Here is a 250,314-nt window from a genome sequence, read left to right as displayed (position 1 = left end):
AAATGCTATTAAATTACTGGATATTTCGATTATTTAATTTTTTACGGCAATTTAAATTTCGCACCTTGTGACATTTTTGCAATAGCATATATTAATGTAGTCGACAATTTGAATATGTTAGTCAAATCTACATATGGTATTTACCAGCGGAATTCGGTAGCTAAAGAAAGAAAAAAAGTTTAGTAGGCCGGTGCGGTAACATTCACGTTTGGCTAGTGCGCGCTGCCTGAAATTGCGGCGAACCGCTAGAAACACAATCTATGTGTCAGCAAAACAGATGTTTCATTAGTCCGAATCAAAATTTGAAGTAAAAATCTGCTGAACTATGCATGTCCACTGAAAGTCACATTATAACATCGAAGTTGTGTACACTGTGTGATATCTTCACGACCACGCAAAGGTAAGGTCATGAGGATATCCACTAAAAGATGATCTTTTAATAATGGACGCATGGACATCTCATGGGTGTACAAAAATTACGTTTGATATTGAGACCTTTTGTGAAGATCCTATGGATATTGCTGGTTGTGTGGGTAGATAACATTGTGATATATACGGCAACTTACGCCATCTCAGGGAAGTACTGGAAAGACAAAAGTCTGAGGGAATCATTCTGAACCCGAATAAGACTCGGATAGCGGTGACCCGAATAACCTTGTTAGGGTTCACGCTAGACAATGGACGCCTTCTGCCGTGCGAGGAAAAGCTCCGGGCTATTCGGAAGTTCCCCTCCCCGGCAGATGTAGGCGGACTGAGATCACGGTCTGGGAATGGTGAACTTTTGTCGGCTGTTTATCCAAGATTGCGCAGCTCTGTAAGCCCCCTTAACGACGTTGTTAAGGGAAGGTGTTAAGTGGCATTGGGGTCCCGAGCAAGAGGCTGCACTGCGAGGCCTAACTTTAGCGCTCGTGGAAACCACAGAGCTGCAGCTGTTAACAGGGAATTTGTGATCCACACGGATGCATGTGATCTCGGATTCGGAGTAGTTCTGCTTCTAGAGCACGTAGGTAGCCTGAGACCGGTGGTGGTAGTGGAAAGCATTTATTGCAAAAGGAGAGATTGCTTGGAGAGCCACCCCTAGTGGGCCGCTTTCCTTACAATATTAGGTGCAATCCCTTATTCTGGGACTCAATTGGTCTGGGCCGCCACACGAGCTCGGTGGACCAGAGCTTGTTGTGCCGCTAGATCCAGGCAGCCAAGCAGGGTCACCTCCCAGTCCTCTCGGGTAGAGAAAGGGGTTATGGGTAAAAGAGAAGGATTTAGCTGGCATGCCCAGACCATGTGAAAGGTGTCAGCCACCTCTCCACAGAAAGGGCAGAGGACAGAAAAGGAAGGGTCGAAATGTTTGAGTACTGCCGTGCACAGTAGAGTGTTAGCAAAAAGTCGAAGTATTCTTTCGCCCGCTTTCCCTAGACCCTTGAGAGGAGCTGGGTACTGACGTTGCGAGTCCCGGTAATAGGCACAGATGTCTTGAAAAGTTAAGAGAGGATAAGTGTCCTGGTCCAGATTGGTATGGTCTATGCCGGGGGCCTGGTTAGTGAGTGCGCGGGCGGCCGAGCTGGCGGCCTCATTGCCTGGTAGGCCCTGGCGGCCTGGAGTCCAAATGAGAAATCCGGTCTGGGGATCCTGATCCCAAGCTGCTCTCCGAAGTATTGTTTGTGCTGTAGGCGTTATCCAGCCCAGCTCATAATTCCGACAGGCCCCTCGCGAGTCGGATAGGATGAATTAAATTGAGGGTGGGAGGCAGCCAGGGCGATTGCTACCTCCTCCGCGTGGATTGCGCTAGGGGCCTTAAAAGTGAGGCCATTCACCTGTCTTTCCTCATGAACGACTGCAGCCGTGTACCATCCTCCTCTGGAGTGGTGCGGGCCCGCAACAACCACATAGAAAACATTATGTTTAGAGCCATAATGGCGGTGCAGGACATTTGCCCGCGCCTGACGCCGTCTATTGTGGTCTTCTCTGTCCATTTATGTAGGAATGGCTCGAACACGGAGGGCGCCTCTCCATAGCTGTGGCACGCGTACCCTTTCCTCAATGTGATGGTTGTGTTGTATATGTAGCCGGTCCAAAAGGCGACGACCGGACGCGGTCTGGGCAAGACGAGTGCATTGGTTAGTGAGGTGCGCTTCGCGTAGCTACCGATAGGTGTTCACCCCCCCCCCCCCTGCAAGGAGCCTCGCATTGTAGGTAGAGATCGGGAGGTCGAACGCCTTCTTGATCACCTTGTAGAGAATGACCTCCAGGATGTCTTCATCATGCTTGCGCAAGTGCAGGTATGGAGTTGAATAAAGAATTCGACTCGTCACAAAAGCAGGGGCGAGTCGCATCGCATCCCTGCTTCTGAGGCCCCCACGCTCGTTGGAGACGCGGCGGGCCATGCGGCCCACTTGGTCGCCAACCTTGCGAAGCTTGGCTAGTGGTGTGTCAGCGCGACAGTTTTGATGAATAAAGAGTCCGAAGACTAATCTCTGTGGCTTAGCGTATGGGTCCGCTAGCCAGAGAGAGAAGTATTGGTGTCTTGCATCTCGATGAGGGGCGTAGATGCATGAATTCTGATTTTTGAGGAGAGCACTGGAGACCACAGTACGTAGCATGAGCGATCCACTATGCCCGCCGCTGTTTGCAGGCAGTCCTCCAGTTCACCAGTGTTGCCCTCTGTAGCCCAAATGGCGATGTCGTCGGCATACAGCGCATGCTGTATACCTTGAACATCATCTAGTTGGTCAGGGAGATTAAGCATTGCCAAATTAAAGAGTAGTGCACGGGGATAGCACTGCGCCTTGTGGCGTGCCCCGCGTACCCATAGTATAAGGGCCGCGCTCCTTGTCCTGAATGCGGATAAAGGATTCACGGTCTGTTAAGAACTATTTTACGTAATTAAACGTGTTGTGTCCGCATTGTGTCTCGCTGAGGTGAGCGAGGATGACACTGTGCTTCACGTTGTCGAAAGCGCCCTTCAAATCTAAGGCGAGAAGCACCTTGCCGTTGTGAGGGTGCTCGACAGGCATGTGTACCTCGTGGCTGAGTTGAAGCAGAATCTCCTGTGCTGACTTCTGAGGTCGGAATCCGAAAATCGTGTCTGCGAAAATATTGCAAGCTTCCAGATATTCAGAGAGGCGATCTCGAACCATGGCCTCCATGAGCTTGGCTGCGTAAGACGTTAGGGAGATAGGTCGCAGGTGATCGATATTGATCGGCTTACCCGGCTTAGGGATGGTGATAAGCGGTTTTCCATTCTAGGGGGAGGGGTGTTTCTTCTTTCCAGATTGCGTTCATATATTTTAGCAGGGACTGATACGCCGGATCAAGAAGGTTGGCCAAAAGTTTCACCGTAACCTTGTCCCTGCCGGGAGCGGTACCTCGTTTCATTTTAGCAAGAGCTGCCCGCAGATCATGGAGCTGGAACGGGCGATCCTCTCTGCCTGCATAGAGTTATTCCTGTCAAAGGGTGCCTTGGACTTGACACAGATACTGATCCCGTAGAGTCTGTGCAAGTTGTCAGTATTGCCCTTGAAATTATGAATTGCTCGTTGCAGATGTTTCTGTGTTTCTGTGCGGGTCTGAGTGGAATCTATGTGGCTGCGGAATAGCCTCCAAGTATTGCGACTAGACATTTGTCTAGCAGCAGAGTTACAGCGATCCACCCAGTTAGAGTCGGTGAGCTGGGCAGCATACTCAGCCGCCTTTTGGGTGAGATCGCGAATCCTCAAGCGGAGTTTCTTGTTGTTTCTGACGGCGCCATCTCTTAGTGAGGCTGCGCCGCGCTTCCCAAAGGTGGAGATGGTTGTCCACATCCGTTACCTTACCTGTGAGTTGTATTTGCTTCTCGTGTTTGTGTAGTGTTTGGGTGAGGCTTTGGGCCCAGGCAGAATAGTCGTCTCCGGGCATACTGGAGGCTGTCAGTGATTTACGGAAAGCCGTCCAGTCTGGCAGGATGGCCTGTGTTATGGTGCGGTGTAGGGGACGAGTGTAAATGATTCCGTGGATGATGCAGTGGTCGCTGCCAAGGGTGTCTTCGGTGTTGATCCAGTCAGTGTGTCTTATGTTGCGGGTGAGGGTAAGATCGGAACAGGTGTCCCTAGTTACTGAGTTACCAACACGTGTTGTATGGACGGGGTCAGTATGAAGAGTAATGCCCAGCGTGGAGATTAGTTCTGCTTTCTGCTACGCGACTATTCCTTGCGGTAGCCCCATAATTGACTGGGGGCGTTGAAATCCCCCACAACCAGAAGGGGATTGCGATCTGCTACCTTTCGCGCCTTGCTAAAGATGTCCGAGAACGTAATGTTCTTAAGTTTAGGGGGGCAGTATATATTTAAGATGTGTACGGGTGAATCAGTACGACGCAAGGGGAGGACTGTCACCATCACATACGAATAAGATTAAGTTCGAGATCGACCTCCTGCGCGGTAAAGCCTTTGTGGACAAGAAGACAGGTCGACGGATCCCGTTGAAACATGTTGTAGCCCGACAGCTTCGCCGCAGCCCTAGGTTCTTGGGTCCAACTACGTACTGATGGGTGCTTAAAAGTCTCGAGATATAATCTTAAGTTAGCTCTCTTTTTACGGTTTTTAAAATCATGGCAGTTCCATTGCATGAGGGAAAAGCTTGGGGGGCTGCGGGATGGCTTAGTTCTCACCGCCATGTTGAATTTGGAGTTGAGCTGGGTTAGACTGCGCAGCTACGTCTCCCAGTCCCTGAGCAGCTGGGAGGGGCTCCGCAGGATCTTCGACGATTTCATCCAGGTCAATTTTGCGCATAAATTTTGACGGGCGCTTAACTTCCTTCGGTGATTTAAGCCTGCGGCCGAGGCGCGAACCATTCTCGTTCAACCATGTTTTGACGCTACTGGTGACTGCAATGGTCATCTTCTGAGTGATGTCTTCCAGGACCTTACCGAAGCTGGAAAGCTGGCCTACCAACTCAGCTAGTGTTTTCTACAGCCGTTATGCGACTGTCCATTGCCTTTTCCCGAGGGCCCTCGCACATAGGCTCGGGTTCCGCAGGGCGCACCACTGGGTCCGCCGGCGATGACGGCGGGGAAGGTGGGGTTGCGTGTGCAGAGCGTAAAATTTTGTTTTCAGCAGCTAGCTGAGCTACCTGCGCACGAAGGGCTGCCATTTAGCGGCGCATCTTTAGGATTTCGGGGGAGAGAGAGGAAGGGGCGCGAGAGGTGGGAGAGAAGGCGACCCCAGCCCAGCTGCCTACCTTGTTCGATGACTTCTTGAAAGCTGCAGACGTTGATAACCCACTGCCTCCGAGCTCCGGAAAGTCCTCAGCCTAGATAACCGGACTGCCCTGGCCCTGTGAAATCTTTTTCGGTGACGTCCTCGATGACGGCTTCTTGGAGGATGGAGGTAGTTTCTGATTGGTCGGCGCGCTCTCAGCCTTGCCGCCGGGATCACCTCCAAACACCTTGCCCTGCGACTGGAGATGTCGTGTTGCTGGGGGCCCTTTGGGGCTCCGGGCTTGCTGAAGCCTTCGAAATTTTCCTTTGCAGGCCCGCGAGCCCGTGAGATGGGCTTCCCCGCAGACCATGCAGGCCGGCTTGCACTCGTGGGGTGCCATGCCATCGGCAACGTTTTGACCGCAATGGCCGCAGCGTTCTTCTACTGGGCGAGGGCAGATGGCCACCCGGTATCCGATGGTTCCACACCGGTAACAAGCTGGGATTGTGCGCTTGTACTCCTGCACCGGCGTGACCGTTGAGCTGTAGAGGACAAAGCGTGGCACTTTCCGGCCCACCAAGGTGACCAGCGCAACAGACGAGTTTCCGAGCTTGCGGACGAAAGCGATTTCTCCGTCGCGCCAGATTAGTTTGTTGCTAAGAGTAACCGAGGTCTCCCGCTCGTGGATGGTGATGACACCCCGACACACCTCCCCGTTGAGTTTTGCGTGGCCAACGAGAGGAAGTGGGCCCTCACTTGAGTTCAGTATGAATTCCCGGGCTAGCTTGTTGGCTGTGGTGACGTCTTGGGTGGCGCAGAGAAAAATGTTCTGGTCCCAGAGGGGCCAGATGGTGAGGGCCTTGACCGCCTCGGCGCCAACATGGGAGGTAAAGGCTAGGCCTAGGTCACCGGGCTTGAAAACTTGACAGAGCTTGAAAACTGACCTTCGCCCCGGTTCTAGACCCTGCAGGCGCGTCCTTTCCTGGCTTCGCGCCAACTCCTCCCCTCTATTTGCCCTTTGCCCCCTCTTCCCTTTCCCTCCACCCCTCTCTACCCATCTCTTCTTCCCTTGCACAGCCCTATTGCAGTGGTCCCTAACTGCTAGTAGTAGACAGTTATAGGGCTGTGCCCCCCAATTTTCCACACTTCCTGATCCCCCCCCCCATCTACACACACACACACAAGAACCTCAAGTGTCGCAACTCGCTGGGGGTCTTTCGACGGTTGAGCACGAAGCTGCGCCAGGTGAGCAGACTCTTCTCACCGCCTTGCGCGTGCTTTCCAATTAGGTGGTTTTGTTTCACCCCCGTACGCGAGTGGGACGTTCGCTAGCTACAGTGGTTGCATTGGAGTGTTGTGCCTTTCCGTGTGCTCGAGCACAAAAATTACAGGGATTTTAGCGACTATAGTAGCGAAAGGCGAAAGCCTGAGAAGTCTCATCTTGTCTAGCATTCCTGTCATCTGCAATCCCACACTAGAACGCGCACCAAGGATCGCCATGCGACAGCCGCCGCAAACGCGGGACACACTTTGTTCACGACGATATGAACCATTAAAGGATTTCGCCTTAATTATAATCGGTTTACAGGAAAAGAAAGGCGCTGTATCTAACACGCTTTTGCGGCAAGTGTGTTTGGATGGTACACCATCGCTTCTGTCGCGTGGCGTTCCTTGGCGTGCATTCAAATGTGGCATTGCACATGGCAGGGACACATCCTGCCTCGGCCAATCAGAACGCCCTAAATCGGGACACACTACGTCCACGACAGCATAGGCCTTTAAAGGCTTTGGTCTTAATAAACTGTTCAAGTAACTCGGCGCTGTCCCCTCTGGCCCGAACGCGCCGTAGAAGCGACTTCTCGTACCGCGGGTTGGGGGTAACAGCTCTGTCTGTGTGGGCTGCACGTCGGAGCTAAAAGACGACTGTAGCATCCAACCCTCCCGTGGCACATTCTTGCGAGAATAACACTCCATGAAATCTACCCTATGTTGTTCAGTGTCTCTCATTTGAAGGATATTTGTCAACCCAGTGTTTCAAAGCTGCTTGAATTCTACAGAGGCCTGCTGTCTATACAGTATTCTTGCAAGAAACTATAATTTGGCAAGCGTTAGGCTCTACCTAGCCTCACAAGTAATATAAAATGCACAGTGATTGATTGATTTGATTTATTGGAAGGGAAAAAGCACGGTAACGGTCTCACTTTTTGTGGACACCTCAACTGCGCCGTAAGGGAAGGAAGGAAGGTGGGAGATAAAGTGGAAAGAGAGAAAGAGGAGCCGTAATGGAGGGGTACGGAGTAATTTCGACCACCTGGGGATCTTTAATGTGCGCTTACATCGCGCAGCACACCAACGCCTATTCGTTTCGCCTCCATCGAAACGCAGCCGCCGAGGTCGGGTTCGAACCCGGGTACTGCGGCGTCGGGCGTCTTACCACTGCATTTGGTGCAGTAGTTTCCGGGTTCGATGTCGACCGCGGCGGCTGCGTTTCATGGAGGCGAAACGAAAAGGCGTCCGTGTGCTGTGGCATTAAAGATCTCCAGGTGGTCGAAATTACTCTGCAGCACTCCACTGCGGCTACTCTGTCTCTCTTTCCACTCTCACTTCCAACGCCTTCCTTCCCTTACGGCGCGGGCAGGTGTCCACAGAAACAAGTGTGACAGATGTTGCGCCTTTCCATTCCTGTGAACTAGATATTTATTTTATGTTTTTCCCCAGAAAGTATTCTCAACATCAGCACTTTACAAATTTCCTGGCACAATGTGGCACATACCAGTACAAACAAGGTTTACTTGAGTTACCAAGTTGCCTGTGGCAGGCAGCATTATATAAAACTTGGACTGTAATGCATTCTGAAAAAGCTTAATACCGAGCACAGATTATTTTATTGGTTGCAGATTATGTTACTAGTAAATGGTGCTGGGTTTCTGTGACTGAATTCTAGTGGAATACCCAAAACTTTGACTGAATCCGGCAAATAGGATACAGCAAAATATAGTGCATTGAAATGAATAGCTTGAACCCAGTAAATGACTCAAAATGATTTCATCTTCATTGAAAAATCAAGGAAAAATACACAAAAACCAAACATGTACCAAAGAACAAAGTAAACAGAAGTGGTTGGCTTAACTGGGCAGCAGCCATTTTGGGCGCATTTGTAGTTCGTGCAAGTTTTCGTTGCGAACCAGCACAATAGGATTAATCTTGGCAAAGGTTTGGAACTGCTGGTAAGCAAGACGAACATTTCCATTCTGGAAGCATATATACAAGTTACTGTAGTCCAGGGGTTCTATTGGCTTTACATAATACGAGAATCCTTCCTGATCAGGGCTGGAGGTGTGGCCCTCATCCTCAGATTTACAGTCCAATACTCTAATACGCCGCCAACCACGTTTAAGTGCAGTGCCAACATCACTGCAGGAACCAACAGAGGCATCACTAAAAGAACTAGTATGGGCTTCACTGCAGTCGATTTCTTCATTGCTTCCATTTGCTTCATCTTCCTTAGCAGAAACAAAGCTTCCAGACTTTGTAACATGCAAATACTTGGAATTCTTTGCCATCACATCATTCGTGACACCATCTAACTTGGACATGTCCAGCCCCTTCACCGCCACTGGCAGTTCAGGGTGAATAGTCTCTTGGTGCTTCTTAAGGGCCTGTAGTAGTCTGTAAGCCTTAAAACAATGACCACAGTAGTAGACTGGCTTGCTGTCTTTCACTGGCTGTTGAGCTTTATCTTCCGTCAGAGGCCTGACATGACAACTAGTTCGTCCACTTTGAAGAGATAATGTTTTCCCATCCACCATTTCACCATTTGATTTGTTGCCATAAGCACGCTGCACGTTGACAGCCCTTTGACGATTTGCCTGGTCTTGCTGCTTGGTACAAGGATTGAGTGCCTTCTTGGTTTTTTTCAAGCTGCCTGGCAAATTTTTATGTTTCTTTTGCTTATCAGTGACAGGCTTTTTTCGCAGAGGAACGGGCTCCAAATTGCCAAACTTTTTAAGCGAGCTTCTATCCTTGCAGTGAATGTCCCAGTCATCACCCTTTGCAGATGGCACTAGCAAAGAATTTTTCTTTGAGCGAGTGTAATGCAGCACTGTGCTCATTGAAGAAATACGGCCACTGAACTCAAATCTTGCAACAGGCTTACTTGCGGAGCCGTGATCAGAACTCTCTGCAGCATCTATGGCTTTAATGGCGCTTGTCGTAGCAATGTCCACACTACTTATTCCATCTTTATTGTGCATCTCCTTTTCCAGGTCCAGCTGTATTTGTTGAGTTATGTCTTTGACCTCGTTGTTTTCAAAGCTCTTCACTAGAAGTTGCAGGCTTGCATGGCAACGCCCATGATGAAGTATCATCCGCTTTTTCTGCTTGTACCGCTTCTCACAGTGGCCACAAAAGTAGTTTATACCATGACCCAAGGACATGTGTCGAAAATAGTCTAACGGTTGCATGTAAGCACGGTTACACTGACTGCATATGTGCATAGCATTGGCACCACGCTGTAGCATGTCTTCTTCAAAAGGAGGCTCACCAGTGGTGGCGGTGTTAGTCACATCTTGCAAAGTGTCATCAAGGCACTGTTTGTCGAGTTCAGCTGCTACAGCACCAACTGCAGAACAAGCACCTTTGTGATCAACAGCCGAGGCATTCTCCTCATAGCGTAGATGCACATGCATAATGTGGCGGTCGATACTTGCTTGGCTTGTACCAAAAAAAAGGAAGCTCTTGTGCATGCAACGAAAAGAAACAGTGTGGCAGTCTACAATGTGCAAAAACAAGTCACTCATAGAGCCATTTGTGAACTGCACACATCTAGGACAATCAAAACCAGAATCCTGAGAATGTTCTCCAGCAATGTGTTGCCAAAATATCTCAACATCACCAAACACAGCACCACATTTGCACCTAAACTTTGATAATTCAGAACCTGAAGTAAGTGAGCTTTCTTTATCGTCTTGCATTGACACACAATCCTTTGCAGGCATTTCGATTTCAAGTTTCGCCTGTGAATTACCGTGTACAGAATGTTCTCCTAATTCATTTTTAGGCTCATGGCCTGCTGAAAGACGTGGTGCGACACTGGTAGAAAGATTTGGTTTTTCTAGTTCTTTCAGTTTGATGAAATATTTGGGAAGTTCTTCACCACGGCAAAAAATCAGAAAGGGCTTATCTGAATGACTGTTGCTCACATGGACGATAACATCCCAATCTCTGTTGCTTCCAAAAGGACAATAAATGCAATGAAATGCATAGAAACCATGCATTTCTGTGTAATGCTTGATGACATCATCTGGACAATTCATTTCTTTTGAACAAATGTAACACGAAAACTGGCAGAGTCCTTGATGAGCTGTTGAGAGGTGTTGAAAAAAGAGCTCAGTGCACAAAGCCTTGAAGTTGCACTCTCCAATGCACGCATAATTCTGAATGTGATCTTTCTTGTAGCACACTAATTTTGTATCAGGTGCCACTTTTTCTCTACACATGTACCAAAGTCCAGTTCTTGAGCTGTGTTTCAGCAGTGCATGCACTCTAATGTGAGTCAGGGTCCGTGATCTGTAAAAGCACATTGCACACTGAAATTTGCATGACGCATGAACAGCAACCATGTGACTGACTAGCTCTTCTAGAGTAGAAGCAACCGTGTCACAGTAGCAACAGTGATAATCTTCTGCGCTTATGTGGTCCAGCAGATGGTTCCTAAAGCTGTCTTCATCCTCGGTGCAGAAGTCACAAGAAGTTTCCATGCACTTAAAAAACATCACAACATTTTGGGGGTCCAATTGGTTTGAAAATGCATCAATGCTCTTGCTCAGCTGAGATGCTGTCAGTAAGTCAAGCATGAGTTGCTTCTTCTTTAGTGACTTTACATTTTCGAGTGAACTCATGTTGACCAACAGATGCCAGATGACCACACTTTGCTTCCTGCAAAAATGGGGAAGAGCAGAGGAATGAGGCAAGATGACGTTCAGATTACAAACATACCAACTTCAGGCTACTAATTTTTCAGGCTTCAAAACGCATGTAGGTAAGAACATGGGAAACTTACACAAAGTGAAACATTAAATACATCACTGGTGGCCCAAGCTCACAGCAAGTGTCAGACAACAGTTAGAATCTAAAAAGCCATACTTTTTTAGCCACAGCTATCAAAACATCTGCGCCAGAACAGCGCCAAATGACGTCTTTCATAGAAGCCGAAGCCCTCGGCCAGTTAAAGAGGCACAGTCCAGCCAAAAGCAAACCTCGGCTACATTGTACCAATGAACCGTGGAAAAAAGGTAATATAGTATTTTTGAACTGTCTCTAGCAAAATATGACTTGTTGGCCATGGTTTCCGTTAGCAGGCATCCTTCAGTAGTTATACCACCATAAAAGAGCTAATTCCTAAATGGCAGTGGACACACTTCGTAATCTTTCGTAATGTGACATGGCTAAGCTACAAAATATACTATATCTGTACTTCACTAAGCCAGAAGAAAGACTGCATATTTGTAATGCTAGAGAAATCACAGATAACAGCAAAATCAGCTAGAAAAAAATTCATGATTATGTCCTGAACCTGTTCTTTCAATCTACCATGAACTCAGCTAATCACCCCAATGTCAGATGTCAGAAATGTAGGCGGCCGGCTCAGGTGTCTAACTGGAACTCCTTCCGGACGCACAGCAAACAGTACAAATCTCCAACTATTACTGACATCAAGGCAGGGAAAACCTAAATTGTCAGACAAGTGGTTTGGTTTGTGGGGTTTAACGTCCCAAAGCGACTCAGGGTATGAGAGACGCCATAGTGGAGGGCTCCGGAAATTTCGACGACTTGGAGTTCTTTAACGTGCACTGCCGACGCCACACTAACCGTTGAGTTAGAGAACACGTCCCACACTGCGACCTCTACTACGCCCATCTGTGGGAGCGCAAGAAGTCGCTCGAAGCTTTACTCGTCATGATGAATTAACAGCGCTACAGACTAGGATGGAGATCAAGAACAAACAGGACGGGGAGGTCAACAACAAGCATTTACTCGTCACTCGGAAATGGGACCGCAATATTCGACGTAGCCTGGCACACGCACACACCAATATCGAGAACTATGCCATCAAACTAACTCGACAGTACTGGCACAATATATGGCACACATCCGGATCTTGGACTTACCACAAGCTCCAACGCATCGACCAGTTAGTGGTACAGATCGAACGCCTCCTTAAGCGAGTCTCCAACAAGCATCATAGCATGCGAGAGTCTAACCTCCTGCGCATCATTCAAGCCTGTCGGGGACAAAAACGAAGGCCAGGGTGGTGCAGTGGTAAGACGCAGGACTACTGTGCCGGAGCTCCCGGGTTTGAACCCGACCACGGCGGCTGCGTTTCTATGGAGGCGACACAAAGTGGCATCCGTGTGCTGTGGGATGTGTGCGAAGATCCAAAAGTGGTCGAAATTACTCCGCAGCCCTACACTACGGCGAAACGAAGAGGCGTCCGTGTGCTGGGCGATGTCAGCGCACGTTAAAGATCCCCAGGTGGTCGAAATTACTCCGTAGAAACGAAGAGGCGTCCGTGTACTGTGCGATGTCAGCGCACGTTAAAGATCCCCAGGTGGTCGAAATTACTCCGTAGCCCTCCACTACGGCTCCTCTTTCTCTCTTTCCACTTTAACTCCCCCTTCCTCCCTTCCCTTACGGCGCGGTTCAGGTGTCCACAGACACATGGATGGATGGGAAAACAATTATTTAATCGGCTTTAAGAGGTTCAGTTTGATTGCTGGCTGCGCCAGATGGCCGCCAGTTGCGTCCTGTCGGCGATCTCTTCGGCCCACTCAGTGACCCGAGCCTGGATGGCCGGGTCCGAGCAGCGCAGCACGGCCTCCCACTCCTCCAGAGATGGAGCTGGCAGCAAATCGGCGGGTGGCGGATAGGCTGCGCACCCCCATGTAATGTGGTCTAAAGTAGCGTCGACGCCACACTCTTTGAATTCAGGGTCAACCTGCTCTTTGAATATATATGAATAAACTTTGGGGCAGGGGAAGGAGCGGGTTTGTAGCTGGCGCCAGAGTATCTCCTGGGCCTTGCTTAATGAATTGTGTGGTGGAGGGAAGATGCGCCTTCCCAGGCTGAAATGGCGAGTTATATCATGGAACGAGAGCAAGCCCTCCCTCGCGCCCGCGGGGAACGAGGTGCTCACCACCCGGCCGACGAAACCTCGGGCATCTTCATGAGCCTTCTCGTTCCCGGGATTGCCCGAGTGAGCCGGAACCCATACCAGTTCTATCGTCCTACCAGGGACTGGACGGTAGCTTTTAAGGATATTCCTGGCGGCAGTCGACAGACGGCCCCTCCCGGAATTCCGTACGGCTGTTTTGGAATCACTGACTATACATCTGCTTCGGCAGAAGCGATAGCCAGCGCGATGGCTGCTTCCTCTGCAGCCTCGAAGGTTCTGGTGCGTACAGTAGCTGAAGCTAAGGTAGGCGTGGACTCACGGGCCCCAGTCACCGCACAAATTGCGAAACCGCGGTCCGTCTCTTCATATTCGGCCGCATCTACGTAAGCAACCGAATGGTTTCCTTTGTATTTGGTTTGTAGTGCACGTGCGCGTGCTAGTCGCCTGCCTTCGTGGTGAATGTGGTGCATATTCTTAGGGAGGGGCTTGATAACAAGCTCCTTCCTGATTGCTGTGGGTATTTGCCTGGGATCGTCCGCCATGGGTTCGGCATTGATGCCTAGCCTCAGCAAGACAAGCCTCCCGGCTTTGGTGCGCACCAGTCTGGAGTACTGCGATATTAAATGCGCTTCCTTGAGTTCATCAAGTGTGTTGTGCATTCCAAGAGCTAAGAGCCTATCGGTTGAGGTGTTTCTCGATAGTCCCAGTGCTGTCTTGTAAGTGTGACAGATACTGCGCCTTTCACTTCCTGTTAAGCAATTATTATTATTATTACACTACGGCTCACCTTCCTTTCCCTACGGCGCGGTTCAGGTGTACACAGAGCGTGATAGATACTGCGCCTTTCCTTTCGGGTGAACCACCCCAACCAACCGAGCGGCCACTCGTGTGTGTGTGTGTGCACGCCGCGGTGCTCTTCAGCGGCTGGTGTAGCGTTTCTGGCATGACTGCTGCTTACTACTGCCGGCCGGTGGACCTGTCGCTTGCAAGACGCCGAGCGAAACGGTCGTCGGTGTAAATTCCTGTAGTTTTCTTCCGTGTAGCCATGAAATCAGTTAAATTTCGCCGGAGTTTTTATTCTGTGACCAAAATACTCCAGCGCAGACACGCGACAGCAACTACAACGACAAAGCCTTCTCCTTCTCCCACATCACCTACTCTGCACCTTGCCTACGTCACACTCATGCTGAAAGAATGACTAGAGGCGTCACTTTGAAAAGCGTACAAGACGGCCCTGGGTCCTCTCATGTCCACACCTACTATAAGCTCATGGTTTTCGGAATCTCCAATACCGTGAGCTAACTGATCGAAGCAACCCTCACCGGGCTTTGACAGACATCAAATATATTGCAGGAAAAAAAAGTAAAAGCCGCTAACTCCTACGAGCATGGCCTTCATAGGGCCCGGGGGCGAGCAGTGAAAACATGCGTGCTGCTTCGCAACGCGTTGTAGCTCATGCATACTGAATCCGACTGTTCAGAAGCAAATGCACGTGCGTTTCCAAACAAGTTGGGAGCCCTAATTGAAAACATGCTTGAAAAGCCATGCCCTTTGTCGGCCACAAGCATCCCTCCGTAGGACTACCACACCAACGCACTCCCTCGGCAGCGCCGCGCTTCCGACGATGTACTACGCACCCTCGGGCGATGGGGAAGCCATTGATGCACGGGCTGCAGCACAGATTTCCGCACAGTCCCACCGCGCCTCCGGTGCCCCCAGCTTACTGCATGCAACACGCTGTTCCCCCACAAGTTCGCCGCCGTCTGCAGAAGCGCTCAGGGCGAGCCACGGAGAGTGCGCCGCCGCCGCTTGACTTTCGAGTCCAGTCGCGGGCGAGCTCATCGGTCGAATCGCGCCTCAACTCTGCATTCGGTAGGCTCCGAAAAGTTGTCCACTTATCCGGTGACGGCATGAATGTGCCCGCGCCACACAAACGCAATGCGATGATGTGACGATCAACACAGCACAAACGTCGGTGGCTGATCACTGTTACGTGTGAGCGGCAGGGACGGCCGGAGGCTAGCCACGGCCACATTCGTAAAACGATAGCGTGCCAGAAGTTCCGGGTCGCTGTAACTCTGCTGATGCTTTAGAAAGGTTCGGTGCATCCTCGTCGTATTCGCTTTCGTGAAAAGTTTGGTATACCAGTAGAACGAAGTCCACATAGCGAGCGTGAGATGCGATGTCCGCCATGTTTACAAGTGGAGTGGCGCACGAGGAGCGGCCAAGGTATCGTCATTGTCGATTTGAGATTTTCGAGAAAACGAGAACTCATGTTTTCTCCGCCTCTGGAGGAGCGATTCGAGTGTAGTTTGTTTTCTGAAACGAAAAACAGTCCTCGAGAGCCACTTGGAGTAGAAGTTCGAGTGAAGGCATGTTTGTGAAATTGGACGTAAGCCAGCGCAACCGGTCCTTTGACAGGTCCCCTGTTTTTGGGCGTAATAAAAGAGTTCACCACCACCATCCCAGAAAGCATTCAGTCAGCCCCTGAAACCGCGACACATTTAACAAGATGTCTGTGCCGGAGTAAAAGTAGACCTTGCCGTCGAATCAGATCGTCAGGTCGTACAGAAAGCGTGGGGAAAAATGAAAGATGTCTTAGCTCTGCTATGCCTGGATATAGGTAGCGAAAAACAGCGACTACTTCGGGATCAGAAGTTTTCTCCAGTCTTCGGCGCCGTTCCCCAGCAGCAAAACCCGCCTTGGCGTTGATGTCGAGTGCGTCTAAGTTCACCGGCGTTCTATAATTCGTTTACAGGAAAGTGAAGGCGCAGCATCTGTCACTCGCGGAAGGCAAGAAGTGCTGCCCGGCGGTGTTGTAGCGACTCCTTCCCGCTTGGCCCTCGTAGCTGACGGCAGATGGGTGACGTCACATCCTCTACGCCATCCTGAGTGACCTATTTTTTAGTCTATTTCTATATATGATCTATGGTGAGGCGTTCGAGGAAGCGCCAAATGAAAGGCGCTGCCACCAGTCATGACGTCATGGCCAGATGTGACGTCATTATCACTTCCGGTTATTATATGACCGATAGCTGATAGTTTATTTGGTTTCTTTTCTATACAGGAAAAAGCGAAGGGAAGTCTAAAGGCTGCTAGCCTGACGAGGCCTTCCCTCCGCATACAGTTTCGGCAGCATTACAGTGAGACACTTTTAAAATACAGTCAAAAACACTTCTCTGTTATGCAGACTTTCGTCATGGGTATAATACAAATACATGCAAGACTTATTGCCGCACAGGTATAAAAAAACAACAAAAGGATGAACACACAGACGCAAAGCTGCCATCTGGACAGACATGATTGCAGATAAAAAAGTAAAAAAGGTAACATCAAAATCCAGGGGAAAAAAAGTCACGGTTTTACGCAAGCTAAGCAAGAATTGCAAGTCACTGGTGACGTCATGATGACGACACATCGGCCATGACGTCACCATATGACGGCTATGGACTTCTCGAAACGTCTATTACTGTTGGTTAGTGATAGTTAACCACTACTTGCACTTTCTGAGCACTAGTTAATGTCTATAATTAGTGTTAAATACCTTTTAACCAGTATGTGATGGATGACCTCATCTGAAACGCCGGCAGAGCTTGGCGAAGGTTTTAGTTCACTGTAGCGAGGGGCTTGCGCAGCTGACCTTGGCTGTGACGTCACTCGGTCGCGGCATACCGCATACAGCACACGGCCTATAGCATACGCGAAGCTCGGCTCTGAACCTCGTAAGGTAGCTCTTCGCTTCAAAATGTTTCCTGCACTGCCTGCACAGCTCTCTGTACTGAGCGCGTTCGATACTTGTCTAGCGTTTCTTGCCCATACGCTGTTTTCACAACAGAAAGAATGCCGCAGATGTTAAGGCTTTGTATGTAAAGAATAAAATCACACAAAGATAATTCAATTAAGCTTACCTACAGGAGCATCCAGCTTTCCGAGACTGCAGGACGGAGCGTCGCACACGTCCCGAGACGCAACCATGCGCAGATTGCAGAAGATGAACAATAGGCACTGAGAGGCGTACGCGCCGTTCAACGCAGCATGTTAATGTTCAAAGCCTGGCGTATGTACGGCAGAACAGTGGGAGATGGCGCATCGCCTTGATAGAAGCAAACAAGGTGCCTGGGAACCGGAGACAATGGTTGAACCACCGTAGGTTGTATGTTGAACGTGGGTTGAACTACAGTGAACTAGAATAGTTGAACGTTTACCAGGGTTGCCACTGAGTTTTGGGTCAATGTTGCCAGATGACAGACAAAATGTCGCCAAAAGTAGCTATTTTTCATTGCAATTTCGCCAAGAGAGCTGTTGCTAACTATGAGCAATTGTATGCGGCATTCCGGCGTGTGTATTACTAGGCACCATGTTTATAGATGCTTTTCATTTCCGTATCTCCTAAGCGCGCCAGTAGGAAGCAGGCGGCCCCCCGCTTCTCCCGCCACAGCGGCGCTGCGGTCGACCTTTGCGCCAGGGAAGAACGTCGTCTGCTACAGAAGTGCGACGTTCCACTGCATGTGACTGTGTTACGATGATTATTATTATTATTTCCCCGAGGTTCCCCGACTCCCCCACCCAGGTACGCAGACCCGAATAGGGGGCTGGGGCTCCCCGACTATAAGCGCGCAAGGATACATTGATTCTTCGCGGCCTCAGCCACCAGGCGGATGACTTCTTTTTGGGTCTCAAGGGTTTCGCTTTAGAGAAGGGATTCCCAAGCTTTCGTGTCATGAATGTTGGCCACTGCCCCAGGCGAAAAGAGGCATTGCCAGATTATGTGATCTAGTGTACCTCTCTGTCCGCAGTGTTTACAGTTTTCGCGTTGTCTGTCATCTACTTTTAAATGGTGCAGCCATACCGGGTTGGGGTAATTTCCGGCCTTAGTCTGCGAAGACTTTGGGCCTCTTCGTTGATTAGCTCTTTATGTGGAGTGAAGAATGTTTTTCTGTTTAGTTTGTAGTATTCACAGATCTCGTAGTAGGTGTTTAACCTCCCCTCCGGTTCTGGGTTGTCGACCTGCTCGACGTTCGTCCGGTGGTAGATATCTCGGGTGAGCGCAGGAGCGGCTTCGTTTCCAGACACCGATCGTAGCCTGGGGTCCATATTATTTTGATCCTCCGTGAGATCTCCCTGGATTCGAGAATTTTCTTAGCCGCGGATGACATTCTTCCTTTTGTCAAGTTCCAAATCACTGTTTTGCTGTCGCTCACTTTAGCTTTTGTGCCGACGCAGGCTAGTGCAATTGCTCCCTCTTCAGCGATGACTGCATTTCTTGTTTTTATAGACGCCGTGATTAGATGGGCTCCGGCTCAGTCCACCACTGCTGCGACTGCAGCTCCCGATTTCCCGCTGACTGCGTCAGTGTACGCCACGGAGTTCGGGTCAAGCTTGCTCATCTCCTTTTCGATGGCTTTGGCTCTGTCTTCTCTTCTCTCTTTGTTGTGAATGGGGCTCATATTTCTTGGCATGGGTGGGATGTACAGGTTGGTTCTGCAGTTATGGCTGAGGTTGATCTTGGGGTCCATCCATCTGTTGAGCTGGAGCCCGACCCATTCTAGAATTTGCCTTCTCGTCTCGGATTGACTGAGTTTATCCATTTGCCCTATTCTAGAGGCTTCCATTATTTCCTCCCATGTGTTGTGTACCCCAATTGGCAGCAGTCTCGTCGTGGAGGTGCAGCTGGGAAAGCTGAGTGCGCTTTTGATGCTTTTCCTTATTACGACGCCTATTTGCTCCTTTTTCCTTACTGCCAGGTTTAAATAGGGTGTTGCATATCTTACCCTACTGATTATATAAGCCTGTACTGGTCTTAGCAGGCTCTTTTCTTTGAGTCCCCTGTTTTTGAGAGAGACCCTTCTGATGAGACCCGTTACTTGTGCAGCGCAATTCTGTAGTTTGGCTATCAAGGACTCGTTTCTGCGGTCTGCCTGGATGATGAGTCCGAGGATACTAATCTGATTAACCTCGGGCACGTTTATTGCGAAGCAACACCACTTTTGCTACCACCTCAGCCCGTGCCATGCCGCGGCCGCATAGCCACGCTTGACCTTTCGCGTGACCTCGCTGCGTGACGGCATACCATCTGTGTAAAAACGGGGCCCATCTCACGCCGTCGCCTTGCGCGGCATATAGCCACGGCCGCGGCCTGACTTCCGCTCCTCTCACCAGGGGCGCTGAGCGCTATGCGACGTCATATCATCTGTGCAAAAACGGGGCCCCATCTCACGCCGTCGCCTTGCGCGGCGCAAAGCCACGGCCGCGGCCTGACTCCCGCTCTTCTCGTCAAACCCATGAGATGCCGCCTCCAGCCTATATGCTTCGGCAGGTTGCAAAGAGAAAGCATCAGCGAGCTACGGAGACAGAAGAAGAACGAGTAGAACGGCTTTCCAAGCGACGAGCTCAAGATGCAGCCAGGTGCAGAAAAAGAAAACGCTCAGCGTCTTCGGCAGCAGAATCAACGGCAGAAGCAAGTGAGGAAACTATGTTTGGCCGACAGTGTGGAATGTGCATCTCGTTCCAGCCCGACTAGTTCTTTGAGCGGTTAGAGAAACAGGCTAAACACTGCATTCAACCAATCTGAGCAGTTGATGGCGAACAGTACAATTACAGTGGCCACATTGAACGTTAGATCACTCGCTGCTCATAAACAGAACATAGTCACGGACTCAGTGTTGATGTCTGCGCATGTCTTAGTCTTCACTGAAACTGGATACTACCCAGATGAGTATCCTTTAGATATGCGTGGATTTAACTTTGTAGGTGCAGCCAGACGTGCTGACCAGCCAAGAAATGCAGGGGTAGCTATGTTGGTAAGACAACCTCTACAAGCTACCATCGTGACGCCCCCAGTGCCGATGAAGCAAGGGAAAGCACTCTGTGTGGCAATTGCTGCCTTGGACTTGGTTGTAGCGGGAGTATATATTTCGCCTCACGCAGGAAAGGACGATGCCGTCAACATCTTGGCTAATGGTTTACCTGAACACACCGACAGTGAATGCTCATATGCACAGGAGACTTCAATAGATCCTAGAAGAGACCCATCGTTCATCGAAGCCCTCGACTCCAGATATTCCCTTGAATATGCCAACTGCAGCCAGTGTCAACAACTCAGTGAGGAAGCAGATTAGACTTAATCATGTACAGACCTTCTGACAAATATGTGATAAGGGATGTGCAGACCAAGAGTCATTTCTTCACAGATCACCGAAGCGTATCTATAGGTTTGAATAAAAGATGAACACGAGTAACATGTGTGTGTCGTCATGTCTGTGCGTGTTTACCCATGCCAAACATAGCAGAAACATAGCACAGCTAAGAGTATCGCCATAGCCATACTAGAATAAGCACAACCAGAGCATCACCACAAGCGGTACAATAGCAGAACCCACGTATTGCTTCGCAATTATCAGGCTTAACCAAGCTAAGCCACAGCCAATTTTTTTTGACCATCCACTGTGTTGGCTTCGAAGGTTTTCGAAGGAATTTCGAAGGTTGGCTTCTCCTTTTTGTTCGTGTAGATTAGTAGCTCTGATTTTTGCGGTGAACACTTGAGGCCTATATTTTCCGCGTACTCTGTGACCATTCCAGCCGCGCGCTGGAGTTTCTCCTGTATTTCTGCGTCTGAGCCTTATTACGTTTCTCCACCGACAAGTGTGACAGCTGACGCGGCCACCGCATAGCAACAGGCAGAACCGCGAGTGGATCGGCCATTTCAGCGCCGTTCATCGGCCGTCCAACGCCTCCTCCCGCGGGCAAGTCTCGACATGATCCTGCCACGCGCCAAATGTGTGTGCGTGCGTGTGTGTGCTAAAGCTGGCCAAGCCTGGAGCTCGAGGGAGAGTGCGTCGCCCTCGCCCGTCTGCAGGAGGTGGAGGAGATGCGCTCGGACCACCTGCGATTGAGTCATCCCGTCGTGCCCAGACTTGTCGGGCTGTCCATTTCCTGTGAGGGCTTTCCCTTTCCCTGTGGACTGGCAAGCCTATAAAAAGCATCGGCCGACTCCACCGAATTTTTATTTGTTGTAGGCCGTCATTGCACCCGCCACCGTTTCGGTGGTGGACGACGGCTGTTGTTGCGGTGCGCGTTTTTCTCTCCCTCTTCTTTTTCCTTTCTCCTCTTTTCGCTTCTGTCCGCACGAGGCAGCGGAGGTGGCCGAGCTACAGAGCCAGTAGCAGGCCCGTGCATTTTCCTTTCCTTCTTCCTACAGCCACAACAACAACGCTGAGACAGAGACTACTTTGACACGCCGTTGAGGCGACGCTAGACACCAGCTGTGTGAACGTGTCTGTATTCTCTTCGGGTCAGCTGCTCTGCCCGTTCCTTCACGATGTTGTAGTAAAGGTTGTTTCGTTAGATGACGCCTCGTCTTTGATGGGACCGTTGATGCCGTCCGCCATCCACAGAGCCGCCAGGCCAACGCTACCGAGGGGCCGCGCGCCGCATGTAATAACTGCTGGCAGCGGTACCATACCCCGGCGCACGCGACCCAAACCTAACAGCCTGTGTTTAACCAGATGTTGATAACATCTGCGTAGAGGTTAAACTTGATTTCTGGTATTGTTCTGAAGGGTGCTTTATAAATTTACGGACTTGCGTCCCGTCACAGCAAGAATGATTACTGATTAGAAATAAATAAGCGTCTGTGATAATTACCGCTCTGGGCATAACAGTCACTTTTGTGCGCCATTTGATTTTAAAAAAACAGATTGATTTATAGGAAGGGAAAGGCGCGATAACTGTCTGACTTGCTTTCTGTGGACACCTCAACCGCGCCGTAAGGGAAGTGAGGAAGGTGGGAGTGAAAGTGGAAAGAGAGCAAGAGGAGCCGTAGTGGAGGGCTACGGAGTAATTTCTACCACCTGGGAATCTTTAACGTGCGCTGACATCGCACAGCACACGGATACCTCTTCATGTCGCCTCCATCGAAGCGCAGCCGCCGAGGTCGGGTTCGCACCCGGGTACTCCGGCACAGTAGTCGGGCGTCTTACCACTGCACCATCCCGGCGGGGCGCCATTTGGTTTTAATGCCTGCGTAGATATACATGTAGTACGTACGTATGCGTGCAAACAATGACAAGAAGTGAAATGCTTCGTGCTCTAAAATTAGCGGGGTATTTAGTCTTGCCAGTTGCTTAAGGTGTTAAACGATAGGTTGTCAACATCCTTCTTTCGAAAAGTCGCCGGCTAAGTAGTTGCATGAGCACCGCGCTTCGGAAATAATCGGGGCCTGCGTAAAAGAAATCGTACCGTGATAATCCGTGGTTTTAGTGATCGATGACCGATTGTTTTGTGACGGACAGCGATGAGTTAACGAAATTACTGCGACTAATTGAACGGGAAGTTAAGGAAATCGAACAAAAAATAGCAAGAAGGGGGTTAGAAGATATCAGGATGCCCACAATGAAAGCCAATGCTTAATAATGCTAATTAAGTAAAATATTGAAAAGTAAAATACTGAAAGTGAATAATTGAAATTGTTCAAAAAATGAAAACTGCGTTAAGAGGTGTACTGCTCAGCATGGAAAGTCAATGTTTGCTGATGCTTATGGATTGGTTGGTTGGTTGGTTCATAGGAAGGGAAAGGCGCAGTATCTGTCACACTTGCTCTGTGGACACCTGAACCGCGCCGTAAGGGAAGGGATGAAGGTGGGAGTGAAAGTGGATAGAGAGAAAGGGGGGCCGTAGTGGAGGGCTACGGAGTAATTACGACCACCTGGGGATCTTTAACGTGCGCTGACATCGCACAGCACACGGACGCCACTTCGTTTCGCCTCCATCGAAACGTGCTAGGTGCTATCAGCTCCACAGCTGACAGCGACCTGAGTAGCCCATTCAATGGCCCAGATTTGAACTCCTAAGAGCTGACCAACATGACCTCGATTATAAGTATATCTGTGTGCAATAATTGTAAAAATTAAAAAGTAACAAGCATCGTCCGTATGTGTGAAATGCTATAGCGTCTTAGGTGTCCTCCTAATTTTTAGATCTTCGGACGTGATCTAGGTGTGTTGCCGGAAGCGAGTACGTGCCCACTATGCTCATTCATATTTCATCGCGTCCCCATGCAAATGAACGTTTTCTTCATCATTATTTTTTATCAATAGTAATAAGATACATGCCTCTCCGAAAAAATATTGTAGGCCATTTGTGTGAAGCCTCTGACCGTTGATGTCATCTGAACCCGAGGCTTGAGACGATTAACGGATTGTGGGCGTTATAAAGGATCGACACACCCATTTGTTTTAAATATATTTTAACCTGACATGTCTCGCATGCTTTCATAACAGCTTTCGTCATCTTATTCACCTATTTCCCGAGTTAGCTAATTTGCTTCCGTTTTTGCTGCCGGCTAAAGCCGCACGAATCAACCAGCCTCTTAGTAAAATGAGGGGCCGCAAGGTGGACTTTTTTCAAGTGGTTATGAAGTGCACTTTTTCTTTCAGAACCTTCGTAATTTTAAACACTTTACACCTCTTTTGTCCCTAATTCAAAAACTCGCCCTGTTTGTGGTAGACAGTCCCTCCACGTTTAGAGGTCCAACAGGCATGGCATAGTTTTCAAAGTGTGCACAACCGCCTCTACATCTCTTAGCGAAGTAATTGTCAGATCCAGACAAAGCAAAGCTCAAGAAAAACGACATAGGATGTGGTGAGGACAGGAAAAACTCTCTTGTCCTTACCTCGTCCTGTGTCCTTTTTTTGCGCTTTGCTTCGCGTGACGATGAACCAACACAGCCAAACATTTTCCGCTCTGATGCCAGATCCATATGGGCAACGTTGATCCCAGTTGTCCGCGTGCAGATAATCTGCAACTCATGACTTCTCGGACCCCGGCACTAGCTCTTAGTAATATTCCTGCTTGTACAAAAATCAACCTATGGTAAATGCTCATTTTATTAGGAGAACAGAAGACCTTGCAGCGGATAAAAATCTCCTTTTATTGGCCAAACATGGGCCGGGAGGTCAAGGAGTATTGTCAGTCGTGCCACAAGTGCGAAATTAGGGTGACACGAGTCACCAGTTCATTGGGTAAGGGAAGCCGGTGCAGACGTTCCAGGTAGTTACAGTCCGGGTAGTCACAAAGGCCTCAGTAAGCCCAGCGGAAGGCTAGGCCACCGGACGGGGCCCAGTGGAGGCACGAGGCCTCGGGTTGCTGTTCCACGGCCGATGAGTCAGGCCTCCCCGACGTGTCTGGGCCCAGCACGCCGCCGAACTCTTGTGCTAGTGAAGAGCTGCCGTTAAAGCAGCGGCGATGAGCTGAAGCTGTAGTACTTCCTGGTCTGATCACCTGGGACAGCAAAGGGACCAGGACAGGATGAGGCAGGCAGGCTCTTCTTCTTCTTCTTCTTCTCCCTAACCTGCATATCCTAAGCAAAATTTACCCGTCACAATATCGGGACACCTGCCCATGGTGTGGTAGCACACCTTCGTTATACCACATCACGTGGCAATGCAGAAATAATGACAGCTTTCGTAAAGACCCGAGTGCGGAACAGTGGGAGAGCCGGCTCTCCAGCGGCGATTTGGATTGCCAACTAGGTTTAATCCAGTACGCCCAGCGAGCAGCGAAGCTTAGCGGAGCCCTGGAATAGGGGCACCGACCCTGTGAGAAGGCGGAAGATGGAACTCTTCTGCTACTAGTACAAGACCCTCCTAGAGAAACTAACGTATTTCCTATCCTATCCTATCCTATCCTATCCTATCCTATCCTATCCTATCCTATCCTATCCTATCCTATCCTGTCCTATCCTATCCTATCCTATCCTATCCTATCCTATCCTATCCTATCCTATCCTATCCTATCCCTCGTTGTAATGGCACATACCCACAGTGGGGGATTGGCCAGAATTCGTTGTAGGTGACATATTTTTGATAATGTCGATTTGACTGTATGATATAGATAACCTAATCATTAGGAGCTAGTGTTGCTGAAATAATTTGAAATTTTGAGGCGATGTAATAGAAAGCAATAAAAAAAAGGAATAAAATTGTAAATTACTAAAAATAATAATAATAAGAAAAAATACAATTCAGACAAATCAACGCTAACACACATATCTTCCAGTAGCAATATTATAATTATGAAGTAAGCCACACATCGTTTTTAGGGCATACCCTTTGACGGTTGCACCAAAGGAGAGGAGGACAGGAACTTTAAATGGAAATCCTAGGCGAGTAAGAGGTATTTCTAGATAATGTCTTCTCTGAGTAGCATACCTGTGGCAGGAGAGGATGTAATGTTCGATTGTTTCCACGTCATTACATGACGCACAAAGATTCGACGGCGTGAATCCAGAGCGACATAAATAAAGATTGAGGGAAGGAATTCTACAACGCATGAGCGTCATGGAAACCTCACATTGCCTCGAGGTACAACATCGGACATTCCAATGGAAATTTAAATGATTAAAATCCGTAGTCGCAAGGAGTGGCTCATGGCTCAAGTAGCTTAACGTTTGAAATCGTTCAAAACGGGATATATGTAGCAAGGTAATATTGGGTACAACATCGGCAACAGGCCCACTGAGAGCTGAATTTGCTAAATAATCTGCCATTGTATTAGAAGTGATGCCGCAGTGTCCCGGAACCCACTGAAAACGTACTTCCTGTAAATGTATTGGAAGGAAAAACATCACGGTTTGTTTCAAAAGACGCATTTTCGGACTTTCTAATGCTGCCAAGACTGACAGGCAGTCAGAGAGTATAATTACGTGAGTAACATTACCGGGAACTTTCTGAAGGGCCATACCAATTACAAGCAATTCAGCAGTAATTATTCCACCTTCCACGTTTGCCTCTTCTTTCTTCTTTTCTCCAAACGTGGTTTTCTTCTTCGTCTTTCCTCAGTTTCTCTCACACAGGTTCTTCACGGATGGGTGAAGTAGGGACGGCAGGGACGTTAACCAGAAGAGCCTGCGGTAGGTTACCTTACTCTGGGGAAAAGGGATAAGGGATTAAAGAGAGGAACAGAAAGAAGAGAAAAGGGACGTGGAGCACAGTCACAGTTTGTCACTCAAGCCGGTGGCTGTTAGGTATCTAAACAGTGCTCTGTATGCCTTGAAGGCAGTCGACTCTCGTGGCCATGGTACAAGGCTGAGCCTATCCCCTCGGACGATGTGCTAGTTCGCTCCCTTCCTATACCGTCTTGGTTTGATTTTCAATTACTCTCAAACAGCAGGCTTCGAGCGCAATTATTGAAAAAGGTTGACGAGCGCTGAAAGGCCCACTTCAAAAGGATGGCTTCGAAAGTACGGCAAGGTGCATCCAGAGAAATGCCACTTGGTAATTAGCGCCAATATTCTATGCAGGACTGGCGTCATTCAACGTACAAAACTTTGGCTAGCTCCCAGGTTTGAGGGGGTTCTGGAGTGCCCATGAGTGACCATGCATCTATGGAGCCTTCGCTACTAGTGTATTACATTAACCTTTGGAATGCTTCATGATGACTTCATCCAGCCATGGAAAAGTTTCTGGGCGTCACCATTTATTTTGGAGAGAAAGACTGCACACTTCGGCTCAGCGTGGATTATCGGCGCTTGAACAGCATAACGAAGAGGGATGTCTACCCCTCACTCTGGATCGACGACACGCAGAACCGGCTCTGCAAGTATTTCTCCAAGACCGCATTCATCACGCTGGACGGCCTTTACGAGTTCGAAGTAATGACATTTGGTCTTTACTCGGCACCAGCGATACTTCCACAAGCAATTGACATAGTGTTAATGGGCCTAAAGTGTCAAAGCAGCTTAGTATATTTAGATGACGACATTGTCTTCGTGACGACTTTCGAAGAGCACATGCATAGGCTGAGGGCAGTACTAGACGAAGTATCCCCAAGACTGAAAATTATCGCTTTGCCTACCAAGAACTGTTGTTTCTTGGCCACGTCGATACTAAAGACGATGAACGCCCCGACACGCAGAAGACGGCCGATATCGCCCAGTTCCCGCCATTCGCAGATGCCTGAGACTGTGTGCCTATTACCGGCGGTTTGTGAAAGAAAATTGTACGCATCGACGAGCCACTCATCAGGCTAACAAAGGCAGACGTGCCGTTTAACTGGGAAATATACCGCAAGCGGAAGCTTTCAAGGAACTTCAGCGTTGCTTGCACCCCCCCCCCCCCCCGTTCCCCGCCTCTACTCTAGGGTGCTTGGACGAAAACACTGGCACGGAAATTCACACGGTCGCAAGTGGCATCGCTCAAGGCGCCGTCCTCGTTCAGAGGAACAACGGAGTCGAACAAGTGATCTCCTACGCTATTAGGTCCCTATCAAAACCGAAGCCAATGACTCGATTACAGATAACTGGCTCGATATCATCTGGACTGCATAGAAATTTCAGTCATACTTTTACTGAAAATCATTCAAGGCTGTGAACGGTCACTACGCTCTATGGTGGCTCATCAGCTTGAGAGTTGAACCTAGTCATCTTGCACGTTGGAGTCTGCACCTTCAAGAACTCGACATCACTGTGGTCAACAGGTCTCTTCGCAATCATCCAAACGCATATTGCTTATCACGAGGCTCCTACGACGCATCGGTAAACACGACGAGGACGACGACGACATTTTCTTAGGACCGGTAAACGTAAGCGCTTTCGCGCACCTGCAGCGTTCGTATCCTGAGTTGCAAAATCTCAGATTATAAGGCAAGACTCACCTCCGGCAGTGTTCAAGCGCCAATTTTTGTCCATTACACAGCGATTGCGCAGTCCATTACACACACATTCTTGTACACAGAAACCTCCGAGTGGCAATGACGCATGCTTCTATGCTGATCTGGTAGGAGGGAACTTTGGATTTGCCCACACGTTCCGTCGAATCAAATAGAAGTAGTATTGGCCGCGGTTAGCTGCTGACGCAGCACGTTATGTAAAAACATGCTGAGAGCTTCAGTGACATGAGACCAGCCGGGGTACTAAACCCCATACTGCAGCCGACGAAGCACTTTCAGCAAATTTTGTACGGATCACATCGACTCATACTCACTTTCATCAACGGGCAACAAGGGGACGATCGCGGCCACTTACTGCTTCATCCGCTACGCTAAAGGAAAAGCTTTGCAAATGGCTACTGGTGCGTAAGCCCCAAAATTCTTCGCTAAACATATTATGCCACGGCGTACCAGACATTTCCTTCATGGCCGGATGTAGAACGTTTACATCCAAGCTTATCCAGGCGATCCTAGATAAAGCCAGACAAACCGTCGGAAAACCACCACCTACCATCTACAAACGAATGGACTTACAGAGTGTCCGAATAAAAGAATCATGGACATGCTTGCCATGTACAGGGTAGTCCACTTATAGGTATACCATGTTCACAGCTCTCAAAGCAACATTGAGCCCAACGCAAGCGCATATCGAAACAAAGTGATACACGTAAAGAGGGAACCTGAGGTGGGGCTTCACATGGCCTGCCACGTAGCTTTAGTGCGAGGCCGGGTCAGACGCAATCACGCTTTGAAAGGAGTGACCACGTTATAGCTAGAAGTGGACGACCCTGTACTTCGACTGACGTAAGTGGATGTGGGACGCAATACATGTGACACCATTCTACCCGGCGTCCTCTTTCCTAGTCCAGGAGACAACCAGCTCGACCCCGTTCAAACGTGTTTACGGCAGGGAGTCCACGACAACACTGGGCGCAATAAGCTACCGCACGTAACAGACGAATGGAACCTCGACACCGCTACATATATTATCAGCGCTCAGAAGCCCTACAGCAAGTACTTCTACAGCGCGCAGCGGAAGCCTTACGACACTCTCGGCTGTGCATCAAAGATCAGCACCGCACTGGCGATAAAACTTGACGGCACGATTCAGAGTACCAGCCAGGAGACAAACTCTGTGCTTGGACGCCGATTTGCCGCCGCGGATTGAGTAAAGAGCCCTTGCGGCAATATTTCAGCCTTTACAAAGTCCGCCGCATAAAACAACTGCGCTATAATGTCATCGCAGCGGCGCCATGAGCCCCCGATGTGCACTTTGTGCACCTGAGTTTACTGTGCTCTGTTTGTTTCGGGAAGTGTCGAAGCGATGCTTTTAAGGTTGAAGTAATGCCACGAACCATTCTCTTTATTTATTGCTTTGAACGTCCGGCAGCACGCGGCCTTAATACTTTGATCGCTTTTCTTTTACCGCCATGAATAATCTTGTTCTCTTTGTTTGTTCTTACTCAGTGTTCAGAAAGTGGGCTTTATCAATTTCTTTTTCGAGGAAGATGGCTGATATGTATTTAGAATGATTACTACTACGTGAGTCTGTTTTCAATTGGTCGAGGATGTTCTCGTTACCTTTGGCCGGGGTATCTAAGATGTCTGTTCGGCGAGTAAATTGAGAGCTGCCGAGGTTGGCGGGCATTCGCAGTTTGACGACTGCTCAGAACGATTGCTGCTATCGCTGCCACTGAGTTTCTTAGTTTTTTGCGGGCGCAAATCAGCTCCAATAAAGAGTTCGTTTAAGAGCAACCTGTGTCGCGGGCTGTTGCTTTCGTGATTGCCATTACAGCGTGATACTACTACAGTAGTACGTGCATTAACGAAGAGAGGAGACATTCATCGCATGCTCATGTGCCATTCATTCCCATCGATGAAAACGATGTCTTTATATTACAGATTAACCGATAGAGTACCGAAGCACTCAGCTGCATCCTTACGAATAATTTGTGGCTTGATTATTCCTTGCAGTTATCGATCTTTGCTCCTTACCTCAACAGTGTACTCGCCGAGCAATGGCCTGCACGTTTCACTAAAGCAATGATTGCAGTGCTCCGACAGGTTACCGTTTCTTGGTTGTGCCATATTACGCTTGCGTTCTGTCAGCCTTTCATATAAATCTGTGTGAACATTGCCACGACTATTTTAGTAAAACCTGTAAATCATTGTTCGGAACATCCACTGCTGAGACAAGTAGCAAAGATCGATGATGCATAAAATAGTCGATGGGCAAACGATTCTCAAGAATGCAGATGAGTTCTTCAATAGTCGATCGTTTAGTTTTAGTTTGCCAGATAAAGAAATCGCGTTCCGCGATAGTAATGGCTAATGAGCATGCAGTGATCGCATGTGTCCGCTTTCCCTTTTTTTGGATACACTCACTTCAGTATTATATATATATATATATATATATATATATATATATATATATATATATATATTGTAAAGAAGAAGTTCTAATTAAGCGAACAGATCGCCGAGAAAGAGAAAGTGCTTTTGCGGACTAGCTGTCTACAAGCTGTGCCACCTCCGCTCCGGTCTTGCTCGCTACCAGTGCCTGGATCCCCTTTTACCACTTGGTGGAGGTTCGGGGTATATAGATGCATATATATATATATATATATATATATATATATATATATATATATAAACAGGATATCACACACCTTTCCCGATTATAAAATAGATAATCGGAAAAATTGTGTGACATCCTGTTAGAATTTAACTCTGGCCCATTAGTAACAAGCAGGCCATGTCTATATATATATATATATATATATATATATATATATATATATATATATATATATATATATATATATATATATATATATTGTTACGCCTCGTAGTAGCGCACTGAGAAGCAGCAGAAGCGAAGGAAGCGAGGCGCGAGCAGGCTGTTCGGGTTTTTCTGAGCCGTGTACGTCCGTTCATCTGTAATAAAACCATTTTATCCGTTACATTTGGTGCTAGGCGCTGGGTAAAGACGTTCTGGATCCGCCAGTACCTCGTCGCAGCCGTCGTGTAGCAGGTTTGCCACCTTTATGTCCTCAACAGTACATTTCAATGGCTACCACCCGCACGACGCAGACTCATGAACAGCGACCTGAAGAGACGACGGCCTTTCCCCACCAGCGAGAGCCGCGTACGGTCCACGGTGAGCCCGAAGATGACGTTGAGGAATAGCTCCGACATTACGAAAGATGCAGCAAGTACAACCGCTGGAATTCGATCGCACGTCTGTACAATGTTGTCTTCTTCCTCGCTGGCATGGCCCTGTCGTGGTTTGATAACCACAAAGACATCCTGACGACCTGGGATTGATTTGTTGAAGAAATTACGAAGTCCTTTGGGGATACCCTTGTGAAGAAGGAACGCGCTGAGCATCAGCTTTCCCAGAGAGCCCAGCTACCCGGTGAGACCTGTGCACAGGTGATATCGAAGAAATGTTGAAACTTTGTCGCATTGTAAACTGGCAGATGTCAGAAGAAGACAAGGTAGGGCACCTTCTCAAGGGGATTGCTGAGGATGTGTACAACTTTCTTATTTCGCGGGGCACCCTTGCCACAGTTGCATATGTCATCAAGCAGTGCTGGGAATTTCAGGCGTTAAAGGCACGTCGCATAGCGCCCAAATTTGGCCGTCTTTCAAATGTGACGACTGTTGCCGGTATTGACATTCCGGAGGCTGAAGACATCGCTTCTATGGTCAGGAGGATTATACACGAGGAGCTGGATATTCAGCGGCAACGTACAAATTTCGATGTACCCTAACACCCAACATCGAGGTCCGTATGGGAACAACGCACGCCATGGACTGCACAAAATAACGGCCAACCATCTTACAACAATGGCGTGGAGAGGACCCTACAACCAACATCGCACCCTTATTTCCAGCAGCGTCCAGTCCATCCGGATGAAGTGCCTCGTGGTGCTCCTCGTCGCACTTCTGTCGCCCCATCTCGGCCTCCAAGGGGTCCTGAAGTGAACTACCAGAGCCGCCAGCCACCCGTATGTTACGGCTGTGGGGGCAGCGGACATATCTTCTGCTTTTGCCCGCGTCGACAATTTACCCGACCCTCTGTCCAACGAGCACCGCGCTTCACAAATGGTGCCAAGTGAGAGAAGCAGCCACCCGCTACATTCTATCGGCCCTCTTCCCCTCAACGCCACGCACGGAATGACTCCCCTGTGTCCGATCGCAGCATCACTCCCCCACCACAGCGACAACCCCGTTCGCAATCCCCGCGCCGCCGCTTTGTTTCTCCACCGCTGGGAAACTAGGTGGTGCGACCGATGGTGGTAAGGACGCCGGACGGTCAATTTCACGCATACCTTTACCTATCGTCATGCTAAAGAACAAAGTGTCAGTGTGTGTAGACAATGTTAAAACGGATGCTTTGGTTGACACTGGTGCCGCTGTGTCAGTTATGAGCCTTTCATTTAAGAACCGCCTTCGACAGAAAGTTATGTTTGTGTAGGACAAAACCACTACGTTTTGTGGAGTTGGGGTTGAAACTTTAGTTCCGATTGGCCTGTGCTCAGTTTCAGTTGTAATTGGTGACGAGTGCTATAGGACAGAATTCGTTGTATTGAGGCGTGTCATGCATGAGGTTATCTTGGGTGTTGACTTTTTGCGCGAGTGTGGTGCGACTTTAGACTTTAGTGCCGGTGAAATTTGTTTGCAACCGAACATTATCTCCGCATTAGTAGATAACATGTCTAAGAGTCATCAAGGAGTACTTGCCTTGAAGGAAGATGTGCTGCTGCCTGCGATGACGGCGACGTTTCTCCCCGTGAAGTTATCTGAATTCTTCATGGGTAAACATTCAATAGTCGTCGAGCCAGATGTCTCGAATGGTGCGAAAAAAAATATTTTGGTGTCACGCTCCGTCGTGGAGGCGGAGGATGGTCGCGCGTACCTCTGGGCTGTGAACGTGTCAGAAGAGCCTGTTCGTGTTCCTTCTGGTTTGACACTCGCGAGATTTGAGAATTATATGACTCATACCGTTGGAACTATTTCCGATTGCAGAGGAGCCGCGAAAGACAAGTCTGAATATTGTGCTGAGTTTGATGGCATGGTCAACAAATCGCTCCCATCTAGTGAACGTCGTATTCTGCAAGACATTTTGACAACTCATGCCTAAGTGTTCGACTTTGCCTCAAATGGATAGGGTAGCCATTTCCCAGCTTCTCGGCTACAGCACAAAATTAACACAGGAAGCGCACTCCCTATTCGCCAAAAACCTTACAGTCTCCCCGGCAGAGCGCAAGATAATTCAAGAACAAGTGGACGAAATGCTGCACAAAGGAATCATCCGAGAATCGTCCATTCCGTGGGCCGCACCTGTGATCCTGATGGGAAAAAAACACAATTCTTGGCGATTTGGGTAGACTACCGTTGTTTGAATGCGGTAACAAAGAAAGACCTATACCCGTTACCTCGCATTGATGACGCTGTCGACTGTCTGCATTCGGCGTCATATTTCTCCTCTGTTGATTTGCGATCTGGCTATTGGCAAATTCCTCTACATCCATCCGACTGTGAGAAGACTGCTTTTGTAACACCAGATGGTTTATACGAATGTAATGTAATGCCCTTTGGATTATTCAATGCTCCCGCGACGTTCGAGCGATTTATGGACACTATCCTTCGTGGGCTCAAATGGGAAATATGCATGCGTTACCTTGATGATGTTATCATTTTTGGAAAGTCCTTCCAAGAGCCCAATGAGAGGCTCCATAAAGTTCTTGAATGCATTGGCAAAGCGGGCCTCATTTTGAATTCGAAGTGCCATTTTAGAGAGCGACAAACTTTAGTTCTTGGGTTCCTCGTCAACGAGGATGGTATTAGGCCGGATCCGCAGAAGATTGCTGCAGTACGCGACTTCGAAACTCCACGCACCCTGAAAAGTCCTCGGAGCTTTCTTGGCCTCTGTTCTTATTTTCGTCGCTTCATTGCTGGTTTTGCGCAACTTGCCCACCCCCTTACTTCTCTACTGCACAAGGATTCGCAATTTGCGTGGACACCAGAGTGCGAATCCTCCTTCAATCGGCTCAATTCTTTAACTTCAGCACCACTGCTGCGCCACTTCGACCCTTCTGCTGTGACTGAGGTCCACACTGACGCCAGTGGCGTCGGTCTTGGGGTGGTGCTTGTGCGGCTGCATAGTGGGGCTGAACCCGTTGTTGCATATGCCAGCCGCCCGTTGACAAAATGTGAACGGAACTACACAGTTACCGAATTGGAGTGCCTCGCAGTTGTGTTTGCTGTGCACAAGTTCCGACCATACCTATATGGACGCTACTTCACCATAGTTACTGACCACCATTCGCTATGCTGGCTCATCGGACTTCGCGATCCATCTGGTCGTCTGGCGCGCTGGGCATTACGCCTGCGAGAATATAACTTTGGTGTCGCGTACAAGAGTGGACGACATCACAGTGAGGCTGACTGCTTGTCACGGCACTCATTGCCGACTTCCGTTAACGATGAAGACGACTTTGACAGGTGTTTAGCCTCAATCGCGTCGACGTTTCCTAGTATGGCGACCTTTAGGCGAGAACAACGCAACGACCGGTCACTACAGCCTCTTATACAAGAGGCAGAAGGAAGAGCAGAGTCAACGGAGTTTATTATCGAAATGGTGTTTTGTTCAAGAAGAACTACTCAGTTGATGGTGCTGCCCTCCTTTTTGTCGTCCCAAAAAGTCTCCGTGCACAAGTTTTGCAAGCCATGCACAATGATATTACCTCTGGACATCTAGGCTTCTGTCGTACCCTGCACAGAATTCGCCAGCGTTTTTATTGGCCGCAAATTTATAATACCACCAAGCAATACGTTGCGACATGAGAAAAATCCCAACGACTTAAGGCACGCACCACCACGCTGGCCGGAACTTTACAACCCGTCAAGCCACCTGCCTCACCTTTTGAAAAGATTGGAATTGACCTGCTCGGTCCTTTCCCAAAGACTGTGGAGGGCTGCCGCTGGGTCATCATCTGCGTTGACTATCGTACCAGATACGCAGAGACCGCTGCTCTCGCTTCCGCAAAAGCAGCTGATGTTTCGTCGTTTCTTGTGCATTCCGTTATTCGCCACGGCGCACCCTGTGTTATTATAAGTGATCGTGGTCGGCAATTCACTGCTGATGTCGTGGAAGAAATGCTCCTACTTTGTGGTTGACACTACCCACACTCGATACCGTACCATCCGCAGACCAACGGTCTCACCGAGCGCACCAACCGCACCTTGACAACCATGCTGTCCATGTACGTCTCGTCTGATCATCGCAACTGGGATTCAGTGCTACCGTATGTGACGTACACTTATAACACTGCAAATCATGAAGTTACCGGCTATTCTCCTTTCTATTTACTGTATGTAGACCTCCCCATGTTTTCTTAGACACCATCTTCCCATTTTCCCCCAACGACGATGTGTCTGTTTTCCAGATACTATACCGTGCCGAAGAAGCCCGTCGTATAGCCTGCTTACGCACACTGGCTTCTCAAAACCGCTCGAAAGAACACTACGATCTGCATCGTCGTGCAGTTGCTTACTACACTGGAGACACCGTCTGGCCTTGGACGCCTATTCGCAAGCGAGGACTATATAAGAAGTTTCTCTGCACGTACGATGGCCCCTTCGTCGTGTTGGACCAACTGAATGACGTGAATTACGTTATCGCCAAAGTCACAACAGATAAACGCCGATCCCGCAAGACACAAGTTCTTCACGTGGCTCGCATGAAGCGTTGCCATCTTCGATCTAACTAATTTTCTCGAGGACGAGAATCGTTTGCTCGGGGGAAATTGTTGAGAAGCAGCAGAAGCATTAGAAGCAGCACTGAGAAGCAGCAGAAGAAAAAACGGAGGAAGCGAGGCGTGAGCAGACTGTTCCGGGTTTTTCTGAGCCGTGTGCGTCGTTGACCTGTATTAAAACCATTTCATCCGTTACAATATATATATATATATATATATATATATATATATATATATATATATATATATATATATATATATATATATATATCATCCCGCGCCGCCGCCTCCGGCACCATAATAAACGCAGGGCACGACGTACCTTTCCTTGCCGTCACGACTTTGCCATCTGGACTTGGCTTTCTTTCACAAGTGGTGGAGGTATTGGGTAAGGTGCAGAAGTGTCGCGTGCAATAGGGTGGGAGATTGTTGCCAACTCTTCTTTAATGATGCTTCGGAGTCTGGCGTCATTACAAGGTGGAGAATGATCGCCCCCATGCCGGCAAAAAGGGCTGAGGGTCTGGAGCGGATGATCGTTCGAATCAGTGCCCGCAGATCGAGAAGAGGAGAGGTCGGGCCAGTAGCGAACTCATGCGGCACTCGGGAGGACTGCAGCTGATCCAGGCAGGTAGCAATAATTGAGTCAACATTTGAAGGATTCTTGACAACTAGGGTGTTAAAAGCCACAGAATTCATTCCTTTCAGGACGTGGTGTACATGTTCATTTTCCAGCATGGTGGGACTAAAACGCCGAAAAATTGAGAGTACGTCCTCGTGTAAGACGCATATGACTCATCGGTAATTTGAATGAGGGACTAGAGCTTCTTCGCGACTTCAGTCAGCACAGCCGGATCGGCAAAGTACTGTCGGAACTGCTGTTTGAAGGTAGGCCAGTTATAGGTGTGGTGTTCGCGGTTGAACCAGGTTCTGGATACCTGAATGGGGTAGAAAGAAACGTTTAGAAACTTTAAAGCATCGTCCCCCCGGTTGCAGGCATTGTAGCGCTCATTGGTGTCGAGCCAGTCACCCACGTCTCCGTTGAGACGAACAGCGAACAGCGGCGAGTTGTGTAGTGTGGACACAGTCGGAGGGGGCGGAGCAGCTGATGTAGAGAGTTCGGCCGGTTCAGGGCTGCTCACGGTTGACATGACAAATGTGGCAGTTTCAAACGGCGACCGGAACGTAGCTCCAGCGAAAGGCAGGGCGCAAGGCAGCAAGGGGATCGAGTATCACCTCCACTAATTGTGAAAGAAGGTGCGACGTCATTCAGAAATTGGGTCGTCCACACCAAGACGCCGACTCACTTTATCGGTGCCCGTTTTCGGAATCAGCCTCCTGTTTGTCTACGCCATTTATTTTCTCCTTTTAGCAGAGCTGACCACCTCTCCGTCCGACGCAAATCACAACAGTTTCTTTTGATGACTCTGAAAACAAACACACTTTCCTCTCGCATCAGCTAGTCGATGCCTACTGCCGTCCCATCATCGACCGCCTCATCGACGCTTCGAACCCACTATATGCTAGGCTCCGCCGACAGCTACACATTGGTATCCTAAGTCGCTACGCGTATTTTCCTGATGAAACCCACTGGATCCCTGTCGTGCCAAGTGTGCTTCGTCCACGTATACTAGCGGTTCTGCACAATGACGCTACTGCAGGTCACTTAGGTTTGGAAAAAGCCTACGACCTCGTCAAGATACGATTCTTTTGGCCTGGCCTATCCTCCAGCGTAGCTAAATATGCCGTTGCATCCGCGTTCGTGAAAACTTTGCCACAATCGATAAAATGAAGTCCACACAGCGAGCGAGTGCGAACATCGCAAACGGCCGACTTCTCCACCCGCTGGCCTCCTACAACCCCTACCCTCTCCTGCCATGCCATTAGACGTAGTTGGCATCGATTTATATGGTCCCCTGCCTCTTTCCGGTCGGGGCAACCATTGCATCATTACAGCTGTCGACCACCTTACGCACTATGCCGAGACAGCACCCGTGTCCACTGGTTCGGCACAATAGGTTGCCAATTTTCTTTTGTGATTTATTGTATTGCGTCATGGTGCTCCTCCCGTGCTCTTACGTCACCGCAGGATGACTTTCTTATCGAAAGCCGTTGCTGAAGTTCTTCACACAACATCCACCCTCCATAAGACAACCTCAAGCTACCATCTCCAGACCAACGGTCGGACTGAGCGATTTCATCGCACCCGATCAGATAGGATCTCTATGCACATCACATCGGATCATCGAAGTTGGGCCACTATTCTACCGATCGTCACCTTCGCCTATGCGCGATGCGCAAAACGCCGACAACGCCGCCTGTCGCCAAAGCCGCAAAGCGTAGGCAGGCTCGGTCGGGCGCTGTTCGTGTCAGCGGCTATGTGCGCGCGTTGTGTTTTCGTTTTTGGTCGCGGTTTAACAGATATAACGCCGCTATCAACCTTTAGCTATGTCCGGGAAGAATTGCTGCGTAGTTGGTTTTTCGAACACACATAAAACCTTGTTTGTATAAGTTTCAGTGATGCTTCACGAAAACGACGGGGGCCGTGAATCGCGGCTGTTCGACGCAGAAAGCAAGAAATTGCACCGAATGATATTTTTTCAGGTTAATGTCATTTTTTCGATGCGCTGCTACACGACCAAAGCTAATGCCATATCCAAGTTATGGTAACTGTGATTGACATATGCAAATATTGGAGTGCCTTCAATATGTTGCGAAGATGAAGGCGCTGTAAACGAAAGCAGCCTTTAAATTGACATTCATTTCTTGCATACCCAGTAACTAACCTTTTGATTAGGACTATCAATTACGAAGTTAGCGGCTGTTTAGGCGGAATTTGTTTGCGAAATGGTACGGAAGGTGCGCACGTCTGCGCTCGACTGCGAAAGGCGTACGAGTTTCTACAAGGTACACTTTCCGCACTAAAGCAAGTGTCAAGAGCAACACGTAAAATAGGCAGCATATAGTGTACTGTCCGACGGCGATTTTATACAACCTTCGAGTATCACCCTACGGCGCAACATACTACAGCCTCATTGATTCCCGTGCATTTTCGCCAAATCCTTCGCTCGGCGTATTAAGGCCCGTCGAAAAATGGTCGAGCTTAGCCTCATCAAGGAAATAATACCGCAAATTCGTTACGCTTGCTACATCGGATGCCGTGAGCTTACCGCAACGACGCTTCCCGCGAAGGCGGCCGACGACGGCGCTCTGGCCATGTGTTAGGCCCTAGTTGTCGCTAGGCCTAAACGGTTTCGCATAAAAGCCATAGCTGGAAGTGCTTTGGAAATCGCAAATTTTCTATTAATAAAACTGCCTTACTATCAGTTCAATTGTCTCACAAATTGTCTTACAATACACGGAAGGTGTAGATTTGGCGACGCCTTCGCAGCGGAGTTAGAGAACGAAATCGGATGCGCTGCGTCACAGCGGCTGGCAGCTGCTAATAGCAGAAAATTGCTTGTATTGCAGTTGTCATTTCTTCCGAAATCTCGTTACAAAGCAGCGCTCCTCAGTAAAAAATATATATTTTTTAGATTCCTTCCTCAAATTAAGCGGGTATTATTTAAGATGAACAGAGCATACTTTTCTGAAGGCGCGAAAGAAATCCGCTGCGTCGGCGACTCGGCGCCAATGAACCGCGGCAGCAGAAGCGACCTGTTCCGCCCGCGCTGAGTGCGGGCTACGGGTTGGCTGGCAGCGATGGGTGCCAGTTTTTTTTACGGTGCTATTTAGCATATTTCACATAGATGACTAGCTGAAAAGTTATAGACGCACAGTAGTATTTAATGCAGGTGGCACTTTTGTAGTTTATTTTGGGTGTATTTTCTTTCCTAGTGTCCGGTGTCGACATAACACGTTTCCTCATTGATTGCATTCGGATGAGTACCTCAAACTCATTCGATACTCAATGTCGTTTTCATCGAATGTCATTATATTTTCTCATGTAGCAGCAAACAAATATAATTTTGAACGAGCGTCATTCGATGGAAAAGGCATAAATTTGTCGCAATGCAGGGCTGAGTGATAACTATTTTTCAATGTTTTCTGCTTGTCATTGCACCTTCCGTGAACACTTAGTGTTTAAACTTGGTCGCGTCCGCTCGCCGGGAAGATACAATACGTATTAGATTTGTGAAACGCTTAGGCAGACGATATTTAGCGTGCATTGGCATCGCACAGCACACGGTTGCATTCTGCGTTTCGCCTCCACCTAAACGCGGGCGGCGCGGTCGACTTCGGTCCCGATAACTCGATCCTCCTCAGTAGCCTGAGCCACTGCGGCGGATTATTGAACAGATATTTGCCAATATGCGTTTTGAAACTGGCCATGCAATTACTTTGAAGACCAGAGCCAGTGTTCCGGTTTGGCAAGATTACGAAAACATAACATGTCGCTGCACTTGTTATAAAGCGCCCTGTAATTCTGCAGTTGGGTGAGAGGGTAATACAAATGAAATGAAGATGATGTAACAATAATAAAAAAGGATATACAATTTAAATCTAATATGCTCTTCGCTAATATGTGTTGCAGCTTTTCAGATATTGCCACTGCTGATATCTCACTTCCCCATGAAATTACCTACCCGCTCTGCCTTTCTGACGACAGAATACGTGAAATTCATGCTGTATAGGCAGTGGTAAAGCGCAAGCATGAAAAATCTGAACACTTTCTACAGGAGCCCAATATGCGTTATTCTTCTGATGCTCAGAATGCTGGTTTGCAAGCTCGCTGGCTTTTCCTGCGGTCTTACCGGTACGAAACCGTTCGCAGTTTCGACGACGCTGCCTCGTTTACTGTAGTAATATATTGCATGTAAACGAAGCAAGCGTGTACGATTAAGCAAAGAAAGAACATTGGTTCATAGGTCAAGGAATGAATGAATTAGCGTGGCGTTGTAATGAAAGCGGGACACTCAAAATGAGCTCCACTTCATACGCAATGACGCTCGTCTGCAGTAGACACTTAATGCATATGGAGGTGATGTAGTTCCAGACGGCCATGATAACGAACACATGTCCACTATTATAAAGTACGATCCCCTTGCGCACGCTGTCATCGTGGAAGTTCCCGCGAGACGCGCACAAACGGCAGATCACACGCGCGCACCACGGCCACGCTTGCCGCATGAGGCCCGCCTCGGGTTCCGCCGCCCGCCGCTACGCGGCTTTCAGTGGCACCCCTATAGGCGCTGCACATGGCGTACAGTATAACAGCACAGCGGAATACAGGTTACTCGTCATTTTACCTCGTTTATGGCCGTTCTCCCACCACAATTCTCGACAGTCTTGCGTTCTCTACGCCCGACTATTCCTCCACATCAGTAGCTGCTGCAGTTCTCCCGCGAGGTCAGATACCGTTACCTTGCTTGCCTCAACACAGAAGCCTGCCAGGAAGACCGCAAGAGTCGCTACTATTCTACTCATCGTGTAGTCTCTTTCCGTCCTGGTGACGAAGTACTACTTCACCACTCCGCACCCCTGGCCTTAGTGACAAATTATACCACCGCTACCTTGGCCTGTACAAAGTCATCAACCAACTTTCTCAGTGAACTACTAAGTCACACCTTTTGATTCCCCAGCCGACCGACATCACCGTGGTAGTAAAATTTTTAATGTGTCTCTTTTGAAGCCATTTGTGCGCCATGGTGCATCGGTTGCTTACGAAGGGCCAGGCTGGCCGCTTCCGACCTCCTGGGAAAATTGTGTGAGCCTTCCATGGATCTTATTTTTTCACTTGTGCATATCATCGTCATCATCCCGCGGTGCTGCCTGTGGTACGCGCCTCGGTTCGCCATCAGGACAAACGCCAGACACGGCGTACCTTGCCTTGCCGTCACGACCTTGGCATCTGTACCTGGCCTTTCACGCACGCGCGCACACACACACACACACGCACACACACACAAACACACATACACAGATATATATATATATATATATATATATATATATATATATCATAAGGGGTTGTAGATTGCTTAGGGGCCGTGATACCTGGAAATTAATTTACATAGAAGATAGTTCGGGAGTACCTGATGGGATCCAGAGCCACACAAGACTGCCAGAAGGGAATGGCGTCGTCGTCTGATGGTTGTGGCGGAATTTCTGGTGGGGCTGGGTTTCAGTCATGAGAGACTGGGCAATTCGGCGACACTACGTGTTGGGCAGCTTCACAAGCGGGGGTATACTCAGATGCGTCTGGTTGGTACGAAAGAATGGTATCTAGTGGAGCAGATGAGTGACGGCCGTAAAGAAGATAAAATGGAGAAAACCTGGTAGTTGACTGAGTAGCAGTATTGTATTTTTACGTTACATATGGAAGGAGGAGATCCCAGTCAGAGTGATCGGAGGAGGCGTACTCAGAAAACATGCCGCCAAAGATACGGTTAGCGCGTTCGGTGAGTCCGTTAGTCTGTGAATGATAGGCGGTAGAGGTTCGATGAATTATGTGGCACTTGTTCAAAAGAGCTTTAGCAATATCAGATAAAAAGACAGGTCCTCTTTTACTTCAGTAGTTCGCGAGGTGCGCCGTGGCGAAGGACGAATCGCTGCAAAACAAATCCAGCTACGTCAGACGCTGTGAAAGATGGAAGGGCAGCGGTTTCTGCATATCTCGTCAGGTGGTCAAACGCGACGATAGCCCAGCTGTTTCCTGTAGCAGTGTACGGAAGCGGGCAGTATAAATCAATACCGATGCAATCAAAGGCCATGATGGGCAATGTAACGGCTGCAACTCGCCAGCAGAACAATGAGGAGGGGACTGGTGACATTGACAGGAGAATCATGAGCGAACGTATTTCAGTAGCATCGCAAGTGTAGCCGATGGTATGTCTTGAACACTCCCGCATGGCCGCATTGTCGGTCAGCGTGGAAAAAGTCGCAGGCATGCAAGCGTAGGCAGCAGAAGGACTAGCAACCATTTGCGACCACCAGTACTGTAGTTGCGGCAATAAAGGAGGTTGTCGCGAATGGCGAAGTGCTGTGCTTGGCGGCGAAGTGCACGCGATGGAGAAGCAGCCGATAGATCGGAGAGGAGATCGATAAGCGAAGCAACCCAGTGATCTCTCCAGGAATCTCTGCGCTGCACAGAAGGCATGAAACTGATGTAAAGCGACGTTGTTGAGGCGTCCGAGGTGGAAAGGTTGCTGACATCAGCTGGAAGGAGCAGTGAAAAAAGGCATCAGCGTCTAGATGCTTGTGGCCAGAGCGGTAGACTACGTTGACATCAAAATTCTGTAGACGAAGAGCCCGCCTGGCGTGACGACCGGATGGGTCTTTCAAGGAGGAAAGCCAGCATAGCGCATGGTGGTCTGTCACAACGTCAAAAGGGCGGCCATAGAGGTAAGGATGGAATTTGGTCACAACCCAAACTATTACCAAACACTTTTTTCAGTGACCGAGTAATTTTACTCCGCCTTCGTGAGAGTTCGGCTTGCATAGGCGACGACGTATTCAGCAAATCTAAATTTCCGCTGAGTGAGTACAGCGTCGAGACCGACACCACTGGCGTCGGTGTGTACTTCAGTAGGGGCCCTCGGGTCGAAGTGACGCAGGACGGGCGGTGTCGTGAGGAGGCGGTGCAACGCATTAAAGGCATTGTCGCATGACGGTGACAGGAGCGAAAAGTCGGAACTGCCTGACAAAAGCTGTGTCAAAGGGGCAGCGATGGGAGCGAAGTTCTGAATGAACCGACGAAAGTAGGAGCCTAGAAAGCTGCACAGGTCGTTGATGGTTCTCGGCAACGGAAAGGCAGCGACCGCACGAAGTTTAACCGGGTCCAGAGAAACCCCTTCCTTGGAGACAACGTGCCCAAAAATTCTAAGTTGACAGGCGGCAAAACGACATTTTTTTAAGTTGAGCTGCAGGCCGGCATCAAAAGGCAGGTAAAGACGTGCTCCAGGCGGTAGAGATGAATGTCAAAGACAGGAGAAAAGACGATGTTGCTGTCCAAATAGCAGATGCTGGTCTTCCATTTCAGTCCGCGTAAAATGGTGTCAAACATTCTCTCAAATGTCGCAGGAACATTGCAAAGGCCGAACGGCATAACAGGCCTTTGGGAGTAACAAAGGGGGTTTAAGCGGTCGGCCGCTTCCATCGGGAATTGCCAGTACCCGGAACGTAAATCTAGGGAGGAAAAGAATTCAGCCCCTTGCAAACAGTCCAGTGCGTCGCCTATGGGCGGAAAAGAATAGACGTGCCTGGATATGTGAAGACTGAAGAGAAGGAAGGTAACAGTTTGCTGCCAGATGACCAATGAAGCCTTGTCCAGGAAGCTTTCAGTGCACAGGTCATCAGTATTTGAAGGCTGATGTACCAGACACGCATAAGACGGCACGGGCAGGGGAGGTGTCCTCACGTGTTTCGTTATATCGGTATATCGGATAGGTGGGGTCGTCTGATCGGCGTCTGGGGTCGGATGGATCTTTTGGTCGGGTTCGCTTTGTCTTGAGATATGCCCTTACGTGTTGGTGGCGTCTCGGGTCAGTGGGGTCTTAACGTCGGACTACTTGTCGGCAATCGTGTCTTGTGGTCAGGGCGGGGGACTGGGCGGACGAAGAGCGGCTAGGTTAGGTCGAGTCTCGCAGGTTGGGGAACAGTAAGAAGATGCGTCCCATGAACCCTTTGCCGATAACGGAAGCAGTGGATGCCGAAGCTCCGGCCCAGAATGAAGTGGGATGAACGTATCTTGCACCTCCACCAAAATGTTAGAAGCGGAAGCCGATGAAGAAAGGAAACAATGTGACTGATTGTGATAATATATGACATTAATGAATGTTGCCAAACCTAGCGCGAGCACTCCTGCCTGCTTCACTGCCCACATCTTCCTCGTCCGTAACAATATTTCTCATTTTCATATATCGTATTCATCGGGCATTTTATTTGTCCATGACGCGGGGGGGGGGGGGAGGCAACAACTTGGCGGGTGGTTACTGTTTTAGAGTACTTTACGACGAAGATCGGATGAGAAAAGCATGGAGCGAACAAAGAAGTGCATCATCAAGCGCTCAATGCAATTTCGATTCCCTTTAGTGATCACAATGCTCTCAACTTGCCTTGCGTTGTGTGAAGAAATGAGCGTTCGTGAGAAATGCGCATGGTTCAATTTCTAAATGAATTTTATAACAATTTTCTTTGAATTATGTGCTAAGCTGGCCACCTCAGCTCTAAAACTTGCTGGAGAACTTACATGTAGCCTTGATATCTGCTTTCGACACAAACAGGCCATTTTACTAGTGCATTGTACCGCCCAACCATTGTCATGAGTCCCATGAAACTTTCTGCATCGCGTAGGATCGTGATACTTCTGAAGTATAATGTGCACGAACACTGCAATCTGAAGGCGTACATCCCTACTTCTTTTGCCAAGCTCTGCGTTCGATGTAGTGTGCAGCTACCACAGTGAGGCAGCGTTTTAAGAAGCAACGCAGTTCTATATTGTCCCGAAAGACTACTGACCTTAGCAGTAGCCGCTAAGAAGGCTTCGATGAAGTGATTGTGATAACTAACGCGCCAGACATCGTACTTTCGTGCCGCAGTCTGGCGTGAAAGCTGTAGCTGCTACGGTGTGCTGACCTCATTGTTCTTTGAACCCACTCTCGCCTTTGTCCATTGTGAGCAGCGGGCTGTTGGCGACAATATTGAGACACCAAAAGATCATGTGATCATGGGAAGCAAACCTTGTATTGGAAACTACACAGACTCACCTTCCCACTGCTGGCTAAAGCAAGGGGACAAAAGTAATGAAGTATCCTATTGTGAAAGGGCCGCATTAGGCTGCGTTTCGGCCTGCGTAAAGTAAGTACTCCCGGTGAGCTTTTGCCACTAAAGCAACTCTCGAGCGACGGATGATGCCGAGCAATGCTGCATCATCTACCGTTTCTACAAGCGCTTTTCAGCGAATTCACCGTCTCAACTTTTTCAGTAATGTCATCTCTGCCAGTGTCGGCCCTCGTTTGCATCGTGTCTTGCTTTGCCATCTTCACCAGTGGCTTCCGCCACCCTCCAGAGTGGGCGGAAAGACTGTGGACAACGCCGCATAATACTGCAGCGACAACGCGAAATCCGTAAGTTACTAGTGAGCTCCGTAAACTCAGAAGTATTCTTTTATGATCAATGTTTCACGTGTGCAAATCGACGTTAAGAGGATGTGTCACTAATGATAAGTGCCTGTTATTTTCTCGGAGAGTTACGAAGAACGGATGCACTCCTGTTGCTTACGTAGGTTCATTTGAAGCTGGACCAAGGTGATACGTCTGGCGAAACGTAAGGCGTTCCCGTGCGGCGCCTTGTCAGCACACATTACAAAACCTCGGGTGGTTAAATTACCCCTAACCCCCCTCTAAAGCTTTCCTCACATGCTGAGTCGTGTCGGGACGTTAAAGCCCACAAAGCAAAGTAAATAAAAAAGCGATTGAAGTATCTGCATCAAGAGAACTGAGAGGTTTATTGTGTAAGTCCTTTAAATGTGTTCAATTTTACATAACATTTGCCATCAATTTTTTGCCAACTCTCTCATTCCCACAGGAAGGCAGGTAATTTCAGGGTAGTGATGATAAACATTATTCACCATGAAATTTAAAATTTTTACGTCAGTTTCAAAAGTAGCTTACAGAGATCATTATTCAATGGCATTAGAATAAAAATATTTTCTGTTTACGGAAACAAAAAGAGTATTTGCTCGGGAAAATATCAGGCTCATAAAAATTCAAGAAATATAAATAAACTCACAAGATAACGGAATAAGAAGTCTAGCCTCACCCTCAATCTCGAAAGCGCCGAAAGTCCTTAAAATGGACATTGCTACGCTACGTTAAACAAGAAAGGAGCACCTCTAACACCGTACACGTTTTCTGATATCTCCGTGTACTGCAAGCCTCCCCCGCGGTCTAGCCAGTGCAGAGGAGATGGCGCTTTGGAGTATTAGAGTTGGGGTGGCCCTAACACCGGCAGTGATTAGAAAGTGGCCTCAATTTCGACATTGGTGTCCACACCTTGGGTGGTCCGTATGCAAATCCATAAATACAGAAGCTGGCATGCATCCCCGCTGAGGGAATGTCGAGCTCTGAAGTCAACACGGATCCGGCACCTGGTGGCAGCTGGTCTCGGCCACCATAATCCGCAGCCTTATGCCACGTGGACGCAGGGACGACATCATCATTCATTCCTCGACTTCATTGCATCAGCCAACCTTTTTTCATTTATTTGACCACAACCTTTATCCTTCTTAGCATTTTTATGCCTTGAGACAATAAACATCGCAAAAAAAAAGAAACCTAGAGCATATGGTTTCAGCGTTACAGTGCTAGAAGCAAGCATCCAGAAGAGACATAACACTTCAGGCTAAGCTTTCCGGTCACACACACAAATAAAGTCAATTGCTTACGTGAAGTCTTTGAGCTACCGCTCAGTGCAGTGCCAAGGGCACGTGTTCTGAAGAAAACATCTACGCTGCTGCTGACACATAGTCATTCAGAAAATGCCTGCTACCTTCAGGTAAGCTTGGAGAGCTCCGCATATTTACGGAAACGAAATTCTTAGACAATCACGGTACATATTATAATCACGTGAATGGGCGTCATGCTTTGACGCCAACGTTTGGGGATGACGCCATGGTCGCTATTCTCGCCTTGATTGCTCCTAGCGGACGTTTTACGGGAATTTAAACAATGCACTCTCATACGACTGCTGAAAAAGAAATCAGGATCCGAGATGAAAGTGAAATTTATTTCCAGAATACTGCCTAGATGGTGTTATTTGGTCCCAAACATGAGCCCATTGCACAGAATGGGTCATTTCGCACTGTAATTTGATTTGAACAAGCGAAAGATTCGAGCAAGCGTGGCAAGGACGTCGCGAAACAAAAATCTGCATATTCTTTTTTTTTCCTGACGGTGCTCAGTTCAAGAATATGCCGTATAAATCAGTGCATAAATCGTTTGCTTGCTTGTCTATCTTTCTTGTCTTCCTCATGCATTATATTTTTAGTTTTGTGCAGCCCACGTCCACTTCATAATGCACTTAGCAATAAAACTCCCCTTATGCTTCGGTCTCAAATGTTTGGCAGTGTGTTCTAATAAATAATGAACTGAATAAGTCTGCCCTACACAGACGCATATTTACGGACCTCTACTATGGAGGTCACCGACTGGCAGAGGCGTTTGTGGACAAACACAGCGGAGGGTTGCTGCACTGCAACATGCTCGGAGACAGGTAAGTCGCAAATGAACTGAATGCCAAGGTCACATTGACTTCGTATCGTCGGCAAGCGATATGTAAAATTGAAAAACACAACTAAAGGCAGCACGCGATCTGTATTCTGACGTCCGTGTAAGGTTTTGGAAACTAAAACTTTTTGAAAGTTGTAAATTTCGCGGCTACATATCTGAAGCACTCGGTTACAATTGCGGCCGGCCGCAGTGTCCACTTATTAATGGCGGCAAAATACAAGAAAGCGACCGCGAACTGTGCGATTTCAGCACACGTTAAAGTACCTTAAGAATCCTAAACAAATCCGCAGACCAACCGAAATCCCACTTTCTAAGATATGTTTATTTTGAGGCCCCTTTAGGGTATTGTGAGACACTCAGGCGAATATATATTTCTCCTTTGCGCACAACGCACTAGCTGCGTGATGCACAAATTAGATTTTGCTTGGGTGGCCATTTTTCTTCAGTTGCCAACGGGACGTGGTACTGATTATTTAGGTTAGCTGGTACGCAGACTGGAGCCCGTCTAAACAAGAGCTTTGAGGGCCTTTTCTTTGCAGCAGCCACGTTGCTTGCGACTGAAACGCCAGCTTTAGAATTCTAAGCGTCAATTTAGGCAGGTTTTGTAGCGTTTTCATCAATCAGCCACTATACGCGGGTAATATTCTTTTTGTGGTGAAGCTCGAATGTTGAAAATATTATCGCCAATTTCCTCGACGCTAGTTCCTTATTAACTGAACGTCTCTAAACAAAGCGCAATTCAAACAGTAGCATATAAGTTGGCGTTCGCCGGATATGGCCTAAGGCGGCGGCCAGGGTCCGGTGAGGGCGCCTTCGGGCCGTTAGCTTTATATATATGTAAAAAGTTTTTTGTGTGTAGTGTTTAACGCGTTAAAATAACAGCATATGAAGAATGTGGGTCATTCCCCAAAAAGTTGGTCTGACACCTGTGTCTTTGATCCCATCAGTGCAAAATGAGTCAATTGGTTTTATGATATGACGAATGCCACACGGGTACCTCATCCCAAGGTTATGGCACATTCGACGCCTCCCGGCTGCAGCTGATGGCACCGCTGGAAGAGCAACCGTGAAAACCATATTGCCAGCGCTGTCAGTTGTTACACTCTAAACCTGTAGTATAGAGCGGGGTTGCGCCAGCTGATAATCCTTGCTTGGCACAGAATATGCAGAAAGCACACGGACGGGTAAAGGTAACAGTAAGCGTCCAGAGCTTGTCTGCATCCTGAGAGAATGGTGTAAAATTAGCACTTCATATTTTCCGCGCTGTGCCCCCTCCCTATATGTTTATGGACAGCGTGGCAAGCGGATTCTGCCACATAAAAGGAATATAATGCAACTTTTTCTCCTTGCATTGGATAATGGAGGCTGGCTCAGTGCACGGAATGGCCGACAATGAAAAAAAAGTGTGCACTGAGAGAAAAGGACCGGACAAAAAAAAAAAGCAACACGATGCCAAAAACGTGACTCGCAGTACCGTGCACTTTTGCATCTGGGAGAAAGGAATTGAACAAAAGATACGGCCGCGCCAATTGTATGTTCTGCGAAGCGAAGCATTACTTCACAGTTCTCCGGAAAACACATTTTATATTTGTCATAAACCTGCATTGTTAATGACGTTTGTTTTATGAATCACTTTACATTAGGTCTTTCTTAAGCAGTTCCAGCGCACAAATTTGCATTTACGTATCGTTTTTTGCTTCGTAGTGCATTAGTACCAAACTCCACATTGAGTCCTATTGCTGGACTAGTAAATGAATAACTCCGCAGCCGTCTCAATGAATATCAGTTGAAAACGTATTCATTAAGGTAGGCAACATTTTGAAACTAAAGCTGAAAAATGTAAGCCGGCAATGTGCGGCCTAATTTCATTTCCAAAATTCCTAGATTCTGCTTTCATAAAGTAGAAAAACATTAAATCGTAGTTGTGCTGTTTTATTTTCATGTCCTCTTCCGTCGTTGTGTTGTAGTTCATTTTTAATACACTGTTTTGCCATAAGGTTATTTGTAACTGTACGCGCGGTTTAGTCATTCTGCTGTTTTAAATCTGTTGTTTTTGCACGTTAGGTTTTGTCTTGCGCTGTTCTGTCATGGCACCGCTCTAACCATGCAGCGAGCCACCGCCGCCGAGCAGATGAGCAAATTGTGTTCAAACTGTTAAAACATGTAAATGAAATTTATGAAAGCGTAATGAGCCTGTTAAACAGCTAACAGTAGAAAAATATAAGCGAATACAACAATGCTGAGAAGGGAAAAAAAGTATAATGGATAAGCGAAGTGTTACACCTAATACCAAACCTTACGCAAAACAACTCTGACGAGAATTAATGAGTCAAATACACACCTGAATATAAAGCGTATTTGTCGTGGCGCACCAGAAAAAATAATTTGTGTCTTCAAACCGCACACACAGAGCAATAAATGACACCGTCGCTTGCGAAAACAGCAAATGAGAGTGCCGAAAGTAGTAATCACATAAATGACTTCAAGCAAAAGTTCTGTACGTTTTCGTGAAACAAAACGTTGCTGCTGCGAGCCTAGAAGAGATCAGATTAATTCTACATTAGGTCATTTAGGAAAGGAAAACCTTTTGGTAGGATTTTAAACAATCAACGCATACTGCTGATAGATCTGATGTCGACATGTAATCAATGAGAAACGTGAAGAATGGAACGATTTCAGTTGAATACAATCGTAAATAAGGTACTGCATGTGCTAATTTTGTACTAAGTACAAGTAACTTAATGCGCTGATCGGAAAGTGCCGCTCCGATGTCAGCATATGTCAGCATCGCACTTCCTTAACTCCCTGGATTCTGTAGGAATTTTTTTTACATTCATAACGAGGCAGTATAATATTTCTTATAAGATATAAGGCTAAGGCTTAAAAATGATGAAAAACAAAAACTGAGAACTATTCTAGTTTCTAGCATTTCCTGAAAAAAGAAATCTGACTTCTTTCTCCAGAAATCTCATCGGCCATTTTCTGAACTCGGCCCGAGTGCAAGTGATTCATGCAACCCCACATGAAATGAGCCACCTGCTGCACCTGTGTCTAAACCTCCCACTGAAAAGGCAGGGATCCGCCTTGCCGCGCCTGTCGAACGACTCGCTCCGCAATCTGGCGATATTTCCAGGTAAACGTTACCCGCCTGACAGTTGCGGGCACAGATTCTTCACTAAAGAAAAAAAAATTCTTGCTTTTGCTATTCTTTGTTTGGCTTACGGTTACGGGTAAGCTTGATTTGTTGATCTGGGAGAGCATAGTATCATGCTGCATTTCGCACTTCATTATTTTTGCCACGTTCATAAAAAGGGGCCGCAACATGCGATTGGGATGCACTTACGACGTGACACGGCAGCCTCTGCTGTTAAAGGTTGTGCTGAGAAACGGAAGGACAACGAAACAAATTGGTTGCGGAAAAAAGAGCTACAAAACAAGGCAACCAATGCTCCTTTCAAGCAGGGCGCACTGTGGTTGGTTATGCTGCTTCTGGATCGGAAATGCATCTATGGAAGTGTAACGCCTAAAGAAAAAAAAAACAGCACTTGATAACACTGGGAAGTGGTACGCAGAGTGTGTATTATTCCGCTGAACAGTAGGGAGAACCAGTTTTTCATATTTGGCTACACCAAACAGGCTAAAGGAATCGAAATGCTTGCACGTTTTACTTGCTCTGGCGTTTAGCTATTTAAAGAATCGGCAACACGACCACGATCATAGTAGCCTTCAGAGGACCCAAGGTACCGAACTTTGTCCGATATGGTGTCACGCTCATACCGTGCAACCTGTACAGGAAGCAAATTGACGTCTGCCAACAGTGTGGTCGGGTCGGGCATCGCAAGGACGTGTGCCCGACGCCAACCAACCGGATCTGCAGGGGCTGCGGCCAAGCGAACCCAAAAGATGACCACAAATGTACACCCAAATGCAAACTTTACGGCGGCGCTCAACCGACCGCCGACAGAGAATGTAAAGCCAGATACAAGGTTCCCTACGTCGTTCGCAAGCGTCAGTGGGAGCACCGAAAGGTCAGCCATCAGCTGCCGTCGGAGAGCGATTTCCCACCACTTGACAAGCCAGCTGCCCATAAGTCAAGAACGCCATCGAGAGACCTCGCTCAATAGAGAAATAGCAGCTGCAGGAGTCAGAGCCGAGACGCGCGAAAAACGAAAACCCAAGGATCACTGTCGCGTGAGAGAGTCGGTTGGGGCAACGCCGCACAAGGTATCATGAAGACAAATCCGAGCTGCAACGCCAAGACAGAAGACAACGCTTCAACCAAGGAACGAGAGATCAACGAGGCCCTAAAAAAGGAGATCGCGACCCTGTGAGCCACCATCAACAACCTCACCAAGGAAATCGCGGAGATCCGCAACGCTCTCCGCAACGTTGAACAGCAAAGATCCAGCCCGAGCGGCAACAACAAGACTGAAGCAACCACGGCCGACGCAGACAAGGAGCCGGCAACGAAGAAGAGGGCCGTCGAATCGCGCAAGACCAAGAACAACATGAGCAACTGCAGCACCGACGACAGCAACAACAACGTCGAGGCCAAACTCAACAGCCTCGAGGATATGATCAAATCGATGAAGCAAGCCATCGAAGCCTTCCAAACGGAGAACGTCAATAGACTCAACAATCTGGAAAGAAGCGTGCAACAAATACTAAGCAACCCAACGTTCGCGCCAGTACAGCATCAAGTTAACCAAGCGCAGCAACACGGAGAATTCCGAATACGACAATCATGGCCTCCAACTTCACAGGCATAACAGTGTGGCAGTGGAACTGCCGCGGCTTCGTCAAGAAGAAGGCAGTCGTCCAGCAGTACATCGAGCACGCGGCTCGCAAGCCCGACGTACTCCTCCTCCAGGAAACACTAACGGACAAGCCGTCCCTCCCCAGCTACAGGGTGCACGCGGGCCCGCCCGACGGCAGAGGCCTGTGCACCCTGGTCAGGAAGGGACTCACCTTCGTCGAACACCGACTAAGCAATGTCAGGATTGAACACCCGCTTACCGAACTCATACCGACCAAGCAAAGAAAAAACAGCATCTTCATTTTGAACATCTACAGTAACCCATCGCGGAGACTCCAGAGGTTCAAAGCCATTCTTAACAAGGCAAGCACGACGGCCGGCCAGAGCACGCTGATCACATGCGGCGACTTTAATGCGGTGGATCCGGCGTGGGGCTACGTCAAAAGCAATGCGAAAGGCAGAAACCTATCCCAAGACGCGGCAGAACTCGACTATACCCTCATAACCGACCGGGCTTACCCAACGAGAATGGGCAACTCCGTGCCCCGAGATACCAGCCCCGACCTCACGTTCGTCAAGAACAACGAACCGATCACGATCACGTGGAGGAACACGGGGGTGGACCTCGGTAGCGACCACATGATATTGGAAATCGTCATACCGGAGCAGAGCAGTACCAAAGTCAGGAAACATACGTGGATCGATTGGTCTGCTTTCAGAGATAACAGAAATCAGGAAGCGGAAGAGACCGAAATCGACGACATCGACGCGTGGACCAACAAGATCCTCCAAGATGTTCGAAACTCAACCAAAGACATAGTAACAGACTTCGAAACGAACAGAATGGATAGCCGACTGGCCCACCTTATCGAGGCCAAGCAGTCCATTCTCAACAGATGGAAACAACAACGCCTTAATCGTAGGCTAGGAAAGAAAGTCGCAGAACTCAACAGAGCAATCGGGGACCACTGTCGAACGCTATGTGCGCAACAGTGGAACGAGATATGCAACGCTGCCGACGGCCAGATGCACAACGGGAAAACATGGAACCAAGACTAAGTCACACCAAAGGAACCGACTGGCGAAACTCATCCATCGAGAAGTCACTAAACACGGCGCCGATAAGGTGACGAAACGCATCAGCGACAGATACCTGCCGACTACGCCCACGGAGTGCCATGGGCCGTACGGGGGGCTGCCAACGCCCGTCTCGACAGAGATATAGACGTAGAAGAAGTTCGAATGGCACTGCAGGACCTCAACAGCAGGTCGGCGGCCGGGCTGGACCGCATCACCAACAAGGCGCTTAAGAACCTCGACGACAAATCCATAGAAAGCCTCACGAGTTATTACAACAAATGCTGGAAAACGGGAACGCTGCCGACGCAGTGGAAGAAGGCCAATATCATCCTAATCCCCAAGCCGGGCAAGCCATCCGACACGGATAACCTCCGACCCATATCGCTCGCATCTTGCGTGGGCAAGGTGTTGGAGCGCGTCCTGCTCAACATGTGGCAAGAATACCTCGAGAAAGAAGATCTCTACCCGGAAACGATCATTGGCTTCAGGCAGCATCTAAGTACTCAAGACGCCATGATACAGCTCAAGCACCAGATCATCGACGGCAAAACTGGCGACAACAAAGCAGTACTGGGACTCGACCTACAGAGCGCCTTCGACAAGGTGAAGCACTCAGCGATCCTATCCAAAGTCTCGAAACTCAACATGGGAGAGAGATAATACAATTGCATCAAAGACTTCCTTCTGTGACAGAACGGCCGATCTCAGAGCGGGGGACCTCCAAGCACAGGAGAAGAAGCTGGGAAGCACAAGCACACCTCAGGGATCGGTCATCTCGCCGGTGCTTTTCAATCTCGTGATGATAGGAGTGGCCGAAAGGCTCAGAAACATCAAGGAAGTCAGACATGCGATATACGCGGACGACATAACGCTGTGGGTGGAAGGGGGCAGCGATGCCCACATCGAATCCACCTTCAGGCGGCCGTTGATGCGATCGAAGACCAACTCGACGGAACGGGGCTCAGATGATCGCCGAGCAAGTCGGAGCTCCTCGTCTACCGCCCGTCAAGCACCGCACACCTAAGAGCAGCCGGAGAGAGTACGAGGCAATCAAAGTCAAGACCAGAGAGAAAAACGCGATCCCAAGAGTCAACAAGATCAGAGTGTTGGGGATGACGATCGAGACGCACGGCAGAAACGGCGAGACCGTCACCCGGCTCATTGCGAAAGCGGCGAACGCCACGAGACTACTCAAACGAGTCACGAACAAGAAAAGTGGAATGAAGGAAGAGAGCCTGATCAGACTGATCCACTCGTTCGTCATATGTCACGTAGCATACGTGGCGGCCTACCACAAGTGGAACAAGAGCGAGAGAAACAAGATAGATATACTCATCCGCAGAGCCTACAAGACGGCACTGGGACTGTTCGAAACAACGAGCACCAAACGCCTCCTGCAGCTAGGGGTGCACAACACGCTGGAGGAGATAGCGGAGGCCCAACGTGCCACACAGCTCGAAAGACTGTCTACGACCAAGGCCGGTCGGAAAATCCTGGACATTGGATATCCTGAACATTGGACATTGATATCCTGGGAATTGGATATCAAGGCAGGGAGCAGACGCAGCTCTCCGTCCCCGATGATATCAGGCGCAACATCAGAGTGGACTCGGTACCGAAGAAGATGCACCCGGAGTATAACAAAGGGAGGAGAGCAGCGAGAGCCAAGGCGCTGATAGACCAGCACGCGGCCGACCACACGCACGCTACGTTGACGCGGCTGAGTATGCCAAGATACGCGGGTTCACGACGGTCGTCGTCGACGCGACCGGCACCGTTCGCACGACCGCCAGCACGCGATGCACCAAGGCAGAGCAAGCGGAGGAGGTGGCTATCGCCCTGGCCATCGCCGACCGCGACTGCCACACAGTGCTATGCGACTCGAGGCAGGTGGTGAGAAATTACGCCAAAGGCAGGGTAGCAAAAGAAGCTTTGCGCATACTGCAGGCAACCAAAAACGACGATGGCAGCAGACAAGTGAGAATCAAGTGGTTCCCGGCGCACGCGGGCGAGGCGTCAGATCGCAACGCCAACCACAACGAGACGGCACACGCCGAGGCGCGCGCGCTAACGGACCGCGCCTCGGTCGACTGGACGCTGTGGTTCAGCACCAAAGACCGAATGACGGACTACAACGAAATAATCAAGGTGTTCCGCCTAGCTCGCAGAACTCTTCCACCCCTTGCTCGGGGCTCAGTCGAGAGCAAGCCGTTTTATTCAGACAGCTACAGACGGGCTCACTCCCCAGTCAGTTGCTGATGCATAGAATGTATCCCGAGACGCACCCGACAGACAAATGCAGAGCCTGCCGAACGGAGACTGCCGGCTTCGCACACATGCTGTGGAATTGTACCCAGTACCAGGAAGAAGCTAAGTCTGGGAGGATCCCGCCGCGACTGGAAGCAGCCGCAGGGAGCGACAATCAAGAGGAGCAACTCTGGGCCGTCCAGCAGGTCATCAAGGCGCTGGCCCGGCAGGGAACCAGCGAGCGGGCCACGGCGAGCGGGGACCCAGGCCGCGCGGCCGGTGCCCAGAGGACGACGTAGGCCCCGTCCGGAGCGCGCGCGCGCGAGCGCGCGTTCTACTGCAGGCCACGAATAAACGTTTTACCAATCCAATCCAATGTAGCAGTTAAGCAAATGCAGAGCCGAGTATAAATGAAAATGTAAATCAATAGCTTTTCTCTGGTGTATATATGCTCAGATTAAGCCGCGGGATAAAAGCTGATACAATACCGCAGAATTTAAAAATACCATGTTATACACACCAGGTCAATGTATACGATATCAGGGCATCAAGTGTTTGACGGAGATTAATTATTTGGTATGTGGCGAGACAAACGAATAATAATTTGCGCACTTCGACCGATTTTTTAAATAAATATATATCTTCATAACAAGCGGCATACTCGTTTACATTACCTTGAACGGACCTTGTAAGAGCAGCCATTGAGCAGCTTAAAATATTCCTCGCAGTGTAAACTCTGCCATGGCTTATAATTGAGAAAATGTATGCATTAATTGGTCAAAATGTCATGGACACTGAAATCGACGCTGTGAAATTAATGCTGATGACATAAGACAGAACTGGACACAAACAACGACGAGAAAGACAAGCGCTGACTTGCGACTGATTTGAACTGAAAAAAAAAAACAAAAAAAAAACATGCACCTTTTTTCAATAAAGATCAGCCGTGAGTCGGCTTCTATTGTGTCTCTTCTCGTCCTTGTCTCGCTATGCGCAGTACCGTTTTATACTATCGTGACTGAACGACTCGCCCAGCAACGCACACTTTTGAAGAATAATGTTTTCATTCTCCACCCCTGATAGACTCTGAAATAAAAAAAAAAAAAAAAAAAACAGAACAAAATTTACAACATTTGTTTGGTTGGCAGCTCCTGGCGACCGTCATTTTGTTGCGAAAGTAGGTCACAGGCGCCGGTAAGCGTTATGGAACAGCCGGAATTGTGAGTTGCAGTGATACTTCACTTTCCGCGGAGGCACGCTACTGTTATAAACTTCTTGTATTCAATGGTCCGCCCCGTTGATGGCACTGTCACATTCAGCAACGTGTCCCACGATTTGGTCACGGCTTGTTGGAGCTGATGGTCGCCAGGAAGCTCGGAAGTAAGATATGATGAAGGAGCCAACAGCGCAGAGTCTGAGTCTGCTCAATCGTGGCCTTGATAAAAGGCGCGGCAGCCGAAATTTGTGGTCAGAAGTATGAAGATACATCTGTTGTAGCAACAGTCCGCTATCAGCTTGCTTCGTTACCAAAACTATGCTGACAGCTGTCCACGAGGTACTGTGTTTGATACACTGCGCTATCAAGTGAAGGAAGGCTAGTTGGTGACTGGTATTGGAAGGCATCATGAAACCGCGCAAAAAGATAAGGGACAGGGAAGAAGGCAACAGCCTTCTTCTCTGTCCCTTGTCTCTTTGAGCGGTTTCATGATGCAAAAATTACCGTCGCCAGACAGTTCAGCTGCGGCAGAAGCTAGACTGCTCATTCGTGAGCTACAAAGCGTTCCTTCTGTAGTCGGCAGAGTGTGGAGTAGCGCGCTTTGCGATAAGCTCGGGCAGGCAACCTCATGATAGCGCCGCTAGTCTAAAGCAGACGCTTCCTCCATCCTCTAGGCTCTGTTACAGCGTTGTTATCCGCATGAAAAGCTGCAGCACGCAGCCTTCCTGTAGTCTACATATTGTGATCGAAATCCACAATGTACCACTTCCTAAAGGCCAGCAGCTTTGGACATTATTTCATAGATGTGCTGGCTCTAACTGTTCAGGATCGTATCAGGTTCGGCCAGGTTAGGACCCTGGACCAAGGTGATTTTTTATTTATTAGGTCTTAAAACGTCGTATGCTGCATGTATGCCTCACATGCATGCAAATGGTGAGATTGCACTCAGAACGGCTGTAAAAGCTGAATGATGTCACTTCACGTCATTTTGCTGCTGATGTAATAGTAAAAATGGTTAAAACCTGGCACCTCAAACTTTTTAAGAACAGTTTAAATGTGGTATGTACCTGTTGTGCCTCAGTGTTTTCGACGGATAAGAAAACTTGCAATAATATAAAAAAATGCTTTCGGAAGTATTATGAAAACGACTGAAAGCTAACCAATTTTTCAAATTTATTTTCCCGTCAAAATGTTTCTGCAGGAACTGTACACACGCACTAGAAGAAAGGTTAAAGGAAACCAAGCAGGCCTTAACGATATTAAAAAAAGAATACTATGAACGGGTTGTTTCATAGATCGGTAGTATTTGACGTGCAAAAAGACGGGGCATAGGTGTACTATGTGTGTTTTGCGGTACTTGAAGCTAGTGGGAGAAACGAGCACGGTGGTCTTGTAAAAAGATAATTTGAAATTTCCGAGAAAGTGGTATTGTTTTCCTTTGTAGCCGCATGCTGGAATTCTTGAAGGTGAATGCAAACGAGTAATTACTTCTTTCTCGGAAATTTATGTCTTATTATGTGACTGAGTATATCTGGGGCTTTATATGTTTAGCCAGGGCCATCACCGACAAGAATATCAAGTTTTGTCTCGGCGTAGCGCAGCCCGCTTGCTGTAAATGTTCTTCTCGCAATGCTACGTTTAGAGATTTTCTTGCCATATTTAACGACTGCTGCCAACAGAACACAAATAAATCGCATTTATTTACAAAGGGGAAGGAAGAAGGTTCCGCGTCTCATCGTCATCAATGCTCGAAATTAAGTTTGAAGTATTGTAGTGACGGAAAGAAGGCAGTTTGAGTAATATGTTCTTTCCAGGAACTAAATGGTGTGGAGCCGGTGACGTTGCGGAAAACGAATTTGACCTGGGAGAAGCACGAGATAGCGACATCTGCTCCCGGGACCATGATCTTTCTAAAAACACCATAGCACCATTCGAAGAAAAATATGGAATAAGGAACCATCGTTTCTACACAATGTAAGTTGCATTGCATGGTTCGGTATCTTTCAACATGCTTATCCTGCATATCGTTTCTGCGCTGCATTGTTGCCAAAGAATGCACAATAGGACGCAAAGATTCATTTTATATCCAGTGATGCGAACAATACACCCTTTATGCTTTAGTTTCCGGAAGGAACGTTCTATAGCGATGTCCACTCTTTTTGGGGTGCCACTGTGGCAGCTGCAGTGGGGGCGTTTTCATTGTATTTGAAATAAAATCAACCTAAACGAACCGCTCATTATGTCAGCCGCATCCGAAGCAATCTATATACTTTTCGGGGATTCGCGCAAGCCTCCAAATAGCACGATATCTAAGGTTTCCTGCTTATATATCGGAAGATAAATTTCGGGGCGTTAAAGAAGGTTTTCTTTCGCTGCGTGATACCTGTGCACGTTGCGAAATCCCAGGCGGCTGAAAATAATCAGTAGTCCTTCATTACGGCACATATCGCTCCTTCATTTCACCCTTCTTTCAACTCTTCCCCTAAAGCGTATCAAATATGTCCGCTGAAAGGCATATAATGCTCCTTTCTGTGCCTCATGACCAGCTTCCTGAGCTTGCAGGCGTAGGAGCCTCTTTTAAGATCACACCAATGTAAAGCATTGGAACTATCCCTAATAATACCGAAGGCACTTTCGAAGCAGAGCTACTACAGAAGGCATTCTTAATCGCTCGTCATATCTAAACGGTCAGGAGGCGAAGAGAATTTCACTGCATCACGTATATAATATTGATAAAATCGATTGAACACACGCACATTTTTTGCCTATTTGCACACACGTATGTAACCACGTTGGTGAATACATTCAGATTACAGCTCATATTGAAATTGTTTTTGTTCGCCGGAATTATTTTCAACAGTAATCTAGAACAGGTTAACGCATATTCAGGACTTCACCAAATTTAGCTAAGTCTCTTCGTTTCACAATATGAGCGAAGCCTATGCCTCAGACGGACCGGTACATGACAAAGAAGGCGATCACGTATCTTCTCGAATACTAAAACAGGTTGTTTGGCATAAACCACTGCAATATCATTTTTGTTTTCAGTATTGGGCCTCGAGTTTGCTGTAGAAAATGTCGCCCTATAAAATTTGAAAACGACCTTCTGCTTCAGAGGTGCACGCTCGTAAAGGCAGATATAAATACATTACAAGGTACACTGTTAGAAGGCATGAGGAAACGAAATCCTAAATTTCAGACCTAATATTTATTAGTTGTTTGACGCTGGAGCAAAACTGAATAATCATGCGACGGTATTGCCATTTTTTTTCTATCGAGGTTCGTTGCTCCAGGCTCAGAAGTATTTGGACATCTTGAAATAGAAACCAGATACAGGCTAAACGCACATGAACATCACGAAAAGCACAAAACCGTAAGCTGCAGAAAGAAAAAGAATTTTATATTTGTGCACCAGATGGTAACTAAAGCACTCTGCAGTGTCACGGCTAGAACAAAACAAATGACCGATTTAAGTTGTGTGTTGTGTTTTCAGAGGTTCACAGTACTGTGGCCCACGCAGCGCACATGACAAGTGCACGGCCATCACGCTATATCACAAGTATAATACAGTGCGTAAGGGCTGAGATTCAGAGGCTGTGCATTGAATCTGAACTCAACTCTTCGTTTTCAGACCAGAACTTTTAAAATGAGTGTGTACCGATTAGCTGATGTGCTGTAAATGTAATCAAAACTTTCGGAATAGCTTGTTTATCCCGGCAATGGTTTTAAAGATGAGGCATTTCAAAGCATCGAATCGAACATATGGGGCATAAGGTTGCGTCTTGACTGTTGGAGGTACACGGGGCAAAAAGGCATGGACATCGGTATCTCCTGGCGTTGCGCTAAACGTAATGTTGCAGGGGGGCTGTGACTGTGGGCAGTTGACAAAAGGCTGCCGTCTAAGTATTCTTCACAATACTTCGTAGAATACGCTGCTAGAATGAAAGGGGCTACCCTCGCCTGAAAAGAAAAGCCCGCCGCTATTGCTGTGGGTGGCGTCAGAGACCGTAATAAAGGAAAAAAAAATGGCTGCGGCTTAGATCGACTAAGCTCGAAATGTTTGTTATGCTTGGTTATGTTGCATTGCCAAGCCAAGTTAGGCTCATATAGATAGCCCAATTAACAGAGCGGAAGCTCAATTAAGCACTTTAAGGCGTGGTTTTTAACTCCTCCATAGATGTCTGCGAACTGACGAAATGCAGACGAAGCACTGTACCCAGCTAGCGAGACCTCCATGGTTGTCGGTTAACCTCGACGCGACGGCTAAGGACTGTCCTAAAATCTGGAACGAAAGACGTATACTAAAAAAGATGGTGAGAGATAACTCGACTCATCAAGAAGCGGCTGCGTCTATTCGTCGTCGCAAGCACCATTCCCGACACCGACACAAGGAATCGGAAGGAAAGCCTAGCCTGGATAAGTCAACTTCAGAGTTAACGTCAGCTCAGGTGCCACTACAGATTGCGTCTAATCCCGTTAAGAATACTCTTGCTGTAATGTCGCAGACAGTGTCGCAGGCCAAGGATCAGACAGAAGGTCTTGTATTACCTGCCGCCTCTGATGTTGAGTGGCCTGCTCTACCATCAAAGGCCAACGCCAGGCCACATCCCAGTTTGGTTGCCACACGTAATGAAAATTCCGACAACCCCGACAGCCAGCAGGCGAAAGAAATGATGAAACAGCTGTTTCGTTCAATGCGGGTGCTGCTTTCCAGCATCAACACGCAAACAGCAAAGTTTGCTGTTCAGGTTTTGGACGTATTTGAGCCGCTCTTGGCGGAATTGCAATAATTCACAATGGCGCAACAAACTAACGCCACCTCTGTGACGATGCACTTACGCCGCAGTGTAGTGATGCAGTGGAATGCCCGAGGCCTGCGTGGTCAGCTGAGTGACTTCCGACAGCGGGTACAGAAGTACCGCTTTCCTGTCATTGTGATCTGTGAGCCCAAAATGCTGATTGCTTTCCGCCTTTCTGGATGTGTTCTGCTATGGTCTCGAGAAGCAGACGAAACAAGCAAAGTGCTGGTGTGTGTACGCCAAGACATTGCGCACGTCCGCCGTGCTCTGCAGCCCCACAACATGAACCACTATATTTGTTTAACGTTAACCCTGAAAGGACGAGTATGTTCTGTAATTGGCGCTTATATTCCACCGAGCGATGGCTTGGACAAATCATATCTATTTTCAACAATCCAGTGTTGTGCAGCTCCTCGTATTATTGTGCGGGACTTTAATGCTCGCCACCCTCAGTGGGGTAGTGCCAAGCAATAGAGGAAGAGACCTAGCAGACTTTATGCATACGCAAGATCTCGTCAATATAAACGACGGCTCACCGACGTTTCTACGCGGAACAACCTACAGCAGCTGCTTGGATGTGACGTTTGTTTCCAGAAGCCTCCATCCCTCCGTTTCTTGGTGTAGTGATGTGGAAACACATGAGAGTGATCACATCAAGTGGTTTGCACCTGCCACTTCGCCTCGTGTGCAATACACAAAGTGGCCCGCCTTTAGGGCATCGGTGGAGACTTACAGCGTGGACGTGCATCCAGTCACCATCTCAAATAGAGGGCCTCATTACTTCCTCTCTCAGTGAGAACACTCGCTATGTTTGTATGCCGGTGTCAATGTCCAGCATCGACGTGGAATTCGAGCGGTTTCGCGCGATCCGTCGGCGGGCTGAAAGGAAGTACAGAAGAACAAAATCCGCGCAAGATCTCGCACTTTCTCGCCGAGCTAAACGACACGTTTTGCGCCACCTGGAGAGGTTAGGACGACAACGTTGGAGACAGTGCTGCTCATCACTGGATCCCCATAAGCCGCTGTCGCGTATCTGGCATGTTGCGAGAAGCTTGCGCACACCTCCGCGAGAAAGGCGGCCTTTTCGCGCCCTGGCCCTTTATCAACGCCGGAATGAAGTTGACGAAGCTGAAGATTTCTGTAAAATGGTTGTGGGCACAAACCAGGCACAGTTACCAATTTCAGAGGTTTTCGCGCCACCTTCGCTGAATGATCAATATGACGTGCCCTTTACAATAGCTGAATTAGACGCCGCTCTTGCTTCTTGTCGGCATCCATCTGCACCTGGTCCTGACGGGATACTTATTCAACCTTGTCAAACCTAGGCAAGGATGGTAGAACTGCCACAGCAGCTCGATGGAAGCGTACTGGACGTCTTGTGCTGTTCTTGAACACTGGACGATTAGTCGCCTGGTTGCTCTTTTGAAGCCTGGAAAGCTTCCCCTCGAACTTACCTCATACCGGCCAGTTGCCCTAGCAAGCTGTGTTGGAAAAGGTATGGAGCGCATGGTGCTGGCAAGACCTGAGTGGTATCTAGTAATGACCTTTATCCGAATATTATGACGATTTCGCCGCGGACGCTCTTCCATTGAGAGCGTCATCGACCTTGTGGCGACAGTAGAACACGAAAAACGTCACCGCCGACTAGTAGCTGCTGCCGTTTTTATAGAAAAGGAGCTTACGACAACGTCCTCCATGATGCTATTCTTGATGGACTTGACGAAGTGGGAGTTGGTTGCCGGCTGTAGTATTGTAAGCTATTTCAGCGGCCGCTATGTTTACATGACTCCGCCTGAAGGAGATACTACCCGCTTTCAGGTCGCTCGTGGAGCTCCACAGGGAGGAGTCCTCAGCCCAACTTTATTTAACGTTGCGCTAATTGGCCTGGTGAGTGAACTGCCAACTAACATCCACATAAGTGCATATGCTGACGACACCTGCATCTGGGCCTCTGGTTCGACGCGCCCACAACTACGTGCGAGATTGCAGCGAGCTGTGTCATCGACATCGATGTACTTACGGCGTCAAGGTTTATTTTTAGCGGCAGAAAAGTGTGCAGTGATCGCGTTTACGGGAAAATGTGTCAGCCGCTACTCGATTACCCTACATGGAGTCGTAATACCATACGTCTCCAGGCACAGATTCTTGGGAGTAATTATTGACCACCGACTATCTTGGTCGAAACGTATTGCTATGGTGAAGAAAAGGCTGGTTAATTTTTGCCATGTACTTCGTTACATAGCTGGCATCAAATGGGGTCCAACTGAGCGCTCCTTAATACGGCTTTACGAGACTCTGTTTGTTGGCTACATCCGGTACAGTCTCCCAGTACTCTCTAGTATGAACATTTCATGCTTGCGGACTTTAGAGAGCGTGCAATCGCAGGCACTGAAAATATGCCTTGGACTGTCCAGATGCACCTCTAACAAAGGCATAATTGAAGAGGCACATGCTCGCCCAATATCCATATACGTGTCACACGAACCACTTCGTGTATATTTACGAGCACTTGCAAGACACCGTTTTCACCCACTCAGCAAGATTCTGGATGAGAGGCCGGACTGCAGTTTTACAAGTGCACTCCGCTGCCATCAGTCGCAAGTACCGACAGGATATGCCCTCCCATATTGTCCCGCCCAACCACCATGGACGATGGATAAACCTTTGGTGCACCTTCGTGTTCCTGGAATACTAAAGAAATCAATGGTACTAATTAGTGGATTCAAACAACTTATTCTGGCACACATCTGGTCAGAATATACTTGTTATATTCACGTATACACCGATGGATCTGTGTCAGCACAGGCATCCGCTGCAGCTGTGGTCATACCAGCTCAGAAAACGACTCTGTATTTCCTTTTGGTACATAACTCTACATCAACCGCTGCTGAACTTGTAGCCATTCTGGAATCTATTTGCTACATATATGGGGAACCACCTCAAAAATGGTGTATATTCACGAACTCAAAGACTGCATTACCAATTTTGGAAAACTTCTTACGCCACACTGCCTATCAGTCCCTGGCAGTAAACATTATGGAGCTTATCACATCTGCCCAGCTGCAAGGCCACATGATAATGTTTCAATGAATCCCTGCCCACTGCGGCCTCCATGGGAATGAGCAGGCCGATGTTGAAGCGAAAAGCGCACTCATCAATGGCTTCCAAACAGCTGTGCCTTTTTCAAGAGGGGATACGACGTGCCTTCTTACGAGTTGTATGAATATTGCTACAACAGCCTACTGGGCCCAGCCAGACGCCCGACACAATCGTCTAAGAAGGCTCGATCGAACATTGAAATTTTATGTTCCGCGTGATATTCCGCGTCATCAGGCATGCTTGATACATAGACTTTGTTTAAACGTGGTTTTCACGCGCAAGTAGTTACATTTAATTGGACAGATGGACTCACCGGAATGCTCAACTTGTGGCATCCCAGAGACTGTGGACCATGTATTATTGGTGTGCCCAGCGTACGCGTGCGAAAGAAGTGTACTCGCCGCTTCCTTGAAGCGTTTGGACAAGAGGCCTCTGTCGGAGGAACTGCTGCTGGGCGCTTGGCAGGACAAGGGGAAGCGTGCTCTTTGCCGTTTTTTTGAGCGCCAGCGGACTTGATTCGCGCTTGTAAAGCAAGCTGCTGTGTCTGTATATGTATTTCATATGCCTTCTCTCACATCGTCACCCATCATGACCTTTTTTTCTTCTCTCCTTCCCCTTCCCCAGTGCAGAGTAGCAGGCCAGACATGAATAATTCGGGCCAACCTCTCTGCCTCTTCCTTTCAACAAATCCATCTATCTATCAAGGGCACCACAGCCGGGGACGGTATACGAAGGATCGAGGGCATTTTTAACGGGGAGGTCCCATGAGGCGTGCCAGACATGCAGCGGTGGTGGTGGGAAATGGTAAGCACAGGACTGGAAGGCTGTGCGTCATTGTGTAAGGCAATGTAGTATACTTGCAGAGATAAGCATAATGTTTACAAAATGTGTGAAGAAGAAGAAGCAGGTGTGCGAAGTAGAAGAAACGAAGCAGTAGATGAAGGAGCTAGCTCCGTCGGCTCCGCGTGCCGCGCGTGAGAAAAAGCGTGGCGCCGGCTCCTCGCGCCTCACCTGGGATCAAATTGCGACACCGATGACATTGGCTCTACGAGGCCATTAAAGCTCCCGCTTTACAAATTCATCTGAGAAAGGGTCATGGGCTGCAACGCTGCATTTTCCGCCTGCGAAGCGCAATTTACCCAGCAAATCACGTCGGCTTTAGGGACTTTTGTCCATCGTCCATGGACAATTCGATCACAGGCACCTATAGCCAAAAACGCTTATTCTACCACGATAACTGTCCAGAGACTGAATCCAAATAAATTACTTGTATGTTTCAGCAATTTTATTTCAAATTGACTAGCTAAGAACTATGCGTGATTTTTAAATTGAAATGTTTTTTGCTCTAAAGCGATTTCCAAAGCTGTACTTCATCCTTACATCAATAGGCGAGGGCGTTGCACCAAAATGTTGGTCTTTCGTGACAATGAAAAATTTAAAAGTGAGCTCAGAACTTTCCAGGTCAGTTCGTGAACGAACTACTTAAACTGCCTGTGTATCCACATGTCGTTATGTACGACATCTAAAAGGTGACCACGCTTGCTATAAGGCTGACTTTAGAAAAGGCTTCATTATAAAGGCGTGTTTCTTCCATCTGTACCAAACAAGCTGACGAAATATTCAAGAGCTGAGTGCAGTGAGTTTAGAGAGCCGATATCAATTAATTTGAAATTGATGCTAATGTTTGGCACTCTCGCTTTCCAGTCATATGGAGAAATAGAAGATGTAATGACTGCAGTTTTCAGTCTAACACCCGAAACTACCTGATAAATAATGGACTGTTTTGATACAGCCTTTGTTTACGTCGATGGTAACACTGCGAGAAATGAGTGCCAGTTATTCCCCGGCGGTGCGGAACCTCCATTGAGCCATTTTCATATAGGACATAATAGCAGCAATCATGCCAAATCCTGCTCTCGAAGACTCGGAAGCATGCTGGGCCACAAACTTGTGGAATGCATTCGACGCCTTGGGCGCAGAAAATAATAAAGACAGTCCAGGGTCGAGTTGATGCGCCCCTTAAGAGTAGCCAGAGAGTGCTGTTGGCCATGTAGCAGGGTTCTCCAATTCTTTGCGGAACACTCGGAACGACAGAGGAAATTTCTTGCATGCTTTTGGACGCACGATTCGGTTTCGCAGTGTTGCACGCTGCACCTGTTGCACAGCTATCCCGAAATTCGGTATGGAAATTACAAAACAACGAACAAGTTCGGGGTGCTCATAAAGAAGTAATAATGGCAGAAAAGAGAGCGACCAGCAAAAATGTGTCTCGGGATCGCTGTGTTCTTCAGTGAAATCATCGGTGGTATTCCTCCGTGGCGTGAATTTTCAAGGCATGGCCTGACACTACATGACCACGCTGTGATCTGGTGCTGCACAAGACATCAAGTGTGAAGATCGGGGACCTGGCTGTCTATGGAAGCGATTCCATAAGGCACATCTTGGTTCTCCATTAGCTAGCAATGTTGCCGTCAGCAAGAGGCGTCGCTGTGGCGTCAATACTGGCACGCAGCCACGAATACGCAGGCGACTGTGGTCCTGTATTTTCTTCGTTTGTAAAGCAAGGGCGCGCTGATTTGCAGCTTCAGCGGAGCGGACGAAAGTGTGTAACCTAGTGCGTAACAGGTTAGCCGCGCCGTAAGAGAAAAACGCTTCATTCTTTTTCAAAACGGCTGCGGCAAAACGGAAGAAACGGGGCCTGCCTTCTCCGATGTATCATCCCAAATTCTCCATAACCAGCGGAAGTGCTACGAGAATTCGAAAATGTTCACCCTCGTCCCGTGAAGGCCTTGCAGAGAGGTTCTGTGTTACTAATGGAATCCTGCTGCAAGGGTCTCCATCGTTATGACATTTCTTATTTCGCCATCTAGGCTCCGTATTCCAGTGTGGCTTCTTGCTGTAAGTGGTTCTTCAAGACTCCAATGGTGTTTAGCTGATAAAGACATTCTTATTTCACCATCAAGGGTACAGAGTAGTGCGTGCTGTATAAAAATAGCCCAATAGCACATGGTGTGTCCGCACCGCCCATCCCCTCCCCCCCCCCCCCCCCCCCCCATCGAGAACATACCTTCACTATGCATTTTTGCCATGCATTTTAAAAGCTAGATATAGAATAAATTGCACAGTTGTCTTCGCTACCCAGCAGATCTCGCTACGGCAGCAACACCTCTGTTAATCTGAGGCTTGAACTAATCAGGCACTCATAGGACACATATCCTTAGAAATGAGTAAACGTATTCTGAAGGCGAAGAAACAGTTCAATAAAATGTGGCATGGTTTGGAAATGGCGTTTCTGAGTTCAATCTTGGGACCATTTTTTACTTCAGAACTTTTCCTAGAGGCACTTTCTCAAGGCAATTTCCGGGGCCGCATCTACCATGGACTTTTTACTGCACTCGGTTTGAAATAATTTTACAAAAATTGGCAGCTAGAAAGCAGACCGCCTGATTTTTACGTATGCAACGCTTCGGAGATGGTCTTCATTTTACCGTTTGGCATTTTTTTGGTAATCAACATGTCTGTCGACTTGTGTAATAGTACTTTAAAGAATCTATGAATGAAATAAGTCCTAAACTAGTCAGTGTGTTCGCTAAGATCGACTTCTATTATGATAACTTGAGAGAGTTCTAAAGAAAGGGCGTGCAGCAGGATGCTGCTGGGATTCATGTCGATAGAGTAGATTTAGTGATTTTTTTGATATGGTGAATTCGGCAATTGCAGGAAAGCTGATTTTTTGCTAATGTCTACATGCATGTTTTTCTAGGACACGTAAATGTGTGCCACGATAAACTCAGACCGATTTGCTGCTAGTCAGTCAACTGCAGAAAGCATATGTACTAATTGCGCGCCTTTGTAGGGAGCTTTAGAGTATTGCGACGCAGTCGGTTAGGGGGACAGGGGTGTAGCAGAGCGCAAGTGCGCATGCGTAGACCCCTATCGTCTCTTGGGTCCGTGGGTGAGCGGTAGTGATGGAAAACTATCGATAAATTCACAAATTGACTCGATAGTAATGACAATTTTTTTAAAAACTAGCAATAGTGTAAAAGCTACCTACAGTACTACTATATATCGACAAACTATCGATGGTACCATCGAAAAATTTTTGATGGTGCAATTAATATGGTTATTATCGCCAGTATAATCGGTACTATTATTCCCGATAGTGCTGTGAATAATTATGCAGTGTGTGCTGAGTGATATTGCCAAAACATCTGCCATAACCTACTATCAGCAATAGTAAGTTCGGGGAACTCATGATGAACATTTTGGCGAATGAAATAAATTACGTAAATTTGGAACTAAACTCTCTATTGCGTATGTGTGGTAGGTGATCGCGTTGTGACTTTTAACCTGCATATGCTTCTCTTGACGTTTTTCACATATAGACAGAGTAGAATGAGAAAGAAGAGTTTTTCGCGCCCCAATTATGTGTCAATGGATATCAAGTCTGGAGCGCACTGAGGCTTCCCGAAGAAATGAGAAAAATACCACGCATCCCTATTGCACCGTATAAAAATTTTCCTATCAGTACATATATGTTCTTTTATTTTCTTGCTTCACGTGAGTTGAAGTAACATGCGTTAGCTTGAAGCCAGAAGCACCCAACAAAAAACAAAAAATTCCTCGAGACTGAATTTTTAATACTGGTTACTTCTTTTTCAGGGGTCTCGTAAGGTTGAAATGCCCTGGAACAATGCAAGCTAAAATGTCAGCTAAGAAACTAGAACTGCATGGTTTTGAAAAATCGTATACCCTTACGAGTTCTGAAGAGGTGATTGTTATGACTGCCGTAATCTACATCGTCCGCATTCGGAAGCTGAACGATGCGTACATTCTTACCTGGCACAACCGGTCGTTGCTACTTTTCTGAAAGCAGCAGGTACGCAACAGAGAGCACGGATCTTGTTAAGAATATACTCTGAAGCATTCCAGTCAACTTCTGCTCGGAAGCAGGCGGGCCAAATAGTGCGTCTGGGGTCGCTGGTAAAAGCAGAAATTGGGCATTTGGGACACTAACCACTTTATTCAGCATCTATACATAGATTAACACAGCGACACCAGTCAAGTTCAGTTCAGGCGTTCAGTCGTGTCCGACTCTTCGTGACCCTATGGACCATGTCACGCCACGCTTCCCGGTCTCTCACTATCTTCTTAACATCACATAGCTTCATCTGCAATGCCTCGAGAATGCCATCTAACCATCGCGTTTGCTGCCTACCCCTTCTCCGGCGACCCTCAACCTTTCCCAACATCAAATCTTTCTCCAGCGACTCCTCTCTTCTCATCAGATGACCAAAGTAGCTGAGCTTTAACTTTAGAATTTGACCCTCCAATGAGCAGTCACGGTTTATGGTCGACAATATCGACTGATTTGATCTTCTGGCAGTCCAAGGAACTCTTAAGAGTCTTCGCCAGCACCACAATTCAAACGCGTCAATTCTTCGGCGGTCAGCCTTTTTCACAGTCCAACTCTCGCATCCATACATCACAACTGGAAAGACCATAGCACGAGTTATACGGATCTTGGTTGGCAGACTAATGTCTCTGCTCTTTACTAGGCGGTCAAGGCTAACAATTGCTCTCTTCCCCAGAAGCAGGCGTCTCCTAATTTCATGGCTGCAGTCTCCTTCCGAGGTAATCTTGGCGCCCAAGAACAGAAAATCTGTCACAGCTTCCACTTCTTGTCCATTGATGCTCCAGGGCTTGATAGGACAAGACGCCATGATCTTCGTCTTTTTAATGTTCAGTTTAAGCCCAAACTTCTCACCGCGACACCACCAGAGCGAAATTGCACCGCGCTGCTGGCGCTGCGCCATGGTTTGCGAACAGGATTGGAACTTTTGTGGTTTTGTTATCTGCTTGTTCGTAAACACTGCGCCGAGCGTTGTTGCCAGCCGCTCCAAAACCACGTCAGTAGGGCTAGTCGTTTTTCAAAGCAGCTGTAAATTTGCAGGACTCGGCGACGCGTAGACCGCGGCAATGGAGAGTGGTGTCATATAATTACCACCACCAACATACTACGCACTCAGGGAATCAAGTTTATGCTGCAATGAGTTCGCGCGGTTGATTTTATACATTCGATAGCGCTTTCAAATTACTACCGGCAGTTTATCAACAGCACTATCGACAGACGATCACTCTAAATTACTAACGAAGTATTATGGATTGTACTATCAGTTGTTTTTTTACATTTGATGGTGCATAGAGATAACACTATCGATAGTATCGATAGTTTTGCGTTACTAGTGACCAGGGGACGATAACCCAAAACTCGTGAAAATAGCGTGTCCCCTAAACGCCGTTTAGGGTCAGGCAAAATGGCGGCGTCCGGCGAAGCGACCGCTCGCCTCACCACCAATTCCTCGCTGCCACTTCACTGCGCTTCGCCTTCGCTGCAAAGGAATGGGGCGCGAAGCCTATATGTTTAAAGATGCCCACACCACACAATTCTAGAGACAAACTGCCTCAAATTTTGATCTGGCTCCTAGGTTCTGACAGCTGTTCGACTTAGCGAGTAAGAGCTGTTTGGGCGCTATTGAGACAGAAAGTCAGAAAGAGCGGGATATTCAAATAGATTTGGGGTGGGACAAAAAAAAAAAGGTAATAATTGTTGGACTTCGTATGGTACGCTGTTTTTATAATTTAATATGAGATATCAAATTAAATTTCCAAGATTTACAACCTGACGTTTGAAGTTTAGTCGAAATGGCACTGCGTGCGGCGAACGCAAACTAGACGCGGTCGCGGTACCCCTACACCCGTATTCTGAAGCTCTAACGTATACTCATCGAACGCGCCACCTTGCGCCCTTCGTATAGGGTTCCCTACACTCGTTTCCCCAATGAAAGCAATTCCTAATATAATGGTCATTCTGATAGTATGCGGTTTCCCCTTGCCGAGTATCGAATTTATGGGCAATATATGCATGCCGTACACATTTAAGCACAAGGCAGCAAATACAAGTCAACTTAGGAGTTTTCGCCATTTGCACAGCTCAAGGAGCTTGAAGAAGCTTTGATTTTTCTAAAAACGCAGTGCACGGAGGTGCACTGATCACATTTGCTCGCTCACATGTTCGACTTATCCCATGACTACGGTTCAGAAGGTGGAATGTGCCAGTAAGTGTGTACTCGATCATCGCCGCATGCTGAACGCCGGCGTCTTGAGCATTGTCTGCGCCGACAATGCTTTGCTTCTTGAACTTTGGGATGCGTCCGGACCCAGGATGGAATTTTTCATGTTACAATTCTCTGGTAGTTCTATTCTTCCAGCACAACAACATGGCTGTCGATTGGGGTGCGAAGAGTGGCCTTCTCTTTTTGATATGATTACTGGGGTGAGCACTATCAGTTGGGCAATCTGAAAAATGTGGTATCGTGCTCTTTGTTGAAAGACAGGTGTCGTCGGTGAAGTACTGATTGGCACGAATATGCACTAACTGCTGGAACGTTTCAGCAGGCTCGTGCCGACGGACTCACACGGTTGTAATTAGGAGTTTACCAATACCTCTGAAAAGGAATGTGATTGAAGCTGTATCTTAGCGTTAATCACCTAGTACCGAAACTTGGATACCAACGAAAAGGAATAAACTTGAGAATAGAACTAAAATTAAAATAAAAATAATCAAAATTACCCCGCCGGGGTGGTGCAGTGGTTACGGCGCTCGACTACTGTTCGAAAGGATGCGGGATCGAATCCCGGCCTCGGCGGCCGCTTTTCCATGGAGGCGAAAAGCAAGGCGCCAGTGTGCTGTGCGATGTCAGCGCACGTTTAAGAACCCCAGGTAGTCGAAGTTTCCGGAGTCCTCCACTGCGGCGTCTCTCATAGCCTGAGTCGCTTTGGTACGTTAAACCCCACAAACCAAACCAAACCAAATCAAAATTATTAAAATTAATGTAAAAAATCAAACAGGCGAAGAAATAAACGCGAGGTACTAATATTTTATTCGAAATCAAGAAGAAATTGATATTAACAGCACATGTAATTCTGCTTGCCGGATGACGGTGGCGGATACGACAAGGCAAGTCATGGTGCTACGAAGGACCTCTCGGCAGCGTCCACGTCTTCTTCAAGACCGATGGTCAGGGTGCGAATTTCATTCCTGCAGCTTTCGACACGAGTTTGGCATCTATGATACGATTACTTTATTTATTTAGTTCCTTTCTATCCTGTGCTCATTTTTGGTCGAGCTTAGTTTCCTTGTTCTCGCGGTCGTGCCGACTCTCTGGTCTCCACGCGGCGCGTTTCAGCGCAATAATCATCTTCTTATGTTGGAGTGGTTACCTATGTGCGATAGAATGCCTCTGATCGGCAATTCTCGGTAAACCGTCAGAGACAAAAAACTGATCGGAGTAAATTCGCCAGACGTTTACTTCGTGTATCATGCACTTGCTTTTCTTTCTCTTTCTTGAAAGACGAGAGTGTCATAGCGAGGTCGTCGCTGAGAGTTATATGGTAAAAAACAAAGAGGTATAGGGCTTGTGTGAAATGCTATGCACAGCAATCCAACTCTATATATTTAAGTCATGCATGTAGCGTCCTTAACCCATAGGTAGCCAAATGCAAATTTCCTGTTGGCAGCTATGAACAGCAGTAAAACATGGCGGCCTAACAGATAAGTCGTATCATTGGTTTCTCGCAAAATTAACCAGTCAATCCAACCTCATCCGAACCCACCGCAACACAAGAGTGCACACCGTTAGAAGTTGCTCATTAGACATATGAAGAAATTCAATTTTTATGCATTGCATAAAAATTGTTGCATTGTTGAATTGCACTGGATTGCAGTTTCATTGTTTACATTCCTTTGCGGTGAATTATTAGCGTTTACGTATCGTGCGTGTTCGTTTATAGTTACATGCCTCGGACTGATATTGATTTAGCTTACCCTTAGCGACAGCCTTTCAGCTTTGGGTTCATGTGCATGGGTGCCTATTCAAACCAATTCATTAAATAAAAACGTATCACTGCTACGCTGCACGGAGCGGTGTCTATGGCACGCATAACCTGCGCTTAACGGCTGGTTTGCCAGTGTGCTGCGAATCTGCAGCATGAAGTGGCACTGGTCTGATCATGGTACAACCTTTTGCTTTCCTGCCTCAGGAAAAGTTGACATATTTTTACGATGACATTCCAGGAGTAACTGCGCTGAAGACAGGAAGCTCTTCAACTGCTTTCTAAACGTCGGCAGCTTCACGTCAGTGTCTCTGGGGATAACGTTTTTCGACATCCTGAAGACACGATGCTTTGAATACGGATATCCCACCAAGTGTGTCCGCTACGAAATGTAAGGTTGTTCCCACAAATGTTTAGCGATAAGCTTTTTATATTACAGCTAAATACCCACTAATGGAAAAACATTGTGCCAAACGCATTTGGTGCTGATAAAGGGGGGAGCATATTGGCTAATATATTGATCTGAGGGAATGAGAGCCACACGCGGGCTATAGAGGCTGGGATAACGGAGATTCTAGTTTGGAGAAAACATGGACATATTTAGCGAAATACAATAGTTAACAGCCAAAGGCGAGTTTCGTTGTCCGCAACTAAGCAGACTTCGACGTATTTATAAAGTCAGAAGATAAAATTGGGACAAGTGTTAAAAAGAAAAACCTTCAACACCTCAGTTCAGAGATTTTATCGGTGTGTTCTGACATGGGGTGCAAACGTGTAAATATGTGCAGGAAGTATGTAGGCTAGCTTGAAAGAAATCGCCATTCAAGCCACATTTCTGGTTAGGCATTGTTTCTATCCGATGATAATCTGTATTGCAAACTGTGCGCGATTCACTGGTACTGCTACAAAACATTTATAGTTTATACATTAGATAGCGTAGTGGCACCTTTACACTCTAATTATTACATATGCTTGCTCAGTGGATTTTCGTATCAGTAAAAGTGATCTTTTTTGAATCCCTTGTGGCAAAGTGTAAAAATTTATCTGGCACTTTGGACCACTAAAGTGCGGTAAGACGAAAGCCTTTGTTTGAAATTTCGCTGGTTCATGGTTTTACTGCGACTGCTTCTGTAGGCTGTGTGGTGCGGCGTTCCAGGAAGCGCCAAAGTAAAGGCACCGCATGGACTTCTGGATCGGTATGACACGGTAGCGTAAGGTACCAGCCAACATGTAAAGCCCCGCTTTAACCGACCCGTATGAACATGCCTGCGTAGCATAAGGATATCGTGAGTGCAAGGGTCTTGGCAGGCTGATTCTAATATCACCATCCCAAATGAAATCAGAGACCCGAGTTGGCAGCGCCTGCCAAAAGTAATGTCAGGAAGCCCTACGTCCGATTAGTGCTTGTCCATGTCAGCTGCCAGTTATCGAATCCCATGTAATGAAAGCGTATTAGTCCCCCTTTGGGGAGCTTGGGCGCTAGGTGGCCCACCTTCACCTATGGTGGCTGTCATCTTGGTTGACATCTCTTGACCTAGGGTGGCCGCAAAGTGTGAAACCTTCTGAGAACAACTGTATTATTTGAAGACGAGTGTTTTGTAATCGTTAAATAGTTTTTTCTGAACTGTGTTTCAGGGAATTAGCAATGTTTATGTTACTTTTGTTCCAAACGCATGCAGCATTATATGAGCCGCTACATTCGGGTTGCCCTTTGGCATTCAACGCCTCTAACTTGGGAATAGGAAAACAACAAAGCCAAACTGCTGTTAAAACACTGGCACCATGAAGAATCGTAGCTAAAAAATAGGCTGTGGTTTAGCTCTGGTTGAACCGGGTTGAATTGCGTTAGCGATACCTTCATGGCTGCGTCTATGGTTCAGCATGTAGTGTACCTCATTGTGTAGCTTGAGATGTCTAGCTATGAGTAACGAAAGACATGACACGCAAATGAACGACTAGTCTTCATTGAACGACATCGTGTCCATATTCATGTCCATGTGCGTGGTCCCCTGGTAAAAGCTGCCAACTTGGGTCTCTCGTTTCACATGAGACGGTTATGTCAGAATCAGCCTGCCAGAACCCTAACATTCACGTTACCCCTGTAGGACACTAAGACACGTTCATATGGCTTGGTTAAAGCCGTATTCGGCTCATCTGTGGCTCGAGGTCAAACGTAGCTCTTCCCGGGACTACGCGATGGGCTAAAATTTGGCGCAGTATTGGTAACGAAAAAAAAAATTAGAAGGGTTCAACGCTGCTGAATTGAACATGGAGCGAAAGCATTAGCTGCGGGTGACCGAGCCTTTTTCTTCTTTTTGGCGTGGTTAAAGCCCCGCTTTAACCAAGCCGTATGAACGTGCCATAGTGAGTAACGTGAATATCAAGGTCCTGGCAGGCTGATTCTGACATAACCGTCCCATGTGAAACGAGAGACCCCCGCTCCTGTCAGGGGCCCACGTACACGGACACGGACACGGCGCACAGTGACCAGCGGTTAGACATGGCGTAGCATTGCTTTCGCAATAAAATTGGCAGAGCCAAGCTTAGCGGCTTAGCGCATTCATCTGCGCGTCCCGATTGGCATTTGCTGCTCAAGCGTGTGGAATGATAGAAGGCTCCGGATCTAGACTTGCAGCGCTGACGGCTAGGCTTTTCTATCTCTGCTTCATTCTACGGCAACGACTTAGAGCTGTCCGAAAATACTTTAGCGCCTGCGGCGCGGCACGGTTGCCCAAGTGGATGCGCCTTTGCAATTTTGGCTATCATGTGCAAGTGCCTGCATGATGGAAGTTGATGAAGATGGCGGCGCGCAGGGGCTGCTTAGCACGCGATGCCAGGCTGCGGCGATGATTTATTTGCGAAGTGTAACGGCCAAGGAAGCTAACCTGTGTGTTGCGGCGCGTATGTGAATCATATGTCCTCGGTCATCGGCCGTATGCATTTTTTGTTTTATTTATTATGCGCCCATCATGTGGTGCGTGACCAGTGCTTTAAATCTTCATGTCAGACCTTCGCTGCTGTGCAATCCTTCGTTCTGCGCATGCGCGAAAATACGGGATTATAAGTTGGAATGAATTAAAGCACAATTAAACTCAACGTGTCAATTGCTCCACTGTAAGTTTCATTCAGTGGTTGTTCCTATCCACAATTGAAGACATGCCTGGAGGGGTGAACGGCAGTTGATATACTAATTCAGTGGCGCATGCGCAGAACACAAGAGCACGCGTTGATGTTGCATGGGACTTTATTGACTCAGGACCTCACTGGTTTCCCAAGGTCACTTCATTGAACTGTTTCACGCTATAAACATGATCGCCATCGCTGATGCATGTAGTCCGCCCTATTTCCTTTGCCAGTGAGTGAGTGAAAAACATTATTGACCATCTACTCTAGAACCCTTGGTGATCGAAATTTCCAGAGTACTCCACTACGGCATCATCATAGCCTGAGTCGCTTTAGGACGCTAAATCCTATAGATCAGATTTTTTTTTTACCCTCACACGCAGACTGCTAGAGCGCGCCTACTCTCGACACCAGGCACCACCAGGGACTGCGGGTCGCGCGGGTGCCCGCGTTAAATGCCTGTTTGTGAGTGAGCATTCTGCAATTCTGTCGTTAACGCGCTCTACCACCTATGCATGTAATTGTGGCTGTGCATCGCCACTCACAGTTGTCCCTGGTCCAGAGAGTACTACAGCGATTTGAAGCGAGCTGTTTCTTCGGCGACGTAATATACGAGGTTAGTATACAATTCAGGTGACGAACTGTAAAGAGCCGTTTATGCGCAGCAGTGGCGTGATTGTTTTTTTTTTTTTTGGGGGGGGGGGGAGGTGCTGCTCTTTACATTGGAGAAATCCATATGCTAACCGCTCGTCGCTGTGTGCCGTGCTCGTGTCAATGGTCCCCGAGCCGGCGCTGCGCCGAACAGAGGAAGAAGAACGCTCGGTCCAGTGTGCCTCGATGCACGCGCCCTCGCTCCCGGAGCATAAATGGCGCATCGAGGAACCCTAGCTCGATCACCCGCTGCTAATGCTTTCGCTTCATATTTGCTTCAGCAGCGTTGAACATAGGTCGGCGGACTCACTCATGAGTCGACATGCTCGGGCTCACTCAGGCTCATTCAGATCATGATCTGAGTCGTGAGTGAGTCTGGACTTACACTGAGATCATGATCTGAGTCGTGAGTCCGGACTCACACTGAGATCATGATTTGAGTTGTGAGTTCGGACTCACACTCAGATCGTGATCTGAGCTGTGAGTTCGGACTCACACTCAGATTATGATATGAGTCGTGACTGAGTCTAGACTAACACTCAGATCGTGATCTGAGTCGTGGGTCCGGACTCACACTTAGATTATGATCTGAGTCTCTCTCTCTCTCTCACACACACACACACACACACACACACACACACACACACACACACACACACACACACACACACACACACACACACACACACACACACACACACACACACACACACACACACACACACACACACACACACACACACACACACACACACACACACACACACACACACACACACACACACACACACACACACACACACACACACACACACACACACACACACACACACACACACACACACACACACACACACACACACACACACAAACAAACACACACACACACACACACAAACACACACACAAACACACACACACACACACACACACACACACACACACACACACGCACGCACGCACACACACACACACACACACACACACACACACACACACACACACACACACACACACACACACACACACACACACACACACACACACACACACACACACACACACACACACACACACACACACACACACACACAAAGATAGGCAATATTCTACGAAGTGGTGATCTCTAGTGCATTCGAAGCGAAACAGACCTTGAAGGTACAATACGTATACGTATAACCACACGTATCAATGGTGATCTATGATATTTATTATAAGATGTCTCCAAAATGTTAGTATTTCTAAGAGAGGTGTCGTAACAGTCTCTTCTCAATTGCTCCTTTAGTCGCAGAACTTGGACCGCTGGATGAAAACACAATTCAGCTCTCCGTTGCGTGTAAAAGCGTCAACCAACGTTAGTCAGCCGGGAATTTAAATGGGCAAATTAATCCGATTGAGAAGAAATGAATGAGAAAGTGCAGGTGAATCTAAATGATGGTTCGTATGAGTTGTGAGTGGAAATGACTGAGTCAAGATGCGTGATGAATCGGAGTGAGCTGAGATCAGCCGAGAGTGGAAAAGAGTGAGTCCATGAGTGAGTCCCAATGTGTCGAAATGAGTGAGCTCAAATGGGTCGTAGTTGAAATGAGTGAGTCCAGATGAGTCTGAGTTTAGTGAGTGAGTGAAGTGAGTGAGTGCAGATGAGTCGCGAGCCAAAAATGAGTGTGTCGAGATGAGTGAGTTCAAATGAGTCGCGAGTTGAAATGAGTAAGTGAGCCCAGATTAGTTACAAGTCTGAGTGAGCTTGAGTGAGTCGTCATCATGCGTGAGTTTGAGTTCATGAGTGTGAGTGAGTCAGAGCCTTGTGAGTATGAGTGAGAGTGAGCCCGCAGATGGACCAAATTTTTTTGAGTGACCCTGAGTGAGCAGACGTGATTTTGCCAACCTATGGCGTTGAACCCTACTAACTTTATTATTACTTTTTGATTTTGCACACGAGGATGTAAATTTTTGGACCTGACTTCATGGTGTCAGATTTAACCGGATCGACGAGCCTCGTGCTGAAGGTTTCTTAGGCGAAATATGCTTTTTCGGCGAAAAGTGATTCGTCTTTGACTTTCGTTTTATTGCGAAAGCAATACTACGCTAGGTCTAACCGCTCTTCGCTATGTGCCGTGTCCGTGGAAAAAGAAGGTTCGGTGACCCGCAGTTAATGCTAATATTGGTGTATGAGTTACTTCACAATTATAATATTGCTTCCGGATGATTTGTGTGTTGGCGCTGGTCTGTCTGAATTGTACTCTTCCTTTTTATTATTTTTAAATTTCAATCCTTTTTTTTCATTGATTTCGATTCCTATCGCCTCAAAATTCCAAATTATTACAGCAGCATAACTCCTAGTTCATAGGTTATCTATCTTGCAGTCAGATCGGCCTTATGAATTCTATTCTGTCACCTATAAACAATTCTAATCAATCCCCCACTGTGGGTATGTGCCATATACACCGAAGGTGAAGAAGAAGATTGGGTTCAGCAGCGTTGAACCTATCCATTTTTTTTTCGATTAAAGCAATTCAGAACACCCAATTGTTATTTCCTTACTTCAGAGAGAACTCGGCGTGCAAAACGGTTTAGCGCAGTAGCTTTTTGCTGTTAGTATTAACCTCAGACGCAACACGATTTTATTACCTGGTCCAGACGGCTACGCAGCAGTTTAACACACACCGATAGCTTCTAAAGTAAATGCCCTCGTCTTGTCGCTGCAAACCTCGGGAGAGTTGGCTGCTGTATAAATATTGGTTCATTAGTTAATACAAATAACGAAGCGAGGTTGTGCCCTCCAGCGGTGGCTCTCTAGTATAGGGCTCTTGACTGCTGAGCCCGAAGACATAGGTTCGATCACAGAAGCGACGGCCGCGCTTTGATGAAGACTAAGCTGAAGTACCTGTGTAGTGTGCAATATCAGCGCACGTTATAGAACCCCAGGCAGTCGATAAATTTCCGGAGCACTCCACTACTGTGTATCTCATAGCCGATGCCACTTTTGGATGCTAAAAAACTGAGTCGTATTGCTCCAGCTAGCATTTCTTTGCTGCTGGTTTTTTGGAATATACGAGAATATACGGGCATGTACTAGAATGTACGGGCATAAGTAAACGGAGCATGCTTTTCCGTTCAAATTAAAATCACGCCTTTTGCACTACAGATAAGAAAACAGTATTGTCCCAGTGAGAGGGCGCTAGCGTCTACTACCGGATCGCAAATACCAAGACTGTCAGTTTAAATTATGCAACGCGAGAAAAATGGTAGAATAAAAAACTCTGCTCCTTTTACCTTTGCCCGTACAGGTACGTGCAGGATACAAAAAATGCATTATGCTTGATATGCAGGCGCAACAGTTTGATATGCGATATAAAGTTCCAGGGATAAAAAGAAATGATGCTAATGCGGCGGCGTTCATAAATAAAGCGCAACAATTTGCCTGCCGTTAGCTTGTTAAGCAAGATGAACACAAATTGATAATATGTTGATATGTCTGGCACACACCACGCGAACGACAACACAGCCTAATTGCTGAAGTTCGAAATGGCTGACAGGAAGGAAGAAGAGCGCATTGGAAGTGGAATTACATGCGAGTCATACGCAAGAGTAATGTTTTAAATTCTTCAAAAACTTTTTAGCGTCAGTAAGGGACCGAAACGGCATTATTAGCGCAGCAGTGCGATGAGCCCCAGCCCAGGTAACGTGAACTTAAAACTAAATTCCATAACAAGTCGATGTCAACTACATCAATGAAAACCGCGGCCTCGCGGTTTCCAAGGAAGCGCTATAAACCAAACCAAAACTAATTATGGTTTCTAGGCGGCATTTTCTTCTTGGAGAGTCACTCTGAAAGACTACCTACTCTTTTAAAGACGGTATACAACGTTATTATGATATTTTGCACTGAACACTGCAAAATGCAACCAAAATAAGAAAAGAGGAGACCACGGTGTTATAGCTTCGCTTCATTCCTACGTACAACACATGCTACGAATTGCGACTACATATCAAGCTTTCCCTTGACTATTGGATGGGTTTATTTGTAGATCGGCACATATTTATAGCCTCTAATCCACTTAAAAGTGGTAAAAAAACCATGCACTCATAATGTAATCCATGCACGGTGCGCGGCAATGCGGCATCGTCTTGGAATTGTCACATTTTTCGATAAATAGGGCTGCCTGTACGCAGTTATGCTAACCTGGAAATTATATATTTCCTTAGCGCAAAAGTAAGAAATTCGCAAAACGAAAACGGTCATTCAGCTTTATTGGGTTCCTTTTGTGCTATCAAGATTTCCTCAAGACCAGTTTTGAGTGCATAGAGGTTATGTACTACCAGTCGACAGCTCGACTGCTCTGCTCGAAGCTTTCCGTGACAGTGGCTTATGTAGAGGGGAAGTCCAGAAACCTTTTGCATAAAGAGAACTGCAGGTATGATTTGATGTACTGGGGCGCTAGGCTCAGCCCGCTGTCTTAGTTACATACACTACACATGTGAGGTGGCAGGGGACGTTCAAAAATGGTTGCGCGTACTGCTAAAGCTGCCCTCTCTTGCCATAAAAGGCGTGTATTACTATTCTTGGTAAACGGGCGCGAAAAGACAAAGATGGCAGAAAAAAAAAATAAAACAGGACACTAGATGCTATATCATATTGTCATTTTCTTCTCGATCGTCATTGTTTTATTCGCGCTTTACCAATTCCTACCAACTATCCCAAATTTTCACGATGACATATCTTACTACGCTGCCTTTGACATTTACTGGAACTCCGTTAAGTTCATGACAAAAACACACTTTGCCTCCAAAGTTTCAAGTCTAATATAGCTCTTGTGAGATGCGGAATGGACAGCAAGTTTTTTTTTGTGTGTGTGCATGTCGCATGCTTGTTTTTGGACACGTGGGAAAGCAACTATCAATAGCTGTATTTTTATTCACCCACAGCGAGAGCATGGTCGGCATTAAACATCTTTTGTGCACGATATATGCGACGTGTTGCATGTAATATCTTGTATGTCGTCTATGTCGACGAATTACGTTCCCCACATTTTGGATGCGAACATATAGACTTGTTCTCATCATTCAGTTCGTTTACAAATAGCGATTGTCCCACAAAAAAACTTCTTGTACGTCAAAAAAGGCGCGTAATTTTTATTGGTGTAACCATGTAATGTGTGCGTAGTTCTGGGCACTATAGACCTAGCATTATTGGTTTAAGATTAGAGCCTTAATAATCCTTTTTTCTCTGTTTCTGTACCAGCACCAAAAAGCAAAAGAAGCGCTGTGAGGTATTTAAAGTCGACACCTCTAAGCGCAGGAAATGGAGAGTGTACCGACCACCTAACTTTTTCAAGGCATTGAGTCCAGCAAAGTGGGAGAAAAATAACACCACGAAGTTGTGGCTATCTGATGACATGAAGGAATAAATTATTTGCAAAGAAAAGTTCCAACAAAGGGCATCATTTGTTATACAGATTTGCTGTAAACTGTTGTGACTCCTGGTATCAAATATTTTTTTAAATGTAAGAGATCTCCGGCCGCATTTTGTTTTACTGCCATAAGATATATAGCCTTTCGATGGCACAAACTTTCACAATAAGTTTTTCATCAACAAAACGCTGCCTCGTAAATTAAGAGAAACTTTTCCGCAGTAGTATCCTCACCATGCTGATCCTGATAACCTTCGACACCATGGATTTCTGAGTGCATAGTGTTTCAACCTTCTTCCGTCCTCCCTCGCCTAGTAGTCCGCGGTGTTTGTCTGTGTCCCAGTAAAGGGGGTCATGGTGGTGTATTGCCGCCATGTTGGGACTTTTATGGACTTTCGGTGGAGAAGATACACAATTTTGGCCTCCGTCTCTCGTAGAGCAAACCCGCACTGACGCGGCCGGTGGTAACAAACGCCGCTGTCTTCTTCTCAATCTTTCACTCTTAAAGTTTTTCTCACAATGACACCGTCTTCACCTCTATCTTGCGGTCTCCTTTATTCTTTGTGGCGGCGGTTAGCCTTGCACAGCAACTATCCTTAGTCACCTGTACGGCGCTTTGTGTATTTTAATCTCCTGCTTCCTGCTTAGGCTTCATGGTGGGTGGCCGGCACCGTGAACAAACAGAAATTTTGTGTGCACCCGTTTTCTCTTTGATCTATGGTGCTCAAACGAGTGCTGATCGACGTAACCATTCAAATCCTTCTGGAAACCGAAGAAACTTAATCAACATTTGTTAGAGATGCATGCACTCTGAATGGGTGGAGTCTTTGCATGCCGGGCCGCTTTGGCGGACTGGAAAGAAAGGCACGAGCGGGCCCACTGCAAACGTCGGTGTTAACGTTCGGCGAGACGTACCGCTGGGTAACGAGGCTATGTGTGACTCCTATGGTAGGAGGGCAGATGTCGTAAAGGGAATGAAAAATGGCAGGACAAAAGACATCCGGGATGAATGAACGCGTTTTAGATCCGATGACATGTCGCGCCAGAGCAATCCGGTCACAAGCGAATGAGGCACAAGCTGCAGATGGAGGGCACAGAGGTGGTTCCGCAGGGCTTGAAGCTCAGGGCCTTCTAGCTACGCCCGGGCCAGAAATTCCCAGTCAACAGCAAATGTAGCCAAGCCGATGAAGGTAGCATCAGCTTCCTCATTATCGGTGCCTTTGATGCGCCGGATATCTGTTGTTAACTTCGATATGTAAGCCAGCCGACGAAGTTCGCGAGTGACGTACTTGGAAGAATTCGTACATAACGCATATATCAGTGGCTTATGATCTGTAAGAACGTAAAATGGCTGGCCGTCCAAGAAGTGGCGGTAATGCAGAATGTTGGAGTAGATGGCGAAAAGCTCACGGCCAAATATGCTGTAGCGAGTCTCAGCAGGTTGGAGCTTTCGAAAGAAGAACCTCAGTGGCTGTAACCCGGAGTCAATCTTCTGCTTGAGAACAGTACCAATGCTCATGCTGGAAACATCCACCACAATACGAGTGGAGGCGGAAGACCTAGAGTGGATGAGAAGGATCGAATCGGCGAGGGCTTGTTTTGAAGATATGAAATCAGCCTGAGCTTTGGGAAACCAGGAAGTCGCGCATGAGAAGGATTTGGTTGTCCGAAGAAGATCGGTCAGGGGGTGAAGAAACTCGGTGCAGTGCGGAATATAGCGTCGAGAAAAACTCACTAGGGCCAGGGACTCGCGGATCGTGCGTAGAGTAGTGGATTCTGTGAATTCTGTAACAACTTGGACGTGGGAAGGCAATGGACGAATCCCCTGCGCCAAGATGTGTTGGCTCAGGACCTCTAGCTCAGAAGAGCCGAAAATACTTTTTTGAGCGTTGACGACCGAGCCAAATTTTTGGAAGCGTTGAAAGAGTTCCCGGAGGTGACGCTCGTGACCTTGTGGAATACGACTCGCGACGAGGCAAACGCAGCCAACAGTCCGCGCCTCACTTCAGCAATAAATATCTGTAAAGTTTGAGCTGTATTGCGTAACCCAAAGTGCATGCGCACGTACTCAAACAAGCCGAAAAGTGTAGTGATGGCCATCTTGGGGATATCAGCCGGTTCAATAGCGATTTGGTGGTGCGCTTTTACAAGGTCCGCATTACTAAAAATCTTGCAACCGTCCAGATGTCCAGTGAAGTCTTGGGTGTGCGGAAGGGGATCGCTATCTTGGACCGTGTGAGTGTTGAGAGCCCTGTAGTCGCCACACTGACACCGGTCACCCTGTTCTTCCCTGGGCACCAGATGAAGCGGTGAGGAAGAAGTGCTAGATATAGGGCGAATAATAAGTTGGAGCACATGGTAGAATCCTAATTTAGCAATTGCCAGACGCTCACCAAAAACATTATAGAGGGCACTTTGGACCCCCAAAGTGCGATAAAGTGAAAGCCATTATAGCGCAGTGGATCGTATGCCTCGACTACGGCACTTCTATCTCCTCTGTCCTTTCACTCCCACCTTTCTCCCTTCCTTTACTGCATGGTACATGTGTCAGCGGAGTATTGACATAGTACACCTTTTCTATCCTGTAAATCAATTTCAAACGCCGCTGATGCCTGCTGTACTAACACCTCCTAGACATCTGGGTCAGCTTCTGTTTGTTGCGTGGTTGTTGTGACTGTAGGAAGAAGGAAAAGAAAATGCACGGGCCTGCTACTGGCTCTGTAGCTGAGCCACCTCCGCTGCCTCGTGCAGACAGAAGAGAAAATAAAGAAAGAAAAGGAAGAGGGAGAGAAAGACGCGCGCCGCAACAACAGCCGTCGTCCACCACCGGAACGGTTGCGGGTGCAATGACGGCCTACAACAGATAAAAATTTTGTGGCAGGCTAGCCCCCGCTGCAAGCGGTTGTGACCTACCTGTCCCAGCCCCATTCGCGTTCGGAGGTGGTGGTAAGAACATTTATTTACACAAGGATGTTTGGATCGGCCCATAAGGGACCGATCCTTACAAGCACTAGGTGGAGGTCCCTAGTTGGGGACCCCAGTGGCGGTTGCCGCCGCTCGGGCGCGTCCGACTAAGGCTTGTTGGACCTGTAAGTCGTGGCAGCCGAGCAGGACCGCCTCCCAGTTCTCCCGGGTTGGGTTGGGGATGGGGGGAATAGCCGGGTTGGAGGGGCAGGCCCACACCATGTGATAGATGTCAGAAGACACCGCTCCACAGTGTGGGCAGCTGTCACTAAAGGAGGGGTCAAAATGTTTTAGGGCTGCGGGCACAGCGATGTATTGGTGAAAAGGCGGACAAGGAGCCGCTCATCCGCCTTTTTGAGACCTTTACATGGGCTGGGGTAGAGGCGATGACAATTTTGATAGTACGTCGTGATATCTTTGAAGGTGTAGGCCGGATTAAAATCGGGTTCTTGATCGGGTAGGGAGGAGAAAACAGCCCGGTGAGAGAGCGCGTGGGCGGCTGCGTCTGCTGCCTCGTTTCCTGCCAAACCCTGATGAGCAGGGGCCCATATAAGGTAGCGGTGTGCGGGGTCCGTATCCCGTATGCAATTTAAGTAAATTTTATAGGCTAGTAAGGGAGTCTAGCCTTGTCTGACGTTCCGACAGGCTCCTCGCGAGTCGGTAATTATGTATTTTGAGTCGGAATGAGAGGCCGCGAGAGCAATCGCCACCTCTTCTGCGTGTGTTGTACTGTGGGCTCTGAAGGTGAGACCGTTAACCGTTTTGCTGTTGTGAACTACAGCGGCCGTGTACGATCCCCCGTGGTGAGGGCCGGAGGCGTCCACGTAGTATACACCTGTTTTGTTGCCATAATGTCGGGCTAGGGCTTCCGCTCGTGCCAGGCGCCGACCATTATGAACTTCGTGTGACATATTCGCTGGCAGAGGTCGCACGCAGAGGGCGCGTCTCCACAATTCTGGGATGCGAAACCTGTCTTCCATGAGTGTGGTGTTTTGGATACGCAGTCGAGCAAGAAGGCGGCGACCCGACTCCGTTTGCGACAAACGCGTGTGCTGATTTGTAAGGTGGGCCTCCTGGAGCTCCCGGAAAGTATTCACCACCCCAATGGCCATAAGACGCCTGTTTGAAGTAGTGATGGGGAGGTCCAGGGCACGCTTGACAATTTTGCGAAGGATAACCTCAAGGGCATCCTCCTCTTGTTTCCGTAGGTGGAGATAAGGTGTCGAATATAGAATCCGACTGGTCACGAAGGCGTTTGCCAGCCGCAAGGCATCCTTACTTCGCAACCCCCCGCGTTTGTTTAAAACCCGGCAGACCATGCGGCCCACATGGTCCGAGTCCGAGTACCCGTATCTTGTCAGCTTCGTGTATGGGACCACTGTCTAAAGAAAGAGTAATTTGAGTTGTGCACTTTCGCGAGGGGCGGAGGTGCAGAAATTCTGATTTTTGTGGGGAACACTGAAGACCACAGCGGCGGGCGTAGCGGTCTACTATCGTCGCCGCTGTTTGCTGGCTCGTTTCAATGTCCTCGATACTGCCATGCGGGGCCCACAGGGTGATGTCATCGGCATACAGGGCGTGCTGCACACCAGTGACACCATCGAGCTGGCCAGGCAGGTGCATTATAGCCAAATTGAAGAGCAGCGGGGAAAGTACTGCGCCTTGGGGGCTTCCCCGCGTGCCGAGTAGGTAAGGACCATGCTCATTATCTTGGATGCGAATGTAGGATTGACGATCCGTGAGAAATTGCTTGATGTATTGGAATGTGTTGAGACCACAGTCGGTCTGGCTTAGGTGGGTGAGTATAATCTCGTGTGTTACATTATCAAATGCCGCTTTGAGATCTAAGGCGAGTACTACCCGGTCATTATGGGGGCATTCGAGTGGGTCAAGGACTTCCCGATTGAGTTGCAGGAGGACATCTTGAGCGGATCTGTATGGGCGGAATCCGAACTTGGTGCCTGCGAATACATGTTTTTTTTTCAAGATATTCAGATAGCCGGTCCCGCCCCATCGTCTCCATTAGTTTGCCCACACAGGAGGTGAGAGAGATGGGACGGAGGTTATCTGTGTAAATTGGTTTCCCTGATTTAGGAATAAAGGTTACCAGAGCCGTTTTCCAGTCGCTTGGCAGGGGGGTGTCCCCGCGCCAAATCGCATTGATGTAGTCGAGGAGGGAGTGGTATGCCGAGTCGGGCAGGTTCATGAAATGCATGACGGTGACCTTATCCCTTCCCGGGGCAGTGCCCCGTTTCAATTTGGCAAGAGCCGCCCGCAGATCATGGAGCTGGAAAATTTGATCCAGCTCTGTGTTCTCTCTGCCTGTATAAGAGTATGATGATCCACGGGGGTCTTGGGCTGTACACAGATACTAGTCCCGGAGTTTCTGTGCCAGTTGTGTCGTGTTGTCAGAGAAAGCATGCATGGCTCTCTGCAAATGTTTCTGTGTTTCGGTTCGTGTTTGGGTTGGGTCGATGAGGGTTCGAAAGAGGCGCCATGTGTTGCGGCTAGACATTTGTCGCGCGGCCGTGTTGCATCTATCCACCCAGATGGAGTCGGCGAGATGGCCGCGTACTCAGCCGCTTTCTGGGTGAGCTCGGCAATTCGAGCTTTAAGCTTTCTGTTGTGTTTCTGGCGTCGCCAACGGCGGACGAGGCTGCGACGGGCTTCCCAGAGGTGTAGGAGGTGGTTATCCACGTCCGTAACCGCCTCTGAGAGCTGGATCTGTGTTTCATGCGAGCGAAGGTGTGTCAGCAGCTGTTGGGACCATGCTGAGTAGCCCTGCTCGGAAATGGGTGTGTTATCAAGTGAGTCAAACTTTTGCCTGAATTTCGTCCAATCTGGGATACGGGCTTGTGTTGTGGGACGTTTAAGCGGGCGTGTGTGTATTGTAATGTTAAGGATGCAGTGGTCACTACCGAGGGTTTCCTCGGTGTTGAGCCAGTCTGCGTGTCTTATGTTGCGAGTGAAGGTTAAGTCCGGACACGTATCCCGTGTCACGGAGTTTCCTAACCGTGTTGGGCAGACCGGGTCAGTGTGGAGGGTGAGGCCCAACGTGGACGCAAGTTCGTCCGCGCGACTCCTCCTTGCGATACCCCCACAGCTGACTGGGAGCGTTAAAATCGCCCATGATCAGGAGGGGATCGCGACCCGCTACTCTTAGCGCGCGGTTGAAGAGGTCCGCGAATGTCACTCGCTTCAGTTTGGGAGGGCAGTACACGTTGAGTACATGCAATGGCGGGTCCCTGCGGCGGAGTGGTAGGATTGTCACCATTACGTAGGAATTATCTAGTTGGAGATCGAGATCCACTAAGTTGGCTGTGCATGCTTTGTGTACGAGAAGACAAGACGCGGGATCCTGTTGGAACGTCGTGCAATTTGAAAGTGCGGCGCTCAGGCCTGGCTCCTGGAGGGCAACCACGGCTGGTACAGACTCGAATGTTTCAAGGTAGAGGCGGAAATTGGCCCGCTTAGTACGGTCCTTAAAGCCTCTAAAGTTCCATTGTGTTATTAATGTTGAGATGGCCGAATTGGAGGTAGAAGAGCGCCTTTGACTAAGGTGTCTCGCCATGATTGAACATTTTTGGAGGGGAGGAGGAGGGAGTGGCTGCCCCAGAGCCAGCTACCTGCGGCACCAAGGGGGTTGCGGCAGGAGCGGGGCAGCTGTCCTCATTGTCCGAATCAGTGATCCGACGGTTGAATTTTGCAGGACGGGATACGTCCCTAATGGGCCCCGACCGACGGAGGAGGCGGGGGTTGTCCGAGATGTGTTTTGAGACGACCGCGGGTATGGAAGTTATGACCTTGGTGAAGATCTGGTCCATAGCGGCCTCGATCATAGATTGCATTTTTGAGGATAAGCGTTCCTCAATCGCGGAGATCGCTGTCACGTGGGCTGGCGACAGCTCCGCATCGCTTTCCATCGCGTCCGAGTTCTGTGGGCTCGGAGCGGCGGACGCCAATTTTGAGTCTAAATTTTGAATTTTGTTCAGTAAAATTTCATTCTGTGCCCGGAGCACGTCAATCTGCTTTTTGTATTCCGCATCGAGCGCGGAGACGGTGAGTGGGGAAGAGGGGGCTGGGGAGAAGAGGAGGCGATCCCCGCCCAGTTGCTCACCTGTTTGCCATGTTGAGGCGCGGATGCCCGGGCGCCTGCAGCGCCACCAGTCTTGAGAGCCGGGAAGTGGTGGTTGTCCGTGCCGCTGGGCGGTGGTGGTGGAGGCGCCTTCTTCTTCCCAGGCGGCGTTTTGATGTCGGTGGCAGGAGGAGCAGGCGGCGTTCCGCCATTGCCACCTGAAGCTTGCTGCCTTGGCTGCCGCCGTTTTGCTGGGGGCTCACGGCGTTTGGCCTTGGGGCCTGGTACCTTCAGCTGGCGGAATTTTCCTGTGCAGTCACGTGAGTTGGTAGGGTGGGCTTGCCCGCAGACTGCACAGGATGAAGTGCATTTATGAGGTGCCTCGACCCCGTCGACGGTCGGCACCGTTTGGCCACACAGGCCGCACTTTTCGTTGTCCGGGCAGGGGCATGTGTCCGCCCGGGGGCCCAAAGTACCACATCGCACGCAGGCCGGGACAGTTCGCTTGTACGCACGTACAAGGGTCACCTCTGAATTATAGTGAATAAATCGCGGCACCACTCTGCCCACAAAAGTGAGCGCCGCGACGTTTGATTTTCCAAGCTTGCGGATATCGGCAAGCTCTCCAGCACGCCACTGGATCTTGTTTTGGAGTGACTCACTGGTCTCGTAGTTGGTTACGGTGATGACGCCGCGACACACATCACCAGTGAGTTTCAATTGGCCGTACATGGGGAGGTGACCTTTGGGTGACTCAATTTCAAATTCACGCAGAAGCTTGTCAGCGACGTGCGGTTGTCGGGTGCCTGCGACGATAAGATTTTGTTCCCACGTGGGGAGGAGGCTGAGCGATGCTGCAGCCTGGGTGCCCTGGTAGGCCGCGAACGCTGCTCCCAGCTCGCCATGTTGGAAGACATCCTTGAGAGCGACGGTCACCCGGGGCTTCAGGATGATGACAATGCCTTCGGGGTGAAGCCGCGGAAGCGGCTTTGGTTTCCAAACGGGTCCAGAGTTAGGTGGGGGCCCGCCGTGAAGTGCTGCAGCGCGCGCAGCAGCGTTTTGCTGTGTTGAGGGGTCATTCGACTTGGTGTCCGCCTTCTTGGCGTTCCGCTTGCGGAAACGGCGTTCAACCAATTTGAATAGCCTCGCGTTCTCGATGGGCGCAGAATCCGGGCTATCAGGCGCTGAAGTTGCCGAAATCTCGGACCAGGTCATGGTGGCCGGGTCGTAGCCACGTTGTAGCTGTTGAGCCATCTTGCCGCTGTTGGGCGACTCACCCACGGCCGGGCTGCGGCGCAGCCATTAGGCCTAGCGTCGCCGCCACGACACGCAAGTGATGATCGGCCCTATAAATGCCTTAATAGTCCCACCTGTGTTCGGGTGGTGTCCACAGGTAGCTGCCAATTTCACACAGACAGTTGCAGCTGGCTTGATGGGGTTGAGGTCGAAATTTCCTTCGCGTTCGAGGAAGCGGCAAATGCAAGGCGCCGCACGGACGCCTGTATCGGACGCCCGGCGGGGTCATTCATTCATTCATAAAAATTTATTCCTGAGGATGACCTGAGGCCTAGAGGGGAAGGGGGTGGGTTAGGTGAGGTTGAGGGCGCCAGACGCCGACATGATGTCTAGCAGGGCACTAAGCTTGCGCTTGGCGTTGGTATTGGGGGCTGTCCAGTCTTTGTAACTCTGAATGTGGTGAGCAGATGTGTAGCGCGCGCGGAGGCCAGCCGTGCCAGGACAGGTCCAGACCAAGTGCTGCAGGTCAACGGAGTCAGCAGGGCAGTTGGGGCAGCTGATCTTGGTTCGGCGCCATTGACTCAGGATGTCCGGTGTGTACGCTGCATCGGCTCGCGCCTTGTGAGTTAGAATTTGGGCTGGACGAGAGAGGCCGGAAGGGATCGGAGGAGTAATACCGGGGACAAGGTCCCGCAACAAACCCCTCCGCTCATGTTTAAGCCGCGTGATGACAGAGTCCGGTATGATGAAGGAGACGGGAGAACAGTAAGGGTGGTCCGAGTTGGACGGGCCCACATCAAGGTATGCCGGCGGTCTTCCTCTAGCTGCGCGCCAGCGGCCTCGTGGGCCATTCTGTTCCCAGTTCCTTGTGCGTGATGTCCAGGTGTCCAATGAATTCGTACCGAGACTTGTGAGGTCTCTCGCAGGTATCGGCAGCGCTCTTTGATGCTGTGTTGTACTGAGGTTTTGTAAGAACGGGCTTGCAGGGTTTTTATAGCCTCTTGACTGTCGGTGTAGATGTGGATGCAACGATCTGTTCCTTTGGTGCAGTGTTGAAGAGCCTCGTCGATGGCTGTTAATTCGAGTTCAGTTGCGGACCAGTACCTGCGACCACTGTGGCTAGTAGCGTGCAGCTGTGAACCCTCTTGGTAGTAAGCGGTGGTTGCAAACGTGATGCCGGTGTCATCATGATATAGGGCGGCGTCGGTATAAATGCGGAGACCGATGTGCTGGTCTTGTGTATCAATTATGTGGCGTTGTCGGTGATCTCTTCCTGGCCCTTTGGTGTTGGTTGGAAGGGGTTTTGGATCTGTTACCAATGTTTCTGTCTATGGTGCTGTAAGGTGGTCCAATATGGGCAAGTGTAGGTTAGCTTCGTCAAAGATTCGAGTGAGAAGGCGATGCCCGTTGTGACGCAGGCGAGTTTCATGATTGGCTCGGTGCGTAGCATAAGTGCATCCACGCATTCCTGCGCCTTCACCTATTGCTTGTCCGGGGGTGGGTAAATCCTCCGCTCAAGTTTGAAATGGTTAGTAATGTCATTAAAGGATACCAGCCCATCTCTCGTGGACCTTCCCGGAACGTCCGGCTCACCTACTCGGCTGACGAAACCTCGAGCATTCATGTGAGCCGTCTCGTTCCCAGTGTTTCCAGAGTGTGCTGGTACCCAGACAATTTCCGCCTCCGTAGTCCCTCGCCCCGTGGCCCGATTCAGCAATCGCGCCGCTGTGACAGATATTCTGCCCCTCGCCAAATTTCGGATGGCTGTTTTGGAATCGCTGAAGATCAAGTCAGCATTACTACTAGTAATAGCTAGTGCTATCGCCGCTTCCTCTGCAGTTTCTGGGGAGCGGGTTTTGACTGATCCGGAGGCGATCAAGCGTCCCCGCCCGTCCACCACCGCAATTGCAAATGCGTCCTTGTCCCTATACTCGGCGACATCTACATAGACTGCCCCGTTGTACTTCCCGTACTTAACATGTAAAGCTTTGGCTCTTGCCTTCCTGCGGTCCTCGTGATGTATTGGATGCATGTTCTTGGGCAAAGGTTTTATGTACAAGCCCTTGTGCATTTCCCGCCTAATCTGAATTTTAGTGTCACCAGCTGGAGCATCAACTCCAATGCCGATCCTTTCCAATATGTCCCTTCCTGCTTTTGTTTTTGAAAGCCTACCGAGCTGCATCACCAAGTGCGCCTCCCGTAGTTCTTCTAGGGTGTTGTGCACCCCTAATCCCAGCAGCCTTTCGGTAGACGCATTGTGAGGCAACCCAAGGGCCGCTTTATATGCCTGCCTAATCATAGCCTCCACCTTGCCTTTTTCCGTCGCGTCCAACTTCAAATAAGGCGTCGCATACACTATTCTACTGAGCACAAACGCCTGCACCAGCTTACACAAGTCCTTTTCCTTAACACCTCTCTTACGATTAGCGATTCTCCTGATTAACCTCACGGTAGCATTGACCGTATTTTAAGCCTTTTCAAGGACTCGCTATTTTTCCTGTTAGTCTGCAGATACATACCCAGGATCCTGATCGTTTGAACCTCAGCGACCGGTACGCCCCCCACTTTGACCTCTAAAGGCGGTGGCGGCACATAGTGCCTCGCATGTATCCCTCTTGGCTTGTCCCTCAGCACAAAAAGCTCGGACTTGGGCTGAGAGCACGAGAGTCCTGCTTCCCCTGCTAGCTCCTCAACAATATCCACCGCGTGCTGTAGAGTTTCTTGCAAATGTGCGTCACTGCCTCTTGTTACCCAAAGAGTAATGTCATCCGCATAAAATGTATGTTTAAGTCCCGATATCCCTTGCAGCCTGGGTGGTATCTTGATCAATGCGAGATTAAATAGGAACGGCGATAATACCGACCCTTGCGGTGTCCCTCTGCCCCCCAATGGGAAGGGATCCGATTTCATTTCTCCGACTATAATCTCCGCTGTCCTACCCTGCAGAAACGATCTGATGTACCGGAAGGTTCTACCCCCCCGGTCTTATGTCCGATAGGTTCCTCAATATTGCCTCATGGGTAACATTGTCAAAGGCCTTAGTTAGGTCGAGCCCCAAGATAGCCTTGGTGCCCGTGCCGTACCCAAGATCAACAACGTCTTTTTTTAGCTGTATCATGACGTCCTGCGTTGATAAATTAGCCCTGAAACCAATCATTGTTTCAGGTATCAACTCCTTGTCCTCTACATAACCCTGAAGCCTGTTCAGGACCACACGCTCCATCAATTTGGCTAAACACGACGTTAGCGAGATGGGACGCAGATTCTCAATGCAGAGCTTCTTCCCTGCTTTAGGAATAAATGTAATCCTAGCATGCTTCCACTCTGGCGGAATCTCCCCGGCCACCCAAAATTTATTCATCAAATTCGTGAGTGCCCCTACTGACTTGAAATCCAGGTTCCTCAGCATCTTATTAGTAACCCCGTCCGGACCCGCTGCTGACGTGGTACGAAGCTGACCCATTGCAAACTCCACCTCCGCCACCGTAAAGTCTGCATCTAATTCAAGGTTTTCCTCTCCCGAGTAATCCGGCAAGCAACCGCCCGCCTCTGCGTTTATGTAACGTCTTCGGAGTTCATGTATAAACTCCCCAGTCGTGCCTTGATACCGATGCACTAACCTAGCCATTTGCCCCTTCTGCGCAGATTTGGTTGCCGTCGGGTCTAAAAGGTGCCTCAACAACTGCCATGTTTTTTTGCATCCGAATTGCCCATTCATCCGGTCGCAAATCTGCCCCCACTGTTTGCACTGCAACTCCAATGTGCACGTTTCGATTTCTCGTTCTAACTTGGCCATCTTTCTACGGAGCACACCATTATGCCTTTGTTTCTTCCACCTCTGAAGGAGACTCGCATGTGCTTCCCACATGTGTAACAATCTGGAGTCAGCCGTAGAGCCCTCCTCCTCCGCTGGAACCTCTTTTGTGGTACTCTTCACGGCCTGCTTGAGTGCCTCAACCCAGGCTCCTAAGTCCTCGATTTCCCCGGTCACTGTATCATTCCTGACTTCCCGAAATCGGTCCCAGTCCGTCACTCGAGATCCTTTCACCTTGTCTTTGTGCTTAGCAGCACTAAATATCGTGGAAAGGATATAGTGATCACTTCCCAGTGGCTGTCCCGTGTTTACCCACTTTGCATCCCTGATACCATTCACAAATGTGAGGTCTGGAGAGGTGTCTATGCTCACGCTGTTGCCTATCCTTGTATGATCTAGCGGGTTGTTCAAGATCGTCCATCGCAGGTCCTGGGCAACCTGCCAAAGTTTATTTCCCTTCGGGCTGGCTCGGATGTAGCCCCACTCCGGATGAGGCGCATTGAAATCCCCCACCACGATGAGTTGAGACCTAGCCGCTAGCCGTTGCGTCTTTATCAGGAGGTCTGGCAAGCCCACCCCCTTATCTTTTGGAGAAGAGTATACATTAAGAGCAAAGAGACTCTTATCGCCTTTTCTTTTGGGTGAAATCTCCAGCAGGACGTAGTCCTCCCTGCTGCTATCTATGGTATGCTGAATCACTGTGGTGTTACGATGGACTAGCATGGCCGTAAAGACGCTCGATACGCCCCCTCGATCAATCTCTGGTGGTGTAAATGTCTTAAATCCCGGTAATTTAACCGAGCCGCTAGCTTCCTGCAAAGCTATAATGTCCGGCTTACTATCTAGATTTTGTATGTGCAACTGCAGGTTCCCCCGCTTGCGACGGAAGCCCCTGCAGTTCCACTGCCAAACCTCAATTTGCTGGCGAGGGGCCATGGTGAGGCACTAGGTTCACTAACATCGGCTCCTGGCCGACTACGGGAGGCAATCTAGCCTCTAGCATAGCATTTAGGTGTTTAAACATACCCATTACTTGGGTCTGGAAACCCCTTAAGTCATTGGTGAAGGCGTCAAGACGCTCCTCAATCTTGCCTAGTCTGGCTTCGATCTTGTCGACCCGACCTTCCAACCTATCCTGTCTTTCTTCCAGTTTTCCTACTCTCTCTGCAAGGGTAAGCATGTCCCTCCTAAGACTAGTGACTTTAACTACTGGCTGCGGCGTGTCCGCCGCCGAAGTTTCTGCTATTCTCTTTGTATGAGCTCCCTCATCTGCCGGCGGCGGCCTTTTGACCGTCCCCCGATTCTTCACTTCCATAGCTGTACAGTTATCGTCCACGCTAGAAGCGTTCGCCTGCGCCACTTTCTGTGGGGCGTCCACGCTAGAAGCGTTCGCCTGCGCCGCTTTCTGTGGGGCCTGGGCCAGCAGCGTCTGTACCCTTTCTACTCTGCCGGTTTTAAGCGCGCGTTCCATCTCTGCCATCCTAGCTTCCATCTTTTTGATAGTTTCGGCTTGCTGCAACACCTGCCTTTGTAGCTCCTTCTCTCGAGCAGTCTCATTTTGGGAGCCCGCGTTCGGCCAGCTCACCTTTTTCCTTGTGGCACTGGGACTTCTTCCATGACCGGAACCTTGCCCTCCTCCTTTGCCAGGCTCGGGTCCGGGCAGTGACGGGAAGGAAGCTGACCGGTCCCTTCTCTTGCTATCGCCTCTCGCACCGCTAGATGACCGCTTCCTGGGCCTCGAACGCCGCTCTTCCTTGCCAGTTTGGCTCTTGTCCTCGTTGCTGTGCTGCGAACGCCGCTCTTCTTGCCAGTTTGGCTCTTGTCCTCGTTGCTGTGCTGCAGACCCGTCGGCTGCTGACGGGCTAGACGAAACTTGCAGTTGCGGCTTCCCGTGCTGTGCGCCCCATGGCACACGATGCAGTCCGGCGTGCAGGTCAGCGACTCTCCGTCCGGTGGTGCAGGATGTTCCTTCCCGCAACGGCGACACAAATTAGTCTTCGGACGATAGCAAACGTCCGCCCGATGTCCCACTCGTCTGCAGTTATAGCAGGTCTCGACTAACTCTCTATACGGGATCACAGCGTACAGACAGTTCCAATAAATAACTTGCCGGGGAACGCGCTTCCCGCCGAAAGTGATCTGAATCGCCTTTGACTTGCCCAAAGGTCTGGCATCCAAAATGTCCATGTCTTCGTTCTTCTTCAAGAATCCTGCGCGAACTTCTGCCAATGGGCATCCGTTGTACGCATTGTAAATTACTCCGCGCACAGAGTTCTCCGGCGCCGCCACGTACGCCGAAACCTCAAGGTCACGACCGCCCAGCTTGAGCGTCTTTACATTCGCATATGCCCCACTACGATTCATACACGGCGTGCTCACCGTCATCGTGTTGTTTGTCTCATTGACCCGCACCAGGTCTTCTTCCACCGCAGTCGCGTTCGTCAGCTCTGCTGCCGCTCTCAAGGCACATCCGAGCTCCCTCGGCGTCACTATACTCAAGTCCCAATTCTTGGACCGGCACACAACCTTGAAATCCTTGGCTGGCATCTTCAGAAACGGTCCCCGTTTCTTCCACACCGGCGCTTTCCCCCGCTTGACTTGGGCTGCTCCGTGCGTCTGGCGCCCGTCGCTGCCCGCCTGTTTCTCGGTAGGCCTACTCTCGGAGTGATCCCCGTACACAGACTTCTTGAATCGATCTTGCGCCTTCAAAACCCAGGTCCATTCTCCCGCCTCGAACTCTTCGGGCGATATAGATTCTCCCTCAACGGAGTACTCCATTGTCTTCAGCCTCGCAAAAGCCCACAACCACAAATCACAGCCCCGGAGCCCGGTGCCGCAGGCGTCGGCTCGGCCTAATGATTAGGCCTGATTTGCCGCACCGTGGTCGAGTACAAATCGTGAAAAAACCCCTAAAAGGGGGGAACACTTGCCAAAATATGGTGTCCACAGGTACAGGGCAACTGCCTGCAGACGATTCCACAAAAAGCAAGTCCAAGGCACAGCGCGTTCCGCCGAAAATCGGTCTCAAGGCGGGAGCTCATGCGGAACACGTCCGCACAGCGTCCGCTCTACAACAGATCCGGGCGAATCACAATTGATCTGCGTAGCGGAAGGAGGTGCTGCCTGGTTTTGCGGTGCGCTAGGTGGCGCTGTCTGGTTTTGCGGGGCGTCTGGCGCTGGAGAGGCTGTTGAAGAAAACTGAGAAGGTGGGGATGTGCCAGTCAAAGGGGCAGATTTTTTAAACCATACTGAGGCTTGACGAAGTTTCGCCTCATTGTCTTTGACCTGTTTGGCCTCGAGGAGCTGTTGGAACGCTAACTGCTTGTCCAGCATGAGGGAACGCGCGCGTTCGAGATCAGCTTGTGCTTTGGCGAGTGCCTTGTCTAGATCAGACGCGACCTGTAAATCCGATGGTTGTAATTTCTGTTGCGAGTTGCTTGAGGCGTTTTTTTGACTGTTATGTGACTCTTTGAGAGTTTTTTGGGTGAGTTGTAGTTGCGATGTAGAACAGGTAATCTCAGATGAGCCGGTGTCATTGCCGAGGTTAATGCTGTGTGACCGGGCCTGCGTCGGCGGCGGGACTGACGGTTTCTTAGAGGGGCATGTTGTGCTGGTAGCAAGATGACCCTGTACTTTACACCTAACACAGTATGGCAAGGTGTAGGCCGCGTCTCCAGTATGTGCAGTTCCACAACGGCCGCATACAGCGGCGTTCGGACAGAACGCTTGCATGTGTCCTGCTTCGTGACAATGAAGGCACACAACAGGTCGATGTTCGAACGGGTATGCCTTTACAGGACAGTTGTAATAATAAACACGTTTCGGTATGCTCGGGGCTTCCATTGTAATTAGGGCAGTGTTCGATTTCCCAAGCATGCGTGCGGCAAGTATGGTTCCATGCGGCAAAAAAATATTGGCAATCAAATCTTTGCTGGAGCTGCCTGGCTCGAAGGAATGCAACACAAAGCGTACAGTGTTTTTAGGCGGTGCCATGTAGCTGGTAACTCCAACTGAGCCCTATATGGGGTCGCAAAGCGTCCGATGATTGCGGGTTATGTTTACAGCATGCTCCGATTGTTTCACGATTGCCGTTATTGTATTGCTGCGACTGTCAGCTCGGTACACTGCAAGTTTGGCAAGGCTGGGGTCTATGGCGTGCTGGTTAAGTAATGTTGCTAGTCGGGCACGTGGGAACGATGAGATGTCTCGGCGTTCCGTGGGTTTAATAACTACCACATGGTAAGGCATGTCTCCTAACATTTGAAAATTGGCTTGCTTACGTTGCTGCAGAAGACGTTTCTTGCCGGGCACAGTCTGCCACTGGTGCGGGTTGTTGGCCTGTGTGTCGTCATCCATGTAGGAGCTCCATTTCGCCTGTAGATCGGTGCGGTAGTTGGTAACTGTTTGCAGGTTCTCGGGCGTCAAGTAGCTGGCGTTCGTACTGGCACAGGGGGGTTGCTGGGCGTCAGTGTCCATCGGATCAGTGGACTCGGCATCAGCCGAGACATCCGGCATAGCGGTGTAGCGAGGGCTGCTAGGCCTAACAGGCCTAGCGTCGTCTTTTTCGAGCGTGTGGCTGTATATGTAAAAAGCCGTCTAAAACATACCCGGGATTGCTGCCGATGTCAGTTGAGCACAAGAACTCTGTTATAAGTTCCGGGTTAAGAATTAGAGATAGCGGGCTGCTAAAGAAGCATGAGCATGAACTCCAGCGTGCATGAACTCCAGACCTCTCGACAGACCTCTCGACCTCGGCGGGGTCAGCTTCGTATATGCATGAATCGCCTGGTGATGTCATGACCTGTCGTGACGGTACATCGCGCGCCCTTTGTAGAACACATCAGCATTTCATTGAACGTATCAAAGTTCATCGTTCTATAATTCGTTTACAGGAATGGAAGGGCGGAGTATGTGTCACTCGCGGAATTTCGCTGTCATCCTCACGGTAGACAAGGGAAAATAGGAAGAGTTTCACGATACGGCTTTTAGACATGCAGACGTCTCTGATGGGGCTGGGGCAGGTAGGTCACCACTGCTTGCGGCGGGGCTTAGCTTGCCACCGAATTTTTATCTGTTGTAGGCCGTCATTGCACCCGCCAGCGCTTCGGTTGTGGACGACGGCTGCTGTTGCGGCGCGTGTCTTTCCCTCTTCCTTTTCTTTCTTATCTATTCTCTCTTCTGTCGGCACGAGGCAGCGGAGGTGGCTCAGCTACAGAGCCAGTAGCAGGCCCGTGCATTTTCTTTTCCTTCTTCCTACAGCCCCCACAACAACAACAACAACATGCGAGGAAAATACGGCACTATTTTCGCGAAGCCGTTGGGAGTGTTATTGAAGTTTACAAGACACAGGACGGCTTCAGTGGCTTCCAAGAATGGAAGTGTTGCTGCAAATGCCTGATTTGTAATGGATCACGCAGCCAAAATCGCGTGGTTTTAACCCATATGTTCTGTGTTCGTGGAGTAATGTTCTTTATATGTAAAATCTGATAATAAATTTCCAATAAAGAAAACAAAAACGGGGCGTTGCGCAATTGGTAAAGCACTCGGCTGGGGGTCCAGGGGATGGAGGTCCGATTCCCGGTGGAGACGAAGTTTAATAATGTATTTTTAACTCTCGCTTTCGAAATCGTCACACCTCTGCTGATTATCTCTCTGCAATTTCTGTCGACCACGATGAGTCATTAAAGGCTTTCACCTTAAAAGGCGGCGCGGAGGAAGAGGACAAAGCATTTATTGGCGCAAGGATATTCGGGGCCCCCTGGCTCCCTAGGCTCCCCTATGCGGACCCACTGCACTCAAATGTTCAATCTGTCCATGACGTCGGCAGCCCGGCGAATTTTGATCTTTTGCTTCGCCGGGTCCTTGGAGCGTGGTGTGGTCTCCCAGTCTTCTCAAGTCCGGAGTAGCACCGATCCGCCGAGGGGAGGAGACGTCGAGCAGGTTAGTAGGATATGGGTCAGTGTCCCTTTAGGGGCTTGTCAGAGGGGGCAGGTCGAGCTGTGACGGGTGGACAGTGTGGTGGATTATACCATGATTTGGTGGCTGGTAGAGATTACAAGGCCTCGTGACCTCGGGAAAGTTTGCGAGAACTTGGCCGTACGGGTATGACGTCATGAGCGTGCAGATGCCAGTGGAAGCGACTGCCGATATAACACCACTGATGAAAAGGCACGTCATGCTGTCGATGAGACAATGGCGGCGCATGCTGATGTCCTGATCAAAATGCGTCAAGAAGTTGGATTCGAGGATGCGTTAATGGACATCGGCGACGATCGTGACCCATCGAAACGTGCGCCGTAGGCCAAGGTCTCGAGTGAGAGACCGAAGACAATAAGCGGCGATAGAGGTTGAGCTGGCTGATTGAAGAGTAAGTCCAGGTGACTTGGAAGTAAGCTCGGCCTTGGTGGACGGCAGAACGCTGAATTCGGCACCAGTCTACACGAGCAAGAGCAGGCCGGAAATGCGGTCCATAACTACGAAAAGGCGGCCAGGATGAAAGGCGAGGTCGCATGCCATCGTCAGGGATCTCGCAGCGTGTTTTTCGACCAGCTGCATGGTGGGGTGCACTGGCCAGCACGGTGTTGAAAAATGCGGTGATACCAGCAAATACGCTGACTGCGAGATTTGGAAGAGCGTAAACTTCTCGGCGAACGCGAATGGAGGCAAGGACTTGAGGAGAACCCATGCTGGGCATAAGAGGAGGTCCAAAGGGCATCAGGAAAAGCGGCCAGCTGGTCGATCCGGGTCTCTAATCGTGAAATGACGGAGGACTCTGGTGGAGAGGAAAGGGCGGCGACGGAAGAAGTCGCGTCATGGACTCGATCAGCTAGCTGGGCGAGGCGGTCAAGGGTCAAGTCGCCCCCAGCAGCCAAGACGGGGCGGGTGGACTGCATCAAGTGCTGCAAGAAGGGTTCTCTTAACAATGGGCCGTTCGAGTCGGCTTTGCTTTCGCCTAAGAGCTGTAGCATGCTATTGAGTATGTAGCTGGGAGGGGCGGCGGTCTCCCAGCTTTTCGTAGGTGAGCAGCTGCTTGAGGCGTGCAGTCCCAGACGCCGTGGTGTGGTTCAGAATGCACTGCTTAAGTCCCTAGTACGGAGTATCACTCAAAGGTGTAAGGATGACATTCGCCATCTCTTGAGCCACCTCAGTAGACAGGTTGGAAAGTGACGACACCGAGATGCTTCCGAGGTGACGTGGTGCCGACGGAGGATGGCTTCCACCTGGGCGAAGCATATCTGCAGATGCTTGGGCCAGAATTTTGGCAGGCGGAGCTGGATAGCTGCGACGTCCCATGGGCTCCAGTTCACCTGAGGGCGGTAGGTTGCTGGGGCCGGTCATATTATAGGCCGGAGTCATCACTGTAGGGAATCTACGATGTCGTAGCGAACGCCCAGCGTGGCATGCTTCTCGAACCGAACAGCCCGTGCCGTGCGCGCGCATCAAGCATGCGCCGTTGAACTTTATTTTCTTTTATTGCTAAGCAATACTACTTTAGCTACCACCTTAGTCCGTCAAAAAGCGCGGCGGTGGCAGCCACGCTTGACCTTTAGCGCGACCTGGCTGTGTGACGTTATACCATCTGTGTAAGAGTGGGGGCTCAACTCGCGCCGTCGTCTTGCGCGGTGGCAGTTACGGCCTGACTCCGTTCCTCTCACTAGTTGTGCTGCGCGCTGGGTGACGTCATACAATCTGTGTAAGAGCGGGGCTCAACTCGCGCCGTCGCCTTGCGCGGTGGCAGTTACCGCCTGACTTCTGCTCCTCTCACCAGTGGCGCTACGCTCTGCGTGACGTCATACCATCTGTGTAAGAGCGGGGGCTCACCGTCGCCTTGCGCGGTGGCGGTTACGGCCTGACTCCGCTGCTCTCGTCAAGCCATGAGATGCCGCCTACAGTCAAAGCGCTTAGGCAGGCTGCAAAGAGGAAGCAAAAGCTAGCCACAGAGACAGAAGAAGAGCAAGAAGAACGGCTTTCCAAGCGACGAGCGCAAGAAGCAGCTAGGCGGAAAAGGGGGTCAATGTCTTCGGTAGCAGAATCGACGACAGAAGCAGGAGAGGAAGGTACGAATTTGTCTGATACTTTGGAACCCGTGCATCTACTAGCAGCACTACCAGTTCGGAGCGATGGAACGCTAGCAGACGACAACGACATGCCCAAGAAACACCGGAAACTCATGTGTAGACCTTCGGATGAATACGTAATTAGTGATGTACAGACAAAAAGTCATTTCTTTACGGACCACCGGAATGTATTTATAGGTTTGAATAAAAGATGAAACGAGAAACATGTGTGCATTGTCATTCTGTCTGTGTGTGTTTAGCTATGTAAAACTATAGCTAAACATAGTACAGTCAATCGTCACCATAGCCATAACAGCAAACATAACCAGAGCATCGCCATGGTGCATATAGCACAGCCAAGCATCCACCACAAGCGGTACAATAGTAGTACCACGTATTGCTTCGCAATCACCAGGCTTAACCAAGCTAAGCCACAGCCAACTTTTTTTTCGCCTGCTGGGAGCGCCGATCTTAGCGCCTCCGCTTGACAGCGTCGCTGTGAGCTGCAAGATGAGACGTCACAATGATGTCCTGGTTGTCGTTAGTGAGTGGAGGCCTCTTGTGTGTCTCTGTAAGGCATGCATTGGTATGTAATATATCCGCAGACAAAACGATGGCGTGAGATGAGGCCGCTGCGGTGGATGTGGGGCCGGAATGGCTTGGTACGTAGTCTTGCTCAGAAGACCTGAAGCCAAAGGATTTTCGTCTTAGTCGCAAAATGGAGCCATCACGCCACCGGTAAAGGTCAGATGAATTTTAAATGCTAGGAAATGGTTTCTTATCGCACAAAGATACTGTCTCATAGCATTCGCGGCTCTTTTGTAAGTAGTGATGTCGCGACGGCTTCATTTTATAGCCGAGAATAAAATCCTTTGACTTCGGGACTTCTGACCAAGACTGTACGTGATCGTTTTTTGGCGCCTTGCTTTAATGGCAGCTCATCACCTGCGCGTCGGAGTTGCCGGCCACAGTTACTTCTATCAGGTAGGCAAAGTAACAATGCTGCGTTATGCTACCTTATAGCTTGAAGCGATCACTAAGCGACAGGTTCACGACATGGCAGGGCGCGACGCACTGTTAATACATGCCGCATCCTCCCTCGCACTGTTGTGCTAAATAAGCATGATGAAAAAGTTTGCGTCGGCTTTTCCAAACGCGAACGTCTGTAGTTAGTTCAATGATTTTTTTTCTGGAACATAGAGCGCTTCACACCGTGCCAACTATTCGCGCGGCTTGGGCTATGCTGTTGACGGCTGGGAATTAATAACTTTCTTGCAAGCGCCATGCTTTCCGCCATGGCAGTCGCCATTGGCCATCTGCGGCTTCGCAGGTTTAAAATATAACGAGCGTGCCTCTGACAGATGGGAGTGGGCAGGGAGACATGGGCGGATACTGCTTGGTCGACGGGTTGTGTAACGTCACGAAACCAGACTGCACGATCGAGCTGCCACCTCATACAGCTGCTTTAATATTGGAGGGAGAGATGGAAATCGAACACACGGGGCCCTTGCATCACATTCCAGTTGAAGCATTTCAGCCTCAAAATGGTCTACTTAACCTAAAAGACAATCGCTACCGCTCAATTATTTATTCAGAAATGAGCATAAATGTCAGTGCAATTTCTTTATATACGCAACAACATAATCATGTTGCAGAATGTAGAAAAGCAGTGGTCACGAGTATATGCTCCAAGAATCACATGCCCTCCTTCTGGTTTACGCTTCGTGGATGGGCTCCAAACGAGTTTGCGCACGTTTGCGCACCGAGTGATTCCACCATGGAAATGAAATGATGTACCACGCCTTATTACTGGAGGCCTTATTACATCCAGCAAAGAGTCGCGTCTTATCTCGGGGTTTTGTTCTAACAACCATCTAGATTTTCTCGCTAATAAATCCTCAAACACGTCTTGCCGTCTTCTCTGCAGGCGCCACCATTCAAGGGAATGCCCTAAGCACCGGGAGCGCGGGAGCTTGCTTTAGGAGGCAACTATGGTTCCCGCTACGGAACCGTTTTCATTCGATACAGTACATGAAGTAGTAGATGCGTGGCAACGGAAGGCGTTGAGGAACATTAAGGCCGGATCTACTTGAAATACTTGATATGAGGGGTTCGATTAAAAAGGAGGGGGAAGGTATAGGAGAGGTCTTTGCCCTGCAGTTGGGTATCACCCTAATGCTGATGATATCTACATCTGTGCGTTTGCTACAGCTGGGGCCAATCATTTTTTTTTTATTTTCTAGGTAGTTAGAAGCCCTCTGATGAACCTCCGACCCCTCCCACATCCCCTTCCTACAGCAGGAATCTGTGGTATGTAGTCTATATCCGCTATCTCCCTCAAATCTTCTCATCCCAGCCAGAAAGAACACTCTCTCGGCATAATGCTTGGACACTGTGGGGATGATGTTACCGTCATGGTTTGGTACGATGGAGCACTGCTGCTTATCGCAGTTTTATTCATAGCGTATTCATTTAGAATTATGCTAGCATAACTTCCGACTTATCCTATGCACATTTATTTATTCAGAATCCCATAGAGGCACCAATTTTGAGCTTAGAGTAGAGTAGAATGCTGTACGCTGTGTAATCGAGGAAGAGAACAATATTATTTTTTTTTTGTCTGAGCATTCGATTTAGTGCTATTTAGAAGAAGTCTCCCGTACCTCATGTCTTTGGGGCAGTAATGTATCAAATAAAATGTTTCGAATGCTTCCTTTTTCTGTGAATTGCGGAACTGTGGGCATCATTTGTGAAAAATATTCCTTTGTGCTGTATTGTGTCATCTGGTCTCCTTCACGATGAATGCAAATGGGCTTCAAATAAATGACATAGAATTTGTTTTTTATTGCCCAGACAGGCCGCTGCGTTTAGGAACGCGCAGGGGAGCGTGCTCGTTCAATTTGGTCTCGATATGCAGCGAACCTGCCTGCTCACTGCATTGCATGCAAAGGTTGCGAGCCACACAGGAGCATCACGATTGTGGGCAGGAGCAAAGACAAAGTATCCTGTGAGCTTTTAGAAGCGTACCACATCGAATTGAAAGGCGACGACTCCGTCTGTGATACTTCTGTAATGCTGTATAATGCTGAAAGGAACTTCCTGCGTGGCTTTCATTCACTTGTACGCAGACTTGATTTGCCTTTACCCTCCTCCTTTCCCCCTTTTTTAAGGCACTTGTGCGCACTTGCTATATAAGCACTTGCCTATATTAAATAAAACAGTTGATAATGTGCGCTCTTTCCTGCTCCATTGTTTTCTTCCTGTTTTTCTGTTTTATGTGTGCGCAACTTGCCCTTAAAAACAAATCCCCTTGGGACATTAAGCCTTACGGTAGTAAGCCTTCGCGTTTTAATATTTAGTTTTAGAAAATTCTGTTACATTTTTAGGCGTGTATTTTGTAGTGGCGCTGGCGCAGGTCAGGAATAAGTGACTGAGAGCCGTAAATACCATTAATTATTAATTAATTAATTAATTCATTCATTCATAAATCTTTATTCTTACGTATGACCTGAGGCCTAGAGGGAAAGGGGGTGGTTTAGGGGAGGTTGAGGGCGCCAGACTTTGACATGAAGTCTAGCAGGGCACTAAGCTTGGGCTGGCGTCGGTATTGGGGGCTGTCCACTCTTCGTATGCGTGAATGTGGCGAGTAGACGTGTAGCGAGCGCGGAGGCTTGCCGTGCCAGGATAGGTCCAGATCAGGTCGACGGTGCCAGCAGGGCAGTTGGAGCAGCCGACCCTGGTTCGGCGCCATCGACTCAGGGTTTCCGGTGTGTACGCTGCACCGGCTCGTGCATTGTGAGTGAGAACTTGGTCAGGACGTGAAAGGCCAGGAGGAATTGAATGGGTATTGTCGGGGACAGCATCCCGTACCAAACCCCTCCGCTCATGTTTAAGCCGTGTGATGACAGAGTCCGGTATGACAGGGGAGGTTGGAGAGCAGTAAGAGTGGTTCGAGTTGGACGGGCCCACAACAAGCCTATACTAGAGGTCTAATTCTAGCTGCGCGCCAGTGGCCTCGTGGGCATTCTTGTTCTCGGTCCCTTGCGCCTGATGTTTAGGGAATCCGCACGGAGACCCTTGAGGTCTCTTACAGGTATCGGCAGTGCTGTTTGGTGATGTGTTGCGGTGTTGATGTGGTGTTGCACTATGAAAGCCCGTGAATCCGAAACCAAGGCTGATATTTGTTTTTCCTGTTGGCCGCTAGGCGCGTCCGTGCTGCGCCCTCCTCTTTCTTCACGCACTCCCCTTTTCTCACGGGGAAAGGAAAACCATCGGCGCGGCGCGCTCATGTAGGTCAGTGCATCATTCCCTCCCCAGTGCGTTGTCGAAGTCTAATTAAAGGTCCATGCGAACTTGGGCACTGCTGGGCCTCCCACTACGCGTCTAGTGCGCTGAAGTTAGGAAGTTGTCGATATGGGCCGGCTTCACACGGTCAGTAGGCAGCCGTGTCCACCTCAAATGTCCAGAGTCAATAGTTTTCCCGTGCTGTGGAGAACTTTTAACGGACCATCGTACGGCGGTGTAAGAGGTCGTGGTACGGCGTCATGTCGCACAAACACATGGGATCAAGACCCTAACTCCGAGTGCTGATAGACGGGCCGTGGACGGAGCTGGCTGACGAGGCGCGGTGGCACGAAACTTGCCCGCGATGTAGCGTAGTCAGCTTGCGTAGTCAGCTCTAGGAACGGCTCTTTCATCGGCGAGTAGTGCGAAACATTCATAGGGTAGTCGCAGTGTTGTTCCATAGACTAGCTGAGCAGCGCTGCATCCGATGTGAGATTTCAGCGTTGTTCGTATACCAAGAAGGACGAAAGGGAGTGCTTCTGCTCAGCTGTGTTCTTCGGTCGCCGTAAGGGCTGCTTTCAGTTGGCGGTGAAAACGTTCCATCATGCCAATGCTCTGAGGGTGATAGGCAGTCGTTTTATGCGAGACGTGCCAATGAACTGCGTTATGCTACCGCAAAAAGCAGATTCAAATTTTCTGGCTCGGTCAGTCGTGACGGTTGGTGGTGCGACGAAGCGAGCCACCCAGTGGTACAGAAAAGTGCGGGCGACTGTCTGAGTTGTGATATCTGCAACGGGCACCTGAATCACCTGAGCCACCTGAGGTTTTTGAAAGTATGAAAGAACATGCCCCACTTGGACGACGATGCCTACTAAGAATAATTGCCTGAGGGGTGACTTGGTGCATGATAAAATGAACGGTGGCGCAACAAGGCCACTAACAAGAAAGGGACACTACATGCTCACATAAAGTGCGCATGTGGTGCCCTTTTCTTGGTAGTGTCCTTTTTGCGCCGCCATTCATTTCATCATGCCTAATAAATTGGTTGCCAACTTATTTAGTGAAACAGCGCTACATATTGTTTTTTGAAAACACGTATTTCGTAAGCTTTTCTTGCCGATAATAAATGACAATATGGTCATGGGAAAAGCAGTGATTTCTTCAAGTAGGCAAATCTTGCGACGACAAATGAGTTATATAATTGTTGATAAAAAACACTTTCGCTTATGTCATCATGTGACATAATTTAAGGTCACAATTCCATAAGTATCAATAGTCCATTTTTCCTCTTCATCTGGATATCAGTATGCCGGCAGCATCGGACAAACGCAGGTAGCGGCCACTCAAAGAAATTGCAAGATACCAGCTCCCACCGTCGGCAACAGTCATCGCCACTCCCAGCACGTACCAATAAATAAACTGGTGGTTGAGATATGTAGGCAATTATGAAATCTGATTGCCTGGTAGTAGACGCTTGAACGCCCCGTCCCGGCTTGAAAGGGCACTGAACAAGGGTAGAGGGGGGGGGGAGGGGATAGCCTTAGCTCGGAGGTCGAGCCAAAGTTTCGACAAGTGGACTTGTCTTCATCTGGGTGCTTTCATACACTGTAACCATCTTCCTCCTCTCTTTCTACTCGTCCCCACTTTGTCACCATAAAAAAGTAGCCTAGGACAGGGTAAATGAATCCGAAATGGATAATTAATAGTTATGAATAGAACCGCCATGGAAGTGTGACAACTCCCGCAGTAGCCGCTCAAGCAGTAAACAGTATATGAATGATTGGCTGTGTCAACAAAGAAGCGCGCTTAGCATTGCTCCTAAACATGACATGAAACGGTTACATTCATTTGCTTCCTTTGCTGAAATTGTTACGGTAGCCCATCAATAGAAATCATGTAAGGATACAAAGTGCCCCTGCCTTGCTTGCTTCACGGCCCTCGCGGCCAGTGGTGCACCACCGCCTCTCTGTACCACATAAAAGTTGCACAGTAATTGCGATCAGGCCTGTAGCCTTCGGCCGACCCGATCAGGAGCATAAATGTTGGTCATTTCTTACCGAATGGCTTGGCTGCTGCTGAAAACCCTTTTTCTTTCAGCCAGATACTTTCAGAAAGCAAAGCTTTGCACGCCAATGCTCCGAAATGCCGATGTGCTCTGCTTGTCACCTGTTCCGCGGATGGGACCGCGCATACAATCATGGGGGTTGTTCTCAACTTGGCCGCTAGAGGGCGCCACATGGAAGCACCCAAAATTTAATAAATAGAATTATAGTTTAGTTCTCCAATATAAATCAATAATTAAGATATAGGTAGAAAATTGAGCATGATAGCTACTACTACCACCCCGTTTCAAATGGGACGCTCCTATTTTCCATCTATCCAACCATCCATCCATGATAAAACAGTCTATAAATGAAGCGTGATACAACAGGGATCAACGCTACCGGGATGGTAGGTTCCCGCGGTCCCATAGGCCTACCATCCCGCTTTTTCCATCGAAAAAGCGGCCGCCGCGGCCGCGATTCCGTTCCGCATCATTGGGCACAGTAGTCAAGCGCCCTAACCACTGCAACACAGAGGCGGGGTGATCGTTCGTGAGTGGGCGCATGTGTGTGCGTGTCTGTGTGTGTGTTATGAAAGGCGAATATACCATTCTCCACATGGTAGTTTTTGTGAAATGTATAACGTCACTGAGCAGTAAAAAGGCAGACCAGCGTTTATCTTACTTTTCGTTCAACCAAAAAAAAAGCATTCATCTTAGTTTTATTAAGTGCTGCCTGAAACCCAATAACCATTCGCCTTTATTTTGTAAATAGAGCGGTTTTGGAGGAAAAAATCCAGAAATGGTAAGTCGTGCCCCATGACAAAAAGTAAAAAAAAATATCGACGTTAAATGTTCTGACCGTAAGACAGAAGAACAAGTGGATGTTTAGGTGTAGGCTCCGAAAGCGTCGATCGGCGTCATTGCTTTTTTCTGTTGAGGAGCGGCATCTGGCCGCAAAATAGAACCTGGGAATAGGCAAAGGGCGGACGTAACTCCGGCGCGCGCCGACGGGAGCGCCCCTCGCGGCGAGGAGCGCATGCGCTGCAGGATACGCTCGCCGCCACTAGTACGGCGAGGATGCTGCTGCATTTTCAATTACCAAAAACAGCAGATGTTAAATATAAATCGTTGCGTTGCCGATCACGCAGACATTGGCGGAGGAGGCTTACTTCAAGACCTTCTCTGCGGCCACGGCACAGGAGAGCCGGCAAGGGGACCCTCCCCCTGGCTGAGCCCCTGCCCCGAGGTCCACGTCGGTGTAAATAAAGTCTTCTCACTCACATTGCGCAGACATGAAGAACGCATAATATTTCTCCGTAAACCCTGTTTGACAGCTTAAATTTAAGCAGTTGATTGTTGCTGACCTCGCGGCAAACGTCGCCTCAGGCAGTTGAGATACAGCGCTTGTCGATTACCGGGGGATGAATGCTATGAATACAGCTCAGGCAACACTGATATAAATTTCCTCCCCAAAAGTCAGTCGAGAATGGGGAGAAAGCATTTTGTTTTCGTTGCGAAGGCAAATGAAGAGGCCCGTTCTATGTGTTATAAAACCAACTCTCGAACCAATTGCTAGGCGATCGCAATATTATTGAGAACTTTCTAGAAGAAAAAAGATCTTTCAGAATTTCTGCATGGTTCTACTTCTACAATCACAAATACGTTTCTTGTACCTGCCGTAGTTCGTTCCCATTCAATAGCAAATATATGCCAGCCTCAGAAAAGAACGGCATGCGGGAAAGACTGTGCTGCAACCAGAGTTTACCCGAAGCATGCTACTGAGCCCGTCGTACGTGCTCTAAATGAACAGCTGGCAAACATTTGAGGCACGCCGGCCAATTGCAAAAAAAAAAAAATGGTTTACCAAGGTTTTCCAAATATGCGTGCTTATTTCGTGTTTAGGCCGCCCCAAAGGATTATCACCCTTCTCCACCAATCTGGAAATATCTCCAGAGCTGGAATTGCGTGAAGGAAACGTATTACGGCCTTATCAGCTGTGGGCCAACTTGGAAAGTTTCATTTCACCTGAGCCAGGTATAACTATCCCCAACTGCTTCCACCATTTGCAGCCTATTCTCTTTATATGTCCGACAATTTCGGCAATGACAGTTTTGCACTGAATAAACACGTCATACTTCTCTGGTTCGTGATCAAAATGTTCTGCCTGGAATAATTAGCATGACATCTGCACCATGTTCACATATTTTTAGGGCTCTAGACTAGATGTAACATGGTCAATTCCATCAGCGAAGCTTGCGTGAAGGCTATTTCGAGAACAGGGGGGGAGGGGGAAAGCCGTAGGAAATGAATGGACTCGAACCCAGGAATCTCTCGTGGGAAGCGGGTACCAGGTCGAGTAACTATTGCCGCAGCTGATTACCCAGTTTGCAGAATGCAATCCAGTCTCACCTGTTCATTGCACATAGTCTACTGCACTCTTCCATCTGTGCTGAAAAGCTTTCGGCTGTGCTATTCGAGCAGTTTAACCAAGTTAAAATCGTACCATTTTGTTCTTCCTGTCCTGCACTCAGCCGCAGGATTTCGGGAGTATTATGGTGCCAGCATAAATTCCTAGAGCTCCTGCTATAAGTATGATAAAAACTACGGCATCTAGGCATTTGCCGCCAGCTACGCGGCGCAGCATGATTCTGTTTTCTCAACGGGACCATCCCAGAGTTTCTGACTGAGCACAGACACAGGTTAGGTTGAATTCACAGACAATTTTTAGCCCAAATCGCTGCTGACAGACGACCATGCGTAGAAAGTTCGTGTACTCCATCATTGAGACGTCGAAATTATATCGTGTCGGCACACGATGACAACTGATACGATGTACACGGCACTTGCCGTTCTAGCTATACGCTAAAACACTCTAAAGCAGCCAAAACGTTAAGCCGATGTAAATACAGGTGTGTTTTAAGAAGAACTGCGGCTAAGCGTTGATCGATGGATGCGTGCAATTTTCACACGTGTGAAATATACGTGTCCTGTTTCAAAACAGCACGCCCCACTTTTAAATTGCCTTTGCAAAATAAAAGAATTGATAATTATAGCATCTAAGGCACAAATCTTAGAATAAAAGGTAGCGCAAAAGAACGAGGATGGAGGAAGGGACACAAACACGAACGCTACTAACAACTGGCTTTATTTTCCGCAGTAGTTGACAATATATAGGCCTACACATTGCATGCGCACATGACAATTGGGCAACCACAGCCTTCGTAACAGGAAAGGAAATCTACTGACATATCTAATAATCGCTGAAAGACCGGTAACAAGATAATCAGCCGAGAAAGGGCATCAAAAACACCACAGAAGAAGCCTAAAGAAAACTGGCAGTGGCTTAGCTTGGTTAAGCCTGGTAATTGCGAAAGCAATAGCTATGGCTACGCCTAGGTTCAGCTGGTGGTGTAGCTGGTTGTGGTTATGCTTACAGTTATGCAGTGATTCACTCTGGCCACGGCATATGGTTCAACTATTGTTTATTGCGGGGTGCTACCTGTTTATTCTATGTATAACTAGTAGCGAGGCAAGCAGTGCTGTGGCTGCAACGATATACTTGGTTGTGGGTGAGGTTAAGGCAAAATGTACAACTGCCGCTCCGGTACCGGCTGCAACGGCATTCTTTACGCCAGCAGAAATGAAAGCATTCCTGGAGACTGCGTTGGTTCCATCTGCCGCTAGGCCACCTCCTATAGTATCCGACGTTGCACCCCCGACGGTAGTTGCGGTAGGAGCGGGAGTTAGGCCGCGGTTGGTAGCTACCGCCTCCCAAGTTGACGGCGCGAGTTGGGGCCCCTGTTTTTACGGCAAATGGGATGACGTCACTCCGGCTCTAGCGCTCCCTCACGGAGGGAGCGGGAGGTAGGCCGCGGTTGGTAGCTGCCGCCTCGCAAGTTGACGACGATCAGGCGATCCACAACCTTCCCCTCTTCCCCCAGATCCGTTCCTGTCTCACGTTTCCGATTCTCAAGTTCTGCGCCAGCGAACACGCGCCCTCATACCTCCGTGTTCGCACCCTCTCCTCCGTAGTCTTACTCGGCAGGAGCAGGTAACAGTGCGCCGGATTCGGGCAAGGGCGGCTCTGACCCCATCTGTTCGACATCATCATCATCATCATCATCATCATCATCATCATCATCATCATCATCAGCCTGATTATACCCACTGCAGGGCGAAGGCCTCTCCCATATTTCTCCACTTAACCCGGTTCTGTGTTAGCTGCATCCACTTGACCTCTGCGAACTTCTTAATCTCATCCGCCCACCTAACTTTCTGCCGCCCCCTGCTACGCTTTCCTTCCCTTGGAATCCAGTTTGTTACCCTCAGCGACCATCGGTCATCCTCTCTTCGCACTACATGTCCTGCCCATGTCCATTTCTTCTTCTTAATTTCTACTAGAATGCCGGTAACTTGAGTTATTTCTCTGACCCACTCTGCACGCTTTCTATCTCTTAATGCTACCCCTACCATTTTTCGTTCCATAGCCCTCTGGGTTGTCCTCAACTTAAGAAAGAACTCTCTTTGTTAGCCTCCACGTTTCAGCCCCATAGGTGAGTACAGGCAAGATGCAACTGTTGTATACTTTCCTCTTGAGCGATACCGGTAAGCTGCTAGTCATAATCTGCGAGTGCTTGCCAAATGCGCTCCATCCCAATCTTATTCTTCTAGTTATTTCCTTTTCGTTGTCCGGATCTGCGGTTACTACCTGTCCTAAGTAGACATATTCGCCTACTACTTCCAGTATTTCGCTACCTAATGTAAACTGCTGTTCCTTCCCGAGGCTGTTGAACATTACCTTAGTCTTCTGCATATTGATTTTCAAGCCTACCTTTCTACTTTTCCTGTCTAGGTCATCAATCATTATTTGCAGTTCATCCCCTGAGTTTTGTTTTTTTTCGAAGAGATTGCCACAAGGCATAAGCTGCTTAGCAAGACAATGTCATCAGCAAATCGCAGATTACTGAAGTATTCTCCCTCTACCCTTATCAACTTCTCCCATTCCAAGTCTCTGAATACTTCCTCTAAACAAGCTGTGAATAGTACTGGGGAGACTGTGTCTTCTTGCCTAACACCTTTCTTTATGGGAATTTTGTTACTTTCTTAATGCAGAACTATGGTTGCTGTGCAGCCACTATATATATCTTCCAGCACTTTCACGTACGGCTCGTCTACCCCCTGATTTCGCAATGCCTGCATCACCGCCGAGGTTTCAACTGAGTCAAATGCTTTTTCGTAATCAATGAATGCTATGTATAAGGGCTGGTTATATTCCGAGCATTTTTCTCTCACCTGACTGATGGTATGAATATGATCGATAGTAGAGTACCGTTTCCGAAACCCTGCTTGATCCTTTGCTTGATTGTCGTCTAAGGTTGTCCTGATTCTATTAGCGATTACCTTAGTAAATACCTTATGCGTAACAGACAGTAAGCTGATTGGTCTGTAATTTGTAAGGTCCTTAGAGTCCCCTTTCTTGTGAATGAGGATAATGTTTGCATTCTTCCATGGTTCCGGTACCGTCGATGACACCAGGCACTGCGTATACAGGGTGGCCAGTTTTTCTAGCACGATATCCCCCTCGTCCTTTAGCAAATCTGTAGTTATCTGATCCTCTCCAGCTGATTTCCCCCTTTTAATAGTTTCTAGTGCTTTCTTGACCTCGTCCTTCGTCACTGGTGGAACGTCTGACTGTTTTTCTCTACCGCCAATCTCATTACGGTCCTGACTACTTTGGCTACTGTAGAGATCTGTATAGAACTCCTCGGCTACTTTGACTACCTTTTCCATATTAGTGATGACGTTTCCCGCCTTGTCCCTTATCGCATACATCTGGTTTTTACCTATGTCCAATTTCTTCTGTACCGCTTTAAGGCTTCCCCCGTTCTTTACAGCACGCTCAATTTTCTCCATGTTATTCTTCCTTATATCCGCCACCTTGCGCTTATTGATTAGCTTTGATAACTCGGCCAATTCGATCTGGTCTGCTGGAATGGAAGCTTTCATACTCTGGCGTTTCTTAACCAAATCTTTCGTCTCCTTAGACAGCTTACCGGTATCCTCTCTAACTATCCTACCGCCTACTTCTCCCGCGCACTAAGTAATGATATTTCTGAAATTATTGTTCCTTGCCTCTAGGGTAATGTCGCCATCCTCAGTTAGAGCTGAATACCTATTCTGTAGCGAGATCCTGAACTCTTCTGCCCTCCCCCTCACCGCTAATTCGTTGATGGGTTTCTTTCTTACTAATCTGTTGCGTTCCTTCTTCAGATTTAGGCTAATTCGGGACCTCACCATCCTGTGGTCACTGCATCGCACTTTCCCGATTACTTCTACATCTTGAATAATGGCGGGGGTTGAACACATTATGAAGTCGATTTCGTTTTTAGTCTCCCCGTTAGGACTTTTCCATGTCCATCTCCGGTTCTTTCGTTTGCTGAAGAAGGTATTCACGATTCTTAAGTTATTGCGCTCTGCAAACTCAACTAACTCCCCCTGCTATTCCTAGAACCAATGCCAGTCACCTACTCCCTGGTCTCCTGCCTGTTTTTTCCCTTCCTTGGCATTGAAGTCGCCCATTAGTACAGTATTCTGCGTCTTTACTTTTCGCATTGCCGATTCTACATCTTCACAGAAGCTTTCAACTCCCTGGTCGTCATAACTACATGTAGGTGCATAGGCCTATACAACCTTCAGTTTATACCGCTTATTAAGCCTAATTACGATGCCTGCAACCCTCTCATTAATAGTATAGAATTCATCTACATTACCCGCTATATACTTACTGACAAGGAAACCTACTCCTAGTTGTCGCCTCTCTGGTAAACCTCGATAACACAGTACATGCCCATCCTTCAGTGTAGTATATGCCTCATTCGGCCTCCTTCGGCCTCCTACATCGACATCGTTGGCGTCATAAAGATATGCCAGTGACTGACAGGTGCCCTCACTGTGACACTGCACCTGTGGTCTGCGATGTGCGTCACTTCTTGTGGACGTGTCCATCAACGACTCATATTAGACAACGGATACTCATGAAGGTGGGCCTGCGGTGGAATCGTGATTGTGATTACGAGAAGTGGACAATGGACAATCGCTGCACCGCCAACCTCTGCGAATATCTAAGCGCAACTGGGCTTCACTCCTTCTTTTAAATTATATCTCCTGCATCCCATTCCCCCTTTCTCAACTTATGCTTTGTGGCAAACTTTTCGAAAAAAAAAAGTTGACGGCGCAAGTTGGGGCCCCTGTTCTTGCGGCAGATGGAATGAAGTCACTGCGGCTGCAGCGCTCCTTCACGGAGGGAGCGGGAGTTAGGCCCCGTTTGGTATCTACCGCCTCGCGAGTTGACGGCGCGAGTTGGGGCTCCTGTTTTTGCGCAGCTGTGCTTGGCGGCGCGCCAAAAGTCACACTAAAGGTCAATGGTAGCTACCGCCTCGCTACGCGAAGGGCTAAAAAGTGAAAGTAGTATTGCTTTCGCAATAAAAAACTAGCACGCGCGTAAAGGACTGTACACTTCTTACAGATAGCTCTCCAGGAAGGCGCGCTAGGAGGAGCATAAATTAATTGAAGCTTCGCTAATACAGTGATTCGATGTTTTGTGAATGTGAAAAGCCTCCAGTAAAACTGGCTTTTGCGCATGAGCTTCTGCTCAGAATATTTGCCTCATTAAAGCGAGTGTCGCAATTGTACGTCAGAACGTGCGAAACCAAATTCGGAAACCTATCTTTTTGTGCTATGCTTAGGGCATGCTCCCTTAAACGGTCATTTGGCACCGCCCCGTCTGCCCTATGTAGCATCTTCCACAGGACAGGAGAATTAGGTAAACCACTCCCAAGACACATTTGACGAAGGCTCCTTCATGTCGCTCCTTGAAAGCCCGCTCAACATTCCCGCATGTGCGGGGGCACAAATTTGGCCAACTTATTTGGTGCCGAGAATTTATTGAGGCAAAGATTCTGGGCAGAAGCTCATGCCCAAAAGCCAGAGTTTTGCTGGAGCCTTTTCACAAACAATCGAATCACTCTATTAGCAAAGCTTCAATTAATTTATACTCCTCCGAGCGCGCCTTCCTGGAGAGCTATCTGTAAGAAGTGTACCGTCCTTTATGCGCGTGCTCGATTTTCTTTATGCTTCTTCGATGGTTGTTTTTGATGCCCTTTCTCAGCTGTTTATCTTGTTTCATTCAGCGATTATTAGATATGTCAATAGATTTCCTTTCCTGTTACGAAGGCTGTGGTTGCCCAATTGGCTTGCGCGCATGCGATGTGTAGGCTTATATATTGTTAGCTACTGGGGAAAATAAAACCAGTTGTTAGCAGTGTTCGTGTTTGTGGTCCTTCCTCCATCTTCGTCCTTTTGCGCTACCTTTTATTAGAAGAATGTATCACCAACTAGCCCAGCAACAAGATTTATTGAAGGTATAAATCGCTGCCGGAATAGCCGTTTCGTTGCCCAATTTTTTTTTGCGATGCGTTCGATTTCGCGCTACGCTACGCAGCCTCATACGCGGGCAGCGCCGGAGCGATCCTGCAACAATCTCTCCGCTGCTCGTAATGTGGCGAAGGCTTGCTAGGCGATCGCGGCGGCTCCTAGCGAATGCCCGTTGCTTATATGGTGCCACGCTGGTCCCACGCTGGCCGACAAGCGTATCGGAGTATATATTGGCTGGAAACGCTGAAGTATGTGACGTCATGAATGACGTCATAAACAACGCCATAGGTCACGTTATATCTTATGATGCCATGTCCGGTTTTGGGGCGCACTTGTTTTCCCTAGACTGTCCCTGGATTCCCAAAGCTTTTGAGAGCGGCCGGCTGGACTATACATTACAGCCCTGTGGCGCAGGCGGCAAGGTATATATCTACCTTGAAGGTATATCTACCTTGCAGGCGGCACGCCGCAAGCAGACAGGAGCTGCCAGCCGATGGCTGTCGACGGCGAGGCGCGAGGCCATCTTGCGCGCGGGGTGGACACAGCGGAAATCGACGTCCGGTATCACATGTACAGCTAGAAGCAATATGAGAGTGAACACAGGAGCATGCACGAGAGCAATTGGCCTTCGCATTTCGCAAAGCGGTCTCAACAACAGAAGGCGAGAATAGGTGGCGCAAAGGTATGCTCCAAAAGAGCAGCCGACGAAATTTTCTATGCATGCGCCTTTAGTGCTGATTCTTATCACCTGTCGGCGGCAGCGCTTTGCAAAGCGCGGAAGCCACGCATTCCCGTGTGCCCTCTCATAATGCCTCTAGCTGTGCGCCTCGAGCCGTGAAGAAATGTTCGAACCAGCTTGGCACACCACGCGAATGGCTGGGGAAAAGACATATATTATGCTGAGGCATGCAAAAGGAAAGAAAAATAAAGAGCCTCTGCCCGTGCCACAGTTTAACCACTCTCCTCTGTGCGCGACGTTTCGGCAACAAAAAGAATCAAGGTTCGTCAACACGGTCTGACCTGTTCGTTGGCCGGCCGAACGACAACTGTACACCATGGAACTAAAGTTTGTGGTGATCGGCTGCTCTTCTGTGAGATTCGTAATTGCAATTATTTTCTTTGCGAAACGTTTCCTCGTTTCTTTGCAAAACAGCTTTCTCGGTGCGACGTCTTGCAAGTGCTCGGGCTCTTGTCAACAGTCGCCCGCACAGTTGCCGCGTACCCGGGAGGGATATTTTCTTGCTTTTGTTTCTGGTGCGGAGATCCGGCGGCGAAGCGGCCCGATTACTCGTCGCCCACCTTACTGCAGATTTTTGTTTGATAGGGACATCTGTTCAATGTAAAGTGTTCCTACGTGCATGTGTTGTCTGTTTTAGTTGTTTTCTTGGTTACTAGGGGTCTTCCATACGCATTAAAGCGGGCTCGGCTGCTCTGTGATTGGCTGGTTAGTGCGCTGGGCTCTAAACGCCGTTGGCGGTCCCCATCAGGCAACCTGTCTGTACGTGTGTGTGTGTGTGTGTGTAACAGACTGTCTTGTCATAAATCTCGTGCGCATACGCGATAGTGGCATGTCAGTGGCGGAACAGCAGGTGTTGGGAGGCTTCAGCGAACTCGATCCCGGCTACTCTATGGATTCCACGAAACTGTGTGAACGGTAGCAGTGGGGCACCAAGAATGATTTCTCGGAAGAGAGAATGTGCCACAACCACGAGTTGCAGGGGGCATCCTGTGACTGCGACCCGAGCAAGGGAGGAGACGGACGTTCTCTCGTGTGCTCGCTAGGCCAACGTACAGTCTTTTTCTAATTTAATACGGCCCATTAAAACTATTCCTTCGACGAAGCAAGGAGACGCAAATAATTTAGAGGGCTTACTCTCACTGGCCTCTACACGCAGCACTGATGTGTGGCTGATTCCACGCTTCCGCACCAATTACAAACTACAGTCTTTGAAACATAATCTTCCCCAAATGTTCAATAAGTATGATTAATTTAGCAGCCCCAACCTCAACCGATTACGGCAGCATTTTTTATCCCATTAGATTTTAGTGGGTGATATTTCCTGCTATCCTGATTTTCAGAAGCCGTTAATATGAAAATGTACTTGTTTCCTGTATGTTTCCCTTAAGAAGTACTATTTGTATTGCATCTTTAGATTTTTTTTCTTTCTCGGATCTATTCTTTGAATGACGTCATTGCTGTTTTGTTGCAAACATGTATCCATATTGTCCTATCATAGTTGATTTTTTCACATGTACAAATCTGTACCATATTTTGTGTATTTTATTTTTCATTGTACTGTCCTATGCATGATAGGCCACCATGCCCTGCCTTGTACATCGGGCACCTGGGCCTTGTCAAGCTGACATGACAGCTTTTAGCCCAGGTGACCCTTCAGAAGCTTTTTGAAAAATAAATTGAATTGATTTAATCGCGAGGCAGCGGAAAATTAAGCTCTGGACATCTAGGCTACACTAGACGCTAGGCTGAGGAGCTAGCTCTGAAGAAGCTAGCCTCATGTACTTCGGTTCTAACGCCATGTTTGGACTTGAGTTTAAGAATATGGGCTTTACAGGTGCACAACTGGCTGAGCAAACGCAGTGTTCAGTGCCGGTGCTAGCAAGCCAGTGCACACGGCGCGCACGCGTAAATAACTAGAGCACAAACACAAGCGAAACAATGCTAAAAAATTTTGAGAAGTGTTAGTACTTTATTGCTTCTCTATACCCGCTCCCGGATAATTGGACAGGGGTGCTAATAAGGTTAGCATTTGCTAAGGAATGTGTGGAAAGCAAATAGCACTTTGAAGACCGCAGTAAAAGGAAACGCTAGCTCACTCTTGTTTATTTATAGCAGGTATGATCATCCTATGAAGCTTTTGTTTTAAGACGGAATATGCCGTTGCAAAACTGCAACTTAAGCTCACTTCAAAAAAAAGCTGCGGCGGCCTTCATGTAAATTATTACCAAGTGAACTCATTCGCAAGTGGGGCAATAACCAATGTTTTGATCTCTTTGTCCGCGATTTGGAAGAGCATTCATGCTGTATAATGCAGTGCTTCACTAAAATCAAAGGATCAATTCTTAACCCACGCGAATTGCTTTTCAACAAGCAACAGTTCATTTTAAAATTAATGGGCCGCTTACACTTTTTGAATGAACCATTATCCTTCATAACAGGCAATGAGACTGGCATGCTTAAACGAAAAACTACTGAATAAAATCTTTTATCTCTGAGGAGGTGGCCTCATAGCTTAGGGCTTTTAGACAAGAAGTGGAGGGTCGGGATCAGTCAGCAGTATTTAAGTTCAGTTATGAATGCGTCAATCTCACAGTCACAGTATTTATTTTGCAAGAATGCTGTCCAATCACGGCCTTCCTGGTGCTAGTACGGTCTAGATTTCTCCTATAGCCTACATTAACTTACATAACACCTGGCTGGTTGTTACATGCAAGCATGAAATCCTACACGTTGTCGCTTAAAACCAAGCTAAAAAAACTTGGGCATATTTTTCGGCGGTCCTCAGTTTAAACCAAGCTTTCAACCCATAGTTGTCAAAACGAGGGTTGCCTCTTTGTGCCGTTCTCCAAGACCACGCTTCATATAATATTTATCGCCATACCAGCATTGTACATTGTAATAAAATAGGTTCTGTAAAAACATGGCCGAGGTCTGGCGGAATAATTTGAATGTATTTCTTGATTGCAAACCATGGACACATATAGCTATTGACGGAAATTTCCGGAAACCAAAATTCAAAGAAATTTGACATAAGGAAGCTTTACAAAGGTCCAGTGTCACCACTTCAAATATTTCCAACTCGCAACAGTCGTGATAAATGATACACTGACGTTAATCGCACATTGGAGCCCCCTCATGATGTATACAGCTTCCTAGCGTAGCAGTAAAAAATTTCTCTGTAAAATGGTGGATACATCAGCATACGCGCCTCCAGTACGTACGAGCGAAAGAGAGTTAGAGCTTGCTTTATTTACATTCGGCTTTGAAGTACAGCATAAAAGTTCGTGTTCGCCCATCATGCTCTGCGCTGGGTCATAATAGCAAAAAAAAAAAAAAGAGAGACTATTTTGAGGCCGAGATCGGATCACAGAGTCTTTTAGAATACACAGGCTGCATATTCATGCAAAGGACGTCATATGATTTTTTGCACGCCTTCAAGCTTTCAGTCCTGTAAGTAGGCCGTTGATGTCCAACCTCCTTTTCTTTCTTTAGCCAAAGTTCGCAATCTGCAATTAATGAAGACAGAAACACGTTGTATGTTTTATGAAATACACAATGTACATACGTGTCTCACGTACACATCCAAATGCGTCATTCCTGGTATAGTACTGATCGGCTGTGAATATTTATCTAATGTATGCATGTTGCCAGGTAATAATTAAGAATACCCGTTTTCGAATTTTTAGGGGGTGCCCAAGATACTGTAGTTTCTGTAGGCAAGGATATTCGAAAGAAATGAACTACGTTGAATGGTAATCAGGATAACTAAACAGTGATATACACTCGCTAGCCTCACTGGCTTGGAGATGAGTTGAAAACTGTATAAAATTCTTAATAACAAGATGCAGCACGAACAGACAAGGACAAAACGCAAGGCAACAGGACTGGTGCTGACTACCAACAGTTTATTGAAAGCAGGGAGTGGTATTTACAAGCAATCCCCAACCCACGTGACATGAAAAACCCAGAGGCGGCGTAACTTAACAGTATCAAATCGGCCGTCATCAATCTCTTGCCGAAAATACTCACTAACCTTTATCTACAAGAAATTGGATGCATCACACAGCCAACCATACCCGAAGCCGAAGAAATGCATAAAGCGAAGAACCAAAACTAGGAAGACACCAAAAGAAAACGAAAAACTAAAACGCCAACACGAGCAGAGTTAGTATATTCGATGCAGAAGCAGAGTCAAAAGTAATAGTTTAAAACATTAACAATAAAGAATAACGATTCGGAGCAAAAGCTCAGTCAAATTTTTGCCCACCTGATCAGCAGGCACGAAGCGGATCGAACCAAAAAGCAAAATAATTTGCTGATGATTACGTTACTTCCGAATGCGAAATTTGTGATCGTGGCAAAGATCGAGGTAAAGATTTCAAGCAAGACATGTATGTACAGTTACAGACAACGTTTCTATTTTTCACACATATTTCTTCACAAAACACTCCACTAACAGTTCTTGACTGTCATGAACGAAGCTTTGGGGTCGGAGAAATGAAGAGACCAATTACGTTATCGGGAGGTTGCGGGAGGCAGCACGCGGTCCCACAGGAATGTTGTGCAGCGAAGAAATAGCAGCGACTGACTTATGCCGCTGAGGCCAATAGCGAGTCAGGACAACGTGGCTCTGCATTTCGGCTTGGGGGGCACACGCCGTGATCCGCTGATATCAAGCCGGCGCTTCGGCAACCGGAGAACGCCGTCGCCGCCACACAGCGGCGAAAGGTGGCAGGAGTGCGCGCAGCAATCGGAGAACACGTGCGGTCGCCGCCATGGAGGTAGGGGGAGGGGGGAGGGGAAGCAGCGCATGCTACCCCGGCTGCAGAGCTGGTTACGAGGGACAACACCGACGGCGACGACGCGAAAGACAGGAATGGGCGCTAAAGAGCTGCGCTCTAGAACGAAAACAACCATTAATGCAAAAGCAGTGTAAATCAGATCGAGGCAAAAACAATCACATTGCTCTGATTATCGCTTTTTCAAAGAGAGGCTCACACTTTTTGTTATTCGCTTCGCACGTTTCGCAGTGCTCATCCAATTGGCCACCGGCTTTGTCATACCAGCTACACCGAAGACTCGTACCTAGCAAAGACGATGGCCACAGGAATGAGCACTGCGAAACGTGCGAAGCGAATAAAAGCGTGAGCCTCTTTTTGAAAAAAGCGAAAGTCAGAGCACGGGCCCGAAACGAAGTCGGGAGGGTCATTACGAGACAGCGGATTGCAAAAGCAGGAGAACAATGTGTTAGAACCCCGTCAGTTTTACTGACTGACGAGGAACGAGGTTTTTTGGAACTGTTTTAAATGTTTCTGCTTTTGCTCTGATGTATTGACAAAGCTTTAGCGTTATCGGTTGTCTTTTAAGTATGATTTAAATGCGATCTTTGCTTTCGCTTCGATGTTTGACACTGCTTTCGCTCTAACGGTTGTTTTTTTCTTTTTATTTTTTGTTGACGTTATTGGCACTGTTTTTGCGTTAATAATTATTTTCGTTTTTAGTTTCATTTTGGTTAGATCCGCCTCGTGTCCGCTGATAGGGTGGCCGCAGACCTGTCTCAGCTTTTGCTCCGAATTGTTATTCTTGCGGGTTAATTTTTAAACTTCTACTTTCGACTCTGCTCGCGATGGCGTTTTATTTTTTTTGTTCTCTTTTAATCTCTCCTTATATAGTTGTTTGTTCTTTGCTTCCTGCTGCTCTTGAGGTTCAGGTTCGGTTGGCTTTGTAACACATTCAATTTCTCGTAGATAAAGGCTAATGTGCTTCTTCAGCAAAATATGGATGACGGCCTGCTTGATAATTATAAGTGATGTCACTTCTGGGTTCTTGATGCCACGTGGGTTATGGATTGCTTATAAATGCTGCTTCATGCTTTCAGTAAACTGTTGATAAGTCAGCGCCAGTCCTGTTGCCTTACGTTTTGTCCTTGTCTGCTCGAGCTGCTTCTTAACATTACCCATTGTGACCAACAGGCCCAAATCAAGACTTTAGTTAATATATAAAACTCTTTTTTTTTTCTGAACCTCACGATTATTATGTTTGCTATAGTACAAGAGTTTCCGCATCTCCTGGAAAGGCGAATCACGTGCCACTGGAAAGAAAATTGCGAGGCACTTACCTTTGCCTTTAAGGTTACGACGCCACACCTTTAATGGTTCTCTTCGGTGGTATCGCTTGCGATCCTCATTAGCGCACCTTTAGTTTGCTACTCGCCTAACCATTAGGCGTTTACTTTGTACCTCTCCGATCTCACACACGCTCGTTACCATACAGTCGTGAGCTACCGCAAGAACGCCTGAGCTAGATATAATCCCCGCTTTAACTTAACCGTAAGGGCTGCTTGCGAGTGATATGTCTAAGTCAGGGTGTAAGAGACCGGGCTGATTCAGAGCTCAAGAGAAGAGAGAGGTGCTAGTTTGCACCTGCCTGAGCCATGTTCGTGATTTTTTTCTCGCAGCGCCGAAGCCTGATTTTCTGATGAACAAGGCCTATAACGCCGTCACATTAAAATGTCCCCGAGGCATTTGCAGTATATTTCGCGGCGCCTCAACTCACTGAGCTGCACCGCTCTAAGCGACCTATTCAGTCGATTGAGTCTTTTTGTGCGACCAGCGCGTTTCAAGAAATTTCAATTCTGTAATATCGACACAGTCTAGATATTCAGTTGTATACATGTGCCAAGTGTACCCGCTGGCTCCGTTCCAAGGGTTAAAAGAAAGCATTTGAAGCAGGCGATGGAAATCAGTTGGATACACCTGTCAGTCGTGTGGCACTCAATTGTTTTTCAAGAATTTAGTAGATAGTAAAGAATATTTCCTAATTTAGTGAACATGGAAGGGTTCATTGCAGCAACAACTTCCATCCGTTATGTGCGTCAAAAGGCTGATGTGGACGAAAGAACCATCGCCAGCATATCAACCTGCGCTGAAAATGGAGCACAGTCCTGTCAACATCGCAGCTGCTTTCATTTGCTCAAATCACAATTGACAACATGGTATCTGGGGCGCGCGAATGTGCTATAGTCATGCGACTGTTCTTCTATTTTTATTGGTTAGGGTTTGGAGAAAAGATACATGTGAAGCTTTTCTTGTACAAATAATAGGATGAATTTCCTGAAGGTGCTCTGCAACAGTTCAAATCCCATGTATTGTTTAAAGTGAATGTTTAGTAACTGAGGAAAGCTCCCATCCCTCTGGTGAACGCTCTCAAAGTTCGTATGCAGAAAACATTAATACCCAAGAAAGTAGCAGGTGGGACAGCGGCCGATGTAGCTCAGTTGGAAGAGCATCGAACGCGATATTCGGAGGTCGTCGGTTCGGTCCCCACCATCGGCACGTTGTTTTTCCTTCTACTTTGTGTTTATCTTTCCCCTAGACAGATTTCATTACTAATTTATGTGATTACCCAAGTAAAAAATTAAAAAAAGAGAAAGTACAATCACCAATGCTTTCTTTGGCCTCGCCGACTGTTGGCTTCTTTCCTTCATGTATTATAACGAGTATCCTCATTTCCCCTTCATTTATATATATATATATATATATACCCACCATCGGCGCGTTATTTTTCCTTACGCTTTTCATTTCATATTCTTTATCCTTCAAATCATCATAAGACTACGTCTTGTTAATACCCACAATAAAAAACCAAAACAAAATATCCGCAAGGTTTCCCTTGGACTCGGAGACTGTTGGCTCTTCTAAATTATGTATATCTGCCGAACCAGCTCTCGAGGGTCAATCCAGGCTTCCGGCTTTACTTTTTCAATCTCTTCGATGTGTCGCGTGAGCTGCAGTCAGTCTGACGTATTACGATATCTCCCAGTCAAAAAAGGAGCTACCCTGATGACTCATGGTGAGGAAAGGATAGGAGGATCATAATAGGGCTTGAGGCGATCGACGTGTACAGTTTCTCGGCCGTGGCGGTGATGGTCCGGAGAGGGGTCCATTGGTTTCACTAGGTAATTCACGGTAGAATACGGTTCCAGAATGCGGTAAGGTCCGTTACAACGTGAAAGGAATTTATTTGAGGGCGGAGAGTGGAGGAAGGCACCCAGAGCCACACGACTACGCCGGAAGGACATGAAGGCATTGGATCCGAAGGATCCCTGACTGTGCTTTTGGTGACCCTGGTTCTCTGCGGTGAAGGAGCACGCGAATTGTAGCCACTTCTCGGCATATGTGTGTGCCTCAGACAGTAAAGCGATCTCGGAATCGTCGAGACGCTATGACAGGATAGTATCTATGGTGGACGTAGGTTGACGACCATATAAAAGAAACAACGGAGAGAACCCAGTCGTGGTCTGCGTAGCCGTGAGGGAGGACAGGTAACAGAGTTTGGGGTGATCTGTAACAACGTAGGACGGGGCAAAAAGATGTAAGGACGAAACGTGGCATTGTCCAGATGATAGCCAAACGTTGTTTTTCGGTCACATAATAGTTCCGTTCCGTTAATGCTCTGCCTTTAGCAACTGGAGAACTCCGTAGCTGTAGATATAGCGTGCATGCACCTATTATGCAATTGCTACACTCTCAGTCACATGATAAAACCCACAAATGAAAGGAAGGAAAAGGCACAAAAACGAGAATTTACTCATCATCTATGGTGCAATGGCAAGAGAAAGCAAACTCAGCGTATTGCTACAGCAGGAGAACACCTCGTAGTAATATTGATGTATTTCGTTAACATAATGATACGTGGCAGAAGGCTAGTACCCCAACAGGGGAAATCAAAACACGTGATGAGAGATGTAGGTGTTCAGGCAAGCACCAACCGTTTTCTTCAGCTTCGTTGTCTATCACTGCGTAGTCCATCGCCCCCTTTAGTGGCATATTGACGCGAAACCTTCAAAACTGTATTTGTTGTTTTTTTTTTAACAGCCGCCGGCATGCGGCCTTATTACTGTGATTCTGGCACGCGAATCAAATCTGTATTCCGTGTTTGTTCATGCTCGTTGTGGCGATACGACGCGTTATCATTTTCTTTGTCGCGAAAGATGCGCCGAGATCTGTCTCGAAGATTCCGTTCACTTGCGTATGTTTCAACAATGTTCCAGGGTGTACTAGTAGCAGTTTGCAAAGTCATCTAGATTGTTCTGAGCAGCCTTTAAATTGAGTGTTGAAGAGTGTGACGGGCATTCTTTGTTCGACGATCGACGAGCACGTTTGTTGCTATCGCCGCCGCCGAGTTGCTTAGTTCTTTCGAGGGCGCAAGTCAGCCCAATAAAGAGTTCATTTCAGTACCATTAAGCCTGTGTCTTCTTTTGGGCCAACGTCCTTGTCACCATCACGTGACATCTGGTGCAGGTGCTGCACTTTATTCTTCAAGCGAAGACCTCAGCCTTATTACTGTCGCCCTGGAAGACAAGCCTACAGGTCACCGAGCCAGCCGCCGACTCCAAGGCCTAAAACCCGAACACGGTCTGCTGCCTGACCCCATTCGACTGTGGAACGCATAAACTTTGGGAATGGCCCAGTCAACAGTACCAGTCGTCTTCGTGCAGCGCAGGGAGCCCCCCATCTTTCAAGGATTGCCCAGTGAAGATGCGGAAGACTGGATGGACCTTTTCGACCGTGTGGCAGAATTCAAAGGCTGCAACGACGCCGCGAAACTCAGGCAAGTCTACTTTGTTCTTCAAGGACATGCCTGAGTTTGGTTCGAAAATCATGAGGCAGCTATGAAGGATTGAGAGATTTTCAAGGAAGCGTTTTTGACTGCCTTTGCAAGGGTCGCACGAAAGGAAAGAGCCCAGGGCCTCCTTCAGTCAAGACTTCAACTTCCTAACGAGCCTGTCCTGGCGTACGTTGAGGAGATGAAGCGCCTCTTTCGCCGCGCCGACCCTAACATGACCGAAGGTGAGAGAGTCAAATATTTAATGCGAGGCGTTAAATAATTGCTTTTTGCAAGTCTTGTCCGGAATCCGCCAAAAACCGTGGCGGAATTTGAAACGGAAGCATCTACCATCGAGACGACGTTGGACACCCGGATGCGCCACTACGAGCGACCACTTCAGCCGGACTACTCAAGCCACTACCCCAGCGCCTCTGCAAGCGAACAGAACCTTCGGGACCTCATACGGGTGATCGTGCGAGAGGAGCTCCGCCGATTGATGCCATCATCGCCACAATCCCAGGTGGCGACGCTCACGGGCGTCGTCCGTGAAGAAGTCCTGCAGGCGCTGGGCGTCCCTCAAGCGACGGCTGCGACTATTCCAGCACAAGAGGCAACAGCGATGAACTACGCTGCTGCATTACGTCGCCCTGCGCATCGACGTGATGACTTTCCGAACCCTCGCCGCTACCATCCTGTTCCTGAAATCCGCCCCTTGGCCCCCGCCCGCCAAGCCTACCAATGACCCCCCAAGCCCCAGGAAGAGCGACGCCTGGAGGACAGCGAACAACCGGCTATTATGCTTCCACTGCGGTGAGACCGGTCACATTCTGCGCCACTGCCCGTACCGACGAATCGGTCTCCGCGGATTTGCAGTCGACGCTTCACGACCACGCCCAGCTGAACGACCGCAAGAAATCGACAACTATCGGCGTAGCCACCAAGCCGTCGGCTCAGGTCTCCGTCGCCGTACAGGGTCCGCTTTTGAAAGTGTGCGCGGAAGGTCTCCAAGCCCGCGCAGGGGAAACTAAATAGAGCATCCTTTGGAGGTGAGGTTGCTCAACGGTGAAAAGACGAACATCCTCCGCCGCCGCCGACCACTAACGACGACACAGCCATTTCACCACCGCTTCACACGACGACATCGACGACAACACGACCAGAGTGCAAGCCGACACCGCCGCCCAGCGAAGTAACAACAGTATGCCCCGGCCATGACCTGAAGAAACGACGGAGCGAAGATCGCGAACACCAAGGCCCACGTATAATGCGAGGACGCGAACAAGTGACCTTGAAGTTGATGTCGACGGTCGCAGAGTCACTGTCCTAGTAGACACTGGAGCTGACTATTCAGTCATCAGTGGACCGTTAAACCGTTTGGTATGCCCCGCTGATTCGCGCCACAGGTAGCAACCTGATTACTCCATCGGGACGATGTACTGCAAGAATAACCGTAAATGGGCGTACTCCCTCCACCAGCTTTGTGGTCTTGCAGCAGTACTCCCGCGACGTGATTTTAGGCATGGCCTTCCTAAATGAACATAGGGCTATCACCGACCTGCGATCCAAGCTCATAAAGTTCTCTGCAGGCAAAGCCATTCCTGCTACGACGACTTCAACGCAACATATCGCTCTAAACGTCCTTGATGAAGAATTGACCGTGCCGCCCCGATCAGGCGTCGCAGTCTGCGTAGGTAGCGCAAACATCGAAACCGCTGAAGGCATCGTCGAAGGAAATATCCAATTGCTCTTGGAACGAGGTGTCGGCATCGCGAAATTCCGGAGAGGTCAAGCTCAGGTGCTGGTAACAAACTTCACCAAAGAATACCGGCATCGCAACAAGGGCACGACGATCGCTTTTCTCGACGATTTAGCGGACCTCAAATATGTATGCACCCTCCACGACCAAACGCTGAAAGACGCACCTGACCAATTCCGTCAGCCCACATTTGACATCAACCCGGTATGACTCACAGCAGGAAAGACCAGATTCCCAGTCTTCTTCGAAGCTACGGGGAGTGCTTCTCGTCATCATCGAAGGTACGACAAACCCCACTGGCCAAGCACCACATTATAACGGACGAACACGCCCGACTTCTGCACCAAAGCTCCTATCGTGTATCGCCGCGAGAACGCCAGGCCATACGCGATCAAGTTGAGGAAATGCTGCGTGAGGACGTAATCCAGCCATCTAAAAGCCCCTGGGCGGCACCAGTCGTTTTGGCGAAGAAGAAAGACGGCACACTTTGCTTCTGGGTTGATTACCGCCGCCTGAATAGCATTAATAAGAAGGATGTCTACCCGCTTCCCCGCATCGACGACACTCTCGGCCGACTCTGCAATGCAAGGTACTTCTCATCAATGGACCTGAAGAGCGGATACCGGCAAATTGAAGTAGACGAAAGAGATCGCGAGAAGACCGCATTCATCACACCGGACAGTCTTTTTGAGTTCAAGGTGATGCCATTTGGCCTCTGCTCAGCACCAGCCACATTCCTGGCAGGCTTGAAGTGGCAAAAGCTCGGGATATGGCATGACGAACATGGAACTTGCATTAGCGGTGTGAGGCGCGTACGCTATCAAACGGAAGAGAGGGGTCACGACCGAACAGTGGAAGGGCGAGTAGTCCATTATATCGTGACGGGAGGAATTTTACGCAAAGGTAACAAACGGTAAAGTAATATCCCAGTCACGGTCATCAGTCGATACATACATTGACAGAATGTCCGTGAGTGTGCGATTGAGGCGTTCAGTGAGGCCGTTCGTTTGTGGATGGTAAGCGGTGGTAAAGTAGTGCTTAATGGAGCAGTATCGGAGAATTTCTTCGACTACTCGAGGAAGAAAGCAGCGACCACGGTCAGCGAGCAGCTGGCGTGGTGCACTATGGAGCAGGATAACGTCGTGGAGGAGAAACGTTGCCACGTCACAGCTGGTGGGTATCGCTCGTGTAACGGCGTAGCGCGTAGTATAGTCCGTATAGCCACAGCAATCCATTTATCCCCCGAAGCAGGCAGAGGAAAAGGCCCGAGGAGATCAATGCTAACTCGGGAAAATGGGTCTATTGGGATGTCGATAGGCTGTAAGGATCCAGCAAGCACAACCGAGGGCTTTTTCCGTCGCTGACACCGGTCACAAGAAGCCACGTAACAACGAGCAGAGCGGTATACCCCTGGCCAAAAGAAGCGCCGGCGGATGCTGACGTACGTACGAGATACACCAATATGGTCCGCAGTGGCGCGTCGTGCAGCTGCTGAAGGACGGTGGCAGGCAGATCTTCGGGGACAACGAGCAGAAGCTCAGCGCCATCTGGTCGAATATTGCGCCTATAATAAAGTGCCCTTGTGGAGCACATGCAAATAAAGGGTAGGGCCAGGGTAATCAGTGCTGAGGCGGTTGATAATGCCGCAAAACTTGGGATCTATGCGCTGCTCATGACGAATGTTTGAAAGGTCAGAGATTGACAACACACAGGGGTCATCGTCACACTCGCTTTCAAACGGCGGATCTACCGGATTGCGTTACAGGCAATTGGCATCAGTGTGTAGCCGGCCGGACCTGTGGACGACAAAAAAGTGTATTCCTGAAGACGCGGCGCCCGACGCCCGACACGACCAGTAGGGTCCTTCAGTGAAGAAAGCCATCATAAGCCGTGGTGGTCGGTGATGGTGGAGAACGGGCGGCCAAAAAAGTAAGGGCGAAGCTTTGTAATGGCCCACAGGAGGGCTAAACGCTCACGTTCTGTGATCGAGTAGTTTTGTTCAGCCGTTGAAAGGAGGCGACTGGCATAAGCAATGACGCCAGTGCGACCCGTCTGCTGCTGGGCGAGAATGGCACCAATACCGTGACCCCTGGCGTCGGTGCGTGCCTCCGTTGGTAATCAGGGGTGAAGTGTGCCAGGACGGGCGGGTTGGTTAGGGCTGCAATTAGCGCAGAAAAGACTTGAGATTGTTCTGGGCCCCAGCAAAATAGAATGCCATTCTTCAGAAGAAGGGTGAGTGGACGAGCCGTCTCCGTCAAGTTGGAGACAAAGCGCCGAAAATACGAGTAAAGGCCAAGAAAACTGCGAACTTCACTGGTACAGCGGGGTGCAGGAAATGCACTTACAGCATGAATTTTGTCCGGGTCGGGTTGAACGCCGCGGACATCGACTAAGTGTCCGAGTACCTTGAGCACGTCGTATAACAAGCACGTCGTCCATTTTAAGCCACGTAGAAGAGAGTCCATCATACGCTCGAATGCAGCGGGCGCATTACACAGGCCATAAGGCATCACCTTGAATTGGTACAGGCCATCGGGAGTGACAAAGGCGGTCTTCTCTCGGTCCCGTTTGTCAACCGCGATCTGCCAATAACCGGAACGAAAATGCATCGAAGAGAAATAACTGGCACCGTGCAAGCAGTCGAGGACATCATCTATCCTGGGAAGTGGGTAAACGTCATTTCTTGTAACTTTGTTGAGGTGTCGGTAATCAACGCAGAACCTCCAGGTATTGTCCTTCTTTAACAAGCACGACTGGTGGCGCCCAGGGGCTGCTCGAATGCTCTACAATGTTTCTTGCCAACATCTTGTCCCTTTCATCTCGTATGACGCGACGTTCAGAAATGGCGACTCGGGAAGGTCTTCTGTGAATTGGGCTGGTGTCTCCGGTATCGATACGGTGAGTAACAAGGGACGTTTGTCCCAAGGGTCGGTTACCAAACTCGAAAATGTCCCTGTACGAAGGCAGAAGGTTGGTTAGTGCTTGAGCACGATCATGACACACGTCAGGAGGTACCATTCCTGATATGCGGGCCTCCGTAGGTGGGGATGGCACATACCGTGTCGATACTGCAGATGTAGTGTCAGGTAAAAGTGCACACACATTAAAGTAAGACAACGGGGTCAGTTCGGCGAGAGAAATGTCGTCAGGAAGAACTTGTACAAAAAAGCTGAAGTTCAGGACTTGAAGATAAGTGTGGTTATTCGCTACATGCCCGATATTGTGAGGGAGGGCTATGCTACTCTGCAGAGTCACATCGGGTCAGGGGAAAACAACGTAGTCACCATCAAGAATGGAGGGAAAAGGCGTCATTCGTACATACACAGCGGCTTCAGGTGGCAGGCGAGTAAATTCAGCGGAGCGAAGACGGAGCGCTGAAGTTGCATGAGCTTGTTCGTCCGGACAAAACCGCAGGCCTAGATGAAGCAGTCCACAAGAACAGTCAATGAGAGCGGAGTGTGCAGTTAGGAAGTCGAGGCCTAATATAACGTATTGAGGGCAACTGGTGAGGACTGTAAATAACACAGAGATGATGCGGCTGGCAATGCTAATGCGTGCAGTACACATACCGATCACAGTAGCTGTGTTGCCATCCGCAACACGAACGGTAGATGAGGTGGCGGGTGTGAGGACTTTCTTGAAGCGTCGGCGGAGCGGGGAACTGAGGACAGAAATGTGGGCGCCAGTGTGATAATGAGAGACGTAGGTGTTCAGCAAGCACCAACCTTTTTCTTCAGCTTCGTCGTCTATCACTATGTAGTCCATCGTCGTCCTCTTTAGTGGCATATACGCAAAAATATTATAAAAAGAATAATAGCCACAAAGTACAGATTCAGAACGTCATGAGCACTGCATTCAGTGGCATCACTATCAATGCGCTTGCTGGACCTGGCTGTCCATGGATTGTTTTCGTCACTTCTCCTCTGGTTGCAGTATTTATAATAAATCCGCATCTTACAACAATAATAATAATAATGTACTTTGATGTCAATGTTCGAAGCACGTAGTATGACGAGAAAAACGAATTTTCACTTATAAAGTTGAACATTTGTAAGGGCGGCAGATTATCTTTTAGGACTTACATAAGCACTTTACTTATGAAGCGTTTACTTTAAAAATTAAAAAAAAGCTAGCACATATATCCTTGGGTAGCTTCTCAATGCTAATTTTTTTTATCTTGAGCAAGTCGCGGACACCTTCAATTTACTGAGCGGGCGCTTTTCTTAAGATTACCTCTGTAGCCTCCCCAGAAGGTAGAGACTCACGTCCTTGACTAAGTTGTTCTCGATATTGTGGTATCGTCACCTTTATCAGGGATGTCTCGACACTAGCATTTTAAGAATGATAAGCGCATATGCGTTCAGTCTACACCAAAAAATATTCGTTATAATGTTCACAATTCGACACTCCCTGGCAAGGTGTCTTTTTGGCAGAGATGATTTTTAAAGTAAACCCTGTATAATAACGTATAATAACCAGTGATCACTGTCTTTTCTTGGCCCTAATTTTGAGTTCCTCCGTCTACATATTGCAGCGAAAGCTTAAGAAGGCCATTGAAATTACACCGAATTTCACTCTGCTTTTTTTTTTGTGATGGGAAAAACTGTTATTTGCCTAGTGAGTTATTTACGTTGATGGGACAATTCAGTTTGTGGAAGAGCTGAATGATGAACAGGCATGTCGAATCTCCACGGTCATCAAAGTCAGTATTCCTGGAGCAGTGCGCTTTGATGCAGGGAGTGTAAGCTGCTGGGGAAGGGCCGCTAAGTTGGCAACCGTATACTGATGCTTGTTTGTGCCTCCAAGAATTTTCCCATTAATGAGAGGAAGGCACTGCTGGAAAAAAGCGGGCTCGGATTATGCAGTATGCAGCCCCGTGATGTGTGGCTTGAACGGTTCGTGTCTTTCTATTTGGAAGTTTTCCATACAAGAAAGAAATGTTCCTTGAACGGCTTAGTCGCTAGCATCTGGATCGCATAATATGGTCATGGGTTCAAATCCCGCCCAAGGCCTACAGAACTTTATTTAGGTGCAATTAAGTTTTTCGAAAAGGTAAATCTTTTGATTCACGTGGTATTTGCATTCACTGTCATATTTTTAATGCTTCCATCCTACGTGTGGCCTCTCATTTCGCCGGAACGATGATGGGAATTTATATGCAGTGACAACTTTATTAAAATGAAAAGGAAGGCAAAGGAACAACACTATTATCTAAGAACACTTCAATCAAGATGGACAGTGGGGAATAATTAGGCACTCTACTTGATTTAGTGCAAGCCTTTCTATAACTACAGTTCTGTAGAGACGTATCACCGCTTACTATAGCCGCCAACAGTACTTTCTGACAGTAACCTCTTACCTCAGCACGGTAATTATTTACAAGCATATTATCCTTGTATTCCGTATGTTAACGACTCCAACCTGACACAGTTAATAAAATGTTTTATATGCCTTCATCGTCTCGTGGCATAAGTCTGTTCCAATACTTACTGTGGACCTTTTCTTTTCCTTCTTCTAGGGATACTTCTGGGACACCTTCAGATATCTTCTCAACAACGTAGCAAAAGTTTTGCATAACCTCCAGGACTCTATACTCCACAGTACCTGCTTTAGAGAAAAAAGATAAATGGCACTCGCGTTTGTCGATCCAACGGGAATGCATAAGCAGGTGTCGTTGCCATCTGCTTAGATTCTTGTTGACGTACACAGTGACATTTTGGACTAGAGATATATCAACTGCAGAGTGAAAGTAGAGCTGCGATAATGAATCCCACTCTTTTAAATATTTTTGCAATCTCTCACTGAGCGCTACGCGGACATTCTCATTCTCTCACACGAATTCATTAACATATACCTATAAGCAACCGCATAAATGAAGGGGAAATGAGGGTGCGCGTTATAATGCATGAAGGAAAAAAGCCGACAGTCGGCGAGGCCTTGAGTTTATCTTTGTGTTTATCTTTCCCCTAAACACATTACATTACTAATTTGTGTGATTATCAAGTAAAAATTAAAAAAAAGACAAAGTACAATCCTCAATGCTTTCCTTGGCCTCGCCGACTGTCGGCTTTTTTCCTTCATAAGCAACCGCGTTCTACGAAAGACGCTTTGACTTAGATATATACCCCCGCTAACAAAGACGTGTGAACGTGCCTGCGTGGCCTACGATCAGCATGTCTCATTCGGGATCCACGACTAGATAGGTCCAATTCCCATTTCGGAGTAGCTGCTCGTCATAGCGGCTTCTGCCATGCCACAACCAACCCACCGGACTATCAGGTCCTGGACATTTCACCTGCCAGCTATCCATTATCAGGGCTACACATCACGCCTACTCCTCTCAAGGTTCTCCTCGACATGTTACCTCTAATGCTCACGCATCAAAATTTCGCAAATTGTATTCGACTGAAATCGGAGTTTCGAACCCTTAATAACCCGCCAATTTTAAAGTGACGCAAGTTGTGTAGGCCAATGTTTTGCAGCCTTATTTTTTTCATTATTTATTTTCTTTCTACAGAAAGGGGCAGCCGAGGCAAAAGGTTGAAAAACCTGACGAGGCCTCGGCACCTAAGCAAAGTTTGACAGACCAGTGAAATAATACATTATCAATCTAGACATATACAACCTAACACAAATAATAAACGCATATGTCGCAAAGAGGTTGTTACACACGTGAAAGCACAGCAGCAAAAGAAGTACACAACAAAAACAAAATAAACCGTATTACATACATATACAATAGAATCATAATTTGCCATCCAGTCATAAGCTGCTAACACCAGCGATTGATTCACTTGCTCCAACCAAGAAAATTCAACCAAAGTGTTAAGATCAACATACAGAAATCTTGAAATGTTAGATTGGAGAAAATTCAATATTGTTTGCAAATAGGTATGCTTTAATGTTACGTTTGAATGTGGTTCTTCTAACAGAGAAGTCAACATTAAAATTGGGCCTGTTAAGAACAGTCGGAACTTGGTGGGTCAGTGCTTGTTTGCCGTAGTTTGTTCGAACTTTAGGGGTAAGTTTCTTGTTGGTTTGAACTTTATATCTCGCTAGGCTATGATCTGGTATTGATGCATGCAGTCTGTGCCGATGGACGTGTTTTAACAAGTGGAAATAATAAATAATAATAAATTATTAATTTCTTAGGCAATAGTCGGATTGTGGCAATTATCTGCGGCCATAAATAAAAATTGAAACACAATCGAACTTTTTAGGAATTTCAAAGTAGCGCAGCCGGCCACTTCGCACGGTTCGTATAGATATTGATTCAGAGGACGTCTTCCCCGGGACAGGCCCAATCGGCAACTAAAGCATTGAGAAAAACATTCGCGCATATACAAAAGCTCTCTACTGTCTTTCAATTGACGTTTCGAGAATTTTCGCATTGGTATCACCCCGTAGTGGTTCCATGAACTACAAAACGACGTCATATGTTCTGAGCTAAACGACAGGAGGCTATCTCGAAACTGACATATACATAAGAAGTTTGTTTTCGGGATCATATAGTCAAATAAATCCATTATCTGGATATATTGGTGGTGCATTGTGATCGCCGAGTACCACCCTACGCAGAAGGGACGACCACCCAGCGGATCAAAGAATACAGAATATGAAGAAATCAGGTTAAACACGAGTGACAGCGGAACTGTGCACATCGTCAAAAACAATTTCTAGGTTTGATCTCAGAATCCAACGGAAACGGCGAGATGGTAAGTAAGCTTATACGCAGGACTGCCAATACAATGAGATTACTAAAGAGAGTCACCAATAGCAGAAGTGGCATGAAGGAGGCTCGTGCACCCCTTTGTCATATGCCACATACCCTTATTATACGTCAGGTGCTCTTATTATAATTTATTATAAGAGCGGCTATCTTTCACAATTGGTACAAGGCGGAGAAGAAAAGAACAATGTGATTATATGCAGGGTACACAAGACGGCACTTGGACTACCAGATGCGGCTAACATACAGCTCCTGCTGCAATTAGGAATTCACAACACGTTGGACGAACTTGCAGAAGGGCAGCACACGTCGCAGCTAGAAATACGGATGACTATCGCAGCTGGACGACACATACTCGAGCGGCTTGGCACTGGCTTCCACCGTCAACACGGTGAGAAAGAAATAATCGCGCGGAACGTCAGGGACGGCATCTGACTCGCACAAGTCCCGAGAAACGTGCGCCTTACGTATAATCAAGACAGAATACAGGCCAGAGCCGCGGCCCTGCTGCGGATCTACGGATATATACGGAAGCGAGGGAAGCGCACTTCATGGACGCTGCCGAGTATCAAAAGGATCGACAATCCGCTGTCGCGGTCGTCGACCCTGCCGGAACGCTCCTCCACTCCGCCAGCGTAAAGAATCGCGTCAAGGGGAGAATATTCGTTGAAGACTGCCGAATAATCAAGATCTTTAAACACTCACCAAGCAACCAGCTCGAGCTAGTTTGGTTCCCCGCACACATGAAGAACCTCTCTCTGCATCTCACCAACCTAAACAGTCGCTCACGCTGTCGCTCGAGGCCTCGCGTACCATGCCGGGGAGATTCAGGACAAAGAAGGGGGAGAGACAGGTTTGCGAGCTTTAATGACTTAATGAAAGCCTCTGGCCCGCCGGACCTTCCGTTCGCCTAGCCGCAAAATATACAGAGCTCAGGCAGTCCCATGGAGGCAATTACAAACAAATGCATGCCAGTACCCGCTGCAGTACAACAGAATTTACAACAGGGATATTAGACACCACCGCATCCAGAGTCTGCAAGATAAACATAGCTACACTTTAGCACATACTCTGATAGTGCAAGGCACAACTGACAAGTGTTAATCCCGTAACCCTCTCGTCAAGGTGGTCCTGCGCAGCTCCAGCCTCAACGACCAACTCTGGGCTGTCCAGCAGGCCCTCGTGGCGGTGATGCGACAAGATCTCAATTTTCACACGTGGAATACCGAGGCCCGGTTGCGTTAAATCCTGCAGCACAAATAAATGTATTCCTCCTCCTGCTTCTGTGGATTTATTTGGTTAGTTTGGTTTATGGAATTTAACGTCCCAAAGCGACTCAGGCTACGAGAGACGCCGTAGTGGAGGACTCCAGAAATTTCGACCACTTCGGGTTCTTTAAAATGCAGTGGCATCGCACAGCACACGTGCGCCTTGCTTTTCGCCTCCATCGAAAAGCGGCCACCGTGGCCGGGATTCGTGATCGTGCGTTCTTGGGTTCAGCACTCGAGCGCCCGGACCACTGCACCACCGCGGCAGAATTATGTGCATATGTAATCAAAGACTGAGTTCGTTAGCCGAACAACTGCCCTTGCGTTTCTGGGAAGCGTGGAATTCGTTATCCGCAGTGCTGAAAATGCACTTTGTATGAACCTTCTTGTATATCGTTCGCGCAAAACATGGAAGTGGGAGCGCAACGGCGCGGGTTTGTTGAATCACTAAATTCTGGGTATCGTGAGAAAAGTGGTTTATCAGCGATTTATAGGAAGGTATATGCTTCCAATGACAACGAAGAACATGGGTTTGGATACGTGTTTAAGTAAATGGGAATCCGAAGCGCGTTTCTATATTTGTCGAAAACTTATAGAAGTGGGCGGACTGGATAGAATTGATAAGTTTGTCTGCTGACATTTGAATTCAGCCTCTTTGGTCATACGGTAAGCGTGCCGTCCGAAAAGAAAAAAAGGCTTGCAGCGTCGAGCATAGATTAGAGAAGCTGCTGGAAGAGAGGGCAGACGGTAACTAGATGTTTACTGAAAGCTTCCTGGACTGCATGCCTCAGCGGTTTCAATGTATGATCGGTGGAAAAGGCCTCCATAGGAAGCACTGCCGGTATTATTGGTTTTTTTCGCCCTGCATTAAAACGCATTTATCAGCGCTATTGTCGTGGAAGGTTGAAAAAAGTTTTTCAGTAAATTGCTTCGGAACCAGTTATCGCTTATTTTTACGATAATTATCACTTCATGCTGAGTAGAGAACTATCACATTCTCTTCTAGTCGAGCTCATGTGCAAGATTTAGTGCAGTAAAACGGTCAGGTACTAAAAAGCGAAATTTCAAAACTTTGTAATCAATACTCCACAGACAAGAACACGAAGGGTAAATGGAATGCCGCCATTTTGAACATCGTTCATAGATCCGTTTCAGTTCTGGAATTGCGCCTTGGAAAGCGGCCATGCTTCGCTCTTAGGCGTTGCTCTAGAACTTTGCGAGTTCTGGAGCCTATCGCAGCCGTCTCCAGCTTCCATTTCTACCATTGTGCACGAAGAGGGAGCAACAGGCGTTCAAGAAGGCTGCGTCGCCTACCAATAGGTGCCCACCATCGCTGCCGGAAGCTTAAACCCGTTCTACCTATGTGGAAGTTCTGCAACGTCCGGCTGCACCTTCACCACTGCCTCTTCTCGCGCCCTCAACAGCCCACCTGCGCCCTCGGCGCATCCAATGCAGTATTACGACGATCGTTCTCCTCCTCAAGTGAAAGCCGACGTATGGCGCTCCCTTGACCGTCGTTGGCTCTGCTTTCACTGCGGAGGACCAGGTCACCTGTACCGTGATTGATCCTATCGGTGCCTCATGTGTTCGGGGCTTCCGTTTCAACTCCCCTCCTCCCTGGTTTGGCCAACGACCCCGTGTTATTGAGTATCTGGCGGAGCAGCGTTCCTCATCCTCTTCGCAGAGTCAGTACCACTCTTCGTCGCCAAGGCACTCTTCTCCGTCCACTCGCGGCTCCTCACGTGTAGAGCAGGACCACACGCCTAGTCCTAGCCGGGAAAACTGAAAACAGCGACCGTCGGGGGCAAGGCCGCTGGTAGTCGTTGCGCTGAAGACCTCCCGTCTCCGCCGCATCAATCCGATCGAAAACTGCTGGTAACGCCGCCTAAGGAAGAGAGTTGCATTTTTTGGAAGTCCCTGTTATTTTAGACGGTCGCACCCCCGTCAGAGCATTAGTAGACACCAGGGCTGACTATTCGAGTAAGCACTTTAAGAAAAGTGCTTACTGCTTGGCCAGATGCGTATCTCCGAACCGCCGGTGGTCATCTTGTTATGCCGAAGAGGATGTGCACGGCTCGTACGCAGATTACTTAAAGCACGTTAGTCTTCAGTTGTATCGTTTTGGGTGACTGTCCCCGTGATCTTATCCTCGGCATTGACTTTCTGCCCGGAGCCCGGTAAGACTTCTGCGCTTGCACGGTTTCCCGTTCCAACTAACAAGAAAGCTTTCAGTGTATTCTCAGTGTGCGCATATTATCGATGGTTCCTTCCGGACTTCTCTCAGAATGCGGAACCACCGACGTGCCTCACGAGGAAGGACACCTCCTTTGTGTAGACTTCTGAGCAATAGACGGCTTTCTCTTTGCTTCGCGAGCGCTTTCAAACCTCCCTCGTTCTGGCGCCGTTCGAGGAAGAAGCTGACACTGAGGTGCACACTGACGCCAGCAGCGTCGGTCTTTGCGCGGTATTGAGAGAGTAATAGTCTATGCTAACCAGTCTTTCTCGTGCTGAAACGAATCACTCTACGTCGGAAAAGAAATATCTTGGGGTCGTGTGGGCCACCATAAAATTGTGACCCTATCTTTACGGCCGCCTATTTAAAGTCGCCAGGAACTATCATTGTTTATGCTGGCCAGCAAATCTGCGGGATCCATCTGGACGACTTGCACTCTGGAGTCTGCGACTTCAGGTGTTCGACATGACTATTGTCTATAAGTCAGGCCGCAAACACGAAGACGCCGACACGCTTTCACACGCACTTGTTGAAACTGGTGAGGTCGCACACGATGACGAGAGTGGTTTTCTAGGTGACCTAAGCCCATCCGAGCTCAGAACCTGCAGAGAGCTGATCCAGGCATCCTCCCTCTCGTTGACTACATTGAAGGTCGTGAGATAACACTCGCTTCACGCCTGTGTTGACCTCTTGGCTCCATCTGTATGCGGCACGGCGCTTTGTATAAGAAGACTTCTCAGGATCAAGAAAGAGCTTACCTTCTGGTATTCCCGTGCGACTCCGTGACGAAATCCTGCTCGCATGCCACGATTAATCGACATCTGGCCGTTTGGGTTATTCAGGGACGCTCGCTCTTGTGCGCAACGTGTGCTAGTGACCAGGACTACAGCTGCCGCTGTGAAGCGCTATGTAAGAAGCTGCCGTGATTGCCAGCGCCGGAAGATACCGTCTCTTAAGCCTTCTGGTTTCTGAAGCCCGTTACAGCCCCGCGTACCCCTTTCGACCAAACAGAAATGGATCTCCTCTGCCCTTTTCCTTCGTCGCAGGCAGGCAAGAAACGGATAGCAGTCGCGTAGGGCTATCTGACTCGCTACGCCGAGACAAAGAAAATCTCGTTCCCTCTTTCTTTTGTCTATCCCACCGTGTTCCTTCCCTTAGAGTGCGCTTCAAGTGTCCACCGAGAAGCCTGACAAAGCCTGCGCCTTTCCATTCCCTTCTATAGTGGTAGAACATTGCATACTATGTTATTCTTGAAATGTGCGCTTGTTTTCACTTTGGTCTGGTTTCAGGGTCACTCATTTGGAGCGGGACGAAACCCTTGGTTGGGCAGAAGTAGAGTATTCGCTCAAAAAGCCGTGCTCTATAGGGCCGCTCTCAGTGCAGGCGGTCTGGCATAAGTGCAACGGGCTCTTCTCTGTACGGCGTAGGCACCAGCGGCCAGCAGCGATGAGCACCCCAGCTCACGCGGGATCGAAAAGGTCATGTGGGACTTGCGTCATTGATTGACGGCGCTGAATTTGGGTTTCGAGCATGGCTTTTCCGAAAGGGCGCCCCATTAGGCATGGGGTAGCCATAATTTGTTGAGCCACAGAACCGACAAAATCCCATTTTCAAATGTCTAAATATAGTAAGAATATTTCAAATGACCACCTACAAGTGTATAATTGCAACTAGACGCATGTTATACATACAAGGTTAGATCTTAATTTTTAGCTAACCAATTTACCTGTTAACATTATTGCTCTGATTTCAAATGGCTGCCGACATTGACACGTTTCTGGTGCCGGAGCATTTTTATTATTCCAAAGGGCTATTTATAAAAAAACAAAGTGGCCGGCTTCCCTGAAGCACCTGGTATATACCAGGTGTCCCAGCTAAATTCGGTCAACGTTAGAACTGTATGTCCTAGCACTGTGACACTGACTGAAGCCTACTGAGAGTTGCGCGGGCTAGAGCCTACTACATTTATTCTTCGTTTTCCAAGCTACGGTAAAGCTCGGAGGAGGGAGGGGAAGGGGCGTGACACAGTGGCAGCACACTCTTCCACCCAGGATATTCCACGGTTTCTTAGCCATGAACCAGGCTTTGCTCTTATGCGCCTGTATCGTCGTGTTTTGTGCTCCCTCCATGTGTCTAAGCCGGTTGTTCGACATGACGTCCGCTGTCATCGCTGAGGAAATTTACCACTTGGTAGCGCAAGGTCGCGTGACCCATACATCACATCAAGCTGTACCAGGAAGCTAGATCTGCGTAAGCATGCGCAGATACCACGACACTAACATGCAAAACTTCGGCCTCACACACGCACGGCCAACCTTTGACATCAGCAGCAGTAGGCGGTCTGTAGACATCGCTCGATTACGCGCTATGGCTTGGGTCAGTGAAAGTGTATCTTGAAAATTCGGTCAGAAAAACCTACCGCGTTCAGGAGGAACATTTGATAATTAGGGATACGAGACCACCACGAAGACTTAAAGTCTATTTTAAATATTTGGATATGTAAAAATAGCCGAGTTGCCTTTGAGCCTCGCCATTAAGGATATGATGCGACAGCTTGAATGGCTTCCTTCGGCGATTCCGATTGTACATCTACATTCTTGTATATGCGTTTTGCCAGTCGGCTCTAGTTCTCTCTATTCGCCTCTCTTGTCTCAAAGCACTGATTAGCTAAAATCATACGCTACATGATGGCAACTACACACGCCATGCACGTAAGGCCCCACTTTAAGTAGGCCTTAGGAACGTGTCTGCATGGCTTACAGATAGCGTTTTCTGTCAGGATGCAAGCGACTCCTAATTTAGATTCTCATCTCTAAGGAGCTATCTTAGTTGTGTACTCGCCCATACCTCATGTGGTCTCGTGAGATCATACTATCCGTCGACCAATCAGGTACTCGTTATATGCCATCTGCCAAATACTACCTGCCAGAGACATACTCGAGATTTATCACTCACGACGCCGACTCCAGAATTTATGGAGAGCGAGGAATTTACCGCTGTCGCGTCACTACAACATGCCATCCCAACCGACTCACAAGACCCTTAGCTGCACTGAACTACGAATCTGTGTCTCTTCTATAAGTACCTGCATGAAAGAAAAACTAGTCTTTTAACTCTTTCTTGTACCACGGGAATTGAAACAAAAGTTTCAAGCTTTTACTAAATTTAAAGTCGTGAATTATGAGGTTTAAAAGTTTTGTCAGTACTTCAAAACTAAGTCGAAGCTTTGCTAAAATGATAGCTTTATTTAAAACCCGAAGTTAAAAATTTTGTTTTATTTACTTTTTTATTTAAAAATACTGCTTTAAAATATTTTTATTTAAAATACTCCTGTAAAATCCTTCAGGGATTTTTACAGGAGTGAGTTTGTTTTTTGTTGCAGACAAGTAGTCGACAAGGCATAACATTGTGAAAAAAAAAATATAAGAGCACTGGAAAATATTCAGACAATGTGACAATGCACTAGAAAAAGGATACAAAGAATACAAAAACGCATCAAACACCATCACCCTTTCACATTGTACATGTTCATAAGATTGTAAAAATACAGAAAGCTCCCGGAATGGGAAAGAAATATGAACATTAGGTCTTGTTTTCTGACAACACACTTTTGCCAACCATTTCTAAGATTTTCTGGACTGTTGGCTGTGCAGTCACCGTACCGCCTAGAAAGTTCCACTCTCGTACAGCTAGCGGGAAAAAGGAAAACATAAACGTGTTATTTGCACAGAAATATTCTTCTAGTGTGAGTTTTTTCTCGTGACGCGTTTCTCTGGATGTGTTGAAGGTAATGTAAGTGTCAAAACCAACTTTAAACTTGTTATGCAAGAGCATATACAGAAACTTCAGCCTGTGAAACGTCACACGACTAGCTAGCGTATCACGCCCGATTTCAGACAGCATCTGCGTCGGCGAGTCGGTACGCCTATATCTGTTGTAGATAAAGCACACACCTTTTCGCTGGACAGCCTCAAGCGTGGTTATGTGATCTTGCGTATGCGGGAACCATGCAACGCTTGCGTATTCTAGAATTGGGCGAATGATTGTTATCTAGGCCAAAAGCTTGGCTTCCTTTGTGGAATACCGCAGGGCTCGTTTCAAAAACATGAGCTTTCGCATTGCTTTATTTAAAAAATATATTTATAAAATATATTGTTTAACAAAACTTACAAACATACAAGTGCATAAAAAATAGAGTAATTAAATACCGGTGACCTGGAGACACTTAAGATTCATCTTCAAAGGCGTGACGCGACAGTGCAATGTCTCTCCTTTGCCGGCTCCGCTTGCGGATCGTCGTTCGCGCCCATTCACTCGTCCGGGGTGGTACAGTGGTAAGACGCTCGACTACTGTGTCGGTGTGTTGTAGTAGGCAGTAGCCACTTGCACTGGTTAGTCTTGGATAGCCTGGGGGGCGCTGCTGTGTACTCGCGGAAGTTAGCGGCAGCTTCGGCGCGACTCGTGCGGCGCAGTTAGGCTTACGCCGGGCTCGAATAAAGACTGTGTTTATTAGCAGCCTTCGGGCTTCGTTGGCTACAGCTCAACATGGGGTCAGAAGTAACGCGACTACCACAGTATGCAAGCCCGGGGCCCCTTCCTGTCGCACGGGCACCCCTTCTACGTCAGCAAACGTCAAAGCAGCGTTTACGGCCTGGACTACGCGGCCGGCATATAGCATCCTTCGTCATTCAGCCGCCCGAGGCCTTCTGCTTCACGACGCCTGCCGAGTGCCGAAATGGAGGAAGCGGTTCGAGCGTTTTTACACGGCTTCTAGTCTCTCTGCGAAAAGTTAGCGTCACACCAGGTAGATGCTCCTTTACATGATGGTCGACCAGGCCGGGGACGTTTTCGGAACATTCACTCTCCGAAGAGAACGCCACGAACTTAGCGGCTGTCCTGAAGCAGTTCGACAATTACTTCATTACGCGGCGAAATGTGATCTTTAAACGGGCACGCTTCAACACGAGGGTCAACATGACGGTGAATCCGTGGAAGACCTCCTGACTGCGCTTCACACGCTTTCCATTGCGAGTATGACACCCTCTGAGAGGAACTGGTTCGAGACAGGCTGGTCGTCGGCATTCAAGATAAGAAGTTGTCTGCGAGACTGCAACTTGATGCTGATATTACCCTTCAGAAGGCACTCGAGTCCATCAAGCAGGCCGAAAGCGTACGTCAACAGCAAGCGGAGCTTGACCCAGAAACACTGGCCGTAAACAAAGTTGCAACAGGAAGGCAGCAAGTCAAGCATCCTACAAACGGTACTCATGACAACGACGGGCGATCGCAGTCTGAACCAAGGCCATATCTACGTGCACCTGACGACGTTCTGACATCGTGTTGTTGGTGTGGAAAAGGCCGACACCCGCGTTCACTATGCCCAGCGCGGTCACATGTATGCAAGTGCTGCCACAAGAAGGGCCATTACGCATCTGTCTGCATGTCAAGCCGGGTTGACATCGTTGAAGCAACGGGAACCGACAGCAAACATGCATTTCTTGGAAGGGTCTCGTCCTTCGATACATCGACACGGGAGACGACTGTCCTCGTAGAAGGCCAACCCGTCAAATTCAAGACCGACACAGGCGCCGACGAGTCTGTCATCCCTTCCGCGACTTTCAGCATGATTCGACATCAGCCTCCGTTGTCGTGTGCTCCGCGTCAGCTTTACGGTCCTGATGGGAGACTTCTCTCAGCCAAAGGCGTAGACGTCTTCTACTCTCCTATCGTGGATTTGAAACGCTGCAAGACGTCTACATCCTGGAAGATGTCCACACTTCCCTACTCGGCAAGCCCGCCGTCATGATTTGCAGTTGCTAACCTTCGTCAGCGCCTTCGCAAAGAAGGTGAGCCTAAGATGCGAATTTCCTTTTCTGTTTCAAGGACTCGGCAAGCTGCAGAGAGAGCACCGCATTTGCTTGCGCGAAGGAGTGAAACCATTTGCTTTGATCTCCCCTCGCCGCATACCAATTTCACTCTACGAGAAAACAAGGCTTGAACTGCAGCGAATGAAAAAAAAAAATTAAGAGCACTGTGGAATCTACACTGCAGAAATACGAAAGCTGGAGTTTTGGTGCTGCATACGGTGCATTACGTTTGCTTTCATCATTATTATCAACTAAATGCACCGCCATTATCAATTGTACTGTCATACAGCTGTATAACGTCAACACCTGTGGCGCTTCTGGCGGAGAGAGCGGGAGTTAGGTCGCCGTTCATGCGCACCGCCGTCTCTCACGGATGGCGTGAGTTGGTCGCACAGCTTTGAGGCGTGACGTCAAAACACCTGTGGCGCTCCTGGCGGAGAGAGCAGGAGTTAGGCCGCCGTTCATGCGCACCACCGTCTCTCACGGACAGCGCGAGTTGGTCGGCCAGCTTTGAGGCGTGACGTCACACAGGTCATGCGAAAGATCACTTCATGTGGACCGCCGTCGCACCGCAAAGGCTTGAAAGTCAAAGTAGTATTGCGTTTGCAATGAAAATTGGCGTCATTTCACTTGTGGATGAGCCGACTGAATGGTGCAGGCCTATGATGGTAGTCCAAAATCCAACCGGTGATGTTAGAATCTGCGTGGACTTCACTGAATTCAATTGTCATGTTCTGAGAGAGTTACATCCAATCTCGTCAGTCGAGCATACACTCGGGCTACTTCACAGAGCAAAGGTGTTTTCAAAGCTTAATTCCAATTCAGGGTTCTGGCAGATACCGCTAAGTGAAGGCAGCAAGAAGTTCACTACCTTCATCACGCCATTCGGGAGGTTTTCCTTCAACAGGCTACCGTTTGGCATCGCGTCCGCTCCCGAGCACTTCAAGAAGCAGATGCCAAATATTTCGGAAGGCGTCAACAGAGTGATGTGCCATATGGACGGCATTCTTATCTGGGCTCAGACGAAACAGAGCACGACGAGACACTTCGCATCGTTTTTCAACGACTAAAAGAAGCAGGTGTCACGTTAAACGAGAACAAGTGCCTGTTTCACCTCGATCAGCTGACATTCCTAGGTCACAAACTTGACCAGCACGGAATCAGACCCGACGAGAAAAAGGTTGCAGCCATATTAAAAATGAACAGTCCAACTAACAGAAGCGAGTTGCAAATGATGCTCGGAATGGCTACATATCTCGCCCGAATTGTTCCCAAACTTGCGGACTTGCTCCAGCCGCTTACTTGCTTGCTGTCAAAAAAGCAGGACTTTGTTTGGGACGTTCCTCAACAGCAAGCGTTCGACAAATGGAAACAGCTACTTTCATCTCGTCCACTGCGAGGGGTGTACGATCCTGCTAAGGAGACAGTCATCAGTGCAGACGCTTCTTTTGGACGGGAAGCAGTGACTCGACAGAAACAGACGAGTGGTAAGTTTTCAGTCATCGCCTATGCCTCCCGGCTTCTATCTGACACTGAAAAACGATACGCTCAAATAGAGAGAGAGGTTCTTGCCTTGGTTTGGGCTTGCGGAAAGTTCAAGGACTATGTTGTTGGCAAGTCATTCATACTCGAAACAAACCACAAGCCGTTGGTATCTATATTTATGCAAAAACGTCTTGATGACCTTACACCACGGCTGGAAAGGCTTAAAATGCGAATGATGAGGTATCAGGCCGAAGTGACATACGTCACTGGGAAAGACCTCCTCATGGCCGACATTCTTTCTAGAGCACCTTTACAGGAGACTGGCGACAGAGCTAGAGAGCGATGTCGAAGCTTTCATCCGCTGCATGAGGACAACTATTCCCATCAAGCAGCACTGCCTTCAGTGGCTAAAAGAAGCCCAGAAATCAGATCGCGTGTTCAGATATCTCCTAGAATATTGCGCAAAAGACTGGCCTTCCCGACAAGATTTGTCCCTGGACGTAAGGCTTTCTACGAGCATCATCAACAGCTCACCGTAGAAGATGATTTGCTACTCTACGCAACACGTGTGGTGGTGGCACTCACGTGCAGGAAAGAAATTTTGCGCCTTTTGCATGATGGTCACTTCGGCATCACGAAGACACAAGCCCGCACAAAGAACTGTTTGGTGGCCTACAGTGCCCAAAGACATCAAAACCACCGTAAAGCATTGTCAAGAATGTGTCAAGACGTCCAGCAACCGTAAAATTCCCCTTCAGAGCACTGAGTTTCCGTCAGGACCATGTCAGAGAGTTGCAATGTACCTTTCCTTGTTCAATAGCCACTGGTGGTTGATTGTGAGTAATCACTACTCTAGATACCCGGAACTGACTCGTCTAGAGAAGCTGTCATCGAGTGCAGTGATAAATCACTGCAAATCAATTTTTGCCCGACATGGCATTCCAGAGGTGGTGGTCGCCGACAATGGTCCGCAGTTCTCGTCCTCTGACTTCACCAAATTTGCTCAAGAATACGAATTCAAACACATCACATCAAGTCCATACTACCCTCAGGGCAACGGACCCGTCGAGGCTGTTGTGAAAATTATCAAAACTTCAATGAAGAAGACTCAAGACCCGTACACCTTCTTATCCTACAGGGCGACTCTATTGAAAAATGCCTACAACCCCTCTGAACTTGCTTGTTCCCCATTTGGCAGAGATCACTTAAACACAGGGATTTTGAAACCCAATACCGCGAACAGCAGCGAAGAAACTACGATAGACGACATGGCGTGCGGCAACTTCCCGACCTTCTGGAAGGGGATGATGTATGGGTGACGGACTTAAAGCGAAAAGGGACCGTGGTGGCACCCTCGGGAGAACCTAGATCGTTTACGGTTGGCACCGGAGACGGCACTGTGCGGCGAAATTGGACCAATCTTTTCCCTTTTCTCAAGCCTGCGGAAGAGAAGCGAGAAAATAAAGACGTCTATGAGGCATCTCTACATGAGGCATGGCACTACCACAGGGTGATGAGGTTCTATTGCTGTTGTGTACGATGGCTGTTGTTCCGATTTCTGTGTAATTCATTTTTGTTTTGTTTGTGTGTGCATTCAGAGACAATTTTTGATTGACTATTGATTTTCATCGTGTTCTATATTGCTCATTTTTTCGTTTTGTATTTTCCGCTCCTGTTACAACCCCTTATGGTGGCTGACAGTATTAATAAATGAAGTGAAGACACATATGAAGGTGACGGCACTGACTGAACGCTCCCGGAGATTTCAGTTTCACCAAGAGATTCACACACAGCTTGCGCTGACGCCTCCCACCAGCACACAAAGTGTGGACGTTGCGTCATTCCACCAAAGAGACTGTTTCTCTGTCAGGGGAGATGTTGTAGTAGGCAGTAGCCACTTGCAGTGGCTAGTCTTGGATAGCCTGGGGGGCGCTGCTGTGCGCTTGCGGAGCGAGTGGCAGCTTCGGTGCGGCTTGTGCGGCGCAGTTCGGCTTATGCCGAGCTCGAATAAAGACTGTGTTTGTTAGCAGCTCTCGGGTTTCGTCGGCTACTGCTCAACACGGAGTACGCGGGTTCGAACACGACCTCGGTGGCTGCGTTTCGATGAAGGCGAAACCAAGAGGTGTTCATGTGCTGTGCGACGTCAGCGCACGTTAAAGATCTCGAGGTGGTCGAAATTACTCCGCAGCACTCCACTACGGCTCCTCTTTCTCTCTTTCTACTTTCACTCCCACCTCCTTCCATACCTTACGGCGCGGTTGAGGTGCCCAAATAAAACAACTGAGACAGTTACTGTGCCTTTCCCTTCCTATAAATCAATCAATCTACTCGCTAAAGCAGAAACCTTTTATTTGTGTCTACAATTGTAGCATGAATAGCCAGTAGCACACAGGCATAAGATGCCACATGATGTGAAAGACCTGACATAAATAAAAAAAAAAAACCGATTTAACCAAGGAATACAAACATGCTTGTAAGGGCAGTGTGTCTAACGAGGGATACAAGGCTGGCTAACAGCTCCTCGAAGGCTGGATTATGCCCCTTCCCATCTCAAAAGCAAAGCCTGAGTTGGCAGCCCCTTCCAACTTGATGGCCATGTTACATGATCTTGTGACATCAAACAACTCGAGATGTTAGGTCACGGCCTGCCAGAGCCATCAAGCCCGTCCTTTACGCTCATAGGGACTCGTGTTTGTTCAGTTATTTGATTTTGCACTGCTTATGTTCATTCCCGCTGAATCCTTTCTCAGTTGATTCGCTAATTAACTCCACCCATCCTACTTTCTTGTATAAGATAAGCAACAAAACTTTTTCTTAGAAATGCTAACGGATCGCTATTCTGCGTCAGACCTCAAAAAAAGGACACTAAGAACAGAGGTTCTGATTAGACAACGACGTAGGCCGTTCGCTGGCATTGAATCTTCGTCTAATCATTACTGGAATACCCGCTACAAAACAGAAGCCAGTGGGCAAAGCAACGAACAGCGTTGGTGAGCAAGTCGACGGTGTTGTCAGATTTGTTTCATGGCATTAATGAGGAAATTTCGCATAACATAAACGCGGTCTCCCAGGTAACACTTAGCTTCGAAGCCAAAGCTTTCGTAATTTAGTTATAATTTTACTGCAGCCATGTAGAGCGCAAACGCAGTTCGCTAAAACTATTTGTGCGCTAGCCGCTCCATGCTTCCACGCCGCGTGTAGCAGACAACGCGCCCGGGAAGGAGCAAGAGTCGACCGCAGCGCCGCTAGATCTCGCGACCGCCACTTGAGACACGCTCCTCCACTGGGCGGTGTGGGGAGCTGTGAAACTGAGTTTGTTCTAGTAACGTTGGTAGTGGAGGGCTGAGGAGTAATTTCGACCACCTGGGGATCTTTACCGTGCGCTGACATCGCACAGCACACTGACGCCTCTTCGTTTCGACTCCATCAAAACGCAGCCGCCGAGGTCGGGTTCGAACCCGGGTATACCGGACAGTAGTCGGGCGTCTTACCACTGCACCACCCCGGCGGGGTCCGCACTGGACTTTGAAGGAGCAACGCTGATGATGTCTTCACAGCGCGGCCTAGTGCGCTTTGGCTTGGGTTCAATTAGTTTATGGGGCTTGACATCCCAAAGACACTCAAGCTATAAGGTTTGCCGTATACTGGAAAGCCGGATACCTCGACAGCATGAGGATGTTGAACGTGCTCTGATATCGTACAGTACAGAAGAAAGAGCCTTGTCTTTCGCTTCCTTCAAAACACCGCCGCCGCAGCCGAAGGGCTGCGGAGTAATTTCGACCACCTGGGGATCTTTAACGTGCGCTGACATCTCACAGCACACGGACGCCACTTCGTTTCGCCTCCATCAAAACGCAGCCGCCGCGGTCGGGATCAAACCCGGGTACTCTAGCACAGTAGTCGGGCGTCTTACCACTGCACCACCGCGGCGGGTAACGTCCTAGCAAATGTTTTGTTTTCCACACTAGACGTTGAAGAGCAACGCTGGTGATGTCTTCATAACGCGGCCTAATGCGCTTTGGCTTGGGTTCAATTAGATTATGGGGCTTGACATCCCAAAGCGACTGAAGCTATAAGGTTTGCCGTATACTGGAAAGCCAGATACCTCGACAGCATGGGCATCTTTAACGTGCTCTAACATCGTACAGTACAGAAGAGCCTTGCTTTTCGCCTTCTTCGAAACACCGCCGCCGCAGCCGGCAGTGACTAGGAGTCGCCCTCCTGAGTTCCTAAGCGACCCAACCAATGTGCCACAGCGGCGAGACTTTTTGTTTCGCTTCTGGAAAGCTATTAATGCCGACTTGAGCACCTCTACATTCTGTTCCACCTGTATAAAACCTTATCAATAAAATATGGGCTCCGGCGTATACAATCGCAGCTCTTAAAGCCGTGCTAAAGATACTGCCGCCGAGTTAAATTGTGATTTTATTTCCGTGTCACACACTGTTATTTTACTCGGGCAAAGTCTACTATCTTAGAAAGGAATGTAATAGGCGTAGGAGACTTCCGTTTCTTATTTTATTCTTTTGATACACCGAAGCAGGAGTTTTATGCATAATAAAAGAGTACTTGTCTTAGTCATACCAGTGACGACTTCGTCATCAGCAGGCTTATACTGCAGTACGTCAGATTCACCCTTCTTCACAGAGGCCATGTACATCTTGGCAGCCCTGGAAACAAAAGTATGTTCACACTGTCCTGAAAAAGTAATTCTACCTTCCCCCTTCCCCTTATAATTTTAACATTGCAATTAAACTCTCGTGACGCAAAAATTGTCTGTTTTCAGCAACGAGTCTACTACAAAATTTTTACCTGCGAAAGAAAGGCGAATCATTTAACCGGTTGTTCGAGGCGTGTATGCTGCAACTAATGGTCACATATAGTCTTCCGTGCGAACACGGCAGTTTATTTATTCTTTGCCTCGTCGTGGCGGTTCATTGGTTAGGGCGTTCGACTGCTGTGCCCAATGCAGGATCGAAACCCGTCCGCGGCGTCCGTCTTCCGGTGGAGGCGAAAAACAAGACGCCTGTGTGCTGTGCAATGTCGGCGAATTTTAAAAAGCCCTAGGTGGTAGAAAGTTCCGGAGCCCTCGACTACAACATCTCTCACAGCCTGAGTCGCTTTGCGACGTTAAACTGTTTGAAGCTTACCAAATTACCCAATTATTCCTCAAAGGTAGGCAAGCGGAATTAAAGAAGGTGTGGGCGGGAAAACATTGTGTTATTTATAGGTCTTTTATGGCATATTTGAGTGGAGGGATTGACGATTGATGATCGCCACTTCAGATGGAAGGTCGTTGCAGTCATTGGCTATTTTAAGAGAAAACAGACACCTATTATGTCTTGTTTGTTCACTGTGCCTCTGTCTACGTCTCATTTGTGCTGCGAATGTTTTCACCATGGATTACAACCAGCTGTCCAAAACCACCGTGCTTTTGTTTTTGAGCGGAAAATGCTGCTGAAATGGTAAAATGCTGCTCGAGGTAAAAGACATTGATGTGGGTAGTGTGGGAATCTCGATGAGCGCGTGTGATGGGAGAAATTTGTGGTTAACTGTGCGATAAAATCAATTGTACACAGAGAGACGGGTGGTTTTGCGGCAACAGGCTAGTGCGCGGAGATGGGGTTGGTATTTTAGTGGAGAAACAGTATTCTTGCAAGACTAACTAGATCAAATGAATCTGGTATAACATTATGAACGGCGTCAATCTTGCTGAAGAGAGTATACATTCTAGAGGATGTGCGCCGCACAAGCAAAACTTGCGGTCTTGGACGTACCATTGGTAAGCACGCAAGAAGTTTAAGGAACGGGAGCTAAATTATTGCTATGCCAAGAAAACCTTACAAATTGATTACCTGAGTTAGTAATATGATGAATTTGAAGGGACCAGGTTAAACCTTACTTCCCTCAATACCAACGACACATGTAGGAGTCAACTAATACAATAGTAATAGTGCTGTGTGAAAATTACCGTCCTCTTTGGGTCTGCTACGGAAAGAAAGGGACATATTAGTGCATACCTGCATATCTGACTTCTTACGTTTGGTAGAAGTTTACACATTCTCAATGAGCGTGCAACTGTAGAACTCTCTTGGTAAATTTTCTTTTATGTTTGGACATGAGTGGCAACAAGCGAGAAGGGCAGCATTGTTTGACAGATATGAATGCAATTTTAGGTGTTTATTTACTTGCCAACTCTCTAACAATCACGAGAGAAGCACTCTCGAACAGAATACGCCTACTTCAGGTGCATTAAGTCCAAACTGATCCTATTACAATAAAACGATTCAAATTCGGTGCGAACAAACAATTACGCTGTTCGAACCAACTGCACAAGAAAATAGTTAACAACTTTTGGTATTATTGAAGCGTTCGGAGAGCTCGTGTCCACCGTTGACCGTTCAAGCAATCATCCGTAATCATGGTGTCACCTGTACAGAAGAATGACCTACAGCTGATCACTGACGTGAGCAGGAGCGCGTGAAGGAGATTCCTGCAGCTGCCGCGGTGCTGCTCGTTAGCGATACAGATTGGCCCGGTCAGTGAACAGGAATTCACCCGGCACCGGTTCGTCGCCGGTGGAAAACTACCGCTCACCATGCTGCGGGTCTTGTACTGTGCATGTGCAACGCGTAAGGAATGGTACCAAGGGAGGGGGACGAAGCGGTCGTGAATTTAGAAATTGAAATCCGCAGTTGTCGCGCGCTCGCATAAGCCTGGCAGCATCGTGCAATTCATCCAGAGACGACATTATCGGCAATATCCTTGTGCCGAGGATTAACCGGCAATTGGATGGACTGTCTGCTCAACAGTGCGGCCTAAATAGGTGTCTTCATGATATATGATCATGATGACGCCGGGTTTAGAACGAGAATTCTCTCATGCTAAGGAAGCAGTTGAGACAATGAAGAATTCAGCGACGGCGAAATCATCTCCATGTCTCCTGTGCTGTCAGTACCGGCTAACAGGCTTATGGAAAAACGTTTTTACAGATGATGGAAACCCCGTGGCACGTCAGTTTGTTCAGACATATCTTATCCATCAAAAGCAGTAGATGGCTCTCCTACTGAAAGGTGTGAACAATATATGACGTGAAGCAGTCTGAGTGGGCTGATGCGGATGTTCTTTTTTCTGCGAAGCTACCTGCATTGTAAGCTGCTTTTCTGTCATTAAGAGCCCTGAAGCTTGTGAGTATTTTCTAGCATAATCCACGATAACAAATATTGGTTATATCAGTATTAGACACTGAACTACGGCTATAAAAATACTACAAGTTTCTGTGAGAATAGCTGCATACACATTCGGTCACCAGTTGCTGGGAATGCCATAAACGTGCATCAAATCCAATTCATCTCTGTCTATCAAGCACCCCACTACAAGAAAGTCTGAGCATAAAAAGTCTGGGCTTGACAATTCACCAGGTAATAACAGCGACTACCTGACTTACTCACGCAAAAAGCAAGCTGTTAATATTTCGGGTTTGATTAGATGGACGTCTCCTTAAACGGGTTGCGCTGGCTCGTCTGTTTCCCACCAATTGGTGAGGTGGTCCTGCAGCCACGTACCTTTTATGAAGTGCGGCTTCAACATCTTAAAAGTGCACAGCAAATCGCATTGAAGACGTTAATCGAGACTCTGTAAGGACCATTGTAAGGCCGCATTGAAAAGCGACTCGCACGTGGAGTCGAGCTGGCGGTCGAACCCCCCACGCGCCGAGGCCAAGGAACGAGCGCTGTTTTTTTTTTCTCCTTTCCCCCCCACCCTTTTCTTGGGCGCGGGCTCGCGGGGCGCGCGGGAGGCCTGGTTTGTTTCGTCCTTTCGCCTCGAGGCGTCGCCAAGACGCGAACGACAGACGCATCCAATTATCAGCCGGGAACAACAGTGGCACGCTTCTGCGAACCACTTTACGGCCAGCTCGTCCAGCAATCTCAGCGATCTCCCACCGTGGCGCCAAGCATGGGTGCCGGGAGACGCCGTTAATGAAGCCTTTTGCACTGCCACAAGCGCTCACAAAATGTCCTGCAGAAGGCGACATTATGTGCGGCCCTCGGCCCTCCCAAGTAGGCAATCAGCCCAGCGGCATCCCGCTGTGTAGCGAGACATTGGGTCCGAGCGACGGCGACTGTACACTGCTCTGGGACAGCGCCCCCCCTCCCTTTTTTTCTCGAACGGGACGGCTGGATGGCCTAGTCTCCAGACAGATCCCCCGCGGCGTTTCTTTCACAAAGGCGGCAGCTGCAAGGTCGCGTCGCAAACACGCCGGGGAGAGGAAGGCAAAGACAGGCGCCGTGTGAGAGGGTTTGGGGACCAGCGAGTGGAAAGAGTGTGTTTTGAATGTTGTATTTTTATTTGAAGTAATTAAGGACCTGGGTCCGAGATTATTCCCAACCCACGGGGGTTGTGGCATGTTTTTAAATAATTTGATTGGCTGCTTCATTTTCGGGGCGGATCACCTAAGGTGACCGCCCTTGGGTCTTTGTTGATGTCTGGTATCAAAAAGCGGTCCTCGGACCATGTTCGTCAGTCAAGATTGAGGCTCCGTGCTTAGCACGTATTTACGGTCCCTAGGCTTTAACCGAAATGCTCGGTAGAAAAGTAAGGGCTTGTAGAGTGACTTCTCTGTGTGAGAGTCTATTTTGTTCTAAGTTGCAGTTGTCTGTGTGACTCTTGTTACTGTAACTTACAGTTTGCCAATGTAAACTATTTTGCTTCTGTAAATATATATCTCCTCCCGACCATCATCAGATCATCGTCCACTGTTCTCGTCTTCTGCTTCTCTACCTGCCGAACACGAAAACGAACTTAACATCACTGGCGCAGCACGACAGGGTTCGGCAACCAGCGACCACGATCATCACCCAGAACACCTAGGCCCTGGGAACCCACTAGGCAACAAGCGTCCGCTCGTCCAGCCAGAAGCAGCAAGGTGATCCAGGCCCCGAACCAGAGGCAGCGTTCTGGGGAAGGACTCCGACGAGGCAGCGGCACCAAGGGACGGAGGCCCCAACTGGCGACACCAGCACGGGTAAGCGGGATTTCTTGCGCTTTGTTGAAGTGGCTATGGCTCAAGTGTAAAGTGGCGTATGGTTTTAACACGGAGCATGATGGCGAGCGTTGGCGAGAGAGAGACAGGGGGAGATAAAACAGCTGACAGCGAGCAGTCGCAGCAAGCGAACACTCAGCCTGTAGCAGGAGCGCTGCGTGAAGTAGCGGAGATGTCGGTATCCGATGCGGTTGCAATTCGCCTCATGGAACGAAATTTTGAGCTGGAAAAATTGAAAATTCTTTCACAGGAACGCCTAGAGTTACAGAAACTTGGGCTAGATCCAGCGGTTGCAATGGCGATAGTGGGAAGCGGGCAGACGTCTGTAAGGTCAGACATTGACGATCAGCGTCGAATGGGTCCCGATCCAGTCTCCCAATGCGCTAAAGTCCTTAAGGGACTGAAGTTGCCGTGTGACGCGGACGTGCCGTTATGGTTCGAGGAAGTCGAGAGAATTTTCACGACGTACAAGGTGCCAAACGAACGCCGCGTTCACTTAATCATGCCAGCACTAGCTGAGGGTGTCAGGTACCTTCTCCGTAACCTCGGGGACGATGAGTGTGGCAGCTACGAGTCGGTAAAAACAGCCGTTTTAAAGGAGCTGAAGCTTAACCCCTCAGAATACCTCGAACGCTTTGAGCGCGCGACGAAACGCCGCGATGAACCTTGGGCGCAGTTCACCTCGCGCACTAAGACGTACTTTCAGTACTACCTTCGGTCACGGGACGTAGAAACCAAAGACGACCAGGTATCATTGATCATCGCAGATCGCATAAAGGGTAGCTTGAGCCCTGAGGGCTTAGAGTATGGGCGTTTTCGTGAGGAGGAGAGGTGGCTAAAATTGGATGAAATATCCGACGTTCTCCAGACGTTCGAACAGGCTAAGGGCAAGGGGCGCACAGCGAAACAAATTGTTGTGCATGCGGAAAAGCCGAAGGGACCCCCGTAAGCGGCGAAAAATGATAGCAAACGGCCAATTCAGTATTATAAGTGCCGCGCATCTGGCCACCGAGCCAAGGAATGCCCTCGCGCTTCACAAAACGTGCAGAAGACGGAGAAAAGCGCTCGAGCTCAAAAAGTAGCTGTAGCCAACGTAGAGGCATGCGAAACACCGGCGTCAGTAACCTCCCAGACAACCCTAGTAGCAGAGATGAAAACGCCCCAGTCATTCGACGAGGTAAGCAAATCGAAGCTACAGCAGGTGGAGATTGGGTGCGCAGGGATACCGGCGACAGCTATAATTGATACCGGTAGCGAGATAACCGTGGTTAGGGAAGGCCTCGTGCCAAGTATATGTCGGGAGCCATCCGGCTCGATAAAGCTAGTTTCGGCTTTTGGGGAGACGGTTAACGCAAAACTGGTCACTCTTGCGGTGAGCATCAGGCGGCCCACCGCACACATAGCAGGGCCCGAGGCAGTAGGCATTGTATGCGCGCTTTCTGATAAGCTGGCGGAGGGAGTGGATTGTTTGCTCTCCAGGGAGGATTGGGAACTGCTTTCGGAGATAGACAGTCGTTACGAGGCACTTGTTATGAATAAGGCCCGCCCTCGGTCGGAAGCAGTTAACGCGTCTGTCACCATGGCGGAGCAGAGCGCAAAGCTGAGCTCTACTTTACACGAGGAGCAAGCGGCGGGGCCTGAGGCAGACAAACTAATGAGTGGTGAGCAGGGTGTGGCGACGGAACAGGCCTGTGAAGTAGATCTGGAAGAAAACGAGAAGGAAGATGTAATCTCGATCCAGGATGACGCGGACGCCCTAAAACAGCGCCAGGTATTCCGATCCGACCAAGTATAAGACGAAAGGTTAAAGAAAGCGTGGGCTGACGCAAAGGCAGGGAAGGCAGGCATGTTTGTTTCAGACGGCTTGTTGTATCACTGGGACTCGATCTCCGGTAGCAAAGTGAAGCAGTTTGTGCTCCCCCTTAGCAGGCGTGAAGAGGTACTCTGCCTTGCGCATGAGTCCCTCTGGGGAGGCCATTTGGGGCCACGGAAGACAAAGACCAGAATTAAGTACAGCTTTTTCTGGCCAGGCTTAGAAGGGGACGTAACGCGACACTGCAGGACATGTCAAGGCTGTCAAGTCCGCTCAGACAGGCGAATTAAAGATAGGGTTCCCATCACACCTCTCACCAGACCCGACCATCCGTTTCAGGTCGTAAATGTCGATATAATCGGGCCGCTCGATGTTCCGTCGAGCAGGGGTCATAGGTACGCTGTCTGCCTCGTTGACTTGTGCACGCGGTGGCCGGAGGTGGTCTGTTTGCGATCCCTAACCGCTAGGGCAACATGCGACGCCTTGCTTACGGTTTTCAGCCGCACAGGCATACCTGAGGTAGTCTGTTCAGATCAGGGAACGAACTTCACGGCGCAGCTGACGCGTGAGATGTTAGCAAGACTGGGATGCGCACCGCGTTTTTCGACTCCTGAGCATCCGGAGAGCAACGGGACAGTGGAAAGGTGGAACCGCGTTTTGAAGAACATTTTGTTCCATGTTATTGAGAAAGATCCCAAGAACTGGGATAGTCTGGTCCCGTTCGTTCTCTGGGCGTACAGGGAAGTCCCCCATGACACTACAGGCGGGGCGCCGTTCCGGCTCTTATTCGGTAGAAACCCTATCGGACCGCTAGCAATTCTGAAGCGAACATGGACAGGCCAGCAACCCCTCCCGAACACACTCAGGGAAGAACCCGCGAAGTATTTGCGACAGCTACGCGAGCAGCTAGAAGTAGCAGCAGAAGTAGCGGGTTTGACGGCGAGCGCACGTCAGGGAAGTTACGCGCAGGCGTATAACAGGCGCGCACGGAGCAAGACGTTTGTCGTCGGAGACCAGGTATTGCTCTTTGACACAGACCCTGGCAGTAAAATGGCCCCCAAATGGCTCGGTCCATTCGTCGTAACCGCGAAAGAGAGGCAGAACTCGTACAGAATCGACAAGGGAAAAAAGGCTACAGCGATAGTGCATGCGAACAGGCTGCGACCCTACTACGCACGTGTCAGCCATGTTGGAGTAGTTTTCGAGGAAGACGAGGAGTTTGGTGAAATCGAGTACACCCCTCGGTCTGTGCCTGAGAGATGTGGGGGTTGGCTGATAGATGCGGAGAAACTCGCACACCTACCTACTCAGGACCGCCTCGAGATCTCGGAGGTGTTTGCCGCTTACGCTGATTTGTTCAGCGAAACGCCGGGAGTTGCACGAGTCGGGGCACATAAGATAGAGCTGCACGAGGGCCACCAGCTCAAACGCACTTTCCTATATCGCGTGCTGGAGTTATTAAGGAGTGAGGTGAGCCGCCAGGTAAACGAATTGCTAGACCTCGGGCTGGTGTATCCGGTGGAAAGCGAGTGCGCCCATCCCGTTGTATGCGTGGGTAAGAAGAATGGATCGGTGCGCATGTGTGTTGACTATCGCGCTTTAAACGCAGCGACACGCACGGATGCCTTTCCAATGTCACCCCCTAAAGAGCTCATCATGAGGGTGGGCCGCGCTAGGTATATCACTCTTATCGACTTGCGACGCGGATACTGGCAGGTGCCGGTAGCTCCGGAGAGCCAACATCTGACCGCCTTCGTAACTCACGAGGGACAATATGCTTGGCGCGTCATGCCGTTCGGGCTAAAGAACGCCGCGGCCACCTTTCAGCGGATAATGAACACCCTCCTCTCGAAACATCAGGCTTATGCGGCCGCATACCTCGATGACATCGCCATTTTCTCTTCCTCGTGGACTGAACACTTGCGGAACTTAGAAATAATTTTTGATTTGTTGCGCGACGCCAAGCTTAAAGTGAGCCGGGAAAAGTGTCAGGTCGCACAGGCCCACATTAAGTACCTAGGACACATAGTGGGAGGCGGAACCCATGGGCCCGACACAGAAAAGATATCGGCCATTCGTGGGCTCGTGCCCCCCGCAACAAAGAGACAGCTACGGAGCCTGCTAAGCTTATGTGGTTACTACCGCGATTATGTTGAAGGATACGCCGAGGTGGCCGCACCACTCACGTCTTTGACGAGGCGAGGTGTACCTAACACGATTCCGTGGAGCCAGGAAGCGCAAAACGCGCTCGACAGGCTCAAGTCAGCTCTGTGCGAAGCTGCATCGCTGAACACCCCCGACATTAAAAGGCCATATTGGCTGTTCACCGACGCGTCCGACGTTGCAGCGGGGGCTTGTTTGGCGCAGATGGGAGACGAGGGACGGGAAAGGCCGATAGCGTTTGCCAGCCACCGACTCACGCCAACGCAGAACCGCTGGCCTACGATCGAGCGGGAAGCATTCGCCATTATCTGGGCACTAAAGAAATTTGATCATTGGGTGTACGCGGCAGAAATTAAAGTGATGTCTGACCACAACCCCCTCTCCTATCTCACTACTAGTACGCCTCATGGGGCAAAACTCGCGCGATGGGCGCTGGCCCTACAGCGCTACAATGTGACGGTGACCCACAGGAAAGGGTCAAGCAATGGTAACGCCGACGCGTTAACCCGTGTCCCCAATGTGACTTGGGGCGTAGAGCAAGCACACGCTTGAGCCATGGCCTTTCGGCGACGCGTGAATGTTCCCGCGTACCCGGTGCAATGTGTGATGTGAACGGTGGAGTGCGCGTGAACTTGGCGTGAGGACATCCAATTGCTCGCGGGACTTTCACGAACACTGTCCGGTCCGCCGATGAGAATGTGTGATTTGTTTTGTGTTATACCACTCTTGTGTCGCGAGATTCCATTGATGTTCCATTCACGTGCGAAGTGTATTAGATGTTTTGTTTTCGTCGCGGGTTGTTGCGGCCTTTGTTGTATTAGGCTGAAATGACCGGATTCCAGGCTCATTTACCCTCTTGGGAGGGACGTGTAAGGCCGCATTGAAAAGCGACTCGCACGTGGACTCAAGCTGGCGGTCGAAACCCCCACGCGCCGAGGCCAAGGAGCGAGCGCTGTTGTTTTCTTTTCTCCTTTTCCCCCTTTTATTGGGCGCGGGCTCGCGGGGCGCGCGGGAGGCCTGGTTTGTTTCGTCCTTTCGCCCCGAGGCGTCGCCAAGACGCGAAGGACAGACGCATCCAATTATCAGCCGGGAACAACAGTGGCACGCTTCTGCGAACCACTTTACGGCCAGCTCGTCCAGCAATCTCAGCGATCTCCCACCGTGGCGCCAAGCATGGGTGCCGGGAGACGCCGTTAATGAAGCCTTTTGCACTGCCACAAGCACTAACAAAATGTCCTGCAGAAGGCGACAATAGGCGCGACCCTCGGCCCTCCCAAGTAGGCAATCAGCCCAGCGGCATCCCGCTGTGTAGCGAGACATTGGGTCCGAGCGACGGCGACTGTACACTGCTCTGGGACAGCGCCCCCCCCCCCCCCCCTTTTTCTCGAACAGGACGGCTGGATAGCCTAGTCTCCAGACAGATCCCCCGCGGCGTTTCTTTCACAAAGGCGACAGCTGCAAGGTCGCGTCGCAAACACGCCGGGGAGAGGAATGCAAAGACAGGCACCGTGTGAGAGGGTTTGGGGACCAGCGAGTGGAAAGAGTGTGTTTTGAATGTTGTATTTTTATTTGAAGTAATTAAGGACCTGGGTCCGAGATTATTCCCAACCCACGGGGGTTGTGGCATGTTTTTAAATAATTTGATTGGCTGCTTCATTTTCGGGGTGGATCACCTAAGGTGACCGCCCTTGGGTCTTTGTTGATGTCTGGTATCAAAAAGCGGTCCTCGGACCATGTTCGTCAGACAAGATTGAGGCTCCGTGCTTAGCACGTATTTACGGTCCGTAGGCTTTAACCGAAATGCTCGGTAGAAAATTAAGGGCTTGTAGAGTGACTTCTCTGTGTGAGAGTCTATTTTGTTTTAAGTTGCAGTTGTCTGTGTGACTCTTGTTACTGTACAGTTTGCCAATGTAAACTATTTTGCTTCTGTAAATATATATCTCCTCCTGACCATCATCAGATCATCGTCCACTGTTCTCGTCTTCTGCTTCTCTACCTGCCGAACACGAAAACGAACTTAACATCACTACCATTATGTGCCTTCCACTCACCGCACTCCTCGTAGCTTTGCAAGAGAATGCGCAGCTCTATATCATCGATAAGCTGGTCCAGCGACGCTGTGATTCTCGCTCACTTATAACCAGTCTATCGCATTCCACGCAGGCACTGAGGGATTATGCAGCTTCACACCCAATTCTTTCATCGAAAATGCCAGTTCTTCCTTCCTGCAAGTTTGTATGCTTAGCGACAAGCCAACGAATAATCCCAGACCAACTTCTGGCAATTCGGAATCGGCGCTTTGCCTGAATTTTGAAGAAAGAGTCACCTGTCTCGAGGGTCCTTTGCTGTATACTTGGATGTTAGCATCCAAGGTTGCAAAGCAAGACAAGCAGCAAAAACCTCGTCTTAATCAGACATCCACACTTCTACTTACGGAACCACCTAGATCATTTTGTGCTCGCCACAAGTATTCCCCCTGTGCTGCGGCCATTGTTCTCATCCGACTTAACACCTTTCAAACTATACTGTTGCTCCACCTGTCATTCGCTGCCCAATATAAGTGAGGACGTCCACCAGTTAGCGGCGCGTATACCACCATTTATACATATTAAGTAGATCCCACGGGATCTACTGCTTTCTCAAAGCTGCGCAGATTCACCAACCCGCCTCGTGACCCCTGGGTAATCTGGTCTCGGTGACCTACCGCATTCTGCGAATCTAAGCACTCCGCTATTTTAGGCACCCCAAACCCGCTATTCTGGCATTTTTTACAACGTTTGAGCGCGCTTGCTCATGCACTTTGTCATAGGACCAGAGCTTCAGAGTCTCGAGGTTGTGCGGCAAGATCTGGGCAGGTTTTAGAAAAAGGGCTACTTGGACATGTGGTGTAGTCTGACAGTGCACAACGCAGTCGACGCCCCTATAACAATTCACTTGGCGTTCGTCTACAGTATAACGGTGGTGTCGTGTAGTTTAGCAGTCCTCTGTAGAAGTTTCCATGACCATATCCAGTATTTTTCATTATTTGTTTAACAATCCGCACAATTTTCTCTGCAAGGCCATTTCAACATAGGAAATGAGCGCTTAAATTGATGTGTCTGAAGTCACAACTAGTTGCAAAGGAAGCAAATTCTTTAAAAGAAAACTACGGTCCATTGTCGGTCAGAACCTCAACGAGTATGCCATGTCTGGAAAAGATACTGAACAGCCCGGCAATGAAGGAACGAGCTGTAATGCTCTTGAGCTCCTAAACTTCGCCACAATTTGAATAAGTGTCATAAACAACATAGGTTCTGCCTGCAAGCTCACACAAGTCCACACTCGCCCTCTTCCATAATGCATCCAGAGGTGATCGCATTAGAAGAGGCTTTTCTAGTTGGGCATACGCATGAACCTTGTATGCCTCACAGCAATCGATCATCTTCTTGTTTTTTGACATTCCTGGCCAGAACATCAACCATCTAGCTTTTTTTTACATTTACTGACACCTAGGTGTCCTGCATGTAGCCTGTTTAACATATCTACTCGGAGAACTTGAGGTATGACAAATATGTTGCCTTTAAAGGGTATGCCACATATCACTGACAGTTCCGGGGTAAAAGGTTTGATCTGCCCAGTAAGAGGCTGATGATCCATGAGAGCTGTGTTCACCTTCGAGCGAACTGGGTCCTTTATGTCCTCTGCAAACAGTGTCTTGCTTGTTTTATTATTCATAAAGCTGGAGCAGACAGAGATGGCATGAACCTCGACATCATGGTCATCTGCTAGAATCCTCTGATCCTGGATGCCAGGGGTTCGAGACAGGGTGTCTGCTAAAACAAGAACTTTGCCGTGAACACAACACAATTCGTAGGATTATATCCGAAGCCCGAAAAAGAGGCGTTGCAATCTTAGTGGCGTATCACCCAATAACTTTCTGGATATCATAATTAAAGGTTCTTGATCAGTCTCAATGGTTATTGTTCCAGTGTAAATAAAACCACGAACTTTTAACAGCCACAGATTGTTCCCAGAGTTTCATTCTCAGTTTGTGAGTACCTGGTCGCAAAATCAGTTAATCGCCTTGAACTATAAGCAAGTGGTCAGACCCATAATTTTGGAACAATGCAGCTCTAAGTCCATACCTGGAAGCACGTGTGGAGACCTTTGTCTATTTGCTGGGGTCATAGATTGCGAGGACAGGCGCATTGGTGAGAGCAGTCTTGATGTTGTTGAATTCCTTGGTATGTTCAGGCCTACACTTGAAGCTGTGGCCATTGTTCAGCAGCTGGCAGAGCAAAGTGGTCTTCTCGAAAGCAATTGAGAGAGCTGTTTACAAATGCAAGTGACTAGGCCAAGGATGCGCTTGAGCTCTTGCTTGAAAGTTTGTTCCGGCATCTACAAGACACCACTCACTAGATCTGAATAAGGTTCTATGCCTCTTGCACTGATGCTGTCACCTAAAAAGTCAGTTCCCCTGACTCCTATTTCGCATTTGTCGGAATTAAAATGTGATACCGTGCCTTGTTGGTGCATTCAGAGCTACTCGAAGCCGCCGCTTCTCATGCTCCTTCGAGTTTGATTCCCATATGAGTATATCAACCCATAAACTCCAACACCTCCAAGCCCATCAAAAACTTGAGACAGATTTTTGGAATACCTCAGGCGTCGATGCCAATCCAAATGACATGCGGAGGAATCGGTATGCCCGTAGGGCGTGCTGAATGTGTAAGTGCTTGCAAGTGGATGTGCAACTGGCTTCACCGAGCAGGATCTGGTAGAACCCCGATTTTGCATCTAGCCTAGAGAATACCGCACCTGTTAGCTCTGCCTCGATTTCTTCGCGCTTCGGCATCTGAAAATGTTGATGCTTGAGGCATTCATTAATGTTGCGAGGGTCCATCAATTCCTCAAACGGCCATTCTTGCGAACAAAGACAAGCGGGCTCACCCATTCAGTTGGCTGGTCCACCTTCGCAATGACATACCAGCTTCAGAGACTTTCTGCAGTTCTCTCAGAGGTTGTTTCAACAGGTGTGACACCCTGCGTAGAGGTTGGAAGGCGAGACAGGTGCCGTTATTGCTACCAATCCTGTACGGGTCCGCAAAACGACCGAGGCCACTAAAACGTTGTGGGTAGTCCTTCAGCACCCGCTCCCGAAGTGGCAGCGACACCTGTGACGTCTTTTGCAGTGATCGCTGACACAGCCGCGTTTCCCGAAAAAGGTCGGAATTGTTCACTTGCTGCTAGCCCAAGCAAAGCGTGTTGCTTTCGCACGAGAAATAACTCTACGACGGCATCCTTTCCTTGCCGCTTCATTGGGAGAAGCACCGCACCGCTGTAGCTACACAGCCGTACCTTGCTTTCTTCCGGCTTCAGATTTCGACAGCGGCTACTCAGCCAGCTCAGAGGACGTAAGTCAATTTGGCAACCTGTGTCAATCCTCAGATTCAGACCTTTGCCGCGCACACTCTCTGATACCGCCCAATCTGGGCTTTTCGCCTCGCTGGAAACATCCAGCACTTAGAAGTAGCCGAAGTTCCAAACGCTTCCCGGTCCTGCAAGCCGCCGCGAAGTGGTTCTTTCGGCCATATTTGTGACACTGCTGCACGTAGGCTGGGACGCAGTATACTGTACTAATGGGCGACTTCAATGCCAAGGTAGGGAAAAAACAGGCAGGAGACAAGGCAGTAGGTGACTATGGCATTGGTTCTAGGAATAGCAGGGGGGAGTTACTAGTTGAGTTTGCAGAGCGTAATAACTTACGAATCATGAATACCTTCTTCAGCAAACGGAAGAACCGGAAATGGACATGGAAAAGTCCTAACGGAGAGACTAAAAATGAAATCGACTTCATAATGTGTTCAACCCCCGCCATTGTGCAGGATGTAGAGGTAATCGGGAAAGTTCGATGTAGTGACCATAGGATAGTGAGGTCCCGAATTAGCCTAAATCTGAAGAAGGAACGCAATAGATTAGTAAGAAAGAAACCCATCAACGAATTAGCGGTGAGGGGGAGGGCAGAAGAGTTCAGAATCTCGCTACAGAATAGGTTTTCATCTCTAACTGAGGATGGCGACATTACCCTAGAGGCAATGAACAATAATTTCAGAGATATCATTACTGAGTGCGCAGTAGAAGTAGGCGGTAGGATAGTTAAAGAGGATACCGGTAAGCTGTCTAAGGAGACGAAAGATTTGATTAAGAAACGGCAGAGTATGAAAGCTTCCAATCCAACAGACCAGATCGAATTGGCCGAGATATCAAAGCTAATCAATAAGCGCAAGGTGGCCGATATAAGGAAGTATAACATGGAGAAAATTGAGCATGCTGTAAAGAACGGGGGAAGCCTTAAAGCGGTAAAGAAGAAATTGGGCATAGGCAAAAACCAGATGTATGCGATAAGGGACAAGGCGGGCAACGTCATCACTAATATGGACAAGATAGTCAAAGTAGCCGAGGAGTTCTATACAGATCTCTACAGTAGCCAAAGTAGTCAGGACCGTAGTGAGATTGGCGGTAGGGAAAAACAGTCAGACGTTCCACCAGTGACGAAGGACGAGGTCAAGAAAGCACTAGAAACTATGAAAAGGGGGAAATCAGCTGGAGAGGATCAGATAACTACAGATTTGCTGAAGGACGGGGGAGATATCGTGCTAGAAAAACTGGCCACCCTGTATACGCAGTGCCTGGTGTCATCGACGGTCCCGGAAGCATGGAAGAACGCAAACATTATCCTCATTCACAAGAAAGGGGACTCTAAGGACCTTAAAAATTACAGACCAATCAGCTTACTGTCTGTTACGTATAAGGTATTTACTAAGGTAATCGCCAATAGAATCAGGACAACCTTAGACTGCAATCAAGCAAAGGATCAAGCAGGGTTTCGGAAACGGTACTCTACTATCGATCATATCCATACCATCAATCAGGTGATAGAAAAATGCTCGGAATATAACCAGCCCTTATACATAGCATTCATTGATTACGAAAAAGCATTTGACTCAGTTGAAACCTCGGCGGTGATGCAGGCATTGCGAAATCAGGGGGTAGACGAGCCGTACGTGAAAGTGCTGGAAGATATATATAGTGGCTGCACAGCAACCATAGTTCTACATAAAGAAAGCAATAAAATTCCCATAAAGAAAGGTGTTAGGCAAGGAGACACAATCTCCCCAGTACTATTCACAGCTTGTTTAGAGGAAGTATTCAGAGACTTGGAATGGGAGCAGTTAGGGATAAGGGTAGATGGAGAATACCTCAGTAATCTGCGATTTGCTGATGACATTGCCTTGCTAAGCAACTCGGGGGATGAACTGCAAATAATGATTGATGACCTAGACAGAAAAAGTAGAATGGTAGGCTTGAAAATCAATATGCAGAAGACTAAAGTAATGTTCAACAACCTCGGGAAGGAACAGCAGTTTACATTAGGTAGCGAAATACTGGAAATAGTAGGCGAATATGTCTACTTAGGACAGGTAGTAACCGCAGATCCAGACCATGAAAAGGAAATATCAAGAAGAATAAGATTGGGATGGAGCGCATTTGGCAAGCACTCGCAGATTATGACCAGCAGCTTACCGGTATCGCTCAAGAGGAAAGTGTACAACAGTTGCATCTTGCCTGTACTCACCTATGGGGCTGAAACGTGGAGGCTAACCAAGAGAGTTCTACTTAAGTTGAGGACAACCCAGAGGGCTACGGAACGAAAAATGGTAGGGGTAACATTAAGAGATAGAAAGCGTGCAGAGTGGGTCAGAGAAATAACTCAAGTTAATGACATTCTAGTGGAAATTAAGAAGAAGAAATGGACATGGGCAGGACATGTAGTGCGAAGAGAGGATAACCGATGGTCGCTGAGGGTAACAAACTGGATTCCAAGGGAAGGAAAGCGTAGCAGGGGGAGGCAGAAAGTTAGGTGGGCGGATGAGATTAAGAAGTTCGCAGGGGTCAAGTGGATGCAGCTAGCACAGAACCGGGTTAAGTGGAGAAATATGGGAGAGGCCTTCGCCCTGCAGTGGGTATAATCAGGCTGATGATGATGATGATGATGATGACTCCTTCTTCATTTGCTGCTTCTTTGTGTGGTGTCATCCTACATAACCTTGTAGAGCATCGTATCCCATAATTTCTTTTGTGTTGGCCGCCATTTCTGCACATTCAGCCAACTTCACCGCCGTCTTCATGCTTAGTGGATCTTTCTGCAACAACTGTTCTCGCAACTTGTTATTTGCCATGCCGTAAACAATTTGGTCGCGTATCATCGAGTCACGGAGCGTTGCAAAGTTGCATGACTGGGCCTTGATGTGCAAGTGTCTCAAGAAGCTCTCAAATGATTCTCCCTCAGCCTGGACACGGTCTCGAAACACACAGCGTTCATAAGTAGCGTTAGAGCGCGGCTTGCATTACGTTTGAAACTTTTGCACTATATTGCCCCAATGTTATCTTACTGGCGCCGCCATATGGCGATCTCGGGAGACTGGCACGCGCTCGTCTTCTTCGCTCTAGGTGCTCGCCCGCCAGTCGGTTCCCTGCCTTATCTTGCCGGTGCTTTTGCTTAGTTGTGAGTAAACCTGCTGAACCAGTTCCACAGGCTTCTGTGACATTTTTGGTGGAGGTACGGGGTGGATCCCATGAACGAAGAGCCTCTGGCTGCCCCCTACGCCCATCTACACACCGTTGATAGAACACCTGTGCACAAGGTGAGCCGTCGATTGAAAGGCTTAGCTCCCGATTGTGGTCCTCTTGTTTCCCCACCGCGAACCACGATGACTACAGCGGCAATCCAGACCATTCAGCTTCCCGTGAGTGCCCAGCCGCTGATCTGCCATACTCCGCGTATGCTCACGCCGCTCCATGGCGACAAGTTTGAAGACATTGAGGTCTGGTTGACCAGGTACGACCGGGTCGCTGTGTTTAATGCGTGGGACGAGGAGCGGAAATTTAAGAATGTTTATTTCGCACTAGAGGATGCCACCAAGATGTGGTTCGAAAACCGAGGCTACCATAACTACCTGGCAGGATTTCCGGCGGCAGCTGCTCGGAACATTTGGCAACGATGCAAGAAAAGAGATGGCCGAACTCGCTCTACAGTCCCGAGCACAGAGGCCTAATGAAAGCGTTGCCATGTTTGTAGACGAAATGACTCGCCTTTTCAACCGGGCGGATCCGTCCATGTCGGAGGTAAAGAAGATGCGCCAACTTATGCAAGGCTTCAAGGAGCAGCTGTTCATCGGCCTTGTACATGACCCTCCATGTACTGTGGCTGATTTTACGACAGAAGACAAGCATCGAGCGTGAATTGAATCAGCGATTTGTTCATTTTGATCGCTCTGCGAACATCGCTACCGTAGACGTCCAATTGCCAATGGCTGGAAACGACAGTGAAGCCCTCTGCGAACTTATCCGAAGCATCATGCGCGAAGAGCTACAAAAGCTGCCCTCTCTCGAGCAACATCCACGTGTTGGGGGCATCTCGGATATTGTGCGCGAAGAGCTCCACCAAGCAGTGCCATCAGTACCATCACACCAGCCGCCTGCGCCACTCATAATGACGTACAGCGACGTGTTGCGTACCCCTGCGCCTGAACCATCGGCACCCTGCAATACTGCTCCTCCCGCTCGTCCTCCACCCCAATATCAAGTTTCGACTGGTGTACCTGAAGCTCGACTACCCATTCGCAAAGCACACGCGTGGCGCACGCCGAAAAATCTGCCTTTGTGCTTTCACTGCAGCGAAGCCGGTCACATTCTGCGCCACTGCCCGTATCGTCAGATGGGCTTGCGCGGATTTTCCGCGGATGCCCCTCGACCAATACCTCAGCGACAACGTCCCACCTGCGTCTCTCCAGCGACGCCAGTCCAGGTCACTATCGCCGAGACAGTTTTCCTCCAGCCGCGGTTCTTTCTTCAGGCAGTCCCCAAGTCCGCGCCGGGAAAACTGAAGACGGCGACCCTCGGGGGTAGGGCCGCCGTCGATTAACACTACGACCAACATCCTCCGCTAACAGATTCGATCACACATACCGACCTCCGACCCTTCGCTCCGACCAACAGTCCGACCACTTTTCAAAGATCGCCGAAGCTTTCCTCCGACGCCCCAAATCGATGCACCGCACGACCAACGAGTCCGACGACCTCCCGACGATCACAGAAGCTGACCTTCGACGCCGCGATTCGACGCAACGAACGACCCGTCAGCCCGACGATCCCTGACGCGTCGCACTTTGTCGAGGGTGAGCTACATTCCGCCGAGATACCGATCGTCATTGATAACCGCAACAGGACTGCCCTGGTAGATACCGGCGCTGATTTTTGCGTTATGAGTCATGGCCTTGCTACCATTCTGCGAAAAGTCTCGATTCCTTTGCACGGAGCCCCGATGAGGACAGCCGGAGGGCATGTGGTAACGTCGCTCGGAGTGTGCGCTGCTCGCGTCGAGATTCACCACGTAACTTTCTCATGTTGCTTCGTTGTGCTAGCAGAGTGCTCCAAGGACTTGATTCTCCGCCTTGATTTTCTTAAAGAAAGCGACGCAATCATCAACCTCCGTGACTTCATGGTGACTTTTTCCGCTCACCGCGCAATTTCTGACGAGTACACACAGCACAGCGAGGACTACACAGGCAGGCCAGTTTTCCGAGTGTGCGACGACCATGTCACTCTACCTCCACGCACCAGCTTGTTTGTTACAGTGCAGTGCGACAACCAAGGTCTCGCGGAAACGAACGGGAATTTATTGTTGAGGCTACAAGCCTACAAACGAACTGAACCGCTTTTAACGAACTTTAGTGCCGAATACTGTCATTTACCGCAAGGTACAGCTGTCGCTTATTTTTACGAAGTCAGTGCGCCATCCGCCCATTGCCCCTTTTCGCTGGCCAACGAGAACCCTCCCGAGAGCACTGGACCGACTGTTCAAACTGACGTGAATCCTGCTTTGTCTCTTACCCAGAAACGCCGCCTTTAAGCAATTCTGGACACTTACCGTGACTGTTTTGCCGTCACTTCCAGTGTGAAAGAGACGTGAGTAGCCAAACATGAAATTATAGTTGCTCCCACCGAGTGCCCTATCCGCCCACATCCCAACCGAGTATCGGCGAACGAACGAGAGGCTATTCGGGCACAGGTTGATGAAATGCTCCGTGATGATGTGATCCAGCCGTCCACAAGCCCATGGGCCTTACCAGTTGCGCTGGTCGCTAAAGAGGACGGAACACTCAGATTCTGCGTCGACTATAGGAGGCTTAACAAAATTACGAAAAACGATGTCTACCCATTGCCTCGAATCGATGACTCGTTCGACCGACTACGACACGCCCGATACTTTTCATCGCTTGATCTACGCACTGGGTACTGGCAGATCGAAGTCGATGAACGTGATCGAGAGAAGACCGCATTCATTGCTCCTGACGGACTGTACGAATTTATGGTGCTTCCCTTCGGTTTGTGTTCCGCTCCCGCAACCTTTCAAAGAATGATGAACACTGTCCTAGCCGGCCTGAAATGGCAGACGTGCCTCGTCTACCTTGACGACGTTGCCATTTTCTCTACGACCTACGAGGAGCACCTCAAACGATTGACGGCCATGCTAAATGCCATCCGCGGCGCCGGACTCTCCCTACAAAATGTCACTTTGCATTCCAACAGCTCAAGTTTTTGGGTCACGTCGTGAGTGCTGAGGGAATTAGCCCTGATATAGAGAAGACGGCTGCCTTAGCTGCTTTCCCGACCTTCGCTGATAAAAGTTCCCAGCATCGGTTTTTGGGCCTCTGTGCATATTACAGGAGATTTGTGCACGACGTCTCCCGATTATCGCAAGCATTGACTCGTCTAACAAAGAACGACAAGCCTTTCATCTGGGCCGACGAGCAGCAAAGGGCCTTTGAGGAGCTTCGCAAACAGCTTCAAACAACGCCCGTACTTGGCCACTTCGACGTGAGGCCGACAAGAATTGCATACCGACGCTAGTAACGTTGGCCTCGGTGCAGTTCTCGTTCATTTGCAAGAAGGCGTTGAGCGGGTGATTGCTTACGCCAGCCGCACCCTGTCTCTTTCCGAAACGAATGATTCCACTACCGAAAACGAGTGCGTTGCAGTTGTGTGGGCGGTAACAAAATTTCGGCCGTATTTGTATGGTCGGCCGTTTAGAGTGGTCAGCGACCACCACTCACTCTGTTGGTTAGCGAACCCTAAAGATCCTTCAGGCCGGTTAGCCCGCTGGAGTCTCCGCTTACAGGAGTTCGACGTCACTATTGTGTTGGTTGGTTTGTGAGGTTTACAAGTCCGGAAAATAACACAGTGACGCTGACTGCCTATCTCGAGACCCTATCCCGTGTTCTTCAATTGAAACAGATGACTTCGATTTTCTCGGCGCTCTCACGACGACACCGCTCTCGCTCAACAGCAGCGAGACGACAATGAACTGCGGCCTCTCATCGATTACCTCGAAGGAACCGCCTCATCGCCGTCTCGCCTTTTCATGCGTGGCCTGTCGTCGTCCTACTTGTGTAACGGCGTCCTCTAAAAGAAAAACTACGCTTCCACGGACACTCAGTATCTGCTGGTTGTCCCAACGTCGCTCCGTACCGACGTTTTGCAGGTATGCCACGACGAGCTTTCTGCCGGACATCTCGGTTTTTCTCGCACCTTGGCACGGGTACAACAAAAGTACTACTGGCCCAAGCTTGCCGCTATTGTTCAACGCTATGTTAGGACGTGCCGTGATTGCCAACGTCGAAAGATACCACCTGTCAAGCCGGCCGGCCTTCTGCAGCCTATTGTTCCTCCGCGAGTACCTTTTCACCAAGTCGGTATGGACTTGGTGAAAAGGTTTCCCGACCGTACACCAAACGAAACGGTGTGAAGCGGGTCGTTTCCTGAACTGCGATGTTATACGCAAATGTTGCATGCGGTAGTATCTGGTCCCAGTTCGCATGGTCTTCGTCGACGTACATAGAAAGCATATCGGGGATGGTTTTATTGAATCGCTCAGTAAGGCCATTCGTTTGAGCGTGGTAAGCTGTTGCTCTGCGATGACAAGTGCCACTGAGCCGCATCACTTCCTGGGTTAGAGCTGAAGTAAATGCCATGCCTCCGTCAGTTACAACGATTGCAGGGGCACCGTGACGAAGGACTAGATTAAAGATCAAAAAGTTCGCAATATCAGTAGACGTGCCGCTAGGAAGAGCTTTCATCTCACAATAGCGGGTTAGATAATCCGTGTCGACTATATTGTACCGGTTGCCCAATGATGACGAAGGAAATGGCCCGAGCAAGTCCATACCGACTTGGTGAAAAGGTACTCGCGGAGGAACAATAGGCTGTCACCGTGCTGGGCGCAATGCTACTGCCAGATGTTGCACACCCATCGATTGTTGGTACCGACTAATTCGTGCAGAATGCCGAGGCCGCTCGCCATCTGGCTAGACTGAGAGTCCGGACACAGCAAGTAAAGATGCTCGACGTTATAACCTTCGTCACAGGGAGGTAAATTACAACCCTGGCGATCAGGTTTGGGTGTGGACGCCTGTTCGCCAGCGGGGTCGCTCTGAGAAGCTTCTGCGCCGTTACTTTAGCTCGTACGAAGTACAACGCAAGCTCAGCGACGTCACCTACGAAGTGATCCCGCAAGCAACTGTTAGCTCATCCCGACGGCCAGCACAATCGGAAGTAGTACATGTCGCCAGGATGAAGCCCTTCTACTCACGCTAGGTCAAGCTACATGTGTTTTGTTGCTTCCTTTAACTGTTTTATGTGAACGCGGCAGCCTCGCCGAATGCGGTTAGCCTCGACCTCACAACTCGGCATCGGGACGATGCCTTTTCCACCGGGAGGGGCAATGCCGCAACGTTATCTTACTGGCGCCGTCATGTGGCGAACTCGGGAGACTGGCACGCGCTCGTCTTCTTCGCTCTGGATGCTCGCCCGCTAGTCGGTTCCGTGCCTTTATCTTGCCGGTGCTTTTGCCTAGTTGTGAGTAAACCTGCTGAACAGTTCCACTGGCTTCTGTGGCATTTTAGTCATAGTTTTCGCAATCTTCAGCTGTGCACTGAGACGTACGAAATACCTCTAGCGCTGCACGTTACGTATGGCAGGAGCTGCCAACTCGCGCCTCTGCTTTCACATGGAAGGTTATATCAGAATCAGCCTGCCAGTACCCTTGAAATAAAATTGATCTATATACCACGCAGGCTCGGTTAACGCGGAGTTTTATATGCCGGGTGATTCTACGCTACTGCATCGTAGCTTAAAGGCGGGGAATAAGTGTCCCCCACAACTGTTTCAGACATGATCTGTATTTCTGCGTAGAGATGGGAACCGAAATAACCAGAATTTCGTAATAAAATACATGGTTGTCTGTAATAAAATACATGGCTGTCTTTTTCTCGAATGCACTTTCACGTTAAAATTTAATCTCCATCAAATCACTCTCCATAACTGCTGATTCAACTGGTCCAAACATTCTATCCACTGCTGGAAACCCATTGCACATTCGGCTTCTTCTATATCTACTAGCATCATAGTGACTGCGTTTGACTTTGTCGATATGTCCGTAAAACTCTTTCCTTCTAAGTTGCTTTTTTTTTAAACGGAACCGGGAGAAGTATGCTGTAGCACAATCTATTGAATATAGCACCAGTGATGATTTTGTTCAGAACCTGTGCATCGTCTGTTGCTGCGTCCTTCCTTGCACGACAGGCCTCTACGGGAGGATCACTTTGTTTCTGTATGAAGGGTTTGGCCACAATGTTAGCAACCATTGACTTTATCACCACTATTAAGACAAAATGCTCTCAAAGAAGCTACAGGATAACACAGACGAGTTTTCGAATTGGCCGATTGTTGTGCGTCAATCTTCCCTGAAGAGATAATAGATTGTCGGGATGTTTCTGTTGGTTCGTTCATTTGAAGGATTATTGGATCGAGGCTGGTCTTCAGTAGTTATTTACCTTTTTTAAATGCGAAAATACTTCGTATACCTGCCATTTTATTAACAGCATATTATTTAGAAGCCGCTTGCATCTTCACAGCCGCTTCTGCTGCTTTCATGCTGAGTAAAACACAGAATTTCACAGCTCGACGTTCTTCGCAAGAATCTGCCATCGTATCGCGTCCCGATTGCAATACACAGCAACACAGAACTCACATTGAAACTCCACTCGTCGTTATTGACTGACGTCACTTGGCATATTGACACAGGGCAGGTTCCCCCCAGCGCACTAATGGGGCAAATAGTCTCTTACATGATGCGCGGGAGTACGATTAACGTATAATTGAGTACACTATGATATCTATACTCCTCCACAAGGACGTCCTGATATGCGGACGTAGTGAACTTTCGACCAACAAAGCTGTATAAAATAGTCTTTTAAAAAGGTATTTCTTTTATTTGCAGCAAAATTATTCCGGTCCACATGCGACGTTCTGTTCAATAAAAACAGTAATTACTTTATCGACGGCGAAAACAAGGCCATGAGTAGTCGATGCGTCTGTGTCCTACGGAAGACCTGTGTGAAGCTATCACAGTACAATCGATCGTAGAGAGCTTGAGATTACGCCTAATGAATAGGTACATGTAACGCAGTAAATCGAGTGTATTTTCAAATACTTTACAAAAAAAGAGTCTATTTTCATATTTTAGGTATTGCACTTCACAGCGTGCAATTTCTGTTTACACGCTCTGTGAAGCCACACGAGAAGAGTGGCCAAATTTCCCAACATAAGCTATTTCACACATAATGCGACCGAATTTTTGGTTGTCAGTCGATGAGTATACTCAGCATATGTTGGGTTCATTATGGGTTTTTGTAGATTTAAGACGAGCCAAGCCCGATGTCAAGACCAGGTGAAAAGTCATTTCTATAAGGGGTGACATATTCTCCATTGACATAGCGTCCATTAACTTAACAAAAGTAGAGATTACCTACCTTGAATCAGTGGTGAAGTAGATATTTCACGTGTTTTGTGTATCTTTGCAGAGTTGCTTTTTTCCATATTTTTGTCAATTTTTATCCATTCACCTCCTTCATTTCATGTCTTTGATAATTTTTTTGTACCCTACATATTTTGTTAGCATTTCTAATGAAAAATTAGGTGTGAGTAAGCGCTCGTGTGTGTATCCCTCATTTGGCCTTCTCTTCTTTGCGCTGCGTTTCCTAAAATGCTTTGAGAAGCCAGTGTGCGTAATCGGGCTATACGACGGGCTTCTTCGGCACGGCATAGTATCTGGGAAACAGACGCATCGTCGTTGGGAGAAAATGGGAAGATAGTGTCTAGAAAAACGTGGGGAGTTCTTGCATAGAGTAAATAGAAAGGAAATAGAATAGAATAGAAGATGATTTGCAGTAGTATAAGCGTACGTCACATACGGTAGCACTCCATCCCAGTTGTGATGGTCAAACGAGACGTACATGGACAGCATGGTTGTCAAGGTGCGACTGGTGTGCTCGGTGAGACCGTTGGTCTGCGGATGATACGGTGTCGAGGGTCGGTAGTGTGAACCACAATGTCGGAGCATTTCTTCCACGACATCCGCAGTGAATCGCCGACCACGAGCATTTATAATAACACGGGGTGCGCCATGGCGAAGAATAACGGAATGCAAAAGAAACAACGAAACATCAGCAGCCTTTGCGGTAGCGAGAGAAGCGGTCTCCGCGTATCTGGAAAGATAGTGAACGCAGAAAATAACCCAGCGGCAGCCCTCTACAGTCTTTGGAAATAGGCCGAGCAGGTCAATTCCAATCTTTTCAAAATTTGAGGTATTGGCTTGACGGGTTGTAAAGGTCCGGCCAGCGTGGTGGTGCGTGCCTTACGTTGTTGGCATTGTTCACATGTCGCAACGTATTGCTTGGTTGTCTTATAAATTTGTGGCCAATAAAAACGCTGGCGAATTCGGTGCAGGGTACGACAGAAGCCTAGATGTCTAGAGGTAATATCATCGTGCATGGCATGCAAAACTTGTGCACGGAGACTTTTTGGGACGACCAAAAGGAGGGCAGCACCGCCAACTGAGTAGTTCTTTTTGAACAAAACACCGTCTTCGATAGTAAACTGCGTTGACTCTGCTCTTCCTTCTGCCTCTTGTATAAGAGGCTGTAGTGACCGGTCGTTGCGTTGTTCTCGCCTAAAGGTCTCCACACTAGGAAACGTCGACGCGATTGAGGCTAAACACCCGTCGAAGCCATATTCATCGTTAACGGAAGTCGGCATTGGGGGCCGTGACAAGCAGTCTGCATCACTGTGATGTCGTCCACTCTTGTACGCGACACCAAAGTTGTATTCTTGTAGGCACAATGCCCAGCGCGCCAGACGACCAGATGGATCGTGAAGTCCGATCAGCCAGCATAGCAAATGGTGGCCAGTAACTACGGTGAAGTAGCGTCCATATAGGTATGGTCGGAACTTATGCACAGCGAACACAACTGCGAGGCACTCCAATTCGGTAACTCTGTAGTTCCGTTCACATTTTGTCAACGTGCGGCTAGCATATGCAACAACGTGCTCAGCCTCACTATGCAGCTGCACAAGCACCGCCCCAAGACCGATGCCACTGGCGTCAGTGTGCACCTCCGTCACAGCAGAAGGGTCGAAGTGGCGCAGCAGTGGTACTGAAGTTAGAGAAGACTTGAGCAGATTGAAAGAGGATTCGCACATTGGGGTCAACACAAATTGCGAATCCTTGTGCAGTAGAGAAGTAAAGGGGTGGGCTAGTTGCGCAAAACCAGCAATGAAGCGACCAAAATAAGAAGAGAAGCCAAGAAAGCTCCGAAGACTCTTCAGGGTGCGTGGAGTTTCGAAGTCGTGTACTGAAGCAATCTTCTGTGTATCCGGCCTGATACCATCCTCGTTGACGACGAACCCAAGAACTAAAGTTTTTCACTCTCCAAAATGGCACTTCTTTGAATTCAAAATGAGGCCCGCTTTGCCAGTACACTCAAGAACATTATGGAGCTTCTCATTGTGCTAAGGGCTTTCCAAATATGATAACATCATCAAGGTAACACATGCATATTTCCCATTTGAGGCCACGAAGGATAGTGTCCATAAATTGCTCGAACGTCGCGGGAGCGTTGCATAATCCAAAGGCCATTACATTAAATTCGTATAAACCATCTGGTATTACAAAAGAAGTCTTCTCACGGTCGGATGGATGTAGAGGAATTTGCCAATCGCCAGATCGCAAATCAACAGAGGAGAAATATGACGCCGAATGCAGACAGTCGACAGCGTCATTAATGCGAGGTAACGGGTATACGTCTTTCTTTGTTACCGCATTCAAACAACGGTAGTCTACACAAAATTGCCAAGAATTGTCTTTTTTCCTCATTAGGATCACAGGTGCGGCCCACGGACGGGAAGATTCTCAGATGATTTACTTCTGCAGCATTTCGTCCACCTGTTCTTGAATTATCTTGCGCTCTGCCGGGGAGACTCTGTAAGGTTTTTGGCGATTAGGGGGTGCGTTTCTTGTGTTATTTTGTGCTGTAGCCGATAAGCTGGTTAATGGCTATCCGATTCATTTGAGGCAAAGTGGAACACTTGGGCATGAGTTGTCAAAATCTCTTACAGAATACGACGTTCACTAGATGGGAGCGAATTGTTGACCATGCCCTCAAACTCAGTCCAATAGTCAGACTTGTCTTTCGCGGCTCCTCTGCAATCGAATATAATTCCAACGGTATGAGTCACATAATTCTCAAATCTCGAAACTGTCAAACCAGAAGGTAGGGTAAAAGGCTCTTCTGACACGTTCACAGCCCAGAGGTATGCGAGACCATCCTCCGCCTCCACGACGGAGCGTGGCACCAAAATATTTTTTTCGCTCCATTCGAGACATCTGGCTTGACGACTATTGAATATTTACCCATGAAGGATTCAGATGACTTCACGGGGAGAAACGTCGCCGTCATCGCAGGCAGCAGCACACCCTCCTTTACGTCGAGAACTCCTTGATGACTCCGAGACACGTTATCTACTAATGTGGGGATAATGTTCGGCTGCAAACAAATTTCCCCGGCACTGAAAGTCTAAAGTCGCACCACACTCGCGGAAAGAGTCAACACCCAAGATAACGTCATGCGTGGCACGTCTCAATACAATGAATTTTGTCCTATAGCACTCGTCACCAATTACAACTGAAACTGAGCACACGCCAAGCGGAACTGAAGTTTCAACCCCAACTCCACAAAACGTAGTGTTTTGTCCCACACAAACATAACTTTCTGCCGAAGGCAGTCTTTAAATGAAAGACTCATAACTGACACAGCGGCCCCAGTGTCAACCAAAGCATCCGTTTTAACATTGTCTACACACACTGACACTTTGTTTTTTAGCATGAAGATAGGTAGAGGTATGCGTGAAATTGACCGTCCGGCGACCTTACCTCCATCGGTCGCACCACCTATTTTCCCAGCGGGGGAGAAACGAAGCGGCGACGTGGGGATGGCGAACGGGGTTGGCGCTGCGGCGGGGGAGTGATGCTGCGATCGGACACAGGGGAGTCATTCCGTGCATGCGCTGAGGCGAAGAGGGCCGATAGAAGGTAGCGAGCGGCTGCTGCTCCCACTGGGCATCATTCGTGAAGCGCGGTGCTCGTTGGACAGGGGGTTGAGTAATTTGACGACGCGGGCAAAAGCGGAAGATATGTCCGCTGCCCCCCCCCCCCCCCCCAGCCGTAACATACGGGGGGCTGGCGGCTCTGGTAGTTCACTTCAGGATCCCTTGGAGGCCGAGATGGGGCGACAGAAGCGCGACGAGGAGCACCACGAGGTACTTCATCTGGATGGGCTGGACGCTGCTTGAAATAAGGGTGCGATGTTGGTTGCAGGGTCCGCTCCACGCCGTTGTTGTAAGATGGCTCGCTATTATTTTGTGCAGCCCACCCCACACCTCCACCGAATGTAACGGATGAAATGGTTTTAATAAAGGTGAACGTCGCATGAAGGACAGACGCACACGGCTCAGAAACTCGGATCAGTCTGCGCGCCTCGCTTCCTCTGCTTCTTCTTCTGCTGCTGCTGCTTCTCAGTGCGCTGATACGCGGCGTAACAATATATCTGTGCGCTCCCTAGTGATATATCTTAGAATAAGTTCATTAATATAATCGTCCTCCTCTTCATCGAGCAAAGCACAATATTCTACAGCAAGGTCCTAATCTCCTTTAGTTTCTTTTCCGTTTTCCCTTCGAGTGTAAAGAAATTCGAGATCTCCTATGTAATGGCTGCTGTATTACCCCTTTCATAGCGCCTCCACATTCTGCACGATGATACAAATTATTTCCCTTCTGTCTCGCATATAAGGACTTTTGTACGTGTATTTCATGTTCTTCTGTTTAAGAAAAAAGACAGTCATCGCTGCTAAAGTAGTCCTGTATGCGAACTTCATCAATAACTCCTCCTATATGTCATACGTTACCTTTTGTTTACCCCTATTCTTAGCTTTACGCTAGCCAGGCATCATGGTTGGATGTAGGCGCATCAACAAATTAGCGGTGAGAGGGAAGCTAGAAGAGCTCCGGATCTCGCTCCAGAATGGATATTCAGATTAACCGAGGAAGACGACCTTGGCGTAGAACTGTAATAAAGCGGTTTAGATAGATGGTTCGCACAGCAATATATTTATCCTAAGTAGCAGCTACAAAGGCCACCGTTCACAGCGACAGCTCGAGCTTCGTCCGCTTTATCGTCTTCACTTCTTTATCGACTATGGCGCAAGATGTCTCTGATTTCCTCTTCTTTCTCCTTTCCATAGGTCATTCATCTTTCTTACAATACTCCCCCTGTGAAACGACGCCATCCCAGTGGAATAAGCGGAGGTCACGATGGCAGCGTCATGGTATGGTTTGAGGCGGTCAAGGTGGACAATTTGACGTCCTCTTCGGCGGTGATCTGTTGACGGCATGACGGGCTCTATAAGGTAATTAACCGGAGAAGTTTGCTTAAGCACACGATAGGGTCCCTGGTATCGACACAGAAACATGGGCGACTGGCCTGAAGTAGAAGAGGGCACCCATAGCCACACCACCGAGTCTGGACGATAACGAAGTGGCGGACATGATGATCCGGCGTGGTTGTTTGTGGTGGTACTGATTTCGAGCTGTGATTTGACGTGCGATCTGACGGCACTCTTCGGCATAGGGCAGCGGCTTGAGAAACGGGTGTCAATTCGGAGGCGTCGGGACGGTAGAGTAGGATTGTATCCTTTGTGCACGAAGGTTCTCGGCCGTACAGGAGAAAATAAGGCGAGAAACCGGTAGTCGCTTGCGTAGCAGAATTGTAGGCGTAGGTTATGAATGGTAACACATGGTCCCAATTTGAGTGGGTGGATGAAACATACATAGCCATCATGTCTCCAAGGGTCCGAATAAATCTCTGCACCATTCCATTTGTCAGGGGATGGTAGGAAGACGTCGTACGATGTACAACACAGCACGCCTGAAGAAGGGCTTCTACGCCATCAGGCAAAAATACGCGACCACGGTCACTAGGTAATACCTGCGGCGCACCGTGACGCAGGATAAGGTTCTCAAGGATGCAACCAGTGACTTCACGAGCAGTTATAGCTGGTAAAGCGGCAGTTTCAGCATATCTGGTGAGGTGGTCGTCGGCAACTGATCCACCTGTTGCCGGCGGAAGAGCAGGGAAGAGGCCCATAAATATCGATTTCAGCACGTGAAAATGGCCGAAGTGGACACGGGAGAGGCTGCAGGGGAGCTGGAGCTAGAGGGCGTGGTGGGTGCTTGTGACGCTAACAGTTGATACAAGAGCGGACGTACTGGCGAATAAAACGATACATACCCTGTCAGTATTAGCGATGACATAGACGAGTATATGTTTTCAGGAATCCAGCATGGGCGCACTGTGGATCATCGTGATAGCTCGCGCCAATGACTGATCGGAGATGTCGCGGAATAACGAGCGGCCATGTTTTGCCATCAGGGAGGTAGTTTCGCGGTAAGGAGGTTGTCACGGATAGTAAAATGATGGGCTTAATGCCGTAGAGCTCCAGAAAGGTGGCACTGGGACTGGGTGGCCAGAAAGTTCATGAGCGAAACAATCCGGGGATCTTTGCGCTGCTCAGATGCCATATCCATAGTTTCAAGGGAAACAGAAGTGAGGCCGGCGACGGCGTGTAGTCCAGCGTCAGAGGTCACAGGGGAGCGCGAAAGGGAGTCTACGTCGGTGTGCTTGCGACCAGAGTGATAAAGAACACGGATGTCATAGTCTTGTAAACGGACAGCCCAACGGGCGAGGCAGATGGACGGATCTTTTAGGGACGACAGCCAGCACAGAGCATGGTGATCGGTGATGACATCGCATGGTCGACCATATAAGTAACGACGAAATTTAGTGATGGCCCAAACAGTCGGTAGACATTCTTTTTCTGTTAGTGTATAGTTGGTCTCTACTTTGGTCAGGACACGACTGGCGTAAGTTACGACGTACTCAGGGAAACCAGGCTTGCGCTGAGTGAGAGCGCGCCGATACCGATGCCGCTGGCGTCCGTCTGTAGCTCGGTAGGAGCGCAAGGGTCGAAGTTGCGTACTATCGGTGGCGATGGCAGAAGTCGGCGGAGCGTAGTAAAAGCTTGATCACATTCAGGTGACCAGGCCCACAAGTCAGGGCTTCCAGCAAGAATTTAGGTCATGGGGCAACAATTTCGGCAATATTTCTGACGACCCGGCGTAAATACGAGCAAAGCCCTACAAAGCTGTGCAGTTCTTTCAGTGAGGAGGGCCTGGGAAATTGCGCCACTGCACAAAGTTTGGCAGGGTCCGGCAAAACTCCGTCTTTGGATACGACGTGGCCGGGTATCACCAGCTGTCGAGCACCAAATTGACACTTCGTCAAGTTTAGCTGCAAGCCTGCGTAACTCAGACATCGAAGAACACTCTCGAGACAAAGATGAGATGGAAAGTCCTTCGGGAAGATGACATCATCTAGGCAGCAGAAACATATCTGCCACTTCAAACTAGAAGGATGTTATCCATCTTGCGCTCAAATGTAGCTGGAGCATTGAACAACAAAAAGGCATGACAATAAACTCATATAACCCGTCTCGCGTTATGAATGCGGTTTTCTGGCGGTCGGCTTCAGCCATTGGCACCTGACAATAGCCAGAGAGGATGTGCAGCGAAGAAAAGTATTAAGCTCCCTGCAAACTGTCAAGGGCGTCGTCGATGCGTGGTAGGGGATAAACGTCCTTCCTAGTGATCTTGTGGTGCCAACGGTAGTCGACGCAGAACCGAATGGAGCCGTCCTTTTTGTTTACTAGACCGACGGGTGAAGCCCACGGGCTGTGAGAAGGCTAGATCACTCAGCGCTCGAGTATGTCACTCACTTGGCCATCGATGACGTGGCGTTCAGCGGCTGAGACTCGGTAGGGGTGTTGGCGCAGTGGTGCTTGGAGTCCGGTATCAATATGATGGCGAGCCGTGGTTGTACGTCCCAACGAAGTTTGGTGAGAGTCGATGGAGGCGCTGAATCGTTGAGGCAAGGCAACGAGCTTAATTGTCGCGCTGGGTAGGCGGTAACGATGCGTCGACAGAACGGTCGAAAATATCAAGTGCGGTCGAGTCGGTGACTCCAGTGGGAGGAGTGAGGGCGGTAATGTAATGCAATGTAGGGTCTGCAATAACAGTAGAGGCATCGACAAGATCAATGATATCGACAGTGCCAAGCGATTCTCCTGGAAGTAACGTCGTTGGAAAAGGCAACGGGTTGTCGACGTACAGAACGCTAATACCACCAGAAATGCCTAGCACGGCATACGGGAGTAGCACATATTTGCGATGAGCACCACGAACGGACGGTGTGTACATTCCCGTAGCGTTATTAATGACGTCACATTTCACAGGCACAGGAATAGAGGAGGAAGCAGGGAAAGCGATGTCGTCGGCAGCGAAAATGGGCGGAGCTGGAGCAGGGGTTGTGCCTACGAGAGTGTCACAAAGCGCCAACAAATCAATGTGAGCACGGTTGCAGTCGATGACGGCATGATGCTTGGACAAATAGTCCTATCCGAGGATGATTTCATGAGATGAGCGAGCGAGAACGATGAATTCAATAACGTAGGAGAGGCCTTGCATGATGAGCCGTGTGGTGCACGAAGAAACAGGTCAGATCTTTTCGGCTTTCACGGTTCGCAATGAAATAACGGGGATCGACCTCGTCAGTTTTCTAAGTTTGCGGCACAGGTTACAACTAATCACAGACACAGCAGCACCAGTGTCAACGTGAGCATCAACAGCAACGCCTGCGTAGAAAACCTTATAGGGACACTGCAGCGGTTTTTAAATGTGCTAATACTATTGGTTGTTGAAGTAGATTATTTTCTGATCATGTCTGTGAAGTTATTTTTTCGATTATTTATAAAACGCTTACGCAATCGCTGACTGAAAGCACGCAGTTCAAGTCTCCCGCGGCCCCGCGCGACTGCTACATGGAGGAAAGCGGAGAGAGAAACCTCGCTTCTCTGTCCGTCGTGATGTCACTGTGGGGAGCCACAGGCGTTCAGAGCCAACGGAGGGAGCTTTCGGCCGGCGCTGTTCCTCGTCTTGCGTGCGTTGCGGATCTTCGAAACACGCCAACTTAGTGTTTTGCACCTGATACAACGCAGCCCTGCATGTGCTCGTTTGCACAAACATCTGTGGAAGGAACCATGTAGTTTCCCATTGTGTCAAGAGCTCGCGGCGCAAAGCGGTGCTGCTGAGAATAGAGATAAATTCAAGCCGACCAAAGGAAACATTCTACTCGAAGCAATTTTGTGACTGTGACTACATGCAGTTTGTTCATAATGCGATTTCTTCAGGGCTTTGCCAAAAAGGCATGGCTGAGCCATTATGCGGTTCCTTCTATTTTTTTGCACAAAAGACTCGGGCCAGTCACCATTTCCTAGAACTGCGGTTATTAAAGGAAGGAAAGGGAGGTAAGGCTTGTACTTCGTAGTTCTATTACTTCCTCACTATTCAGGTCTCATTTGTATGTGAACCGTTGCGTTTAGCGTTGAGTGCGGTCCGTTCATGGAGTGCAATCTCGCGATGGTACGGACAGACAGCATCAGCGCATGGTTGCGTTCGCGTTTCTCGTTTTTTTTTTTTCGCAAAAGCTCTGCGCAGCGGCTTCTGTGCTAAACATGGACAACTCATCAGCAGCACGCGCTGATGATCTTTGCGAACAAGCAGACGATTAAGAAGAGCCCACTGTTGAGTCGCAGCTAGGTTGTCAAGGCTATGCGCGATCGTTTCCATCCCGGCACGTGCCTGATATGTTCGTGGATCCTTTACAGGAGCGTTATAAGATAAGAAGTGTACCGCTCAGCTGATTATAGGCGCATTCAAGTAAGGAGCGCACAGAGCTAGGTTTGCTTCGATGCGTCCAAGCATAGTAATAATCGAAGTTTTTCATATATGACCTTGTGATTTTGCACCCGTTGGTGCCTCGTCATTTTACATACTCCTGTCTTGTTTGGCGATGCAAATTAAGTATTAAATGAAAACGACGAGTCTCTTGTAAGAAAACACATTTCACAAAATCGTTTTCTCATAGGGGTATGGGTGCGGCGTATTTGCCGTCTGGCTTTCAGTATACGTCAGCCGTCAATTCACGAAACGTATAGAAGCGTACCATGGAAGGGGAAGGTGCTCTATGTGTGCTAACTATCCTATGACTCAAGCCGCTTTCTGAGCGTTTTTGACTTTGTCTCCAGCACAATGGTTCCATCAATGCCTCGCATGAATTGCAGGGCTCGGCAACCATGCTTCGCTTATTGTTCATTTGTATGGTGGCAGCTTCATCTTTTCTATAAAATGCTTCGTTTCCCAAAGGTAGGACGACTGGCACTCAAAGCAGGATTTGGTACACCAAGCCTTGGGTCCTTCTTTTCACAACAATGACTTTTTCGGGCGGGACGGGAAGCCTGAGACGTAGGTAGTAGATAATTGTTCGCTGCCCTTCCTTCCCAGGAATATGCGCGTCAAGGGCCATGTATACTTCGTCTCACAAAATATCTGCAGCAGTGTGAAAGGCAGAAAAGCCCTTGCAATTATTCTCTTAAGTTACTCTTCCCCTACGCACAATAATAGAGAACTGTGCTTTTACTGGCAACGCCGCCAATTTTGGGGGCGAGAGGTGCGTAGAAGCACAATTGCCTATTGTAGTACGTGTAATCCTGATTGGACCGGGGTGCCTCTGCGTTTCGCAGGGCTGCAAACATCTCATGAGACCACTTTTCAAAATGCCTTTCTCTAACCAAAGCAAGCTTTCATGCCAAATCCATGCTCTTCACAACGGAAGTGCTGCATCGTTTCTGGGCGCATCTGGTACGGATACATGCGGTGAAAACACCGATGGTCATTCTTATGGAAATGGCGTGCCATAACGACATTCACAAAGCCGCAGAGAGGGGTGATAAGTACACAGCGCAGTGAAGGAGCCACATCGGCAGCTTCCCCGGTCCTCACGATGTCGCCTCGCGACATCTGGGCCAATCACAGGCGGAAGCGCGACCCGTGGTGAGCCCCGTCGCGCGGGCTGCCTATTTCTGCTGAAACAAAGGCTATTTCTGCATTTTTCTGCCGAATTTGAATCTGATATTTGAGTTCGCATCATGAAAAACAGCGGGTTTCTGCTGAAAACCCAATTTTTGCAAAACGTGCTGCAGTGTCCCTTTAATAATGTTTACAGGGCTCGACACAGTTACTGAGGGCGCAGTTCTTGCCTCCGGAACTGCGGCGCCTAGTTTTCCGGCTGAAGGGGTGGTGATCGACGGGTCATAGGAGAGCGGGACCGACGGCGGGAAGATGGCGACCGGTGGGCATATGAATCGGAACGTGTCGGAGAGTGATGCGAAGGCGGACGACCCGACTCAACTTCGGAAAAAGGTACGTCGTAAGCTGGAGCGCGCCCGTAGTCATAAAAACGGGATCCACGTGCGCAGCACCACCGTGCCACATGGCCAGCTACATCGCAGATGTAACATATCGGGCGGTTATCTTGTGAACGCCAGGGATGCGGATTGCGGGGACCGGTGCGAGCCAAACAGGCTGAGTAGGTGGCACTGGATGCACGGGCAATGGCGATTGAAGGCGTGGTTTGGGGTTGCGTACGTTGGCGTTTCGGGCGGTGGGTGACTTGCCATTTCGCTGTACGTCAGCGGAGCGGCCACCGTATGGGGTGGGCTGGTACTTGGCAGGATCTCGGCAACTTGTTCCTGGATGACACACTGTAGAGGAGGCAACAGAGATGAAGAATCGGGCCGGCCGGTAATAAGGGAAAACTGTCGTGCTACCTTTTCCCGCAAAAACTGTTTTAATTGCTGAGAAAGCACCTGGTGATCCTTAGCAGCACCGGGAAGATACAGTGCCGACAGTGTTTCATCCGAGCAAGTGGCACGGCGCGTCATGAGACGCTGTTTGCGGAGCTCGTCATAGCCCTGGCACAAAGAAATTACGTCAGCAACGGTTTGAGGGGATTTGACGGTGAGCACGTGGAATGCGTCCAATTCGATTCCTTTGAGGTCATGCTTTATCTTCTGTGCTTCAGTCATACACGGATCAAGACGTTTACACAGGTCGACAACATCCTCAATGTAGCTTGGGAAATTTTCGCCTTTTTCTTGGACTCGAGAACCCAACGGTTGCTCGGCTCGAAGTTTTCGAAGAGCGGGGTGGCCGAAAACCTCCGTGAAACTAGTTTTCAGGGCTGCCCAGGTTGAAATATCAGCTTCGTGGTTTCAGAACCACAAGCTGGCGACATCACTTAAATAGAAGATGACGTAGGTGAGCTTAACCTGGTCATCCCACTTATTGTAAGCACTCACACACTCGTATGAAGTTAGCCAGTCCTCGACGTCGGTGTCGTCCGTGCCGGCTGAATATGGGTGGGTCGCGTTGCAGCACTTGTCCCGAACAGATAGCGCTCCAAACAAGCGGGCCAGATTGGTTCGTGGCGTCTGTGATGATGGTAGAGCCGGGCAAAGTGTGACTGCGGAGCTCCAGGTTGGGAACAGGTGAAACCTCCACCAAGTGTAATGAAGCGGTTTAGATGGTTCGCACAGCAATATATTTATCCTACATAGCAGCTACGAAGACCAGCGTTCACAGCGACAGCTCGAGCTTCGTCCGCTTTGTCATCTTCACTTCTTTATCATCTTCGGCGCGCGACATCTCTGATTTCCTCTTTTTCTCCTTTCCACAGGTCATGCATCTCTCTTACAGAAGCAATGAACGATACTTTCAGAGTTGTCTTTATTGAAAACGCGGTAGATGAAGACGTATATACCCAGGCGAAAGATCTGAATAAGAAACGCAGAAATATAAAAACCTTCAACCCAACAGAAAAAAATTGAACTGGCAGAGCTATCAAAGCTAATCAATTTATGCAAAGTGTCTGGCATATGAAATTATAACATGTAAAAATTTGAGCATGCTCTAAAGAATGACGGCAGTCTTAAGCGATGATGAGTAAATTAGGCATACGCAATAATCAGCTGCTTGCGCTAAGAGACAAGGCGGACAATGCCATCACTAATATGGCCAAGGCACTCAAAGTGGTCGAGTTCTATACTGGCCTATTCAGTAACCAAAGTAGTCAGGACTACAATGAGATTGACAGTTCAGTTCAGTTCAGGCGTTCAGTCGTGTCCGACTCTTCGTGACCCTATGGACCATGTCACGCCACGCTTTCCGGTCTCTCACTATCTTCTTAACATCACATAGCTTCATCTGCAATGCCTCGAGAATGCCATCTAACCATCGCGATCGCTGCCTACCCCTTCTCCGGCGACCCTCAACCTTTCCCAACATCAAATCTTTCTCCAGCGACTCCTCTCTTCTCATCAGATGACCAAAGTAGCTGAGCTTTAACTTTAGAATTTGACCCTCCAATGAGCAGTCAGGGTTTATGGTCGACAATATCGACTGATTTGATCTTCTGGCAGTCCAAGGAACTCTTAAGAGTCTTCGCCAGCACCACAATTCAAACGCGTCAATTCTTCGGCGGTCAGCCTTTTTCACAGTCCAACTCTCGCATCCATACATCACAACTGGAAAGACCATAGCACGGGTTATGATGCTATGATGCTATGATGGTTATGAGATTGACAGTAGTGGAGAGTAATCAGACGTTCTGCCATTAACGAAGGACGAGGTTAAGAGAGCTTTAAGAGCTACGAAAAGGGGTAAAGCAGCTGGTGAGGATAAGTTACCTACATATTTGTTGAAGGATGGGGGGATACAGTGCTGGAAAACTGCTCACCCTTAAACGCAATCGATGGTACCGGAATTATGAAGGAACACTACAGTTATCTTAATTAATAAGAAAGGAGTCGCAAGGAATTGAAGCATAATATACACTAATCAGCAAACTGTCCGTTACATACAACGTATGTAATAAGGTAATCGCTAATAGAGTCACAGCAACCGTAGACTTCAATCCACCAAAAGATAAGCAGGTATTCGGATAGGATACTCTACTATCGATCATATCCATGCCATGAACCAGGTGATAAAAAAAATCTCGAGAGTTAACAAGCCTCTATACATAGCAATATTTGATTACGAAAAAGCTTTTGGCTCAGTGGAAACCTCCGTAGTTATGCAGGCATGGGAAAATTAGGGCATACGAGAGTCGTATGTCAAAGTACTGGAAGTTATCTTTAATGGTGGCACAGTAACCACAGTTATGAATAAAACGTGACAAAATTTCCATAAGGAAATGTGTTAGGCAAGGATACACGATCTTCCCAGCACTATTCACAGCTGGCTTACAGACTTGAAATGGAGGAGTTAGTGATAAGAGTTGATGGAGAATACCTTAGTAATCTGCGATTCGATGATAATTTGCCTTGCTAAGTAACTGAGGACATGAACTACCTAGACAAGAAAGGCAGAAAAGTAGGACTAAAATGAATATGCAGAAGACTAAGGTAATGTTCAAAAGCTTCGAGAGCTTCGAGTTTGCAATAGGTAGCGAAGCGCAGCAAGTACTTAAAATGGTGGGCTAATATGTCTATTAGGAGCGATAATGACCGCAGATCCGGATCATGAAAGGAAAATAACTAGAAGAATAAGACTATAATAGTGCTCATTTGGTAAGTACTTACAGATTATTGCTAGTAACTTGCCGGTGTCGCTCAAGAGCAAAGTATATAACAGTTGAATTTTTCTTGTACTCACCTACAGGCCTGATACGTGAAAGCTAACAAAAAGGGTTCTTCTTAAAGGGTCACAGTAAGGTGCGTAAGGCCGTTAATTTCAGCCAAGCAGTAGGTTCTTTGAACCGAGCTGATGTCAGTGAAAAAAAGAATGACAAAACTCGGTGCACGGAAACGAGAGTCATTAGGTTTATAAAGTTCAAATTACAAAAGAGAAAAAGCAGCGCGTCTGAGCTGACTCGAGAGGGAGCCCTTCTCCCATTTCTCTCGCCCAGCGCTCGACTTGGGCGGTACCTATGAGAAACGCAGCTTTCTGCTGACGCATCGGAAGCTATCCACTACTGTTGCCTGTCCAACCCAACCAGCAGCCACACGTTTTGGCAGTGTCGTTACAATGGTAACGACGCTGCGAAGCACAGCTATGAGGACCGGCTTCTTCGTCAGATCACAGCTAGCCTAGCCCACCAAACGCTGCTCCAAACCATCTTTCAGGTGGGTTTGTCGTTCTGAAGGCCGGCTTTCGGGCTCATGTATACGCTAGGGGCTCGAGCTAGACGACCGTCGGGTCGGGTCCCGCCAGCCCGATTGCAGAGTGTGGGTTGCTAGTGTCATCTGGGGAGTGTCGGCATAAACGATACACCGCGTGATTTTTACCTGTCCAGCGATTTTGCCAACCTCGAGATCCGAACGTTGTCAGCTGCCTTGGGATTTGAGGAGCCTGTGGGTGCGACCTTTGTGCTTGAGACCGTATAGCCTGGACAGCGAATTGGCGCACGGTTTTCTTTCTCTGTTCTTCTTTTTTTTAAATTTTGTCCACCGCGCCAGAAGGCAGCGGCGACAAGCTACGAAGCGCAAAGCCACCATCACCATCATCACAGCAAGCAGACGCTCAATCGCGCTTGTTGATATCACCGCATTTACCTGAGTTTACTGTCCCCATTTTACAAGCAGTTCACGACCATACGGGGAATTAAACCGTTTTTTATTTGTTTTCTGCATAGTAACTTGAAGAACATGTAAAATCTAAAGTGCGTGCGCAACCAATCAGCGAAGCAGTGCCCAAGCGAGAATGAAACGTCATATACGTTAACAAACTTCGCCATCGTGTGTCGCTCACATCGGTGCCAAAACGCAGATTACTGAAGCGGATTAAAATATTAGGCGCTATGATTTCGCCGTTGTAATTGGGTTTTATGGCATTAGGAAGGTCTAAAGAACTATAGGGGCCGGCTGGAATTACTGGTCTGGCGAACGTCACGGCGCCCATTTAAGCTGAGGAAAACCTACAGGGCTATGGAACGAAAAGGGTAGTTCTAACGTTAAGAGATAGGAAGCGTCCAGAATGGGTCAGAGAAATAACTCGAGTTAATGACATTCTAGTGGGAATGAACAAATGGACATTTGGTTTGGTTTGGTTTGTGGGGTTTAACGTCCCAAAGCGACCGTAGTGGAGGACTCCGGAAATTTCGACCACCTGGGGTTCTTTAACTTGCACTGACATCGCACAGCACACGGGCGCCTTGCGCTTCGCCTCAATCGAAAAGCGGCCGCCGAGGCCGGGATTCGATCCCGCATCCTTGGGAACAGTAATCGAGGGCCGTAACCACTGCGCCACCCCGGCGGAGGAATGAATGGAAAGGACATTAAGTGCAAAGAGATCATAACCGATAATCACTAAGGGTAACGGATTGTATTCCAAGGAAAAAAAAAAAACGTAGCAGGGGGCGGTGCAAAGTTAGGTGGGCGGATAAAAAGAATTTCGCAGTAGATGCAGCTTGTGCAGTACCGGGTTAATTGGAGTACTATGAGTAAGGCCTTCGCGCTGCAGTGAGTTAGTCCGGTTGTTGCTGCGGGTGATATATCATCCCCATATGCTACTATTACCTTCAATTTTTATGGCTTATCAACTTTAGTTTGCATACCTTCCATACTCTTGTTAATGCTATAGAATTCCTCTATATTGCAAGCTGTATTTTAAATGACGGCCTGTCTGGAGCTAGACTTAGCAATATGCGCTGCCGCACAAGCGCTCATAGGGATCGCCGTGTTGGTCGGCTAGTGCGCAGCTGTTGAAATTTGGTGGTGCGGGAATAACTAGGGTAGTCATGCGGCAGATTGTTGCTAAGCATGGCATCACGGTGGCCAAATCATACTTTCAATAAATGGGCTGTTGGCGATGGCCGCTGGGATCAAGTCATGCCCCAGTTTTGGTTAGGCAGTGTCATGGACAAGACATTTTTGCTTGTTGACGAATTGCACGGTGCCTGGATTCAAACCAGAGTTTAGGTGATTGCTTTATATTTACGGCATACTCGGATAATCTTAAAAAATGCACTTACCACTGTTCTTTTTTCGTGTGGTTGCGGGAATCCAGCCATACTGTGTCAGTATCATCATCATATGCGATGTATTCTATTTCTACGCAGGGCTCCTTGCCAGTAAATGATGTGTCAGCACCTGTACTCCTTCTGTATAGCCAGTATGAATAAGGGGGAAAGAGAACCTAGAAAATTGAAGGCATGCGAGGGAAAATGTGGTACTTAAGCTTCGCCTTTATAGGCATGACTCGGCATAATTAGCTGCCATCTGCAGGCTCCACTTGCGGACCTCTTTTCACATAAACATGCTCTTTGCTTTTGTATCACTAATCATTCAACTTGTGACTCTATTATTCCTCAGATACCCCATCAGAGAATAGTTGCGAGCTACAAAGATATATGAAAGTTTGACAGCTTTAACGAAGCCATGAAAACGTGCCTGCGTGGCCTTAGGGATATACAGCATCGAAGGGTACAAAAATTAGGTGCCGTACATGCATCTTCTTCAGCTACACTCCACGCAGCTTAGGATGCAGTCCTCGTAGCACGGGCCATTGCATGAGAACAGGTTTTCCGACATTAGAGGGGAATACTGCCGCCCTGGGGTGGGGAAAGAATGTCGAGAAATAAAGAGTTTTAGAATAGGGAAACCCAACCAGTTGGGGATATAGGGTTATAGCAGGGCGGCAATGCTCACGCGCTGAATGTCGAATGAGCGATGGGTGTGGAAGTTACCCAGCCCACCAGGGTATTTGCCAGCGCTGCTCTCAACTATTACCCTAAAGTAAGTCTATGCCGCCATTGTACAAGAATTTCTGCCGTAGAGGGAAACTGACTTGTAGGTTTTCCAACTTGTACATGGCCCGGCGCGCAGCTCACTGTTCTTTACTTACACACTCACAATGTGAAGTCAATTATCGCGTAACACCGAACCATATGCCCACGTCATAGTTCATCGTTTTGACCTTTGATCTTGTCCTTACATCTTTGTTACGCTTTGCTGCGACACCATGCGACACCAGAAGTATTTCGTGGTTTCACCTCTGGCCAACTTGAAGGTAATATTCCTATGCATGGAGATCTTGACTTTACATCGCGCAGTGAAGCTATCCCTTCAAAATCACCCTCCGATCTCACAGAAAAAAAAGATTATTAACTTATTGCGTGCTAGGAGGAGATTACTCATGAAAAGTGGCAGCGCGAAAAAAGACGGACGCAGGTATACAAATATGGGCAGGATAACAGATAAGAAGCAAGGGCGAAAGCACAACCACTTGTCCTGCTTTCATGTTCGATTTTGGGAACGTTTCTTTTCCACTGCTACTTTACAATGCGAAGTTCGAGTGGGCAGCGCCTACCCAACGCTGCCGTATTATGTGGTTTCGTGAGCTGGCATTACCCGACGGCCAGTGAGTGCACTGCCATTAAACCTGCCAACCACGACCTTTCAAAGACATTCCCGTGAGTTTCGTGTATGACTGCCGATTACCAACAACTCCGACACGTAGTTTTCTAGAGAACGAGGCCTTAAACGGTATCGCGTTAAAATAAGTGGAAAGCGTCGGCATCACCTGATCTCTAGTCTACATTTTCTGGCACCTCAAGAGGTTTGTCTGGAAGTGCTTAGCTGCGAGGTGACAGAACTTGGAGCACTAACGGATTACGGCTGCTTTCATAATGAAAGTCCCAGGAGCAATTCTTGCTGTTATCGCCTGTGAAGGGAAGCATCGCCATGGAGCAGGCATTCGTAGTTCGAACAAGTAGACAGCAGGCATACAAGCAGTGCTGTTGCCCCTGTTGTGCTAGTTTACGTGACATGTGGTTATTCTGGGATGCATATTACTCTTACAGTTTTATGAAGCAATCGATTTGTTTCGGGCCGCCCGATTACAGACTGCATTATCTTCAAACACATCCCAACGAACGTGGAAGAACCGATGGGCAGAGCTACCGGAAAACGAACAAAGGGTAAATTTATGAGTTCACGGCAGCTAAGAGAAAAGAATCAGGCATGTTTTACAGCATGTAGTACAGGACAAAAATCATGGTAGCTACATCAAAGAATTCTCTTGATTCTCATCGTTACGCGCCCTACCCTTGCGTCTGTTCGTCCTAAGCTTGGCCGCTATACAAGATGCCCCGAGTACGGCTCTCCACCGACTATTACCAGATTTTTGCGGTGGCAGTGAGTGGTGCGAGTAAACGCAGCGCGGAAAGTGCGAAATCGGCAGGCAATAAAATTGCTACAGAAAGCAACGCACGTCAACGCGTGCTCGATATGTGAGTGCCGCTCACTTGTTCCAAATATAGGAGTTTGAGCAATTGAGCACACCAGCTCCGCCTATTGTTGCTTACTTAACCCCGAAAATCACAATGCAATGACACATCGACTATTGTTCAGTGCTCTTACGAGGAGGCGATTGCTACGGCTCTTTCAAGCGCGTCAACGACGTGCTTCATCTTTTCGGTATTATTTTTTATCGGCACCTGATGACAGCGCACAGGCGATTCATTCTTGCGCCAACCCGTGGCCTTACTTTGAATGCAGCAGTTAAAATCCTGTAATGTTACATATATATTTTTTAAGTATTTTTTATTTTAATGCAATAAAGCTTTGGTGAAGAGCAAAGCGCATTGCAAAGGCTGAAGATTTGACACTTTATGACACGAATCGGGATATTGATCACCTGCAGGCGGTCGAGTTGACTAGAGTGGTAGTTGAAGGTATACAGCACAAACACCGTATGGGGAGACACCGTGAAAGGTGCTGCAGTGCCGTTCCCAATGGCTGACGTTGTTCGGGAAGCTGGAGCGATTCATACAATTTGATTCTGCTTGCAATCAATTTTATCGGTGCGACTCACGTACTCAGTATCCCAATATTTTTCGAAATGAGATGATATTCTAGTTCAAGTGATTACGTTTGACGCCATACACGCTCGATCGAGGAAAAGCTCCACAGCTAAACCACGTGGTTACTATTGGAAACATGAACGCATGATCAATGCGAATCATGTAGAATGTATGCGTAAGCGTTAGTTTTCTGTAGGTCCTGGAGGTGCAATTCCAACGTCCACGAGAGCGCCCGAGAGAGACAGCATGTGTTCAATCGCATCGAGCGGCAGCAAGCTTCAATGTGGCCTGCATGCATTCCAGCTCGTTTCCGCTTGTCGAAAATGTTGCACTGGTTGCGCGGCAAGATAGAGGCCCAATCGCATCTCTGAAGACTGTGTACTCGAACTCACTCGCCAAGAGTTGGCAAGACGTAACCGGAGCTTTCAGGTTCTGCCGAATCAGGAGACTGCCCTAGGGCAATGGCAGAAGCAGAATCATCGGACACCACCGATACTTTATAAGTCATGTATCAGGCGCATTTATCGACGCGGTTTTACAGAACTGGTGGTTCGCTTTTGTAAGATTGCGGTCTAACAAGTTTATATTAACAATAGCTTTTTTTTCCATGCAGTATCCCGGGCCTTGTGGGATGAGTTGATGGCACTGGAATGATGGCTTCCTCAATGACAAACTCAGCCACAGTCAATGGCTAAAAAATATCACGCCTGCATGCGTTCAAAAGAGCATGGAACGGAAATAAGAGCAACATTTGTATTCACTCGTTCAATTTTTGGAACGCTGCAGAGATACGAAACAAAAATGTTATTTGGATTTCAGGGACACATCTGTTATAAATTTCCTACACTCACATGCTCCATCTACTGCCTACAAATGTTTAAGGTAGCCGATTATCTCACATTTTAAGCTGGAAAGTGATTGTAAGAATATGTTAATTGCTGTTTTGTTTAAGGCAGATTAGCCTAAAAATTTCTTAGGTCGGACAGCCCCAATGACAGCCGCGCCGCGGTGGTGCAGTGGTTATGACGCTCGAACGCTATGCCCAAGGATGGCATGAAACGAAGTGGCGTCCGTGTGTTGTGCGATGTCAGTGCACGTTGAAGAACCCCAGGGGCTCGAAATTTCCGAAGCCCTTCACTACAGCGTCTCTCATATTTTGAGTCACTTTGGGACGTCAGGCCCCGTAGACTATAAACCTGTTCAAATGCATGAAACATGAGCTTCTAAATTCGCACCCGCAATGGGAAAGAAAAGATGAGAATAATAAGTATATATCGGTACTAGATTATTTATTTACGGTCGGTAAAGTGACTTCGCACTTAGTGAAGTCGTATTTAGTTGACTACCTTTTTGAGAATAGCAGTTGGTGAAACGATATGAGCGCTGAAGCTAACCTTCAGAGCCACTGCTCCACTTAAATCACGCTCACAGTCTGCCATGCCACCTACCAAGAGGATTCGTTCTATGCGCAATTTTTGCGGGAAGTAAACGCCTGCCCAAATAATAATGCGTCCATTGTATTCTCTTCTCAGTATCTTACAAAATATATCAATTTGTGAGTTATTCCGAAGTGCATTCAGTGCATATATAGCACTCTACGAATTATTAGTGTGTCATGAAGTGCGTGATGAAAATACGCGAAAAGCATCTCTTCAAAGACCTGCTTGCACAAGTAATGCACTCAGCGTAATGATAAACAAATAAAAGAAGAAACGAAGCATGCGTTAAAACGAGTAGTACATTGTCGATTGCTCACAATCGTAAGAAGCAACGTCAATGTGTCGATTACAACAGGGTGACTAAAGATAAACCGATGAAACTAGAGGCGCGTCGAGGGTTGAATTTCCTGCCTGGAACATCTTACATAATTTATCTAAAGACGCGGCAAGCTTGCAAAGGCCATGAGTCTCCCCAGACACGGGAAAGTCTGCATAGCGGTTTTGCATGTAAATTTTTTGCCTTACCTGGATACAAATTCTCGCTTTCTACTTCTGCTGTGATGATTTTCTAGCACCTTCTATTGTAATCCTTGCTTGGCCGATCGTAGGCCTTGCGATCGAGGCATGCGTAAATTTTGAGTCCAATTATTGAAGGAGGCTCCAAATCAAAGTGTATTTTATGAAGAAACATGCAAAATACAGACGAGAACAATAACTAAGAGCCCGGGGGACAATGTGTTCCATTAGTCGTATTTGTATTATATGGGATTCAAAAAATGCTTAGTTTACCATTCTTGCTTGTGTTTCAAATGCTATAACGGTTCCGTGGTCCCGAAAGCACATAAAGAAAAATCCTAGGAAGGCGCACATCGAGGCAAGGGCGGACATATTCTGGCAGCCGTATTTCTATTATACCTATTCAAAAAGATCACGCTGCTACTTATATAGAGACTCGAAGAGTGTATTTACTTCGTCAAATGCCACTATGACACATACAACCTTTATTTTTTTGAACACATAAAATCTTTTATAAGGCCTCGTTTAACACGTCGGATCTTTAGCGGCCAAGTGTGAAAAAGCATAATTTATTCTCATCAGTGCTAATAACAGCACGATGACATCTTTAAATGCCTGAAAAATGGGCTAGCTGCATAATAATTCCTGTGGAATTGAAAAATTAAGAGGCGTGAGCAGTGCCGTGCGGCAAAGAGCTTACTCTAGGCTAACGGCCATTCAGTCATGGCATCAACATCAGTCATGCCATTCTGCATTCACCTCCCAGTGAATCAAAAACATTATATTCACGTTCATAATATTTTCATACCATTTATTTCATGCTTCCTGCAGGTCAAAATTTCGATCTTGTTTTCCAAAAGTCAACTTATCTGCAACACAAAAACTCATATCCATTACGTGGCATAGAACGTGCTTCAGATATCCTAGCTAGATGCATATAAGATAAATTGTGGATGTCTAGCACACTGTATGCACCAAAATCTTATTGGTCCAGAAGAATGTGTGTGATTCAATCTGTGCGAAAGCAAAATGTTTAGAGAGAAGTTCATGTTTGACCTTTATGACATGCAAGATGGACACAAGCCTGCAAGAACAGTTTATTCTCGTGGGTAATTTGAATTTCAGTATGAATATAGCATCGGACATGCAATAATATGGTGTGATTTTGCAGCATCTTTGCACTTACCTGATTCCAACAGATCACCTTTCCTTATGCTTATAAAGCCGCATGATGAGGGCCGCGATGTTGACTACTGGTGCACGGTTGTTTAGGGAAGTTATTTCATTTAATATTAAAACTTTTCAATCACTCAGCATATGCGCCCAGGGGGCTCATATCATGGTTTTAGTCTCATATCATAGTTTAAAAACCGTGTAAGGGCCACAACAAATAATAAGCTCACGCAGGGGCTGTCAGTGTTTGTGCAAAGCGTTCTCATTCAAAGCCTACGTCCGTTCTGTGCATACATTCAACGTACACTCTTTGCCAAAAGTAACCAAGCTGCATGTTTTGTTTCCTACTTGTAATATAAAGCCAATAAGGATTCCACTGCATCACAACTAGTTAAGAAGTGAGGACAGGTGCTCATCTTTACATTGCAGAGATTTAGAGCTTCAGAAATGGTATGAATCCGCTACCACATGGCTGAGAAGCAGGTTACTTTTGGCAAAGAAGGTACCTTATGGTATCATTGTAACAATTGAAGCATCCTGGCTAAAGCTTGCATTGAATTATAAGTATACACTGGCCATTATACTGCAGTTTCTTTCCATGACTCATGACCTAAACCCTCCTTTCAGCTCAGGCATTGTTCAGATATGAAATATAAATGCGAGTGTAAATTATATATTCATTGTAAATTAATAAAAGGGGATTATTCATGTATACAAATGCATAATGCATTGTTTCAAAGAAGAAAACACATGCAAGAGAGATATTGATGTCTGTAATTGTTCTCAGTAGTCGTTTCAGCATCTATTCAAACGCAGTCATTGCAAATAATACACTGCAGAATTATGCCATGTTATAGAAGTGAAATTGTGATTATCATCACGGTGTTCCATCTAACGTAGACCTTATATTACTGTTTGTTAATGTTTCTTCAAAGCTTAATTTCTCTAAGCAATGTGCAGTCAATGGCAACCGTTGTGTAAAAACCAATCTGTGCGCAACAATTCCCAAAATTAAAATTACAAGGTAGCCGAAGGTTTGCTAGTTACAGCTTAATCTCTTTGTCTGCACTGCCGTTGGCGCGCAAACGTTGCGTTTAAGCAAAAAAAGAATAGCTGCGGCTAGTCAACGCGGATCTGGCTTCTGGTGGCAGCTGGCCTCTCCACCTCATAATCCGCAGTGATATGCGGCTTGGACGCAGGGACCACATCATCGTTCACTCCTCGACTTTATTGCGTCAGCGAAAGTTTATTAATTTATTTGACCACACCCTTCATCATTCATAGCATTTTCATGTCCTGAGGCAATAAACGTCGCAAAAAAAAGTGTTCTTATGTTCAAAGGGCAGTGCACTGTTCAAGCGGACGCCACAGATTGCATGTGTCGACACTGAAGAACAGCGCACATCAAGACGAAGACGAGGGAGGACAGGAGAGACACGAGGGTTAATCTGCACTAATTTATTTCAAAATACAGGCGGAATATAAAGGCAAGTCTTCACTGACATCGCGCAAGCGCCGCGGCGAATGGTTCAGGCATCACCAATATTTCAGTTCTTTTCTAGACAATGCGATAGGTCGCTTTCCTTGTACTGAATCCATCTATCTCCGTGTCTAGAAAAGATATAAATACCTGTGATGCCACTCATCCCTTTTCCCGCTGCGCTCCCACGATAACCAAGTCATCACTTGCCTTTATATTCTGCTCTGTGTTTGGAATTGTTGCAAATTAGCGTTCGTGTGTTTCCTGTTCTTCCTCGTCCTCGTCTTGACGTGCAATTGTACTTCGATGTCTTGCCAACACACCAAAACTGCCGTGGCTGCTATGGTGTTGTCTTCCACCGATGTGAGCAAATTAGGTGAACTGCTTGTTTTTCGAGCCTGTTTTGTTAATGCTGTGGCTTTGCTGACACATATAAGTTAGTTATTCTTCTCTGACCTGGGAGTGTAGTGACCTCTGCTACCTTTACGATAGCAATATCCTTGTTTGAGAAATATCCTTGATAACCTGGTTTCAGAATAACGAAGACCACTTAAATTGCTGGAAGATGCTCCCTTCGATCCCTACCTACGGCGCAGCAAGACCACCTGGAGTTTCGATGTAGTCGACGCCTTGCTGGACTGCCACCGCTCCCAATCATCATGGACCACACCAACTTTAACCGTGCAAGCCGCGACGCTGCGAGCCAGGCTGATGACAAACCTGCCCCCTCCAGCCATATTCCCTCCCAGATTTACCGGGATCCACGACCAGTTGCAGGAGAAGAAGGTGAGGACGTTGAGAAGTGGCTACTTCATTATCAACGAGTTAGTCGGTACAACCGATGGGACCCTGTCGCCACCTTAACAAATGTCGTTTTCTTTCTAACTCACACAGCGATGACCTGGTTTCAGAGTAACGAGGACAACTTAACAACTTGGCAACGTTTTGCCACCGAGATAAAACAGCGTTTTGGTGACTCTGTTCCGGGCAAAAAGCGGGCTGAGCAGACCCTTGAATTGCCCTATGAAACTTGTACCACGTATACAGAAGAGATCCCCAGATTGTGTAAATGTGTCAATTCCAACATTCCCGAGGAAGACAGAGTCAGCCACATTTTGAAGAGCATCGCGACTGACTTGTATAAATTTTAATCGTCAAAGACACCCTTGACACCGTCTCCGATGTTATTAAACACATCCGCGCTTTTCAAGCTCTCAAAACGCGTCGTATTGCGCCGACATTCGGGCGGCTGGCCAACGTGCCTACCCGTGGTCAGCCTTGATGACCATGCCCAACTAGAGCTTCCGTCGACTATCCGGCGAATTGTGCGGGAAGAACTTCTGCGGCAACCCCCCTAACCCTGCACGAATATGCTGAGGTATCTGTCCAGAGAGTATCTAGACGGCCAGCTTCACCAACACCAGCGATTGCAGTTCAGCCTTTCGCCGCAGCTCCTGAAGTTGCAGCTTCTATTGACTACCTGCCTATGCATTTCGCCAACCGGAATGTCTAGATGCTTGACGCCCCAAGGTATGACGTCACCTCAAGTGCACCTAGATCTTCAATTCAATCTACCAAGATTCCTGAGCAGTATGAGCATTCCGCCAGACCAACGACGCGCCCTGCTGTCCTGGCTCTTATCCGCAACAGCATTTTCTACCTTCTCCACCGATATCCTACTGCTGCGGCAACGAAGGTCACACCGCCAGGTACTGCCGCAGTAGATTCCCGCCCCGCTATAGCAGCCCTGCGCCTTCAACAGTACCCATCAATCGGCAATATAGCCCCGTTTTTCAGCAATCATATACTCCGCGTGGGTATTACCGCAACATCCATACCCTGCATCTGATATAAGTGTGTTTCCTCCACCCGCCTTCCGTGCGCGTCGTTCTCCATCACAGCGGCAGCGCTCCATGTCGCCTCGGCAGGAAAACTAACCAGCACGACCAAAGGGGCGAGGCCGCTGGAAATGTGCTGTGTGCCAACATCCTTCGTGTGTTCATTGATGGTGTAGGCACATTAGCTTTGGTGGATACGAGTGAGGCTTTGTCTGTGGTCAGTAATCAGTTTAGGCGCTTGTTGGGACGCCAAGTGATGTTTGCATATGACCGTGCTTCAACGTTTTGTGGTGTGAGTGGAGAGGCGTTACGGTCACTGGCTGTGTGTAGTGTGCAAGTGTTTGTAAGTGGGGCAATTTTTCAAGCCGAAGTCGTTGTCTTACCCCATTCTACGCATCACATCATTTTAGGAATGGACTTTTTGAAGTTTTGTGGACTGCCGAAGTCAAGAGGTTCAATTTGACGGCTCGCATCTGCCGACTTTTTTTGAAAGCGGCCGTAATGAAGAAACAGCGTTTAGTATTACCGAAGACACAGTAGTTCCACCTTTATCTGCCATGCCGCTCCACTTCTTGGCCAGGTTTCATTTCAGACAATGGTGCACCCAGTTCACTCAGAATGCCTGAAGAAAAATGTTATTATTCCTCACTGTATTATCTCCATGCATCACGGCAGTGCCTTTTATGTACAATCAATCCATCGTCTGAGCCCGCAGTTTCACCAACGGGATTGAAGCTTGCCTCGTGTGGATCCGATGCGCCCCGCGTCGTTGCTTTGGTCACAGATTCTACGAGTGCCACCGTACCTCTGGCTGCTGATGAAAATTCGATCTTCCGCATGATCAGTGCCGATCTCAACTCACCTCGACGCCGTACTCTTGTGGATATTCTTCTACCCTTTTCGCCTGTTTGACGTTTCTCAAACAGATGGACCAACCTCTCGCCCTGCACATCGGACCCCTCCTACCATCGACACTGGTTCGGCTCGTCCCATCCGTCAAGAGCCATATCGCGTGTCCCCATCTGAGCGCAAAGTCATTCATGAACAAGTGGAGGACATATGGAAGAAGGGGATACAGGAGTCATGTAGCCCTTGGGCTGCCCCTGTTATTCTCACACGCAATAAAGACGATTCGTTCGAAAGACGTTCGAAAGACAATAAGAAAAAAAAACAGCCTTTGTAACGCCAGATGGCCTTTATGAGTTTAATGTTATGCCATTCGGGCTGTGCCTGCCGCATTTAAACGCTTTATGGACACAGTTTTGCGCGGCGTAAAATAGGACATTTGTCTTTGCTATCTGAACGATGTCGTCATATTTGGGAAGTCCTTCCAAGAACACAATGACCATCTAGTATGCGTCTTGAATTGTCTGCACAACGCCGCCCTGATTAAAAACTCAAAAAAGTGCCGATTTGGAGAGCGCTAAGTGCTGGTGCTAGGACACCTTGTCAATGGTGATGGCGTAATGCCGGATCCCCAGAAAACTGCCGCTGTTGAGTCTTTTAAATCCCTGCAGGCAGTGAAGGAGTTGCGCAGTTTTCTAGGGTTTTGTTCGTATTTGAGACTCTCTATATATTGTTTTGCTGACGTTGCTTACCCACTGACGTGCCTTCTCAACAAAAACTCCACGTTGACTGGAAACCGGACTGCGACGCGTCATTTCGTCAACTGAAGTTTCCTTTAATATCGAAACCCATCCTACGTCACTTCGATCCCGCTGCAGTGACAGAAGTTCACACGGACGCTAGTGGAATCGGTCTCGGGGCAGTCCTCGTCCAACGGCATGATGAACGAGAGTATGTTATCGCGTACGCAAGTAGTACCCTGAGCAAGCCGGAGCGAAACTACACAGTCATCGAACAGGATTGCCTGGCTGTAGTTTTCGCTGTGCAGCGTTTCCGTTCATATTTGTACGGACGGTCGTTTACTATCGTAACTGACCATCCTTCACTCTGTTGGCTGCGGAACCTTCGAGACCCATGTGGTCGCCTCGCACGCTGGGCCCTCTGGTTACAGGAATATGACTTTTCCGTGGTGTACAAAAGCGGGAGGCGTCATGCAGACGCAGATTGTCTTTCTATGATGTCAATGGCCTCGACAGGACCTTACAGCGACAATTTCGGCAATTATATATTGACCCTCGAGCCAGCGTTCCCCGACACGAATCTTTTTAAAATGGAACAGCAAAGTGATAGCAGTCTGCAGCCTCTCTTTGCCGCCGCCTAAGCCAGCCAGCTACAAGCCGTTTTTGTGTGCATGATGGCCTCCTATGGAAAAAGAGTTATTCACCTGTCATCCAGCGATACCTACTCGAAGTTCCCAATACGCTTTGCAGAACGTATTGCGTGTCATGCATGATGATTCAACTTCTGGGAATCAGGGAGCGGTTCGTAAACTCCACCGTGCTCAAGAAAGATTTTAATGGCCCAGAATGCGCTTGACGATTGAGCAATACGTTGTTAGTCGCAAGCAATGTCAACGCCACAAACGTCCAACTGCACCTCCATCTGGCTTACTGCACCCTGTGAAGACCCGCCGCTACATTTAACCAAACAGGCATTGACCTCGTAGGTACGTTTCCTAATTCCGTGGATCGAAATCACTGGATTGTAGTCTGCGTGGGCTATCTCATACGTTACTGTGAAACCTCAGCTCTTCCATCTGCTACTGCGCATCAAGTGTCGCTTTTCCTGCAGCACTTAGTCATATTACGACACGGGCCGCCACAAATTGTCATCACTGATCGGGGCCGACAATTCACTGATGATGTTGTTGAAGAGCTCATGCGTTTATGCGCCGCAACTTCCCGACACTCGACACCATACGATCCCCAGACAAATGGATTGACTGAGCGCATCAACAGAACGCATATCAACATGCTAGCCATGTATGTAGATACAGGGCATAAGAACTGGGACACCATACCACCCTTCATCACGTATGCTTTAATTACTTCCACGTATGAGACGACTGGGTACAGTCCATGCTTCCTGCTGTATGCCAGACCGCCACGCTACTCCCTGGATACTATCCTGCCCTTCTCAAGCCGTGAAGATCCTTGCCTGGCTGAGACCCTCTGTCTCGCCGAAGAAGCTCGGAGAATCGCCCGATTACGGTCTGGTACTTCACAAGAACGTTCTAAAGTACGATACGATGCCAGTCACCAGCGGGTCACGTACTCTACAGGCGATTTAGTCTGGCTGTGGCGTCCAATTCGGCGCCGTGGCCTACATAAAAAACTCTTGCTCACTATGACGGCCCATATGTGGTTGTCAAACGCATGTGATTTAACTTATGCAATAGCCCGCCTGACAGCATCGGGTCGTTGGTCTGACAAAACCGAATTAAGTCATGATGCCCGCTTGAAGCCCTGTCAGCCTCGCACGACTCACGAACACGCCCAGAGGGCTTAGGCTGAGTAGGGGGGAAATGTCACGCTACTGACGATGATGAAGGATTGTGCTGGTGTGCCAGAAGAAGAGGAAGAAGCGTTGGTGTCTGGGGGCTAGTAGGCTTCACATTGTCCCGCTGTCACAGCACTCTAAATAAGCACCCCCTTTAGTATTTCACCGTAACAATATTCAACAACCTCAAGACATCGTTCCGATCTGAAAGGCTACACTCCTTGCGCCTAGAATTTGGAATAGTTAAAGAAGGGTAGTAGTGATTTAGAATGTGTGTCCTAAAGCGGTGTTCACACGGTGAGACCGGTCTTGTTGTTTGAATGTGCGTTGTCGTGTTTTGAGATGGACGCTAAAGTCGAACGTTCACACTGCACTGCATATGCTGGCACTAAAGATTATATACCAAACTAATAGCAAGGCTATTCTGAAAATAGTTATGTAGTAGTGCTGAACGTAGCTTACAGTAAGCTTGTAGCTGTGAAGTGTTGCAGTTACCAACACTTATGTGATTTAATAGCGCAACCACAGACACTGCAGATAACGCATACTAATAGACGACCCGCTCTGACATTTATTGACGATTTTTAGCGTACTCTTGTCGGAATTGCCTATTTGTATGATGCCGTTTACTATTAGCTTTGTGTCAGTCTACTGTGGAGGCTACGCACCCTTCAAACTTTTCATTGGTAGGAACCATCGCTAGTGTGCTTTGTATTTGCCACCTTTATCTTAAATCACATCTGGGTTCACAGTATTTGCATCATGAAATTTCTGTCTACTATAATAGCATCTGCGTTCCAGAACTTTGTCGCGGGAGCTATCGTCTCGTGTTATAGTCACATAGCTACCCTGATCAATTAGTAGAACATTCCTCAACAACCCTATTTTCGACACTGTTGAAACTGACTTTTGAAGTTGATCTGTTTAGCTGATAGTCACTTGCTTATGAGGCTGAGGTGATGACATTATTCTGAATTTTGAATAGCTTTACTAGGGATAGCCTGATTGAGGTTGAAAATCTTTGTCCTAATAATATATCCCCATCAGATATCCTCTTACTCAGGAGGGTGTCTTATACCTATTCTTTTTGCTCAGTGCTTCTTAAGTATTCTAAATTAAGCGTTTAATCAGAGTCAGTGCTTTACTTTTGGATTATAAGTGCCGTAGTCATCTTAATTAAGCTGCAGTCACCGTAAATTGGTTTGAAACCTTTATTTTTGCATATCATTATTTTGTTTTTGTGTTTGTTTTGCGGGGTTTAACATCCTAAAGCGAATATCAATATCTGAAATCATAGTTCAACTTTTCCTAACCAATTTGGATGCTTAAAGCCAATTGATGGGAATTTCGAAGGTGATGACAAGACAATACAATATCTATTTTAAAGTGAAGAAAATTCTATTTCGTAAATTATGGACCGTTTAGAAATCAAACACTTTTTTCCACAAAAGTAATTTCAAGCTGGGCGCATTAGAAGTGCAGTAACCTCGAGGAACGCGTGACGTCTGCTGATGGCGTGTTAATGTATGCTTAAAGCTGCCTCAGTTAAAATGCATGCGCTGTGGTGCCATGCCATGTAAGCTGTTTTGCTTCGTTGGTGCGGGAAAAGGACATTCATAGCCAGATTCTTTATTTTTTGAGCGACGGAGCAAAAGAAAACGGTATGACAGGATCAAGTCGTGGAATAAACTCATTCTGTGCAGTTGTAACACAGGACATTTTTTTCGGCAAACATCCATTTCTGCCGAACTTCTTGCACGTCTGATGCAATCATTTCTAGATTTGAGCAGAAAAAAGAGACGGATTTCCTTATGTTGCTGAGTTTTAAAAGGCAAATTTTTCACTGCGTCAAAAAACTATTATATTATCATCTGTTGATGGCTGCGTACTGCACATCGGTACAAACCAGACAAATTCATTAATTAAAGAGCTAGTTCATGATTTATGAAAATAAGCTACGTAACTACAAGTTTTGATTCCGTTGCGGTTGAGAATTTGTACATGAAATATTTTTGTAATACAAACTCCACTTTCGGAGTAATTTCTAAAGTGGTAGCAGAAACTACCTTTTTGGTTTATGATCCACGGTAGAACTAGAGAAAAAAATGGCTACACGGTATGAAAGTGCCCTGAGTAAGGGTAGAGGGGGGAAGCCTCAGCTCGCCAAGTCCAGCCATCATCTCTATAAACGGACGTGTCCACTTGTCGAAACGATGGCTCGACTTGGGAACTGAAGCCCCCCTTCAACCTCCGTTCACTGCTTTCATACCTTGTTTGGTTCATGTAATCCATGCTTATGTCAATATCTTTTTTCGCAGAAGACAGCCTGCGTACGCATTCAGAATGGATTTGAGGGTGTTGATTTTTATCACAACACGTTTCAGCAAGCAAAAAGGGAACAGAATGTTTTTTTTAACTTTAAGACAAGGATTTCTTTGCCTGAACCTCCGGTGCTAAAATATGAACAATGTTTGCACTGGTGAACATTCCTGAGGTTAGGCCGCACGCTACGCAGATATATTTAAAAGTAAGAAATTGCACAGCTGCCATCACAGATAAGCCAGTAGAGCACCATAAGTAAAGTGCGAACGTCGTGGGTTCAGATCCTACTGGCAGCACGCGGTCGTTTTTCAGTTTTCTCAGGCAAAAAGTAGATATTCTGTGATTGTTAATCGACCTGCACATACAAATAAAAGTTATGCCACACTATGCTTGATTTCAGTCGCTATTAGCTACCTGAAGCATTTTTCTGCTTTGCTCGCACAGTTTAAGAGTTAGCTGAAAATATGAGAATCTATGCGTCGCTTTCATTCTGTTGTCCTTAGATTTTGCTATTAGAGACGTTGTTTAAGGACTCTACGAATTAAAATGGCTGGTTTCTTCAATGCAGTGGTTTTACGGCGGTTTTGATTATCTTGACGCATTCGCCGATGGTGCCAATATTCAGTCCAAATAAATTAAAGGAGCTAACCTCTCGCTTTGTGAACTGCGCTCTTTGTTCTGCATGAATTTATTTTTTCTGCAGTGCTGCATAAAGCACTGTTTTTTAACGTCAAGCAAAGCTTTGCCAACTGCGAAAAGAAGCGAAAACAGCTGTATCCTAACATTGCGATCATAAATTATGCATTGCGATTTCGTGTTTCTAACACCGTGTTCTATGCTCACAGAATCGCTACGTGCTATTTACAGCGCAAAAGTGAAGTACAAAAAGTGAATGTCTTTACACCTTCCTCGTGTTTGGCTAGGTCTTTGAACTCGGGATCTAATCGCTGTTGTTGTGTGAAACTGCTGGCGCTTACCGCTACCAAGAAGGCGTCTTCGTCGTCTTCTTTCGTGGGAAGCATTGACGGGAGCTCCGGATAAGCAGTCTCCACTGGAATGTTTGCGGCCAGACTTGTAGACTACAGAAATGTCAAAATCTTGAAGACGTAGGCTCCATCGGGTAAGGCGGCAATAGGGTCTTTCAAATTTACCAGCCAGCAGAGCCCGCGGAGATCGCTTACCATCATTAATAGTCGACCGTATAGCTGCGGCCGGAACTTCGAAGTCGCCCAGATGATCACGAGGCACTCCTTCTCGGTCGTCGAGTAATTTGATTCGGCTTTCGAGAGGGACCAGCTAATATACGCGACAATGCTCTCATGCCGGGCACTTTCTGACCGAGAATTGCGCCTAGGCCCACACTGCTTGCGTCGGTGCGAATTTTTTATAACGTTGTTTATTACTACAGGGCGTAAAGGAATATGTAAAAGGAAAATTAAAAGGGGTATTAAATGAAAGAACAAACGCTGGCTGCTCTAATAAAGTTCGAGAGGGAACGATGATAAGGCTCTTGTGTCCAAGCAATGTAAGAAGGTGGGTTTTACGGCGAAAGGCCCATTGCCGTCAGCTTCCGAATTCTCGTCGGCTTCAGTGCCGGTCAAAACCACACCAAGGGGTGACATGTTTTTGTGACTTGCAGACAGGACATCCTGGACGTTGAATAAGTATCGGTATTGAGGCCATGTTCGTATTATAGCAGGTGTGAGGGCAACTCCGACCCGGATACTCCGTCGCGTGACCTCCTTTGCGCGGGTAAGACCGCTGGGAAGAGTTATCGCACACGGGGGGACAAGAGCACGTGTGAGGAGCCGGAGGTGCTCCTTTCTTGTGAGAAGCAGAGTGGCATCATCCATACTGAGGAAGCGTGGCAGTGAGGAGGGCAGAGTCAGCTAGCGGGTTGCGGAATCTGCATAGCTTTGCGAACTGAGTAGGTCACGTGGTACCCACTCAATTTGAACGGTTTGTGAGATGCGAGCCGCCCAGACGATATATATTTTGGCAGATTTCTGGCCTCCGACTGACGCGCCAGAGCAGACGTGTTGCTTGAAGGGAGTCGGTGCGGACGAGAATTTTGCCTGTAGGTGGTAAGGTTATGTCGGATACAGAGCGAAGTGCGTCTTAGACGGCAACCAGCTCAGCACAGAAAGAAGAAGGTGGTCATGCAAATTGACATCTGGATGTCCTATTAGGTGCAGGCTAACAAGGACAATAAAGAGCAGTTGTTGTTTCACATCAATCAATGCTGGAATCTACATATATAATTAAAGTGCTATGGCGGTGCGTATTAGCCTCGCCATCGTTATCAGTCACCTAAAATAGGAGGGGCCTGTAAGTGGCGCTTAACTTCCTCGAAGGGTTCTGTTTGCGGTGCGTCCCATTTAAAAGGTACGTCAGCATTTGAGAGTGTCGTCAACGGTTCGGCGAAGCTCAAGAAATTCTCGACATAACGCTGATAGTACACGCAAAGTCCAAGGAGTCGTCACAAAGCTTTCATGTCCCTCAGCTGTGGAAACTTGGCTGTCACAGCCGTTTACTATGGGTCCGGGCGAAGTCTTTTCTCGCTTATGATATAGCCCAGGAACGGCAGCTCCTCTCCATTGAAGTGGCATTTTCTGGTTTCCGTGTTAGCCCTGATGACTTGATTGCTTTCAGCACTGCCCGGAGCCTTTTTAGATAGTTTTCAAAGCTTGATGGGAAAACAAAGGTGTCTTTTAAGCGTAACAGACAAATTCGCCACTACAAGTGAGCCAACACGGTATCCAAACTCGCTTGAACTTCGCTGGTGCAGTGTAGATACCGAACGACATTACCTTGAACTCGAACAGGCCGTCTGCCGTGATGAACGCGATCTTCTCGAAGTCTCTTTCGACGATCTCAGTTTACCAGTACCCGCTCTTGGGTCCATCGATGAGTACTCAGGATTGCAGAGCCGATTCAGTGTGTCATCGATGCGAGGGAGCCGGTAAACTTAAGTCTTTGTTATGCGGAGGTGATCAACGCAGAAACGAACTGTTCCGTCATTTTTCTTCAAAAGAATGATGGGAGCCGCCCATTGGCGGTTCGGTGGCTAGATGGCGCGGTCGCGAAGCATTTCGTCGAATTTCTAGCAGATGGCTTGGCAATCTCGCGGCTGTACACGACAGGGGTTTGACGTAGATGTCGGGAATATTCTTCTGTGATAATGCGCTGCCTTGCAAACGGAGTTTCTAGCACCTTCAATATGACGAAAAGCATTCGTTTTAGCTTTCAAGAACAGTGCGAATCTCGTCTTCCCTCCAAAGTAGTGTTGGGTTGATGTCGCACGTGATCTGATCTCCTCGGGTGGATGAATCTTCTGCAGGCTCGTCAGGAGGGCGAAGACTTCTCGGGTGTCTGACAGCGCGTCGAGGAGTGCGATCGTCGTGTCCTTGTTAAGATGCCGGTATGCTTCGGTGAAGTTCGTCCCCAGCACCCGAGCCTGTCCTCCTCTTATAGGTGCGACAGCTCTTGCGTTGCCGAGCCTTTTTGTGTGAGCAACAGGTTGTTTCCTTTGACAACTCTTTTGACAATTTCGACGTCTGCGTTGTCCAAGCAAGCGAAGACGCTTCGTCCGGGCGGCACGCATCCCGGTTAGAATGATGGCATACGTCGATGTCGTCGTAGTAGGTATTGCGCTGTACGTCAAGAGCTTGACGAACGTTCAGCGAAAGTCCATGATTGCTCGATGTTCACGGAAAAAATCCATACCCAGAAAAGCGTCTCGCAAGAAGCTCTGTAGGACCATGAAGCTCATAGCATAAAGGCATCCATTCACTCAGTCTCGCGGTGAATCGTTCGTATGGCGTAATAACATTACCACCAGCGGTACGGACAAGCAAGGCATCCCAAGTGGTCGTCCCTTTGAAGTCTGGGTGAATGATTGTTGAGGTCTATATAAGGATTATTATCTTAAAAAGCGTCCTTTCCTGGGTTTTGCGGCGTCGGCATTTTCCCTCATACCCAGCTCCACTTTCACTCCCTCCTTCCTTCCTTCCCTTACGGCGCGAATCAGGTACCTACAGAAACAAGTGTGACATATACTGCGCGTTTCTATTTTAACCAGCTCCACTGTCACTCCCACCTTCCTTCCTTCCCTTACAGCATGATTCAGGTGTAGACAGAAGCAATTGTATGACAGATACTGCGTCATTTGCATTCATGTATTGTTGTTGTTGTGGCTGTCGGAAGAAGCAAAAGAAAATGCATGGGCCTGCTACTGGCTCCAGCTGAGCCACCTCCGCTGCCTCGTGCAGAAAGAAGGGAGAAAGTAGAAGAAAAAGAAAAAGAAGAGGGAGAGAAAGACGCGCGCCGAAACAACAGCCGTCGTCCACCACCTAAACGGTGGCGGGTGCAATGATGGCCTACAACAAATAAAACTTTGGTGGCTGGCTAGCCCCCGCCGCAAGCGGCGTTGACCTACTGACCCAGCCCCGTAAGGCCAGGAACAGTCACGCTTTCTTCGACACCAATTATTAAAGGCACGCTTCAGAGCTCAAGTGGACTTTCACTCCCACCTTCCTTCCTTCCTTTCCTTAGGGAGCGATTCAGGTGTCCAGAGAAAAAAGTGTGACAATACTGCGCCTTTTCATTCCTGCGGACCAATTATGGAAGGTACGCTTCACAGCTTAAGTGAAAGGCGTCACCGCCCATTGTGCACACTACAAAGATGATTCATGAATAATGCGAACGCCAACACAGAACTGCAGGGTAACATGAGCAGTAACCGAGAATTCACACACACACAGAGAAAAGCATATTTTAGTGTAGCTTGCGTATGTGCACCTAGTTCACCACGGTAAAAAAAAAAAAAAAACATCGCTTTTCAAACCATGTCTTGACTGGCATCGTTTCAACATTAAGCTCTTTGGCGCCCGTTCCTGGGTCTCGCGTTGTCGTCGCCGTCACCGTTGTCCCTCGTAGCCAGTTGTCTCTAATTGTACATACATGTCTTGCTCGAACTCTTTTCCTCAATCTATCGAAAAGCTGAAACAGCTGACGGGCTGCGTTGAAATTTCGCATTAGGAAGTATCGTACTCGTCGACGATTTTTTTTTCACTGTGTAGTAACCTCACCTTCAAAGGTTGCTGTCTTCAGTTTCCCTTACGAGGGTTCGGAGACCTTTCTTGAACACTTGCATCGTAGATGAAACCCAGCGACGAAAAGCAGGTGGTGTATGGTGTGGGGACCTGAACAGACGGCTTGATGGCACAAACTCTCCGCTGGGCAGCTGTCGATTTCTTGCGGTCGTTCACTGGCGCTGGGCCGTGTGGGGTCGATTACAAAGCCACGGAGGCCTCTTCATTGGTACAGGCAGCGGCGAAGGATGTTTGCAAGTTCACGACACTGGAAGCTGATTGAGCAGTTGTTTCGATGCCTTCCAGGCGTCGCGCTTTCCGGAGCTTCAAGGTCGTTCGTCAGCTTGGTAAGCTGGGCCGAAGGGGCGGCGTTCAAGGGGAGCTTGACCGCGTCGATGGGGCCTTGGAATGTCTCGTCGGAGCGCAGGGTGGCTTAACGTAGCAGCGTAGTTGATCGCAGTGGGTTTTTGGGTCGTGGCCGTCGCATGGGGAACGCCCAGTTGCTGCTGGACTTTTCACAGATGGCGCCCGTGAGAGTTGCTATCTGTGGCTGTTGTGATAACGGTAACAAGTGGCGCAGTTCTTCCCGAACGACCTGGTGGTTAAGGTATCTCAGGCAGTCTCCGCTTACAGATGATCCATTGAAGGGGCTTGTGCGCACAGCTTCAAATGCTTAGTTGTATTGTTGCTTGCAGGCGTCCATAATCATCACAATAATGGACGCTTCCATTTCAAAATAAGCCCATATTCTTGGCAAAAAAAAGCGTTTTCCACACCTGGCAAAAAAAGTTTTACTTTCTTCTCTTCCGTCATATTTGGGTTGGCGCCGCAGACGAGGCGCTTCATCTCCTCGATATAGACGAGCAAGGGTTTCTTGAGGAGTTGTAGCTTTGAATGTATGAAAGCATATCTTTTTCGTTTTTTTTTTTGCGATGCTAGTAAAGGGCTTCAATATAACATTGAAGGCTTGCCAGGTGTTCCTTCAAAGAAGTTTCTTCATATTGGAACCATGTCTGAGCAAATTCCTGGAATAAAAAGTAAACTTGCTTCAGCATCGTTTCGTTTTTCTAGGCGTTGAATGTTGCCATGCGTTCGAAAAATTCAAGCCAATCTCTACAACATCGTCTGGCCGCCACTTGGACATGGGGGCTCGTGGGTGGGACCCCAGGTAGCTTCTGCTCGGTAGGTGTCATCTTCGGTGGTAAGTCACGTTGAAAGAGTTCTGCCTCTCAGATAGCTGGGACTCAGCTCATCCATCATATGTCACGTAGTGGGGACAATGCCGTTGGTGACAAATGCGGAGACTGGAGTTGCGCTCAAAATAACTACTTATTGGGCTGTCTTGCGCGCTCAAAGGAGCTAAGCCATTGCCGACGATATAATTAAGTGCATTCAGTGGTCGTCAATCTGCGAATGTCCGTTGCATTCGGCAGCGCACAATTCAAAGTTAAGGCGGAAACATCGAGGCAAACCAGCTAAAGGATACTGGAAAACTCTCAAATAAGAGGAAAGCAATTGTGCTTGCGTGCTATCCTTCGAGTGTAATGTTAGCGTATTTCATGCTACAAAGAAAATGATAAAGACCGATTTTGCGACGCTAAGCATGAACAAACAAAGAACACAAGATCGTTCCCTTCTCTACAGTGACAGTGATAAGGCTGGACGCTGACGGCTGTTGAAAACAACGAAATAAATATTTCAAAGGTTCGCAGCAACGTTCACTACTAGTCGCCTCATGCTAGTCAACCGTTCGAGGAATGATAACGCTGTTTCAACCAACAGCCTTTTTCAAACTTAGCTCCTGTGGCAGCTCAGTGGCTATTTCTGCTGGAAAAGGCCGTGAGTTTGAACAATGTGAAATTCCGCACCACTTGACTGCAACAAAATACAATAACATCCGTAAAATAATCAATCATAGCACTTTGACGCAGTAGTTCCCAGCCATGTATGCGCGGGGACCCTCCCTCTTCTGGACGAGTGGAAGTGTTGGGGGGCCCCTTGAGGCTTGAAAGGAAACGAAGGTGGTAGATCGTATGCGCACTGCTACCGCACGCAGCATGCCGCAGAAATTGTGGTTGAATTAAGTCTAAACTGGCCTCTAAAAACAGACACTTAAACAGCCCGCAATGACCTGCGGATGACGTGAGGAAGGGGCGACATGTCGCGCCGGGATTCGACTCGTTTCAACACCGCGCTGCTCACTCATCGAATACCCGAAACGCTTTGCATTGCAGCATTGCCCAGCAGTTCAGCCAGAGCTCGAGGGTCATCGATGCGGGCATCAATAAACGCCCTAGACGCTTTCGTCTCTTCCTCTTTCTCGCGCTGGTCTCAGTTTCTGCACTCCCATCGCTTTTCTTTCGCTTTGAGAAACAAACGTTGGCTTTGAACAGCCGCGCTCAACGTCATCACGAATATGAACAAGATAGTCAAAGTAGTCGAGGAATTCTATACAGACCTCTACAGTAGCCAAAGTAGTCAGGACCGTAATGATATGGGCGGTAGGGAAAAACAGTCAGATGTTCTACCAGAGACGAAGGACGAGGTCAAGAAAGCATTAGAAACTATCAAAGGGGGGAAATCAGCTGGAGAGGATCAGATAACTACAGATTTTCCGAAAGACGGGGGGGGGGGGGGGATATCGTGCTAGAAAAACTGGCCACCCTGTATACGCAGTGCCTGGTGTCATCGACGATACCCGAACCTTGGAAGAACGCAAACATTATCCTCATTCATAAGAAAGGGGAGTCTAAAGACCTTAAAAATTACAGACCAATCCGCTTACAATCTGTTACGTATAAGGTATTTACTAAGGTAATCGCAAATAGAATCAGGACAACCGTATGCTGCACTCAAGCAAAGGATCAAGCAAGTTTTTGGAATCTGTACTCTACTATTGATCATGTGCATACCATCAATGAGGTGACAGAAAAATGCTCGGAATATAACCAGCCCTCATACATAGCATTCATTGATTACGAAAAAGCATTTGACTCAGTTGAAACCTCGGCGGTGATGCAGGCATTGCGAAAACAGGGGGTAGACGAGCCGTACGTGAAAGTGCTGGAAGGTATATATATAGTGGCTGCACAGCAACCATAGTTCTGCATAAAGAAAGTAACAAAATTCCCATAAAGAAAGGTGTTAGGCAAGGAGACGCAATCTCCCCAATAGTATTCACAGCTTGCTTAGAGGAAGTATTCAGAGACTTGGAATGGGAGCAGTTAGGGATAAGGGTAGATGGAGAATACCTCGGTAACCTGCGATTTGCTGATGACATTGCCTTGCTAAGCAACCCGGGGGATGAACTGCAAATAATGATTGATGACCTGGACAGGAAAAGTAGAAAGGTAGGCTTGAAAATCAATATGCAGAAGACTAAGATAACGCTGAACAGCCTCGGTAAGGAAGAGCAGTTTACATTAGGTAGCGAAGTACCGGAAGTAGTAGGCGAATATGTCTACTTAGGACAGGTAGTAACCGCACATCAGGACCATGAAAGGAAATAACGGGAAGAATAAGATTGGGATAGAGCGCATTTGGCAAGCATTCGCAAATTATCACTAACAGCTTACTGGTGTCGCTCAAGAGGAAAGTATACAAATATTGCATCTTACCTGTACTCACCTATGGGGCTGAAACGTGGAGGCTCACCAAGAAAGTTCTGCTTAAGTTGATGACAACGCAGAGGGCTCTGGAATGAAAAATGTTAGGGGTAACATTGAGAGTTAGAAAGCGTGCAGAGTGGGTCAGAGAAATAACTCAAATTACCGACATTCTAGTGGAAATTAAGAAGAAGAAATGGGCATGGGCAGGGCATGTAGTGCGAAGAGAGGATAACCAATGGTCGCTTAGGGTAACAAACTGGATTCCAAGGGACGTAAAGCATACTAGGGGGCGGCAGAAAGTTAGGTGGGCGGATGAGGTTAAGAAGTTCGCAGGGGTCAAGTGGAGGCAGCTAGCACAGAACCGGATTAATTGGAGAAATATGGGAGAGTCCTTCGCCCGGCAGTGGGTATAGTCCGGCTGATGCTGATGATGCTTTTAACCCTACAAAACTATCTATAGATAAGCTCGAGCTATATTGCAAACCTTCTTCTTGTATGTGTAGGCGTTGGGTCTGGCGGACCCTTTAAAACTTCCTCGGGGTATCCTTGGGCTCCGCGAATCCGTATCTGAGAAACACTGCTTTAACAAATCGAAGGGATCGAACTGACCCGGAGCTTTCCACATTGAGCTGACAAGTGGAAGCGCTAGTGGTTGAACTCATCCGAAGCCCCCATAACTCACAAACAGATTTGGACCATTAAGCTCAATGCACACACATTACTTCTTACTTTAAATCTCTGGCTAGCAGGCGCTGGCTCAAATGACCAGATACTGCTGGAGGCAGGGCACTTCTGAATTTGTAACTGACCGCATTGGAAAACAATACTCGGAAATTTCAGGGAATCAACAGGAAGAGACAGGGTATAGGAACACATGAAGTAAACAATTGTTTCCATATATGCGAGCTTCCTCCCTTTTTATATCAAAACGAAGAATGGGGGAGAGGTGATGGCTGTGGTTAAAGCTGAAGAAAACTTTGTTCTTCACAAGGGCTTCACAATTATTGACTAATAAAGGTTTGGGCGGCGCTGCTATTGATAATCGCGCAGCAGACAAAGAGGCTGAATTAAGTAACATGAGCTCGAACGCTCATTCTTCAGATAATGACCCTAGCAGCTTAGCCAGGAAGAAGTACCACGTCATCGGTTCTCTGCGTCGACTGAGAAGTCACAGCTACCGGGCGTCCGTCAATAATGGAGGCGGTCTGCAGCCACCGGACCACAGTCGTGGCATAGGAGTTAGGACGTCCGTCTCGGCTACGGGAGGTTGTTCGTCCGAAACCCGTCGCCGGACGCTCACCAGTAAAAATGGGTACAAGCGTCCCCCGGCCTGGCGTCCGGCTCATACAGAGATGTGCGCTTGGATCAGGCTCCGCAAACCTCGATCAGCTCCCTCTGGGGCAAAATAATTTCAAACTCTTCAGCCTGCAAAGGTGGTTCGAGTTACTGTCTTTCACGGGGTTCAAAACTGAAAACGAGTCGTGTCTTGCACACGCAAAAACTCAGAAATGCCTTGAAGTTTCAAGTGCGAAACGATCTAAACCAGCTGTCGAAACACGTAAAGGTTCACTGTCACTGCAACCACCGGGTCGACTTCATGACAAACTAGGCTGAGCGTTCCGTATTACGCACAAGGCCCACGTTCTGTGTCTCGTGCTATAGGAAGGCCGCTTCCACCAAAAACGTATCCAGCCAGCTTCTTCGGTACCATACATCTCAGCTGCGAGCTACCTTCCGAAGTCTTCGTACCGCTTCGGTTGCCCTCACCCAGCGCCGATATCTACCCCTAGTTGCAAAACGGTTTGGCTGATTACTACGCCTTGGAGCTTCCGCCGACCGTCAGTACTCCCTACCAGTTCCCTGCCGCATGGATCGTCCCATTTCACAGCGCCATCAGCGCCATCAAGGCTCAATGGCGCTCCTGCGGTGAACGGCAGAACACAATGCGCCCTCAAGGTTTTGCAGGAGCCTGGCGCAGACATTTTCGATTCATGACCAGATTCCGCTCAGCCAAACCTCGCCTCCTCCGTTTTTCACGCCGGTTACTTCAGGTGCCCCTCGTATCGTCGACCCTGCCCATCTCCCAAGCAGCAGTCCACACCTGGGGGTAGCTCATCGTTGCAAACTGAGCTGCATTATCCTGCAATTAATTCGTTACCCCTGGGTGACGTTTCTAAATACCTGTTCGCGGCTGATACTTGCCCCAGAAGCATCTATGTCACCTGCAATTTTGTGATACTCGCACCACCTTGCTACGACGATCCACCACACACCCAGGTCCATCGTATCCTTTCTTTGTCGTTAAGGTTGGTTTTGTTGAGATTTCCGCTATTCCTATATACTATGGCCTGACAAGTGCTGCGCAAAGGGCAGTATTACCATTACATAGAGCGGTTTTTAACTGTTTATAACCATGTAAGAGTTATGTCGGTGTAGTCTGTGAAGGTTGAATAATTGCGCAGCAAGGCAGACATTATACATTTGACAGAAATCAGTAATTAAGCAACAAAAAATAACTAATAAGAAAAGGAAAGCCGTCCACAGAAATGCTAAGTCCAGTTTTTAAATTAGCGTTAACGGGAATGTGGTTCGAAATATTTAACGTCAAACTAAGCTATTTTGCGTATAACGTCAAATACGTCGATGGGCGTGATATTGCTGCGGAAATAGCATTCACAGCTGCTACACGACAAAGAATAACAAGCGATGCCACTTTTAAAATATGCATTGCGCTAAGCCCGATTTACGAACTAAAATGCTTATTTTGACATTAAATATTCGGAAATACATTACCCAAGGAAGAAATTTAAAAACTCTACTGACGCTTGCTAGCTAAAATTTATAATGAGGAATTATTTACTTAATTATTGTTAACAGTTTAATTACTCAGCTCTACTATGTAGACAATGTCTGCCTTGCTGTAGAATCCACTGCAATGACTGCACCCACGTATATCTCACTGGTATCAAAAAAGCGATATGCAAACTGTTTAAGAAACATCCGGGTTATAAAAGAGCAGAGGAGCAGAGGCACAGCAAACAAAAATATATTGATACTCGACCGGCGCTTAGAAACTCATCAGAGTAGCCGCGCAAGTGAGACAAAAGATTCTTGAAGCATTAGAGAACGAAAATATGAGCACTCCAGTATTGCATTTCCTGTTGTTATTTGATTATAAGGAGAGCGCTCGTAGCTTTTCATAGCGACATTCATTAGACAGTACCTGAAGCTACCTTTCGATGTTTTGACTTGAGCTCGCTACCTATTTAACATAAAAGCAGAGAGTATTCGGCGCAAACGAGATGTAGATAAACGCAGACTAATGCGTAGACGTATGTGCCTGCTCTTTCGCCTTTTTCTATCTGGCTTTGTATAGTGCAAAATATCATGCTTAAAATTTGTGCACGGAATATAAGGTCATACTTGACATAAAGAAACCAAATTAAAGTTCACTCCTCCTTCAGCGATTTTTGCTTTGTTGTCAGCCGCTTCACATAGAGCGTTCTCAAGGCAACAATAGCTCTCTTCAGGCTCGCTCCTGAACCGAGGCAGAAGGAGGACACCCCAGTTATCACTTCAGCGGTAGTGAATGGCACCTGCAGCAGCAGAAGCACTGCACGAAGCGTGCTGAAGCCTTTTTAGATAGTCTTCAAAGCTTGATGGGGAAACAAAGGTGTCTTTTAAGCGTAACAGACAAATTCGCCACTACAAGTGAGCCAACATGGTTTCCAAACTCGCTGGAACTTCGCTGGCGCGGTGTAGATACCGAACGACATTACCTTGAACTCGAACAGGCCGTCTGCCGTGATGAACGCGATCGTCTCGAAGTCTCTTTCGACGATTTCAGTTTGCCGGTACCCGCTCTTGGGTCTATCGATGAGAAGTACTTAGCATTGCAGAGCCGATCCAGTGCGTTATCGATGCGAGGGAGCCGGTAAACATACGTCTTTGTTATGCGGAGGTGATCAACGCAGAAATGAACTGTTCCGTCATTCTTCTTCACCAGAATGATGGGAGCCGCCCATTGGCGGTTCGGTGGCTAGATGACGTGGTCGCGAAGCATTTCATCGATGTTCTAGCAGATGGCTTGGCAATCTCGCGGCTGTACACGACAGGGGTTTGACGTAGATGTCGGGAATACTCTTCTGTGATAATGCGCTGCTTTGCAAACGGAGTTTATAGCACCATCAATATGACGAAAAGCACTCGTTTTTAGCTTTCAAGAAGAGTGCGAATCTAGTCTTCCCTCCAAGGTAGTGTTGGGTTGATGTCGCTCGTGAGCTGGTCTCCTCGGGTGGATGAATCTTGTGCGGGCTCGTCAGGAGGGCGACGACTTCTCGGGTGTCTGACAGCGCGTCGAGGAGTGCGATCGTCGTGCCCTTGTTAAGAGGCCGGTATGCTTCGGTGAAGTTCGTCCTCAGCACCCGAGCCTGTCCTCCTCGTATAGGGGCGACACCTCTTGCGTTGCCGAGCCTTTTTGTATGAGCAACAGGTTGTTTCCTTTGACGACTCTTTTGACAATTTCGACGTCTGCGTTGTCCACGCAAGTGAAGACGCTTCGTCGGGGCTGCACGCATCCCAGTTAGAATGATGGGATACGTCGATGTCGTCGTAGTCGGTATTGCGCTGTACGTCAAGAGCTTGACGAACGTTCAGCGAAAGTCATGATCGCTCGATGTTCACTGAAAAAATCTATACCTAGAAAAGCGTCTCGCAAGAAGATCTGTAGGACCATGAGGAGGAGTAAACAACTTTATTTAACGCATTCCATTAAGCGTTAAGAATGTCCTGGGCCAGGGTCACCAAGGCCAACTGATCTTGCAGTTGGTCAGAGGCTAACCAAGCCCGCCACGTTGGGGGAGGAGGGTGTGGAAAGTGAGGAGATTGGAGGGCGACAGGGCATGAAAAGATGCTATGCTCCAAGTTTGCATAGTGTTCTGGGCAATTTGGGCATTCAGGGGAATGTATGATTCTGTATAGAAAATATCGGGCAGGAGTAAGCAGTGTATTTAGTTGTATGCGTCTAAGAATGCGGATTTGCGTGGTAGTGAGATATTTATAAGGAGGAGGAAGTGTACGGAGAGTTCCTCTAATGTTGTCATAGTGAACGTTGATTTCTTTTTTGTAGTGAAGAGTAGTGTCCCACGTTGGTGGATAAGGCCAGGGAATCCCAGGTGCCCGGTGTTAAAGTTCGCGGGCGAGGTGATGCACTGCCTCATTGCCTGGGATTCCAGCGTGACCAGAATCCACCTCAGTGTTACAGTGTGGTGACGAAGTTTGGTAAGAGCTCTGTGTAGATCATCGTGTAGTTCTTCAGGAATGCGACCCGTGTGAATGGCGCGTATAGCTTGTATTGAATCAGTGTATATGGTATATCCTGAAGGGTCAGGGGGTGCTTGTGCGAGGTCTTGAATACTGGTAACTATTGGTAGGGTCTCGAGAGTCGCTGTAGGAGGAGGATCTATGTAAGGACCGAGGGTATGCGTCACTACATCGCTACAGCTCTGAATTGAGTAAGCAGCCGCTCCGACGTTAGTTCGTGATGCATCTGTGTAGATGATCGTGGAATCTGTTGGGTGAACATGGTTGGAAACGCGAGCGGAACGTCTGCCTGTGTTAGTGTCGGGTGCAACGTTTTTTGGAATGGGGATTATTGTGAGGTTATCCGGGAGCGAAGAAGGAAGGGTAATAATAGGGAGGTCTATAGGTTTGAGTGCAACCTGCTGTAGTATCCAATGTCCTTGTTTGGTGCTAGAAAGAGGTGCCATTTGCCGGTCGCGATGTTGTTGTATGAGGTCTCCCAGGAGTAAGAACAGCCCCGTAGAGTATAGGCGCTCCGTGTGGACGTATGTACAGGCACGTTAAGAGCGGCCTTGTATAATAGTGAAGCGCAACCTCAATCTGATGTCTTTGGCGACAAGTTAGTGTAAGGTAAGGAATCGTATATAAAATTTTGCTAAGTGCTAATGCGTGGACAAGCTGCCTGACTTGACCCTTGCGTAGCCCGGCGTGCTTATTGACTATGCGGCGAACTAGATGCGTAAGCTGATTGCAAACTTTAACGGTTGTAGATACATTGGCCTGATTGGTTGACTCATGGATATGAAGTCCGAGGATCCGGCAGGATGATACACGAGGGATGGGGTGACCTGCCATTGTGAGATTGATCAGCTGGTTATGTTGGCGTTGATAGCGAGTTTTAGCAATCAGCAGCAATTCGGATTTTTCATGTGCGGGAGATAGCCCTACTTTATCAAGGTAACTAACGACTGCATCGATACCTTGCTGTAGGGTCTCCTCTACTGCTCCAGGAGACCCAGAAGTGCACCAAAGAGTAAGGTCGTCTGCATAGAATGTGTGTTTTAGGTTTGGGATAGACGCTAAAGTACGAGATAGGGGAGCCATTGCAAGGTTAAAAAGGGTAGGTGACAGAATAGCGCCCTGAGGAGTACCACGTGTGAGGGTGAAACGATCAGGTATCGAATCGGGGAGACGGAACTTGGCCGTCCGGTCGCGGAGAAATGCTGTGAGGTAGCCATACATCTTTGGGCGACAGCCAGTAGAGGCAAGGATGTTTAATAGAGGATCGTGGGCAAGGTTATCAAAAGCTTTTCGCACATCAAGGGCCACTATGGCTTGGATCTGGGAAGTGGGCGAAGGGTCAAATTCGTGCATGAGGAGCAAAAATAGGTCCTGAGTAGACACACCTTTTCGGAAGACAATTTGTTGAGGGGGAAAGAAATCTATGGATTCAAGATGAGTCTCGAGCCGATTGAGCACCATCCGCTCCATGGTTTTTCCAGGCATGATGTTAAAGAAACTGGGCGGAGGTTTTCAAGCGCAGTTTTTTTGCCCGGCTTTGGAAGTAGGGTTATAAGTGATTGTTTCCAAGATGCTGGGAGTGTGCTTTCTTCCCAATGTAAGTTTATAATGCTCAGAAAATGTTCTTTGTCCTTGTCAGAGAGATTTCGAATGAGTGAGTATGTAATCTGGTCTTCACCTGGGACTGACTTCCGCTTTAGCTGTTCTAGCGCCCAGTCGAGATCCCAGAGGGTAAACGGTTGATCGAGTTCTACATTGGAAGCACCAGTGTACGGAGTATAAAGGCTGGGTAGGAGAGGAGGAATGTAGAGATCACGGAGTTGGGCTGTTAAGGCATCCGCGCCTAGTTGAGAATAGTGCTTCTCGAGAGTGGGAACAGGCGCCGGTTGAGGCCCGAGTAGTTCTCTGAGTAAATGCCAGGTTCTTTTTTGATTTAGTGTGCCGTTAATGGTGTTACAAATTTTGTTCCATTGATTGGTGGCAAGTGTAACGCAGTGTTCTTTAACCTGTCGCGTCAATTTGGTGACTCGGTCGGAGAGGCGAGCATTGTTGGGCTGAGTGCGAAGAGTGCGCAAGAGTCTTTTCCGCCTCTTCCAGATGCGTACAAGGTAAGGGTCCGGATTATCTGACGGGGCTGAAGTGGAACTCTCCTGCGTAGCTTGTTTCTGAGCATGTTTGAGTGCTTTTGTCCAGCTCTGAAGACTGCCAGTAGTATGAGAGGTGTCGCGTATAGTGCGAAAGGTATTCCAGTTTGTGTGGGAAATTTTACGTTTACGAGGACGGGTACGGCTAGGGACAGTGCTGTTAATAATGTAATGGTCGCTGAGCAATTTTTCATCTGTAACTTGCCAGGTGACCTCTCGCAGTCCGCTGCCCACTGTGAGGTCTGGCATGGTGGATTGTTGGTTCCTGTAACCTTTCCAGGTAATAGAGTTTGGGGTGTTATAAACAGTTAATTGAGCTCCGTGTAATGCGTCGTTGAGTATACGGCCAGGTCGGAAGGTGTGTGGGTAACCCCAGATAACGTGCGGGGCATTAAAATCCCCACCTATCAAGAAATCGGAGTCTCGAAACAATCTTGAAGTAAAGTGCATTAGCGGTTTGAAAAGCATGTACTCTGTAGGAGGGTTATAAAAATTTAGAATGGATAAAGGGCGAGATAAGTGATCAGAATACAGTGTAAATGCAATAAGGTGACGTTCAATACGACTGAGGACTTCAATGGCGTCAAATCGGATGTCCCGACGAATATAAGTGCTCACTAATGGGGCCCAGTTGCTGTCATGCGCTGCATGCAGGGCACGGTAGCCCGGCATACCTTTAATAGCACGCGATTCTTGAATGAGAATGACGTGGGGCTGCGAGGGTAAAGTCAGGAGCCATTGGATAAAGAGTGTTCGATTGGTACGCAGGTTTCTGCTATTCCACTGTACAATGTGTATGTGATTGTTCCCTGCCATTCTTAAGCTACGTTAGCGCGCTTCTCGGGAGGGACAGAAGAGGATGCAGAAGTTGCTTCAGGGGATGTAGATGGACGGGGCCGTTTAAGAGAATGATTTAGGAAATCCATGCGTTCGTCATCCTGCAGGAGATTGCTAAGGAGGGTATGCTTGAGTTCGAATGCTTAGCGAATGGCGGAAATTTCTTCTGCAAGGTACCAGATAATAAGGTCATTTCGATCTTTTATGTGGCGAAATAATTCTCAGATGTGATAACTGGTGTGGAATCGGAAGATGTATACGAGAATGGTTTGGGAGGGGAAATGGGAAGTGGCGGGCTCGGCTTACCCGGTGGTGGGAGTGTAGCTGGCTTGAGAAACGGACGTGGGGCAGCTGGCAGTTCCTGAACTTCTTGATGCCAGACATTAGTCCGAGGGGGTGGCGCCGTCTCTTGATTTGCCTGTGACAGAGGGGGGGAGTCCTCGCGAGTCGGAGGATGATGGGGTGGCGTATTCTTCTTGCCAGGGTGACGAGACATTGTTTGTCGCGTAGTCAATAGTCGCTTTGTAGTGGGACGCTGGGAATTAGATGGCTTTTTCTGTTCTTGGACAGAAGGTTCCAGCTGTTCCCTGAGACTCTTCCTTCGGTCATATGCAGCCTTGTGGCTCTTTTGGTCTTGTTTCTGTACAGGGCAGGTGAGGTCAAAAGTTGGGTCGGTTCCACCGCAGTGGATGCAATAGGCGGAGCAACGATGTGGTTCATCTTGTTGGCTGAGCTGGGCTGAGCAGGTGGGGCAGCGTTGATATGTCGGAGGGTGAGGGCAGTTCAGCAGCCGATGACCATATTCACGGCACCTGCTGCACTTCAAAGCATTTGGTCTTTCAGGCTTGCATCTGTACAAGATACGGCGGAACAGAATTTGTCGAGGTACATGGGTGTCTTCAAAAGTTATTAATACAGACTCGGTCTGTCCCATCATACGAGCGGACAGGATCGTCGCATGCCACGATTCAAGGCTTTCTAAAAGTTCGGCTTCTGAAAGACCTTTCTCGATTCCATGAATTACGCCCCGGCACGATGCCACCGGGGCCGTCATGTAAGATTGGATGTTATGCGTTTTGGCTCGGATGGATAACGAGGAAAGTGCTGCCACCTTTCGGGCGGTCAATTCGTTGGTGGTCTTCAGAAGGATGACATTCTGGTGGTATTTGATTTGTAGGGTCAGAGCCTGTCGCTCATGTGGCGCCAAGTCTGCTGCTGAGGAAATTTCTTGGAGAATTTCGTAGGGTTTAACCTGGGAGATATTGAGCGTACTTGGTGCCCTGATTACGACAGTTTTCAACGTTGAGAAATGTGTCGCCGGAATCTTTTGTTTGCCTTTCCTCTTTGGGGTAATCGAGACAGACGCATCGAAATCTTCAGAGGTATGAGCGCGTGCTTCTCTGCCGTCTGAGGCATTGGCGCGTGCTTCGGCAGCGTGGGCACGTGTTTCTCCAGGAAATTCATCGACGGCACGTGGCGGCGGCGGTACCGTTGCCATGGTAACACAATCGAGGTCCGTGGCAAGGCTTAGCGAGCCTCGGGCATCATCGGAACCTATATATGGCCGGTTCTCAGCCAAAAAGCTATCAAATTGAGCACATGAGGAGTCAGAATGATCCCAGGTACTTGCCGAATGACGGGAGTTGGGCGATGGAGGTCCCAGGGTTGATGGTCTGGCAAACAGACGGTAAATTCCGGAACTCGATGTTCCACCGTCTGTTCTAGGCGACGCCACCTAGCGGAATCATGAAGCTCGTAGCATAAATGCGTCCATTCACTCTAAGTCTGGCGGTGCATCGCTCGCAAGGAGTAATAACATTACCACCAGCGGTACGGACAAGCAAGACATCCCAAGTGGTCGTCCCTTTGAAGTCTGAGTGAATGATCGTTGAGGTCTATATAAGGATCATTAGCTTAAAAAGCGCCCTTTCCTGGGTTTTACGGCGTCGGCATTTTCTCTCATAACCAGCACCCACTTTCACTCCGACCTTCCTTCCTTCCATTACGGCGCAATTCAGGTGCCTACAGAAACAAGTGTGACATATACTGCGCGTTTCTATTGTAACCAGCTCCACTGTCACTCCCACCTTCCTTCCTTCCCTTACTGCATGATTCAGGTGTAGACAGAAGCAATTGTGTGACAGATACTGCGTCTTTCCATTCATGTTATTGTTGGTGTCGTGGTGTCGGAAGAAGGAGAAAATACACGGGCCTGCTACTGGCTCTAGCTGAGCCACCGCCGCTGCCTTGTGCAGAGAGAAGGGAGAAAGTAGAAGAAAAAGAAAGAGAAGATGGAGAGAAAGAACAACAGCCGTCGTCCACCACCTAAACGGTGGCGGGTGCAATGATGGCCTACAACAAATAAAACTTTGGTGGCTGGCTAGCCCCCGCCGCAAGCGCGTTGACCTACCAACCCAGCCCCGTAAGGCCAGGAACAGCCACTCTTTCATCGACACCAATTATTAAAGGAACGCTTCAGAGCTCAAGTGGACTTTCACTCCCACCTTCCTTCCTTCCTTTCCTTACGGAGCGATTCAGGTGTCCAGAGAGAAAAGTGTGACAAATACTGCGCCTTTTCATTCCTGCGGACCAATTATGGAAGGCACCCTTCACAGCTCAAGTGAAAGGCGTTACCGCACATGGTACACACTACAAAGATAATTCATGAATAATGCGAATGCCAACACAGAACTGCAGGGTAACATGAGCAGTAACCGAGAATTCACACACTCACAGAGAAAAGCATATTTTGGTGTAGCTTGCGTATGTACACCTAGTTCACCACGGTAAAAAAAAAAAAACGCTTTTCAAACCGTCTTGAATGGCATTGTTTCAGCATTACGCTCTTTGGCGCCCGTTCCTGGGTCTCGCGTTGTTGTCACCGTCGCCGTTGTCCCTCGTAGCCAGTTGTCTCTAATTGTACATACATGTCGTGCTCGAACTCTTTTCCTCAATCTATCGAAAAGCTGAAAGAGCTGACGAGCTGCGCCTAAATTTCGCATTAGGAAGTTCCGTACTCGTCGCCGATTTTTTTTTCACTGTGTAGTAACCTCCCCTCCAAAGGTTGCTGCCTTCAGTTTCCCTTACGAGGGCTCGGAGACCTTTTTTGAACACTTGAATCGTAGATGAAGCCCAGCGACGAAAGGCGGGTGTTGTATGGTGTGGGGACCTGAACAGACGACTTGATGGCACAAACTGTCCGCTGGGCAGATGTCGATTTCTTGCGATCGTTCACTGGCGCTGGGCCGTGGGGTGTCGATTACAAAGCCACGGAGGCCTCTTCATCGGTACAGGCAGCGGCGGAGGATGTGTCCAAGTTCACGACACTGGAAGCTGATTGGGCAGTTGTTTTGATGCCCTCCAGGCGTAGCACTTTCTGGAGCTTCAAAGTCGTTCGTCAGTTTAGTAAGCTGGGCCGAAGGGGCGGCGTTCAAGGGGAGCTTGACCGCGTCGATGGGGCCTTGGAACGTCTCGTCGGAGTGCAGGTTGGCTTAACGTAGCAGCGTAGTTCATCGCAGTGGGTTTTTGCGTCGTCGCCGTCGCATGGGGAACGCCCAGTGGCTGCTGGACTTTTCGCAGATGGCGTCCGTAAGCGTTGCTATCGGTGGCTGTTGTGATAACGGTAACAAGTGGCGCAGTTCTTCCCGAACGACCTGGTGAATAAGGTATCTCAGGCTGTCTCCGCTTATAGATAATCCATTGAAGGGGCTTGTGCGCACAGCTTCAAATGCTTAGTTGTATTGTTGCTTGCAGGCGTCCATAATCATCACAATAACGGACGCTTCCATTTAAAAATAAGCCCATATTCTTGGCAAAAAAAAGCGTTTTCCAAACCTGGCAAAAAAATTTTACTTTCTTCGCTTCCGTCATATTTGGGTTGGCGCCGCAGACGAGGGTCTTCATCTCCTCGATATAGACGAGCAAGGCTTTCTTGAGGAAGGGTTAGCTTTGAATGTATGAAAGCATATCTTTTTCGTTTTTTTTCGATGCAAGTAAAGGCCTTCAATATAACATTGAAGGCTTGCCAGGTCTCCCTTCAAAGAAGTTTCTTCATTTTGGAACCATGTCCGAGCAAATTCCTGGAGTAAAAAGTAAACTTGCTTCAGCATCGCTTCGTTTTTCTAGGCGTTGAATGTTGCCCTGCGTTCTAAAAAGTCAAGCCAATCTTCCACAACTTCGTCTGGCCGCCACTTGGACATGGGGGCTCGTGGGTCGGACCCCAGGTATCTTCTGCTCGGTAGGTGTCACCTTCGGTGGTAAGTCACGTTGACAGAGTTCTGCCTGTCAGATAGCTGGGACTCAGCTCATTCATCATATGTCACGTAGTGGTGACAATGCCGTTGGTAAAAAATGCGGAGACTGGAGTTGCGCTTAAACTAACTCCTTATCGGGCTGACTTGCGTCCTCAAAGGAGCTAAGTAATTGGCGACGATATAATTAAGCGCGTTCAGTGGTCGTCAATCTGCGAATGTCCGTTGCATTCGGCAGCGCTCAATTCAAAGTCGGGGCAGAAATATCGAGGTAATCCAGCTAAGGGATACTGGAAAACTGTGAAATAAGAGGAAAGAAATTGTGCTTGCGTGCTATCCTTCGAGTGTAATCTTAGCGTATTTCACGCTACAAAGAAAATGATATAGACCGATTTTGCGACGCTAAGCATGAACAAACAGAACACAAGATCGTTCCCTTCTCTACAGTGACAGTGATGAGGCTGGACGCTGACGGCTGTTGAAAACAAGGAAATAAATATTTCAAAGGTCCGCACCAATCTTCACTACTAGCCGCCTCATGCTAGTCAACCGTTCGCGGAATGATAACGCTGTTTTCACCAACAGCCTTTTTCAAACTTAGCTTCTGCAGCAGCTCAGTGGCTTTGTCTGCAGGAAAAGGACGTGAGTTTGAACATTGTGCAATTCTGCCCCACTTGACTGCTACAAAATACAATAACACCCGTAAAATAATCAATCATAGCACTTTGACGCAGTAGTTCTCAGCCATGTATGCGCTGGGGACCCTCCTTCTTCTGGACGAGTGGAAGCGTTGGGGTCCCCTTGAGGCTTGAAAGGGAAGGGAGGGGGTAGATCGTATGCGGACTGTTACCGCACATAGCATGTCACAGAAATTGTGGTTGAATTAAGTCTTAACTGGCCTCTCAAAACGGACACTTAAACAGCGCGCAATGGCCTGCGGATGACGTGAGGAAGGGGCGACATCTCGCTTCGGGACTCGACTTGTTCCAACCCCGCGCTGCTCGCTCATCAAATACCCGAAACGCTTTGCATTGCAGCATCGTCCAGCATTTCAGCCAGAGCTCGAGGGTCATGGATGCGGGCATCAATAAACGCCCTAGACACTCTCGTCTCTTCCTCTTTCTCGCGCTGGTCTCAGTATCTGCTCTCCCATCGCTTTTCTTTCGCTTTCAGAAACAAAAGTAGGCGTTAAATAGCCCCGCTTTTAACCCTGCAAAACTATGTATAGATAAACTGGAGCTATATTGCAAACTATCGTCCTGTGCGTATGCGTTGGGTTTGGCGGACCTTTGAAAACTTCCTCGCGGTACCCTTGGGCTCCTCGAATCCTTATCTGATAAACACTGCTTTAACAAATAGAAGGGATTGAACTGACCCGGAGCTTTCCACATTGAGCTGACATGCGGAAGCGCTGCTGCTTGAACTCATCCGAAGCCACCAGAGCCCACAAACAGATTTGGACCGTTAAGGTTAATGCACACACATTACTTCTTACTTTAAATCTTTGGCTAGCAGGAGCTGTCTCAAATGACGAGATACTGCAGGAGGCAGGGCACTTCTGAATTTTTAAGCGATCGCGTCGGAAAAAAAATACTCGGCAATTTGAGAGAATTAACAGGAAGAGACAGGGTATAGGAACACATGAAGGAAACAATGGTTTCTATACATGCGAGCGTCCTCCCTCTTTGTACAGGGAGCTTGCAGAAAGCAAGGCATGCTGGGTAATCCGCCATGATGTGTTCGCTGGCAAGACCGGCAGGCAGCGCAGCAAATACGCGGCTTTTTGTGCGCTGCCCTTACGTGCGTGCAATCGTCGGCAGATTTCTGAAGAACATATGCGTCGACGCTGTGCCCGAAAAATCAGGCGCGCTATGAAGAAATGCAAGCGTGCGACGCGGACCTGTTCAAGCTACGCGAGAACGACTGACTGCTCGTCTGGACCTAGCCGCCCGTCGACATCGCCGACATTCATGATTTCTAGTTCTGGCAAGTAGTTTGATACTTGCCCGGATGCTTATTACCAAACCATATCCCGTAGGAGCACTCGAGCAGACGACGCTCTGGCGCGTGATTGCTCTGAGCAACGCCACCTGGCGACAAATTATGGATATATTGTCTGAACGAATAATAATGCATTTAAAGGCCGCCGTTTCCGTCGCTTTTCTGACAGTTGTTCGGCAGTTGTAAAGATCCAAATCTGGGTTTCGATTATAATTCATTACTTGGGAACTTTCCTCGACTAGACGATGAGAAGTGTGATGTAGTAGAGGGACCCATCACTTTGGACGAAATTAAATCAGCGATTTCAGACCTTCAGAACCAGAAATCTCCTGGCCCAGTAGGTATTACTAGGGAATTTTATAAAACATTTTCGCCTTGCCTAACGCCTGTTTGATGGAAGTAACCCAAGCATTTTATGATGTGGGTTTCCTGCCTCCCACTTTCTATTCAGGCCACACAATATTAATTCCCAAAAGCAAAGATACTAAACGGTTGAAAACTGTTGAAGGATATCGTCCAATTTCCCTCTGTAATGTTGACCACAAAATTTTTGCCAAGGTCCTTTGTTCTCGTTTGCAGCTGGTTATCATGGACTTGATAGGTTCGCATCAGGTATGTGGTATCAGAGGGCGCAGTATTCAAACACACATCCATATTGCACGTTCAGTAATCGAGACAGTATCAGATGAGACAGGCCAAGTAGCTCTGATTCAAATTGACCTGGCGAAGGCGTTTGATAAAGTTCGGCACAGTTTCTTGTTCGCGGTCTTGGAGAATGCAAACATTGGTGACGTTTTGCTCAAAGGCATAAGGCTGTGCTATATGAACTAGTATACAAGACTAATTGTTAATCAGGAGCTAACGAAACCAATACCACTGGAATCACCTGTTCGTCAAGGATGTCCACTGTCTCCACTGTTGTTTGGCTTATATCTGGAACCCCTGTTTCAGTATAATTAACAGTGCAGCCATCCGTGGTCTCTCTCTGCCTCAATGTGAAGTTAAGATTTTAGCTTAGGCGGACGATATCGCCCTCTTTTGTTCTGACAAAAAGAGTGTACTTGAGGCTTTACACTTGACTGAACAGTTCTGCGATGTATCAGGCGCGGCCCTTAATTTAGATAAATCCAAAGGTTTTTGGTTGGGACACTGGGGCACTAGACCAAGCCAGTTTGGAGGCATATGCTGGGGCTGTAGTCCAATTCAGTACCTAGGGGTTCCGCTGCACCAAGTTCGTAACAGCGCAGCCTACTGGGAGTCACAAATCGTACTTATGCGGTGACAAACGCAGGCTTGGATGGGTAGGGAACTCTCAGTGCTTGCTAGGGCACAGGTCTGTAACATATTTTTGTTTGCAAAGCTTGCGTATGTCCTTCAAGTCCTGCATTGTGCGAGGAGGAAAGTACAAGTTATACACAGAATATTTGCAACATATGTGTGGCGCCCTAAATGGGAGCCCATGCGGCGTGACAACTTGTTTCTTCCCTTAGAGTCTGGTGGAGTGGGCCTTGTTCACTTGTTTGTGCATCAATTTGTTTCTCGTTTTTTCTTTTTCAAATCGGCAAACCATCCGTTTCTTGTAACTGTGCTCATTAGGCGTCTTAGTCCACATTTGCCTTACTTATTTGCACCAACTGGGCAGGCTCGTGAGGCGCGTTTATGGGGCTTCCTTAAGGAGGTTGCTGACACTTTCAATTTTCTCACTGTGCGCTTCTCTGTAGATTACCTGCATAGCCTCTCGAGAAAGCAGATGGCCCAGGCTCCCGAGTCTTTGTTCCCTACACCGTTGTATCGGCAGCCTTGTCTGGGGTTTTTGGACACCACTGTTCTGAAGAGTGTTGGGCAAATGTGCATTCAGGCAGCTGCAAAAACGTTCTTTTTCAAATTACACACAGTGACGTTGCCTGTCAAGACATTTCTTCACAATAAGGAGACGTTTGTGCCCTGGTCGGTAACTTGTCGTCTCTGGAACGTGCCTGAGACAACTGATCATTGCTTTATTCTGTGCCGTGATGCTATGTTCTTTTGGCACATACTACAAAGAGCTGTTAAAAAGGACATTGAAATTACGCCTTATACAATTAGATTTTTGCCTCCTGACAAAAACTTTGTCGTGTCTTACGATCTATTTGTGTTGATGGGACTGTTCAGCCTTTGGAAAAGCCGCATGATCGACAGGCATGCAGAGTCACCAAGATCGTCCAAATCCGTGTTTCGTGAGCAGTGTGCTTTGGTGAGAAGTGTATATGCTGCACGTGAAGAACCTCCAAACTGGATGCCGTATCTAGACGCATGTGTTTGTCTCCCAGACTTTTGATGTTCTGATGATTGTGCATTGTCGGGCTGGGGATATCACGGGCTCGTATTAAGCAGCCCAGTAACTTTAGACATGGAAATGTTTAAGTGAGTGGAGTTGTTCTATTTTTACGGAAGTTTTTGCATGCACTAAAGAAAAAAAAAACTTTTCTGGCGCACTGGATTGACACCACACACCTATGCACTGATGCCCCTGAAACAGCAGTTCGACTTCTTTGTTGTCAACTTTTTTTTTTCATTTCTCTTCAACGCATTTATTTCCTGCCTTCAGTGAGTGTATGTTACCTTTAGGTTGCGTTCACAGACACCTTGCAGTAACAATCGGTATGAGAACGGTTACACTAAACAATTATCTTCATCGTTATTATTTCCTGCTTTCAGTGAGTGCATGTTACCTTTAGGTTGCGTTCAGAGACATCTTTCAGAAACAATAGCCCTTTACAGTGAGTGTATGTTACATTTAGGTTGCGTTCAGAGAGACCTTTCGACAATAATCGCCGTTTATCTCGCTGAGAGCGTCGTCTGCTCCAGTGAGCCTACGGGATATGGTTTGGCAATACGCTGCCAGGATTGGCGTCGATCTTGCGTATGTTGGCCCCTGCGAGCCATTCGCATCGGCGTTGCTGGAGAAATCCGTTGCCTTCTCGCCCTTGTGCAGACGTATTTTTGGAATCGTGAAGAACCCACAGTTGGCCTGTCCGATCGTGCCAGCATCGTCTGCGCGCACTACGCGACCATGCAGACGAGGCTGTGTGGCAGTGCCGGTCTGCGTCGTCTGCTGGCAGCGACAACATTATGGCGGATTACCCAGCATGCATCGCTTCATGCAAGCTCCATATAAAAAAAGAATGAGGGAGAGGTGATGGCTGTGGTTAAAGCTGAAGAAAAACTTTATTCTTCACAAGGGCTTCACAATTATCAATTCATCAAGGTTTAGGTGGCGCTGCTATTGATAATCGCGCAGCAGACGAAGAGGCTGAATCAAGTAACATCAGCTCGAACACTCATGCTTCAGATAACGGCCCCAGCAGCCTAGCCAAGAAGTAGTACCACGTCATCGGTTGTCTGCACCGACTGAGCAGTCACAGCGTCCGTCAATAACGGAGGTGGTCTGCAGCCACCGCATCACAGTCGTGGTCTAGGGGTTAGGACGTCCGTCTAGGCTACGGGAGGTTGTTCGTTCGAAATCCGCCGCTGGACACCTACCAGTAAAAATGAGAATAAGTGTCCCCCGGCCTGGCGCCCGGCTCATACACGGATATGCGCTTGGATGAGGCTCCGCAAACCTCGCTCAGCTCCCTATGGGCCAAATAGTTTCAAACACTTCAGCCTGCAAAGGTGGTTCGAGTTACTGTCTTTCACGGGGTTCAAAACTGAAAACGAGTCATGTCTTGCTCACGCGAAAACTCAGAAAAAGCATTGAAGTTTGGAGTGCCAATCGCTCTAAACCAGAGTGTCGAAAGACGCAAAGGTTCACTGTCACTGCAACCCCCGGGTCGCCTTCATGACAAACTAGGCTGAGCGTTCCGTATTACGCACAAGGCCCACGTTCTGTGTCTCGTGCTAAAGAAAGGCCACTTCACCACAAAAAAACGTATCCAGCCAGCTCCTTCGGTACCATGCATGTCAGCTGCGAGCTTCCTTCCGATAGCGCCGATATCTACGCCGAGTTCCAAAACGGTTTGGCTGATTACTACGCCTTGGAGCTTCTGCCGATCCTCAGTACTCCCTACCAGTTCCCTGCCGAGTCGATCGCCCCCTTTCACAGCGCCATCAGCGCCATCCAGGCTCAATGGCGCTCCTGCGGTGAACGGCAGCGCACAATGCGCCCTCAAGGTTTGGCAGGAGCCTGGCGCACACATTTTCAATTCATGACCAGATTCCGCTCAGCCAAACCTCGCCTCCTGCGTTTGTCCCACCGGTTACTTCAGGTGCCCCTCGTATCGTCGACCCTGCCCATCTCCCAAGCAGCAGTCCACACCTGGGGGTATCTCATCGCTGCAGACTGAGCTGCATTATCCTGCAAATAATTCGTTACCCCTGAGTGACGTTTCTAAATACCTGTTCGCGGCTGATACTTGCCCCAGCAGCATCTATGTCACCTGCAATTTTGTGGTACTGGCACCACCTTGCTACGACGATCCACCACGCACCCAGGTCCATCGTATCCTTTCTATGTTGTTAAGGTTTGTTTTGTTGAGATTTCTGCTATTCCTATATACCATGGCCTGACAAGTGCTGTGCAAAGGGCAGTATTAAAATTATATAGAGCGTTTTTTAACTGTTTATAACCATGTAAGAGATACGCCGGTGCAGTCTGTGCGGGTTGAATAATTGCGCAGCAAGGCAGACATTATCCATGTGAAGGAAATAAGTAATTAAGCAACAAAAGTAACTAATAACAAGAAAAGAAAGGCCGTCCACCGAAAATCCACTTTTTAAATTATCGTTATCGGCAATGCAGTTCAAAATATTTAACGTCAAAATAAGCATTTTTGTGTATAACGTTAAATACGTCGATGGCCATGATATTGCTGCGGAAATAACATTCACTGCTTCTATGCGACAAAGAAAAACAAGCGATGCCACTTTTAAATAGGCATTGCGCTAAGCCAGATTTACGAACTAAAATGCTTATTTTGACATTAATTATTCGGAAGTACATTACCCAAAAAGGGAATTGAAAAACTCTACTGAGGCTTGGTCGCTAAAATTTATAATGAGGAATTATTTACTTAATTATTGTTAACAGTTTATTTACTCAGCTCTGTCATGTAGATAATGTCTGCCTTGCTGTAGAATCCACTGCAATGACTGACCCACGTATATCTCACTGGGATCAGAAGAGCGATATGAAAACAGTTAAAGAAACAGCCGAGATATAAAAGAGCAGAGGAGCAGAGGCACAGCAAACAAAAATATATCGATACTCGACCGGCGCTCAGAAACTCATCAGAGTACCCGCGCAAGTGAGACAAAAGATTCTTCAAGCATTAGAGAACGAAAATATGAGCAGTCCAGTATTGTATTTCCTGTTATTTTTTTTTTGATTATAAGGTGAGCGTTGGTATCTTTTCATAGCGACATTTATTAAACAGTACCTTTGAAGTTACCTTTCGATGGTTTGACTTGGGCTCGCTTGTTATTTAACATAATAAAAGCAGACAGTATTCGGCGCAAACGAGATGTAGATAAACGCAGACTAATGCATAGACGTATGTGCCTGCTCTTTCGCCCTTTTCTATCTGGCTTTGTATAGTGCGAAAAATCATGCTTAAAATTTGTGCACGGAATATAAGGTCATACTTGCCATAAAGAAACCAAATTAAAGTTCACTCCTCCTTCTGCAATGTTTGCTTTGCTGTCAGCCGCTGCACATAGAGCGTGCTCAAGGCAACAATAGTTCTCTTCAAGCTCGCTCCTGAACTAAGGCACAAGGAGGCCATGCCTTCTAGGTCGATCGGCTGCTCCCGGACACCCCAATTATCACTTCAGCGGTAGTCAGTGGCACCTACAGCAGCACAAGCACTGCAAGAAGCGCGCCTCATTGATATGGACAATGCCTAGCTGAATGAATTGTGTCTCGCGTGTTTTTGTAATGAGAGAGTCTTAAATACACTATTTTCCAGAAACTCTAGCAACGGCTTTGTGTGCAAAAAATTATATACGAGCATGTCTCTGACGGATGTAGTAAGGAGGTGACATAGCTGGAGACTTATTGGTCAGCGGGTTCGTGTTGTGACGAGGTCGCATATAGTAAGTGAGTTTTTTTTAAAGCCTCTTCCAACTCACCTACGAATAGTAATCGTGGGTGAGTTGGAAGAAGCTTTAAACTCAGGTAGTACCTTTGAGACAGAAATCGAACCCCACCATCTCTTTGGATCCCGAATCAGCACGTTGTCCGTAAGCAACGCCGACATTTTCATACTGCTTGGCTGGAGCGTCGCTTATATACTGCTTATATAAGAAGTATGCGACGCTGACGAAGCGCTGCATACTGCTTGGCTGGAGCGTGTGCCGTGGGCGTCACGCTTAAGGAGGGAGGAATGCTAGGGGCGCTCGGAGCGAAAGACGAAGTGAATCGGCTCCCCACTTGCAGGAGATACCTAGAATTCGGACCATGGAATTTCGCCCATACCGGCTCAGTTAAACTAGCCCCAGTGACCAACATCGAGACAATATGGTTTTGCTCATTCTATGCTAGCTTAGCAGTATATGATAATGATTACGGGCGACATATTACCGTAATGAATTAAAGGATTTGTGATTAAGCGAGTGTACAGCGCGTGCGCGTGAACGAAGATATGCAAATGAAGCGGTAGAGCAATTATGGCTGTCGGATTTCAACCTGTATGGCGTAGCTTAATAAGTGTGTAGAGCACCATCGGGACAATATGAGCCAGACCAGTCATATGTTGACTGAACCAAAGGTTCTATACTTCTGCCTCCGAGCCAACCCCGGAGCCTGGGCCTTCCCGGCACGCGGCCCTTGTCCCTTTTTTTTCCTCCCCTCTCATCGTCCAGAGAGGGTGCTCTACAAGGCTTCCACTAAGCGAGGTGGTGGTGAAAAGCTTTATGCAATTTTGGGGGCCTAAAGTCATTACATCCTAATGACGGGTCGGCTCTACGTGCTGTGGCCTGAAGCTGGTGCTTCCCAGCGACATCTAAAGCCCAGTCCGTCAGCCGCTTTTGAACGGCCGGGTCAGAGCTGGACACCACAGCCTCCCATCGCTCGAGGTCGGAGAGTTGCCAAGTGGGTGGAGGGTGGAATTCCGAGCATTTGATCATGATGTGTTCAAAATCAGCTTTAGGGGCACCACACTGGGTGCACTGCGGCAAGAACAGTCCTGGATGGTATAAAGCTAAGAAAGCAGGGGATGGGAATGTACGGGACTGAAGTTGGCGCCACGTCACGTGTTGTAGCTTAGTCAGAGATTTATGAGGAGGAGGGTAGATGGTTCGTTGATGACTGTAATGAAAAGAGATTTCGTGATAGGATACCATGCGCTCGCGAGCATCTCCCTTGGCGGTGGCATCATCATCATCAAAACGTTTCATCTCCGCCGAAATGAGATTCCTTTTTGGACCCTCCGGCACGCAGGCCTAAGGGAACCCTACTCAGGAGCCTCGCAAACTAAGGTCCCTGCTCGGCTGACGTATCTTCGAGCAAAGATAATAGTGCCCCCCCCCCCCCTACCTAAAAACATGCACCCTACGTACAACAAGGAGAGGAGACAAAAGAGGGCCGAGACACTCGCAAAGAAAGCGGGGAAAATGAAGCCGGGGGAGGTCGCCGACGTGGACGCGGCTAGCGGGAAGTCGGTGGCGGCGGTGGCTGTGGTCGTCAACGGCCGCGGCGTGCCCGCCGCCGCCGCGTCCGTTAGAAGCCGAAATGTAGACACGGCTGAAGAAGTTGCAATAGCGCTCGCTTGCGTTGGAACGGAAGCCAGCATAGTTATTAGTGACAGCAAAACAGCTGTCTGGAATTTTGGAAAAGGGAGGGTCTCGACGGAGGCAGCCAAAATTTTAGAGAAAGGAAAACTTGAAAGAAAGATTCGAATTATTTGGACCCCCGCGCAGAAGTCCGTCCCCGGCAACAGGCGGCGCACGAGCTAGCCCGAGCTCTCTACTTCCGGGCAGCCGTAGAGCCGCCTGATTGCGATGGGATGGACGAGAGGCTGCAAACTTATAAGGAAATTTTAGAACACTACAGACTTAGCAGAAGGTCCCTGCCACTACCGGACCGAACGCTAACTAACAAGGAGGCCGTCGCTTGGCGGCGCCTGCAAGGTGGGTATTTCCCAAGTCCCGTCTGGCTTTTGCACACGCAAGTGGAGGAAAAGGCGGACGATAAATGGAAAACCTGCGGAGAAAGGGGTACTCTGGATCACATAATCTGGCAATGCCTTGATTCCCCTGGCGCCAAGGAAAACAAAGAGTAGAGAAGCCTGGGAACTGCTACTGCGGAGCGAGTCTCCCGCCAACCAGCAGCAAGCTGTCCGCCTGGCGGCTGAAGCCGCGAAGAAACACTGTCACTTCGCCTGTCTTTAGTAGCGGAGGCCCCGGCCTCCGTTCCATAGGCCTGCGTGCCGGGGGCGGGGAGTAGGGGGCCTCCTACATCGGTGGAAAAATAAAGTTCATAACAACAACAACAAGAGCGAGCTGCTTCGTTGCCTGGGTGACCCGTATGAGCGGGCACCCAAATGAATTGAATAGGGTGTTCGGGTGGGGAGAGGAAGGCGAGGAACCGGAAGGCTGGGCCAGAGATCCGACCAGCAGCAAAGTTTTGTACGGCGGATTTAGAGTCGCTAAAGATGGTGGTGGCTGGGGTAGTAGCTATGGCGAGGGCTACCGCCGCTTCCTCCGCCTCCAGGGAAGTGGAGGCAAAAGTTGTAACGGCCGCGTCCAGTCACAAAGAGTTGGAGACAGCGCTGAGGGCGAACGCAGGGCGGGAGGGGTATGAGGCAGCGTCTACGTAAACGGTCTCTGGCTGGAAGCCATAGTGTTTGTGAAGAGCTTCTGCGCGTGCCTTGCGGCGAGCGACAAGGTGCTCTGGGCGCATATTATTAGGCAGGGGATGCACCTTAAGAACGCGGTGTATCGCAGTGGGAAGTGAATGTTGTGTAGAGCAGTGACCGGGAGGTGAGAGATGGATGCGAGCAAGGATGTTCCGGCCGGTGAGGGTAGATGATAGTCGCTCCAACTGGGCTGAGTACTGGAATTTTGTGAGCTCAGCCAGGGAGTTATGAATGCCGATGTGAGGAAGGCGTTCATTGGATTTGTAGCGGGGTAAGTTCAGGGCGGCCTTGTACGCCTGTCGGATAAGTGCGTTAACCTTGTCTTCCTCCGCCCGCGTGAGAAAGAGGTAGGGGAGCGAGTACATAGCACGGCTCAGGAAAAATGCCTGTACCAGGCGTATGAGGTCATGCTCGCGGATGCCACAAAGCGGTTGGCTATGCGGCGAATGAGACGGGTTGTCTGATGAGCCATCAACGTCACCTTAGTGATGGGTTGCCGTATTCTTGCCATTGTTTTGTATCAGGATACCAAGAATCCGGATTTTGTCCACTTCTGGTATCCGGGTGTTGTCAACTGTCAAGAACATGTGAGGAGGAGGGCCTTTGTACGACATATTGAAGGTCGGAGTATAATAAGCTCCGATTTGGTAGGTGAACAAGCCAAGCCAACATTTGCGGCAAAAAAGACTACAATGTCTGCTCCGGCCTGTATTGTATCTTCCGCGGCACCATTATTACCTGTGGTGGTCCACAGTGTAATATCATCGACGTATAATGAGTGGGTCAGGGCAGGGACTTGGTTGAAGGCATGTGCCATGGAGATAAGTGTAATATTGTTATGTGGCGGCATGACAAGCGATGGAACATGACGATGAAATATGCTTTAATGGCCAGCGGGCCTGGCGTGAGCGCTCCGCCCCGCGCCACTGCCCGCTTCGTCATCTTCGTAGCATTACCCGGGGCCACCGAGTGATTGTCCTGATCGATTGCTAGAAATCCAATGCATGACGTGACGATAAACACAGACACATGATTAGGACATGAAACGCTGGACACCACAATAAATGAGAAAATGGGCAGAATGCTTGCACAGGGCGTCAAGTCCAATCTTCAGCGTTTGCCGAAGGCCAAGGCTGATGGACACGCCGAACGGCTTGGGCGTGGGTGCTGTCTTCGCTCGAGTGGTCGTGAGGTCGCTTCGTCGTGGGGTCGGTAGGGTCGGTAGGGCCGGCTTTGAGCTCTTCCTGGTCGTCGTGTGTTGTGGTCAGGGCTGGGGACGAGGCTGGAGACAGCGGCTGGTCGGGTCTGAGCAAAAAGGGCTGTGGCAGAGCTGGGCGGCGATCTTTACGGGCTTTTGGCAGATGGACCCGGCGTACGGTTCGCTTCGACGATGCAAGGCGAGGATTGGGATGATCCGCACCTCCAACCAAATGTTACGTGGTGGCATGACAAGCGATAGAACACGGCAACACAGCAGAAACAGAACGACGCGATGATATGACGATGAAAAATGCTTTAATGGTGGCGGGCCTGGCGCGAGCGCTCCGCCCGCGCCACTGCCCTCTTCGTCATCTTCGTAGCAATATTAAAAAAGCAGTGCAGAGAGGACAGAACACTGTGGGACGCCAATGTGATGACCAGAGCGACGAGTGAGGTTTTTCGGGGTGTCAGCGAACACGGAGAAGTAGTGAGATAGTTGTAGAGAGACGAGAAGGGGTGGAAGAGGCGTCCTCGCGAAAACAATAAGCAGCCTTCAGCCGTTCCAAGGCGACAGTATCTGCTGAACCGTCCATATCTATAGCATACGAGGTGAGAGGCCGGTCCGGAACACAAAACGGGCCTCACTAGCCCGGCTGAAGAGGGCCGCACGAGCCTTCTCGCACAAAAACATGGGTAGCATTCTTGAGGTCGATGAGATGTAAGTTGATAGGTAGAAATGGTGCAAGGGCTGGAGGAGCGTTTAAGTGCACGTGTCAGGGGCTTGTGATCGGTAAAGATGGTGATGAAACGTCCTTCGATATGGTGACAAAAGAGGTGGACAGCAAGCTACATGGCAAGGAATTCCGGCCAAATGTACTGTAAGTGGTTTGAGTAGGAGTGTTCCGCTTCGAGAGAATTGCGAGAGACTGCCAGTGTGCTGTTGGAGGACAGCCCCCATAGCAGTACGTGAAGCGTCCGTATAGGTGCGAGTGAACTGTTCAGCGTAGAGTGTGCAGGCAGGGCTGTTTCGGCCAGGGCTTGCTTGTCGGCGATGAACACTGTGGTCGCATCTTCGTCCCAGTTTAAGGGATGCGTGCCGTGTTTCGTCATGAGAAGGCGGTCCATGAGCGCGACCAATGTGGCACTGTTTGATAGTATTTCACCCTTCCGTGGAACTAGCATAGCGAAGTAACAGAAGTAGGTAGATCAAAGTTTGTGATTACTTGCACCTTGGACGGAAGAGGTCGATTGGTGCTTGAGGCGACGTGATGACCTAGGAAATGAAGAGAATGTGTACCAAACGTACTTTTAGCAGCACTGACGATGATGTCATGGTCAGAGAGATGAGTGAACAACTGGCTCACATAGTGCAGATGCTAATATATTGAGCGGCAGGCACAAGAAGAGGGTCGGTGTAGGAAAAAACGAAAGGCAGAAGCATACAGACGGAGTATATAGAATTTTGAAATGCAGGCGTAGGGTTTGGTAGACCGAATGAATTCGAAGACAGCGAAGGGGATTGGGATGGCAGTCTTCGGTATATGTTCCTCGGTCATAGGAATTTGGTGGTAGGCGCAGACGATGTCGATCCGGGAGAAGGTGGGCATGCCATAAAGGGCTACGGTGAAGTCCAGCACCTGGGGCAGAGGGTAGCGATCCAGTAGATATGGGCGTTGACAGCTCGGTAGGCGCCACATATGGCCACCAGTCCCAAGTTTTCATGGGAACTGTGTTAAGCGAAGAGGCCCAAGTGCTGGAAAAAGGTGAATGATGCCGAGTTAAATTAAATTAAATTAAATTGGTTCACAGGAAGGGAAAGGCGCAGTAACTGTCACACTTGCTCTGTGGACACCCGAACCGCGCCGTAAGGGAAGGGAGGAGGGTGGGAATGAAAGTGGAAAGAGAGAAAGAGGAGCCGTAGTGGAGGGCTACGGAGTAATTTCGACCACCTGGGGATCTTTAACGTGCGCTGACATCGCACAGCACACGACGCCTCTTCGTTTCGCCTCCATCGAAACGCAGCCGCCGCGGTCGGGTTCGAACCCGGGAACTCCGGCACGATGCCGAGTTCCAACAATTAACAATTGGTTCACAGGAAGGGAAAGGCGCGTATCTGTCACACTTGCTCTGTGGACATCTGAAGCGTGCCGTAAGGGAAGGCAGAAAGGTGAGAGTGATAGTGGAAAGAGAGAAAGGGGAGCCGTAGTGGAGGGCTACGGAGTAATTTCGACCAGCTGGGCATCTTTAACGTGCGCTGACATTGCACAGCACACGGACGCCACTTGGTTTCGCCTTCATCGAAACGCAGCAGCCGTGGTCGGGTTCGAACCCAGGAACTCCGGCACAGTCGTCGGGCGTCTTACCACTGAACCATCCCGGCCGAGTTCCAGCATGTGACTAAATTCGGCATGAACGATCTTGAGCTTGTACACGGGGAGTCGGCGTTGATAGGAAACGACAGATGACCCAGTGGTAAACAGTTGGTGACGCACCTCAATACGGCAGGCAAGGTCCAATCTAGCGGAGTTGTAAGAGTCAGATTTTCGCCGAGTAAAGTACCGAATGCAGGATCGGCAACTGCAGCACAGGTTGGAGCCACATCATGAGTTGCACGCGTTGTAAGACCCTGTAACGAAGTTCAAGTGGTCGAATCCAGCAAACAGTGGGATTTGACATCGACAATGAGACCATGGTGTGTGAGGAAGCCGGCGCCGATGATAAATGGGCGGAAGTCAGTAACTACGAAAATCCACCGAAACAAGCGACGGAGACCCAAGTTCAGGGTTACAGAGCGCTGTTTGCAGACTGCAGTGCGCGTGCCGTTTACGGCAAGCAAACGGATGAGCGGTTTCAAAGTACGGTTATGGCGCGTAGCAGATAGGACAGTTTTGGGCGCCGGTATCAATCAGGGCAGCTATGCCGGTGATCTTGTAAATTACGTAAAAAGGCGAAAGGGTTTGAGGCCTTGGCCACTTGTTGCCACTACAGTCAGCCTGCTGCTTCCACGCCCCAAGATGACGGAATTAGGTAGCGCGGGGTGTTGTCACCGAATCGACGGTGGTAATAACAGACCGCTGGCCAAGATGGTGAGTGCGATCAGCGCTCTTAGAAAGCGGACCGGGATACTGTGCGACATAGATGGTGAAGGCGTGGTCTTCGGCTGGCTGGAGACGACACTGCAGAGATCAGCTGCTCGAGCCTGTCGCAAAGTCGATTGACAGCTGGTGACGTTTCGTCTGCTAACCTGGCCGCTGGATGGTGGAGATGCAGTGGTGGAGGTGCCAGTAGAGCTTTTGGCGGGAACCTAGGCAGAACTGTTGCAAATCTCTAGGTTTTTGTCTCCTAATTTTGCGAGTTAGGGAATGTTCATAGTAGAGGCGAAAGCCAGTATCATCTGGACATTCACCGGCAGTCACTGGGGGAAACTTTGCGTTGGAGAGTGCCATCTATAGTTTGAGCCTGTGCGCCGAGAAGCGGCGCCATGTGACGGAGCAGTTGACTGGAGCGGTGATCACCAAGCCTCTCAGCGGAGCGGTGATCACCAGCCTCTCAACGGTTGGGTTCTCGCATCCATGGATGCGAGAACCCAACTGTTGCTCGGCGCGAAGTTTCCGAACAGCGGGGCGGCCGAAAACCTCCGTGAGGCTAGTTTTGAGTGCTTCCCAGGTTGAAATCTCAGCTTCGTGGTTTCGGAACCACAAGCTGGCGACATCACTTAAATAGAAGATGACGTTGGTGAGCTTAACGGGGCAGCCAGGTGAAAATTTCAATAGGTACATTGAGGATGTTGTCGACCTGTGTAAACGTCTTGATCCATACATGACTGAAGCACAGAAGATCAAGCATGTTCTCAAAGGAATTGAATTGAATGCATTCCACATACTCGCCGCCAAATCCCCCCAAACCGTTTCTGACGTCATTTCATTCTGTCAGAGCTATGATGAGCTCCGCAAACAGCGTCTCATGACGCGCCGTGCCATTTCCTCGGATCAAACACTATCGACACTGGATGTTACCGGTGCTCCTCAGGATCACCAGGCGCTTCTCCAGCAAATAAAACAGTTTGTGCAAGAAGAGGTGGCTCGACAGTTGTCCCTGGTTACCAGCCAGCCAGATTCTTCATCTCGGTCGCCCCTTTTACAGCGTGTCATCCAGGAACAAGTTTCCGCGATCCTGCCAAGTACCAAACCACCCCCTAGGGTGGCCGCTCCGCTGACGTACGCCGAAATGGCAAGCCGCCCACCGCCCAAAACGCCAACATACGCGCCCCCAAATCATGCCTTCAATTGCCGGCAGCTCGTGCATCGAGTGCCACCTACGCCGCCTGCTCGGCCTCGCACCGGTCTCCGCAATCCGCATCCCTGGCACTCACAAGATAACCGCCTGATATGCTACATCTGCGATGTAGCTGGCCATGTGGCACGGTGGTGCGGCGCACGTGGATCCCGTCTTATGACTACGGGCGCGCTCCAGCCTACGACGTACCTTTTTCCGAAGCTGAGTCCTGTCATCCGCCTTCGCATCACTCTCCGACACGTTCCGATTCATATGCCCACCGGTCGCCAACTCCCCGCCGTCGGTCCCGCTCTCATATGACCCGCCGATCACGACCCCTTCAGCCGGAAATCTAGGCGCCGCAGTTCCGTAGGCAAGAACTGCGCTCTCAGTAAATGTGTCAGGCCCTGTAAACATTATTGAAGTTTTCTTCGAAAGCGTTGCTGTTGATGTGCTTGTTGACACTGGTGCGGCGGTGTATGTGATTAGTTGCCATCTGTGCCGCAAACTTAGAAAAGTGACGACGCCGATCCCCGATATTTTATTGCGAACCGCGAGCGCAGAAACGATTCGACCAGTTTCTGCGTGCACTGTACGGCTCATCATACAATGGCTCTCCTACGTTATTGAATTCATCGTCCTCGCTCACTCTTCTCTTGAAATCCTCCTCGGATGGGACGTTTTGTCCAAGCATCATGCCATCATCGACTGCGCACGTGCTCACATTGATTTGTTGCCGCTTTTTGACACTCTCGTACACACAACCCCTGCGCCAGTTGCGCCCATTTCGCTGCCGACGGCACCACTGTCCCTGCTTACTCTTCTGTTCTTGTGCCTGTGAATTGTTACACCATCAATGACGCTACAGTAATGTACACACCGTCCGTCCGTTGCGTTCATCGAAAATATGTGCTTCTCCCGCATGCCGTGCTAAACATTTCTAGTGGCATTAGCGTTCTGTACGTCGCCAACCCGTTGTCTTTTCCAACGACGTTACTACGAGGAGAATCGCTTGGCACTGTCAATATTATTGATCCCGCCGACGCCTCTAGTGTTATTGCAGACCCTACAGTGCATCACATTACCGCCCTCACTCCTCCCACTGGAGTCACCGACTCGACCACATCTGATATTTTCGACCGTTGTGTCGACGCATCGTTCCCGCCTACCCAAAGTGACGAGCTCGTTGCCTTGCTTCAACGATTCAGCTCCTTCTTCTACTCTCACCAAATTTCGTTGAGACGTACAACCGCGGTTCGCCATCTTATCAACACCGGCCTCCACGCACCACTGCGCCACCGCCCCTACCGAGTCTCAGCCGCTGAATGCCGCGTCATCAATGACCAAGAGAGTGACATGCTCGAGCGCGGAGTGATCCAGCCTTCTCACAGCCCGTGGGATTCACCCGCCGTTCTAGTAAAGAAAAAGGACGGTTCCATTTAGCCCTGCGTCGACTACCGTCGGCTCAACAAGATCACTCGGAAGGATGTTTATCCCCTCCCACGTATCTACAACGCCTTTGACTGTTTGCAGGGAGCTGAATACTCTTCTTCGATGGACCTCCGCTCTGGTTATTGGCCGGTGCCAATGGCTGAAGTCGACCACCAGAACGCCGCATTCATAACGCTAGATGGTCTATGTGAACTTATTGTCAAGCCTTTTGGTTTGTGCAACGCTCCAGCCACATTTGAGCGCATGATGGACAACATCCTCCGCGGGCTGAAATGGCAGATATGTCTCTGCTACCTAGATGATGTTGTCATCTTCTGGAAGGACATTCCATCTCATCTTCCTCTCGAGAGTATTCTTCGATGTCTGATCGTTGCAGGCTTGCAGCTAAACTTGAAGTGTCGGTTTGCTGCTGAACAGGTGGTGATACTCGGCCACATCGTGCCCAAGGACGGAGTCCTGCCGGACCCTGCCAAACTTCGTACAGTGGCGGAATTTCCCAGGCCCACCTCACTGAAAGAACTGCGCAGCTTTAGAGGGCTTTGCTCGTATTTCTGCCGCTTCGTCATAACTTTTACCGAAATTATTCTTCCCCTTGACTCAGCTTCTTGCGGGAAGCCCCGACTTTTCTGCCTGGTCACCCGAATGTGACGCAAAAATTACAACGCTCTGCCGACGTCTGGCATATCCCCACCCGTGCACGCGTCGACCCGTGCATGCACCCATGCACTTCGACCCGTGCTTTCCTACTGAGCTCCACACAGACGCCAGCGGCATCGGTATCGGTGCTGTTCTCGCTCAGCGCAAACCTGGTTTCCCTGAGTACGTCGTAGCTTACGCCAGTCGCGCTCTGGCCAAAGCAGAGACCAACAGTAACAAAAAAAGAATGTCTGACAATTGTTTGGGCCATCGCTACATTTCGTCTTTACTTATATGCTCGGCCATTCGATGTCATCACCAATCACCATGCTCTGTGCTGGCTGTCGTCCCTCAAAGATCCGTCCAGCCGCCTCGTCGAGCTCCTCTGCGACCTCTGACCCTTGACCACACGTGTCACCGGCTTCACGCCTTTCTCTCTTGAAATCATGGATATGGCATCTGAGCAGCGCAGATCCCCGGATTGTTGCACTCATGAACGTTCTGGCCAACCAACCACAGTGCCACCCTTTTCGAGCTCTCCGACGTGAACCCCATCACTTTACTATTCGTGACAACCTCCTTTACCGGAGAAACTACCTCCATCATGGTCGAAAATGGCTGCTTGGTATTCCCCGACATCTGCGATCAGTCATTTGCGCGAGCTTTCACGATGACCCACAATGCGCCCATGCTGGATTCCTGAAAACATATACCCGCCTATGTCATCGCTACTACTGGCAGGGCATGTATCGTTTTGTTCGCCAGAACGGCTGCTCCTGTATCGACTGTCAGCGTCGCAAGAACCCACCACGCCCTCCAGCTCCCCTGCAGCCTCTTCCGTGTCCACTAAGGTCATTTGCCCTTGTTGGAATTGACCTTCACGGGCTTCTTCCCTGCTCCTCCGCCGGCGACAGGGTGATCATTGTTGCCATCGACCATCTGACCAGATATGCTGAAACTGCTGCTTTACCAGCTGCAACTGCTCGTGACGTAGCTGGGTTCATCCTTGAGAACCTTATCCTGCGTCACGGTGCGTCACAGGAATTACTTAGTGGCCATGGTCGCGCATTTTTGTCTGATGTCGTAGAAGCTCGTCTTCAGGCGTGCAGTGTTGTTCATCGTAGGACGTCTGCCTACCATCCCCAGGTAAATGGAATGGCCGAGCGATTTAATCGTACCCTCAGAGACATGATGGCCATGTATGTTTCATCCAGCCACTCAAATTGGGACCGTGTGTTACCATTCATAACC

The 250,314-nt window shown here is 48.4% G+C and overlaps 2 protein-coding genes across 5 annotated transcripts; one reads left to right on the top strand and one right to left on the bottom strand.

Annotated features, from left to right (window-relative positions):
• The first annotated feature begins 45,466 nt into the window (after positions 1–45,466).
• On the top strand, positions 45,467–135,934 carry LOC146196201 (phospholipase A2 hemilipin-like). 3 transcript variants are annotated; one of them, XM_084598115.1, is made up of 7 exons: positions 45,467–45,608; positions 45,736–45,877; positions 47,922–48,023; positions 51,004–51,173; positions 59,154–59,313; positions 74,374–74,523; positions 83,149–83,331. In XM_084598115.1, the coding sequence occupies exons 2-7, from the start codon at positions 45,738–45,740 to the stop codon at positions 83,312–83,314; spliced, it is 888 nt and encodes a 295-aa protein (XP_084454241.1). In that variant the 5' UTR covers positions 45,467–45,608; positions 45,736–45,737; the 3' UTR covers positions 83,315–83,331. The 3 variants fall into 3 exon arrangements, with proteins under 3 accessions (XP_084454241.1, XP_084454242.1, XP_084454240.1); XM_084598116.1 differs by lacking the exons at positions 45,467–45,608; positions 83,149–83,331 and adding an exon at positions 135,847–135,934 and having other exon boundaries at positions 45,615–45,877; XM_084598114.1 differs by lacking the exon at positions 45,467–45,608 and having other exon boundaries at positions 45,615–45,877.
• On the bottom strand, positions 122,128–199,571 carry LOC146196200 (uncharacterized). 2 transcript variants are annotated; one of them, XM_084598117.1, is made up of 5 exons: positions 199,467–199,571; positions 194,407–194,570; positions 153,495–153,580; positions 135,819–135,935; positions 122,128–122,469 (listed from the first exon to the last, which is right to left on the bottom strand). In XM_084598117.1, the coding sequence occupies exons 1-5, from the start codon at positions 199,563–199,565 to the stop codon at positions 122,306–122,308; spliced, it is 630 nt and encodes a 209-aa protein (XP_084454243.1). In that variant the 5' UTR covers positions 199,566–199,571; the 3' UTR covers positions 122,128–122,305. The 2 variants fall into 2 exon arrangements, with proteins under 2 accessions (XP_084454243.1, XP_084454244.1); XM_084598118.1 differs by having other exon boundaries at positions 135,819–135,932.
• Between the last annotated feature and the right edge of the window lie 50,743 nt (positions 199,572–250,314).

The sequence above is a fragment of the Amblyomma maculatum genome, chromosome 3 (genome assembly GCF_055883805.1).
Source record: "Amblyomma maculatum isolate TAMU_Amacu chromosome 3, ASM5588380v1, whole genome shotgun sequence".
NCBI classification, from domain to species: Eukaryota; Metazoa; Arthropoda; class Arachnida; order Ixodida; family Ixodidae; genus Amblyomma; species Amblyomma maculatum.
The sequence above is the reverse complement of the archived record's forward strand: the minus strand, read 5'-3'. Positions and strand labels throughout refer to the sequence as shown.

Coding starts and splice junctions, on each gene's coding strand:
- LOC146196200 (XM_084598117.1), bottom strand. CDS start 199,565: ATGTCCGCCCTTGCCTCGATGTGCGCCTTCCTAGGATTTTTCTTTATG. Junction 153,581..194,406: donor CACACGAAAAAAGAACAGTG/GTAAGTGCATTT, acceptor TTTTGTTTCCAG/GGCTGCCAAGATGTACATGG. Junction 135,936..153,494: donor TGATGACGAAGTCGTCACTG/GTATGACTAAGA, acceptor TTTTCTCTAAAG/CAGGTACTGTGGAGTATAGA.
- LOC146196201 (XM_084598114.1), top strand. CDS start 45,672: ATGCTGCATCATCTACCGTTTCTACAAGCGCTTTTCAGCGAATTCACC. Junction 59,314..74,373: donor AACCATCGTTTCTACACAAT/GTAAGTTGCATT, acceptor ATGACATTCCAG/GAGTAACTGCGCTGAAGACA. Junction 74,524..83,148: donor AAGTGTGTCCGCTACGAAAT/GTAAGGTTGTTC, acceptor TTTCTGTACCAG/CACCAAAAAGCAAAAGAAGC.